Below are 253247 nucleotides of genomic sequence, written 5' to 3'. Positions count from 1 at the left end.
GGGGCGCAGTTGTAGTATACGCTCTGATGGGTCGTATTTTAGGGATTTGGACAAACGACCTATACAAGCGTATTGGTTGGAGGACAGGTTGGAAATAAAGGTTAAGGAGAGTGAACAAATAACATATTCTTGATTTTATGGCATTTTTTATGGTTTTTATACATTTTTTACAGTGTAGGAGTGCTAAGACCAATCAGATCTGCCCACCCTTACACTACAGTGCTATAAGTGTGTTTGTGTTAAATCACACACACAGTACTCACAGTAAACCCATGCGAGTGGCAGTTTTGTTGTAGTTGTGTAACTGTTCTCAGGATGAAGCACATCCCGTTCATCATCTCCTTTCTATCTCCTTCTAAACTGGACTACAGTTTGTCAGTCATCTTTGACAGTCCTCTCATATATCTCCTGCTTTCTCTTATTCAGGGTCAAATGTTTCCATTGCTCTCTTGTCTGAGTGTGTGATTTCACTGCAGGATTTCACTGCTCCAGAGCCCCAGTGGCTTTGATATATTAACTGTAAAGCCCTACACAGAAGAGTGACAGGGATAATTACAGTACGTCTTCTAGCATTAATCATATTATCAATATTTTGAATATTCATCATGCATGACTGCTTTGTCTCCGTCCTTCTGTCAACATTCATTAAGAATCACATGAGAACCAAATGTTTTGTGTGACTTTCTCTCGCTCAGTCCCAGCGGCTGCCAGGACAGACATCATAACTCAGGGTCAATTGCTCCGTTTGAAGCTAAATAGACTGACAACTATGATATTGCTCTCTTCTCTTTGTCAGAGCCTGTTCGGGATCTCAGAGGGGCATTTAAGCGCTGATGGATGGGATCAGTTGCCCGTGTTGTGAAGGTGTGTGTGTACTGTATGTGAGTGTAAAATCTTTATTTTTGTCAATAACTGTTCCAGTGTTAACATCCATAACTCTAGGTTGCACTTGGAGATCACTACAAACTGCATAATAAATGTTTATGACAATCCTGATCTGTAACTGGTGTGTAAGTTGTGTAGATATAGGCTTTATTTAATTTAAACCTTTTAATTTTTAAGTAAGAGGAAAGTACAATAAGACAAGTATGTTTATCATGCTTTAAAAATGTAATACACATGAACTGAATGTTGGACACTTGCAATTAAATGAAGATGTATAAATGTTTACATTTATATTAAATGCAATTAGCTGAACTTAAAGTGTTTTGTTGTTGTTTTGACCCATGTAAGTGAGTGCAATGTATGCAATTTCATAATTACTTTTCTTGTCTTTGAAATATAGTTAAAGTGTTACTGCTATATGTACTGAAAGGCATTTATGGTAAACTAAAATACTTTTATTTCTATTGAAAATTTCATCAGTTGTAATGACTGCAATTCAGTGTGTTTAAATACATCACTTTAAATGTAATATCAAATCGCACATTATAGTTCAAATAATGATCAAGTACTTTCCATGGGCTTTAGTATGTTAGGCAATACATCAAAATAAGTGTACTTCGTTACAGCATGACAAAAGATTACGAAAACATAATGTTTGAAAATATAAAGTAAAACTTTGACATTATTACAAAGTGCACTTTTAAAATAGTACTTACTGTAAGTTTCCCTCTTTAATTCACTTAAATGTCCTTAAGGACACCTTAAAATAAAGTGTTACCAAATACTCTTTTAAGATTTGAAGTACAATATTTAGTACAAATTAAGTTTTAACAAGATTATTTTCCAAACCGTGGCATTTATCATTGTCTCCTGTGCGAGAAAAACGATTAACAGGACTCGTCTTGTGTTTTCTCTCTTCAGTCTGTCTCCGAGTCGCTCAACTAATTCACTAATTGAGGCATTTTAGCGCATCACAAACTCATTATGGATAACAGCAGGTTTTCTCAGAGGCCACAGATAATGTGTCTAGTGTTATAATGTTATTGTTTGCTGTTGTATAATGAATGGATTGAGAGTTCAGGCTTTGAGTTGGGTTTGTACACTTATTGTGACGTTAGCGTAGGTAATGTACTGTAGCATATGAGGCTATAGTCTCATGAACCAATGAACTATTCTCCAATTTGTTACTAGCTTGCTACAGTAAGCTCTTCTGAGAAAGGACCAGTGCTGAATTTGTGTGTGTGTGTCACATGCTTGAGTGCTTAGTGACTGTATATGCATGTGTCCGCATTGATATGCATATGTCTGTTTGAGTGTGTGTGTGTGTTTGTGTGTGTGAGGGGGTTCTGGAGCAGAATGCATTGCTCGCAGTGATTGATTGTCTCTTTGAAGATAAAGAGCTCCCTGGATTCCTCCTGCTGTTCTTCAGTGTGGCCCTTTGATTGTGGAAGACACCTCGCCCTCTCTTCTCTGCTTTAATCTCTGCCGTCTTTATTGATGTCAGAGGGCTGTGCTCCAGTACACAAACGCTCCTTAGTCAGAGCTCTGAAAGGTCGAAAAAAGCTATAACAGGTCCTGGGCACAGGTGTATTGTTGATGTCGTTGGGTTTTCCCTTAAACTCTAATCACGTCTGATGGTTGTATTATCACTAACAGTCAAGGGGTTTCAGATGATGGGTCATATAAAGATGTTGCAGAGTGAAAGGTCATTTAAATTCAATGTGCTAGCAGTCATATGATTTACAACAGGGCACAAGCTGATTGTCCTCTGCAGACGTTCAAGTTTTAAACAGACTGGCTCAGTGTTTTCTGTAAGATGGTCCTGTAGCCAATCATCTGAGTGCCTTTGAAACCCTCCACCTCCTCCAGCTCCTCCTGTCTAGATCTGCTACACTATTTATTTAGACATATTGCTTAAAACAGCGTCTGTGTATAGTGTCTACTGGTAGTATCTAGTCTACATGCTTGCTCAGCAGCATGCACAGCAGATCTAGACCAAATACACTAGCAACGTTAAATACAGTACAATAACAAGCTAAAATGATCCAGAGAGCGTTCATGATTGAACTGGTGTTATTACATGTCTTAGGCTTGATTAGCACATTAAATATACTTTGATTGAAGATCACAGAGACCGATGCAAATATGGCTCTACTGATTAATTTTTAATGAGTTCAATATTAAACTTGAAAACAAGCCCCTTGTGTTACCAACCAAAAAGAAAAAAGATGAAAAGTTGAATGAATGTGTGTGGGGGTCAGACTTTGCTAACCTCTCTGTTGTGGCAAATATAATTACAAAAAAATAAAAAATAATAATTCGATAAAACTACAAAAACAGCAGGAGAGATGAGGCTGATCAGACAATCATAAAATGCACTGCTACACCGGGAATAAATAATAAATCCAGTAAGGTGTACAAAGCAGAGGATTACTGATTATAAATTAATTTGAAAATGCTTATACAAATTCCATCAAAACAAAAAGGGTCACAATTTAGTTTGGGGACCCCTTCAACTATAACTTTTGCTTAAATAAGATCCTAATTTACTGCTTATTAATAGTTAGTAAGGTAGCTGTTAATTTTAGGTATGTTGTGGATTAAGGGATGTAGAATATGGTCTTGCAGAATAAGGCATTAATATTTGCTTTATATGCACTAATAAACAGCCAGTGTGCTAGTAATGTGCATGCTAATAAACAGCTAGTTAATAGTAAACTGGTCCCTAAACTAATGTGCTACCAAATAAAATAATAAAAAAAGTTTTTTTAAGATGTCATTTATACAGTATAAAAATAAGTACTAAGTAATATTAATTATCAACATGAACTAAATATTTTGTTACCTTTAGGATTAGGGTTTGGTTAAGGGTTACGGTCGAGCCCCTCCTCTTTAATGCATCAGTGTCAATGTAAGCAAAGGTCTTAGCCAAATAAAATCACCATAAAGCTTAGAACTTGTAAAATTTGCACGACCTACAAAATTGTTACTTTATTAAATGTTTAGATTTCCTTTCATTTAAGTAATGCCCACTTTCTTTATACTTTTCTTTTTTGTTAATGTAACACTCTACTTTTTTGTGCTATGAAGTTGCTGGAGTGTTCTATGTCTCTATTCTTTATATTTTGTTATTCTTAAAATTATTGTTGTGTTCTAACTCTGTTTCATACTGTAAACGTAATGTTAAAATAAAGCATTTGAAAATAAATAAATAAATAAAATCACCATAAATCGTTTTTTTTTTTTTTTTTTTGGTTTGTTCCAACGGTCAGACATGTATTTATCATTGCGAAAATTTAATGTTTTGATATTAACATAATCTACTTTTTCAAAATATAATGCATAGTATGCCTAAGTTTATTAGTCACATTCTTGCACTTGGGTAAACTTTGAATTAACTATCGCAATTAAAATTGTGATGGTGTGACTGACTATCCATGTTTATTTAAACATTTTAGTTGTATTGGTTTATTAAATATGATACACAATGGAATTTGCATGAGGATGCAAATCACAAATTTGAGAGGAACATACGTAAGATAACATAACATAACATAAGTTAGATATTTGAGATGCCAAAGACTGTTTAATCTTTTCTTTATTCCTGTTCCGCTATACTTTTGTTTGCCACATTAAATAAGTATGTACTAAAGTCACATTCATACAGGACCCCCTTAAATCACACAAACTACTGAATAGAGACCAAAAAAAAAAGAAGAAGTCCACATTTCCAAAATCTTATGATCATATTACATTGATATAAATACATTCTGTTCATTGTCGGTTTTCCTAACTGTCAAAAACGAATGGGTAACTAGCATGGATTAGCTGCAGTCGCTAACCAAGGACTGAAACAAACAGCGAAACAGAATGACAGCAACAGAACAAAACACACATAAAAAAAAAAAAAAAAAAGTAGGTAAGGAATGACAATATACAATTTTACAATTGTGTGTGCAGGTATATTCTGTGCAAAAATTGAAGTGTACACTAAGTATGTGTGTTAGATAAGTGTATGTGTATATAAATATAAATATGTTTGATGATTCAGTATCATAAAACACATTCTCACTTGTGAAGTGTAATCCCTTGCTGCCTGGATTTTAGATTTCTTTCGTCTGAAAATCCATGAGCAGCACAATAGTCCGGCATCGTCCATGAATTCGAAGTACAGGCGGAGATCGCAGTGTTACCTAGCTACGTCCTATCACAAGACCCCTGTTCCAAGATGGCGGCGGTTTTGATGCATGCTTAGGACCCCAAGGCCACATCTAGTGTGTATATCTATGGGTTACGGTAAGGGGATAGTAAACTATGAAAACCATTATGTCTATGGAATATACCCATAAAACACGGAAACCAGTGTGTGTGCATGTTTGCATGTGTGTATGAGTGTGTGTGTATGTGTGTGTGTGTGTGTGTGTGTGTGAGTGTGTGTGTGTGAGTGTGTGTGTGAGTGTGAGTCTGTGCGTGCGTGTATGTGTGTGAGTGTATGTGTGTGTGTGTGTGTGAGTGTGTGTGTGTGTGAGTGTGTGTGCGTGTGTGAGTGTGTGTGTATGAGTGTGTGTGTGTGCGTGAGTGTGTGTGTGTGTGTGAGTGTGTGTGTGAGTGTGAGTCTGTGCGTGCTTGTATGTTTGTGAGTGTGTGTGTGTGTGTGTGTGAGTGTGTGTGTGTGTGTGTGTGTGTGTGTGTGTGTGTGTGTGTGTGTGTGAGTGTGAGTGTGTGAGTGTGAGTCTGTGCGTGCGTGTATGTGTGTGAGTGTGTGTGTGCGGGTGAGTGTGTGTGTGAGTGAGTGTGTGTGTGTGAGTGTGTGTGTGTAAGTGTGTGTGTGTGAGTGTGTGTGTATGAGTGTGTGTGTGTGTGTGTGTGTGAGAGTGTGTGTGTGAGAGTGTGTGTGTGAGTGTGAGTCTGTGTGTGCGTGTGAGTGTGTGTGTGCGGGTGAGTGTGTGTGTGAGTGAGTGTGTGTGTATGAGTGTGTGTGTGTGAGTGTGTGCGCACATGTACTCTAAAAAATGCCTGGTTGTTTCAACTCGACTTCGGGTCAAATATAGACTGACCCAACTTTTCGGTTAAAGTTTTTATTTAAAAATTTAACACAACAGTTAGGTTAGTCCATACTTTTCATAATGTGTGTACTTTGTGGTGTTTTGGGGGACAAAACTGTCCTTAAAAGTCAAAGTGACATGACATTCAGCCAAGTATGGTGACCCATACTCAGAATTCGTGCTCTGCATTTAACCCATCCAAAGTGCACACACACACAGTGAACACACACACACACACACACACAACCAGAGCAGTGGACAGCCATTTATGCTGCAGTCCCCGGGGAGCAGCTGGGGGTTCAGTCGTGGTATTGCCAGCCTGAGACTTAAACCCACAACCTTAGGGTTAGGAGTCAAACTCTCTAACCACTAGGCCACGACCCCTCTGTGTTAAAGTGTTAAAACCTCTCTTCAGAGAAGTCCTTAATCTCTAAATTGATTCTTAAATAATGAAAATATTGTTGTAATATTTAGAATTCTAAAGTGTGAACAATTTTCTTTTAAGGGTTGATTTAGGTGTGAATGTGTGTATGTGAGTTTGTTTGTGTGTGAGTGAGTGAGTGAGTAAGCACATGTGTGTGTGATGGAAGAACACCTGCCAGGCTTTAACAATAGTTCTGTGGAATATGGCTAATTTAATATTCATGAAATCAGGCCCTGGACTTGAGATGCTGTCCCCCAGGCTGTCATGCCTGTTTCTGTCAGAAAAACATCCCCCTACAGTACACAGTCTAGCTACTGAGACACGGACACACACACACATCTTACACAAACATCTCATGTCTCTGAATTTTTTACAGTGAAAATTATTCACATCATAATGCGCAGAGAAATTAAGAGATGAAGGAGTACTCGTTTTTTGTCAAAGGCCAAACTTGCGGTCCAGTTTTGCCCAGAGGCATTTTAAGTGACTATACTCTAACTCACAGACCCTTATATTAGCATTTTATGAATTAAAAAAGTTAGCTTCAGTTTTGCTAAACATATATTCTTAAGTGAATTAACCATGGCACTGAAATCTAAATCAAACACGATCTCCAGTATAAACCTTTATGTGTATGTCTTAAAGGGATAGTTCACCCAAAAATGAAAATCCAGTCATCATTTCATGTCATTTCATATTCATGTGACTTTGAACTGGTTGTTGTTTTTCCAAACAATGAATCCGTATTATTAGAGATTTCAAGCTTCAGAAGGCACTCAAGAAACCATAATGTGTCATAAAAGCAGTCGAATCACTCTATATTTTATCATATATCACTGTTAATCTTCCTCTCCAATGAGCTGTTAAATGTTGAAACCAAATCATTGAGTCAGTGGATTCACTGTGAGTGAACCTTTCACAGATTTAAAGGGGGTAAGGGTAAGGTTTGGATTAGGGTAGGGACACATCAGACCGACGCCAAACAAGTAGCGCTGAGGACAGCTGACTGTGCCATCACATCGCCTGCGTCAAGGCAAAAAAAGTCACACTGAAACACACTGGGCAGACTACAGCGTGTACCAACTAGCGTGTACAGTATGCGCTGAGCTTGCATGAGAGAACATAACTCCCCAATTCCAGCAGGTGGCAGTAGTCTCTGATTGGAATTTAAACGGGCAAACCGGGAGTATGGAAGGATATTCTGGTCCATTTTCAAAAGGAATAACAAATTCAATAGCTTTTTCTACATGTGGACGCATTAATTGTAATATACAACAACAACAACAACCTTTATTTATAAAGCACATTTAACACAATAAAAATTGATCCAAAGTGCTGTACATAGCAGGACTACACTATAAAAAACAACAATTACAAATTTCCAAAAGCTAAAGAATAAAAATGTGTTTTCAGAGTAGATTTAAAAATGTCCAATGAAGGAGCAGACCTCACATGATAAGGAAGAGCATTCCAAAGCTTGGGCCCAGCCACAGAAAAGGCCCGATCACCCTTTAATTTGTAACGACTTTGTGACACATTTAAAAGCAAGTGATTTGAAGATCTAAGTGACCTAGCAGGACAGTATGGCACAATAAGATCACAAATATACCTTGGTGCACAGCCAGACAATGCCTTGTAAACAAACAAAAGGATCTTAAAATCAACTCTAAACTTAATGGGAAGCCAGTGAAGGGATGCCAAAACAGGAGAAATATGATCCCTCTTTCTAGACCCAGTCAAAAGTCTTGCAGCAGCATTTTGAACAATTTGCAATCGAGATAGTGAAGATTGAGGAAGACCACAATAAAGAGAGTTGCAATAGTCTAATCGTGATGTTACAAAAGCATGAATTGCAACTTCTAGGTCTTTGCTTGAAAGAATATTCTTCAACTTTGCAATAGATCTTAAATGGAAAAAGCTTCCTCTAATAACTGCACTAATCTGTTTATCAAAGAGTAGTGAAGAGTCAAAGATCACCCCAAGGTTTTTGATTTGTTTGCATACATTCGTTGAGAGAGGACCTAACTGTGCTTTCAGAGCAGGAGAGGAATCTGCCGGACAACCGAGAATTAACACCTCTGTTTTATCCTCATTTAACTGCAAAAAATTATTTGTCATCCACCTCTTGATATCATCTACACATTCCAATAACACATCAAATGAAGCAGTGTTGTCAAGCCTTACTGGAAGGTAAAGCTGAGAATCATCTGCATAACAGTGATATGAAATGTTGTACTTCTGAAAAATGAGGGCCAAGGGCAGCATATAAAGGGAAAACAATAAAGGTCCCAAAATAGATCCCTGGGGCACACCAAACAAAACAGGCGCAGATGACGAGGAACAATTTCCTAAATTTACAGAAAAAGTCCTCTTTTCTAGGTAGGAAGGAATATAATTCAAACACAATTGCAAATCTTACATTAATGTTGGCGTTTCCGCTTTCGTGAACACACAGTAACTGGCAAATTTCAAATGGAGAAGCGAAGTTAATTTGCAACTGTTTTTCCCATGTCTCACGAGTTATGCGCCTGTCATATTTAAATAGCAATATAAATTACCACTCTCTCTTCATCATGTGAGTAACCTGCCAAAACTCAAATGGAATCACAATTCCTTTCGCATCTGAATTTCAGATACCTGAAAACTGTCAATCAGTGTCAGAGGCGGGACTAAACTAGGGGGCGTGTTTGTATTGGGCGGTGACATCACAGATGTGAATGCTTTGATGTTCAATGGAGGTAATCGGTAAAAAGACTCCTTTAAAGGTAGCTGCCAATCCGATAGATGCATGTGAACGAACAGACAGTGCAACCTTCTTGGCACTTTCCAGACAAGGTATTTTTTTACCAGTCGTGGTAATTAATATTGCTATTTAAATATGACAGGCTCATAACTTGTGAGACATTGGAAATACAATTGCAAATGAACCTTGCTTTTCCATTTGAAATTTACTGAAATTTACTGTACATTCAAGAAAGCGAAAACGCAAACGTTAATGCAAGATTTGCAATTGCGTTTGGTTTGTGTCACAATTTATACACACATGTATGAAAACGCAATTTGCAATTCCTTTTGAAAATTGTCTGGAATATCTGGGAGAGCTAGAACTGTGGATAAACAAAGTAAGCAGCCTGCCATTGTTACCACTGTTTGTATTATTATTGTATTATTATTAAAATAATCTTCTGGTCAAATGAGGTGACAAGACAAGTGACAAGATTGACAACACGTGTCTGTGTGTTCCCTCTTTACTCTTTCGTTGGTTTGCTTTCATCAGTTCGGTTTGTGTGTGTGTGTGTGTATACTCTTCCGCTAAGATCAATAGCCAATTGGTTTTTTTCTTTCTCGCTGACGAGAAAGTGTGTCAGGCTTTAGGTTTGGGGGTTGAGGGTCAGGTTAGAATTAGGATTATCCAGTTCAAAGTTAGGTTTGCGGATAAGGGTAAAGTTAGGATTAGAATGATAGGATTCAGAGTTAAATTTGGGAATAAACCTACAATTTTAAGGACTGGACTAAGGTTTGGAGAAAGGGTAGGTAGGGTTAGGATCATAGGCATTAGATTTATGTTTGTACACTGTACATCCCCTGAATAGAACTTAATTTAGCCTCTTCCCAAGTAAAGTTTAAGGTTATTAAGATACATTTAACTGATACATTCAAGACAAAAATACTGATGAAGAAAATGTTTCTTGCAATGTAACTAATCGACTACTTTTTTGGATTACTAGCACAACCAGATCAAACAGTCCTAAGTCTGGCACGTTAAAATGTACACTCACCCTCTCCTCCTCCTCCCTCAGGTCAGGCATGGTGCTGACACACAGTGTAACTGCCGTAATGGCCACAAAGACCACTGAGAGGCAGGCGAAAATCTTCCCAGGGATCCCGGAGTGAGGGTTCTCCACCATGTCTCTGAGGCTGTGCATGCAACCGTCCAGACGCTCCTCCTCTGGGCTCCCGACTCCGGGCGCCTCCTCACAGGACTGGGGCGAGGTCAGCTCAGCCTCCTCCTCCTCCAGCCGGAGTCTCTCTCGCTGCTCCTCCTGCCGAAGACGGAGCTTCCTCAAGCAGCACCACTCCAGACTGGCCTCCTCCACACCCCAATACATCAGTTCCTCCTGAAAGGAGAGCGCGCACATCTCCCGCAGCAGACGAAGCTTCCCGGCCGCCAAGAACGTGACGATGGAGCGGAAGGCGCTGGGGCTTCGGTCGAAGAAGAACTCGTTGCAGCGTGCATCATAGTCATCACACAAGTCGAGTATTTCCTCTGCATTGCTGCAGCTGCGTAACTTCCCCAAACGCGTCAATGGGAACTCCTCAAGAGTGGACCACGGTATGCGATAACGGATGCCGCCCACATTGATGATAGCAACTAAAGCACCTTCGTCCGCTCCAGCTCCTCGATTCCGGTGCGCCTCGTCCTCCTGTACGCCGGGCTTCAACTGCAGTTGTGCACGTTTGTAAAACACACCCTTTTTGCTGCTGATTTCATGCGGGTTCTCCAAAGGGTTAAAGTGGAAGGAGGTAAACTGATGATCGGTGCTGCCTGCTAGGAAAGCCACCTCTTGGTACATCTCTACTGTGCGTGGCTGTGCACTCCACAGATTCACGGTCTACCGGCTCATGGTGGTCATTATGGATGAGCTCTGAGAGATAAAAGAGGAAGATTTTAATGAAGACTTACTCTATAGTTCCCACTCCAGGTTGCTAAGCCCAAGGCGCCAAGTATTACAAAATTATTACAGAAAAAAACAGATTAATTAGTCCAGAACACACTGGAAATCCACCACAACACAAACAAAACAGTTCCCCACACACAGTATATAATAAAATGGTAAGTACACTGATTTTCAACCAGCTTTGTGTTATTAATGTCAATAGCATATGTAAATGAACAACGTTAAGTTAATATTTAAGAATTAATACTTTTTTAATGTAATAAATTCATTACTGCAGATATATTTAAATACATGACATACAAGTTTCAACAGAAATTACATAAAAGTATGCTCGTCAGTACAATAACCATATTTTAAAGACCAGTTATGAAATTACATATGAAGATACTTATGTGAGTCCTACTTAAGTGGGTCAAAAAGCAATCTAAAATAAAGCTAATTACATTTCATATACACACTGTAAAAAATAAGTGTAATTTTAACTGTAAAATTTTGTAAAAACGCTACGGAAAAAAACTGATAATAGGTTAACAGTAAGTTCCCGTACTATATACAGGGAAAAACTGTAAAAGATCTAACAAAGCATTTAATGTAAATTTACAGTAAAATTCTGTTAATGATACAGCTTTTAGAAGTAAAAAAAGAACAAATCAATGTATAATTTACAGTCTAAAACTGTAAACTGATATTCCCAGAATTCCCTGCGTGACACTCCACGTTTGAAAGTATTTTGTTTAAATAATCATGTTTTTAAATAGTTCTTGTTATCAGTTATGTACATTTGAGCTTTATGTTACATCTTCTGTTGCTTAATGAAAGTTTTTTGCATTATTTAAGTATCACGTGTGTTACCATGATGGTGTTTTGTGTTTCCATAAATGTGCACCTTCTATATGTTAATATATTCTTCTGCTTGTGGTGAAGCTACTTGTGATGAGCTTTGATACTTCATGTGGCTTTCTCTTATACAGTACCATCTTTATTATTATGGTGGTTGTCAGTATTTTCAAGGTACAAAACAGATTTAATTTTGTGTGTTGTTGAATTTACTGGTTTATATTCACATTTTCTTGTTTGTAAATTACAGCTTTATATTGTAAAATTAACAGTTTTTGTCGTAAATGTGTTTACAGTTTTCTGTATTTTTACAAAATTATTCTGGCAACCACAGCTGCCAAAAAGTTTTTGTAAAAACAACAAGAAATTTTTTACAGTGCATTTAAACTATAACATTTCCATTTAATTGCTATTTACATGCAACTTAGTCTCTGTAAACATTACATTTAGTTCACACTTAAGTATATTCTTTCCTCAGTAAGCACTTTTACCAAAGTATGTGGACTAGTCACATAGACTATTTTTCTGATACATTTATGGTGCTTTTGCTTCATTTTTGTCACCATTCATTGGAATTCGCATTGGAATTACATTGAAAAAGTTGACTGAACTGAAGAAAATAGGTTTTATGAATGGCTTTGAAAGTCTTAATTGCTCTCGAGTCACGGGATGCAGTAAATTCACGTCATAACAGAAGTTGAACCATAAAGCGGAGGAATTAATTATGGTGTTTTCTTTTCTATTCATGGATAAGTTTCCAAATGAAGCATGCTCTCTACACAATGGCAGAGTAAGGTCCAGTGCGCTCAAATGAACATGGGTATAATAAATGCAACAGGAGATTTATGAAGACTTCTCATGCCAGAGGATTCAGTAATCAACCTTCTTACAATGGCTAGACAACCTTTTGTGAAATTAAAGCATCATTTTATTCAAACAGCATATCTGAGCAAAATGGCATTTCTGATTTTTGTCTCTCTTGTTAGGTATATTTAAGTATGTATTTTTATATGTACAGTATATTTATATTTTTCATCAGAAATGACGACTGATAACTGGTGCTATCATGTTGGATGAATAAACTTCAAATAGCAGCAGGCATTTCTATCCAAAATTGCCCTCCGATTTCTATTATAAATGCAATCTCTTGTCAGACTGTGGCGATTTATAATGTACCATCTATAATAACGGAAAACACATTGTTTTTATGACATGTCGTTATAACAAGAAAAAGATGTAGTTTTAAAGGTACAATTTGTAAGATATTTGCAGTTAAATCAATATCGGAGTTGCATTTTCTAGATGTGATCTACTCGCGCAAGTCTTTGAACTCGCGTTAAAACCATGATTTATCTTTCCGCCTGATTGATGGTCGTCAGCGGTTGGGTAGAAAACAACAAATCCCATCATTCCACGTTCTTTCTTAGCGTCATCAAACCATGCGATTGTTATTGTTTTGGTAGTCCGCCCTCTAGCGGGAGGTCCTACAACATACCTTTATGTTGACATAACATACCTTTAACAACATACTGTAATTATATCATTTTTACGACATTCCATCTCGTTATTATGAGAAAAGATGTCGTTATAACAAGAAAAGATGTGCATTAATGAGAAAAGATGATGTTAAAATGACATAACATCTCATTATTACGACATAAGTGAGTGGAAAAAATAATATGTGTGTGGCAGCAATGCGTCACCGTAAGGAAGCAACATCTAACAATGATAAATGATTTATACACAATACATTTGAGTAAAGCAGAGCAATGTGACATATATTTCCAAAACTACAGTAGGTGACTTTCACCACCCATCAAGTGAATAGTTTTTTTTTTCTCAAAAAATTTAAAAAAATCTCAAAATTTCAGTAAAAACAATATTTATTCTGAAATATTATTACAATTTAAAATATATATTTTTTCTATTTAATATATTGTAAAATGTAATTTATTCCAGTGATCTGCAGCTGTATTTTGAGAACCATTCCTCCAGTCTTCAGTGTCAAATGATCCTTCAGAAATCAGTAAGATATGCTGATTTGATGCTTAAGAAACATGATTCTTATTTTCAATGCTGCTTATTATTTTTGTGGAAACTGTGATACATGAAGTTTCAAAAGAACAGCGTGTCCATCCAAACTATATAACTTCACAGGGGTGGTGTTTTTGCTGGTCCTGAAGGAAGCGCAGAGGCAGCTGCTTTATTAAAGCGAGGTCTGTGGGTTTTGGGGGTTAACCGAGAGGTCAAAAACACAGAGAACGTCTGAAAGAGTGTTCACTTCTTTATGTCATCTAGCACTCAAGGGAAGTAGTCAAACTTCAGTGGCTTTTGAGGATCAGTCTGTTCAGACAGTCACTTCTCTATAGTCTTCTGAAATGAAAGCAAGTCTTTCTCAGAAAGACTGGCATTTTATTATGTCTTCAAGTCATAAATAGATTATTGTACATGTACTACCAAATCAAAAGTTAAGGATCAGTATATTTTAAAGGAATAAAAGTAAGGATGTACTGATCAAAATGACAGTCAATACATTTAAACTGTAACAAAAGAGTTCTATTTCAAATAAATGCTGTTCTTAATAAATGCTGTAATAATCAGAAATATTTCTTAAGCATCAAATCAACATATTATACTGATTTCTGAAGATCATGTGACACTGAAGACTGGAGGAATGATGCTGCAAATACAGCTGCACTTCACAGAAATAATTTACATTTTACAACATGTTCACATAGAAAACACTTATTTTAAATCACAAAAAAATACTTTTTTGTACTTTTTATCAAATAAATGCAGTATTACTGAGCATAAAATGCTTATTTCAAAAGTATTAGAAAATCTCTTAAACCATGAACTTCAAAAAATACAAAAAACTGCCATATTTTTGAACAGTAAAACAGCAAACTTGTGTTATTGAAGGCATATTTGAACATAAAACGGCTAATCTAGCGTTAATTATTGTGTGCTCTTAGAAGAACCTTGCATTGGATCAACCTGTGTTGGGCAAATATAGAGGAAGAATGTCCTACTTTACTGTAATATTTAACTTATATTTATCATAATTATATATCTTATTTTATTTTACAGTGCAGTAGCATATATAGGTCCTTTTTAACATTTATACATACTGATGTATTCTTGTGCATAATGCAAACATGCACACATGCTGCATCCTGCACAAGAGAAGTGAACACATTTAAATTTACATTTATTCATTTGGCAAACACTTTTATCCAAAGCAACCATTACTAAGGTTTCAGTCATAGTTCAAAATGAAGTTAATCTTTATTATTATTATTATTGGAGGTGGTTAGATGCTCACAGAAGATATGAGTTTCCAGCTGTTTCTTGAAGACTGTAATGGCTTCGGCTGTTCGGATGGAGTTAGGTCATTCCACCAACATGGGTACAGTGAAAGAAACCATCCTTTAGAGTGATTTTGTGCCTCCCTGCGATGGGACCATGAGCTACGGCTCATTTACCGACCACAGGCTTCTGGAGGAGGTGGAGATGAATAGGAAAGAGCGGAGGTAGGAGGGTGCGGAGCCCGTGGCAGTTCTGTAGGCAAGCACCAATGTCTTGAAGCCAGTACAGAGAGATGAGAAGCTGTGTGACACGGACTCTCTTGTTTTTTTTCTCTGAAGGCAAAGAGTGTAAGAGACGGTGTGGGAAGATCTGTCTGCTACAGTAGCTGTTTCTTTCCCACAACTGTTTGCACGATTAATTACACTCACAATCACTGAGGATCCGGTCTATTCATTTAGTCCTGTGGGTGTGTATTGAGATCTATCGAATCGATGGTAGAAGACCCTGGGGACTGTCATCACTCACTATTAGCAATCAGCACAGATCAATCCCAGGATGCCTGTAACATTGCTTTCCTTTCCTTGTGAACTTCATAACTGCACACAGGAGGCTGGAGGTCTCCGTACAGACATATTAAAGCACAAGCCACACAAACGCTCCAGCACAGACAGACAGACTGAGAGATGAGAAGGAAGATGTTGGGCTGCCGTACAGGAGCCTGTGATGAGTGATGAGTGATGAGTGATGGTGCTGATGAGGAGCGCTGCGCTGCCGTGCTGTGTGTCTCCCGGGGAAGATGAAATTCAATAGTGCTGATGGGGAGATTTCAGCAATGCCACTTTGAGTTAGAGACTTATAAAGGCACGCATGAATCAGTATGAGCGATTTGTGCTTGTTCGTAATAGATGATGATGTTAGTCATGCTATTGCACTGTAAAACAAATCAGAAGACAATAAGTGCAATGTTTTTCTGCCACTCGGCTTTCCGTTTTATGTTTGCAGTGATGCTGAGCTGCGCTAACAATCCTCCTAAAAATATAACACAACAAAACACTTAGAAAATTTAAAAGTGGCACCAAAAAAATCTATTATTTATTTTCACTTATATAAAGGTTGATATAGAAATCAAGTGAATCATATATTCATATTATTTTAATATGTTTGTTACATATGAGTGTGAACTTAAATAACTATTTGAATTTGATATGCATTTACATTTATGCATCTGGCGTGTACTTTTATCCAGATCGCCTTATATTGCATTGAAGGTGTGCAACTTTTATCAGTTCATGCATTCTCCTGGAATCAAACTTGTTACCAAGGTGTTGCAAGCGACAAGGCAAGAATATGTAATAAGTATAATTTAGAGAAGAATGGAAGAAAAAAAGATGTGCACACCACACTCTGATTAAAATGTAAATTTATCCACTACTAATTGAGGGTCAGGTTCTGTTTCATTTCTAATGAAGGGGTCATTTCTCTCAGCAGCAGTAATACAGGATTATTTGTGACCCTGGAGCACAAAAGCAGTTTTAAGTCGCTGGGGTATATTTGTGGCAATAGCCAAAAAAAAAACGTTGTATCAGTCAAAATAATAAATTTTTATTTTATGCTAAAAATCAGTAGGATATTAAGTAAAGATCATGTTCATGTTCATCAAGATATTTTGTGAATCTCCTACCGTAAATATATCAAAACATAATTTTTGATCACTAATATGCATTGCTAAGCATTCATTTGGAAAACTTCAAAGGTGATTTTCTCAGTATTTCGATTTTTTTTGCACCCTCAGATTCCAGAGTTTCATTTATGAATGAGTTTAATAAATGAAGTTGGACAGAAAAACTAAGGGAGTGTCGAGAAGTTACCAAAAAGCAAGCTTATCCTTGTTATTTTTTTACACTTGCACTAAGCAAGCGTGATTCACGTGCAGTAGTACATCTATAGACCTCCCATTTGTGCATGTTACTGAATGTAAGTCACAGTTTAACAGTCACAACCAAACAAGTACCATTCAGTAAGCTCGAACAGGCTTTGAATTAATTTTTTAGATATATCAAACATAGTGTTATTTCAAAAGTTTTTGATTGAGACTGTGTTAAAGCACGAAATGTACTTTAAGTCATGTGCTAGACTGAGTGTCAGGATAGGGTAGTTTCACATCCTAAAGATAAATGTGTCATTAAAACTGACCCAGATGTCATCCAGTATCCAAAGGACTTGTGCTATCCAATCCACCAAATGAAACATGTTAAATGGCCATTGTGTCACTTGAACAGGTTGTAATAGCAGTTCAGAGCTCTTTTCCATCTCAGCAGATTTTCAGATCATCTCACACTCACCTGTATCAAACACACACAAACTACTTACATGATCTTTTTTTTTCTCTACTAACCTATACATTTCAACTTGTAATAATAGCTTACAGTCATTTACAATACAACAGACGTATATGAATGACAATGACAAGTCTAGCTATAGTTGAACTTACAAATAATGATCTGGTAAGCATATAAAACAATCATGTTAAAAAATATTATAAAAGGGTCATACAACTCTCAGTAAGTGCTTTAACAATCATGCTTTCAGTTTACAGCTTTAAAAACGATTTGATTAAAATCATACTGTTTTTGCATGACTGATACGAGATGGATTTATTAGTGTGCTGGTAAAATGAAACCCAGTTTTTATTCAACATAATTTTGACACCTCATATTGATTCTTAAATAAATCTTTATAAATCTTGATTTGCCCGAAATCACACTTCAATTGTCCGTGTTATAGTTTCAGCTACAGAGAATTAGAAATATAACAGTAATGAGACGCGTTAAATAAAGGCTTTGTATTAAAACCCAGCGTATTTCCAAACTAGTGCGCGTTTAGGAACTCAGACGCGCGCGAGCCTCGGACCAGCGATAACAGGTTTGGATCGGCACCCACTGTGCTTCACACCTGCTGCGGTTACTATTGCGATTTTACACACTGAAACTAACATAAAAGAGCTGCAGATACGATCTGTCTCCTTCCAAACCAGTATAAACTAAAAAAAAAAAAAAAAAATCACCACAGTGGACTTACCCGTTTCAAGCCCTTTGGTGTTGCGCTGCCCTCATCTTCAGCGCGGACGTGGAAGTTGTGCTGTGAAGCAGTCGCGCAGTTACTTTTTTATCCCTTTCTCCCTTGCATTGCTGAGTGATTTTATTCCTGCATCAGACTGTCTCCAGCTCACGGCTGCACAACTGCTGAAGTTCCTCAGTCCTCGTGTCAGATCCGGATCTGTTGATGGGTGTTCCTGCTGCTCGCGTGCGCGCGCGCGCTCGAGTCCCCGTCTCACCCTGAGCCGGTTTGCACTAAATCTGTTAGTTAATAATATTTTATTTATATTTATTTATTTATTTATGCGGCTCGTTTGCACGTCGTGTCTCATTGGTGTTGATAGCGTGCATGTGGGCGTGCTTAATTCATCAGGAAAAACAGAAGAAAAAAAAAAAGAAAAAAGAAAAAAATATATATATATATAAATTATTATACATTATTTTATTATTAGCAACAACAACAATATACTTTAATATAATAACAAAACAATTGGATAACATATAATACACGCAGTATTCAATAAATACACTGGAATGTTGTCTGCAAATAAAGTAAACAAATACTGTAAGCTGCGCAACTGGAAAAATGTTTTAGAAATACACGTGAATTCAAATAGATAAGGCTGCATACGTTAAAAACGTGAATGTAAGAGCATACACAATCTGTGATATTTTTGTGTGAATCAGATCTGAAGTGGACACAGTCTGGCCACTGAGGGGAGATAGAGAAGTCCAGTCTTCTATTACAGTGCTTGTCAATAGCATGTAATGTCCATTTCCCCCCTCTGTCGTTCACAGCTTTCTTTTTGTGTCCGTTTTCTAAAAATCGTATGAGAATATCTGTTTGAAGTGCAGTATTACAGCAGCTCACTCACATCACTTAATGCCAGACACTAAAGGCACAGGCTTCTGCAATGCATTGAAGAAATGAAATAATGACTCCTGTTATCAGCTCAGAACGGACTGTGTATTTGTTGTTTACAATAATATTGCTTTGCTCTGAGAGAAATCAAAATTAACTATGTATCAAGACAGCTTTGTAATTAAGGATGTGTGGGGAGACTTCTGCATGTCAGATGCTCAGCATGATTGTTTTCTGCATACCACACAAACAGTGAACATTATGTAAATCATCTGAGTTTAATGAGAGAGAACGGGTTATATTTGACTTGTGAGGGAGAATGTTTTTCTTTTTTTGTATCTGAAAAGTGGATGTTATGTGACTACACATTTTTGATGAGATTTGGATGGCCTATAAAATATTCATTGTTTTGTATGCAAGTTTAAAGTCTTAAAAGTGACTCAACAGTCACTCTGGTAATACCTTTTGGCAAGAAATGAAACCCGTTGCTTGTTCAGAATCACTAACCATCATTTGTGTGAGTATACAAGGATTCACTGATAAACTAACATCATTTAAATTAATAGTTCACTCAAAAATGTATGCACTCTCAGGCCATTAAGTGAGCTTATTTCTTTATGGAAACATACTTGTATAAATGTAGCATTTCATCACTTGCTCACTAGTGAATCCTCTGCAGTGAATGGGTGCCATCAGAATGAGATCCAAACAGCTGATAAAAACATCACAATAATTTTTATTGATTACTTGTTGATTATTATGTTTTTATCAGCTGTTTGGACTCTCATTCTGACGGCACCCATTCACTGCAGAGGAGCCATTGATGTAATGCTGAATTTCTACCGATCTGTTCCCGTGAAGAAACAAACTCATCTTGGATGAGCTGAGGATGAGTAAATCTCCTGCAAATCTTCATTTTTGAGCGAAGTAAACTACTCCTGTAATGTACATTGACAGCATTTCTATGGGCTTTGCAACAGCAACTGTTGAAATGGATTTAGCAGAAGCTGTCTTGTAGGTCTTGGAGGTAACACATGTACAGTACAGGCCCAGCTGAAGTGTTGTTTGGAAGCTGTTCTGTTCTTGCCCACACAAACACAAGTGATACAAATGCAGTATTTTCTCTGGAGTGTTACTCCTGAAGTCTCGGTGGCGATGGATCCAGCTGACAGTGTCATAATGAGGAGCAATGCTGTGGGTAGGAGGGCTTCACTCATGTCAGATACACAAGCTAATGACACACGGAGAAAGCAAGTGCTATGTCCAAACGTATATCTTCAATCAAGAGAGTACTGCAGGCAGAGCGTATAGCTGTCTAAAGCTCCTAGCAGAGACACCAGTGGTGTACGTTCATGCCTGTGAAACACTGAGATGTGCCACATGTGATGTTTAGACAGCCATGCATTCAAGTAAATGTGATTACACGCAGAAGCAGTTCTACAGGGAAGTTTTTTTGATCAACTTCTCCACTAGCTGCTGAATGTATTCGTAAGCGTTATGTCTCAGCGTCTGAAACCTGTAAGCACAGCGCCATGCCATTTCTGTACTGCAGCTGAAGGAAAAAGCCTTTATAGCCTCACAGCAGATCTCATTTCTCATTCCCCAGCTTTGCAAGTTTCATGGCTGAACCATTACATTTCCATAGACTATGTCAGTCTGGATTTGGCACATTGGTATTTAGTAGTGTAGGTTTAGCTGGTAAGCACTAAATATTAAATATTCACTAAATATTCTCTTTTCCAAGATAGCATGGTTTATATGGCCTGCTGTCCATTGCCTGTTGTACTGTTGCACGTTTGTTTTAATGTGATGCCCTGCCCTGTAGGACAGAAATCACACATTATGATAGTTCACTTTGATGCTAATGACTGGGATCATCTTCATCTTCATCTTCATCATTGCTTTTTTACTTTTAGGTTATTGCAGCTGAGTTGGCCTGTGTTTGTCGCACTGTGAAGAACAATTTCAGCTATGTCAGTGCTGACTGTGCTAACAAATCACTTCATTGGACAGTCAGTCAGTGACTCAAAGATAGTGAAGAAAAACACTGCCAAAGAGGAGTTCAAAGCCTTCCTCAGAACTGCCATCAGCTATGACAAGAAATGGTTCTTCTCTGAGGACAACTGCCTTTTTCATCTGCAACAGTTGTCTCCAGTCGGGGAAACTTACCTTTGGTGATAAGGAGAAGGTTGCAGAGACATTTAACCTCATTAAAATTACAAATGACCTGCTTCTTGCGTCAGATCAAGGCTACATCTCATTTCTAGTTTTACTTGATCTTAGTGCTGCGTTCGACACCATAGATCATGACATACTCATAGATTGATTACAAAACTATACAGGTATTCAAGGGCAGGCTCTAAGATGGTTTAGATCCTACCTGTCCGATCGTTACCATTTTGTTTATTTAAATGGGGAGGCATCTCATTTATCACCAGTAAAATATGGAGTGCAACAAGGATCCATCCTAGGTCTCCTTCTATTTTCAATATACATGTTGCCCCCTGGTAATATTATTAGAAAATACGGAATTAGCTTCTTAATTCCTGGTAAAGACTCTTACCAGGTCAAGAAAATATGACCATATTACCCTAATATTACAGTCTCTGCATTGGCTACCTATTAAGTTCCGTATCAGTTACAAATTATCATTACTTACCTATAAGGCCCTAAATGGTTTAGCTCCAGCGTACCTAACTAGCCTTCTACCACGTTAGAATCCATCACGCTCCCTAAGGTCACAAAACGCTAGACTTTTGGTAGTTCCTAGGATAGTAAAGTACACTAAAGGAGTTAGAGCTTTTCACCTTTGAAAATGTTCATCGTCTGGCTGACTACTTCTTGTTATTAATGTTTCTGAAAAATCCTTTCATATGTGCACAAACTGACAGTCACCACTTATAAGCTACTACTAAATATTGTAGAAACGTAATTTTCTGTAAAGTTGCTTTGTAACGATTTGTATTGTAAAAAGCGCTATACAAATAAACTTGAATTGAATTGAATTGAATTGAACTGAAATTCAAACGCTACAGATCACCATGGATGCACTTTACAATGTGAGTGTCACTGCCAACTCTGTTTTGGAGAAGCTGAAAGACCATGACCAGTGGCAGCATACAGACACAGCTAAAAAGTGGATAGAAGTGCTTCAAGCAGCAGATCTTCTAAACGTGCTGTCTTTAGTCTCATTCTTCCTGAGCATTCCATCATCCACAGGCCATGTGGAGAGGATATTCTCCATAATCAAAAACAAGTGGAGTCTCAAGGAACAGATGCTCTGTTGAAAAGCAAACTGATTTACACAACATATTTCACAAACTTTTACAAAACTGTACTTCATGACAAATAAATCACTGGAACTCATGGAAATAATGAGTGGGCTATAAGAAGCAAAGAAATAAATGTCTAACATTTGAGAGAAAATAGTGTTTCACCAACTACAGAGCTTTCTGCTTAATAGCAATATTTTCGAAGTGTTCCAATTGGGTTTTGGGAAAAACCATTCAACAGAAACAGCACTGGTAAAAGTTCTAAATTATATTTTACTGTCTCGCGATTCTGGCAAGTCTGCTGTGTTAGTGCTGTTAGATCTGAGGGCAGCATTTGATACTATTGACCACTCTGTTCTGATCTCTCATTTGGAGCACTGGGTGGGCATTCGCAGAAATGTTCTCAAATGGTTTCAATCCTATTTCAGTAATAGAAGGCTCTCTGTTAGTGTTGGTGAATTTACATCAGATGCAGCTCCTCTTATGGGCGGTGTCCCTCAAGGCTCTATTCTCACTCTGATTTTATTCTCCTTGTATATGTTTCCATTGGGCTGATCTTTAAGAAACTTGGTATCTCCTTCCACTGTTAAGTAGATGATATCCAAATCTGTCCGAGGGATCTTATAACATGGGTTTGGATACTCTGATAGCTTATGGCTTATAGCAGATGTTAAGGCCTGAATATCCCATTTAAAAAAAATCATTTTGATAGTGCTGTCAAATTTCACATCAGTATGGTGGTATGAACCATTTTTTTTCCATCACAGTGTCTTAGCTAAAGTAAAACCATTTCTTTCTTGTAAGGACTTTGAAAGGGTCAACGATTTCAACAAAGCTTGATTATTGTAATTCCCTTTATATGGGTATTAATTAAGCCTCTCTTAACTGACTCCAAAAGATACAAATCGCTGCTGTTAGGCTCCTTACTGGTGTACATAAACGAGAGCACATTACCCAAATACAAATATCTTAGCATTGGCTCCCAATTCGTTACAGAATAGATTTTAAAGTCTTGTTGCTGGTTTTTAAAGCCGTGAATGGGTTAGCTCCTGTAAATAGGTCAGATTTATTATCCGTTCACAATCCTGGAAGACTATTAAACGTCCCTCGGGATAGATTTAAATCGAGGGGAGATCGAGCCTTTGGCATTGCCACATCAAAACTCTAGCAAAACTCAAAACCCTTCTTTTTTCTCTGGCATTTAATTGTAGTTGAATTGTGCTCTGTCTGGTCTTTTCTGTGCTGTAATTCATGTTTTACACGGTGTTAATGTTGATGATATTTGATATATTGTATGGTATTGTGTATGGTGCTATATTAAATAAAGTTGAGATGAGTTGAGTTAAATAAACACGTCGGTCACAATTAATGGCACCTTTTATTCTATACATTTAGCAATCTCCATTTGCCAAGATAACAGCTCTGAGTCTTCTCTATAATGCCTGATGCGGTTGGAGATTAGAGACCTTTCTTCCATTCAGAATCTATCCAGATCCTTCAAATGCAGAGGTCCATGTTGATGCTTCTCCTGTTCAGTCCTCCCCAATGTTTTTCTATAGGGTTGAGGTTAGAGGACTGGGACGGCATGGCAGAACCTTCATTTGTGCTCACTGACCCATGTTTTTGTTGATTTTGGTGTTTGTTTTGGAACATTGTTTTGATGGATGATCCAACCACGGCCCATTATAAGATTTCTAGCAGGGTTACAGCCAGGTTTAGATTTTTTTGCTTTAGATGCCATCTATCTGAACAAGACGTCCAGGGCCTGCGGCAGAAAAATAGGCCCACAGCATTTTACGAGGACACTTGCAAATACCGGCATTTTGACATGTAGTACTACGGGGGCTGTTGTATGCTTGAATGTGATTGACTGAAGAACGTTCTAAGGTGTGCAGTTATTTTCAGGGAAATGCATGGTTAACGTAGTTACATGTTTGACTGCATTACATGTCCATATCACTTCACCAAGTTATTTCAGTTATTTCAAAGGTCTTTCAATGGCCGCATGACTAGGTCTAAAAGGACATTTTGTAATTAGCACCAGAGGCATGGGATGAGATGTGTAAGAAATTAATCTAAGACAGAGTTTTATGGACAAAACCTTACCAGCATCTTGAAATACAACGTCTGAACAATCTCTTGAGGTGTGGTAGCCATAGTATAAGAGTTCTGTGCTGCCACACCCCAGGTGTGCATTATTTGCTTTCGAAACATTATAAATCACTTGTTTTTAAAGCACAATGCTTATAAATGCATTCAAATGACAGAAAAAGTAAAGAAAGAAAGTAAACATCATATGAACGATGGAGACCATCTACCAGTCTACCAGTATATCGCCACCCCTGCGGTGAACCTCACTTAGTGATGATTTGTGCCCTTAAAGGTGAATGAGTTCTGAGTGGGACTGAACAGTGATGGATGTGTGTGTGTGTGTGTGTTTCAGACTGTCACAGTACAATAAAAATGTGTGAGTGATTCTGCTGCTTCTCTTCAGGATTGTAATCTTGTTCAATTAAAGTGAACTCAGAATACATCGAGCGTCCCAGTGAGGGTTTTCATCAAATGTGACTTTTTTGACAACGTCATGTGGCAGGAACCTGGAGTTTGATTAGCATTTGTAATATTTGTTAATGTTCATAGTGTTTCAAGCACTATATCCATAATTATATATCTATTATTACAGTTCAAGTAAATAATTTAGATCTATTGTCACAACATTTCTAAGCCAAAGATTTAACAGAAAGCTTTTTGTTGTGAATTGCAGATGTAAGCAGCGGGTGACACACATTGTGTTTCCATAAACCAGAGCGCTAGTAGGAGCAAACAAATTAATAACGGATCTTGTTTGACAGGAACATTGCCAAGGTTACTGACTGCTATGAACAATTCTCAGCCAGAGCTCTTTCACGCTCCAATACAGTTTTTAATCAAATTTACATGTTGTGTAAAATGTTTTGTTTATCTACAATTATAAGCATATTTAATCTACTTTGAAGCAGTGCCACTGTCCCTGTCAACTTGTCTCACACTTTTTGCTTGAACTTTTCTCCTGATAACTTTTGACAATTTGTTTAACTTCTGGTAGACATTCTACTAATTATCAGTAACATTGCAACGACATATCAGCTACGTAACTCATCATTTTAACTCATCATTTAACTCATCATTTTCCCCTCATCATTTAGACAGGCACGTATAACTCCACTACTTTAGAAACCCAACCTCAACCCATCACTTTTAGAGAACTACAGACCAGTTTCCCTTCTCCCTTTTATTGCAAAAACACTTGTTCAAACAAGTCTCTACATTTCTCACACACAACAATCTCCTTGACAGCAACCAATCTGGCTTCAGAAGTGGACATTCAACTGAGACGGCCTTGCTCTCAGTTGTTGAAGCTCTAAGACTGGCAAGAGCAGAATCCAAATATTCAGTACTTATCCTGCTTGATCTGTCCGCTGCTTTTGACACGGTTAACCACCAGATCCACCTATCAACCCTACTGGCTAATGGCATCTCAGGAACCACACTTCAATGGTTTGAGTCTTCCCTATCAGATAGGTCCTTCAAAGTATCTTGGAGAGGTGAGGTGTCCAAGTCTCAACATCTAACTACTGGGGTGCCTCAGGGCTCAGTTCTTGGACCACTTCTCTTCTCTGTCTACATGGCATCATTAGGTTCTGTAATTCAGAAACATGGCTTTTCATACCACTGCTATGCTGATGACACTCAACTCTACCTCTCATTCCATCCTGATGATCCGACGGTAGCTATTCGCATCTCAGCTTGTCTAACACACATTTCTTCTTGGATGATGGACCATCACCTTCAACTCAACCTTGCCAAGACAGAACTTGCTTGTGATTCCAGCAAACCCATCGTTCTATCACAATTTCACCATCAAGTTAGGCACATCAACCATAACTCCTTCAAAAACAGCTAGAAGCCTTGGAGTTATGATTGATGATCAGCTGACTTTCTCAGACCACATTGCTAAAACTGTCCGATCCTGCAGATTTGCTTTATTCAACATCAAGAAGATCAAGCCCTTTCTTTCGGATCATGCTTCACAACTCCTTGTTCAAGCTCTTGTTCTGTCCAGGCTGGACTATTGCAATGCTCTCTTGGCAGGTCTTCCAGCCAATTCTATCAAACCTTTACAATTAATTCAGAACGCGGCAGCAAGATACATTTTTAATGAGCCAAAAAGAATACACGTCACACCTTTGTTTATCAATTTGCTCTGGCTTCCAATAGCTGCTCGCATAAAATTCAAGGCATTGATGTTTGCCAACAAAACTACCACTGGCTCTGCACCCATTTACCTAAATGTGTTACTTCAGACTTATGTGCCCTCTAGAAGCTTGCGTTCTATAAGTGAACGTTGCTTGATTGTGCCATCCCAAAGAAGCACAAAGTCACTTTTACGGACTTTTAAATTAAATGTTCCCTTCTGGTGGAATGAACTCCCCGCTCAATCCGAGCAGCTGAGTCCTTAGCCATCTTCAAGAATCGGCTTAAAACCCATCTCTTCCATCTTTATTTGACCCTCTAACTTTAACACTCACTATTCTAATTCTATTCTTAAAAAATCTAACTACCTTTCTAATCTTTTTGTATTCTATTTTCTTTTGATTTATTATGCAATTGTATATGTATGTGTGTGTGTGTATGTGTAAAGACCTCTAACTAGATTGCTCTATTCTTTAATTTTTTTATTCTATCTGTTTTCTTTTTATTTATTATATTATTTAAAATCCCATGCTACGTGTACTGTGTTAACCTAACTGAGACTTGTTATAGCACTTCTATATCATTGCTCTTTTTGTTGTTTTTGATTGCTTCCACTGTCTTCATCTGTAAGTCGCTTTGGATAAAAGTGTCTGCTAAATGAATAAATGTAAATGTAAATGTAAATGTAACTCACATTAGAGTATTGTAGATTGTTAGGTTAGGCTTAGGGTTAGGGTTAGTAGAATAAGTTGACATACTTGCAAAGTCAGTAGGATGTCTGATGGTGGCCAACATTAAAATAAAGTTTTAGCAGATATTAAGCAGACAGTGAACTAATACTTTAATGACTGCTAGTTGACATGTAGTATAGCTAGTTTATCCGTTTACGCCACTGAATAAAAAATTTAAAAAAGATAATTACTACTTTTCATCTCACAATTCTGACTTTTTTTCCCCTCACAGTTGTAAATGTACATCTCGCAATTCTGACTTTTTCTCAGATTAGTGAGATATTCGCAGATAAATTTTCAATTGCATGTTATAAAGTCAGAATTGTGTGTTTCTACAGTCAATAAAAATACAAGCAGCTGTGAGTTATAAAGTCAGAATGCTGAGGCATAATCGTTAAACTCTGAGAAAAAGCCAGTCTTTTTCTCTTCAGAGTTGGACTTTGTTACACATAATTGCGAGCTTATATCTCACAAATCTGAGACGTCTGAAAATTCTGACAAAAAAACTCAGAAATGCAAGATATAAACTCACAAATGCAAGAAAAGTCAGATAAAAAGTCAGAGTCAGATAAAAAGTCACAACTGTATGTTATAAGGCCAGAATAACAAGATGTAAATTCCAAACTATAAAATTCGAGAAGTACATTCTGAGAAAAAAGTCAGTCTTTCGTCCATCAGAACTGGACTTCATAACTCTGAATTTCGAGTCTATATCTCAAAACGATCCACCTTTTTCTTCATCGCAGAAGTTGATAACAATGCGCAGTAAGCGGCTAAACTGTTTCCACTACATAATTAAGATAATACATTCAAATTATATGATAAGACACACCAACTTTCAATATCAAGCAGCAAAACGAACTGTTTTGTTTAGCTAAAAATAGCTGGACGGAGTGGATGAAGACAAGACCGAAAGCCAGACCCAAAGAATTTAGAAATTGCAACAACCATTTTTACAAGAATACGAGAAAATAAGTCAGAATTCTGAGATATAAACTATAAAAAAGTGCAAAAAAAACCCAGAATTCTGAGATAGAAATCACAATTGTAAGAAAAAGTCTAAATTGCGAGATGGACTATCAAAATAAAGTGTTACTGATAAGGATATTATTTAGTGCTTTTATTTAGGAGAATATTCCTCTTTCTTGAAGCTTGCGCTTTAACCTTTCACATTTTCCTCCACATAAAGAAAGTTCTCCAGTTCTGATAAGCGCTGTAGTTAATGTAGTGTGTGTCCTGTGTGTGGGCGAGACGCTGCGGAGGAGCTGATGAAGTGTGTTTTGTCATGTGCTTCGTGGTCTGATCACAACACCCCACCACTGGTAACAGGATGTCACGCAGTGTCACATGGACCATTTTATCCTTCACTGGACACGCAGAAGCAACACGAACGCTTTGAGTCAACAAGACTGTCCCTAATAAAAATTCTAAGGTTTGCACAAATCAATTTTGGTAGTACTTTTTTTGGTAACATTTGTTTTATAGTGTCCTTGTTACAGGTTGGATGTACCTACACTGTAAAAAATTTCTTGTTGTTTTTACAAAAACTTTTTGGCAGCTGTGGTTGCCAGAATAATTTTGTAAAAATACAGAAAACTGTAAACACATTTACGTCAAAAACTGTTAATTTTACAATATAAAGCTGTAATTTACAAACAAGAAAATGTGAATATAAACCAGTAAATTCAACAACACACAAAATTAAATCTGTTTTGTACCTTGAAAATACTGACAACCACCATAATAATAAAGATGGTACTGTATAAGAGAAAGCCACATGAAGTATCAAAGCTCATCACAAGTAGCTTCACCACAAGCAGAAGTATATATTAACATATAGAAGGTGCACATTTATGGAAACACAAAACACCATCATGGTAACACACGTGATACTTAAATAATGCAAAAAACTTTCATTAAGCAACAGAAGATGTAACATAAAGCTCAAATGTACATAACTGATAACAAGAACTATTTAAAAACATGATTATTTAAACAAAATACTTTCAAACGTGGAGTGTCACGCAGGGAATTCTGGGAATATCAGTTTACAGTTTTAGACTGTAAATTATACATTGATTTGTTCTTTTTTTACTTCTAAAAGCTGTATAATTAACAGAATTTTACTGTAAATTTACATTAAATGCTTTGTTAGATCTTTTACAGTTTTTCCCTGTATATAGTACGGGAACTTACTGTTAACCTATTATCAGTTTTTTTCCGTAGCGTTTTTACAAAATTTTACAGTTAAAATTACACTTATTTTTTACAGTGTACTGACAGTAAATTATATATAATTACAAGCAACTGCATGCAGATTTCTGAAGATTGTATTATCATAGTATATTTTTTTTATTTAAAACAAAACATTCTGGTAATACTTTTTTGGTAACACTTATTTTACAGTTTACTATTTACTATAGTAATAACAGTACTGTATTCTGTATAAATACAAACAATTACATGCAGATTACTGAAGTATATATATTATTATAGGGCATATTATTGTAAAAAACTAATCATTTAGGTAGTACTTATTTGGTAGCACCATTTTGAGTCCTTGTTACACATTACATGTACAGTAGTACACTAATAACAGTAAATAATGTATAATTACAAGTACATGTTGTTCATTTTTATTACTCAGTACTTAAGTGATTTTTTTATTTATTAAAAATTTGTGTGTTCAGGAGGTTTATCTTGTATTAAAGTGGATACAATTATCTCTCAAAAAGTGGATGTGAATAAATTGTGTAGTATTTCAGCTTTAATTGTGTGTTCAAACTGCATGAGACCAGTTAGGTCTATAGATGTTTATGTGTCATTAACATTTAATTCCTGTGTAAATACAACACTTTATCGTGCTATGTGTTACAGTGAGTATCAGTGCATAAGAAAGCATATTTTTGCAGTTATAATGAATATATTTTTTATGTTTTGCTTGCCATTCATTGAACTGAACTGTAAATGTCTAGCTGTATAATTGTCTGTCTGTCACTCGATATGTAGGCAAAACTCTCAAAAATCCTGTCACATGGCTGAACTGATTATGAAGTTGAAGTCCAGCGCCGACGGGAACTTCAGCTATAATGAGCTTATCGTCTCATTTGTGTGTCAACCCCAGAGAAACCTGCAGTGAATATCTAGACTGAAACACAAAAATCATGTGTGTGTGTGTGTGTGTGTGTGTGTGTGTGTGTGTGTGTGATGGTGTCTTCAGCCCCCAGGACACAGTCTGAACCGACAGAGCAAACTGACCTGCACTAATTTAAAAGAACTCAAAGTGAAAGATCTGACAGTCTTATTCCCAAATAACAGCACTCCATTTGCATTCAGACATTAAGTGTCTCTGTGTTTGATGTTTACTTCAGCGGAACGAGTCCACTCAAATAACCTCAGATTTGTTTGAGGAAATGGGTACAAACATTGAGATACAATCTTTGTCAAGTACTCTGATGCTTATAGACTGAAATTAATGTCAATTGCTGTGCTAGGATTCAAAATGGAGAGCCAGCAACTTAGTTCATAGTTAATGGTCACAGTGCAGTCCCTCCGTGAAACCATCAATCCAGCACACATACAGCTTCAGGGATGTGGGTGGGCTACAGATCGCAAGGTTACAGACTCGCCTGTTTTGTAGCTCACCAACTTTAACCTTGGATTCATCAGGATGGTCAAAATAACATCTCTTCTGCTGATTTGGGTTCATTTTCAAAACCCTTCATAGCGTGCTCATAAAAGAGGCCTTCAGTAAAGGGATATAATTTATCAAAAAAGAAAATTCTGTCATCATTTACTCACCCACATGGTGCTCCAAACCTGTGCCTTTTTTTTTTTTTGTGGAACGTAAAAGCAGATATTTTGAGAAATGACTCTGTGGCGTTGTTTACACCTGGTATTTAGATGCATTTTTGTCAAACCGATCACATGTGGATAATGCTAAATAGTTCTTTAAATCAGGGCCATACCCCCTGCATGTCAAATTATCAACAGAAAACACAGCACAAGGCTCAATTTTCATAAAAAAATAAAAAAATAAAAAAATAAAACTGGGGACAGTGTACTGTATTAATACCAAATGATGGTATTTGGAATTTTGCACTGCATTGCATTGTGTTTTGGAGTTAATGGAAAACTTAACCATGGTTTTAACTTGTACTACATTAAACATAGTTTATCCATGGCTTTTGAATTGTGAATATTAAAACTGTGGTTAAACAAATGCCAATCTGCCAAAAAAAACATGGTTACTACACTTTTACTAAAGTAAAACCATGGTTAATTTCCATATTTCCCATAAGAGAAAATGACATGGATAATGTCCTGGCAGAAAATTATCGTTCTTCAAAATATCTTCTTTTGTGTTCAGCAGCAGAATTAAGTTATGGGCTATAGGTTTGGAGTACATTATGACAGAATTTTCATTTTTGGGTGAAGTATCCCTTTAATAACTCTATACAGCAAGACCTTGTTTTGTTTTTACAGTGAAGGTACAAATTCAGTGTTAAACTTCATTTTGGCATTTTCTTGAGAAGTAAGTTGTGTCCCTCCATCCCCGTGCATCCTCTGATTCAGCGTCTGCTCAGAAAAAATGATCAAATTAGTATGGTAATTAGGCTGCACTTTACCTAAATTAGCACTAATGAACATTAGCTCTTAAGTAACTCCATTATTGGTTAGTTTTCCTGTTGGACTGAGCTTCTGGGTCAAAAAATAGAGCGTGGCAGTGACAAGGTCAGGGGTTCGATTGCCAGGAAAAGCGTGGACTGATAAAATATGTACCTTTAATTCAATGCAAGTCATTTTGGATAAAAGAAACCTGCCAAATGCAGACCTTCATTGGCATAGGTCCATAAAGAAGCTTTAACATTCCTAGAAACTTTCCATTCCACAAAAGGTTCTTTAAAATGGAAAAGGTTCCACCAGACAAAGAAAAAAAATGGTTAAGAACTGATCACCAAAAGTTTCTTTGGGAAACCAAAATGGCATTGCTGGAGAAACCCTGTTTTGGAAACTTCATATTTAAGAGTGTAGACCAAGGGTCACCAAACTCCTGCAGAGTTAAGCTTCAACCCCAATCAAACTCACCTAGGCCAGCTAATCAAGGTCTTACTTGAAACTTCCAGACAGATGTGTTGAAGCAAGTTAAAACTAAACTCAGCAGAACACCGTCCCTTTAGGACTGAGTTTGGTGACCCCTGGTGTAGACATTATATGCATGTTTATAAGCAAGCATACACACACATATGCAAAAGCAAACATATGCACAAATGATATTTGTTTTGATGACAATGTACACTCTTTCAATAGTGTGGTGACAAACACAAATACTATAAAAAAATATTATCCTTCCCATTTCATTTCCATTTTCAGTTGCATACAATGGCACAGTGTGAGATTTCCGGAACTATTAGATAAAGACGTTTTAACGTACAATTTATCAGCATAATGCAGTAATGCAACACAATGGCCATTTAGACCGCGCCATGTGATATCGCTTCCTTTTCATTCCACTCTTGGGAAATGTCATATTCATAATGACTCTGTGCTTGAGTGCTTTTATGAGGCTGTTTCTTAGTCTTTTGTTAGAGGTCTTGAGGGTGAGCTGACAACTGATTTCCGCTTTTTCACAGACGTCTTGATGGAGCTAAACTCAGAAGGTGCTTGATGGAAATGTGGAGTGATTGACATTGTATAAGTCATAAAGAGAATGAGTCACTTTAACTCTGTGCTCACCAGATGAAAGAAAAAAGTAGCATGAAATGTAAATATATTTTTATATACAAAAAAAAAAGAAAACATTATGGTGTATTACATTGTTATTAGGGTGTTATGACATTGTAATAAGTGTGATCGGTCTAAATTACGTTTTAATTTCAGGTTGTTCTCATTTTTGTCTCTTTCTGAGACACTGGTATCGTGCAAAATCATAAATGCGTCGAGTTTTAACTCCGGGATCTGTTCTTGTTGGATTTGCCTTGATGTGACATTGTGCAGAACTATTATTCCATCACATTAGGCGCAGAAAATGAAACATGTGCCCATTATACAAGCATGATTGAACAGGTTAGCGCTACTGTTAACTCCACTGAGTGTCTTTGCTCTCTTTATACTGGTCTGACAGTGTGGATGGTAATCCTTTATCAGTGTGAGACACTTTTGAGGGTGCATTTGCCACTACTAAGGGTTCTGGTTGTAGAGCATACACAAGGATTTTGTATAAAAAGGGTTAATATTTAAACATCATGGGTTGGCTGAAAGGGAGTATTGGGGAAACTTGTTTGAAAGATGTTAAATACTTCATCATTAGAAGTGATTAAAAAAAAAGATGATAAAAGCTCATGGAAAATCAAAGAGAGGAGTGCAAGTCTGTCTTCCCTGCTTTTCTGGTTCTCTCTGAAAAGCCGTAAGAGTAGTTTAAAGAGTAGTTTTCTTTGGAAATCCTCACTGGAACATTGCTTTAATTTCAGTTTAAAAACAGTTTTAATATTTGTTTAAGCTGTTTTAGAGATTTACAAGCTCAAGTCCTGAGAGGGTACCATCAATAATCTCCGGAGACTCTATCAAGAGAGTATTATGAGCACTAAACTGCATCATCTGGAGGAGTCCAGAGTTTCTGACAGCATCACAGAGCCAAGCAGATTTCAATCTCCACTCCTGCAGCTTTCAGCTTTTGCATCTGTCAGCATGATGTGAGAGTGTGATTTACAGGTGAAGTGCAGCATTTCTGCTACACTAAATTACCAAAATCATATTTATTGGTCAGACAAACAGGCACCAAACGCAGGTCACCAAAATTAAATGCAGCCTTGGTGAGACTCATTTAAAAACACTAAAAAATAACAGTTGTAGTTGGCAGATTCATTTGTTCACAATTGAGGTATAGTCACCAAAAATATTGTGAAAAGTAGGACCTATACAGAAAAACAGAGAGCACCTCAAATCATATATGTTAACAGAGGAAAATATTATTATGTATCACAATGCATCACCTCAAAAGTATGATGAGGATCTCTAACGTAAAGCTTTTGTGGAAAACTTTATTAACAGTACTTGAAATGCAAATGCCTTCAACAGATGACAATCAAAATCCCACTGTGTAATAAAAGCCAATTTGATTCCACCATGATATTTTAATTAAAGGGATACTTCACAAAACAAGCTAATTCAACAAACCTGCATGACTTATTTCTTCTGTGGAATACAAAATGTCCAAGCTGCTTTTTAACATACAATGAATGTGCATGTACTGCTGTCATAAGGTTCATAAAGCTGCATGTGGAGCCTCAGGATTGAAATTGTTAGGAGTTTAAAAGTTGAAGAAAGTTGTAAAACAAAAGTAAAACCATCTGAACCATCTTGTTAGGGCCACTGTGAAGTCCATGGTAAGAAAATGATAAAACATATAGTACTCACTATATGGATCAGGCTGTCTGATAAAGTGAGCATGAAGGATAATTGAGAGAAAAGTGATCGGGAGGCTGATCGAGCTGCACACACCAGGCATCTGTGGTCGAGTGGCTAGAAAGACTATTTAAAGATGGACATGTCTCCAGTTCTACGAATTAGCTACATTTAGAGCTTGCTGAAATCCATGTGACAAAACCTGAAAGACTTTTAGAAGAAAAAGCGCTAATGATGGTAAAACCGAGCACTATGCTGTGAAAGTAAAGCTATCTTTGATGGAAACACAGTCTGACACTCGTGTTAACTCCAGCCACAGACTCAACACACTTCTGACTCGCAGCTAAAAGTCTAGTCCCCATATCACAGTTTACTGGCCTGAAGCGAACACCCAATGGTTGTGTGTGTGGTTTGGAGTGGATGCATCTCAGATAAATGGATGTCTGCTCATTTCAGACCAGTGGGAAATGTAGCATTTTTCATTTTAATGATGTGTGAAATATGATCATATTAATATATTTGATGCATGCTCATATTTAAAAGTTAAGATACTTTAAAATGTATTTTTTTTTTTTCTGTTGACATACTTGTGTGCTATTGCTTTTAATGAGCTAAATGCAACAGTGTTGTGTGTTGGCTAGAAGCAAGATATAATATATATCTAATGTGGGAAAGACAAACTCAAAACATCATCATATATATTAATTTGAATCATTATAAAGCCTTCAAATAATCAGCAATCATCTGTATTCACATTTAAAACCAGTTGCCTCCAGTCTGTATGGTAAATTACAGTCCAATTTACAGCCGTCATGCCCCAAGAGCAATACATAACAAATCTGATAAAAATTAGTTTGACGCCTTATGTGCAAGATGAGTCCCAGAATTACAGATACATGGACGAAGAGAAAGATGAAATTCTGAGAGCTTGAACATTATTACAGTTAACACTAGATCTACTATCAATATATGATATGATACTTAAATGCTTAGTTTGTTGATCAAAGCCCTGAGGTTTCAAAACATATAACAAAATTCTTAAGAGATGAACAAATAAAAATGTTCCTCAAAAGCTTGATGATCATATTTTTATTGATTGTCAGATGGCCTGTCAATCAACAGGTCAGTTTAGCTGGATGAGAACAAAACTTGAGTGCAAACAGCGTGATTATGAAGACGCTGGTTGATGGTGATGATTCAGCAGGTGCTTGTTTTGCTTGTATCCTGATGTAGTGGGTCTGCTCTGACTTGTCATGCGCTATTAAAATAAATCACATTCATTGTGGTATATTGCTCCATTTTAAAAGGTAATTTCCTCAACAGTGTCTGAGATGGAGAGTGTTCATCCATCAGCAGACACAGCATGAGGACATTCAGCTGATGGATATTGTGAGCATCCAGCAGTCCTGCAATAAAGCCATCGGTTCAGGCAGAGGTGGCTGGTGTGTAATTTGGTTTGGCATAGGACTAATGGAGAGATGAGAGATAAACACATGGCATCTGCCAGAGCTCCATCACTCTCAGTGCAGAGGTGAGTGGACAGAGCAAACGCTCTCCGTTCACAATAAATCAACATACTCTTTTTGATTCGGTGTACTAGATTCCCTCATTATAGAAAGATACTAACCACCAACATATGATTTGAGACACAAATGGTTAAAATGGCAGCTGTGGTTGCCAGAAATTCAATGTAAAAAAATGCAGGTATTACAATATGGCATAACTAATATTTAATTGGAAATTTTATGTTAAAGGTACAATTTGTAAGATTTTTGCAGTAAAATATCCAAAAACCACTATAGGCTATTGTTATATATTTTGTCCGGCTGATTACTAACAATGTCTCTAATGTTTCAACTACTTGTAAATCATGAGAAAATTCCCATTCTAAACAGTGACACGGGGCAGTGCAGTCGCCTGTCGATGGCGTTAGTTCTTCTTATTATTATTTTTATGGCAGATTGCAACCATGGCTATAAGGTGCATACCGCCACCTACTGTATCGGAGTATGTAGCCTGGCTATGAATCTAATGGCATTAGTTAACCTTTGTTACTGCCTTTACTTTCGTAGAAACCCCATGACAACAGTGTCGTGGGCAAATGCGGAAGTAGCTTCGCGACCAACTTCAACTAGAAAAAGATGCCGATCTCACTTGTGTTTTACTCGACAGGTGAGTTGTTTTGATTCGTATCTTAACCAAAAACGTGTGCTATTATAACGATCAACAAGATTAGTATCATGAGGCATACACGTCAAACGCGGGGCATCGTGTCTCTAGACCCCTGCAAGGACGTGTCTGATCCATAGTCTGATCATGTCTTTGCATTGACTTTGTATGTAATCTACCCGCACAAATCATTGAACTCGCATTAAAGCCATGATTTATCTTTCCGTCTGATTGATGTCGTCAGCGGTTGGGTAGAAAACAACAAATCCCATAGTTCCACGCTCCTTTTTATCGTCATCAAACCACACAATTGTTATTGTTTTGGTAGTGCGCCCTCTAGTGGCAGGTCCTACAACCTGTACCTTTAATATACCAATCTACATGAACAACCAAAATCACCTTTAAGGATAACCACAACAATAGTACAGGTGGGACAATAGAAAACCACATGATGAATCAGAGTTCACCGTAAGCGTCCTCTCCATAAACTGTAAACTGATGGTTTCTTACACACAAAGACAAAACACCATCATGTAACACTGATTATAATATAACTATAATAATGCAATAAACATTCATTAAACAGAAGCAGGGTTATAAATAATCTCAATATCAACCTTTGACACTATTCACAGAGGGCTCACACAAACTTGCATTGGAGGGTGTGCCACTGCAAAAATTCAAGTACCTCAGCTTCGTTTGATGACTTGTGACCATCCATCTTTCTCTTGATCACACTCCAGAGGAGTTCAGGACTGGAGATTGGGCTGGCCATGACAGGGTCTTGATCTGGTGGTCCTTCATTCAGACGAAAAACCAGTCTTCAGAGTTGAGGAACACAGTCAGAGCAGAAGGAAGCAAGTTTTCTTCCAGGACAACCTCGTACGTGGCTTGATACTGCGCCCCTCACAAAAACAACTGTACCTGATTCCAGCCTTGCTGAAGCACCCCCAGATTATTAGCAGTCCTCTGAAAACTGAAAACTCATCAAAAACTGGAAACCTCAGCCAGCTCTTCTTTGCTTCTTATTGTTAAAGGTCTTATTTTGACTGTCCTCGCCATGTACTTCACCCCAGCTGACATTTGCTATTCTTTTTGAAGATCATTAGTTGAGTGACAATTGAATGATTTGGCGGTCATCCCGGTCAGTGGAGAGTTGTTTTCGGCCTCTTCCGCTCTGTAGCTTTGTTGTCCCCGATGTCTGCAGCTTGACCTTGTTCTTATGAACCGCTGTCTTTGAAAAAGCTGTCTTCTTTTTCTCACTCAAAACTCTTTTGGCATGGCCAGTAGTTATTATTTGATTCCAATTACTTTTGAGGTACTGTACTACTAGCACTGTTTTTGCCATTCAGCTGTTCTTATTGCAAGAGGATAGTGATGACCGCAGCAGTGTTTTTCTTCTTTACTTCTCATTAAATAAGATTTGAGGTGATGACCTGATCAGTACTTCATTAAACAGAACGAGGTGTGCCTGTGCTGAAATGCAACAGAATGGAATGGCTGTCATACTTGTAGAGAGGCTGATTTAAGACAAATTTGAGCGCTCTCTTAATTTTGTTCAGAGCTGTATACTGTATGCTTCCCTTATTGTATAACAGTATGGTCACTCATATACGGCTAAGTAAGTAAATAAATAAAAATATTTTTGATCGATCAATCCTGGACAAAAAATAAAATAAACATTTACTAAACAAACTGTAACACAACACACCCGCAAAAATAAGAAAATGTTTATATATATATATATATATATATATATATATATATATATATATATATATATATTATAATATATGTATATATATATATATATATATATATATATATATATATATATATATATATATATATATATATATATATATATTATATAATATATATTGCTTAAACCTTTAAATAGCATAATATAATAAAAATGTGATATTACAAGGGACAATAAAAACATTATATTATATAGACCTCAAATTCATGCTTTTTTGCATAATTTAAGCAGTGGATTGAGAACAGTGCTTCTGATTTCATTAATCCACTCTTTTTTCAGGAAATTACAGCTGTGGGCCATTTTCACTATCTTTATGAGTGATGGTGGGGTAATTGTCTTTCACCATTATTTCTACTCTCGTTTGTGAGGGAGTTACTGCAGAATTTATTCAATGTTTCGACCACTTTATGATCTCCCACAGCTCATCTAAAAGCTCTGCTCATAAACCACCTCACATGGGCAACATTAAATATGATGTGCAAACATTCAAGTCTTTTAAGTCTGAATAATCACATACTGTGGCTATCACAAGCACACTGTGAACTGGCCGATCACTTTGTGAATGTTTCTAACAAACAAAAACCCACAAACACTTCTAAAGTTCTCAACTTAAAATTGCAGTGTAAAGGCATTTAGTCCACTAATTTGTTTTTTTGCTGCTGACTTATTCACTAATTATGTAATTTAAATGAACATTTGCTGAAAATGTAGATGTTAATGAGTCAGGGTTCGTACACATCTTTACCAATAAATTCCAGCATTTTGTTGTTTGATTAACGTTAATGATGGCACAGCTTTATTAAGCTGCTGTCACTTTAAGACACAGATCCAATATACTGATACACCATAGTCTTGCTTTCTCACCAACTGCTTACATTCACTTCAGACAAAACCTGGACTTTGTAAAATCTAACCTAAATGCAATATTAACCATTAAAACATGTTCCTGTGGAGTTCAGCTCCAACCTTGATCGTACACACCTATGAAAAACAGTTAAAAATACAAGAAATGTCTAAGTCTCAATTTTAGGACACTTAGACATACCATGCAGCATATTTAGAATATAACATATTTGTTTGCATCAAATAAAATCACAGAATTATTCATGATTTCCGCTATTTTTTATACTCTAATAGTGCAACATATCCTGGGAGAAACAACTCATTAAATGACTTTAGCCCAGATGATATAAAAAATAACATGAAATGATTTTTTGTTTTTTTGTTGACCATTTCACACTGCCTGTTTTACTGTATATATATTTTTACTTCACAAGACATTAACTGATGGACCGGAGTGGTGTTTTTATCAGCTGTTTGGATCTCATTCTGACGGCACCCATTCACTGCAGAGTATCCATTGGTCAGCAAGTGACGAAATGCTACATTTCTCCAAATCTGTTCTGATAGATAAAAAAACACTACATGTGGCCTACATGGCCAGTGGGTAATTACATTTTCAGCTAATTTTCATTTTATTACAATTTCCCTAATTATTCTCTGTATAGTATATTTGCAGTGTTACTTTTGAAATTGATTTTAAAATGTTTCCCTCATCAGAAACTTCAGTGACTTTGAATAAAAGATTTTAGTCTGTACAGGAAGCCTGACCTTAAGTAAAAATCATAAACACAGAAATCAAACAGCAAAACATTTGCCTGGTCTTAATCATTTTAGTTCCCCAAGGGAATTGCTACACTGCCAGTGTTCATGATCAACAATACACATACACACAGAACTATTGGCTTTTTGAGCTTCATTCATAGTACTTCCCCAATGGAAAGCGGCAAACTTACATGGCGGAAAATCAGTGATGAGAAGAAGCAATTCAGAGAGCTTCATTTTGGACTGTCAGTCCAAACATAAAGCAGCTGTTTCTGCTGGACTCTGCTGACCTTTCCCACCACACAGCACTGAGAACAGATGAGAGAGAGCAAGAAACAGCAAGAGAAAGGGCTCATGTATACTCGCCTCATCTCTGAGAGCCAAACAACCAGAAAATCACTGTAAAACCTGTGAATCTGAACGGGTGAAAGTACAGATTTACCAGGTAAATTGACCTCTCTGGCAGTATCTCACATAAATATATTATAGTTTTATAGTTAAAAATCTATTAGAGTTACCCCATTATTCTTTTGAATATTTCATGATTTGCTAAAAAAAAAAAAAAAAAAAAAAAATTGTATTATGCTTCTTTGAAATATATGCCAGTTGGCGTGATTTGTATATTTTTTATATATAATGCAATTACTTTCAAGAACAAGTTCAAAGCAACTGGGACATTTTTAAGTGTGATTCAAGTGTCCAAATAATTTTGGGGCCACTGTACATTGTTGTATAGGTAGTTATAATTCCTTATGTATTAACACAGCACTGACTTTAGAAAAGAATAAAGTTGAGACTGCACATTACAGCTAATATCCATCGCATAGATGACAATTAAAAGATTAGTGGGATTACGATTATTCTGAGAAGCCCATTGAGGGATCTACTCCTTAATCTCAGGATTAATACATTGGCGTGTTATGAGATTTCAGAAGAAACCTCTAGACATTCAGTAGAGTAGCTGTGGGATCTGAAGGGATTTAAATATGAAGATAATTCACTGAAACTAACTAATCATTTAAGTCTGGAGTGTTTTCAGACGTTTGAGAAACTCATCCACTCGACTGCACTGTAAATGGCCATCATCTGTATTCCAGATGTGCTGCTTCATGGTAAAGCTGCGTTCACTGCACTCAAAGACTCTTGAGTGTTTCATTGAATGCTTTCGAGTGGGTGGATGAAAGAGGATCATAGAGACAGGAGGCGTCCGGACTGATTTTCTCCTACAACACAGTGGCCAGAGTTAAATCACTACTAAAGCAGCACTGCAGGCCTAATGAGCTCCAGCTAATTTTACATCAGGGAAATCCTGCAGAAACTATTTCTCTTAAGCATTTTTTGTTTAGAGATGCACGATATTATCGGAATGGGCCGATAAAACTTATAAAATTGACAAAACGATAAATGCAAACATCGGCATCGGTGCACTAGCGATAAGATCACGTCAGCAGTGTCCTAGTTCTTGAAGCAAACTTTTGTCTGAAGGGTGATTTACATTTGTTTGGGATCCTTGTTACTTTAGTCTTTGCAACTTTAGGGATCTTATGTATTCATGAACAGCTTGTAACACTCTCGAAAGAAAGGAAAACTTGAATTTGCATCACATGACCCCTTTAAGGTTTCAAGTGCATCTGTCTAAAAAAAGTTATATTATATGGTTATTCAATGTACTCTCATTAAAAAAAGTTTCTTCTAACAAATAAAAAAATAATTTGATTAGAATTTCTGCACAAGAGAGACTTTGTGATGTTTCAAAACAAAAGGAAATATATCGACATCGACCAAGATGTTTTATCTCTAAGTCAATGTTTCAAGTCACCATTACGGTGGTTAGTGTTCTCTTTGAAGAAGTTTCTTTGATTTCTGTGAGTATATACTAAACTTGTTTTGGTGTATACAAGTATAGTTACAATATAATAGTTACTCAATATAAGCTTTTCAGTTTCCTCAAACTGATACAGAAGTTAGACAAACTAGGACAGTTCCATCATGTACAGTAATGTTCATGCTCTGCTTAATTTAAAATGTAAGATTATTGAACTTCAATCCACCAGTAACAGTATTATTTTAAAATTCTTAGAACTGAAGTTTGCACAGATCTGCTTTAACTGTTAATACAACAATTTTTCCAATATGTTCATTATATTTCAGCAGGCTGCCTCAAGTTTTTGAGTTTTCACAACTTCTGATTTCTTACAATATACCATTGAGGTCAGGTTTTTTTATTAAAACAATACACTGCAGTCAACAATGCAAAAAACCCTCAAAACACTGGTTTATAAAACAAATCTTTATTAAATGAAAAGCATTTTCTTTGTCAAGTATGAAATAGATTATACAAATACTTTACATTGTTGAAAATAACAACACCACAAGGAAAGTGAAAGAAAATCCGTCTGAGAAACATGTAAACCGAGTTAGATCTGGACGTCTCATCGTTCAAGCAGCTCGGCAGAAGAAGACCAGCTAGATCCAGTGAATGCATGAAACTGGTCTTAGACTGGACGCCTACAGGCCCAGATCTGATCAGTGCGTACAGTGATGGTTCAGGGTGGCATAAGAGTTAACAAAACACCCGGTTTAACGCTTGCCACAGTGTTCACCTTCAGCACCTGAAGCCAAATGAAGATATCTGTACGCTGACATCAGAGTAAAAATGGCATTTCAATGTCATCTTAATAGCATTAAGATCAGAAGTATAAATTTGTAGGTACAGAATGTCTGAGCAGCTCTTTTATCTACAAAGAAAGTTGGATTTATGATGTCAAACCCCAAGAACAAGAAAGGCGTCATTAAAAGTTACCAATGCTAGTAATGTGTGCCGTTCCTAGTGCTCTGAATTCATACATTACCTTTATGTGAGGAACAAATCAATTATTTTTCAGACCACTAAGCTCTGAAAAGCCATATGAACTATTACATTTTGCATTGATATGCATTTTGTCTTGTGACCAAATTCCATGATGTTAAACATGATGTTAAGACAATGACTTTCCAGTATTTTCCTCACCTAAAGCTATTTTATGGCTTCAGATTATGTAGATTATGAATTTGTAAAGTGCTCATTTTCGACTGTGGCATTAACACTGTATTAATAAAGCAGCTCAGACATTCTGCCTAACATCTCATTTTGTGTTTCTTGCTTCAACACAAGGGTGAGTAAATGATGCCAGATCTATGCAAGCCATTTTTTGGCGAACTATTCTTTTAATATGCAAACAATAATAACAAACCAGTTTTGAACCATAACGGATGTTATGTTGCAAGCTTATTACCAATGAACTGATTTTACATTTCACGTTCTCAGCAGTTCTTCAGTTGTGTAGCAGATGTGTGTTTTTTGATGATAATGGTTGTGGGCGTGTCTAAAAGGTGCTGGTATCCTGGGATTGGTGCAGCACGGTGTCGGTCACAAAACGACACACAAAACCAAAGGAAAGAGACGACACTGGACACATTCGGGCATCAGAGTTTGACTGCTGGTGAAGACCACAAACACTTCCAAACGTCTCTCAGCTCTCAGCAGCAGACCTGCTTCAGACTCTTTGGCATTCATTACCAATTAGTTGAAATATTAGTTTCATTTTGATTTATATAAAATTTAATTTTGGAACAGAAACTAAGTAAAACAGCAGACACAGAAGCTCTACTTCCCACACCTCTATGTACTGTAAGTCAATTCACAATAAAATGTTGGACTTGTCCAACTAAAACTCTATTTGTACATATCCATCTACTTTGTAAACCCATTTGTTTTATTCACACACACACACGCACACTTGAGCTGTATAACAGCGACACGAACGCATGTTTTGTCTCAGGTAACACAGAATAGTCCACTTGCATGGTCGTCCAATCAGCTCACATGAAATCATTTAGCTCCGCATCCAGCGCAGCGGCCATCTCATCAGCCTCCGAGCTGCTGCCCTCCTCATTGGAGTCTTTACTGGAGCCGCCATCATCATCATCATCATCTTCAGCGTCATCTTCTCTGGCCTCCTCCAGTTTCCTTTTGTGGGCCCTAAAGATAGAAACACAGAAGCGTCGGTCAGTGATGCTCATTAGTCAAAGAAGTTTGGAGGAAAAGCTCATTGGTTCAAAATGGTCTGGTTGCAAGGGTTATAGTGTTGTTGACAGTGATTGGTTGCGGCACTCTGTCATGGTTTGCAGGCCGCTGGTTCGCATGTCACAATCTCCACCTGCATCTGACAGGCACCAGTGGAGTGGATCAATGCCAGGACCCTGAAGCACCACAAAAACGAAACAAAAATGCCATCCTAACTTAGACGGCACTCTCTGAGAATAGGTAACAAACTGGTGTGTAAGTATGGCTGCTTAAAAGCAATAATACAACAAATCTCATGTTCTTTGGAGTGAGAACTATTAAGTGTTCAATTAACTATTAGCAATCATAAAATTAGCACAGTGACCACGTGCCATCAATCACCATTAAATGTGGTTCATATGATTTGTGCTCTTTATTAAAAGTCTAAAAGAAATGCAAGTCATTATTAATCTTCCATTGTGGCCCTTTCGCTTTAAACTTCTCTATGTGCAACATACAAAGCTATGACTTGATTCTGAAAGCACAAATCATAGACACACATTTACGCTTCATTTATGCCATTTTTGTGTTTTGTGGTGGAAAGAAATATCTGCCAACACACCCTGCAGTAACATGTTTAGAACATCAGCATTACATGAATGAAAGCCAATCAAACTGACACACACACACACACACACACACACACAACTACCCTGTAAGCAAGTTTTGAAGAAGTCAGATATAATAATGCTCTGGCAGAACTAAATAAGTGCCGGCTGTCATTAGATGTGCTGATAGTACAGACAGCTGCTTTGATCACTGGAGAGTTTGTGTGTCTCACATTTAGTGTAATGATGAATCCACTACCACCTGCTGATAAAGAACCAGCCCGACCACATGAATAAAAGATAAAAGCAAAGGAAGGACAGAAAATCGAAAACATTAGGAAAGAAAGTCAGCCTGACAATGCAGCAGACACCTGTGTTTGGTATTTATGGACTGTACAGAGAAAATGAGGCTCTATGTTGTGTTCACATCATTTCTGTCTGTGTCCATGCACCTAGGAGAATTAGAAGAAACAGAAACAGGAAGTTTGTCTCAAAGCTCTGGAAGCTCCTTCACGGTGCACTCAAACTGCAGACGTTAGTTTAAGTCCAGTCTTCAGTCAAACCACAGACCAAAGCACATCACTGTTATTCAGACTGCTGTTATTCCCTTTTCTTTATGTGATATTTAATGTGGTTAAATCTGAAATCTGATTTAAGTCAGAAGTTGAAGTACAGATATGCATATGGAAGATCATTGTCAAAGTTATCATCATTATCATTAACTAAAACTATAATGAAAGTGAAAATTAGTCAACAACAACATATTCATTAACTACAAAAAACGAAAAACTAAATTATAAGAAAAGATTTACATAAAAATGACTTTAGTTGCTCCATATCTCAAGTCTAATGTGAAACACTGTGAAGGCAACACAAATTAAATTAAATGACCTTAAATCTGGAACATATCTTGAAGTTTTTGTTCTTTTAACCTTGATGTGTTTTTAGATTGTATTTTGTTCACTCTAAAAATTCCTGGGTTATTATTTTCAACCCAAATGCTGGGATGAGTCTTTTGGGTAATTTTTTTTTATTGTTTGGGAAGATTTTGTGTTACTCTGATACAGGTTAGACCACAGACTGTATAAAAACTGAAGGCCAAAGTGGGCGGAGCCGATCATCACTGTCTTGGAAGTGGGTCACCACGTGTCACTCGTGGCTAATTCACTCAAGTGGCCACGCCCTTGAACTTTAAGGCTTAATATAATTTAAACGGAGGAGTTATTTATAAAAAAAATTCACCCCCCTCACAGCTGTCTTGAAGGACAAAATTTGCTATATACACCAAAACCACATTTTGTACCAGCTTTAAAAAATTTCAGCTGTTAGGTTGGGTATTTTAACAAGGGGGGGGGGGGGGGTCTATGGGATTGACTACTTTTGGAGCCAGCCTCTAGTGGCCAGTCAGTGAACTGCAGTTATAGTCACTTCCGTGTTGGTTTCAAGAGAGAGACCGGAAGGTTGTTGCTTGGGTCAGAAGTAACCCAGCGGTTGAGTTATTTATTGCTTCGATTTTGCGTCCTCTTCAGGAGAGAGCAGTTCCAAGCGCCATCGAATTGATGCATTTCTTCTGTAAAATACAGGTTTGTGTACATTCCATTTTATCTATAAAAGCATTACTGTGTACTGTTAATTGTTACATTTTATGCAAATCAAAACAAGGGGGACCTAAATGAGTGTCACATCGGTGTTTTTGCGTGATGGGAGAGCCTGATGCTTTGCCTAAAATAAATGATTTTATTCATAAAGGTACACGTTGACTGATATGGAAGAGAAGAAACTGTTGAATAAAGTAGTTATTTTTGTTTTCTTTGCACACAGAAAGTATTCTCATAGCTTCGTAACATTACGGTTGAACCACTGATGTCACATGGACCACGTTAATAACCTCCTTACTTAATTTCTGGGCATTGAATGTTTCAATTGCGTTGCTGTCTATGCAGTTTCAGAAAGCTCTTGGATTTCACAAAAATATCTTAATTTGTGTTCCGAAGATGAACGAAGTTCTTACAGGTTTGGAATGACATGATGGTGGGTGAACTAATATATATATATATATATATATATATATATATAAGAACTGCACAAATCTAATACAAAAGGCATTTGGTTTTCTCGCACTTTTTACTTTCACTTTAGACACAACCAACTACATTCACATGTTAACTCTGTGTGTTTTGACATTAACATTGCAACCAGACTCAGACAGAGTTAACTTGGTCCAGTAATCAGGTGCTATCTGACAAACTTTTAGTGTGCACGCGCTTCAGGTGTACACAAAAAGTACATGTCAGAACAGCACAAGGGCAGTGAAGGGCACTAAACAAGGGCAGTGCCCCGGGAGTGTTACTCTACAGCTGAGTTAACATTTGAATATATGTGGCCTTGTTCAGTAGATTGAGGTGGAGACGCCAGAACTGCAAATGATAGGATGAGCGCTGTAGCACAATACGATATTTCTTCAAAAACAGATTGTGGACACATTTTAAATGTCCACGGTCAAAAAACTTAATATCGCAAACCCCTGATTGCTAATTTGAACTACAGAAATGCTTCAACAGAAATGCAAAATATTTATTTTTTGTGCAATAATGGGATCATGACACCGTAACAGCATTTGGAGAAAGACAAATGAATCTTTCTGCTGACAACTGCACAAAAATTACACCTCAACTCAATGCTGACCAGAAGTAAAACCAACAATGTGCATGAAACTGCATCTTCAGACTAGAAAGGAATGCTGTGTGCAAAGGAAGGACTATCCCTGTTTTTTACGTTCTGTCTCATTCTCTCAGTCTCTCACTGTCTACAAGAAACAGATTACGCCAGCACAAAGACTGCGAGAACGAGAGAATGGGCTTGTGGGAGGAGGATGTGAGTGCAGAAACTCAGCCAGCTCAGAGTTGAATGTCTGAATGCACCTGGAAGATTTAAACAGGCCCTCATAGCCAAGAGAAAGATCTAGAGAAAAAAACACTGACGAGGAGAGGAAGACAAAAGAGAAAGCATAAGACCGAGAGAACAAAAGCACAACACCACCATTAAAAGAGACGAAAAAGGAAAACGGTTTCATAATTTCTTGCCCTCGTGTCACTCCCAATCTGCGTTTTCTTTCTTCTGTGGATCTCAAAAGAGGAAACTGAAGAAAGAAAATCATACAGGTGAGTAAACGAAGACTATCCTTTTAAAGCCGCAAAAGAGGCAGTGGATCGACCCTGGAGGTTTAGTGATGTGTGTTCGACTGAACCCGCAAGGCTTCATTCTCACATGGCCGTTTTAAGCACCATGATGGGCAGTATTGACTGAAGATGGAGGGGGTAATTGATGGTCGCACATGCATGTAGTGGACCACGCTGGTCAATAAGTGTCACGTTTTGTCCTGATGCATCTTCAAGTATCAGTGTGAACATGAGGTCAGCCTAACGGGTGAATGAGGCGTGAATGTTTCATTCAGAAGATCGTTTCTGTTTACAGTAGCATTCGCAAACGCAGACCGCACACATTTAAGTTCTGTGGCCCATCAATCACATTCTGTTGGGACCGCAGCTTGAACTGAAAAATGGTTTAAAGAGAGATTTTGTGACAATAAAAAAAAAAAAAAAACATTCTGAAGAGTCTAAAATGTACACAAAAAACGTTGGAGGTCAATAAGATCCCTTCAGCCCATGAAGTCTGCATTTATCTGATCCAAAATATAATAATGTGAAACATAATTATGATCTTTCTATTGTAAAATAGAAATCTTATCAAATGTAATGTATTGCTGTGATCAGAGCTGAATTTTTAGCATCTTTAATCCACACATGATCCTTTCAGAACTCAGAATAATGTGCTGATTTTCTGCTCAAGAAACATTTCTGATTATTATCAATGTTGAAAACTTTTTTTTTTTTCCAAGAACTGGAGATTTCAAAAGAACAGCATTTATTTGAAATAGAAATCTTTTGTAACATTATGAATGCCCTTGCGGTCACTTTCGATTAATTTTATGCATCCTAATAAAAATATAAATTTCTTAATATTGTTATACTGACACCCACCTTTTAAACCTCAGTATGATATCAAACTCCTGAAAGTTGTCAAAACAACTGCAGATACAAATGGATCCTTTATTGATTACATGACGATATGTTCCCATATGCAACTGTATGAACAGGATATATGCCAACGCAGGAAAAATGATTCAAGAATTTCATCTGGTCCTTTAACTGGTCATTCAGCGTCTACTGGTCTGGATCAGTGGATGCTCTTTAAACAGCAGGATGTCAGACAGTGCTGTACGGTCTCCATTACAGCAGCGCAGCACACAGCAGGAGGCTCGTGGACTGACCTGAAGCTTCGATGGCTCCAGGCAGCTCTATGTAACAGATTTAAGGCTCAGTGATTTTAAGATGGCTCCATTAACTTGTAATTAATTAAACCACACAGTCAGAGCTTCTAAAGGAAAAAAATAAGAAAAAGCAGTGCTTTCAGTGCAGCAAAAGGATAGTATGAAAGTTTTGAGTCAGTTAATGTTTCAAGTTTTTCAACACCTACAGGTAGTGGAAAGAAGTAGTAGGTAAGGAAAGGGTAAGCATGATGATTGGGTTTACAACACACTTTTGGATAAGTAATGTCACTCATTTATCCCCTCTCTCTCCTGTCATTCTGGAGTCGATGAAAAGTGACCATAAACTGAATTTTTCTTTTTTTATTACTACCATTTAAATTCATCCATTTGGGGTTAAAATAAGTAAAAATTAATACTTTTATTCATTAAGGACTTATTAAATTGATAAATAATAACCGTAAATACATTTATAAGGGTACAAAATATTTCTAATGTATCAAAGAATCATGACAAATAATAGGAATAAATGTTTCTTGAGCATTAAATCATCATGTGACACTGGAGACTGGAGAGTAATGATGCGAAAAATTCGGCAATAAATGACATTTTAACATATATTGCAATAGAAAACAGTCTAATAATATTCCACAATATTTCTGTTTTACTGCAATTCTGATCAAATAAATACAGCCTTGGTCAGCACAAAACATTAAATATCTTGGGGCCGTTAAAAAAAAGTATATATTTGTAGCTTTTACTACTATGGTATATCGTGAAATAAAAAACATCACCACACTAACAGCTCAGAGAGAAGCAACTGGAATCACACTTGACATGCTGCCAGCGCTTATTAAGTTAAAGCAACTTAAGAGCGTAAATCTTTCATCTTAACACTGCTCATCATAAACCAATTAATCTCTAGCCCTGAAAACATAAAACACCCATAAATAAACCAAACAGCTATAAATCAGGATTATTGACACCGCTCTCATTAAGAGTTTAACGTAGGACTCGTGATTGCTTCCACAAAACCAAAGTTTGTCCTGTAACTGTGAGGAAACTAAGCTGATCTGCATTTCATAACTTCACATAAATATGGATCAGTGAGTACTTTTCAGACATAATTTACAGGCAGATAACAAAACAGCTCAAACATCAAACAGATTCGTTGTTATTTGTAAACTATCATTTTTGAGTGATCGATATATAGCTTTATCATAAAAATGAGCACCGTTTTGTTCATATAGTGCTGTGGAAGAAACAAAACTTTGCAAAAAATGATGTTCACACAGAGAAACGAGAGAAAGCAAGAGGCTGATACAAGAGGGAGGAAGTCTGTGCGCCTCATCATCTCAACAGTTGCTCACTGTGTTTAATCCATCACAGGTCTGTTCTGGGAGCCTATTCAAAGACCATCCATTTACCCAGAAGCCCCCGGACGCAGCGGCAGTGATACATCAATTACAGCATGCATGAGAAACGCAGCTGCACTCATCTGCATTAAGAGGAAAAGTCACCATTTAACGACAATTACAAAGTAACCGAGGAGTGATTACAGTGAAATTTCTCATCTATCTGTATTTAAAATACAAATGCACATTTCCATGAGGAACCTCGGATTTGGAGAGCGTTGCTCGCTAGCACCTTCATTAAGCAGCCAACAGGCAAATGTTTCTGCCTCATTAACTTCATAAACATGCCATTCATTCACATGCTAGTAAAATCATCATTACGGAGGAAACGGGTGGAAGGAGCTTCTAAACGGATCTCTTGGGACATCACGAGTCCAAATCCGTTTTAATCGACATTCACTTCATTCACCGTTTGTTTCCATGGAGAACGGACCCGAGATATGGGCAGCGCTAATCAAATCAGATTGGGACAGAATACACCACACTCTTTCTCTGGCTCTATAAGGCTTTAAAATCACACCGGGCTGTTCAGGGAGTTCTGATGGATCCATTAAGAGTGCAATAATGGGCCTCTTCTGGTGCGTTATTCCACAGCCCATAATATTCACCAGCTGAGGAGATTGAATGTAAAAGAGCACCTACAGGTCTGTTACCATGGCGTTAAGTGGCGGCCTTACGAAAATCCTCTGAAAGCCGCTGGAGGAACTGTACAATGTGCGGATGGGTGAAGGCTTATGAAACTCAAGGAAATCCATTAGCAGCAATGCTGTGAAAGCACCATCTTTAGAACAGGGTTGACAGTGTGTTTGTTCTGAGAGTTTCTCTGTGCACTCATTTAACTTGATTTCACCATGAAAGTCAATCGCTGTTTAAACAATGTAATAAAATCAGAAGAATTATTCTCATGTTTCGATGCATAACTAGTTATTTATTTGTCACTTAAGTCAGGCTATTTGTCCCATAGAGCCATTTTTCAGTAAACTTGGTGTTCAACTGGATTCTGCTGCGTCGATTCTCTGATGCAGGGAAAAAATCCCAGTCTGTCCAATGATTGTAAACAGCCACTGACTGGAGAAATCTTTGTGGAAATGTGAATATTTAAGACTTTTTAAGGCCTTTTTAAAGGAAAATAATACTATTGCAGTGTGAGCACCAAACCAAACCAATTATTTGGGGTAGGGGTTAGTTAATTATGATTTCTGATATCAACAGTGTTTCTCAAATATCGCCTACTGCACCTTTAATGTTCTGGATCACACTTAAATCTCAAACTGCATTAGACTTTCAAAATGATGAGGAAAACTGTATGCAAATCAATTACCTAAATGCCCGACTACTTTAACGCAAGTTATAAAGACATAGTCATCTAGTACTGTAGTTAAAAGATGAAACAGCATAATTTAGGATATTTGTGTGAGTATGTGATAATTCTCAGCAGTAGGCAACCTCAACTACAAGACTCATGCTGATTTCTCTTGTGTATGAGCATGCAGCCTAATTTAGATTTACTAATTGAAACTTTGATCAAAAATAACTTGCAGAGACAATCCCCATGGAGCAACCAAGGGTTAATTTCTTTGATTAAAATAGCAGTTCACCAAAAACTCTTGAAAGATCCAGGTCACCATTCATTAGGGGTTTCATGACTACTGATTTCTAGTAGTCGATTTTTTATTGAAAAAAAAATACACTAGTTACTCGACTACTAGTGGTTCATGCTACTGTAAATTAAAAGACATTAAATAGTTTTTTTTAATAGTTCCTTATTAATTCATAGCCTTATGCAACAATTACATATGTAAATTGTCAAAACTTTATAATTATGACATTAAGAGAGACTGATGTGCAATGCGGCTGTTTGATTGGTGACGTGCTGTGCTTAATCCATTCATTCGTATCATATCTTTTCACGCATAAAGTTCACAATCATTCACTTCACATTCGTGACTTTAGAGGTCTGTGTATAATATTGCGCTGATCCTCTGGCTCCGCTGTTATCTAGCAAACTCTGGACTGTGTCAGCTTCAGTCGAGTATTCAGGCAGAATTATTCCTTGTCTGTTATTCATTTTTGGAACCATTTTTTCCGTGCCATTAATGTATTCGGCTTCAGGTACACCCCTAATTATTAGATTACATATTTGAATTTTACAAGCAACATAGATAAAGTCATAGAAAGTGACAGCTACACCCAATACTGTAATCCTAAAATTCACATCGTACTTGCAAACTCTTTGCACGCATTATGGTTAAAGCATTCTTGACTAGTCGATTAATTCTGACAGCGCCGACTAGTGGTTGAAGTAGTCGATCACTCGACTACTCGACTAGTCTATGCAAGCCCTACCATCCATAGAGCAGAGTGAACATTCTGCCTGCTTTAATGTGCCATGCGTTTTGCAAAGACATGACGCTGAGTAAATGACAAAACCTGATGACTCATTCCTTATGTGGCTTATGGAAAGAAGCTTCACTTGCCAATAAACCTGAAAAAGGATACATTTTAAACACTCAAAACAAAAGACTCAAGTGTCAAGGTTGCTTTTAGATAATTAAAAAAAGTATTTCAAACCCCAAAGCAAAATATATAAAAAATACTGCTGTTGAAAAAAAATGTCAAAATGCTAATAATCGTGCTCTTTAACAGTCTGCTGCACATCTCAAAGTGTTCCCGAAGAGCTCTTCTCAGACTAATAATTCATGAATGAAAGCTGATGATGAGCTCTATTGAATACTCGATTCTGAACAATGTCGTCAGTGTGTAGAGGCAGGGGAGGAATGTGTGCATACTTTTGCCGAAAGCCCTTTTCACAGCAAAGCAGCCTGAATGAATGCCCATGAATGGGTGTACTGTATACACAGACACAAAAACACACATAAGTATGGAGAGACAACAGCTTTTCATCTCTCCTCCCACCGCATGCTCTAATTGGTCCTCAGGGGCCCTATCCATGTTACAATGCCACACATTTATGTTCCAGGAAACACATCTGTGAATCTGCGATCCACACACAATCTAAAGTGAGACATTTGTATGCAACAGCATGATACTGTTGTTGTATTGTTGATGGTCATTAATTACTGGTATTTGCTGAGGCACGCTTCATGCTCACACATACAGATCCTGACTTTAGACCTTAATAGGGAGAGGTGTGCTTAGACTTTACTAAATGATTCAACTTAATTTTAATGTCCTTAAACTTTAACCAATATTTCATCATATCTTGCCATGCTGCCATGCTTTGTCAATAGTATGTTTTAATAAAAAGCATTGAATTATCATCAGTATGTCCATTTTTGGTCTTGTCTATATCAGATAATAGTACATGCTTTCACATCAAGCAAATTAGTCAAATCATTTTCATTTTAAACCATTACTTGTAATGATGATCATGTGGATGAACTTCTAATCCTTATTTTTTCTTGACCAAACTCTAATCAATTCAAAAGGTCCTCTAACTCAATTAATCAATCAACTGTGTCGACAGAAATTCCAGAGCGAATTTCTTAAACATCAAACCATGCAAACGCAAAGCTGGGTTTTTTTTTTTAATCAATGAAACATGGAATGTCTGTGGAATGTGTCACTTGTTTAACCTGATACACAGTTTTTAAAAATAAAGTACCATATTTTTTGGACTATAAGTCGCACCTGAGTATAAGTCGCATCAGTCCAAAAATACGTCATGATGACGAAAAAAACATATATAAGTCGCACTGGACTATTTAAGTTTCATTTATTTAGAACCAAGAACCAAGAGAAAACACTACCGTCTCCAGCCGCGAGAGGGCGCCCTGTCTTCAGTGTATGCTACAGGAGCACTGAGCAGCATAGAGCGCCCTCTCGTGGCTGGACACAGTAATGTTTTCTATTGGTTAATTTCTCTTGGTTAATTTCTCTTGGTTCATGCCAAATTAATTTTGATAAATAAGTCCCACCTGACTATAAGTCGCAGGACCAGCCAAACTATGAAAAAAAATGCGATTTATAGTCCGGAAAATACGGTACTTGATTTCAGTTTAGTAATCGTGACGGCCTTGTCTTGCCTTTTTTTTTGCCGTTTTTGAGTAAAATGTCTTTAGTAATTTGACAAGTTTTAACACTAACTTGTACACAACCTCTTGGCAGCCTGATAGCAACGCTCTGACAAACACGCAAGCACCGTAGTTTCTCCCAAGCAAACAAACTCTGTTAAAAATCTAGAATTATACAAAGCTTCAAAGGATCATTTGCTCTTCAAAGGCAGTTCTTGAAGCATCAGTCAGCTCCATCCAAATTAAAAGCTTGTCTGGCTGAATGACTTCAACTTCCAGGAAAAAGTTGCCAGCTATTTTTCATCGCCTGGAGATGAAGGTTTCCATAGAGATAATGTGTACAACATGACGGATACTTTCCTGGAATCAATCACAGGATTTTCTATAAGCACAGCAGGAGAAAGGGTCACAAGGGCTCTTTACTCACACACAACCCTGTGGCTTTAGCACCTCAAAAACCACCACCAACCTTCTCCCAGAATCCAGATTCAGAAAGAAGTTGAACAGCCAGAGATCTGCTTGGTTTCTTGCAGTGGTTCAGCGGCAGGGCTGATGGGGCGTGCTGTGGATAACTAGGGTCTCTGAGATCATTAAAACTCAAAGCAGACAGGCTGCCAGGCCGTGTGAGTCTGAGTGATGAGCTCTTTATGAAGAACAGCGCTCTCACTCCCTCACCCAGAGGTCCTAAATCCAGGGCTGCACTCTTAACTTTCTCCTGCCCCGAGGACACAGGATCAGGAATTTCCTGTAGCTGCCATCTGGGCCGTGTCAGAACAGGGATATTACTGATGGGAAGTAAAGAGTGGTGCCAGTGTTTGGTGCTCCAGGGGGATGACGGCTCTGATCATTGAACAGTCCTTCATGAGGCGAGTCCTGCCCTCAGGCATCTGCCAGCCGATGCTGAGAGAGGATCTCCCTGGGTTTACCACGGCCAGCTCCTCACTGCTGTCTGCTTTACAAGTCTGTGTTCAATTATTTAAAGTTTTAGCATTTTAAATGAATCTTTGGCCATATTTTTTAAACAAACTTATTATTTTGTAACTAATATTGTTTTGTTATGAAGCAGGACATCTTCTCTTTTAACAAAGTTGTCAAAGACTTGATTAATTATTTGAATAAAATGTAAAAAAGAAAAGCATTTATATAAAAAAAAATGCTGCTATTATTAACTATTTATTATTACATTAAATGAGGACAAGCGTTGTCTAATTCTTTTCATGTTCTCAATTTTAAGCACTTTTTTTATATAGTTCACATAGATAGTTTTATATTAAGTTTAACTAGTGCGGGGCGGTTTGAAACAAAAAAAGAATTTCATGCATAATCAGGTGTACAATGCATTTTCTGCTGGTTGATATTCCAAGACGCGCTTTTAGCCTGACAGCACTTGCATAAAATGGTTGTTTGGTCGATGTCGGATTTTTGGAAACCAAAAACCCTCCAAACAACAGACCTGGCTCCTCTTTTTGGCACAAGTTCTTCTGTGCCATGTTCTACTAGTTCTGCAGCATCCATCTTCCCTTTAATACGCCTGTTTCACACATACTCCGTATGCAGTGCATATGCAGTCAGCAGCACGGACTCATTGTGTTTTCACACAGGATGCGTTTGCAGTACGCTACTGATCCGTGGCTGTTTAGTCCACAAACACAACATTTGTTCATTGTTTTGATTCCATAACATGTATACAAAAAAAAAAATATATATATATATATATATATTTTTTTTTCCCGTTCAGCATTGTGAGTCTTTTATCACAGAACAGTAACAATCTTTCATATTTATAGACATTAGTTTAAACTCAATAAATATAAACAACGCATTATTCATGCATTTTACTTCTAGGTTTGTATAATAAACTGCTCAAGCAAGGGACAAAACATTTAAACACAATAATTAGCCTACTTTTCTTCTTAAATATTTAAAATTAAAACGCCACAGACAGAAACAGTCTCGTGCATTTTGCATTTAAATCTTTATCACAAGCAATCCCACAGGTCTTAATGAACTTAGTTTTTCTGCCTCCATAAAAGTGAATATATATATTGTTTATCTAAAAGTGCACTTTTTCTTGTTTAAAACCTAGCCAAAAACCCATGTGTTGTGTGTGAAACAGCTTTAATTAGTATACATTTATTGTGAAATGACTGCATTTCCGTGTTAATCCATGTTAATTTTTCCCGCGAACAATGCGCTTTTACTTTAATTCAGCACCTGCAGTACAGCAAAAATAGAATCAGTACGTTAACAAATCGCTGCACTGCTGCAGATGCACCACTCCTTGAACGCACTGACGGACCGCAACCTTGTGCAGTATGAACGCTGGAATCCGTTAACATGGCTGCGTAAAAATAAAAAAAAATAAAAAATATGCAACACATATGCACTGCAGATGGAGTATGTGTGAAACAGCCGTTATAACGTAACACTAGAGCACCGCTATGTTTACCCTCACCATGCCTCACAGTCACTGCTTAGAAGAAAAAACATTGTAAAGGGTCTGTCTGAAACAGTGTCGCGCGGCCACGGCGCAGAATAACATTCATTCCGAACGTTGAGTAATTAAATACATCGGTATGGCGGTATATTAATAATTAATATCATAACGAAAATATACACCGGTTTTCGGTATGAACCAGTATACCACCCAGCACTACGTTTAACTAACAAATATTTTACATTTAAAACAGTACTTTAAATATATTAATTTGAACTACAAATAAATAATACAAATAATTAATTTAAAAACATTATATTGTACAAGACAACACAGACAATGCACAAGTTACATTCAGAAATTTTATAACCATATAAATATTACTGTTCTTATATTATTGTAGAAATAATAGCTGCGTCCCAAATGATGCACTATACACTATGTGCTATAGTGTATGGATTATATATGGTATTTTGTCATTCATAATCAGAATTTGATAGCTCCTCCCCCTTCGCTACATAATTAAAGCTGTGACAGTTGAGTGCATGAAGTGTCTGACATCCGACTGTTTAAAAGTGCACTTTTTCTTTTTGGAATTTTCAGCTTTAACGCACTAAGCATAAGTACTTGATTTTGGGATGCACCTAACGCCTTTTTAAACTTTAGAATTTTAATACACCTTGCAGACCATTCACTGTTCAATAAAATTCAGCGTGCAATTCATTTACAAAGAAAAACAACAACAACTGTACCTTTAAAGAAAATAAAGCCTTACCATCACATATAGTGAAATCTAAATTCATTTAAAATATTATATACAGGGTATCTGCAGGATTTTTAAGCTCATATTTATCATATCATAAGACTTAAGACATTTTTTAAAGGCATAATATGTAAGATTTTCATAATATATCCAAAAAAACATGCGCACAGTGTTGTATATTTAATGTAGTTATTTGTGCGTTATGCCAAAAGTTCTCAAGGATTTGTAAATCCAGAGAAATTCAAATTTTAAGTAATGGCTCGTACCGGTTCTTTGGTTTAATATCAGTATCTGTTTGTAGAGACTATGGCAACACACATGGACAAAAATGCTGCTGTACAGTTAAACTGAATCCATTATGGCAGTCGCAAATAAAATAAAAAGTGTTGACAGCAGCATTAGATTTAGAACTGCTCAATGTAGCAGCATGTTTTGAGCATTATAACCAATCACAAACAAATCTGCTGAGTTTATGAATGCAGCGTCCAATCAGAAGCGTGTAAGATGAGTCAATGAGGAGTTTTGTTGTCATTCAGCTTTCCCGCAAATTCTCTCATCATAAAGTGCAGATGTGAGTATGATGTAAGTACAAGATTCATTCATCAAACTGTGTATAGACAGCTTTACTGATTATAAGGGGTTTATAAAAAGATTATATGTGCTTGAACTTGTGCTCATATACTGTTCCATGACAATGTAAATGTTATTTGCTCACTTTCTCTGTATAATGTATTCACTGTCTGAATAAATTTGGAAGGTAAAGGTAATAAAAACAAATGATTAAATAACATCCATGAACATGATTTGGACATCTCCGAATGGTGAAAACAACATTTCCCATCGCTCCACTTTTCTTCAAAGCTCGTCTTTGTTATTGTTTTGAAAATGTGACCTCTAGCGGCGAAAACTTACATACAGTATTGTTCAAAATAATAGCAGTACAATGTGACTAACCAGAATAATCAAGGTTTTTCGTATATTTTTTTATTGCTACGTGGCAAACAAGTTACCAGTAGGTTCAGTAGATTCTCAGAAAACAAATGAGACCCAGCATTCATGATATGCACGCTCTTAAGGCTGTGCAATTGGGCAATTAGTTGAATTAGTTGAAAGGGGTGTGTTCAAAAAAATAGCAGTGTGGCATTCAATCACTGAGGTCATCAATTTTGTGAAGAAACAGGTGTGAATCAGGTGGCCCCTATTTAAGGATGAAACCAACACTTGTTGAACATGCATTTGAAAGCTGAGGAAAATGGGTCGTTCAAGACATTGTTCAGAAGAACAGCGTACTTTGATTAAAAAGTTGATTAGAGAGGGGAAAACCTATAAAGAGGTGCAAAAAAATGATAGGCTGTTCAGCTAAAATGATCTCCAATGCCTTAAAATGGAGAGCAAAACCAGAGAGACGTGGAAGAAAACGGAAGACAACCATCAAAATGGATAGAAGAATAACCAGAATGGCAAAGGCTCAGCCAATGATCACCTCCAGGATGATCAAAGACAGTCTGGAGTTACCTGTAAGTACTGTCACAGTTAGGAGACGTATGTGTGAAGCTAATCTATTTTCAAGAATCCCCCGCAAAGTCCTCTGTTAAAAAAAAGGCATGTGCAGAAGAGGTTACAATTTGCCAAAGAACACATCAACTGGCCTAAAGAGAAATGGAGGAACATTTTGTGGACTGATGAGAGTAAAATTGTTCTTTTTGGGTCCAAGGGCCACAGGCAGTTTGTGAGACGACCCCCAAACTCTGAATTCAAGCCACAGTACACAGTGAAGACAGTGAAGCATGGAGGTGCAAGCATCATGATATGGGCATGTTTCTCCTACTATGGTGTTGGGCCTATTTATCGCATACCAGGGATCATGGATCAGTTTGCATATGTTAAAATACTTGAAGAGGTCATGTTGCCCTATGCTGAAGAGGACATGCCCTTGAAATGGTTGTTTCAACAAGACAATGACCCAAAACACACTAGTAAACGGGCAAAGTCTTGGTTCCAAACCAACAAAATTAATGTTATGGAGTGGCCAGCCCAATCTCCAGACCTTAATCCAATTGAGAACTTGTGGGGTGATATCAAAAATGCTGTTTCTGAAGCAAAACCAAGAAATGTGAATGAATTGTGGAATGTTGTTAAAGAATCATGGAGTGGAATAACAGCTGAGAGGTGCCACAAGTTGGTTGACTCCATGCCACACAGATGTCAAGCAGTTTTAAAAAACTGTGGTCATACAACTAAATATTAGTTTAGTGATTCACAGGATTGCTAAATCCCAGAAAAAAAAAATGTTTGTACAAAATAGTTTTGAGTTTGTACAGTCAAAGGTAGACACTGCTATTTTTTTGAACACACCCCTTTCAACTAATTGCCCAATTGCACAGCCTTAAGAGCGTGCATATCATGAATGCTGGGTCTTGTTTGTTTTCTGACAATCTACTGAACCTACTGGTAACTTGTTTGCCACGTAGCAATAAAAAATATACTAAAAACCTTGATTATTCTGGTTAGTCACATTGTACTGCTATTATTTTGAACAATACTGTATTGTGCCTTTAAATTTGATGCAACTAAATTTCAGACTTCATAGACTTTAAAATAACTATTTTAATATGAGGAGAATACAGTTAATAATATAATACTTAGCATAAGGATTGTTTAAATGAGAGCTAGAGAAAAAAGAAAAAGGTTAAGTATTAAGATTAAGTATATCATGTACTCTAGGACACTTCTGTCACGTTAAGTGGTGCTTGGTCAGGTGACCACATGATGACAGCATCATAATAGGGCTGGCAGTGAAATTTATTTCATTCTCTCTGAGGATAAAAAACAAGGTGGGCTTGTTGATCTAATTCATCAGAATCCCACATGCACACAGTTTCAGTGCTGCAGTATGCTAAAACACACATAATTGAATCCGCTCCCCGCTCTTTGATGAAACAGCAGTCACATCAGTAATATGCTTAGAAACAGGAAGACTGGAGTAATTTAATGTGGCGCAGAGATGAATCCTCACAGCACTATGAAGACATGAGGCTGTTTCTCTCACTCTAACTGCAACAAAAACAAAGAAATCTAACTAATAACAGCCCACAGCATTATTTGTGCATTAATGCAAATTTGATATTTTTCATGCTTAGAGAATAATCGACTCAATTAGTAGATCTAAAAGGACTATTTTTCCTACTTAGTGTTTAGCTGACACATTAATGTCATGTGCTAATAGTTCCTACTTTAGCTATTCTGTATGACTTGTCATCTATTCTTCCTTCTTCTTTGACTTCTAATTTCACTACACATTTCTATCACACTGCTGTGCTCGGAGGAGAGTGAAGGAGGCAGATAGTCAAATAAACAAAGTCTTTAATTATAATCCACATTGCAAACAACAGGAATCTATAATATGTAAAACAGACAGATAACTAGATAATAGACTACTCTAACATTATGATGACATCAACACTGTCGGTTACATTTTAAATTCAGAACATTTGAACCGTTCTAAACCATTCTGAAAATTCTAACATTCTAAAATTTCAATCTAATATCACAAATCGAATGAAACGAAAGCACAGCATTCTCACATGCAAGAAAGCTAATATAAAGTGATGGGGGGAACATGGGGCACATTAGTGTCATGACAAGAGCTAGCACTATAACAACACTGTACACTAAAACAAATAGCTTTCAAAGCGCTCACTTTAGTTACGCAGTATTTAATGAACTTTTTTAGAGCTTTTCATTTAAACAGACCGTTCTGCAGTGGACACTAGCCTTTTGCCTTTAGAGCACTGATGCACCACTAATGGAGTATCTCACTGCTTCACAAGAGCTGATAAAAGCCCACCGCTGTCTTCCTTTGGGTAAACAACATCTATAGTCAGTAGTGTGAAACCCGCTCAAGTAAGAAAAATAATCAAAAGCTCTAATGAATCTCTACTGCGGAGAAGTGAGCAACAGAAGGTCAGTTTATTTAGCATCTGTGTACTGTGTTAAGTACAGTGTGGGCCTGTTACCTGAGTATTGTAGAAGTTATAGTGCAAGCCAGAACAATGACAGCTAGGGTTGGGCGATGTCTACAAATGTAGCATCGCGATGGACGATGATATCGGTGAGTGAGGTGAGGGGGTGGGATGTGGAGTTAGGGGGTGTGCCCGAATCGTGAATCTTTGTAAGATACAATTAACGATTCCTAACTCCGTGTCTACAACGGATGCGAGTGGCTCGGTGCAACAAAATACTATAGAACCACTGATCTATAATAGGTCTAGATCAGTCAATAGAATTCAGTATAATCAGTGATGCGGACTATACTGGATGGGCCGCGGCACAGCGTGACACCACAAATCCTTGTTAAAAGGCCAAAAGGTCAGGATAAGCATAGAAACAAAAAGGCCATTATCTCAAACACCTGATTTTCCTGATTTGATCTTGGATGTCAGCCTTATTACCTCAAAATGTATAATATTGGAAACTAGATTTAACATTTTATAAATTTGTAATCCCACAGTCAAACATTAATAATCACCAAGCGCAGCATTTTGACACATCCTCCATTGGCTTTTATGGAGGAATGAAAGCACAGCGCTGAAAAAGGGGGCGAGATGGGGCACAATAATAGTTTTATCTTGATTATTGATTTTCATAATTGTTGGAGGCCAAAATTTAAATCAAACCATTTTTCGATTAATTGCACAGCTATAAGCTTGTTTGTAATGTATCGTGCTTTTTCACAATAAACACAGTTTAAAAATATATAAGCGTAACATAACAGCGCGACTCATTTGAATCGTGCCACACACGGATCAAAGTTCAAACTGCCATGCACGAGCTCACTAAACCAGATGCGTTTATTCGGGGTGTGTCTCAATCAGCTCCCCAGCTCCTGAGTTTGTGAATCAGTAGATTGTGTAAACGAATTTGGTCACTGTTAAGTTCCCTGACTCAATGCACATTGGGACAGTGATCACTCGAATTTAAGGGACATGATTACATACAACGTCAACATACTACAACGTCACCACATTAATTATTAAACAACAGACAGGGCCAATCTAATTTTTATATTATTTTTATTCTCTTTAAACACATTTTTCTGTTACATGTTCTTACATCATTTCAGCCAAATATTAATTATAAATGTTAATTAGACGTGTTCAATTCCTGTCTAGCAATATGTTTTTATGTTGTTATATACTAGGGCTGCACGATATTGGGAAAAATTTACATTGCGATATTTTATTTTTCTGCTATATATATTGCGATATGAAATAAAAAAAAATTCTTACAAACAAAAATGGGGTGAGCACACTTACATTCTCATTTTAAATGATTTAAACATCGACATCATCGTGTCAATTGATTAATATGCGCGAGGGAGAGAGCAAGACAGCGCTCGTGTTCTTTGAAGACATTGAGCGTGCGGCCAGGGCCCGCTTTGCGCGCGCTATCTCTCTCTCAGGCCGGTGACAGGTGCAATATAAATAGGCGTCGGCTCTATTTCTAGCATGCACGTGCGTCTCACGCAGGCAGTCTGCAAGCTCTAACCTGTTAACATGGGAGCCGAATTAAAAACGGACACACCACGCAGCTGAGACGCTTGCGCCACGCATCTAGTGTGTCGCCGGCCGTGCGCTCGCGCTCTCTCTCTCGTGCGCGCTCTTTGGCCCATACAGTTAATGAATAACGGATCAACTACGACAGCCTACATCGCACATCCTGCGATGTGACTATCGTGGATTTGTACATCGCGATATCGATGCTTAAACAACACATCGTGCAGCCCTATTATATACTAAAAAAATGTTTGTCTTTTCAAATCTTTTGTTGCGTCGTTCGCGTGTCATTATATATATCAAGTTGGCTTGTGTTGTTTATGTTTCACGCTTCAGAAATATGACGTTATTTCCATTAAGGGAGCATAGTGAGCGTTTTTTTCAGGGAGCGAACGTTCCAGCGCACTGGAAATATTTTGCGATTGAGACAGCCCTTAAATGGCAGACTCCATGATCTGTGCCCTAACTACTATTGTTAAGGAAAATTAATAGTATCATATGCAAGTAAAGTTAGACAGAATTATATATCAAACTTCATAACTTTATATAAAGAGCTGTCAGATAATTTAGTTGAGATGGAAAGTCTTCAGTTTTCAGTTCAACACAAGTTCATCAACATCAAAGCTCATAAGTGTCCAAAATTCAGAGCCGAGCCCATCCTGTTTAATTCCTATTTTACAGCATGCTATGCAGTGGTTTAAATGGTGATGTTATGACTCAGTTGTCCATTCAGTTTTATATCCTGTTTAATGCCAAGAGAAAAAAAAAAAAAGCATGAATTTAATGGAGACCAATAATTACATAATGTAAATAGAGCCCTAGAGGGAATGAATCTGGGAAGCTCACTTGAGTATTGCCTTCATCTGGACCCATGCTGCAATGCTAACAGTAATTCGCCGCGATAGTGTACCGGTGCCAGATGATCTGAATGGCTTACAGCCCGAGGAAGAGAGCACATAAGAGAGAAAAAGAGGACGCAAGAGCTCTAATAACACATCCTTAGCACAGGAGGTGGAGAACATCACTTGGAGACTGATGCAACTACATTCACTAGGAAGAAAAATTGGACATGTAAGACAAGATCCAAATTTAAATAATCTTCCTCTGAACAGCAAAATGCAAAAGGCCTGTTCTTTACAAAGGCACTGTTGGAATATTCATGAAGTGGGCGTAAATTTTATGCACCATCCTCATTTTGGCGTTCACATACAGGCTGAGTCATAAACAACACATTATCTGCAGAGGACTTCATATAAAATTTAAGACTTTCTTTTAAAAACTTCTTGCTTGAACTATTTTTTTCTTGGTGGAAGCTTTGCGTTTGTTTAGCTAATAAAATATTAAAACTTGATTCAAAATGGTATGGTAATGGTAAATTTAATTATGTCATCCTGGTATCGCGGACTCTCTATTGTTTCATACAAACGCAGCTGCTGCCATTTTGCTACAATTGTTTTGTATGGTGTAATCGATTATAAGAGAGCTAACAAACTGGTAAGGTTTTAAAACATTTTCGTCTTAATTCTTTTATTGGCTATTTTTTGTTGAAATGTTGCGTAATAAGTGGTTTGCCTGCACCGTTTCCCTTAAATATCCATTTAGTTTGAATTTGCCCCTTGCTCGCAACTGCTATCTTCATGGAAACTTTGCATTCAAATATTTAAACTCAAATCAATATTTTGCATCTAATTATTTACTTATGTGGCAAGTAGCCGTGTAATATGTTGGATAGCCGTGTAATAATAACCCCTTCAGACTGATGCAAGACTACTCTGCTTTGTGTAGGGGTCCTGATCACCCTGTCAGGGTTTATTCTGTGAGAACAACTGGCTGGACGTACATTATCCCTTACATAACATATTGGACAGACTGGATTTGCTGCTGCAATAATGTGTTTAAAGAAATTTAATAACCAGTTTATTGTGTCAGTACTCATAAAATGTATATACTGAATGTGTCGTATAATGTTTAGTCTTTCCTTCCTGTGAGCTACTAAAGTGTGAATGTTGAATTAAATCCCATATGCAGTTTATTGTGTAACCAAATTACCAATTATAGCAAGAAAGATGCATAATACAAGACCTTTAATTATAAACAAGCCAGAAATGCACTGTGACTCTAATTTTGAAACATCTATGCATTACTGCTCCAAGCTACTTATTCAAAGATACAACCATCAATATAAACAGCATGAAGTAAACTCTCGAATAATTTATCAAAAGTAGACTATAAGCAATAGTTTGACATTTTTTGTTGATTGTAAACCGAATGTGCAACTAGAAGCGACAAATAGCAAAAGTGGTTTTTAAATGTATGCCATAGCTTTACTTTTGTTTTACAGTTCCAAAATACAAGAACTCTTCAATGATAATTGAGACTTTTATTATATCACTTAAACCCTTCAATTTGATAAATCTGAATTTTAAGACTTTTTCAGGACCAGCAGGGACACTGACACAAACATTAAGTCTTCATTTGATACTACAGCTGCTTTCTGTTCAAGCACATTTTTGTCTGTTCATATTTAGGTTTATTTGGTTATTGCATGAAAATAATCAAAGTATAAAAACCTGTGAAGTTGACTGCTTGTTCACTCACTCTCACAGTGATTTCTTACACTGTGCTCCATCCCTCATGCCTAGTAATGTTTATTCCTCAGCACTAACTCTGGACTCCATCAACAAATATGGCCCCATCATGCCGTCCGTCACCCAGCGGCTGATTGATTTTCTCATGAACACAGCATCTATCACCAATGCGGCCTCAAGCACATTCAAGAGCTCTAGCAGTACAGAAAAGCACCACACACCAATTCTGATCCATCCACTGAGATCTGCTCCAATTCCCTTTTCTGCTCTCTTCAAAACGTTATTAGCCTGGTTTGGCATTATTTTAGGATATTAATGAGCAGGACTGATTCAAAATGTTAAGGCACAGGGGAATAAACTCAAGCAATATCCCATTTCAAATAAAAATCTAGGTCCTTTTTCTCCACTAATGAGCACATTATGACTCCAAAATATGTTAAAAATACTCATAGAAAAACACTAGACTAAATGAATGAACGGACACTACCATTCAAAAGTTTAGGCTGGTGAGTCTAGCATCCAGCACAGGAGATCTATTTGACTAGACTTGATTAGACTAGTCAGTGGGATGTCTAAACATTTAGTCAACTAGCCTGCCTTCATGTTTTACAGCTGCATCTCAAAAAAATGTAAAAAAAATGGAAAAGGTCTTTTTTTTTTTGTAATTTAATTAAAAAAAAAAAACGAACTTTCTTATATTCTAAATTCATTGCACACAAACTAAAATATTTCAAAAGTTATGATTTGCAGCTTAGGAACATAAAAAATTCAGTATCTCAACAAAATTGAATATTCTATATACCTCTTGGGCTAGTTTCTACTGTTCTACTGAATTCACATTTGTCCAAGAGACAATCATCAACACCCTCCACAAGGAGGGTAAGCCACAGAAAGTCATTGCTGAAAGGGCTGGCTGTTCACAGAGTGCTGTATCAAAATATATTCATAGAAAGTTGACTGGAAGGAAAAAGTGTGGTAGGAAAAGGAGCACAAGCAACATGGATAACCACAGCCTTGGGAAGATTGTCAGGAAAGGCCGATTCAAGAACTTGGGAGAGCTTCACGAGGAGTGGACTGAAGCCGGAGTCAGTCCTCTTCACAGATGAAAGTAAATGTAGCATTTCATTTGGAAATCAACGTCTGGAGTCTGGAGGAAGACTGAAGAGGCACAGAATCCATCCTGCTTGAAGTCCAGTGTGAAGTTTCTGAAGTCAGAGATTATTTGGGTGCCGTAGCATCTGCTGGTGTTGGTTCATTGTGTTTTATCAAGTCCAAAGTCAATGCAGCCATCTACCGGGAGATTTTGGAGCACTTTAAGATTCCATCTGCTGACAAGCTTCATTTTGCAGCAGGACTTTAGCACCTACCCACAGTGCCAAAACCACTTTGAAGTGGTTTGCTGACCATGATTTTACTGTGCTTGATTGGCCAGCCATCTCACCTCACAGAGAATCTGTGTGGTATTGTGTAGAGGAAGATAAATAACATCTGACAAACAATACAGAGGAGCTGAAGGCTGCTATCAAAGCAACCTGGGCTTCAATAACCCCTCAGCAATGTCACAGGCTGATCACCTCCATCTCACAACAGACAAATATAATACTGAGATCCACCAATATAAAAATTCTGGCCAATACCTATAATCCAATCATTTTTATCTATTAACATTAACAAAAAAATGGCTGTTAAAATTCTGTATGATTTTGTTTTATATTATTGTTAATAAAAATTCTGTTTGGATTACATAATTTTGTAAGATCCCTCAAAACAAAACCAATAAGTTTTTTTTAAAACGACTTTTTGAATAATTGCAGAAAATAATGTCTGAGACCAACCAAAGTTTATGATCAAAAAAAAAAAAAAAAAAACTTATGAACTTTGAAGACTAAAATCCCTAGATTTAAAAAGCTTAATGCATATTAACTATAATCAAACTACACTACAGTTTCTTCAGTAAAGTCCAATTTAACCACTTAACAACCACCTTTTCAAAATAAGTACATGCCAAAATAAAAATAAAAAAATAAAAAGGGTGTACTACTGATGTATTTTATGTCAGTAAAAGGTAAAAATATTTTGAGATGTGGTGTAAAGGGGTGAATTTAGAGGCACAACTTCCAGGTTTTAGCATGCTAGCAAGCCTGAGACATACTCAAAATAAGTGCTACTTGCTGTTCTACTAGTGCTACTAGAGTTTCGGCAATTCAAAATGTAAAGTAAGTTGCAACCAATAGGTGTTATGGTGGACATTCTACTTTGGTCGGTTGTCTTGTAGGTCAACTGCTTTTGGGTAAAGCACCAGTTTAAAGTAAAACTTGCTAAATTACTTGAACTAGCTGATTCTGAATAACAGATCTGGTTTAATTAAAAGGAATCATTACTTTTTTACTCTGCATCTAATTATTTGTTACATCTGTTTACGAACTGGAAGTCATTGTTGGTTTAACGCATTAGACTTGAAGAGAAGGACAAGAGAAGTTTGCATCAAGATAATAGACTAACTAAAAAGAAAGAAAAAAATAATTATAGGAAGTTGTAAAACGATTTGTTGAACAGACTCAGTGTGCTTTGATGGCTGAACCTGACATGACTAACAGCAGATTGTCAGTCGCCAGGAGAATGTTTCTGCATCATTACTGCGCTGACAGACATGTGTGAAATCACAATGTCAATATTCATAAGAGGAAAAAACAATGAGTGCCATCCTGGGAAATATCAGCAGGTGTGTGTGAGCATTTGCGGTGTGAAACCCCCTGCTGTACACAAGTAATCAGAGCAATGGAAGACAAATTACACATGAACGTTTGACAGCCAAACGGCTGGTAGGAGGTATAAAACCATATACCGGTACTGTAAATTAACAATATTCATTACCAGTGGACCAGACTTTCTGTGAACAATCATAAGACTTTCTCTCTCTCTCCTTGATTTGTACTCTGATCTATCGGCCCAAAATGAGCTCAGGTTAATATTTTATATCAGGGCGGGAGACACAGGTCCTTCATTATACGCATCCTTCAGAGAGCACGTCTGTCAGCTGCTGGTTCAGGAACGTGTGTGTGTAATGATCTGGAGGGAACTCAGCCCCTCCTCTAACCAAGGCTAATTCCTCCTCATTTATGCTGAAATCCAGATTCCCATCTAAAGAAGCTCTGGTACAGAATTCCCAATGTACGGTACATGAATCCCCATTGATTCTGCCAGCGGCTGTTTGTGTGATTGAGGAAGACAAAGTAGTTATAGCAAAAGGAATAGAAGAAGCTCTTCAGAGGTTTTCATCTTTGCTCAGAGCCACAGGGTTTTGCCCTGTAGCAGCTGCATCTGTCAGCACAAATGTCGTACAAGTTTCCCCTGAGAATAAACCACCAGAGGCTGTGCTACAAACAATCTATAATAATAATAAAACAATATTTTTGAAGAAACTGCTATTTATTTCTGAATTCCTTGGTGAATCAAAAGTTTAAAGGAACAGCATTTACTTCAATTAAAAATATTTTGTAATATTATACGTTAATAAAAGTGTTATTTTATCTTCATATAGTTATGGTGTGCACACCAGAAGGGACATTTTATTATTTGCATGAGTAGATTACATACAAAGTCAATGTATGTAAGCAAAGTCATTGGGAGACACGAATGGCCCAAATTAGGTGATTGCCTTGAACCCATGTTATTCGCCACAATTTCAACTCAAGCAGAAAATTCACATGATGCATTGTCGAGCAAGCCAATCTTATGTGAATGACGCAAACTGGGCAATCGATCATGCCGAGAGACAATATCAAAAGCTTACTGACATCCGGTTTGACACGTTCAGCTGTATCAGAAATAGAGAGCATGCGTGAAGTTTTTATTCACGGAAATAAAGTGAAAAACATCCTGCAAGTAATCTAGAGTAACGCATGGCATCTCAGGAACCACACTTCAATGGTTTGAGTCTTACCTATCAGATAGGTCCTTCAAAGTATCTTGGAGAGGTGAGGTGTCAAAGTCTCAACATTTAACTACTGGGGTGCCTCAGGGCTCAGTTCTTGGACCACCTCTCTTCTCTGTCTACATGGCATCATTAGGTTCTGTAATTCAGAAACATGGCTTTTAATACCACTGCTATGCTGATGACACTCAACTCTACCTCTCATTCCATCCTTATGATCCGACGGTAGCTATTCGCATCTCAGCTTGTCTAACAGACATTTCTTCCTGGATGATGGACCATCCCCTTCAACTCAACCTTGCCAAGACAGAACTTGCTTGTGATTCCAGCAAACCCATCGTTCCATCACAATTTCACCATCAAGTTAGGCACATCAACCATAACTCCTTCAAAAACAGCTAGAAGCCTTGGAGTTATGATTGATGATCAGCTGACTTTCTCAGACCCCATTGCTAAAACTGTCCGATCCTGCAGATTTGCTTTATTCAACATCAAAAAGATCAGGCCCTTTCTTTTGGAACATGCTGCACAACTCCTGGTTCAGGCTCTTGTTCTGTCCAGGCTGGACTATTGCAATGTCCTCTTGACAGGTCTTCCAGCCAGTTCTATCAAACCTTTACAATTAATTCAGAACGCGGCAGCAAGATTAATTTTTTTTAGCCAAAAAGAATACACGTCACACCTCTGTTTATCAATTTGCACTGGCTTCCAATAGCTGCTCACATAAAATTCAAGGCATTAATGTTTGCCTACAAAACTACCACTGGCTCTGCACCCATTTACCTAAATTTGTTACTTCAGACTTATGTGCCCTCTAGAAGCTTGCGTTCTATAAGTGAACGTCGCTTGATGGTGCCATTCCAAAGAAGCACAAAGTCACTTTTACGGACTTTTAAATTAAATGTTCCCTTCTGGTGGAATGAACTCCCCGCTCAATCCGAGCAGCTGTGTCCTTAGCCATCTTCAAAAATCGGCTTAAAACCCATCTCTTCCATCTTTATTTGACCCTCTAACTTTAACACTCACTATTCTAATTCTATTCTTTAAAAATCTAACTACCTTTCTAATCTTTTTGTATTCTATTTTCTTTTCATTTATTATGCAATTGTATATGTATGTGTGTGTGTGTATGTATAAAGACCTCTAACTAGCTTGCTCTATTCTTTTATTTTTTATTCGATCTGTTTTCTTTTTATTTATTATATTATTTAAAATCCCATGCTAGGTGTACTGTGTTAACCTAACTGAGACTTGTTATAGCACTTCTATATCATTGCTCTTGATTGCTTCCACTGTCTTCATCTGTAAGTCGCTTTGGATAAAAGTGTCTGCTAAATTAATAAATGTAAATGTAAATGTAATGTAACGCAATGCAAATCATTTGCTTCACTTTGGTGTTCATACACCATTGCAGTTTTAAAAAATATATTTTTTTGTTTTTATGTTTTCAGTTTCCGTGTTTAGTTTAATTTGCCATCATTTCAGTTTTTTTTTATATTACTATTTAGGCTTAATTTATTTTTATTTTAGTTTTAGTACAGTTTTTATTTCACTTCCGTCTCTCTAACTTTCCTTGTCTGCTCTCATGGAGAGCCTTAAAACTTTTTTTTTCTAAATCTCTTCACTTCTAAATGCTCTCACGATTCAGACGCACCAGTGGAATCAGGAGCCCTCGACTGTATGTTTGCTCTGGGCTCCGTTCCTTTATAAAATGGAGAATTTGTTCTGAGATCCTTCACCCGACAAGCTAGACCTGATCCGTATTAGCATCTTCTACTGTGGGAATGTTTCTAGGGCAATGCAACAGTTCACATGCCTCACCCTTTATCTGTCAAAATTATGCTTTCTGAATTATTAATGTATTTAACATTTGGTAAATGGAGATTTTCAGGTTAACCTCTGAATGCCAAAATGCTGTAAATGAGAAATCAGGAACACTACACCTCTGGCCATATTGCTCATTTCCTCTATTAATAATGTTTACTTACACACTTTAGCTTGTGTAAGTAAACAAGCCTTTTATTAAAAATGGTCACATCTGTATTACCTTTCAGTGTATATGTAATATGTTAAATAGGTCATCTGCCATAAGCCAGAGAACGTCCTTTCTTCAGTGGAGTGACAGAAACACAGGCCTAATTAACCCCGGCAAGAGTGTGATTTTCTCTTGGCAGTCGTGTAAATTGGTTGTTCTTTCTTCTCTCACAGTTTCAAGGCAGAAGGAAGTTCTTCTGAAGTGAAGGACTACAATGCTGCCATCTCAAAAGGGTTGGGAGGAAGACCTACTCTTGTTTCATGTCATTTTAGGGCTTCAAGCTGAGAAGCTTGACAGAGGTTTAATTGTGTTAAACCATTACCCCACAGCAGAGAGCCTCCATGCAGCCTGTGTTTGGCCTCATAACAGTTATGGAATTATTTCACCCTACAGTTTTTCTATATATTTATTTTTATAATTTTTAAGGCATGTATCATTATACTATTGCTTATACTTAAGGATAGTGATTTAATCCCAAATTAGGACAGCAAATTAATGTGATTTTTTTTTTTTTTTTTTTTTTTTACAAAATCTAAAATAGAAATAAACATTTAAAAAAAGCTCCAGGCTTGAGGTGCTGGTTTGCAGGGTTAAAAACTGCATATATACAGTATATATATGACTATAAAGTAATAATAATTATTATTAAAAACTTAATATTCTTTTAACTAAACCCAAAACTGAAGGTTTCATTTAGCAAAAAAAAAAAAAAAAAAAAAAGGAAATCAACACTAAGGTTTAATTATATATTAATAATCACATATATTTAATAAACTTACATAAAAATAAGTTGCATGTAAACATTTAAATTGCACACAAGGCAGTTTTAATATCAGCTTTTTAGATTATAATTAAGTTTTTACTCCAATTCTTTGTTGAAACAAACTTTTAAACAGTGTCTATAATAAATTATTTTTATGACAGATTTATTTAAATGTACATTAAAGATAAGAAGTTACATATCAATGTAATGAATACATAATATAATGAATACATGAATCAGTTTATTTCGCAATTGAAACAGACGTCTTTCAGTGATTAAAACACTGACTGAATGATTATCTGAGACATGACCCATTTCAGTAAGCTGTAAAGTTTTTCAACACATTATGATGTTTCTTCATGTTTATTTCATGCTGTAACTAACAGTAAAGAGCAAGAGACAATCAGCTTGCCACCACTTCATGAAATCTTTCCTTCTGTGTGTATATATATATAAAAAGCTGAAATTGTCTGTAGATTGCATATGGACGCCTGACCCTTTGAGGCATGGTCGAGGAGTATTGATTTGCACATTACAGGCCGCAGGAGGAATTGAACGCAAGCTTGTACAACAATGAAAGACCACATGAACATGTATCTTTCAAGAAAAAGCCTTCAAGATAGCAAGAACTTAATGTATGGATTATAATTGCTCCAAACGATTACAAAAAAGCATTTAACGCTGAGTAACTGAAGGTTTGCTCAAAACTGCTTTCTATAATAAGAGAGACGGATTACAGGGGAAAAGATTAGACCGCTAATACACAAGAGAGATCTGATTTCAGAGCACAACAACAGATAGAATGTAATTAAAGAATGAGGGAACACTGTCTAATAATGCAAATTAAGAAGGACGCAAACTGGGACCTACAATCGTCTTTTAAGCTGGATCTTTTATTGCCCTTCAGGTTTGTGAATACAAGCAGGGTCTGAGGTGTGGAGATACACATTTAGAGATATTCGGCTGGAAATGTGGCATAAACCAGTTAAATACATATTATATGACCAGCTTTATCACTACTCTTCATGAACAGAGCCAAAAATGCTTGTAAAGAAAAAAAAAACAGTTACACCCTAAATGTCTCTTTCTTGAATCGTTATTGCATTGGCATTGATAAATATGATAATTCTGGCTTAACTTGATAAGAACAAAAGTAAAAAAAAAAAAAAGAAAGGAATGAAAGGACCAAAATAAAAATGGAATAAATGTGACATACAGCACTTCGATACTTCCCTCTACAGACAGACGGAGGAAACCAAAATGATATTAGCTGCAGTAATTTACAGAGGATGTCAGACAGCAGAGAGGGGATGAAATAAGAAGCCAGTACATGTTTAAATATCACAAACAACACGAGTCTGACAGTATCAGAGAGGAAGAGACAGGAAACAGCGCTGCTATAGAAACACAGAGCGTCTGTGTGTGAATCAGTATGGTCAATGTGAAGAATGAAGACATTATAAGTGAGGTCAACAACTGTCAGATGAACAATGACACACATGACTGACAGCTGAAGGTGATGTGGCCTTCAGAACGTCATCTTTTAAATCAATCCAGCAAGAACTTCACATCTAAGGCATACTCAAGCATAATGGCAACTCAGATCTCAATAGATGATTTTTCTATAAGCATTAGAGGAACATTGCTTTCATGCATTTCAACTAAATCATTAACTTAAACATAATTATCAACTTACAAAAAAAAAAAATAATAATAACTTTGATCAAAAGATTTAATGATCAATTTATTATGACCTCATATTTATATTTCTCTCTGAACAGCTAAAAGTCACTGAACTATTAGCACACACTAGTATCTATTAGCTGGAAATTAATTCTTGACTGATTGCACACAATGAGCATTTACAGGATCAACTATTATTTTCCATTTCACTAATGTCCATTTTGAAATGAAGCAATGAAATGAAAGTTTTAAGTGGGCAAAGAACCGCTGTCAAAAATGTGAAACCAGGCAAACGACTTGATGGTTCAGAACTGAATAAAATGTTCATCATAGGCCGCATTTCCACCACTGGCACTTTACCCAGGAACTAGGGACTGTGGGCTGGTTCTTGGTGTGTTTACACCGCAGGAACCAGGATCTAAATAAAGTTTGGAGTAAAAAATTGCCCCTCAGAAAGTCCCTGCTGGCGAGGTAGTACTTTTTTCAAAGTTCCGGAACTTTTGGGGGCGGGACTTGGGCGCTAAACATCCTGATTGGTTAAGTTCCGGAACTTTTGGGGGCGGGACTTGGGCGCTAAACATCCTGATTGGTTGAGTTCACGCAGCATTGTGATTTCAACCACCATTTATTCGGATCATTTTCAAAATATTACTGTTATGGTGTCATTAAATGGAGTTTTTAAAAGTATTTCAGGCAAAAATGTAATTGTTTAAAACTCAAATCTGCGGTTTATTTATAAAGAAAGCGCCAATTTAAAAATATGTTTCAACCGATTTCAGAGACGATCATGTTTACAGACGAGAGCACTCTCACCTCGGCTAGTCCTTCTGACACGTGCCGCTGGCTCTGATGTCTCTTTAGTGGTTAAACAAATTATAATTTGTTTTGGGTAAATCGAACAGGTAATCTTTGGTCTTTATTCAATTAAACTTAATATGTTAAAATGAAAATAAAAAGAGGCTATTGATATAATATTTTGTTTCATTGTAATGTAGGCTCTATATATACACATTTCCCTAAACTACATTTCTGTGGCTATCAATATGTTTAAATGAAAACGAAAGGAGGCAGCAGTATTTGATATCATATTTCGTCTTATTGTAAATATACAGTGAGGAAAATAGCAGTAGACAAGGTGAGCTGACTGATGTTATTAAGCAAGCTGCTGTTGGCAGAAATTTTACTGTACTTGCGTCCTCCAGTCCGCGGGTGATCACACTCCCAAGTCGAACTCGCAAAGTCCGAACTACCGAGGATGCAAGTCCGAAACTTGCGTACTTTGTATAGAGAAACGCTAGCGGACCCCGAAAAGGACTGATAAATAGTTCCTGGGGGAAAAAAAGTTCCTTGTACAATTGTTCTGGGTAATTTTGATGGAAGCGCGGCAATTCTTCTGTGGCTCTCAGCGAAGGTAGACACATTCTCTCCCTCTCCTCCCCTTACCTTCCCTGCTTGCTCTCTCGTCTATTGTCAAATACTTCTGAGAGACTCTCTCTGCACTGCTCTCCAAACTGAAAAATCATGGATTTGATCAACTGGTCTCTCAGCGCAATTGACACCATATTCTTGACGAGAAGCTTGGGTTCGGGGGAGCCTGACTGCCCTGCCGGAGTGTACGCATCTGGATACACGATTGACGCGTGGGAGAGATGGCGGGTCGTGTGTCTGGCGGCTCTCTTCGTGGAGGACATTGAAGATATTTACCTATTCGGAACCATGATAACAGGTCTTCTGCTGATTGGATTTGTCATGGGATATCGAATAATTCAGAAAACGGGAAAAGCTGTCCAAAGCCTGCCCGTCATGATTGAAGCAGTGGGCAGAGTGGTCAGCACTGAGACGGAAACTATTAACCACAATATGGATACCATTAAGGAGAAGTTCACGACTTTGCAAAGTAAATTGGATAGATTTGGAGACAAGAATGGACAAAGAGAGTGACCGGTAAATTGTAATGCGGCTACTCGTCCTAAGACCAAACAATCGCAATCTTATCTTCTTTCGGCTCCCCTCTACCAGCACTGGCCTCAGCCAAGGCCAATGTTGGGAACAACAACCCCCGGAAGAGCACTGCAGCGAGACGCTCTTGTGTTCCTCCCCCCTCTTCCTCAGACACCTGCTGAATGTTGACTCTGTCTGGGACCTGACCAAGGCTGTGTCCATGAGAACTTGCTCTGACGCTATCACAATCTGCAGACTGAGGCACTAGATTTGAATGCCAGGTCTGTGACCAGCGCCATAGGGCCGATGGACTGGACAGCTGCTTGACTGCGCTGGATTACCTCCACCCCCCTTTTTCCCCTCCCCTGTTGCAAAATTGTGTGTTTATGCTGTATTGATTATGAGCTTTTGTTGCTGAGGTGTTTTTCCTGTTCTCACACTGTACTCCCAAAGGTGCATAGTCTGGGTGTTGTTTTTTTTCTCCTCACTTCCCTAATGTTATGCTGTATCCTTGTTGCCTTGTACCCACATGTGCAATGACAAAGTTTAATCTAATCGAATCTAAAATACTCAACTAGAAAGATACATTTAAAGTTTACATTGAGGAAACAGTATTCCAATTTTCCAATCAAATGTTTGGGATCAGTTAAATGTTCAATGCTTTTGTCTCTTCTGTTCACTAAGGTTGCATTTATTCAATTAAAAACACAGTAAAAACAGTAATGCAAAATATTTTTTACAATTTAAAATAACCTTTTCATATTTCTATTTTCTATTCTTTTTTTCTATTGTGATATATTTTAAAATGTAACTTATTCCTGTGCAGGGTTTGGAACCGTGAACCAGTTCTTATTCAGAACAGTTTCTGTTTTTTTAAAAGAACCAGAACCGTGAGCATTTTCTAAGTTTCAGTTTCGAAAACGGTTCTGGTGCAACACGTGACCAAGCGATGTCAGCAGCCTTCCGCCGGTGTTCTGATGATTCTGCGTTTCCCGTTATGGATGTCACAAAGCAAATAACAGAAACACCGCCCAGTCTCTTTAATTACTGAGCACACTGTTTCCAATGACACGCACGCCACAGACTCGCCACGTCACATCGTGTCTTTAACCAAAATTTTAGGAATATTGAGATATACATTTTAGCTTTTATCGACATTTATGTATAACTGCATACTTCTCAAAGCTGTCACATGTAAATAATGCCAAACTAAATTTTCTCTACCAGTTGAAAATTTGGATTGTTTTTACTGAATGTGTGCAAAACTTAGCACAAAATGGAAAAAAGTCTATATTGGTGGAGAATGCAATAAATGAAAGTGGAAATAAAGGTTACAGAAATACAAGACCACAAGACTTTTGCATTTTATAGTACTTGAGCTCAAACTTGACATGAGTGAATGGTGAGCCTGCGTAACAGCAGTTGCTGTGTACTGTTTTATGGTTCAATTATGATGTTCATAACTTGTTCAATGACAATCATATAAGCGATGGCTTTAGTGCCCACACACTGATCAACGAAGAGCCCTCGAAATCAACAGCCAAACCTTCTTGACTCTCTACAGCGGCCAATGACGCAAATCAAATCATCTCAACCACACAGGACATTGAGTGGAGACTGATTGCAATTACAGGAGCTCTGGAGATGCAGAGGAGGACGAGGACATGTGAAGTAGAGCAGAGGAGGATGCAGTGAGTTTCAAGTGACATTAGCTTGTCCTATCACTAACCAATAGACCTTCTCCATCTCTCTATCTGTTTATATGTCTTTTCAACAGAGTTCAGAACACTTTCAGCTATTTTTTTCTTTCGTTCAATTTAATGTTTTTCTTTCTAGGAAAACAGGAATAGTAATAGCTCATCAGTAACAAATATCAACAACAAACAAATTGTTGTCCAATATAATGGCATCTAGTGTGAAAATTCTATAGAAAATCATTATTTGTTGGTGTGTTCTGTCAGCTGTTCAACAATTATTACTTCATTTACTTTCCCAGCCAACAGTTGGTTGCAAAAGAAGTGGCTAGAGTGATTCATTTTAAAAAAGGTACTTCACTGCTTTTGTCAAATAATTTTTTTATACCAATAATTTTTATAACACTATATTTAATCTTGCATGTAATCTTTAACAAATCTCAAATTAATACCCGTTTGTCACCCAATACATTATAAGTTGTAATGCTTAAAATTCTCTTATATCTAATATATAAACTAAATAGTACAGAATAGTATCAGTTACTGATCAACATAAAAAATATTCAAATTGGTTTACAGGTATCGGACACAAATATAACATTATGCATTCTTAGTTTTGTCAATGTTTGAATATTTAATGTATAAAAATTTTTTTTTCAAAGAAATGGCAAGTAAAATTGAATTTAACAGTTGATTTTAAAGCAGAAAGACTAAAATAGTATGTTTTGCTAAAACATACTGGAATCATGTGATTAAGACTTGCATTTTACTTTGCTAAACAAAGAAACACATTTCTTATTAGATACATCTAATATACAGAGAAGAACAAAAATTTTCCAATTTAAATTGAAGCAACTAAAATATGGGATGAAAAAAAATCACACCACAGAAACACAAAATTATGTGCATATTCTGAGAATAAATAATTCATAAACAGGATTTGATTATATTCAAAAGTGCTGCTTGTCTTGGTGGGAAAATGTGCTATTTATGGACGCTAACCTTTGGCCGCCGGGCAGAGGAATTTGTCTCAGGTGCGCTCTGCGTTTGAGATAAGCGGTTTTGCCCATCTCTATTATTCAAAGCCTGCCGCTGCCAGTGGCTATTCTTCCATAATCACAGAGGATTTTCTCTGCCAGCAACACAGTTGTTTGAGTCGGGACTGCTGGGCCATTCTGTGAGACAATAGGAGGCGTGTTTGTGACCATCAGATGACCTTATCTTAATTCGGCAGTAACTTCAGTATTTGCTGAACATGGCAAAAGCCAGTTCATTACTGTGATCCACCAGACAGACAGATGTTATCGCTTCATCAGTATGATGCTAGACAATTACCACTGTAACTATCACAGAGACAAAGACAGGCTGGATTTCTGCCACCGAAAAGATGATTATTCATGACACGGTGCAGCAAAAACTGTGCGAAGATGAACAACATAAGAGACAAGCAAGAGCCAAAGAGATACGCAAGCATGAATGAAATATGAAGCTGTTCACTTTAAAAGGGACAGTTCACCCAAACTTTTTGTCATTATTTACTCTCCCTAATGTTGTTCAAAACCTTAATGAATTTCTTCCTTCTGTTGAACACAAAAGGAGATATTATGAAGAATTTTGGTAGGCAAACAGTTGCTGGTTTCCAATAACTTTCATATATATATATATATATATATATATATATATATATATATATATATATATATATATATATATATATATATATATATATATATATACAACATAAGGATGAGAATGTTAAGAGAATCGTTTTTTGGTTGAACTTTTCCTTTAAACTCTTCTGTTCTATGTACCAAAAGAGTGCAAAGTGCAACCAAATTCATATGGTCATTTTCTGAAATGCTCTATTTCCTCCTAGCTCTGCAGTACACATCATTGCTATTCATAAAGAAAATGTGCTATTCACAATATTCACTGAATGTGGAAAATATGCAAGCTTCATGGAGGAGGAAAAAGATTTCAAATCAAACTTGAATGAAAATGCCATTACATGAAGCCACTCGCACACAGTGTATAGATACGGAGGGCTTCCATGGAATCGAATCCTACTACAGCAACCGTTTCCTGCCAATTTTAAACTCTGTATGAGAGGGTGGAGCTACTTAAGGTACACATATTAGAGCAAAAAGATAACAGCGGACAACATGAACTTGGACCACTAAGGTTTGACAAACTTTTTATGATCCCAAGTGAAACTAATGGCCAATAAAGCAAATGTAAGTGCTCTCTCTGAGCCGACACGCTTTGCTTAAAGTGGTTAAAGCAGAGGAAATTATTTTTATGAGGTCCTGCTGAAGAGCTGGTGTGATTATGGTAAAGACAAGACAATTATATTGAGTGGGAGGATGTTACTCAAAAATGCTGTCACACAATATATGCATAACAGAGAAAAGAGCTTTGCTAATGGTGAAAAGAGTTGCCGTCATTCAGTGTTACATTTACATTCAAATGAATAGACATTACACATTTGCACATAAAGATGTGCTGATAAGCTGATTTAAATGATTTGCATTTCATCTTTATGTACATTAGTAATCACTTTAAATCATGGCTAATGACAGGACAGAAAAGACAGCTAGAAATTACGTATGGAAAGGGGGATAATTTATATGGCAGCTGTAGTAATGTCTGTTTTATGTGTTCACAGATGGTACAGACATCAGCATTTAGCTTTTGTTTTTGAATCGGGTGGAAACTACATAGAACTGGCCTTAAATTAAAAGATTAATTAATTAATTAATGTGAAATTAAAGGCAACAACTGCATAGTTCTACAGTCCAAACAACACAATCAACACACATTCAATAAGAAGTTTCTTAATCAGCATTCAGTATTTGTTTTAGTTTTTAAATTTGGTTTTAAATTTAAAAAAGGGTTTTACTAGTGAGATTTAATGAAAGTATGCTAATAAATGATTCCAAAATGTTAAAATCAAATAATGTTGGTGCGAATAAAACAAAGATGCAAAGTGTTTCATTCGTCCAATTAAAAAAAATAAATAAATAGGGTAATGATTCACATTTATATTTTTTTACTTGAGCTAATGAAAAATAAATAATTTCATTGTGCTAGAGCAGGTGATTTTTAAATTTAAATTAAGTCGATGTAATTTTAAGGTAAAATAAAAATAATAATCCTATACAGAACTGACGTTTACTTCTGGCTTTTCAAATGTGTATGCAAGTTCTGCTTTACAAAAAAAAAAAAAAAAAAAAAAGCATTTCAGTTTTGTCAGTTTAGTCTGTTTCGTCATCCAACACGCGAGAAGTTGAGCTGAACATTTCTTCACTGTTGTCTCTGCTTGTGCAGGAACAGGTACAGATACTCTCGCGCAGCTTCAGTGAGCAGGAAAGGCTCTTATTTTTGCGCCAGTACACCAACGGCTGTTCGATTCCTGCTATCTGTGTCTCAGACGTGTAGCTCTGAACCTCCAGTGCTGAATGGCTACCCATGTCCTATGCACAGATTTTGAAATACTTCCTCACAAACGACATGATAGTGAATGATTACAATGTAGTATGTGCACGCGGGTGCACTTCGGCCGAAAAAACCACAAAAACTGGCTGATTGCCGATCACGTATTTTAAGCTAAAACTGTCTGGTTTCGATTTATGGCCGGTTTTCCTTTAAACTCTTCAGTTCTATGTACCAAAAGAGTGCAAAGTGCAACCAAATTCATATGGTCATTTTCTGAAATGCTCTATTTCCTCCTAACTCTGCAGTACACATCATTTCTTTTCATAAAGAAAATGTGCTATTCACAATATTCACTTCGGCCGAAAAAAACACAAAAACTGGCTGATTGCCGATCACGTATTTTAAGCTAAAACTGTCCGGTTTCGATTTATGGCCAGTCAACCGGTGCATCCCTAAAATGTTATATAACTGACCTCCTAGATTAATACTGGTGTGCCTCAAGGCTCAGTTTTCGGCCCTCTTCTGTTAATTTTTCTTTTGTCTTTAAATTCTGTATATATTTTCACAGTTATGCTGATGACACCCAATTCTATCTTCAAAGCCTAACTTAACACGGCCACCTTCCTCTCTTTTGGCTTTTGTTTATCTGAAATTAAATAATGGGTTATATGTAATTCTCTTAATCTTAACAGTAAGAAAAAATTTATTCTATTTGTACAGTATGCACCAAATTATTGACTTTTGACAAATCTGCTGTTTTTCCATCCCTTCAAGGTTAAGACTTTTGGTTTAATGAACAGAAATTTAATGTTTGAGGCACATGTATGCTGCGTAAAAACATGGGTTGATTTTTACATTGGTCTGAACAAAAACAGCAGACGGTTTATTAAAACACATTCATGCTCTGCCAGCAAGTGGTGCTATTGGAACGGCAGAAATACAGCAGTTTCCACGATAACAGCTTTACACACAGCAGCACAACACTTGAGACTGAAACATGCTGCACTGATGTTTATTTAAAGAATCATACCCTTTTGAGGTTTAATCGTCACATTAAACCATACAGCAATTACTGTCTTTCTGTGCCCAAAACTAAGAAATCAAAATTAAGACTCTCTTGTACCAATTAAGACTTTTTATGGCCTTAAATCTGATACAACTAAATTTAAGACTTTTTACGCTTTTACAAGCGGAAACCATGAAGTTACATCTCGTATTGACTACTGCAATTGTGGGATTTCACAAAAGCTTCTAAATAAACTTCAAATTGTCCAGAATTCAGCAGCCCAGATCATTACACACATCTTCACCACTCCTTCAACTGACCATGCCTCTACTTCTTAAGACAACTCCACTGACTTCCAGTTAAATACCAGTTTCAATTTAAGATTTACTTTTCACTTTTAAGGGCCTTCATAATTTAGCACCTTCATATCGCCATACTCTCCATGTTTAAACGATCCAATCCCTTAGGTCTTCTGCTTCTATAACTCTTGTTACACCCTCAGCATAATAGTTAATCTCTTCATTTTTAAATCTACAAACGTGAGAGGTCTACCCGTAGTACCAGAAAAAAGTTGCAATCTGAAGGAAAACTATTAGTAAATTCTTGTTGTATGGTTTTGTACAGTTATAGTAACAAAGTCTCTCCTCATCTCCCTACAGTTGTTTGCAATTTGGAGTGATTTATTGGCCAAAAAAAGACAAAACACGATCTACACAAAGATAAGGGTGAATTTAACTGATTGTGTTATTTTTTCACCCCACATTTCTACAGATATTGTGATAATATCTTAAGTACTATAATGTCTTGAATTCTTTTGGCCATGATAATAACTGTGGCAGTCCTAAATGCAATACATTGGACAGACTAACAAGCACAACTGCAAAATGGATTACAGAGCTGTAGTTCACGACAACCACATTTTCATTGATGAGGTGAAGAAATCAAAAACAAAAGTGAAACAAAAGCTGCAATCCAAGTTCTTCCTCAAATAAAGGTTGTTTTAACCTGTACAATCGGACTTCAGATGTAGCGAAAATAATAGCTTCAAAGTAAAACATGGATGTGTCATTAAGAATGAAGTAAGTGCAAAAACCTTTACCATCCTCTGATTTCACCAACTTGAGAGGCAGGCAAAAAAGTGTGAAAAGGATAAAAAAATAAAATAAAAAAAATAGAATACCAGGTAAGAGAACCAGATTGTTCTGAGAAGCTGTAATCACTGGATGCAGGTCCTTCTGGAGACAAATATACAATTTGAGACACTAAAATAAATTATTTTTCTTTTCCACTCATCTCATTGTTCACCGCTCTGAACTATCGATTATGCAACTGCATTCATGGAACAGGCAGCAGACACAACGCTGTGATTCTCTGAGTCACTGCTAATGACTGCTGGGAAGCAGAGAAACTAGATAAAGTGGGACGGGTCTAATTTTCTGGTGGAAAATGGGTGCAATATTAGCCATATGATAAAAGACTAGTGTGCTGATTCTGTTCATTTAACTGATCCAGACAAGAGCGGGCCGGCCCAGAAAGCAATTCCTCACACACACTGATCTGACAACATCCCGCCGACTACCCCAGTGTCGGACGGCAGTCAGGGCAGTGGTTGGGGCATTTGTGCTTGGATAGGAAGACGTAAGAGGATGTGACCCAACCTTCTGCTAGATCTCTAATTCCAACCATTGCCATGGCAACTGGTAATGTTATTTTTTGAAGATAGTGGCACCTTCGGGAGTACAAGGACCTGCTGGAAATTGGGCACAGCAGTGTGTTGCTAATCAACACTTACGGCACTGACGCAAGAGGTTTAAAGCCCAATCACACAAAGTCCTATTTTGTCGATGTAGCACTTCATGCATTTTACCAGTTACACAGAATGCCATAATGAAATTCATCATTAGAGTTTCGACAATTCAAGAAAAAAAAAAAAAGAAATTTTTTTTTTCCTTTACTGGCACTGGAGGTGTACTACCTTGGCACATTCCCTGTTACACAGACTTCTTCTCTGGTCGATGTTTGGGCTGCTTCCTCAACAACAGTGGCCAGTGGCGGGACGTGATCTGATGCTGGGGCCTTCTGCTTGCTTGTGTTGGGCCGATCTTTCTCTTCCTCTACCTCCATCCTCTCCTCTTTCCCTTTTCCCTCACTTTCATTGTCACTCTCTTCCCCAAGGATGTCATCCACCTGCCCAAAAGAGTTCAATGTATGATTAAAGGATCTGTTCATTTAACATTTAAAGATAATCAAGGTTTGTCATATGTTAAATGAAATTATGTTCTACATGGTTTTGCTTGGAGTCCATTCTTCAATAAAAACCTCTTTGAAAATTTGAAAGGAACCCATACATAAATTTGAAACGTGTTAAACATATGGCAGGAACCTTAAGGCTTAAATACAAGATAGACTCTAATATTTTTCTTTTATTCAACTTTGTAGACTTTTACTGTACTACTTATTTGCCTATTCAAATAATAATGAAATTGAGAAATTTACATGCAAACCAGAATATGAATATGAACTAAATGGCCTAAAATACCAAAAGAAATACCACAAGAAAATCACACTTGTAAATGTTTGAAATCTTACTAACATCAAAAAGTTGCAGAAGCTTGGTGCAAGTTATTTACTTTTTTTTTTTTTAATGGCCTTTTCAAATTGGGGGTTTCAAGCTATGAGTTACGATATGTGTTTCTAGTACATTGAACTCTTCCAAAAAATTCAATTTGTCATGATATGACCCCTTTAATGTGTATGAATGTTTGCACTCAAGTGTTTAGCCTCAGTCTGGGCTTTTATTGATACAAGTTAGTGCTTTCATAAAGGCAAGCTGGGGGCTCAGATCACCCCAATTATTCCTAGCAAGAGCCGTAAGACAGGCACTGGCAAAAATGATCAGCAACTTCACATACGACTGATCTCTCTACTAGCCCAGTGTAATTGCTCTCTCCTCCTCTTGGGAATAGCAATCACACACACCATTTTCCCCCTTCCGCTTATTATTACAGTAAATGGAGCCTCTGAAAAAAGCCTGCAGAAATATGCCAAATCCATGTACACAGGTTATAAATGAGCTCAAGGAAGGGTGCTTAAAAAATAGCCCCAAATAACTTTTTCCAGTTTAATCTGACAGATAAGCGTAATGAGGGGGAAACATTTAATTAAAAGTAGACTGTTTGTGAGGAGTGTTATCTAGAAGCATCTTAGTAGATGGAACAATCCCCGGGCACCCATGGGATGCAATTATGAACGGAACCATATCGATCTAAGAAGTGTATTAAAGTCATACTTTAAGGCAGGTTCTAACACTCATTAACTTTTCCTTTATCATCAGATGAAAGATCAAGAGAAAGATCAAATAAATAGATTATGATCTACAAATAAATTTAAAGCGATTAACAAAAACCAAACATATTCACAAAATAAATAGAACGAGATCCTCAAATAAGTCTTAGTTTCACATGAATTAAAATTCACAAATAAAAAAATGAGACTTGCAAATAAAAAAATATATTCACAAATATCTTTTTATTCTATACAAACAACTTTGCCTGGCATTTATTTGTGAATCGTGTCCTGTGCATTTGTAGATCGCTGCATGCATTTGTGGACTGAGACATTTCTATTGTCAAGACGCACACCAATCCACAAATTTATAGACTCCACCCACCGCCTACTCAAGCCAATCTAATAACAGCCACACTTCACTGACCAATTGTAGCACATTCTTGCTATAACCAATCACCTTTTGCTTTACAATCTGGGCAGGCGCACTCATTTTGCCCATGTAAGGAGCTGCATTCAATGGACGCGTCGTTCGAATTGAGCTGAAGTGCTGTTTGTGTAGTAAAAAACAAAAAAAAAAAAAAAAAAACTGTTTCCAAAAGATTGCTGGGGAGTACCACTTGTTTATATTTATCTTCATAATAACACTTATAATATCAATTATGAGCCAAAATGGCAATCTGGGTACCCTTCTCAGCAACACTGCAGAGTGTAGTAGCCTACTGGAGTTTTGCAAGTGCACAATGTAAATAAAAGTCTCCAACACTCCGCAAACAATGGCAATAACTTAATGTTTAAAATATTATTTATAATGCTATATACATTGTTATATGCACATAGCTGCACATATATCCATATTCATCTCATCTAAACTGCTTCACTGCAAAACTGGAAACCGCTGTTTTGTCGTTGTTGTGTGACGGCAATTTAACCTACTTAGCCCTACTTCTCACTAATAACATACATTTTTATGGCCCTTATATTTCTTATTTGAGCCAATGCATATTATGAATTAAGTTATTTCAGGAAGAGACCGCCCTGACTGTAAAGCAAAACGTGATTGGTTATAGTGAGAACATGCTATGATTGGTCAGCAAAGTGTGGCCATTATCTGATTGGATTGAGTAGAAAGCGGGTGGAGTCCATACATTTGTGGATTGTCAGCATCTTGCTGCTGGAAATGTTTCAAAATCCACAAATGCACAGCGAGTTATCCACAAATGCATGGAGCGATCTACATAAAGTTACACCCATAGTGCATTAATATTTAAGTCAAACTTAGAGAGCTGTATGTCAAATGTATATAGGTATAAATATATATATATTTTTTTTAAGTCATCATAAAATGGTAGATGGCACCAATTTTTATTTCTGTGACACCAGCTATTCAATGAGAAAACAATGTAGGGTGGGATTTGATTATATCTATATATGTCTATATCAGGGGTAGGCAACTTTGGTCCTGAAGTGCCGATGTCCTGCAGAATTTAGCTCCAACCCTGAAAAAAAAAAACCATACTTGTCTGTAGCCATAGTAATCCTGAAGACTTTGTTTAGCTTGTTCAGGTGTGTTTGATTAGTGTTAGAGCTAAAGTCTACAGGACAGTGGCACTCCAGGACCAATGTTTGCCTGGTCTATGTAATCTGTAATTGATTAGATAGTGAAATACAAGTGACACCACTCACTTCTGAGAATTATTTTTTGATTGGGAAAGATTAATGGTCAATTTCTCTCAAGCATCTCAACAGATCCTAATGGTACCATTTTTATTTTTTCAAATATACTGTTATACGCTATACTGCCATTAATGTTAAGTAGCATTTTTAACTCTCTGGCACAAATTTAAAAAGCCTCATTAAGACTGTTGTTGTAAATATGCACCATTAACCATCTGGTTTACACTCCATCTCAGTAGGTGGCAGCATTGCACCTTAAAGGGCTCATATGACGTTGCTAAAAAGAACATTATTTTGTGTATTTAGCGTTTATGCGGTTTAAGGTTTAAAAAAAAAAAACACACATTATTACAAAGCTCATCGTTCTGAAAAGCAGGGTGTACACTGATTGGCCAGCTATCCAGTGCATTGTGATTGGCTGAATACCTCAAGCATGTAAAGGAAATGTTACGCCCCTTACTATACGGTGATGCCATGTCCCGGTGCGACGAGATGAAAACAATAAAACACATTACAAATGAGCCATTTGTTGCATCCAGTGGGGACATAATTACGGATTATAATTACTTCTACTGTCATTTTATGAGTTGAATATCGCGCCACGTAAACATAAAACCATGTCTGCATTTGTGATCAGAGAAACAACAAACAACAGGCGCTACCCTGGACTGCTCAAAACTCACGTTTAAATCATCAGTGGCAAATTCTTTAAATATGAAAACGTACAGACTGTGATATTACACTTGTATATTACCCCACTTTATAGAAACAACATTTGTGCCCAGGCATTGTAGGCTACTCTCCCAGGATCAGGAAACAGTCCTCCGTAATATGTGTTGCACACACTCGAAAATTTGGGTTGAGCTGTTCTGGAACATTGTTGTAAACACAACTTAACCACTGATTTCCAGTTGTGTCCTCTTCTGGAAGGCCAAAACAAAATAACTTCGCTTTCACAACAAAATAAACCGTGTCTCCATGACGTGGCGCTGTCAGCAACAATACTACAGTGAGAATCAAAGTTACGCCTTATTTCTTTGCGTGAACATTTGGGCGGTGTTAAGGAAATCTTTCCACACAGTGTTTAAACGAGGCGTTTTTAGGAGGACATGAACGAGTTTTAACTTTTGAACAGAATATCTCTCAGGGTTGGATACTTTAGTCTTTGCAACTTTGAAAACATATCTTTTCTATGCACGGACAGCTTGTAACACTCCAAAGAGAAAGGAAAACTTGAAATTGCATCATATGACCCCTTTAATGCTGGTTACCACACATTATAAACTGAACAAAAACAACAATGATGCAGTGAGCAGTAACTACTGCCGGACCTCATATTGCAAAAATCTGATATTGTGACAGCCCTACTTCTCACTAATAACTAATAAACAAGTCATATCACAGACCCCATCCTCTGAAAACAAGAATAGCATCCAAGCAAATTAAAATCCAGTAACCAAGCGGGACAATATAATAGATCAGCACCTCTGAAGTGACCAAGTGCTGCTGTAATGCACAGGCATAATTAGATGAGCAAAGAAACAGAAAAAGGCAAACAGATGGAGCAAAGCGAGACAATTCCCCAAAAGCCCTGCCACACAGATGCACAATCATAAGCTTTGAGGCTACACCACAGCATGAAATGTGGACTAAATGCACAGTGGTTCCCTCTAAATGGCGGTAAGGCAATAGGTTTCTCATTACTGAGGTCCAATGTGAATGTGAATCTGTGCCAACACATATGGACTCAAACACATAAAATGGAAGATTTGAATTTATCACATGGGGCACAGCCAACCCAAATTAACCCTGAAAAGCAAACACTGGTTCCAAGGCTGACAGCCTGCATAGTAAGGACAGGCACCTACATATTTGTTTTTGTTTTTTATTACAAGCATTTCATAACTGTATAATTACACAAAGATGACTCTATAAAGATTAAGGTCATAGCTTTCAGAAAACCTCATTACATAAATCTAAACAAATCATTTTCCAATGGAAAGGATTCCATGCTTATGACTTAGCAAACTCTAGCAAGCCATGGTCCACATTAACAGGAGTAAAACTGTAAATAATTGAGAAACCAGAGCAAAAGCGAGAACATGTTTTCAGTGTCAGAGGGGTAGCTCAGCTAAACAGCAGACCTTTATCAGTCAAAATTATTGTCAATTTCAGCAAAATCAAGAAGAGTACGAAATCAAAGCCTTTCAGTTTGTATGGTACACAAAACATAATTTGGCAGCTTCATTCACCTAATAAAAACATAGACTTGTTATGTCAATGAAAAGTCCCCAATTCACTGTCAGGCAGAGAGATATTGTGAAAGTGATGGCAACTGTTCACCAAGGGAGCATTTTTAATACTTCAAAATACTTTCAGACAATGGATTTTGACAAGATTGCAATCAATCCACAGATTTGTCACGATTAAAAACCTCACTTATATATCACGTCTTCTCTACTTTGAGTGTTGTCTTTGATAAAATTGTGAAAGAACAGCAGTTTGACATGATGATCTCGTGATAGAAAAGCAGTCTCAAAAATAAGCTGGCATTGATGCCACCAGTCAATTTCCAGTGGGAAACATTCTTAATTATTAAAATTTTACACACCGAGACACTTCATAAAGTGATAGGCTTGGAAATCAAACTACATTTTCAGTGATTCTATGAGCCAGTTCATAGGGTAAAATAGATAAAGCTCCTCATTGTTGTATAAGGTGTAGCCTTGTTATTAAGTGAAAAAGGAGAAAGTTGCCAGAAGAAATTACACAATTTTTTATAAAAAAACGTCACTTCATAATTACATTTACAACATCACTTTATAACTACAGTTTCCATGTTTGTAAGTATAAAAATCCCAGAAGGACTTGAAGTTAGCATCTTTTATATAAACTAATGTAAGTCCAGAGAACAGAAGGCTCTCCAGCATAGTGCTGCTGATGGGCTGCTTAAGCAGCTGCCTTAAACTTCAGACAGTCACAGACAGCATGTAATGCATTTACCCGAGAAGAGTGATGAGACATGTAATGGAATTACTTTTTTTAATATATCAGTGCTTGACTCCTTACTGAGCTGAGAATGAGTGAGACAAACCCACAGACAACTCCATGCAGACACATGGCGGGAGAAAGCTTGATAAAGTTGAATATTGCTGCTGTGTTCTGCTCAGATGGGGCTATGGTAAAGCACTATCCTAAAAATATAAAGTAAAGGGATAAAAAGCCTAGTAGGTCATATAATTGCACCATGTTGAGCTGTCGGGCTGTAACATTAGGCGCTTAGGTGACCATGCTCAGGGAGTTTGATTGACAGGCGATCTGACCAATTATAATGCAGAATCTGCCATTTCTGTCCGAAAAACAAACCAGACAGGAGAGTAGATTAATGTCAGTGGACTTGACCTTAAAACATGTTGTGTATTGACATCTTTCAATGGTTGAAACAAGATTCTGATGTTCATTCATGTTTATTTCATGCTATAACTAGTAAAGAGGAAGAGATGATTGGTCACATGCCACATGAAGTGAGGCACTATAGCAATCTGTCACAACACATTAAAGAGTCACAAAATGCTACTTATTGTTTACAAAATGACAAAATTTGAAAGCAGAGCCTGTTTCCAAAAGTAACTGGCTCTGTCTTGTCTCCCGGTGCGTTGTCTGTGTCCTCTTTGCTCTGTGATGTATTTTTCAAAGCGTGAGAAAATGATGTGTGCTGTTAGAGCACCATGGCTTGTTGGACATAACAACCGTAATGAATGGGGGCGGGGCAGGGCGGGGTGAAGGGTCAGTTGTAAAGATCGACCGATATGTTTTTTTTATTACCGATGCTGATGCCGATGTTTAGAGGTCAGGGTCAGCCGATGGCCGATATGTGCTGCCGATATTTAGGACCGATATCTTCCCCTTCATTTGCATGCTAAAATGTCACTAATAATATGTGGATGCACAACATTTCTAAACTTAACATTATCAGTTACTGAACACTGACTTGAACTAACTCTCGAATAATAATTTTGTGCACTGCATGGTATTAAAATAAAATATTTACCTAAAGTTAACCAAACAAATCAAACTGACCAGTGTTAAATATATAAAAACTGTCAATCATTTACATAACAGTTTTAGAGCATTTATAAAGCAGAATCTTTCAAGTTTGTTGGAACATAAATGTAAACTTAAATATACATTTAAATAAAATCAATTAAACTTTATAAATAAAAATCAATTAAACTGAAAAAAAATATTAAAAATAATACATAGAAAAAAATAGTAGTGCTGCAAACACACTAGCAACATTTGTGTTTGGTACAAATGACACAGAACATCTAAAGTACATTCTAATTTCAAACTTACATCGCAGTCTGTTCATTATTAAAATAAAGTACAGTCAACCAAACATAAAAGGTTACACTGGTCAGTTTAAATACTTTATACTGGTCCACTCTGCAATTATGGCATATCCCTTTTGTGAAGAGGATGATCTTTTGCATCTATGTGTGAATGCGTGTAAAGTAAAAGCCTAGTTTACATTAAAAAATAAATAAATTCTAGTTTAACATTCAAATACAATGCGAATATGGAAACATTTGGATTTGTGCCAAATGAGACGTGAGCAATTACCTCCAAATACATCAAGCCAAACACACACTCACTCATCCTCATTTGCACGCACACACTGTCACGATCTAATGCACTGTAATAATGCCGATTTTTTTAACAAATAGGCCTACTATTTAAAAAGGTAAATTCAGTGTTCTCCTTGACGTTAAACAATCAACAAAGCAAAATGACGTACTTAAACGTACGGAGCACTATCTTCATTTTATCAAATGATCATAATAACATCTATTCATTTTACAGTCGTGCTACTAGCATTTTTTTTTTTGCAGAATTAAGTTTATCGATTAATTGATTGTTAATTTAAACTACGTTAGATTATGGAAATTACCAAAAATGTACATCCGTAAATGCAAATAAGTTGGATGGAAATCTGGCTATTGTCTGCATCAAACCATGCTTCAGAACAAATGTCATTTATCATTTTGGGCTGCTCCAGGACAGCTCTGTGTCTCCGAGCACAGTGCTGTCTGTGAGCGGGGCGGAGTAACATAGCCCTCAATCAAGCTGCAGTGTTTGTGAGAGCTGCCACCTTCATCCCACACACAGAGTGAAATTCTCTGACTCCGATACAGGAAAAATAAAACAGAACCTATAACACTGCTTTTAGTTTTCAACTACAGTCCTTAAAGTTAACTGCAAGTAAGCAAACCTTTAACCAGCTGTAGCCAGTTACCGACGGTTCTATGCTATTTGTTTTTTCTTTCACTAGCACGTCAGTTGACTAGTAATGAAAATTAAATATATGTCCATATTTCTTTGAAATATCAGAATTTAAACCTTACCTGTTGAATCTTCTAAAAGTTTTGGATTGGGGTCATTCACATGTGGCAGCAGCACTTTCCACCGCACCAATAACACAGGGCTGCCTGTGGATGTGTCTGACTTTAAATTGGCGCTACTAAACACGGATATCAGCCGATACCGATATAAAAAATATACATCGGCCCAAAAAACCGGCCACCCAAAATATCAGTCGACCTTTAGTCAGTTGGTGGCTGAGAGTGAAGTAATGGGGATGAGGTCAATACCTTTAAATCTGGGGCTATGATTCTCAGCTGTAAAAGGAATTGCTTTCCTAAGTCTAGGAGTCCAAGTATCTCAGCCTTGATGTCAGAATGGAACACAACATTGATAGGTGGATCAGAAAAGTGACAACAGTAAGGCAGTCGTTATACTGGACCACCAAAGTGAAGTGTGGTGGAGCAGAGACTGAGGGCGAAGCTCTTAATTCACCATTTGACATACATTTCAACCCTCATCTATGGTCATGAGCTTTCGGTAGTGACCAAAAAAAAACAAAAAACATTTCTGGTACAATTGGCTGAAATGGGTTTTCTCCACACGGTGTCTGGGCTAAGACTCAGGGTGCAAAGCTCTGACATCTAGAAGAAATTTGGACAAAACCCGCTCTCTTTCAAAAGGAGCCAGCTGAGGCGTTTCAGGCACCTGCTCAGGATGCCCCCCTGTGGAGGTATTGTGGCAATGTAAAACTGGGGAGAGACCCCAGAGCAGTACAGGATGCGCTGGATGAGCAATATGTCTTGACTGGCCTGGGAACGATTTGGGATACCCCAGGGTGAGCTGGAAAAAGTTCCAAGGAAACAGGACATGATGCTCTGTACAAATAAACTCCATCCACTGGTCCCTTAATGCTGTTTCTCTTTTTGTAATCTGTGCAGGGTTGTCTTGCCCTGGCAACCAAAAACACACTTCTTTTGTGACTTTTCGCGACTCTCTCGCTCTGATCAATGAAGTCTGTTGTGCTCTCTCTGCTCTGCTATACGGGAGCGTGCGCTCTTCCGGCAGAAGTGCCTTAGGACCCATATAAGGAAATTCCGCTCCATCTATCGTCACACAGAGCCATACTCGAAAAAAACTTTCCGAAACTTGTGACAAACAGGAAGGATAACTTAAATGTACAACTTAATTTTTGAAACTTTGTCCATGTTTAGCATGGGAATCCAACTCTTTAACAGTGTAAAAAACTCAGTATGCATGAAATAGCATTTCACCCCCCCTTTAATTCTTGTTGAATGCTGGGTCAGTTTTCCCTACCTGTCACAAATTGTAATCATAAATATGCAACAGAACGTGACCCATCCAACAACCAGGCTTGGGGAAGCAACTCAACAAAGGCATACTCAAAAGGGCCTTTCAAACCACGGGACCCTTTTCACAGTACCAGAACTAATTGTGGAACTACCCACTTTTTGGCATTTTCGCACCACCTGAACTGGGTGCGATTTTAGTACTGGACTTCCTTTTCGAGAACCAAATGAGCTCCTACTCTGTAGCAGGGTCTAACCAGCACAACTGGTACAAACCATGACATAAGTAGACACTGATTGGCCAAACGTAAACATACACCCTCTATATAAGACGCAGTGTATGACATAAGACGCAGTGTAAACATAATGTAGACAATGTAAACATTGTGTCAACTTATTTCACAAGTATGGAGAACACCGATAAATGAACAGACACTGCAGGCACTTGTAGCACATGTAGCACTGCCAGTTGTCGTTGGATGTTCTTAGTCCTCCTTTCCATTCTTTCAATCGCTTTGAGTGTTTTGAGACACAACAAAAACACAGCTCCAAGCACAGCTTCCTCCATCCTCCTGTTGTTAACATTGTTCTTCCTTGTTTCCTTTGTTGAATGCTGCGCACAAATGACGTCGATGTCAACCAGCTTATGTAAATTCCTAGTATACACTGTCGTTGCGAAGGCAACCCTTTAAATGATACTGAGAAAATCGTCCCAGTATTTTAGTACTGTACATTTAGTTCTGGAACTAAAGTGGTGCGAAAGGCCCTAAAGGCTCTGCTTGGAAGTAGCCATGACAAAGCAATGCGGTAAAAAGGAAGTAAAAATATGAAATATGTTGAGCTGTTGGGCTGTGACCTTTAATGCTTACTTGGGTGGTCAAAGACCAATGTCATATTCAAAGGCGGTGCTCGGATATGGACATGACAAAGAAATATGGCAAAAGTGAAGTAAAAAAATTGCCATTTGCACCATGTTGAGCTATCAAGGAGTGACCTTCAACGCTTGGGTGATTTTTTTGCCTGATTTTGAAGTTGTGGCAATGAGGGTCAACACCTCAAAATCTGAGGCCATGATTCTGACTGTAAAAGGTTGACTGCACACTTTGGGTGAGCTGCTACCCCAGTTAACCCAGGTGGAGGGGTGCAAGAATCTCAGGCTTTTGTTTATGATTGAGCATGTTTGAACAGTTTGGAGAATGACATGGATAGGTGGATCCGTATGGTGACAACAGTACTGCAACAACAGTACCAAAACCCCATTATTGGGCACACAAAGATGGGAAAAGAGCATTGGGACGAGGGGTGCCTAATTAGTGTGTGCATATAACGCTAGCAAATAAAATAAAGTTAATTTTTTAAATTGTTAAACTGTCCATATTATAAGCACAAATTAACAATTTTCCCATAATGATTTGCACATTGGTTTAGTGAGGTGCTTAAAAAATGGCTGCTTCAAAATAAACCCCACATTCTTTATGTTTCCCCCACAGTTGGCTGAATGTCAATGTCACTTCAGTTGTGTCTGTGCTTGTGCAAGTGCCATGAAAGCATGTCAAATATGACAAACATTAGACTAGATTGTAAGAACATTTTTGTACTGCGTCACCATTAAAATTCTTCTGGTCCAGTTGAGTTTGACTCTGAATAAGGTCTGGATGAGACACACAACTTCAAAATTTCCAAAACTAAAGGTAAAAACGTGCTTGACTACTCTTATTTCCATATGCACATATCTTGTGGAAAACAAATTAGAGTAGAAATTTATTTGCCCAGCGCACAAGGGCATAAAGGCTTAAAATGAATGCGGTGCACAGTGTCAGATGGGAGGCCATGCAGATTTACCAGCCAAAGCCTTGTGTCCAAATAGCAGTCAACCCCCACTAATTTGGAAAGGAACTTTCCATTATATGGCAGCTGTCTGGGTGAAAACACAAGACTGACTGAGAGTGTGTCACAAAGAGTCACAGAGGAGGAAAAAGCATTTGGACACATTACATTATTCATAACCTATAAGATATTGCTTGAATTCAGTGATGCTGTGTAAAGTTCCCCAACCACAACTGGTAAAAGTCACCTCAAGGCTGCAGTCGACCTGTCTAACAGTACAGCCCATTTTCGCAGTGAGACTTCAGTGAAATATACAGCACAGATTTTATAATATCTCAGAAGATACCTCTGACTCCACACAGCAGTTTCCCAGTGTAAAAGATGAATGCCCAAGGCTTGAAAGTCTCAGGAGAGAGAAAATGATGGAGCTCCTGCTACATAGAGATCTATGAAATGTAATATGCCATCATTTATTTCAACATGACTAAACTAAGATAATGTCTGTCCCCTTAAATTCAAATTCAATGATCAACAAATCAGCATGAAAAAAAGTACATTCAAATATTAAAATGATTTGAAACCAGTCATCTGACAACTGACTAGTTGATTAACACTGTCAGTTAATTGCTTTTGTTTTTCTGGATATTTTCTCTAAGATTTTTGGCTTTTATATTTTAAAAATATAAGCCAATAAGCATACTCCTCGCTTTTCAGAACAATGAACTTTGTAAAAATAGACGCGTTTCAGAAAGGCGGGGCATAGAGCAGCAACAGTAATGTGCAGTATGAGGAAAATAATGTTTTTTTGTTTGTTTTACCTTAAACCGCATAAACACCAAATGAATGTTCTTTTTAGCAACATCATATGACCCCTTTAAACAAGTGCATGCTTTTTCATGTGCTTCATGCTTGGATTTTAGCATTCAGCATAATCAGACAAACCACAGCATATTTCTGCAATATCGGCAATAGAAAAGAGCAAAGGGGGCTGTCTATTATTTCATCAGAATTTGCTGTGGGAAATAACTCTCAAAATGAGACAAGGTCGATAAAAAGTACACTGCGCACACTGAGATTACAGACAACCTTGGTACCCATTCAATGGCCTGGAATCGGAAATATATGAGGCAGCACAGGTGAAGTCTGGAAGTGTGAAGAAATAAAGGCTGTTACATAAATCTTCTGGGCATAGAGTTTGTTTATCTGGTGCAATTTGCTGGAGAGACTAGACTTAGTGAGCTTGGACTCACAGTCAGGGTTACAAATTCTCTCTTTTGTTTGAACAAAGATCTGGTTTTATGCTGTGTACTGGAGGGTTGGCTGCAATAGGGAAAATGATTGAGCCAAGCCAATAGTATTGGGGCGATCCAAGCCATTCGTGGCAACAGTAGAGAAGCCTCAGTAATAAAGGGAAAAAGAGTGCCAACAGCGACTACACTGTTAAGTTTAAGTTCAGAACTTCATGTGAAATAGTTTAGGGCTCCTACATCTTACAATAAAAGCTTCACAAAAATTTATATTTGAAGCCACAAGCTCAAGCTGTATTTTATATGAATGCTGTAAGCATCTGTGGGATGAATGGAGAGCTTCAGTACAGCCTACAGAGACAGCGGCCTGAAGACCTCTAGATCTTCAGCAACATCTGAAGCGGCACTATAAACATTCAGAGACTGTCAGGTTTTCGATTTCAGTCACGCTTCTTATTAAAAGCCTAACAGCTTTGTTCACAGCATAACTAAAAGAACAAGAGTGTGTCTAATTCAATAGAGCTTAGCATGGTGCATCTTCACATGGAAAATCTGTATACGCACATTGGTGAATGGATTTTCAGTGTATATATATATATAAAAAATTATATATTTCAGTGTAACTTACCAGTAGAGTAGTTACTTGCAGAGTTTTTAAAGTTACATTTGAAAGATCTTTAAGACTCACACAAATAAATCACAGCATAAGCAATGTATTCTTTCACTTAAATAAACATGCTTGAACACACATCGAGCTGCATAACAGGGCAACAGCAAATTTTAAATGCTCAAATGCAATTGGTTCATGTCCTAGGTCGACTGATATTGCATTTTACTGATACAGTAAATAAAATAAGATGAATCAGAGATTATTTGCTAATACTTGCAAAATCTATATACTGAATTTGTTAAGTAATGTTCTTGATCTTTCCTTCCTATGGGAAGTGACCCAGAGAGAAGCCACAAGAGTTAAACTAAATGCCAAATATAGTTTGTTTAACCAAAAATTCCACACTTTTTTTTTTAGTAGCAAATCAGAATAGTAGAAAGATTTCTGAAGGATCGTGTGACTTGAGCAATGATGCTAAACATTCAGCTTTGATTGTTCCTAATAAACTGTTTAACTGCACTCGCAAGTGAATCTCAAGTTATTTGGTGGGATAATTAAATATATTGTAAATACACTACAAACATAAAAATACTTACATTTATTTTGTCCTCACATTCTTTCTTGTAACTCTTTCCTCTCAGTCACACACCCTTATATTCAATTAGATTCAAAATTTGAATCGATTGACAGCACTGACAAATACACAAACATACAAATCTTAAAAAAGAATTACTTGTTTCATAACAGCATCTCGGAGTGGCTGAAAGGAAGGAAGACATTTGAAGCAAGACTGAGAAGACCGCTGAACCGATTAACAAAAGCAAACAGTGCCAGAGATCACAGTAGCATTCCCTGAGTACTTTACGGTGTAATGCAATGTGACGTGTGGCCAGCATTGAAGACCAGAACTGTGAGACAGACTCGACTTATGCAGTGAGACGAAAAGAGAAAGACACTGGGCTTAATTCACTAAAATATGCATCGAAGCTTTTGTAAACTAGACTCCTCTTCTACTAAAAAAGGTCACTGGTGGCAGAATTTGCAAAGTGACAACTGGGCTGACAAAGTTAACAAAATCTCACTTAAGGTTCATAAATAAGCAGAAAGATTTTTTTCACGACTAATTCATTTCGGAAAACCAGTAGGGGTGTGACAAGACACTTATCCCACGAGACGAGATGAGACACAAGACTGGGTTCACAAGAACGAACAAAAAAAAAACTAGATTTTTAGACCTAAAAAAAATATATAGATATTCAATGATTAAATATATAGGGTAAAAATAAGTATTTTATTCAACTGAAAAACACAAAATGCAAAAAAAAAAAATTATAAACATACATACATACATACATACATACATATATATATATATATATATATTAGGGGTGTAACGATACGCGTATTCGTATTGAACCGTTCGGTACGCGGTATGCATTATGTACCGAACGGTTCGTTGGACTAATTAATTATATTTGGAAAATAAATAAAAAATTGTCCAATAACCCAAACGACGTAACAGGCAAAGCCCCTGACACCCCCGAAGAAGAAAAAAAACACCAACTTATATGTTTATGAAAGGCTACTCAGTCAGGTGCTTGTTCACTCAGTACGCGCTGAGTGAGCGAGCAGTTCATGCACGGTACGCGGTGGCCAATGCGTTTAACAGACCAGAAATAGAAGATCCTCCAGTGACCAACAGGTCTGTTGTTTGGGTGCACTTTACCAATCGATCGGGGCACCCAAACAAGCACGGAAATCAAAATGGACTAGTACTGTACTGTGTAGGAATTTCCTGAGCAGTACGATACAATTAACAGGCCTGCACGTTATTCGATAGAAGAACTGTTATAAATAGAACGTATGCACGGGCAGTTTTGAAAACTCCACCTACTTTGCTCTTGGCATAGTGCAGTGCAAATCGCGTTGTATCTGAAGGGCAACGCTTAGCCCAGGGTCCAGCGTCGCGCGTACTGCGTCCTGTGTGAAAAACCCTTTAGCCATTTTGCAACGAGCCTTCAGCGCGTACTGAGTGAGCGTGCGCCTTACTCTGTAGTGGAAAACGCAGGTTTTAAGAACATGCTTAATGTAATTGAGCCCCTTTACAATATTCCTTCACGAGCCCATTTCAGCCAGACCGTAATTCCTGCTTTGTTCCAAAAAACATAAGCCCTATAGAGAACCAATTGAGTAAAAACACACTCAATATAAAGAGTTATAGAGTTCCATATAAAAAGTTACATCTTTGTATTTGTTCATAACTACTACAATATAACATTTTCATTTTTTTTTTATAAGGAGCTGTTTTTGTTTTATACAGTATGCTGCTAAGAAAACACCATAGAAGATGGGTAAAGAATAGCTCCATCGTTGTTCAATGTAAAAAAAAAAACAAAAAAAAACATACTTTGTTAGTTTTAATAAATAATTTTTTTTTTAAAAAATCAAGGAAATTTATCTGCCAATTTTTTCTTTTTGCTGTATCTAAACCGTACCGAACCGAACCGTGACACCAGTGAATTGTATCGAACCGAACCGTTACACCCCTAATATATATATATATATATATATATATATATATATATATATATATATATATATATATATATATATATATATATATATATATATATATATATATTCTAAGTCCTCATTTAGTGAGACAGCAGACGCTGAAATCACGGTGCACTTCTGTGTGTAGAAAATTAAACCGCGCATCTCGTGTAACACCCCTAGAATCCAGTGTAAACAATTAACACCAAATAAATCAAGTAAAAGTAAAGTAAAAAAAACTTTGGAGAGTAAATCTGCAGTTGCTTAGATGCATTAAAAATATGCTGCACATTTTCAGTATATGATGCTACAAGTGATACTGTTTCCTACAACAGTTACCTATTAGAAGTGATACAGTGTCTTTATAAAGAAAAAATTGTCAGTGAAAAACACTTAATAAAAACAATACAGTTTCATGACTGGTAAGAATAACTGATGGCTTATAAAATTTCACCTAAAGTACCACTGGAACCTGATCAGATTGGACTTGTAATAGAAGTCCTTTGCAGTGCTTGCATTGTGAAAAAATAATTTTGTCTTCAAAGATGTTAAATGGATAGTTCTCCCAAAAGAAGTCTGTCATCAATTCTATCATCAAGTCAAAAAAGCATGTTTTGAGTTTCTGTTTAACATGTTTGATGTGCTCTATACATGTATGCTGTTTCTGTATGAATAAAAGGCTAAATTAAACCAGTTCAGTTGATCATGTCTCCTCAGAAGACTTGGATTAAGTGGCTGGATTCATATAGACTAATATTTGTCTTTATGAAGTTTTTAAAGCTTTAAATGGAGAGACAGAAATCACTCAGGATTCTTTAAAAATATCTTCATTTGGGTATCAAATATGAATGAAAGTTTTAAAGTCTTATGAGGTCAGAAAGTCATTTTTGGGGTTAACTATCTCTTTAAATTCATAAATTTCCCACCTAAATATTGGTTCAACTAAGACAAAACGACTTCTCTGAAGAAAATGAATGTTGTTTTGGAGACATCTTGCTAAATAGGACAATAGAGCCACTTGTGGGTGTACAGACCGTCTTTGAAAGGGCTTTGACAGAAAAGCTATTAGCTGAAATCAAATTTCAGAATCACTGAACACAAACAGACCTCGATTATCAAATCACTGCAAGCTGGACCACTGTGATTGAAGCAAATAAAATAAGGAAAGAAGCCTTGTCTTCAAACAACCACAAATTACATAGGACATAGCTCTGGGAAGAGTTTTTTTCTGAGAAGAAAAGGCAAAGGCTAGTATGAAAGCATTTCACAGCTGGTGTCATTTCTAATGTACTGATATCTGCATCATCACGTGTTTTCTGAGATGACGGGCTGGTGAAGAATTATCAGTCACACATTTCACTCTCTGTGTCAGCTGATGATCTCAGAAACAATGCCTCCAGGTGTGTTAAAATGTTTGGTGTCACTCTAGATAACGAGTGAACAACACCCTTTTTACCTATCCAAAAACAATTCTGTTCACAGCGAGCCTTTTCGGTGCATGTTTCTTTAAATGATAATGAGCTACTGCTAACCCCACCCCTCTCTTCAGTTTTTTTGTGTATTCGGGGACGTTAACATCAAAAACAAAACTAATCCACAGCGTCCTCAGTGGCTCTGATGTCGGGAGAAAATGTGTTCACTTCTACATTCAACTACAAAACTCCTGCATTGCTTAGGAGTCACTACAGCTGTTTGAGCGCGGAGAAAATAGCGGACAACACACAACTGGCAGAGGGCGGAGATATGCTAATATAGGACAGTCCGTCAGCAGTCGTGGGTGGGTCATCAAGTCATCTTTGGCAGCAAAACTGATCAAACTCAGGTTTTTTCCCAACACCCTGAAACGTTTCCTGGTACATCACATTTTAAACTTATGAATAAGCCTGCTAGCTGTGTCTCTAGGAACTTTCAGTGTCTTTTTGTAGCCATTGACTGTCCAATTTAATAAAATAAGTTGTTCTCTATAGCTTTTTTGAGAGACTACATATAATATATAATAATATGATGTTTACTTCGATTTACCAGTAATAACCAGGACATAACCAGGAAATACCAATAATAACTATGACAAAATATAAAATATTTATGCATAATAGCGGACTCTAATTTTGAAATATCTAAAAACTATTCACTATTGCCGGCTGCTCATTTGAACATATGTGGGTGATAAAATATGCACTCTTACAACCCTCTATAACATTATTATAATATCGTCACCATAAAATAAATAGTCATAATTCATCAACAATAGATCACAAGGAATATTTACATACACAGTATTCACTGACTCCAGACTGTTTTGAAACCACAAGCCATGTAGAATGTGCAATAGCACCACATTTTGCCTTTGAAATGTGCAGCACTTCAGTATTTATTTCATGAAATCCTAGTCTTTTGAAGTTCAGTAATCACATTAGGATGAATTGCGATTCCTGGTTTTCCATCAGCAAATTTAAAGGGATAGTTCACCCAAATAGTTTTGCTATTTGGGTGAACTAACCCTTTAAGACCTCTTAAAATGATAATTAAGATGTTTGTTATAGCATTTAAGATATTTAAGTGCTATGACCTTAAATAAGATCCATTTGAAGAGGATTTTCACACTCATGCTCCTAAATACATTTTACAGCTGGCAAACATCAATTTATAGCTGAAAATGCAAGTGAAACACTAGCACTGTCGAGCATTGCATATAGTCATGCTTTTCTACAACCCAAACTTTTGAACATTTGTCTATAAATGCATAAAACATTAGGCTCCTCTTATACAAATCTGAAAGCATGTGACACAGATCCATAGAATCAAATATAAACCACTTTCAGTCAATCATAAAAACAATAACTAAAACTCTTGAGACGAGTATAAATCTGTAAGTCTATTTTTTGAACTGGTATTGAATCACAGTTATCATCAGCTATAATTATGCACAGCTGCCATATATGGCCCTGTAATGTAATACATCCTACAGCTGCACAAACTATTCTTGATAACTTAAGTGCTGCGACTGGAGTGGATGGGTTTATGGAGTCATTTATATAAAACCAGGCTTAATTATACGAAAGTGAATATATTTGGAGAAATTCATGCACATCAATACAGAGCTTTAATACCCAACATTTGTTATTCCAGGTTTGAGATACTTCATTTGCATTTTCAAACATCTGAAAGTGACAAAAATAAATAAAAATAGTGCAGATCTGCTGGCATAATCCAGAAATTCGGATTGTGTTAGGTTTTTGTTGCTGGGAGGGCAAATGCTACTAGCAATCTTTCATTTGAAGTGAAGTAAATTTATGCCCCCCGGCTTTAACTTTCAGCACTTGTGGAGAACTATTTTTTGGGAGAAGAGGCAGACATGGAGTGGAGACAAATGGCAGCAGACAAAGAGAAGACAGTGTTCTACTTTCTCAACTTGTTAGCACTTAACGTGGTGCTAACTGCAGTGAGGCGCATCCCAATGAGAGCTGAGGTGTGAAATGTGCAATGAAGCTGATAGGGTGGTGCTAGAACTGCAATCAAACACACATTTTCAGATAACAAATATACCGGCTCACTCCTGCTTTCAGAGTAAGGCATGACTTGCATCACAGAGACAATACAACGTGACTTATAGTGTTTTTCCACTGCATGGTACGGTACCGTACAGTTCTGTACAGTTCACTTTTGGGGGTTTTCCACTGGGTACTGTACCTGGTGTAGGGTATCAAACCCGAACCAGACAGATCAAAGACTCGATCGGGAGCATGGTTGAAACTTGAGCAGCCGAATTCCACAGAAAGGCTTAAGACAACAGGATGTTATAAATCAATTGCTAGCACCACAAGTCAGAAGCAAGTCCACTAACTAGCAGCTTGAACAGCTTTCAACATTAGTACAAAATAACAATTCCAATTCAGAGAGGAGATTGTCAAATTTGGGGCAAGTAATCAAGATTGATGGTCAAAGAGATGCACAGCATGACCATCACATGTAAATCATAAGCTCTTTGGATTGACAGCAACATCGGGAAACCCCCTTTTTGATGACAACAAAGGGACCCCCTTTACACAGGCAATGGAAGTAACTTACCTCCAGACTCTGAGCTGCATATAATATAAAATCGAATATAATTTTAACCTTATTGAGGAACTTAATGCGAGGGTTAATTAAGTGGGTGATGATTGTTCATGTCTATGCAATTTCACGAATTGCTGTAAACTTTGGATTTAAATCCCAATGCAACTTATCTTCCTGCAACTTGTGTAAATGTGGGAGTGCGGGTGATTATGTGTTAGATTAGTTTATATGTCTTAGATTTATGTCTTATTCATATTGAAAAGACAAGTATCTTTTGTTTTGTGCTTACAAGTTAATGTTTTAAACTGCTGATCTTGTTACTGTGCTAATTAAGTGTTTTCACTATACTTTGATATTAATATCTATTGCAGAGTTGATGTTAAACGGCTCGTTCAGTGAATCGCAGTGCGTCTCAGTGATCAGCCGTGAAACAGTGATTCTGTCCAAATTCCCTTTAAGATCTTAAATTATTCCCTTTGAGCTAAAAATGTAGCCGTTTCCCCTCACACTGGTACCTGGTACTTTTTTTAGAACCACCTCAGTTCAGGTTTCAAGTGAACCATACCATTACCAAAACATGACATGGAAACCATGAATGGTGTTAGCGCAGTGGATAAGACACATGCCTTTGGTGTGAGAGACCTGGGTTCGAATCCACTGTGAGACACCAATGTGTCCCTGAGCAAGACACTTAACCCCTCGTTGCTCCAGAGGCATGCAACCTCTGACATATATAGCAATTGTAAATCGTTTTTTATAAAAGCATCAGCTAAATTAAAAAAATTTAAACTTTGCTGATCACGGATTGGTCGGAGAGAATCGTCACTGAACTTGCGACGCTAACACAACAGAACCGATAGATTTAAATCTGCACAGCCAGCAAAGTCTTGAATGCAAATGTTTTGAACGAGCGCACCTTTTTTTAAACAACCAAACAATGGTTTCGTAGCCTGTTGAGGAAGTACAGACATTCCTCTCGCTGATAGCAGATGAGCGGATACAGCGAGAGCTTGATGGGGCGACACGGAATTAATAAGTTTTTCCACAAGTCACGACAATAGAGGCGGCGCAACAGTAACAACAAGTGAATGATCCCACCCATTATAAAGCGGTACTGAACTGCAGTGGAAATGCAAACCGAGCCGAGTACTATGCAGTGGAAAAGTGCCGTAAGTTCACAAACACACATTTATACGTAGTATTAAACTCAAAGCCACAGAGGTCTATCAGACAACCAATCCTAGTCCACCATGCCATAAAAGAGAAAAAAACAACATGAACTCGATTTTTACATTTTCTAAAGAGAATGTGAGATGTGCCTGATTCAGCATGTCATCACAAGAAAGATGGTGTTGTGGCCAGTGCAATATGGGATTCAACCGCAAACCAGTTTAACATGAAAACCAAATGATGACAACGCACGGCTGTGGCTGAATGTTGGTATTCAAAAAAAATGTTTTCTTATCTCTTTGTAGACCATTTTTCCTAAAGTAAAAATCTAATCAGCAAAATCCTTTTTTAACATGTGTGATGGCTTGGGTAAACTAAACACTAATTTGAAACAGCAATATGTATCAGATCTCATCATGAAGCGGCGGAAACCATGAACACATTTCTAAAGCACCCAAACTGGCAATCCTCTGGTCACAGCAAACAACTTAACTGATACAATCAGACAAGTAGTTGTGGACTGTTGCTTACCACTCTGAAAACATCAACAGATTAAATAACATACTGGCTTGGACATATCTCTTCTCCTCACGTCTCGAGAGCATTAAGCCAAAGAAATTTCAAACCATTTCAAACTTTAGGACAATAAATCTTTGAACGCCGAACATTCAGCCTCTTCAATTAGCCAAACATTTGAACGGTTGAGTTGTTGTATTCTAGCGAGGCCACGTTCCCATCAGACACTACAAGCTCCTAGACAAGACAGTAAGGCATCTGGATGAGAAAGATAATGTAGGCCACGTGCACGTTACGATCTCATGGTGATAAAATGCTTCTCGGCAAACCACATTGTGATTTTGGAACCGAAATCACCTCCTACACATAATATGGATGTAGCAATTATTATAATTAACCTGGCTGGACTCTATACTTGAGTGGAAGTCACCACTGTTTATTTGCACACCTATTAAGTCAAGTTAATAAGAGAGAATAAAAAAGGAAGATAATGATGCCATTACAAATCCTTCACACCTTCTCCAAGTGATTTTGGGAGTAACAATTAACATTCACTTTCATTCAGGTCTACATACTCTTTGTATTTAAAGAGCCTGTAACTACTGTGAGTGACAGAAATCTATTTGTGCTATGAATGAAAGGAGAACATTAGTGCTACCGGTGTCCACAGCAGCCATTCAACAACTTAATCCCTACTTCCTTCGAGCAGTCATGCAAAAAGAACATATGAACGGCTCCCTCAAATATGTGACTTTTTAAATAGTAATTTTCGTTCAATCACCCTCAGCTTTCTAATATATTAAAAGCCTGCTACAGCTCTCTCCACACACTAAATATAGAAACTATTCTATTTCCATTCAGCGGGTTTGTTGAACAAAGCACTAAGCCCCTCAATATCCCAATTCGCAAAGTCCCAGAATAATAACGCTGTGGTTTCCTGCACCTCAGCGGAGATGTCATATTTGGTGAGAGAAGGGGTCTATTCAACAAAACCCCTCTTAGGCTGCTAGAACAATGGGGCACAAACTGAACGGTAGCAAATGGTACCCATAAGTGACTAAGGGAGAGAAATTAGCTTAGGAAGGTTTTACATCTGCAGCCTCATGTGAATGACATTTAATTGGATATCCATGTCAGGATATTTTACTGAAAGGGATTCATGTCCTAAATAAAGTCCTTTAATAGAAGGTTGCTATAAAGCTGGAGCTTGTTAAAGCTAGATGTTTACAGTCATCTCAATATTAGATGTCATGTCGGTCACCAAGGATGCTTCTAGTAAATCAAACGTCACCATAAAGCATGACCTTTTAAATGAACAACATGCTTTATTTTCATGCAAATCCACTGTGCACGACTGCAAGATATATTATACGCCATGGACCTTTTTCACATTTCTGGGTTTCACGGCAGCGGAAGTAGTCATAGTTGGATAAACTTCTATAGTTGTGAATGGGAGACCATAACTCAAATGTAGTACTATTGCGAAATCATTTTGAATAACTTTCTTTCATCTATTTGAATATAATTTAAAATTACAATTTAATCCTGTGATCAAAGCTGAATCTTCAGCATCATTACTCCAGTCTTCAGTGTCACATGATTCATCAGAAATCATTATAGCATGCTGAGTGAAAGTTTCATTTTCTTTAACAAAATAAACTAACATTATCTTGGGATGCTGTCGAGCTCTTGACATATTGGCTTTGGCATGAAGCACGGCAGACTGCATGTGCCCCTCAGAGCCGCTGAGAGGTGTTTATACTCTATGGCACGGTTCTCTGAATTGCCAAGCAGCAGTGTGGAGGACAATATCAGCTGAAGCAGCAAGATGCAATCTGGAAAAAAGTAGTTTGCCAAACTTTACCCTACAACAATACTTCTTCAAATGCAGTTTACTGATCCCATACAGGTGTCCCTATAGCTAATTCAGCAAAACATAACTGCTAAGGTGATGGATTCAACTGCCAGCACAACATGTGTACTAGGATTGCTAATGTTAATACTGGATTAGGATAAGCATATCATGCTTTTAATTCAAATGTAAAATAATGCATGGTCAATAAAAAATAATAAATGTTTTTAACAAAAGTTTCTTCTGCTCATCAAGGCTGCATTTATTTGATCACAGATACAGTAATATTTTGAAATATTATTACAATTTAAAATAACTGATTTATATTTGAATATATTTAAAAACGTAATTTATTCCTGTGATGTAGAAGCTGATTTTTTAAATGAATTTTTTAGGATACTTGAATAAAAAGTGTAAAACTTCAAACATTTGAAATAAATATTTTTACATTGCTACAAAAATGTTGTCACTTTTGATTAATCCAATGGACTTTTAACAGTAGGGTACATCAATTCTTCTTAATATATTTCACTAAACACATTAATTTGAATTGAACACTGTTATGTTAAAGGTAAGACGTGGATTAGTTTTATCCGTGTGTGAGCATGAAGGTGAACAGAAACTAATGAAGCTATCTCACCTGGCAGGTGCAACATGGCTGTTGTGAACACGGTCAGCAGTGACAGGATTTCTGACATGGACTGCTGAGACAGGCCGAAAAATGAGAAAGAAGTCAAAGAAGCTCTGAAGCGGTGTTTCTAGGTCAGTGATTTTAAGAGGAAGCCACGAGGCACATCTTTCTCTTTCACACTTCGGAGAAAAACCAGAAGACGACAAGAAAAATGTAAAAGAAAAAAAAACACTTGTTCCACATAAAGCCTGACACAGCACTTTGCAATTCACGCAGGGTTTATAATTTTATGCACACCTTTTTTAAACACTCACCCATGACCAATTTTAAAGATCAGATGAAATCATTAATAAACCATAGTCAGCCAGCGTGAAGATGACCTTAAATGAAGAGCAAGGTCAGAAGAGGAAGGCTGTGCGGAGATCTGCTCATAAATAAGCAATGCAATATATATCACACAGCTATAACACTGATCCAGCTAGCCGACAGGAAGATTACGCCCTGTTCCCCCATTATTGTCCTTAATATACGTGAAAAATCTGCTCTTCATGACTCCCAAGTTCACCCAAAAAGGACATTTCGGTAATCATTTACTCACCCTCAAGTTGTTCCAAACCTGTATGAAACAAAAGATGATATTTTGAAGAATGTTGGTAACCAAACTGTTGATGCAAGCCATTCTTTTTCCACACTATGGCTGCCATCAACTGATTATCAACATACTTAAATACCTGTTTTATGTTCCTCCGACAAAAGTCCGTCACACAGGTTTGGAACAACTTGAGGGTGAGCAAATGATGATAGAAACTATTTTTCAAGTTCAAAGATTTTTCATTCATCCAAAACCACAAAGACACACACAAAAAATGTTGAAATAAGGACAATGAAATATGGAAGGTGAGATATGACATATGAATGAAGCTGTCTGAAATGTTTATCATGGAGTAATGCTTTCCGATTTCGTTAAGTCGTTTTTAATAAAACACTAGTTTACTGTAAGTTTCTTTTGAACTTCCTGTTTGGCAAATGCACCTTTATTAGGCAGAAACGTAATTTTCAGCAATTCAATTTGCGCTTTGCCATGATCACAGTAATTCACTTCTTACATGTCCTCTTCAAACAGACTCAGCATTAATATTCAGCGGCTCCGGATCACAGAGGGTGATTAGCATTGGCTCTCCGTCAGGGAATGTCTTCAGGATATTTGTTCAGGATTTTTAATTAGCTTTTATGAATCTTAAAAGCGTTGTGTGGGGGGAAGAATGTAACCGTGGCTTGGTCATGAATTAAACATGTAACACCACCGTAAACAATTCAGTACATGAACTATCAACACAAACATCAAGCAGGAGAACAGCACAGCAATGAAACAACAGAATCAACATTAACAGGCAAGAAAATAGGTCCACCTAAATCTGACTTTGACATTGGATATGTGCAGGGCTCCAGACAAAAAACACTTAGGGAGCCATTGGCTCCTGTAAGTAACAAAAATAGGCGCCAAATTCGTTTAAGTGCCACAGAATAAATGTAAAAATAGAAAACATATAATATATCTTTATCTCCTTGTATTCTTTCTAGACAACAGGTTAAGTCAAAATATGAATATGCAATGTAGCAAAATGCTCTTCTTTACAGTTATTTTTTTCTAGCTGACTGATGAGCGTATGGATGCTGAATGGTGATTCTCAAATAAATGATTGTTTACAAGCTTTACTCATTCTGCGCAGTCTGAAAAACTGAATGAGCGATTACATGAGACATTTCATTAAACTGTACTGTGGGCTATCTATCTTATAAAATAACCGGTCTTATAATATACCTTTTGGTGTGCATTAGGATGGCATTTCCATGATCGATTGTCATTTTCTTCAAAGCATCACATTTTGTCCCAGGGCTTGAAAACCTGTGCCATAGGCAAGTTGAATTCTCCAGGAAAATGTGTTGCCAGTGTCAGTCTCAGTTCATTTTAATTGCTGTTTTGAATCCAGCAATTATCAATTTACAAATTATAAGATCTGATTATAATGAGTGGTATAAAAGCGTTGTTTATAAGACAGTCCCTCCAGAAAAACGCTGAGTTTTTTTTGTGTTGTTCCTTGATTTTGCGGCACGTTTTCTTAAAAAATGCGATGGAATATGCGGGATATTTTTGCAATTTTATGCAATGAAATTACGTGAACTTGCAAAAACTGCAGTTTGATGAAAAATAGAAAAAAAGGTGATTCCCCCAACACCTTTTTCTCACTAGGCTACTACCTTAATGTAAAGAGTAATTTCTTATTACTTCCTATGATAAGCGAGCATAATAAACCACAGAATATTTAAGTTGCAATCTCTTACTGCAACGTAAATTATTTTACATACTACTAATATAATTACAACTAAGTTTTTGGTACTGTTCTGTAACAAAAAGTGCAATCTTACAACTGTAAAGTTGCATCAACTTCTGAATGAAACTACAACAGTGTTGGTAGCCTAGTGAGAAGTGGGTGCTGGGGTAATCACCTTTTTTTCTCTATTTCATCAAACTGCAGTTTTCGCAAGTTCTCGCAATATAATTTGGCTCCACTGTCATGTAACAAATCGGGAAACTGCTTCGAGCGTTCTTTTGCGCTTATTTTTGTTGGCAAATAAGAATGATTTGTGCGCTTCAAGTTTCACCCTGGTTTCACCGCAGGGTTTGCAGATGATGTTCAAGTCACGTAATTACGTCACTTCATAAGGTTCCCATGGCAATAGGGGGAAAATGGCGCTTTACTTGTGTCAAGTAAACGCAACATTTTTCAACTTTCTGTTTTTTGCAACGAAAATACAGGGATTATGAAATCATGCTAGCCCCGCATATTTTGCTTTGTGAAATCAGCAATTTATGCGGCAAAATAGCGGTGTATTTGAAAATATGCGACCCCGCATAAATATGCGGCCTTTGGCTGATTATGCATTAAATCAGGCGATCGTGTTTTTCTGGAGGGACTGATAAGAGAAATATTTTGTTCACTAGAAAATGTTGCATCGTGACCATGCTTGTGGATGCCATTCGAGCCCATACAGACTTCATGTACGTGGCTTCCCCAAATTAATAATTAGACAGTTTCTTTTCCTAAATCCTCACCGTCTAACCCTCTAATTTTGCAGGTTTATTGTATTGTCATTCACTTTGTATCACATCTCTTACTGTGGTAAACATGCTGGAAGGGAAATGAAAGATTTCATGGCCATGAATTAAGAATTTGTTCGATTTATTAATTTGTTCCCTTATTTTAGTTAAATCATGGGTTAAGGAACAAAATTCATGAAACATGGACAGAGGCCACAAACAATAAATTGTAGGAACAAATTAACAAGCTGTAGGAATGAATGGCCAGCCTATCTACCCTGTGTCCTACACAGCAAAACAATTATCTGGGGAAATGACTTAGTTACTACATTTCTATTGCTTTCCATGTTGAAAACCTTTGTGTTGTTTCTATTTTAATGTACTTTTAAAGTTTAAATCACATTAAAAGTTTAACTCGTACATTATGAATGAATGAATGATGCATTTATACACAGTCACCGTCACGCACAGCCGCGCACACATGTTTTACGCATGCAGCCCAAAATTAAACCACTTAATCGACCATCGAGAGCTTTAATCGATTGCATCTCCTATCAACAATTAATTGATCATCGATTAATCCCTAATGTGCATTCATGTTTATTATGTACTATAGCAGTAAAGAGAAAGATATGATGGGTTCACATGCTGCTTGAACTGAGGCACATTAAAGAGCTCCTAAACTGTATTGTTTGAATTTCGTTATGAATTTGGCAGAACTTTTTAAGCTGACACTTTGTTTATTAAAAGATAACAGATCACAAAGCTTATTGAGATTTGAAACTCTTTCTGTTGAAGTCAGGGTTAAGTATTTATAACTACAACTAGCATATAAAAACATTTGAAATCCATGCAATGTCCTCATTTAGCTGAGAAAATGTTTATGTGCTGTATGTGTTTGTGTTTAACCTCTTTGTCCATGCTGTCCAGGTCTTCTTTGCAGAGTGTGTAGAGCGGCATGCTTTCAGACATGCTGGGCTGGCGATCCCTTCGGGAAGGTCCGGGCTGTTCATCTTTAGGACTCGATCCTGCAGCCTCATCAGTCCGCTGAGACCCCTGAGCTGACCTGAACAAACACAGAAACAATCAATCGCTCAACGCACACACTCCAGGATCAGCAACTGCTGTAATCAGTCAAAACTGGCTGAGTTCGCTCTGACGGAGCACCAAAGCAGGACAGCGGCTCTCCCGGTCTCAGCAACACCCGAATAAGCAATCAAGAGCAAATCAAGAAATAAAGCCCACACACAGACTCACACACAGAGCACAAGCCTGTCCACAGCAGACAGCAAATATTCAATCACATCTCCACTTCTGGCAGAGGAGCCACAACATGATAATTATGATAATTCTGCACAGGGAGATAGATGGTCAGCACACACAGCTTCTGAACCGATTACCCTCACTACACTTGCCCCTGCAGTCTGAACAAAGGTTAAAACATGCATTTTTAATCAATGAATTCTAAAAAAATATTTATAAATGAATATTTATAATAATAGCATAGATTACTATTTTTCAAATAAAAACATTTTATCTGCTCTATGATTTCCCATTAATACGTTTTGAATGTTACCACTTTATTACTACATTTCTGCCCCATTCTGTATAAAATATTTACATTTAAAATGTCAACAAAAAAAAAAAAAAGTATTAGCTGCACTGAAATCAATGCATTTAATTACATTTCTTTGAATTTTTCATTCATGGCTGCTCACAAATTCATGAAAACTACAAATTGATTTTTTTTCTTCCAAAAGATAATTATCACTCTGGATGTTAATCACAAAAAGTGTGTTTTTATTTATTAATTTTTATATATATATATAAACAACTTATTCACAGATGGCAAAATAAAATCTGCATAACACAATGTGTAAATATACCCAGGTCAAAAGAAACTTTTTTTTAAATCTACACAAATATACAGCACTCATGTTAGGAACAGATTATGTTATAGGTAAGGATGCAGACATCGATTCACAAAATCTCTCATTTTGTTTCTTTTCGTACTCAGAGTAACAGAAGACCTGGATGCAAAATGCAGACTGGCAACACTCACAGCAGTGTCATCTTGGAAAGGTCAACATGTCAGGTCAAGTTCATTGGAAATCATCACTAGCCAACTTCACCTGCCAGTAGCTACTGGCAAAACACTGTCTGCAGTTGTGCAAGACAGTATAAAGAATGCACACAAATATACGGCTCAAGGGTTTCCGTTGAAACTAAACCCAAAAAGGTGTGGAGTGAAAGACTACTCTTAGAAACAAACTCTAAAATCACAGTGAAGAAACTGAGGGATGCTGAAGCTTCACACACGGTCTCCTCCTGCTGATATGACACTAGACGGCAGGACAGAGCCAAAGCCACAAGAAGGCAAGCCTGCAACCTTTATCAGAAAAAAGCATAACGGCTAATGCTAAGGAGAACACAGGCCATTCATTGTACATTTACATTTAGCAGACGCTTTTATCCAAAGTGACTTACAGTGCATTCAGGCTATATTTTTTTTTACCAGTATGTGTGCTCTCTGGGAATTGAACCCACAACCTTTTGTGCTGCTATTGCAAAATGCTCTACCAATGAGCCTCATGTGATCCAAGTTAGTCGTTACATTTTTTCCAATGGCAAGTACTACACATGCTCACATCTCCCAATAATAAGACAATATCTGACAGAGCAGCTTCAGAAAGTCCAGGTCTAATAACGCTCTAAACATTTATTGTCCGATTTCGAAGAAAGAAACTAAACACACGAGTAAACTCATAGTTCAAATCTCAGCTCATTTTCTGCATCATGGAGAAAACAGAGTTGCTTAAATAACCAAATAATCATGAAATTGATAATCGTAAATATAGTTCAACTTAGGGCTGTGCGATATGTAAAAAAAAAAAACGATCACGATTTCTTTGATCAATTTCGCGATTTCGATTTTTTTATCACATCATTTTGACACACGCAGATATGCTTTACAATCATTAATGTATTTAGTATGAATTTGAAACATATTTCCAATAGAAAAACTATTAGAGCTTCATCAAAAAGTAGTGACATGGCTCTAGAAAAGACAAATAAGTAAAGGTGTGACAAAATGTCTAGACATGTCCAGGGTTTTTATTTTTTGGCCATGCATTGGTCATAGAGCTCATTGTAGCGCTGCCTCAGGTGTTGAAATATATGTGTTGCCCAAGGTTCACACGTACTCCGTTAGCAGTGAGTATACAGTGTGTGCATGCAGTGCAGAAGCAGTGGCAAGTTCTGTTCTCGCGCTCTATTTAGGCATGCTGCATTCTGATTGGTTCGGAATAGTGTTGCACGGTGCACCGATACTTCATAAGTATCACGATTCTCGGAAATTTAAAATGTCACGATTCCTAAATTTATTAGTATCAATATTTCAAAGAATGACTGCGTTCCAGATTTGTAAGAGACGTATTTCATGTCGGTGTGTGCAATGCACGCTTCCAGTGCTTCCCTATGGACGTCTGTGTTTTTTCTCCTCATACACACAGCAAAAAAGCACTACAGCGAGATGGCTGCATTAGTGGCTTTACTAAACTGATTTGGCTTTACTAAAATGTGTGCATAATCGCATTAAATAGTTTAATAAGTAAGCACAAGGTTTTCTCGCATTGGTCAGACAGTTCATATATAATATTCACATTAATCGGGGATTAAACGTGGAGTTATGTTCTGTATGTTAAATATGAAAACGAGTTTATCTGCAAAGCACCTATAACTGCGCTATGTATCTGCTGATTACTGATCGAGGATACAGGCTCACTGACCCTGTATACTCATTCATTTCGTTCATAAACAAGATGTATCAGTTAATTCAACTCGATCACGAATGAGAAGATCTCTCGATCTTGTTCAGTGAAGGGCGTATGGGTTCACTACATTCAACAAATCACATGTTGTCACATCTTGAGCAACTCTTTGACAGGATGAAACCGTTCACAGAGCTGTTCACGAGATGCGCATGCGCTGCTAATAGCGCCGAGCTCGCACGCTGCTGTGGAGGGAGGAACTTCAGTGAACGAGAAATATAAGTAAGTGGATTACCTTAACGAGAACGATTCATTCACCTAAAAGATTCGTTCACGGACGAACCATCACTAGTGCAATTTCATATAGCCTATATTAAATATTTGGAATAAATATTTTCATATATCATTAGGTTCTTTGATAAGGTTACAATACGAAGGTGTAAGTTGCTTAAATTGATATTTATCTTTTGAAATTTAATATTCTGAGTTCAGAAACATTGTTTAATATAATCGCTGTTCATATTTTTATTCAAAGTTCAGAATCAAGATAAATGTATTACTCTTATGTTTCTTATGATAACTGAGATAATGCTGCTAAATTTATTCCTTCTTTACCTTGAATGTCATTGCTCTAATTTATTTTTTATATTTCATATTTTGTTCAAATGTTTAATATATCTGCTGCTCATATGTCCATTTATTAGTGTATTTATTACATGATTAGAATGTTGTCCCGGTTTTAAAATAAAGCACAGCAATGATATTTGAGAGTGTATTATCCCTTTTCAGGAAAAGTATCGAAAAAGTATTGAAATCGCAATTCTTGACTAGGTATCGGTATCGAAACAACAATTTTGGCATCGTGACAACACTAGTTCGGAATTGTTTTTTTTTTAATCATTGTATAATCATTATAATTTACTTTCTTTTGTCCTATATTCAAGTGTGTGAATATAGTACTTTTTTTTTTACGGCTTCCAGCACAAGGGAGGGGAAAGTCCATTAAACATATGAGGGATTTATATTGTGTGCGTGTCTGATCATTAATTTAATGCTAAGTTTCAGTACTTGTGATGTCTACAGATAATGTTCAATAAAATACACACAATCATGCATAACTTAAACAGTTGATGTTAGATTTTAATTGCAAGGGCTAATAGCGATGCATCATTCATGTGGTAAAGGCTATTATTTACAGTTGACTACATTATAAAAAAAATGGCCACAGATCTAGTGCCTAAGCCAAATAGCGTGTCACCTATTTAGGCACATTTTAACTATACTGTATAGGACAGTCGTTTCTCCTCCCCCCTCCTCCTCACTCGACACTCACGTGGGTTGCCAGATTGAGAAGATGAGTTGATTTAGCCATATTTGTAATATGCCTCTGCTCATAGAGCTTTTTAGATATATGTCGAGGCTATTTTTTAGATTGAGTACAATCTGTGATCTCTGACCCAGTTTGTTTGCTGGCTTCCATGGCTGCAAAACAGTATTTTCCACCAACTGGCAACCCAGGTGTCAAAATACTATTACATTAACTAACAGGGGGTGGAGTTACATAGACCAAAACAAATACAGACACTCTGACACAGGACTATTGACTATAAAAGTTTTTCTGAGATATATGTGAAATTAGCATGTTTTCTATGGTTCAGAATTCCTATTCCTAGAAATACATATGGTATTTCTATGCAAAAAAAAAAAAAGACATACAGCACCTACAATGATAGTTCATCACCTCATTTGTGTCTTGTTTAGTCTGTATGAAATCTGCTACCTTATATTATATATATATATATATATATATATATATATATATATATATATATATATATATATATATATATACATATATACAATAAAAAAGAATAAGAAACAAAATACTGCTGCAAAGTTCTCCACTTAATAAAATACTCTCAGTCTCAAACCAATATCATATAATAAAATATAATGAAAAAATAAATAAATAACTATGATTACAGTGCAGCATCACCAATCCCAGCTTGTAGGCCTGCTCATATTTAAAAAATATATAAGTTTTCCAAAGTGTAAAGTGCAGCAACAACAGTTTCAGTTTTTAGACCTGCTCAGATTTCGGAATTAAGGTCTGTTTAAATGCCTTTTGAAAAACACACTGGCATATTGCACCTGTCAAACATAGTCTATTTTGCCGCCAATACTGTTGAATGTGTCCTTTATCAGTAGGCTTTATATTTATGCTCAACATGAAGTATAGATATTGTTGTCATGAAGACAAGATCATGGTCTGTTGGCGGTCTCCCTCTGTCACCTACAGCAGCAGCAGTGCCCAGCGCTGCGTCAGGCACGATTCTGGTGTGTAATGACACAGAAAATGAGAGGCAGCCGCAACACTACAGACACGCAGCAGAAACGCCACGCTCATGCCACGCAGCCAGTTGTGTCACCGGCCTTCAGCTGCAGGGTGCGATTTGCGCTGAACATGGAGACTTCCGCCACTTAATATGTTTAATATGCTTTAATATGCTTAATATTTTTGGAAACACAAAAATTTACCTATGTTCCGTACACAAAATATTGCATTCGATCATTCGGTACACACGTGAACCGTACCGAAAGCCCTGTACCGAAACGGTCCGGTACGAATACACGTACCGTTACACTTCTAATACATTATATATATATATATATATATATATATATATATATATATATATATATATATATATTTATATATAAATGCATATGCTTTTCCAAACAGCTGTAATTTTCACTGCATTGCATGTAGACGTTCTGCGCATGTGCAGTGTGAAACACAGGACGCTATAACAGGAAGAAGCTCCAGCGTATCAACTACCAAAGTCGTCTCTGTTTATCGAGCTTGGCATGAATGTATTTGAGAGTAACTGGGGTAAAACCTTAAGCTTCTTCGGTGTTTTCGTCGCGGTGCTCGCCGCTGTTTTTTCTTGAGAATTCAGAGATCGACGAGACTTTCCTGACCTGAATAATTTGACACACTGCGCATGCGTGAAATGCGTTAAAAAAATTGACGTAATTAACAACAAACAACTAATTAACGTCGTTAACGCGCTATTTTTGACAGCCCTAATATATATATATATATATATATATATATATATATATATATATATATATATATATATATATATATATATATATATATATTTGTTTTTTGGAGGGGAAGTGCTGAAAACAGATTTTTTTTCCTGACATTTCCATCTTTCCCTTGAACACGAAAGCTCTCAAATTAGCAACGTTATTCTACCCATTCCCAAAAAAACATGTGTTTGTGGCACATACAGTATTTTTCTCTTTTGCTACCTAGCAACAAAAGAGTAACATGGGTGATTTTGTATTGATGCTTGTGTCCTCTCATTCTCTGCTCTTGGACCATTCAACAAGCTCTGTTGCCTGGAGACCAGTACATGCAGTCTGGCTACAGTTCTGTCTGTCTGGCTACATGTCACTGAACACAGGCCTTCTGCAGACGGGCTGCGCAGGGCTGATCGAATGTTCACCGACGACCCAAGTATATCTGTCTGGAGAGTTAGACAAGTAGAGCTGTGGTTTAAATATCAAATTTAGCTGTGAACTCTTTGTAAACGGCTCCTCGACGAGGACAGAGGACTGCTTTATTAAATTTGTGGCCCCCTACATGGACAGCAAAGTGCAAGGATAAGGCAGAAATAAGACAAATGGAAGGAGTGTGAGATCAAGCTGAGAGCGCTTAACAGATGCCCAATCCTTTCTCCAGGTGGTCTACCTACAGAGATGAGCTACAACCATAATCCACACCTAAAACAGATGATCGATTTCTCCAGGTTTATTTCAAAATGACAGGTAGGTGTGTGAGAGCAGGACTGGCACTGTAGGTGTCCAATGCACTGGTAAAAAAATGCACTGGTTGTGACCTGCTTGGTATGACACAACAAAACTAGATCTCCCATTTTAAAGGACCATATACTCAGATCCTTTTCATTCTTCATTCAAGGGTTTAAAAAAAGTTTGAAAGCAGTTCACCGTTTAGTGAACATCCTGATGCTGCTGAGAGTGACATTCACATGAATATACAAATATGTGCTGCATGCTTTCTTCTCAATAACAAAATAAGGTTACACTTTATTAAAAGGTGTCCTTGTTACAGAGTAGTTGTAATTGATATTACTCCATACTTAAATGTATATGTACTTACTATATGGTTTGGATTAGGATTAGGGCATGGCTTAGGGTTACTTGCATGTAATTGTGCATAACTGATTGTTATTATAATAGTAAGTACATGTAACATGTAAGGACACCTTAAAATAAAATGTTACCCAAAATAAACAACAAAATGGCAGCAGTGAGAAAACAGCAGTTAAGAAAGTATCTGATCATAGCGATGTGGATGTTTGCACCAGCCCTGCAATTTGGCACTACAGTTAAAATCACATCACGTTTATTTATTTACAGCAAGCAGCTTTTCAGTATCAAATATGAAAAAAACTGTGTCCAAATAAGAGTCCATCCACATTTTGCGCTTTTCTGTTGCCAACAATTTGCTTAAATTTTCTTTCTCCAGCCTGATTCCATCCAATTGTTCTTTTACCGATAAAAATGTGTGCATGATGCAGTCATCAATTAAATGTTCTCACAGAGAGCAGCGGTTCGCAGTGCGGGTTCCCGGTTTGTGTCCGTTCTCGGACAGTTCCAGTTTTTTAACTGTAGAAAACGTTGTTCCGGGCCAAAACTAACTTCTTTCTTATTTACCGACCAGTATGCAGAAACTATGTGAGTTGTATTTATTTATGCTATTAATTGATTTGTTTGTTCCCATTTTATTACTGACTGTTTACTTGTCTTTAAACACTATAAAATTTTCAATTTATATTAATCTAGTAATTATCTTATCTCTTTTTGCTGTGCCATTTTTTTAAAGCATAGGCAAAATTCCTCTTGCCGTGCTCTATAGGCTGCTGATTTCTGCTCATGTTATTTAGCTATAACAGAATGCTTTGTAAAAATACACAGAATACATTTTTGACATCTAAATGTTTTACTTTAATTTGTTTTATATTGGATTTTTTTATCTTATTGGAATTAGGGATGCACCGATAGCACTTTTTCCAGTACTAGCCCGATATGATACCCATATTTTTTTATATTTGGTTAAAGAAACCAAAAGAGAATGTATAATGTTAGCTGGTTAACTTCATTTATAAAATAGATACAGTCAAACCTAAATTTATTCAGACACCTTGAACATTTCACATTATCAGAGTTTATTCTCTATAGTTTAGAAGATGGTAATACAATATCCCAAGAACTGAGAGTTAAACGGTGTCAAAATTAGACAAATTTAGCTTGATAAATGTTAGATAACTTTGATAGAAAGGTATGTAATGGATTACAAAAAAAAAAAAAAATTCAGACACCTATTAGTATGACAGTATTTACACAACTATCAACACTTAGTCGGGCAACCCTTAACCTTAAAGACTGCCTGAGGTCTCCTGGGCATGCAGTCATCCAGGTTCATGCAAATCTGAACATTTTTTCCCCAGACTTGGTCTGAATAATTTTGGATCCCAAATTTGTATCAGTTTTACTGGTAGTCTACTGTATGAAGTATTTTTGTGTATAATTTGTGACAGTTTACTTTATTTTGCTATCCTGTTTGCTATTACATATGAAATTATATCTGGTATTTCTGGTTTGACTTTAGATCCTTTGTTTATTTTCATACTTAATTTGGCAATTAAATAGTTTTTTACCAGCTTTTGTTACTTTGTTAATTTGTTTGTTCTGTGGTTCATCTTTAATTGAATAGCATTAGAGCTGCTTCATTGCAGCGGTTTAGTGCTGTGATCCTACACTTTGCTGTAATAATGCAGGGAACTACTCATTATAAATCTCCTAACTGTGATATTTTCACAAATAGAAGTTGCATTTTTTTTCTGAAACGTGCTCCGATTTATATTACAAAGCCACTCATATAATACAGAAACACTCAAGCAAGCAAAACATGTGACGCGTGCATGTATTTATACTGATGCAGAATGAGACAAGTAGGACAGCCGAGCACATTTCACACAGGCTGCTAGATTCACTTTTGCCAGAAAGTTGTGTATGCTTAAGTCCGAAAATACATGTTTATAGAGAATGCCCCTATAAATGGTGATATTTTTATGATTTAGTTGAAATCCAATGATGCGTGTGCTAAGTGAGTGAAAATCAAAGATCACAACAGAGTACGCGCGTTCTCTCGTTCTCCCTCCTCACCGTTAAGTAACTTGTGCATTGTTTTACTTCCTTGTTTTTGACATGTCTGACCGGACTATAAACTTTCCAGTGATGAAAATTAATTTGACAAGCTCGAGTATCTCCGCTGCCGCACACTCAATCCACTCAGTGTGCTTTATCAGCTCGCACAGGTCAGCTATACAGGCGTTATTACTGAATGTTTAACATTATATTCATTGCATGTATACACTTCGTAGAAATCCTAAATTTCTAATAACTCCATTCTGCTGTCTGTTGTTCTGTATGGCACTTATCACATGGAGTGTGGTATCGGCGTTTGGTATCGGGGCATTGTAATGAGTACGACTACAGGAGCTCAGTATCGGGCCCAATAGCGACACCAGTATCGGTGCATTGTTTGCAAAAAATCTTTTGCAGCTTTTTAGCTAACGACAGAGTTTCTGCTCTTTCCGTTAAAAAAGAAAACAGTGTTGATACTTGAAAAATTACAGTGATAAAATAATCAAAATTTCTATCTGCTTTATTAGCACTTTTGGATGCAGTACTACTCTATAGGTACTCAAGATTAACAGGATATTGAGTGAAAACGAGCATTTCACCCCCCCTTTAATTTCTTTTTGACCTAATTTGTTCATTATTCTATTTTCCCTTTTAGAAAATTGTGGCCTTTTAGTGAGCTAACTTTTTAGAATGGTAGTTTTGCCACTTTGAGTCCCACAAATCATTCAAGTGTAACAACTGACATGCAGATGATGGAATAGAGTGGAAAAGATGGTCAAATATGGGAGGCAAAAAAGAGGGAGAGTCAACAGCTTTGAAGACAGATTATAAACAGCACACTGGCATCATTACTATGCTAATAAGCTCATTTCTAAACCTTCAGTGGATTTGTTTCGGTCACCTAAAAATGAGGTTTTCTACTGTTGCCTCAAACCACACAAAATAACATTTACAAACACTGATAAACTGAAGTTACTTGTCTACTGTGACTGTCAAATACCAGGAATGAAGCCCTGACCATAGATCTGCATTATTCATATGAAAATGGCATTAAAGGAAACAGAAACCCAACATTTCCATTGTTTACTCAGTCTCAGGCCGTTATAAACCCAAGGCTCATCAATAAGATTGGCCAGTTGTGTGTAAGAGAGCTGCAGGCCAGTTGACATTGGGCCAGTGCTATATCCCAATTTTTTCCCATGTATATCATGCATATTAGTGTGTTTCTATAGCCCCTTTCACACTGCACGTCGGACCCGCAATATTCCCGTAACATTGCCTGGTCGCCTTCTGTGTGAAAGCAACCACGTCCCGGAATTGATTACCGAATTGAACCCGGGTCGGGGACCTAGTAACATTGCGGTAATCGATCCGGAATGAGCGCTGTGTGAACAAAAGCCAGATCTAATTCCGTATCGAAGCGTTATCGCGCGACTCTTTTACCGGCTGTTTTGAAGGAAGATCAACATTCGCGACGAAAACATATGTGCAAACTGTAATGAAGCAGAGACCAGTTAGTTCCTCACTTTCCGCACTGACGCCGAGATCGTTTGCTTGCTTCAGTTAAAGTATAACGTGCCAAGCGTTGTCGACTCGTACATTACACGTCATGCGCTGATGTCACGTGTCGTTACGGGATCTTCAAGGGTTGTGTGTGAAAGCACGCACATATACCGGGTCATCACTGGCAGTGTGAAAGTGCCAAATCTAGCGACCAGGGAACAATTACAGGAACACTTTACCCCTGTATTTGCCGGAATGGCAGTGTGAAAGGGGCTTATGATTTACAAGCCTGAACACCAGTGGTGGCATTTTACAAAACCACAAGTTTAATCAAATATTGAGTATATACAGTCCAAAAGTTTTTGGACTGTATATACTCTGTATATACAGAGGATTTTTAGGAAACACTTTACAATTAGTTAACATTAATCAATGCATTAACTAATATTAACTAACAATGAAAAATACATTTGTTACAGTATTTGTTCATCTTTGTTAATGTTGATCAATAAAGGCACTGTTAATTGTTAGTTCACGTTAGCTCAGGTCCCTTTAATGTTAACAGATATAACTTTTGATTTCAATAATGCATTAGTAAATGTTGAAAAATTCATATGAACCGAGATTAATAAATGCTTAACAGGTATTTTTCATTTTTAGTTCATGTAAACATTTAGATAGTGATTTTTAATGCTACTGAAAGAAGTCTCATATGCTCAAACTGGTTTATTTTATCAAAATACATAAAAAACTAGAATATTTTCAATTAACTTAATTATAATTCAATTAATTTGAATTCAACTAATTATTTATATATTTTTTCAAATTCATATGATCCTTCAGAAATCTTTGAAATTAACATGAACTAAGATTAATAAATGCCTGTAGACATGTTGTTCATGCTTAGGTCATGTTAACTCATGAACCTTATTGTAAAGTGTTATTAAGCCCCTTATTAAGAAACCACAACTAGTTTCCTAGTGAACTGGCAAATTATAGGCCCATTTCAAATCTTCCATTTATGTCTAAAATTTTTGAAAAAGTTATGTCTGTTCAATTGAGCTCCTTCCTGCAAAAAAAGAAAATTATCTGTATGAAGAATTTCAGTCAGGTTTCAGGCCCCACCATAGCATAGAATCTGCACTTGTTAAAATTACAAATGACTTGCTTCTTACGTCAGATCAAGGCTGCATCTCATTGCTCGTCACAATAGATCATGACATACTCCTTGATTGATTACAAAACTATACAGGTATTCAAGGGGAGGCTTTTAGATGGTTTAGATCCTACCGGTCTGATCGCTACCATTTTGTTTATTTAATTGGGGAGTCATCTCATTTATCACCAGTAAAATATGGAGTGCCACAAGGATCTGTCCTAGGTCCTCTTCTATTTTCAATACACATGTTGCCACTTGGTAATATTTTTAGAAAATACAGGATTAGTTTCCACTGTTATGCTGATGATACTCAGCTATATATCTCAACGAGACCAGATGAAACTTTTAAATTATCTAAGCTAACAGAGTATGTTAAAAATTTAAAAGATTGGAGGACCAATAATTTTCTCCTATTAAATTTGGATAAGACTTATCAGATAAGAGATATTAATTTTGGACCAAAAAACAGTAGTAGACTACAGTTTGCAACTACACTGATGTACCGTTACTTCCTCTACAGTCAAAAATCTGGGTTAAATATTAGAAAGCAACTTGTCTTTTGAAAACCATATTTCGCATGTTACAAAAAAAAGCATTTTTCCATCTGAGAAACATTGCCAAGCTACAAAACATGTTACCTGTTTCTGATGCAGAGAAGCTAGTTCATGCATGCATGACCTCTAGAATGGACTACTGTATTGCATCCTCAGTAAACAAGCTACAGGTAGTCCAAAATGAAGCGGCTATAGAGTCCTTACAAGGTCAAGAAAATATGATCATATTACCCCAATTTTACAGTCTCTGCACTGGCAACCTATTAAGTTCTGTATCAGTTACAAATTATCATTACTTCCCTATAAGGCCCTAAATGGTTTAGCTCCTGTGTAAATAACTATCCTTATACCGCATTACAACCCATCACGCTCCCTAAGGTCAAAAAACCACTAGTTCCTAGGATAGCAAAGTCCACTAAAGGAGGTAGAGCTTTTTCCATTTGGCTCCCAAACTCTGGAATAGCCTTCCTGATAATGTTCGGGGTTCAGACACTCTCTCTCTGTTTAAATCTAGATTAAAAACACATCTCTTTCCCCAAGCATTCGAATAATGCATCTCATAATTTGTGACTGCATTTGTATCTGATCAAATGCACATTCTTATTCTTTAGCTTGGGTTAAACTAATTAATTGCACTTTGTTGGAACAGCAGCTACGCTCGTGATGTCTCTATTTGTTTCTCTGTTTTGCCACAAGCTCCAGTCTGGATCCAGAACACCTGAGAAGAGATGATACCAACCACTGAAAAGACCTCAGATGATGCTAATACGGAAACTACAAACAGAGCTAACAAATATTGCTGCTTACTATGCACTCACCTAAACCCTATTAATTAGGGATGGGTATCGTTAAGGTTTTAACGGTATTACTACTCTTACCGATACTGCTTAACGGTCCAGTACTTTAACGGTATTCTTATCGGTACTTTATGTTGTGTTAGCCAGTCGAAAACTTTGCATTTCTCTGTCTGCACATAATGCACATTTGAAAGATGCTTTGACAGATTGCTTGTGTTTCCACCCTTACATGCAAAATTTTTGTTGCACTTATGACAACCAGCGTTGTCTGCATCAACTCTAGTGAAGTATAACCACACTTTGGAACGTTTTGCTGTCTCCGCCATCGTCACTTTTTGTATAAAAAATTTCAGCAATGGATAAATGGATTAGCAGCACTAAAAACTGCTTGAAGTAGCACTGCTAGTAAAATTAATTTAAAAATCCACATACAGCTATCAGCTGTTCCTTCATCTTGGCTGAGCTTTCAACGTTGTCACAGAAAAGGTGAGGAAGCTACATGACCTGCGGTGCGCTTGCGGCATTCTGAAAAGTTTAGATGTTTTTAACTCGATGCGGTGCGGACGCGCCTGGGAAAACGACCTCATCGCACCGCGTGCGGGTCGTGACTGGATTGCTTCCATTATGAGCGCGAATACCGTGCGCCTACATTTGAAATAACGAACTTGAGCGCGCAAAAGTCGTGATATGTGAACGGCCCCTTATGCGTGTGTGTGTGCCACACTCATTCTTGTTGTGGTGTGTGTGTGTGACTGACAGACCGCCTCCGCGGCGCGCATGAGCGATCTCGCAGATCTCACAGACAAACGTCTTAATATGATCGCACATTAGAAATGTTTGGTGAGATAAAATGTGCACGACAAAATTATTAAGGAAAAATACATAATATATAAATTTTTTCCCCTCCAGTACCAAAAGCAGAACCGATACAGTCAGATCTTACTGATACTAAGGTCTTTCATAATTTAGCCCCGGGGCCATTTTAATACCGGGTTTCGGTACCCATCCCTACTGTTAATAGTGTTCATCGTCTGGTTGACTATGTCTTGTATACATTTTTTCTGAAAATTCCTGTCATGCACACAAACTTATAGTCACCACTTATAAGCTACCACTAAATAACGTACATTTTCTATAAAGTTGCTTTGCAACTTGTATCGTTAAAAGCGCTATACAAATAAACTTGAATTGAAACCAATATATGTGCAACCTATTTTTATGATGCTTTTTGTTGTCATTTTGTAGTCTTCATGTACTTTGATTATACTGAAAAGAGTGGAAATTATATTTTTTAAAAGTTGTCCTTCTATATTCCCCTGCAGTGAGCAAGTCATACAGAAACAACTTATGAGTAAATAAAGACTGCTCCTAAGGTGAACCATTTCTTTTCTAATTTATTTCTGTCCTCATCAGATGCTGACACAGGGGGTTAGTTTTTTTTTCCCCTCACATTCGATCAGCATTTACAGGCTTGTTTTTATTATTCCCTTGTCACAGCAATGGCCAAAGGTGCTGATGAAATTGCTAATAATTTCTGTTTCACAATCTCAGAGCTGCCAAGGCGCAATGCTTTATTTCTCGTAGGTTTTATTTAGAGCTTAGAGATTAATGTGAAATAGACTGCATGAGAAATCTAATATGAGCTGGGAAAGAAAAGACAAGCACAGCATACGTCTGCTAAAGCCCGCTTAAACGCATTCTTACTAACCAGGCACATTTCCTACTGGACTTTCATACAGACGCCTAATAAATACATAATCAAACAGTATGTTATATAACATTACATTTCCTTGCTCTAAAAAAAGAAAACATTTTGGGTAATGTCAAAAAAAGCCACTTTAGACATATTCAAGATTCTGAGTTCATTGAATGTCCGCTGTGTATCTGACATCTAGTTACTGAACAACAGTATGAAATGCGCTATACACAAACAAACGCATTAAAACATATGAAGTACCTGCGGCTGGACAGATCTCCCTTGGCTGACATGGACGATCCATACGAGTGCAGATTAGAGGGTGGACGGGAGGCCTCAGGACCCCGGCGGATCAGTTTGCCGGTGACGGGGTCATATGTCCGCATTTCCGGCGCTGGCAGGAGCTTCTGCTGAACAGGAGGGGCTTGGAACAGAGGCTTCGGGATGGATCCGGGGATGTCTGGAAACATGGCAGGACTATTGCTCCTGGACGACAATAAAAGACGTTATATTTAACTTCTAATCCTAAAAATGAACTCTCCTAACCTTTTTTTCCCAAAAAAGTAAACCTTTACTGTTCGTGGTGATTTTAACATGTTACATATTACCCTCAACAATCAGGTGGAGTACTGAATAGTAACAAACAAAATTAGAGACTTTTTGGGGGATTTTAGGTCATTTAGATATTAAGTGTCAAATCATCTATTTCACCATCATTTGCATAAGTAAATACACAAAAAAAAGTGCAAAAACATTTGGTTTGCAAACACTTAAACAAATAAGGTGCTTTTTTTACAGCAGTATTCCTTTTACATAGTAGCATTTAAAATATTTATTGTAAACCTTAACTAATAACATTAATGTAATTAAATTAAAGATAAAACAAGCTATTTGTCTCTGCCAGAACATTAAAGGGATAGTTCACCCAATAATCAAAATGATGTAATTAATAACTCACCCTCATGTCGTTCCAAACCCGTGAGACCTCCGTTCATCTTCAGAACACAGTTTAAGATATTTTAGATTTAGTCCGAGAGCTCTCAGTCCCTCCATTGAAGCTGTGTGTATGGTATACTGTCCATGTCCAGAAAGGTAAGAAAAACATCATCAAAGTAGTCCATGTGACATCAGAGGGTCAGTTAGAATTTGTTGAAGCATCGAAAATACATTTTGGTCCAAAAATAGCAAAAACAATGACTTTATTCAACATTGTCTTCTCTTCTGGGTCTGTTGTGAGTGAGTTCAAAACAAAGCAGTTTGTGAACGAATCATTCGATGTAACCGGATCTTCTTGAACCAGTTCACCAAATCTAACTGAATCGTTTTAAACGGTTCGCATCTCTAATACGCATTATTCCACAAATGACTTAAGCTGTTAACTTTTTTAATGTGGCTGACACTCCCTCTGAGTTAAAACAAACCAATATCCCGGAGTAATTCATTTACTCAAACAGTACACTGACTGAACTACTGTGAAGAGAGAACTGAAGAGGAACACCGAGCCGAGCCAGATAACGAACGAAACATTAACTCGTTCTCGAGTCAAGAACTGGTTGCATCGGTTTTCGGATCACCAGTAGTTCTTTTGAGAAGAACTACTGGTGACTACTGGATCAAAACAAAGTAGTAGCTGTTTTGAACTCTCTCTCACAACAGACACGGAAGAGAAGACAATGCTGAATAAAGTCGTAGTTTTTGTTATTTTTAGACTAAAATGTATTTTCGATGCTTCAACAAATTCTAACGGACCCTCTGATGTCACATGTACTACTTTGAAGATGTTTTTCTTACCTTTCTGGACATGGACAGTATACCGTACACACAGCTTCAATGGAGAGACTGAGAGCTCTCGGACTAAATCTAAAATATCTTAAACTGTGTTCTGAAGATAAACAGAGGTCTTACTGGTTTGGAACGACATGAGTGAGTTATTAATTACATCATTTTGATTATTGGGTGAACTAACCCTTTAATGTTTTTATAGAAAATATTTTATAGTTTGTTACAGAATAACAAGTTATGCTCAGAGTCCAGAGCCTCGATCATAACATTATAACAGGCACCTTCCTATTAGAAACCTGCATGATCGAGGGACCCATCGCAATAGAGCGTGGCACGGGACAACACTTAAAGGGCGGGTAGAGACTCGTGTGTGTGGGATGTGGGAGAGTAATTAAGATGTGCTCACACTAGGCAATCTTAACCCCCAAAGCCTGGTTCATTTGACTAGTGTGATTATTCGTTTAGCAAACCCTGGCTTGATTGGAAGAGGTGGCCAGAGCACGGTTCAGTTGTATTTAGTTCAGCAATATATTGCGAGAGGGCTGTGTGTTACCACGTCCCATACGACTCAAAATAATAAACCACAAAGTTATCAAAACAATTCACTCCACTATGTTGAGTGAGAGCTCTTCTCTGCAGTCAGAAACTTCCTATGTCCAACTTATAAAGTCATGATTACGAGCTCATTTTCTGTTAAAATGGCAGTGGACAGTGGACAGTGGACAGTTAGTGGATGTTGATGCTTAGCCTAAATAATTTGATCAGGAGCATCCGCTCCTGTGACCCATGATTTGTCTGTGTATATATATATATATATATTTTTTTTTTTTTTTTGAGATGCACTGATAGTATTTTTTGGGGCTGGTACTGATTTTAACAAACAAATTTTGGGCATCAGAATAGATGTTATTTTGATCGTGTTTTAAATCAACAAAGTTTAAAAACTGCATTAAATTATACTAGCAGTTTTATTGCTGCATCATCAAATAATTTCTAATAAACATGGATTGGATCCATTTAACATTCAGCAGGTTTATTAAATAAACAGTGCTTGTAGTTTTTTTTAGGTTTTACAGTTTTCAGGTACAGAAATAAAGTGAACAAATGTAAAAAAAGACTTCACTGATTAAATACATATTAATCCTTCTTTATTGTGACACACTTTATTATGATTAATCTTCTAATTTGTTTTTGATTACATTTTTTTTGTTTGTTTCTCCGATCACAAATGCAGACACAAATGCTCAACACGGATGCAACAAATGACAAAAAAAGCTTGTAATGGGTTTTACTGGTTTTGACTCATCCCGCCTCGCATCACAGTGTTAAGGGGTTAACATTTCCATCACACGCTTGAGGCATTTGGCCAATAAAAAAAATTTAGAGTAGTTTAAAACTTTTTTTAAACCACTCAGATAGAAACCATTTTATATTAAACAGTCTTAAGTGAAGGCACATAAATAAATTAAAATCACTGTAATGGTCTGTTCACTAGGAACATGAACTATTAGGATAACTATAACAGTAACAGTATTAGGATCCACACCAAGAGATGATACGGTTCTGTTATAACAAGCAGGCAGTTTCGTCATCTGCCACATCAAGTGCTCGAGGTTTTGTCATTTTCCATTCATGAGTGTTGCAGTTCAAGCACAGTGAAACGTTCAGACACGACAAAATACTGACAAAACAGAATATAGTTTTTTCAATCTTAATGCTGAAAGGCGAATGTGCACATAAAGGATAAAGAAAAGCAAGAAAGTCAGACAGAGGAAAGAGAGACTTCGCGAGTTAAATACCTGTGTGATTTGTTATAGTCCTCTTTGAGAGGAAAGAGTCGCTCCTCGACTCGCTCCCAGCGCTCCAAACAGGCCCACAGCCAATCAGGATTCACCACATGGAGATGTTTACAGCCCTGAGCTTGGCGAAATTTCTCGGTACCTGACGGGGACACGAATACATAAAAAAACAACAAACAATTGAGTCGAGCAGCACCACACTGTCCATGTGTACGTGTCTGGCCAGTGTTTCTCACTCCACTATCAGCAGCGAGGAATGTAGTCGGTGCCAGAGCAAAAGAAAGTGGAGATAAACAAACAAATGTTTACAACCAAATGCAAAATGCCAAGACACACTCTTCTACCCCTGCACTGCGATCACTGCTCTTGGCTATCGGAACGCATTCAAAGTTTGAAAAGTTTAGAAAACTTCAAAGTTCTAAAACAGAATTTCCGTGGTTTAGTTCTGCGTGCACAACTCTGACTCTGTCTGCTGTCTGTATCTAGATGCAAGAATACTTCTCTCCCAGTGTAGTCTAAGTAAGTATAGTGCCATGAGCAAAAGTGACGCCTGTCCTCTCAAACAGCACTAATCATGTCGGTCCAAACAGGACATGAATTATATCTGCTCACAGCCACCTACTGACTCTCATCACAGAACGTCCTGTGTGTCCGCTCTCGTCTGAATTGATCATGTGTGAAGTTGTGTCTGTATAAACGATGGATCAGAAAGCGGGAAGGACATCCAGGCAATTACACAAGCCAGCCACCAGACAAATAATTTGGCACCAAAGGCTGAGATCTGTGAAAAGCTGTCAAAAAAATATACAGTACAGGGAAAGAAAGTTTGGCAGCTCTCTGCTTCTTTTTTCTCCTGACTGGCTTTGTGGATTTCCTTCCACTCGTCCTCTCATTAGCCGCTCAACATTAAAAGTGTCTTGTGGTCGTGGTGTTTGGCAGAGTTGAGGGGGCTGACAGATGAACGGGGGGGTGATTACAGTTAAAACCACAGTGTGGTGACATTGGAGTGTGGAAATGTTTGCTTAATGCTTAATGGTGGCCAATTAGACAGCACTCGACAGTAATTACGTTTGCACTTGATCGTCCAAGTGTGTGTCTCCGTGTGTGTGTGTGTGGGGGGGGTCTTCTTCGGGGGTGGAGAGTGTCGAGATGAGCACAGATGAGGAACAATACACTCAATCGAGTTTGAAAAAATAAAGTTCATTTTATTATTTTGACTTTATGTTCATGTTCAAGTCATCGTAAGTATGAATTACATTTGTAATGTATTCGTTTAGAAATTAATGGATGTGATTTTTTTTTTAAGTGTATCGTGATTGATTCACATTGTACTGCAAACTCTGGCTGTTAAATATAATCAATAGACAATGCCACAATAGCACATCGTTTGTGTTGAGCTCACTGATTAGCAGGAAGTTGAGACAAAGTTGAGATGGCTTAAATAATTACTAATCAACACATCTATGAGATCTGCTCATCACATTAACAAACGGTTCATACTAAATCTCAACCTCACACAGAACATTTTATAATAACTGCAATTAAATGCCCATATATCAGTCAGAGATGTGTCTAATTGCTGTGAAGTGGACATGAACCCAAATCAGTTTAATTATACAAGACGTCAGAGCTGAACGATTTAGGGGAAATTGGGATTTTTGTTCCTGATAGAAATTATGATTATGAATAAAAAATACAAATAAATACAAATGCTGTCCCTGTTGCACAATTTGGCCAAAATTGTTATATATTAATATGACTAGGTAATAATAATAAGATACTGTTATTATGAATATTTATCATTATAATTATTATATAAAATATTAAACAAAATAATGATTTAAAAAAATTCACAGTAAACACAGTACAATTACAGTGCTGTGCTTATTTGAAGGTTTGCAAAATTTTTACCAAAAATGGCACAAAAAAGTTAATTGCTCATGATTATAGATTAAAAACTACTCATGCTGCATGTATGCTACATCTTTGGATCATGATTAAAATCCAGTGGTTGCCTCTAATTTTAAATGGAAAGAGCACAGACGAAACCTATTAAGAGATTACTTTTATTGTTTGATTTGGCGCTTGCTTTAAATTGAAATTTAGTTTTGTTATATTTTAATTTCACAACGAAACGTGCAGCAAAAGCCTAATAAACCACAGATTTTCAATTACTGTATAATGTCTTCAATCTCATTTTGTTATTTGAAATCGTGAATCGAATAGAAACGTGACTTGAGTGAATCGTTACATCTCTAATTACTAAATTAAATCACAGCTTTTGCAATTTAATAGTTACACTAATCCATAATCACAATCACAGTCTTCATTTTGATTAAACGTGCCGCCCCAGAGTTCGATTCTCTAACCATTAGGCCACGATTCCTCGAAAGCATCCCTTTGCAGCTGGTGTCTGAAGCATGCGAGACTCACCTGCGCGTGCAGCAATAAGGTGAGTGGTGCGGTTTGGGTCTTTGGCATCGAGCACAAGGGTCTTTCCAAGCTTGGCACCCAGTCCCTTGGTGTGGTACCACTCCCTCGTGCGCTCCATTGGGTAGTTGGTGGGATAGAGGCCGCTGAAGATGACTCTGGTGCCTGCCAGCGTACGGCCCTTCAGTTCGGGAATGATCTTCCGTATGTCCGGACTCTCTGGACTCTCTTTCCTGAGGAAGGCCTCGTAGCGCGAGTAATACTCTCTGTGGATGCGAACCAAAACCTCCTCCAAGTGAATCAGGTGATCGTCATGGTCCATATCTTCCTCTTCCTCATCGTCCTCATCCTCCATACTGTGATCTATAGACTCCTCACCCATTGTGACGCCCGACTGCTCACTGTTTTGAGACTCAGTTTCCACTTCTTTCTTGTCTGAACAGCCGTTGCCCAAACCACTGAGATCCTCGGGATCTGTTTCTGGGACATCGTCCCCCTCTGTCCTCTGTTTGTCCCCTTCCCCACCATCCTCTTTGCTTTTAGACTCCTCTGTTTTTGTTTGGCTTTGTTTAGCTTTTCCGTCATCCACCAGCCGTCCTTCACCATCGCTGTCAGATAATCCTGTTTTACCCTCGCTGTCGCTGTCGCTCGAAAGGTCAAAATCCAGGTCTTTGGCAGCAGCTGCATTAGGGGTGTCAGTCTCACCTGAGCTGCCCTCCCCCTGCGCTTTCACATTACACTGGTCAGTTAAATCTGTGCTGTCATTGGGCCGTTCCCCTGCGGGGCGAGTCCTCTCATTGGCTGATGCTCCCTGAGTGGCAGTGGCAGAGGGGGACGACTCCTCATGGCCAGTTTTTCGGCCCTTGCTGGATTTCCTGAGTCCGTTTCTCTGTTCCTCCTGTCCTGACGATTCCAAGCTCTCTCCAGGCCGCCCAGCCTGGTTCCCTACAGCAGGATTACAGAAATATTGCTTAGGTACAACTTCTGAGTAATAATTTAACATGTCTTACTTGAAGCAAATTTACTGTATGCACCTATAATTTAAGAGAGATTTACTACACAGTCATTGTTGAAGATCATATTTTGTGCAGCTTGTCCGTGAACATTGGCTCTGTGCAGCTAACGCTGCTCCACGTAAAAGAACGCATGTGTAGAGATTTACAGCTGATCACAGAATCCACTTTACTGACGAGATGTCCATTAATATCATGCCGATTGTGTATTGTATGGTTTTAAATTTAGGTTTAGTTATAATGTTCATGTTAATGTTAAAAAAAAAACAATAATAACCACATGAAAGTTGTCTCACTCTGATAACAATTCATTCCAGGGACACGTATAACGATGTTCAAAGCAGTGTTTCTTACAGCGCTTTGTCTTTTCTGTTCCCAAATCACTCTCTCTCACTCACTCACTCTCTATCTCTCACTCACTTTCTCACTCTCTCTTACTTTCTCTCTCTCTCTCTCTCTCTCTCACTCACTCTCTCTCTGTATATCTCTCTCTCAAAAGCCATGTAAATTAATAAACTAAGTTCAAAATAGTTTTTTTTTTTTACACATACACAAGTGTATCCATACAGCCAAATCATCTATTGGATATTGTGTGTGCACACAGACCAGTGTTATTAATTATGCCAAGCTCTAAAGAGAGTCATTAAATGTTCCCTGAAGAACATTCAGCTCCTAAAACTTCTGGATTCCTGAAACTGATTTATTTTATTTTTAATTAATATGCTTAATATTATCGTTTAATCTACAAAAACTAGGAGTGCATATACATTAATAAAATGAAATAAAAAGCTAGAGCTAGGGGTCTTCAAATACTCCTATGGACAAATACAAATACTCATAAATTCAAAGGTTAGACCACTAGTTGGTCAGACAAACATTCACTAATTAATAAAAAACTATTTAAAAGTCGCTTTGCACATCCCTCACACAATGTACAAATTGAAGGTCAACCACAAACATGCTTTATCATTCAAAAGAGAAGCTCCTCTTGAACCCCTGTCCTCCCTGTAACTTTAGGGCTTTTCGCACAGCTTTAGTTCCAGAACTAAATGTATTTTCATAACAACTGGTTCTACCCGCTGTCGATTGGCTTACGTCATTTAACTGTCGGTGTGAATGCAACCCTTTAAATGGAAACAGTTCCTGCAAAATCGTCCCAGTACTTTAGTACTGTACATTTAGTCCTGGAACTAAATCGGTGCGAAAGGCCCTCATGTTTCCCAGTGCCTTTTAAAGGGTTGCATTCGCACCGACAGTGTGTGTACTAGGAAGTGACGTAAGCCGGTCGACAGTGACGTCATTTGTGTGTGGCGTTCAACAACATTAAAAAAAGAAGAACGTTAACAACAGGAGGATGAAGGACGCTGTGCTTGGAGCTGTGTTTTTGTTGTGTCTCCCGGGTTTCACAGTAATGGACATGGCATGTCTACATATATGTGAACGAAGCGAAAGGAGGTGTTTTCGAACGCGTCTGGCCAATTAAAGTTTATTTAAGTCATGGTTAGTACCAGTCGTGCTGGTTAGACACCGCCCCGGAGCCCTAGGAGCTAATTTGGTTCTCAAAAAAACCCAGTCCAGTATTAAATCGCCCAAAAGTAGGTAGTTCCACAAGTAGTTCTGGTTCTATGAAAAGGTTCCCTTTTGTTTCCGGTGTGTCCAGCCCTCAGGGACTCACTTCAAACAGCTCTTGACAGACAGAGGTAGAGGTACTTTCAGCCTCTAAATATCCTCCTGAACAGTCTTCGTTGGTGCAGGAGCAGAGCAGTTTAACAGATCCCTCTGCTGGTAACATGTTTCCTGGACCTGCTGTAAAGTGCAGTGCGCTCCTCTCCTCTTTCAGAGAGAGGTCACACACACGTGCAACTTTTATTAAAACACCACCGTCGCTTCTTATTAAACCCTCCCTGCTGGAGAGCGAGTGGAACTACTTCTCACCCCAAAAAAGCTTTGCAATCTGTAAAGTAATACTTATCTGTAACATGAACAAAGAAATACTCACACTGATAGTCTGAACAGAAGAAGCAGATAGGACAGATAGTCTCAACTGTTCAGAGCGCCACAAGCGTTCGCATCGTTAATTACAGTCGCTGGGAAAATAAACGTTACCTTTTCTGGCCATCTGGGCCTCTCGTGAGCCCGGTGGGGCGTTGATGTCCCCGGTGCCCTGGAAGTAGATGTACTTCTTCACTGCGATGAGATTCGGAGCGAACTTCCACACGTCCTCTCGGTCGTCTATGATGCACACCATGGAGTCTCCACAGGGGAACAAATTTCTGCAAAAAGCGCACAGTTTTCATACTGACATTTTTAGACGCTCATATTTAGCAGCTGGTGGTTGGTTATGACTAAATGAACAACACAGTGCCAGCCTGCCGAGACCAAAATGTCAACGAGCACTTTATAACATCAACTTTGGTTCAATACCAAAAATGATGTGTGGCCAAAAAAAGACTGAGACAATGAAATGGTCTGTGATTTTAAGTGGATGTATGCCCCCACAGGTGAAAATCACATTAACTAACATTAATTAACGGTCTTACAACCACAAAATGCCTGAATGCAATGAAAGAGTGTATTTGTCTTGTCTGCCTTTCAAATAAATGTGTTGAAACTCTGTTAAGTACATCTTGAGCGTCCAAACACATCTGAGGCCACTGGGTATAGAGTGTAATAAGTACAGATTAATCTGTGAACGCCTGGTGCATCTAAACATCTTTCCAACAGCTTGAGTTTAGAAATGGCAAACAAAAGTCATTCGCACTCATAGAGGCAGGGGGCTGCAGGGGCTCGGCTTCTGTAGGTTTATCGACCTAAAGAAAGTCATCTGTGTGTCTTTGTGTGATAGTGGCTGCTCTGTGAGACTGTTTTTCCTGCAAGGTCAGTACGAGAGCGTCATACGAAACCCACAAGTGAATTGGATTTCCTCCAGCATAGTCACTGCATAAAAGAAGTTGCTGGAAGCCTTTGAATGTTTTTATGTTAACCAAAGCAGAATTAGTAATGCTTTTAAATTCTGTAATACTAGAAATAGTAGTAATACAGAAAAAGTTAGTTCGGGGGAGATACTTTTAAATTGTGCCCTTTTCAAATCATTTTAATAATTAAAATGTTAAAACCTCAAGGGAAATAACACTGAGGATGTACAAGAGTAACGCTTGAAAGAAATGGGGTGTATTTTCAGAAAGAACACCCAAATAAGAAAAAAATAAAACACCCAAAATGTATACAAGCTCAAAGTATACATATTCATCTGAATTATGAACTGAAACAAGATCATGATGCTTAAACAGATACACTGAAGTTTGAAATCTATTAAATGTTCACTGAATTTGTGATCTGTCATGCAGAACTGAATGAATACAGACCCGGGTGAAAAGCACCTTATATCTGCGTTTGAAAGCACGTTTAGCCTTGAATCAGAGCAGTAACACGAAGGCTTTCAGAAACACACGTCTCTTCCGTGCACGAGCACTTTGTTCACACTGCTGAGTCACGAAAAAAACTCAGGCAGTATTTTCATTCAAGGTTGAATAAACTTTATATTTAACAAAAACCTCTTTGGATGCTTGACCTTTAAAAATTAATTAAACTCTAAAGGATAAGTACAAAAATAAGGAAACAAAACAGAGAAATCAATCAGAGTAGATAAAAATCTCTCTGAATATGAGCAAGTCCTGTTCAGGGGCAGTTGGATTTTTTTATGTTTTTAAAAGAAGTCTCTTATATACTCCAAGACTGCGTTTATTTGATAAAGATACGTTAAAAAGAACAACAGTTAAATGGTTAAATATTAGTAAAATTAAAAATAGCTGTTCTGTTGTGATGTTTAAATGTCATTTATTCCTGTGATCTGCAGCTGTATTTTCAGCATCATTACTTCAGTCTTTAGTGTCACATGATCCTTCAGAAATCAGTATAATATGTGACCCAGGACCAAAAAAAAAACAGTCTTAAGTGTACATTTTTCAAAATTGAGATTAATACATCACCTGAAACCTGAATACATAAGCTTTACATTGATGTATGGTTTGTTAGGATCTGACAACTATTAGAAAATCTGGAATCTGAGGGTGCAAAAAAATCAAAATATAAAGAAAATTGCCTTTAAAGTTGTCCAGATGAATTCTTAGCCATGTGTATTACTAATTAAATATTAAGTTTTGATATATTTACGGTAGGAAATTCACAGAATATATTCATGGAACATGATCTGTACTTAAAGCTGCAGTCGGTAACTTTTGACGCTCTAGCGGTTAATAAACAGAACTGCTTGCGTCTTGCGGAAGAACATCGTAGCCGGAACTACTTCTCTCTGTTTATGTCTATGAAGAATCACAAAGGTACTGGGTTACTCCGCCGCGGTACCCCCGAAGCAATCTAAAATAGTCCGAATATAAACACTTATTATAGGTGCACCCTAGTGATTCAGGACAAGCTAAAAACACTGTTTGGAAAATGGATTCATGGTGTACTCGCTTATTATATATATTTTTCTACATTTTGAACACAAACAAAGTTACGGACCGCAGCTCTGATTGGTTGTTTCTTACCGGGAGCGGTCCGTAACTGCAAATGGCAATAGGACCACTGGGAGGAGCCAGAGGACATTGATTTTTTCACAGATTATCTGTCTCATATTCTACTGTCAGGACATAATGACAGGTTTAACAAATATGTAAAATATATATTTTTACACAAAAGTTCCTTACTACACCTTTAATATCCTAATGATTTTTGACCCATACAGTGTTTTTTGGGCTATTGCTACAAATATACCCCAGCTCCAGGATCACAGATTATTATTCGCTGCTCAATTTGTATCAGTTATTAAGGAGCTCAATTATTAATAATGGTTCTAGAGAATTTTGAGAATTCCTAGATGAACAGAAATATTTTGTAACATCACACACATCTTTATTGTCTCTTTTTTTTAAAACATCCTTACTGACAAGAAGTATCAATTTATTTTAAAAGGACAAAAAAATCTTTTGAATGGTAGTGCAAAGGAGTTGAATGTGATGCTTCAAATCGTCTTTGATCTTTCAAGCAGTTTGGTGCCAAGAACATTTTCAATAAAAAAGTGTCCCCCACGGCTCAGGGAGGTGAACAAAGCCCTCCTGTAGTGAATCGATTCGTTTTGATCTCTGATTTTTTTGATCAAAGACAATTTTTATAATAAAAAGACTGGATTGGTCTGAAAGAAGAAAGTCTTACACACCTAGCCGACTTCAAGGAGAGTAATTTATGGGCTAACTTACATTTATGGGTGAACTAACCCTTTAAAACAACTGTAGACTGAGAGCTACACTCCTCCAGAAGAAGAAGAGGGAAATAAGTGAAACGTGCCTCACCTGAGGTTGCCCGTCTTAGAGAAGGGGTCAATGCATTCATCTCTAGACATGATGCGATGAGAGAACAGCTTCTTTTCAGGGTCTAAAAAACCTGTTAAAAAGAACGAAAGATATGCATGAGTGAGAGAAAGAGAGTCTAGATTAAAGCTGCTGTAGACAGAACTGAGACCATCACAGCTGTAATAAAAAAAAAACAGGTCAAATAAAGCAAACTAATGCATTTGTGCATTTATAATGCATTCAAGACTTCAAAGCAGAGAAGTTGAGCTTCTTCCTATCTTGTGTCTATAAGATATCCTTCAGAGTCCTACTTGAACTCAAAAAATATATGTATATTATAGATGTGTATAATAAACCCCACAAGTGGGATACCACAAATCTGATTTAATGTTTATTAGTCGTTTAGCGGGTAATAAACAGGTCCGATTTTTCAGCTGACACATGTTTGACGCATTTAATGTTTGATATGTTGCAGACACAGCAAACAATGCACTCCTCCACAGACTCTGAACAAATGCTGCCACCTGCTGTCACAGTGAAAGCCCCACACAAACACCAGGAGCTAGTCAGATGGGTCTCATAGTATTAATCATGCACCTGCAATGGTGTGAGCGTATAAACGGCTGCCGAAGGTGAAGACGTGCAGCTCGTAGAGTTTGGCGATCTTCTCTAGAAAGTCTTTGCAGTGAGGCCTCAGTCGTGTATGAAGCGTAGGCTCCCCCCGTCCCAGCTGGAAATGAAAGATTCCCTGCAGAAACATTGAAAGACAGTTGACTTATATCATAATAAATCAAAACTTTATAAACAGCACACTGGCAAAATGTGTGACCGCAGACATAATGCATTCTTTGAGGAAAGCATTTGAGTCTGTGATAGCTCAGTTAAAGGTCTAGTAATTGTTTGGTATAAAGATCAGAGATCTGAGCGTTAACGCCTACGAATGAATCGAAAATGGATGGTAGCGGGGAGAAAGAGTATGATGTAGTCATTTAAACAGAAATCAATCAATGCTCGGCTCCTGTTACACTCACATTCACTGAGGGTTCACAGAAAAACACAAATGATTTCACGAAGTCAAAGAAACAGCTGCCTGTGATTAGTGCTAAACTCTTACAAAATGAAGGTATTGAAGAGAAATCTTGCCTTAAATGTTATTGTGCATGGAGCAAAATCAATGAAATATCAAATAAATACTTGTTCAAGAGCATTTTAATTGCACTACTGTTTAGGGTCAGTTTTAGACTTTTTTTTTAAAGAAGCTGATACTTTACGAAACAAAAAAAAGAGAATACTTCTTTAAGGATACATTAAATTGATCAAGTTAAAGTAAAGACGTTTATAACGTTACAAAAGATTTAATCAAACAAAAGCTGCTTTTTTTTACTTAAAAGTATCACGGTTTCTACAAAAAATGCATTTGAATATTGATACTAGTCAAATCGGCATGTAATACTGATTTCTGAAGGATACTGTGATACTGAAGACTGGTGACTAATGATGATACTGATCACAGGAATAAATCACATTTTAAGATATATTTAAACATAAAACAGTTATTTTAAATATAAAGAATATTTCACAATATTACAGTATTTTTGGTCACACAGATGCAGGCGTGCCCTGAACGTCTGAATGCCAGTGTATTGTGAGCGTTTTAAGGGTGACCTTGTTAGACATGCGCTGGCAGTGCTGTTCAGTGGTGTGGATCAGCGTTTGGTCCAGATCCACCATCAGCACTAACTTCCTGTTCCTGTGAAGCCTTGTCTGGTCCTCTCGGCCGAGCTGCTCCGCTTGCTGTTCACAGAGACACAAAAGACTTCATACACAACCTCTGACATTCTCCTGTATGCCACTCACTTCGCAAAACACAAAAACACACCTCCAGAGTCCTAAAGCATTCATTACGTGATGAAGCCTATTACAATACAGTTAGAATGCCCCATAAAGCAAAAACTATCCCTGTACGGGTTTCAGTTTTGTCTTATATTCATAAGATATGATGTAGTGAAATAAATAACATCACGCAAGCAAGAGTATCATGTGTTTAAAAGCCAGAGCAAGCTGTTTTTGGACTTCGGAAGCAAACTCAAAATGATATTAGCTCCGGCCTGGTTTAGGAAGACATGACATCACACCAGTTGGTTCTTTGATTTGGCCTTAAACAATCCTCACCTCAGAGCTGACCATCAGCTCGGGAACACTGTGCACCATAGAGACGGTGGCCTGCTGCTTTCCATTCCTGCTCTGCAGTCTGAAAACACAAGAGCATCTTCAGCATCACACAGGCAGAAATATCTCCAGGAGCCGAGAGGAGTGACAAACAGGCTCTTCTGACAGACATCGCTTCACTTTCTCAAAGTAAGAGGAGAGAACGGTTTCTGAACTGGAGACTGACCGCACACAGGTAAGATAGAGATACTCACTGAGTTAAGTCCTGGCCACATTCGGCACACAAGCCCTTCATTACAACAGGATGACTGCATTCTTCCACTTTTGCTAATACACTCCTGTTAAAAAGACAAAACCGTTTGGAAATAAACATAACATTCATCAAATGCACTTCATCCGTGTACATTATGCTTGTTCATCAGACAAGTCATCAGTGTTGTCATAGTCTCTATAAGCAGCATTGTGGTGATGTTTCATGAACGCAAAGCTCTCAAACATCCAGTGCTAGTTGGCAAACAAACTTTTTAGTTGACAAACAAAATATTAGAGCAATTAGTAATGCATACAGCACCCTCTACTGATAAAGATTGCAAAAAAGCTTGCATTAAGACACTGTCATTAAAATAACCGAGTTGAGCAGTTTTCTTTCCTCTGCTGACATATTGACATATAACTTTTTTTTTATATAACACTTCTTCTTTTTTTTAAACACCCAAGAGGCATAATTTACATCACATCCATAATTTATTCATTGCTAGTCATCATAAATCGTATTGTCATGACATCTCTCTCAACGGTGATGTTGAATTTTTGATTAATAATATTGGTTTAAGCTAACTATTTTATACATGCATGCAGATGTCATTTCCAGAAGGGATTAGAGAGTTCTTCTTCAAATCCTTAAAACTTGTGCAAAACAATAAGCCCTTAATTAAGCCATGGAGGTGTATTAACGTGTATTATAAAGGTGTATTAGTTTGATTGAATGAAATTGATTGACTGATTGACCCCCTTGTGTAGGATTCTTCTGAGATATTTCAATAAAAGAAAAGAAAAGAAATTAATAAGTTAAATAATTTATTTTAACTACTGGTCAAAAGTTTGGTAGAAGAATGATTTTTTATATTTTTTACAGGAGTTTCTTATGCTCAAGGCTGCATTTATTTAATCAAAATACAGGAAAAAATAAATAACTAGGGCAGCACATACAAAATTTCTAATCGTGATTAAAATTATGGATGCCACAATTATGTAATCGTTCACAACAGCAAAATCATTCAAAGATGATCTATGTTATTTTGGATGCTTAAGATGCGTTTTCTTTTCTCTCTCTAAGTTATCTTATTTCATTTTAGTTTTAGTATAACATTATACTACCATTCATATTTTAACTCATTTATAATTTAAAGAAGAAACCAATCCGATGTGTATTTGACATCTGAGGATTAATACAAAGCACTAAAAGTTTTTCAGTTTGAGTGTTTTCAGCTTATTTTCATTTAAAAATACGGCATGCAAACAATAGTATAAACATTCAGTGTAAATTGTGATAATCGTAATTAATAATCGCAATTACAATTTCAAGGCTATAATCTACAGTTATGATCTTTGTCATAATCGTGCAGCTCTACTGGGAACTGCTGTGCTGCTTAATATTTTTGAGGAGCCTGTGATACTTTTTTTCAGGATTTGTTGATGAATAGAAAGTTAAATAACAGCCTTTATTTAAAATAGAAATAATTTCTAATGATATACACTTCAGTTCAAAGTTTGGCGTCAGTTAAAAAGTATTTTATTTGGCAAGGATGTTTTAAATTGATAAGAAGTGATAGCAAAGATTTATATTTTAAAAAAATATGTATATTATTTTGAATAATTGCTGTTCTTTTGAACTTTTTTTATTCATCAAAGAATCCTGAAAAAAGTATTGAAGTTTACAAAAAAATATTCGGCAGCACAACTGTGTCCAACACTGATTATAAATCATCATATCAAAATGATTTCAGAAAGATGATGTGATACTTTATACTGAAGTAATGACTGATGGAAATTCAGCTTTGCATCACATAAATAAATTATATTTAAAAATATATTCAAATAGAAACCATTATTTTATATTGTAATAACATTTAACAAGATTAAAAAAACATTACAGGTATTACTAATCCCAGACTTCTGAACAAATGTCTTAAATAAAGATGCATTTACTTCAGAAGCAAAATGTATGATTAAAGTTTATGATTAAAACAAGAACAAATATCTGCCAATGTCAGCGTAATCCAATTTAAACCAACTTAATTCAAAGGGAAAAAGCCCAACCCCACTGACAGATATTTGTCATTGTTTTATGCATACAAATAATAATAATTTTATATATATATATATATATATATATATATATATATATATATATATATATATATATATATATATATATCGCGATTTGATCTTAAGTTCAATTTGCATATCGAGTAAATGTATCTTCAGCTGAGGATGTTTCATTTTTTGTGCGGGAAATAGAAATCATTTTTTTTTCAGTGTATTTCAACATTTAATGACACGACGTGATTGATTTAAGATTTTCTGCTACTATTTAAGACCTTTTTAGACTTTAATTCAAGGATGAGCGAATTAAAAAATTGTAAGACCTACAGAAACCTACAATAAACGTAGCCTAATATTCACAAAACTCATTTCAATATCAGAAGTCTTTAACCCCGCAGCATTTCTGCTCAAACCTGCTGGAGCACATGTAAACATTAGGGTGTCACGTGGAAAGACGAGAACGATTTAATCAGACATGCGTTCAACACGCCTTCTGACCAACGCCCCGCCCCCCGCCTACTTGTCAGCCAATCCGAAGCAAGCTAACCACAAGACATGAATTGATTGACATGCAGAGAGCGTTTCTGATTGGATAAAAAGGGCGGGCCGCTCCCCCTACTCTTGTTTTGCTTTTAACAGAGCTTATGACTAACAGAGCTCATCTCTCAAAATACTTATTTGAGTGAACTCTTTCTGCTGTATGAACACTTCCTGTGTGATATTACAACCACCACGTGCAACGCCTTTACATGTCATTAAACGTGTTTATCCCGGGAGCGTGAAAGTTTGCCTAGCACGAGCAAGCTCAGCTAAATGACAGCTACCGTTAGGTGTCAGCCGTTAAAGGAAACTCTATTCTTACCCGGGCGCGAGGACCTGTCCGGGCTGACAGCACAGCTCCCGCACTGCTCCAGCGCGGTCTGACTTCAGCTTCCTCTCGGCCGCTCGGGACTCGCTCTCGGTGGCGACCGGCGCACAAACTGCGATGACGGAGTCCACGTTCACCAGAGTCCCGGGCTTCACCTTCCACTCGAGCAGTCGCATCGGACGCGCTCCGGCGGGGCAGCGGATCTCCGTTACTCGCGCCACGGGGCCCCGCTCTGCAGCTCCACCGCCGGAGTCCGCGGGCTCCGCCATCAGAGCTTCAAACTTCAGACCGAAACAGAAACGAGCGGCGGAGCACACGAAGCGTTTGATGTCAGTTAATAAAATAAGTATATATATAAAAACAACAAAAAAGCGGAGGCGCGCAACGATGAAAACGAGCTTTATAAAGCAGGACAGGCTGAGCGCAGGTTCACTCTTCCCGCCCGTAAACAGGAAATACAAGATTGCAGCACGAGCGAAAGTCTTTCTACTTCCGGGAGACTTTAATCACGCTCTTAAAATAATAATAATACAAAAAAACTACTTAAATGGTTATAATAATCATATTTTATATACATATTTATAAAGTAAAAAAATAAATAATAATAATAAACATGTACAGTTACATCAAACTGGTGGTTTAGAGAAAATTTTACTTGAGCATTAGTGACAGTGAGCCTGGTCTGAAAAGATTGAGTTTCAGATCTTGAATTTCAACGAGGAAAATGCATCTGTTATGTCTTTCATTTTTACATGTATGCATTTCCAAATGCTACAGTTTTTTCTGTATTAGCAATTTTTATCACAAGAAGAAAAAACGTAACATTATATAGACATATGGCATGCAACAGTACATTAGAACAAAAATAAATAAATTCATGAAAACAAAAAAATAAATTAAATACATTTCATAAAAATTTAATATATATAGATATTTTACCTCTTTGTTTGTTTCAGATGGGGGAGGCTTTTTTTATTTATTTATCTATCTGCCTGTTTATTTTTTTGTTGGAAGAGCAGGGTTTTTGTTCATGTTCTGCCATCTGTTATGGCAGTCCCAGTACTTTTGTTAGAGTTACTATAGTATTTTGGCTGAAACTGGCATTACCTGAAACAACTTTTGGGAAGGCAGCGATTCATGATTCAAGTCTCTTTTCAGGACAGAAACAATGTTTGGGACATTGGCTCTTTGCACTTTCTCAGTCGTGTTGAGTCTATGGTTTATCTTGAATTAGAGACTGCTGATGGGCTGTTGTTATTGTACTTTGTAGAAACTTAAGAATCCGAAATCCTGAAAAAGATGGTTTTCTCACACATATAAAACATTTTCAACATTTATAATAATAAATGTTTCTTGAGCAGCAAGTCATAATATTATACTGATTTCTGAAGGATCATGTGACACTGAAGACTGGAGGAATGATGCTGGTAAGCTTTGATCGCAGCAATAAAATATACTTTAAAATATATATTTAAATAGAAAACGGATGTTTTACCATGCTGTATTTGGTCGGTATTGTATGAGGATAAATTAAATTTTACGTATCCAAAAGTCTTATGTAGCTTAAAAACATAACCTATAAAAAGTAAAAAAAAAAAAAAAATGTTGGACCTTATAAAAATCCATTTCATTTTCTAATTTTTCTCAAATTTATGGTTTTGTTTACATTCTTATTTTAATGGTTTTAATTCAATCAGAAACATATATGTCTAATCAACAGAACACATTCAACATTTTAATAATTTATTTAAAATAAAAGGACCCTTTTTTTCTTTCATTCTCAGAAGTTCTATGTTGTCCATTTTATTTTTTTCAGGATTTATGATTTACTTCACATTTGTAATCAAAAATGGAGGTAATCAAATGAAGGCTTGAAACCGGCAAAACTTAATGAATTAATTTGTTAAATGTAAATAAAAACCATTCCTTTTCTTTATTATTATTTTTTTTTTTTTCAGAAAACAAACTGCTGCACAGCAGAGCTTTGCTGTTAAAATTAAAACATGTACGAAAATTTACGACATTTTCTTTATCATTATTAGTTTGACATGTAAACTCTTCAGTGCAATAGTGATATATTTCTGTCTAAATTTCTTCCAAGTTGAATGGAACATTCATTTCTTCTGGATTGTAGTGAAGCTCTTTGAGTTTCTGTGTTTATATCAGGTGAAGTGATGGAATGCTGGTGAAATTCCAGAACATTTCACGTTATACTGAAAATTCCATTTTTATGTCTGAATTTCATTTGCATTTTCAGCATTACAGAAAGGCACTAATCTCAACAGCAGATAAAACTAACATTTAAACATGAATCAAGCTTGTGGTTTTAGCCTGTTCTTTCCTTACATGGCAACTTTAGCACGGTTTAATTAAGCTTTTATCAATAATTATATTCTGCCATTGACTTGTTTCAGTCAAAACACTGAGTTACATTAGTTTCCTCTTTAAGCCTCAGTTTGAAACTAAAATAATTCATGATGATCATTTCATGGTGGCCATAATAAAAAAATAAAATAAAAAAATCAGTTTGAACAAAGTAAATAATTATGCTAAAGACCTTTTACCTCATGGGGTTTAGCTATTTGAATAATAGCAGTTCATCTTTCAGTGACAATGATATAAATCTTTTTACTGCTTATATTTAAAAACAGCCATTTTATTTTGTATTCCTGTGGATTTTAGTAATTAATTTGATATGCAGATGGAACTAAGGATCTGAGAGTGTTATTCTTGTGACAGTGTTTGATAAAAGTGTGAGAGAAAACGCCTTCTCTCTAGTTGTGCTGCCCTCAGAGAACCATCTGTGACGGAAATAAACAATAATGACACTGAAAGCATTAGAGTATCACCATGTTTGTTCTGGATATCAACATGCAATAAGAATTCATATTTTATTTTTTACTTTTTTACAAAATATTCAAAGAAATGCAGAAATCTTACCGTCAACATAAAAACACCATGACATCTTAGTTTCTAGGTTTTCTATCAAAACACTGAGATATAAAACAGAGGGTCGTGAGGAAATACAGCAGGAGCAGCAGCTCTTTAGAAGTGAGCGGTTACTCTCTCAATCTCCAGGAGATCATCCAAGATCTGAAACAGACAGAAAAGTAGAGATTTCAGCTGTCGCAGCAGCTCAGCGCTTCTCCATAGAGGATATATCAGATTAAAGTAGAATTAAACGGCAGTTCTGCTCCACTAATTTGACTGGTCTAGAGTGCTGTGTCACATGTCATGAGCATTATCATGAATAGAGTTTGCTAGTTGAAAACTCAGATGATTTTGATGCCACGGTTCCTTTTTTTTTTTGGAGGCAGGGACATTGCTGTTAACTGCAACTATAACTGCATAAAACTTGTCCTTATTAGTAAATCAAATACATGTTCACTGAAATACAGTAATATAAAAATATATATACACTCACCTAAAGAATTATTAGGAACACCTGTTCAGTTTCTCATTAGTGACGTGACATTTAGCCAAGTATGGTGACCCACAATCAGAATTCATGCTCTGCATTAAACCCATCCGAAGTGCACACACACACAGAGCAGTGAACACACACACACACACACACACACACACACACTGTGATCACACACCTGGAGCAGTGGACAGCCATTTATGCTGCGGTGCCTGGGGAGCAGACCACCTACAATTCCTGCCGGCCCGAAGCTCGAACTCACAACTCTTTGAGTGCAATGCCGACTCTCTAACTATTAGGCCACGACTTCCCCTTGACCAGGGAATTAATGCAATTATCTAATCAACCAATCACATGGCAGTTGCTTCAGTGCATTTAGGAGTGTGGTCCCTAACTCTAACCCTAACTCCAAACTGAATGTCAGAATGGGAAAGAAAGCTGATTTAAAGCATTTTTGAGCGTGGCTTGGTTCTTGGTGCCAGACGGGCCGGTCTGAGTATTTCACAATCTGCTCAGTTACTGGGATTTTCACGCACAACCATTTCTAGGGTTTACACAGAATGGTGTGAAAAGGGAAAAACATCCAGTATGCAGCAGTCCTTTGGGAGAAAATGCCTTGTTGTTGCTAGAGGTCAGAGGAGAACGGGTCGACTGATTCAAGCTGATAGAAGAGCAACTTTGACTGAAATAACCACTCGTTACAACCGAGGTATGCAGCAAAGCATTTGTGAAGCCACAACATGCACAACCTTGAGACGGATGGGCTACAACAGCAGAAGACCCCACCGGGTACCACTCATCTCCACTAAAAATAGGAAAAAGAGGCTACAATTTGCACAAGCTCACCAAAATTGGAGAGTTGAAGACTGGAAAAATGTTGCCTGGTCTGTTGAGTCTCGATTTCTGTTGATTCAGATGGTAGAGTCAGAATTTGTCGTAAACAGAATGAGAACATGGATCCATCATGCCTTGTTACCACTGTTCAGGCTGGTGCTGGTGGTGTAATGGTGTGGGGGATGTTTTCTTGGCACACTTTAGGCCCCTTAGTGCCAGTTAGGCATTGTTTAAAGGCCACGGCCTACCTGAGCATTGTTTCTGACCATGTCCATCCCTTTATGACCACCATGTACCCATCCTCTGATTGCTACTTCCAGCAGGATAATGCACCATGTCACAAAGCTTGAATCATTTCAAATTGGTTTCTTGAACATGACAATGAGTTCGCTGAACTAAAATGGCCCCACAGTCACCAGATCTCAACACAATAGACAGAGCATCTTTGGGATGTGGTGGAACGGGAGCTTCGTGTCCTGGATGTGCATCCCACAAATCTCCATCAACTGCAAGATGCTCTCCTATCAATATAGGCCAACATTTCTAAAGAATGCTTTCAGCACCTTGTTGAATCAATGCCACGTAGAATTAAGGCAGTTCTGAAGGTGAAAGGGGGCAAACACAGCATTAGTATGGTGCTCCTAAATAATCTTTTAGGTGAGTGAGTGTGTGTGTGTGTGTGTGTGTGTATATATATATATATATATATATATATATATATATATATATATATATATATATATATATATACACACACACACACACAGTACAGACCAAAAGTTTGGACACACTTTCTCATTCAAAGAGTTTTCTTTATTTTCATGACTATGAAAGCTGTAGATTCACACTGAAGGCATCAAAACTATGAATTAACACACGTGGAATTATATACATAACAAAAAAGTGTGAAACAACTGAAAATATGTCATATTGTAGGTTCTTCAAAGTAGCCACCTTTTGCTTTGATTACTGCTTTGCACACTCTTGGCATTCTCTTGATGAGCTTCAAGAGGTAGTCACCTGAAATGGTCTTCCAACAGTCCTGAAGGAGTTCCCCGAGAGATGCTTAGCACTTGTTTGCCCTTTTGCCTTCTGTCTGCGGTCCAGCTCACCCCTAAACCATCTCCATTGGGTTCAGGTCCGGTGACTGTGGAGGCCAGGTCATCTAATATGATTATTTATTTTATTGGTATATATAAGAGTTATCTATAAATTATGTATTAAGAGGTATGCATAAATTATAAAACAATATGACAAGGTAGTGTTTAACTTATATATATTTATATATTTTATTAATTACATGTTATATCTCACACATGGAGTGGTATTTTCTATAATGTCTGAATTCTAAATCAAAATACATATCTGATATGACTTAATGTATAATTAGCATAAAACAAATAATACAATTTACATTCTCAAGGATTGGAAACATTTTTTAAATGATTGCACAGCCATCAGTAAGGTGGCGATATGCACTAAGCAGGTAAACAACTAATGAACAAAAGAAGAAGAAAGAAACAGCTTGGCACGCTTTTTCTTAGTGTCCGTTTCTATAGTGACTCGTCGATTTGTTGCTCTGTTGAGAATGTCTTGAGACTTAACCAGGAACATACTCTGAGTTGAATGAACTTACTCCCGGACGTGTTTTTGGAACCACATACCTCGAGTAAGCAAGGTTTGGGGTTAATCAACCGAGAGTTCAGGGTTTAGTTCACGGTAAGTTAACCCTGCTTTCTGGAATACACCCCTGGTGTCCTCTACAGTGGACATGTGTGAAATCAACACCCCATTTAACAACAGAAAATCACATTTTGATTTGAAACCCCATAACATTTTCCTGAGATGATGATTAATAACAACATTCTGAAAATTAGTCAGATTTAAATGATCAATACGATCATATTTCCAGAGAAATCAACACAAATATAATATCCCACAAAAGACAAAACTCCATAGCTGGGAGTTTGAAATATCATATTATAATTTATTAATATAGGTAACACTTTACCATAAGGGTCCATTTGTTAATAACTACATTAGTCAATGTAAACTAAGAATGAAAAAGCACTTAGTTAATGTTGATTCTGAGACTTACAAATACATTATTTAAAAAAATTTTATTAAATGGACCCGAGCGAACATGGACTGATAAAGAACAGCAGTATTTTTACTAACTAATGTTAACAGAAATTAATACTGTAAAAATGTATTGCTCATTAGTTACTGTATTTTTAATATTGTTAACAAATGTAACCTTACTGTAAAGTGTCACCTAGAAATATATGTATTCAGACATGCATCAGTTTAAGTTTTAAAAAGTTACTGGTGTTGCCAAATTATCTCGAGTGTGAATATCTGAGTAGACCCAAATCTTTTTTTTTTCATATTACAGTGTAGAAATTAAATAATAAAATAAAACACTTATCTATTGTAAACATTGTTATTGTATTTATTCTGGTACTACTGTAAAAAAACAAAACAAAAAAAAACACACATTGTAGATAATAACTACTTTCCAGCATTTATTGACTTTTTTTTTTTGACACCACAAATACTAATCCGTGAGTGATGTGGAGCTTACAGTAAATATGTTACCATTGAACTCATTCGTTTAAAAAATATAAATCATTAAAGAAAAGCAAAATATGAAAACATACGTATGTCACGTACAATACAGAAAAAAATCATATTATTCACTCAACTACTGTTTAGACCAAATCCTGTTCAAAATAAAACAGTGAGCAGTAAAGAAAGCGTGGTTTAATGATAAGACATGATTGCCAGAGACATTATGAATGTGAAGGGATGTGTTCAGCCGTAGATCTTCTTGCATGTGATGAGGTACTCTGGGTACGCTTGTGTGTCGTTGAAGATGACGAAGAGCGTCGGGGAGCCGATCTGATCCGCCACGCTGTGGTATCTGACAGGAACGTCAGAGCTCTCCTTCAGCGGGGCTGTTTTATAGTCGTATTTGCCCACAGTGAAGTCTCCAGTTAGCACTCTGGCCACAAAAATAAACTTGTGCCCGTCTGCATTGGGTGGAGAGTATGTGTCCGACACAGACAGTGAGGCGTTCACCGCAAAATACACGCCCTGACCGTACACAGTGGCTGTGAGAGAGAAGACAAGATGCATTTATTATTTTTTAAATTAATTTCAGTGTCATTTCAAATACATTGCCACGTAAAAAAAAAAAAATAAAAAACTAAGATTACGAGATTAAAGTCTAAATTACGAGAATAATGTCGAAATGATAAAGGAATAAAGTCAAAATATTTGGAGAAAAAAAATTGAAATTACGAGACTTAAGTCGAAATGTTTCGAGAATAAAGTCGTAATACTACAAGAATAAAGTAAAAAAAATTGAAAATAAAGTTGAAATGTTACAAGAATAAAGTCGTAATACTACAAGAATAAAGTAAAAAAATTTGAAAATAAAGTTGAAATGTTACAAGAATAAAGTCGTAATACTACAAGAATAAAGTAAAAAATTTTGAAAATAAAGTTGAAATGTTACAAGAATAAAGTCGTAATACTACAAGAATAAAGTAAAAAAAATTGAGAATAAAGTTGAAATGTTTCAAGAAAAAAGATGTACTACTACGAGAATAACGTCGAAATATTATGAGAATAAAGTTGAAATATTACGAGATAAAATTTTCACATATTTGGAATTTTCACAAAGAAAACAGTTTAATTTAATGAATTGTTTCACATAAATACATAAAAAAATGATGTGGCTGCTCGGACGCAGCAATATTCAAATCAATCGACTTTATTCTCAAAGTATTTCGACTTTATTATTGAAGTATTTCGACTTTATTCTAGAAGTATTTTGACTATATTCTTGTAATATTACAACTTTATTCTTGGAGTATTTCGACTCAATTCTCATAATAGTACAACTTTATTATCATAAAGTATTTCGGCTTTATTCTCGAAGTATTTCGACTTTATTTATGAAGTATTTCAACTTAATTCTCATATTTCGACTTTATTCTAGAAGTATTTCGACTTTATTCTAGAAGTATTTCGACTTTATCCTCAAAGTATTTCGACTTTATCCTCAAAGTATTTCGACTTTATTCTCAAAGTATTTCGGCTTTATTCTCGAAGTATTTCGACTTTATTTATGAAGTATTTCAACTTAATTCTCATATTTCGACTTTATTCTAGAAGTATTTCGACTTTATTCTAGAAGTATTTCGACTTTATTCTAGAAGTATTTCTACTTTATCCTCAAAGCATTTCGACTTTATCCTCAAAGTATTTCGACTTTATCCACAAAGTATTTCGACTTTATTCTCAAAGTATTTCGACTTTATTCTCAAAGTATTTCGACTTTATTCTCAAAGTATTTCGACTTTATTCTCAAAGTATTTCGACTTTATTCTCATAAAATTACTACTTTATTATTGAAGTATTTCAATTTTATTCTCAAAGTATTTCGACTATTCTCATAAAATTACGATTTTAATCTTGAAGTATTTCAACTTTATTATCAAAGTATTTCAACTTTATTCTCGAAGTATTTCGACTCAATTCTCGTAATATTACAACTTTATTCTCATAACGTATTTCGACTTTATTCTCTGAGTATTTAGACTCAATTCTCATATTTCGACTTTATTGTAGAAGTATTTCGACTTTATTCTCGTAATATTTTGACTTTATTCTTGAAGTATTTCGACTTTATTCTCGAAGTATTTAGACTAAATTCTCATAATATTACAACTTTATTCTCAAACTATTTCGACTCAATTCTCATAATATTTTTACTTTATTCTCAAAGTATTTCGACTTTATTCTCAAAGTATTTTGACTTTATTCTCGAAGTATTGACTTTATTCTCGTAATATTTCGACTATTCTCGTAATATTAACTTTACTCTTGAAGTATTTCGACTCAATTCTCATAATATTACAACTTTATTCTCAAAGTATTTCAACTCAATTCTCATAATATTTCGATTCAATTCTCAAAATATTTCAACTGTATTCTCAAAGTATTAACTTTATTATCGTAATATTTCGACTTTATCCTCGTAATATTTCGACTTTATCCTCGTAATATTACAACTTTATTCTTGAAGTATTTCGACTCAATTCTCATAGTATTACAACTTTATTATCATAAAGTATTTCGACTTTATTCTAGAAGTATTTCGACATTATTCTAGAAGTATTTTGACTTTATTCTCGAAGTATTTCGACTTTATTCTTGTAATATCATGACTTTATTCTTGAAGTATTTTGACTTAATTCTCATATTTTGACTTTATTCTCGTAAAGTATTTCGACTTTATTCTCGTAATATTTCAACTTTATTTTCGAAGAATTTTGACTTTATTTTCGTAATTTTAGGGGTCAACATGGCACTAAAACGCCGTCGTACAAATTTCCCATTATAGTATTTGTGCAATATTGTTTTCCTTTCAACAATTATTTAAATGCTTTTCCCCTGCATGTCCGATTGCACAGAAGAAGCCAAAGATCTGGTGCTTTGAAGATTTGTTTTCATTGTAATCTGTGATGCTTTCAATGCAGGGCCAATAAAAGTCTCATATATGCACGAGACCAGTGCTTGAAATATATATAAAGTTTGAATTTAATACTATTTCATCAGGCTAGCTTCAGCAAAGTCACCATGAAAGTGAACAAACTGCATTTGAAATCTGAATTCATTTTAGTTGGATTAGATTTAGATTGGATTCAACTTTATTGTCAATATGCGGAGTACAAGTACAGAGCTAATGAAATGCAGTAAGCATCTAAACAGAAGTGCAAGAATATAGTGTTTTATATGCATTAAAGTGCAGAGTAAGTGAAGCTATGATTTACAGAATATAAATTTAAGTAAAAGCTTGAGCAACTTTGTGGTATTTCTTTCTCATTATTATTGCTTTTTGTTTTGTACTATAATAGCCCTGCTGTCAGCAAAGTCAACAGTGGTGCAGTGTAGGGAATGACTGATTCACAGCACACTACCGTTTTTCCCACAGAAGCTCCTGTTGAAGCCGTGAATGCAGATCTCCTTGACGCTGGTCTCACTGGTTCCGTGGTAAAGGGTGCGCTCCACCTGCACCTCTGAGGAGCTGCGCTCAATACTGACCTTCTTCAGCCTGTACTGGTCATGCAGGAGCTTATTCATCAGCTTATCAACCTGAAAACACCAGCAGAGTCAGTGCGACCAGTCACACATTTCCAAAGCAGATAATACACATGCACTGACAGACATCGAGGTGTGTGACCGTGTTAAATCGTACCTTAATGATTCTGATTTTGTTGTGGCTGTCCTGAAGGGTATCATAGAAATCTTTGACCACATTCTGAAATTCATCCGAGTCTACATCCACGGGACATGCTTCAGGCAAGCTGGACAGCAGACTATAATCTTCATCTGGAAAATAAACATCAACTAAATATACAGTACACTTACACCCTTTCTACAGTATAAGGGCCATTTGTCACATTCATTTAGTGTGACTGATTAAAGAAGATAAAACAAATAATATGTTGACTTTAATATGTGTGTGTGTGTGTGTGTGTGTGACCTTGGACCACAAAACTTAAGTGTCTTAAGTGTCAATTTTTTAAAATTGGGATTTATACATCATCTGAATATCTGAAAAAGTTGCCCTTAGCAATGCATATAACTAATGAAAAATTAAGTTTGGATATATTTACGGTAGGAAATTTACAAAATATCTTCATGGAACATGATCTTTACTTAATATCTTAATGATTTTTGGCATAAAAGAAAAATTTATAATTTTCACCCATACAATGTTGTTGTTTTTTTTGTCTATTCCTACAAATATAAGCCAAAGACTTAAGACTGGGTTTGTGCTCCAGGGTCACAAATATATAATATGCAACTAATTATGATAAGATTGACTAATTAATCAGCATACCATGTGTAATTAATTGTATTCAATATAACTGACAATAATAATAATAATCCAGAACTTGTATTTATTACATAATAATTCTTTTTTTTATGTAATATTTCATCGCAGTTAATTTCACTAATTAACTGAGTATTGAGTATGGGACATTATTTATTTTATTTATAAAAAAGGCTATGCATTAAATACTGTATTAAATAAAACTACATATCGTCTGGACACCTGCTGTATATTAAAATTCAGTTTATATTACTATTTGAAAAAGATTTTTTATATTATGCCTGGAAACCATTATGAAGATTGTTGTCTCCTTTTGGGGATTTCGACTTCTATCTTAATTGTTACCTGCGCCATCCGTGTACAAGTCCTCTGTACTCAGCATCTTCCTTTTAATAGGCACAGATTTCCCGGATGCCAAACTGTGCTCCTCCATCTTCTCGAAGTCAATACTGCACGGCTGATTGTTGAAGAGAATATCAGTCTTCTTCTGCTTCATCTTCCAAGCGTTCTCAATGAACACCGTGGCATCCGGTGGGTACGGGATGGCCTTGGAGGAGGAGCCCTGCTCAAACCACACCCACTGTACGGTCTTCATGATTTCAGCATCCGACATCATGTTCTCTGTCCTCCTCAGGATGTTCTTCAGGTCCTTCACTGCCTCTGAGACGTACTCTTGAAAGCCGGAGAGGACGGCGGTGGTGCCCTGGATGCTGACCTCGACCGCATGCTTCCTCTTAATGAGCTCTATGCATCTCTTCTGATGGGAGGAGAGTTTCCGCAGGCTCTTGTTCTCGACCTTCTCCTCACACTGTCTCAGTCCAACCTTCTTGCCCAATGCGATGTCCACTCTGACGAGATCATGGGTGTAGTTAGCAAACACACAGATCTCGGCTTTGTTGGCTGACTTGATGGCGTCTTCCAAGGACATATCATACGCTCTCTCCAGCTGCGTGTTCTCCTGGTTTGGCATGGAGTCGCTCCTGGACAGTTCTAGAGCTTTCTGGAAGTCCTCTGCATCTGATCTTTGGTTGAATTCCATTGACATCTGAATGGCCAGCAGGAAGCTTGCGTCCTCGTCGAGACTGCAGGCGTTCATGGGTGCAGAGGAGCTCTGGAGGTCATGGGTCTGCAGTGACTGGGGTTGGTCGTCCTCTTCTTCTGCCGCTGCTGATGTATCTTGGCCTTCTTCCGAATACAGATCTACAGATTCAATGTCTGTGGCTCCTAAACTTGAAGGTTGGGGGTTCAAATCACTGCCAATGACTGCCAAGATCTTCTTAGCCTCTTCAATACGAGCTGAGTGACAGAAAACATTCAGTAACCATTGGGATTCAACAAAAATCTACGTTTTACCATTGTATTTAAGGCCCTTTGATATCTGTTTTATTTTTTCCAAAATTCAGTTTTTCCTGTATTAATATTTCCGGATTATTTATTTATATATTTTTTTATTTATTTACATTTTTCCGCACTCATTTTAAAATGGAAAAAAGCATGCGTAATTAATTTAAATCGTGCAACTTACACAACATGAATTTATTACATTTTTAGGGCCCTATTTTTTTTTATAGTTGTGTATAGTTTTATCCCCCCCCCCCACACATTCTTTTTATTGTTTCAAAATTATTTTTAAGCATGTCTAATTATTTGAATGCATAACACAAATTATTTTAACAATAGCCCTATAAACAGTTTTTTTTTAAGAAATTCTGTGTTGCGTTTTTTAATTTCTCTGGTTATCAAAAGAAGGCATGAAACATGAATTTAATTGATCTTTCAATCAAATGGATTGTTAAACTCTTTATTTTTTGGCAATCAAATGGGGTTTACTATTAAAACAAAAACATGGAAGAAATATAGTGTGGTTTTAATAATTGTATTACCGTATTTTCCAGACTTTTTTTCATAGTTTGGCTGGTCCTGCGACTTATAGTCAGGTGCAACTTATTTATCAAAATTAATTTGACATGAACCAAGAAAAACATTACCGTCTCCAGCCGCGAGAGGGCGCTCTATGCTTCCAGAGATGCTGCTCAGTGCTCCTGTAGTCTACACTGAAGACATAGAGCGCCCTCTCGCAGCTGTAGATGGTAATGTTTTTTCTTGGATCTAAATAAATGCGACTTATAGTCAAGTGAGACTTATATACGTTTTTTTCCTCATCATGACGTATTTTTGGACTGATGCGACTTATACTCAGGTGCGACTTATAGTCCGAAAAATACAGTAGTAGTCGTACATTCTACTGTACAACCGTAATATATTTCTTCAAATTAAACTGAACTTTTATTTTGAAGGGCTGTCATGAGTAACTTTACATTTCAGAGTGTATATGACATGATGATAGTTTTACTCCAATGCAACGGTAAAATGCTCATGAAGTGACTCTCAGAGCAGTTCTGGAGATGTTGTTCATGTATTTATATTCTATCTAGTAAATGAAACCATGCGTCTGCGCCTTTTAGTCACACAGAACATGCAGGATTCATACTTAAATTGTCTTTTTTGTAGCTCAATATTTACAGAAACGAGTTTATATCATGATTTGAATTAAATGTACTGATCTACTTTCGAATTAATTCATCCCAACTTTGACAAATTCCGTAAGATTTCCGCATTATTCAGTAAATTCCATTTTTTTGATTGGATTTCGAGATTCCATCTGCGTATTCCAAACTGCAGGGCCCTAAATGAATGTATTATATTTCCTTCAGAGAAGAAGTGGAATTAAAGGGTCTCGGCCCACTTGTAGTTCAACGGCCGGTAAAGAACCAATCAGGCAGATGATCTATAATGACCTGAAGTATTGGCATCAGTGCGTCCATTCGTTACGCCAGCAGTAGAGTCCTGAACAGAATTTGCAGAGGAACTTCTCTGGAAGTTCTGACAGGCTGTCATTTTCCATGCCAGCTCCAATATGTCCTGTGGAAAGCACAGAAACAGTCAATCCTAAAGTATTACTGAGTCTATGAGAAATATTAGGTTAGACAATATGGCTGGATACGTTACATCATCTTCTAGCGGCTCCCAGTGCACTTTGGTCATGTCGATATAGACTTCGAACCTTGCTGTCATCTCTGCCAGTATGCTGACACCCTCCTCCTCCATCAGGAAGCGCGAAATGCCAGGTTGGGTGACCACAATGGTCTTTGTAAAGACTGAGCCGATAATAGCACTTAATAATTCTGCCGCCAGCTGGCACACATTCGATTCTCCCTGAATCTGCCAGTGAAATTAAGAGACTGATTAACCATAAAGAAGACATTTAAAGACAATGACACAGTTCTCAGTTCAGTTCAAGACTGAGAAAAATGACAATACGCTAAAAGTAGAATTATTACATATAGAGAAACAATTATATGAAATAGATTTTGACAATACCCCCCCTCCCCCCATGCAATCAGGCTGTTTTTCTACCTTAGACCTGGTTTTTGCTCTACAAATTAATTAAATTTTATTAAATACTAAATACATATTTATATAATAAAAAAAAAAAACTTCAGTACAACTTTATCCTATAATATACAATATAATTATTTCTCATCTCATCCATTAAAACGAACTATGTATGAACATTAAAATACTTTTAAACATGATTTGTGAACAACTTAAATTCTACTATTAAATCACATTTAAATTTACAGTTAAAGTGTAAATCAAATTCTGCAATTCAACATTCAGAGAGGTCTGAGGTCAGGAAGATGTTTTGGTTTTGACAGAAATCGATGTTTTGGCATTTATTTGATCACCAGTAATATTCTGAAGTATTATTACAATGTAAAATAAATGTTTTCTATTTGGATCTATTTAAAATGGTAATTTATTCCTGTGATGCGAAGCTGATTTTTACTCCAGTCTTCAGTGTCACACGATCCTCAAGAAATCATTCCAACATCTACTTCTCAAGATACATTTGTTCTCATTACAAATTATAATATTATAAATGTGGATAAGAACAGAATTGTTAATTGTCTATACTGAAACTTCTTAATGCATCCCTGCTGAAAAAGCGCATTAATTCAAAACAAAACTAAATCTTACTGACCCCAAACGTTTGATCGGTAATGTGTACATAAGTCAAAAGAAAGCAAACTCAGTAACTAACACTCAATCCATCTCCAGTCTCCAGTGGGAAGAGGATGACCTCTCCCATGTCCGCCAGTAGACCTTGATGATGGAGCTGGAGGAACTTGAGCATTCCTGGCTCCATAGACAGGACGATCTCCTTCTGGCGTGGTGTGCTGAGAAACACAACCATCTTCTCTTGATTGTCCTTCTCCATCCCTGTCAGCGTGATGGCGGTAATCACTCCGCCCGTGTGGGACAGTTTGGCACTGCAGAAGTCTAGAGACACCAGGAAGTCAGACCAGTCTGTTGAAGAGAGCACGCTCTCGCACTCTTTGTCTATGGGCACAGTGAACTCGGAGATTTGGGACTCTATTAAATCTCTGGCTTGTTTGACTGCGCTGCGGGACGGAGACGTTACTGTGACCGTGCAGCCTGACACGCTGTAGACCGAAGGTATGCTTTTCAAAGACAAACTCAGCCTCTTTTTAACATCCTCCCGTCCGAGAAACTCCGCTTTGAGCTTGTCATACGTCAGATGGTCCTCCACAACACCGGTCAGGAACTGCAGGACTTCGTTTTTAAGTCTTTCCACCTCAATCTGGTCAGGCCCTTTGACGTGGACGCCATCTTTTGCTAGACTGACGTCAAATTTGGGATGATCCTTTTTGAAGGTCTCCAGCAAATTACTCAAACTGAGCAGATGATGTTTAGTGGCGTCAAGCACAGATATGAAGCTGACGCACTCCTTCTGGATAGACGGCTCGGGAGCAGACGCAGTAGTTGTGTTCGTTAAACTTGTGGCAGCATCGTGTCCTAAACGGATGCTTGTGTCTGGGACAGAACCAGTCGGACTTTGAGGTAAAAGCGTCTGTGATTGGCTCCCATCTGTCAGTGTTCCTTGATCATGTTGAGCACGCGCAGACGACTGATCATGCAAGAAATCAAAGTACGGCTCCACTACTAAATCTGTCCCTTCCACACGATGGGATTTCTGGAGAACGCGGTCCACAGCTGTGAAAGAAAACACTCAGTTGAGATTCAGAACAGACACAGAGGAAGGGGCTACAGAAAGACACCCTGGCTTACATTTCACATCCTTGAAAGAAACTTTGGCACGGCCATGTGCTAGCATGCGCACTGCTAGGACGTCAGCGCCTCCGGCACGACTGCTCCCAAAGTAGAGCTCCAGCACGTCCTCGGTGAACGCAGGAGACAGATTGGCCACCAGAACAGAGTCTGTAGATTCGACCTGCTCCAGAGTGACCTTTGCATCGTTTAGAGGCTTCTTGGAGACTTCGTCTCGGAGCACCTGAAAATCTGTGGAGTCACACAGACAGTAGCAGAACATTTAAGACAAGCGTACTGCTGATTGTTTTTATTATACACTAATGTGTGAATTTATTTGAATTAGTTCTAGATTTCTTGTAAACGCTAAAATGACTCATGAGAAATAAAATGTCTGATATAGTGGCCCTAAAAGTGTTTGCACATTTAAAAATGTAGTTATGTCATTGCATTTAGTGCATAATATCAAACCAAGAGACTTAGAGCTCAAATGCTGCTCAAGCTTTTCTCAGAATTAACGTGGTGTTACTTATGCATTTTAAAATGTCATTTATTCATGTAATGTAAAGTTGTATTTCCAGCATCGTTCCTCCAGTCTTCAGAGTCACATGATCCTTCAGAAATCAGTATGATATGCTCATTTGCTGCTCAAGAAACATGCTGCTTCATATTTTAATGATTCTTTAATGAATAGAAAGTTCAGAATAGCAGCATTAGATCCTTTGTCACATTCTAGATGTCTTCACTGGTACTTTTGAGCATTAAAATGCATCCTTTACTGAATATAAGTATGAGTTCTTTTTTATAAAATCTCCGTTTGTAGTTTCATGGCTTTTACTGATTGGCTGTTTGAGTGATGTCTAATGAATGCATGGTGTCAGTTCTCCTCGAATGTGTCCTATCAGAGGAACCACAGGTGCATCTGACAACCACAAAATGTCAGTAGATCAGTCTGGAATTTTATCTTTCGAAGACACTTTAAGTGCAACGTTTTGAAAACTAGCTTGTGCTATACTTAAATTAAAATAAACACCACTTGGTATGATGTTTAAAGACACTTATACATATTTAAATGTGCTTAAAGTGTGCATACAGTATTTTCTGCATACACCGATGAGCTACAAACCTTTGTCTAAAGGGGTTTTTAGATGTACTAGAACCAGGTCCTTGTTCGGAGATGGATACAGGATGAAGTCTGTTTCATAATCCATTCCCGTAACATTTTCTATATAAAGCTCCACGTAATCCAGTGGAGTCTGTGGGTTGAGCCCCTTCAGCAGCAGTTTCCCAGGGTCCTTCGGAGGTTTCCTCCGCACCGTCAGTGTGTTATTCTGAAGCACATGGGTCTTGGAGACAACCCTGACAGCAGCTAGTGTACAGAGAAATAATTTCTTTAAGAGTTCTGCCTTGTGTATGCTTGCAGAATTGTCAGTGTATGTATTTAGTGTTTAATATAATGTATTTTTTTTTTTTACTCTCTGCATCTTCGAAAACCACCAGTGCATTCTTTCCACATCTCTCCAAAGAGACCACGCTCCCTCCTCCAGAGCGGCGCTTGTTATCAAAGTAAAGCGTGAGAAATTCATCGTCCAGATCATCGGGAATATCCAGGACCTCCAAACTCCGCTCGTCCAGGCTGCTCTCAGCCATCCTGACCAAACAGAAAAACACTCATGAAGTATGAAGTCGAGCCGGTTGAGAGCACCTGACATTCCTGCCCCACTTACCAGAAACCCCTACAGCGCTGAGACAAAAACACATCAATCAAATCAAATGGTGAAGCTGTTGTTAAAGTTGTGTTTGAGGGGGTTTACACCTATCCATGGTGCATGGCGACTTTTGGGATTGTTTTTGTGGGTTTATATATGACTACAAAGTTGTGCATAAGCGATACATAAACAGATACCAATAGCTAGTAACTGGATCAATAGATGGTAACTGGATGTTATAATCTTGTTATTAATAGAAATCCTGTGTTGTGTAATTTAACGATATTTGACAGATAGACAGATAGATAGATAGACAGATAGATAGTAATAAGAAATAAAATAAGAAAAGATGAGTAATTAGAAATAGATATACTTGGTAACTGGATTTTATAAACGTGTTATTTATGAAAATGTTGTGTCGCGTAATAATAAACCCAAAGCCGAGAAAGAGAAACTGAAAGGGCGAGGCCGGGTCATGACAGACAGTAACGCATTAATATTCATAATACGAAGAGGAATATAAACTGTGCAGGAACGAAAAATAGTTATATAATAACTGCGTAACACTATATTGAAAGCTAAATTCAGCAGGCTTACCTGAAACGTACTGCTGCAGTGACTCACTCTCTACTTCCGGCTTCAACACTCCTGACCACGTGACAGTACGAGGAAAACATTTCCGATAAAAATAAATAAATAAATAATAATAATAATACATTTCTGTTTGGAAATAAATGTTTATAGCACTCTTGTAAAAAATAAATAAAAATAATAATACGTAACACATTGTAATGACAGTACTAATAACAGCCAAACTTCCAAACAATTAATAAAAAACAGAAATACCTACATATTTGCATTATTACGTGTGGTTGCCGATATATACACGCTTAATGGCGCGATTTCATAATTTTTCGCGGCCGTCTGAATTAATAAATATTATTGAAACAAAATAAAAGTCCGGGATAAACTGCGTAAAATTCTAAGCTCCTCCCGCCAGAGTTTGACTAGCACCTCTCAGGCGTTCGATTGCTGTCAATCATTCGTTTCAACCAATAGCAGCGCTCGTTACTATGAAGTCTCTTTGTAAGTAACGCGCTTGCGTAAAAACAAAAGCGTTTTATAGAGCTCACGCGGGAAAGGTAACGCTTTGACTATTTACATTTGAAGCAAATTAAATTAAAAAAAATAATGTCGTGCGGGTTTGTGTCTTATATAAATATGAAGAGCAATGCATCTAGCCAGTCTGTAACAGTAGAACGTGTTCGCAGACATTATTACTTCATCAGCACTAGAATACTGATAAAGTCTCTTACATGTGTGCTTAGACTAAAGTCTAGCTCATAAAACTAATAGATGCATGATTATATATTAATTTAAAGGTATATATAATATATGTATAGTCTTAATTAATTAATTAAGTAGTAGCTGTTAATGTGTGTTTTTCAGGCCATGGATTCTCAGGAAAAAATCCAGCCTCCTAAACAGCAGCCGATGATCTACATTTGTGGAGGTAATGCTTTTAATTATGTCCCTCATGTGTTATATGTATTAGTCATGGTTATATAATCATGTCTTTCATAACTGTGCAAACAAGATCCCATCATCAAATCTCTATTAAGTGTGTATTTGTTGTGTTTCAGAGTGTCACACAGAAAACGAGATCAAGGCCAGAGACCCCATCAGATGCAGAGAGTGTGGTTACAGGATCATGTACAAGAAGAGGACCAAAAGACGTATCCTTTCTCAACTAAAGAGTGGTTAAAAGAGTAGCTTATGGAAGTAAAATAATGACAAATGTCTTAGAAACAAAAAAGGCATGTTGCTAAATAAACAACTGTTAAATCTCAGCCTCTAAAAACACAAGCCCTTGAAAATACAAGGCATAAAATGCAAGCACTGTTAACGTAATGCATTATTGTTTCAATTCAACATGCTGCTTCATTTCAAAGACATGTCATTGTTTTACTTTTATAGTAGTTCACCCCCCAAAAAACGCCCTTTACTTAACCTCATGTCGTTGCAAACCAAAACCCACGTTATATGTGGTTATTTTTTCCATGTAAAATTATTTAAAATCTGCTTTTTTCCATTCAGTGACAGTTCATAGTCACCACATCTGTGAAGCTCTAATAAAAACCATCTGACTGTTTGAAGTTATATAAAACAGACCATTTAAATTTGTTCATCTGAACTCTCATTGTGTGAAAAACAGAAATCTGCTTAACAATTCTTATGCATTTCATAAAACATATGCAGATGAGTAAATTGTGACTGTTTTTTGGGTGAACTACTACTTTGATTCTTCTGATAATTAAAAAATGACACTCTTGCCATGGTTTCTTGATTCAGACATGCATGCTATAGTCATTAAGTCATTATAGTTCTGTTTACATTGTGTTTATTTTGTGGTCCTAGTATTTTCCATCCTGTTTTCCTTGTATTTAGCCTTAACTCTTGTGTCCAGTGGTTGTATTTGATGCCCGATGAGATGCATCTGCTGGTTTTTCTGTTAGAATTAGCTTTTTTTTTATCTTTGAATGTGTAAATACATGAGTAAAATACAATTTACAAACAAAATCTTGAGTGAATGTTTTCTCTTTGTATTTGCAATGTAGAATTATAAAGTGTTTTTTTTTCTTCTGGTGCTCAAATCATGTTTAGCGAGTTGTTCTTGTCGGGTTTAGGAGGGATGGGATACATTAGTGTAAATTCACAAGTGAAATGGCTCAGTTGTTAACAGAGCAGTGATAATGAAGCACAGTTGATGCAGAAATCCCGTTAAAACCACGCAGCTTTCTGTGGGTCACCGCAGTGAATTCACATGACCAGCTTGTGATCCCGTTGTCAAATCTGCACGGGGAAATGTTTTGCCCTCGCGCAGTATTCTCAATCACATGAATTCCTATCGAAATGACTGGATTTCACTCACTCTCGAGCAACAGTTAATGCGACCACCCCTTCAGTGGATAGAAAAGGTAATATAAATTAAAGATTGTCATGATATTTGGTATCATTGTAGTGTTTAATAGAGTATAAACCTGATGATCATGTGATCCAGCATGAAATATGGAAAAAAAAAAAAAAACATCTTGTGATTTAATGGATGTGATGAATTCAGATGACCGACATTTGAACAGTGATCTAGAAATGGCTTTGTTATAAATGTTATAAAACTTTGTTTTCTCTGTGTCTGGAAAATGTTTACTAGCCTGCAAAATTTGTTTCTGTGACCAACATTGAAATGGCTACACAGAATAACTGCTGTTTTCTTTTTTAATGTTTTTTGGCTATTATAACACAAAATAAATGTTCTGTTTCTTTCAATGAACAATTAGTGGTCTCTCTCTCTCTCTCTCTCTCTCTCTACATGTATATATATATATATTTTTATAAAAATTAATTATATTTTAAGTCTTGCCAAGGCTACATTTATGTGATTGAAAATACAGTAAAAATAATAACGAGAAATATAAAAAAATAAAATAACCATTTGCTATTTTAATGTGTTTATATAATAATATGCAATAATATTTAATTTTTCAGCATCATTCCTCCAGTCTTCAGTGTCACATGATCCTTCAGAAATCATGATCAAGAAACATTGATTATTAGTAGTACCGATATTGAAAACAGTTCATATTTATGTGGAAACACCACCATTCAAAAGTATGTGCTAAGGTTTTAAATATCCCTTTTTTTCAGATGCATTAAATTGAACAGAAGTGACAACAAAAGATTTCTATTTCAAATAAATGCTCTTCTTTTAACTTTCTATTCACCAAAGAATCCTGAAAAAAAATATCAAGCAGCAAAGATAGTTGTATAGAAAGAGCAATAAATCATCATATTATACTGAAGACTGGAGGAATGCTGCTGGAGGTGGTTTTTCTGAGAGCACAGAGAAGCAGTGTCAGCTGAAGGGCTCTGCAGCTGGTTTTGTACACAATGTAATCCAGCAGGAGCGTCTGAACTGCTCTGGCTGCTGTTTGACAGTAAACCTCCCCCTCTCTGCAGCAGCTCCGCAGCCCCTCCCCCCTCGTGATGTCACGGCTCAGAGCTTCCCGCAGGAGGCGTGTCCTCCCACGTCTGACCGAGCCTCACAGTCTGCGCAGGAACAGGAAGAGAGCGAGAGTGTATGAGTGTGTGTGAGTGTGTGTGAGGACGGGAGCTCGCTGTACTGAAGTAGGGACTGAGGGCAGTCATGGGGAATTCACAGAAGAAGGGCCCCGGTCACGGAGAGGGAGGGGGCCCGCACTCTCAACCTGGGACCCCGGGACACAAGAGGAGCCCTGGAAACAACACAGCCAGCTCAAAGGAAGTCCAAGGGAAGAGGCCGGCAGTCAATGGCACCCTTCCAGCCGACAAGAGCCAGGATGAGCCTCGGGGCTCTGGTGCGGTGCACAGTGGTACTGCTGGGGCGAGCTGTAATCTGGACGCCCCGTGTGGGGCCCTTCCTCCTCCACTGGCCAGGCTCAAAAATGAGGGCAATATGTTGTTCAAAAATGGACAGTTCGGGGACGCGCTGGAGAAATACACACAGGCCATTGACGGATGTACAGAAGCTGGTAGAGTACAGATAATCTATACTTACTGTCAAAGTCATACGTGATATTTGTGTTTAAACGGTCTGTGGTTTTACAGAGATTAGACCTTTCTGGTAAGGTGGCTATTTTGGCAAGGTGTTCATTGTTTTTCTGGTTTACTGGCATAAAAGTACTGTTTTTTAATGATTCTGGTAGGATGCAAGTATTTTGTGTTGAATTATCTTGAAATATTATATTTGACACATTTTGGGTGTCACCCAAATGCCATGTTTGGCAGCATATATATACTGATTTATTTAGTTAACCACGGCATATTTCAAGGATTCAGGAGTGCAAGAATTAACCTCAAAATAATATATCATATGTGTATGATAAAATAATATATTTAACCATTTTTGGTGTCACCACAATGCATGGTATTTTATAGTATCTATATTTTTCCTACTATTTATAGTATATTTCAAATTAATCAACATGTTTCAGTCATTCTGCTTGGGTACAAGCATTTTGTGTTAAAGTAACCTGAAGTTATATGTGATGCATGTGTTACTACAGATTTAGGTATTACCAAGATGGTATTTTTGGTTAAGGGGATAATTTTGGCATAGCTATGGTTGTTTTCATAGTTTACTGACTTAAAAGCAGTTGGTTTTAAATGATTCTGATGGGATACAAGTACTTTGTAGTCAATTATATCCAAATTATATTTATATTATCATATTTTAAACAGATTTTGGTTTCAGTAAAGTGGCATTATTGGCAAGCTGACAATATTTTGATACTTAAAAGTGGCTCAAAAAGTGCTGTATTTATTTATTTTCATATTAACCAACATATTTTAATGATTCTAGCGGGGTGAATGTATGTATATTATATGTGTGCATTAATAGTATGTTTAACAGTTTTTGGGTGTTAGAAACCAGCACGTTTATAATGAATCTTCTTGTAGTCTGGATCACAAAAGCGTGTTGCGCAAACATTGCGTAGATCCTGTTTTGCAGTGTTTAGTAATGCAGGGGAAGGAATCGAGATGTCCCACAGAGAAGATCTTAAACCACTGGTCATTGATCCACTGCATTTTTGGGGACTAAAGCTGCATTGTGGTGAAACTGAATTGAAAGCGTTTCACAAGACTGACACTTCCACTTCTGTGCATTCTGGGTGTGCTCACTGAAGTTACGTAATGGGCCGTTTGAAGGCAGCGATGTATCTTGCGTTTATTCTATGACTAGTTAGGTTTGTAAAATGGTATCAGGTGACTAAACAAAATGTATCCCAGCATAAATGGCTGCCTGAACTCTGAACCCTTCCTCCCACTCGTGTCCATGCAGATCTAAAGCTGCTATCCGAGTCTATTTCCAGCGCTCTGCTTGTGTTTGCAGGTATCGACAGCCCAGAGGATCTCTGTACTCTGTACTCCAACAGAGCTGCGTGCTACCTCAAAGATGGAAACAGCGCAGACTGCATTCAGGACTGCAGCAGGTTAACCACACATTTACATTCTCCCTCTGTTCAACTGCCAGTCACACAATGACCAGACATTCACAGTATAAACGAGAGGCACAGTGCTGCGTTCAGCCTGGATTTACTGCAAGTGCATGTGACTGACTCAGAAAGATTAACACCCGACGCAGTTAGTTGCTCTGTAAGGAGCTTTACTACCAGCAGACTGGTTAACCGTGACTAAGATCCTCAGCAGTCTGTTACCATCCTCTCCTCCTTTGGAGGGAAATAATAACATGTCATTGAGTCGGTGCTATCCTGTTTGGACGCATCTGTTCTTTAATCTTATAGAGACAGGAAAATTATGGGTGCAGAAAATAGAAAATAATGCAAGCTTTAGGTGGTAAATGGGTATATTTTGTCTGAAAGACTCCAACACATGCAGCTTTATGAATGGCTTCCTATTTATATTAAGAGAGTTCACTGTAGGGCACAGGATCAGAGAAAGATCCTGATCCTCTTGTTACATCCTGTTTGTTTATAGGGCTCTGGAGCTCCGCCCCTTCTCGCTGAAGCCCCTCCTCCGGCGGGCGATGGCGTATGAGACTCTGGAGCGCTACAGCAAGGCCTATGTGGATTACAAGACAGTCCTGCAGATAGACGTCAGCGTGCAGGCGGCTCACGACAGCGTGCACAGGTACAATACACAGGCCGCAGGATCACATTTCTGGAGTATTTTAATATGTTTACAAATGTAGCTTTTTAAAAATCTTTTATTAGAGTCAATATCCTGCAAAATAAAAACCTAAACATCCTTAAAATAGGGTTAATTTACTAAGAAGATGAATTACGTGACGACGTATTTTGAGAATATTCTTATATACCATTGGAAAAGTCTGTAACAAATATGGCCCAATGTACTGTTGATACAAAGGAATTTTCTGTTTAGATTTTACACCGGTGTTTTGACCATATTTGGAGTTGCACGTTGCATTGTGTTTTAGGGTTAAAGAAATGTCTGTAAAATTAATAGATAATGGCAAAAAGATACAAGTACTTTTTCCGTCATCGTCAAAGATGCATTTGTCAAGGTTCTGCACATTTTTCTTCCTCAAGTAAACAGATCTCATTTCAAGGATGTTTATATATTTTTCTACTGGAAAACAACAGCGAAGTACTTAAAGGGACAGTACACCCAAAAATGAAAATTCACCCTCATGACTTATTTTCTTCTGCTGAACACAAAAATTTATATTTGGAAGAATTTTAGTAAATAAACAATATATATGTGGTGGGGAAATACTATGGAAGTCAACAGGGACCAGAAACATTCTTAATAAAAAAAAAAATTTTTTTTATATATATTTATATTTATAACAATAATATATTTATTCACATTCTTCTTTTGTGTTCAGCAGAAGAAAAAAAAAGACTCCAGGTTTCAGGTTTAGAACACCTTGAGAGCGAGTAATGATGACTGAATTTAAATTTTTGGGAGAACTGTCCTGTAAGGAAGCTATTTTCTGCAGTCAAATGGTAAACATGAGAGTTCTGTCATTTATTCTGACTGTGTCTGTGATGTGATCTCAGAATCACTAAAATGCTGATCGAGCAGGACGGTCCGGACTGGCGAGAGAAGCTGCCCGAGATCCCGCTGGTCCCGCTTTCGGCCCAGCAGCACCGTAAAGATGAGCCCAGCGCAGAGGTCCTGCAGGCCCGCGCAGACAGAGCCCAGCAGGAGAAGAGTGAGTTCACCTGACCCAAAACCCACCGCACAAGAGAGGAGAGCTGTACTCCACGACGAGCAATAGCACACTATTAGTGAAGCACGTGTAGATGAATAGTATAGTTTAAAATAGTTCAAGACAGTTCTCTTGTGCATATAAATATGACATTATTAGGGAGTGAGATGCATTGATTAGACAAGTACTTCATTTAATGAGCACAGTTTTAATCAACTCGAATCAAACCCAAGAGCCTAGCCCTGCAATCATCATGCTAAATCAGGATCTTTCACTATAGACGTCTTTAAACAGCAACAGCAGCATTAAAATTCAATGTAAAGAAGCAATGCCATTTCTGTGTAAATGCATTCATCCCATCTCTGAGCAGCATTGAACAGTCCGTTTAAAGACTCCTAATGACACCTCAGAAGCACTTCGATGCAATCTTTGCTGTGCAAATTTAGCTAAATTCCTGTCTAATGTTTTTTGGATGCCACATTAGGCGTCTTAACTAGTTTAACCAGCAAGACGTTCTTGATCAACCAGCTTCAGCATCAGACAGATCCTGCAGGTTGACTTTATTATTGAAGCATAAACCAGTCTGGACCCGATATTCGTGCAGAGGTTATAAACACAGATGCATGCATTAATCACAATGCATTTCTAAACAGAAATCCATGCTGGAACTCCAAAGAACTGCGAATGAAGGCCAGTGCTGATGAATAATACATACATGAACACCTCCTAACAATCGCACGCTGGGAAGCCGTGTTAGATTTGATATAGCATGTGACGTTTGATTTTTATTTTTTTGTAGTTCACGTGTTTACAATAGTTATGCAAACAACAGCATTAGTCAGCGTGGATGTTCTACGCTCGATGGCCATCAATAATGTAAAAGCGATAATGTAGTCAGCTCTCATCGTAATGGATCCAGATGGCTCTGCTTTCATTCTGAGCTGAGTAAGGAAGAGCCACACGATCACAAGGCACACATCAACACCTGATCGCATTAACAATGGGACAACCTTTGCTCTGCTGTCCTTTGAGCCAGATGAAGTCATAGCAATGGGTGGATGTTGTGTTATTACACTGCAACTGAGACCAAGCACTGTAAACTCACCATGCACACTGACACGAGCAGTGAAGTGAAGGGACAGGTCTCATTTCAACCCAAAATCAACAGAAAAAGATCAGAAATTACCTAAAAATATATATATAAAAAAAGAAACCAGTAATTAGAATAAAACTGATAAAATCAAATATACATTTTAAGTCAAAAACTTGATACAAATTCATATTTAAATACGTAATGAAAATAAATAATTATAAAAAATAAATAAAAAAATAAATAAATGAAAGCTAAATTGAAGTTACATTTAAAAAAATAAATGAATAAAAATTACAAAAAGCACGTAACAAAAAACCTTTTAAAAAATCAAACGAAAATTCAAAGCTTATTTAAAATGTTTACAAATACTATAATAGTATATAAGTTATACTAAAACAACACTGGAAATTATATTTTGCGTAAAGGAAAAAAAAATCTAATTTGTTGTATCACAAGTGTTGGGACATTATTTAGCAACTTTTGATTTTTGATTTATTTTGAATTTAATAATGTAAAATCATAATAAACTCAAATGTTGTTGTAGTACGATAATGAGAGTTTGGGAGAGACATTTTTATTTGTTTTTGTGATTTTGAGAATTATGACCCAGACATGTTCTTGATGTGTTTTGTGACATTCCCTCTTTTAGAGTGAACAGCTATAGTTTAGGGAAGAGGGGGCTCTTTCAGAAGTATTCAGAAGTGTAACTCTACTGTAAATGGTCTTTCTTCACAGCCAGAAAAGCAGAGGCTCGGTTCACACTGCTGAAACAAGAAGGAAATGAGCTGGTGAAGAGCGGCCAGTTTCAAGGTGCTGCGGACAAATACAGCGAGTGTCTGGCCATCAAACCGAACGAATGTGCCATCTACACCAACAGGTAAAGCGGTCCGGATATATATAATAGGCCAAAAAACATGATTGTCCCTTATTTTCCTTTTCTGAAGCTGGCAACCGAAAAATGCATGTTAAACATAAAATGTATTGTTTGTTTTATATTATACTGATAAATTCGAATGCAATTAAAATTGCAAGATAAATCCTTCATTTCTAAAATCCTGTACACATGCAACAAAATCAGCATATGTGACCGTAGCATACTTTCTGTTTGAAATGTTGCATAATGCATACAGTACTTGCATGATGTAGTATATACACTGTGCAGTAAGAAGCAAGCAGTGCGCTAGTGTTCATGCAGTTCACGCTAAATACGTACAAAGCAGCAATGAACTGAGCCAGCTGCACACGTCCTGTCTCTCATTTGATGGAGCCTTCTAGAAAATGCTGAGACTGGAGCTGGTCAGACAGAAACACAGGAGTCAGGTCACGTGCGCTGCTGAATGAGACATGTCTGTCGTGTTTTCCAGAGCGCTGTGCTATCTCAAGCTGGAAGGTTTCGCAGAAGCCAAACAGGACTGTGATTCTGCACTTCAGATCGAGCCAAACAATAAGAAAGCATTTTACAGACGAGCACTGGCACATAAAGGTTTGAAGGTTTGTATTTTTAGATATTATGCCTTTTATCATCATAATAAAGCATGTGTGCTTCATGTTACATCTAAAGCATTGTAAATAAGGATTGTGTGTGCATATAAAGTCAAGCTCGCCATATCTCACACTGCTGTTGAATTCAGTGCAGTGATGCAGAGTTTGATGCTCTGTGTGTGTGTTCTCGCTCAGGACTATCTGTCAGCCAGCACTGATTTACAGGAAGTGCTGCAGTTGGATCCGAACGTGCAGGAGGCCGAGCAGGAGCTGGAGACGGTCACTAACCTGCTGAGAGAAAGTCTGCTGGCTAATTCTCAAGGTGAAGTCTCACCGCCAAAGAACACATAGGAGAGAGCAGAAACCAGAACGGTTCAGGCTATGTGCAACCGGTTCCTTGGTCGTTTTCTAATCATTTGGGATGTGATAAGATTCTAGTGACAAGACATTTGCCTGGCTGTATCTGAAATCCCTAATAATACGGTTTCATCGGGCTCGCAATGGAGACTCGCAATGATTTGAAAACTGATTGATTTTCAAAAAGGAATTTGTTGAATAAACACGAGTAATGTTACGTACTGCACGTTTAATAATAATAATTCCTTAGATTTATATGTTTAAATATCAAAACAAGGCACAGGTGTTTTTATATCACTGTATTTCTGAAGGAAGACTTGCATGTTTTATGCCTGATAATGCAGCATTTGTGAGCGTAGCTCTGCTTTGTTTACAGCTGTTACTGGGGAAACCTCTATGTAACTATATTGAAACTCCATATACATCGGGAAGAAGGAGGCGGGAACCGGCGCACAATCAAAACACTTTAATATTCAAAAATAAATACAAAACGGCGCACCAGCCCCTCACGGACGACTGGTGCGCATAAAATAAAAAGCAAACACATAAAATAATGTCCCAGGCCTGGTCCTCTCTCGTCCTTCAAGGTCGTCGCTCCAGTTTTATATCCTTCCATCTCCTACGTGGGACTCGATACTGGGGGTGGGGCGCAGGTGCAGCTCATCTCCAATCACTACACCTGGCTTCACTCCTCGTTCCCACGCCTCTCGGCCCCGCACCACTCGCCACACTCTATTTCTCGCACTTTATGCATCTCCTGCTCGTAAATAATTAATTTGCATTTTCATTAAGTCCACCTGATTTAGGCAGCAAACATATTTTGTTATAAAAAAAATATCTACTCTAGAGGGACTTGGCTGTTGTTATTGATTCTATTTGTAAGTCTACCGGAAGTTAAGTTAGGGCTACAAAAGCACGCATGCACAGTAACGTTTGTTTATGTTGTTGCCGTTGAAACCATAGACAGTAAAAGAAATGGACACAGCGACCCCATTGGAACTCAATTGAGACAAGTGAAGCCCATTTTTAGCGTTTTTTAGCACTTCCGTTTCTGACGCGCAGACTCAAACGAAGCTTGACGACATCAGCAACCTGTCTGACAGATTTAAATCTTCTAGTAGCTGTGCGTGCAAACTGCCATCGTTAATCTTGCAGAGACGGCGAGTTTGAGCGGAGAGTTCTTTGTCGTGAGTGAGCAGGAGTAAGTGTTCTTATTAATTATTTTGTGTAGTATTTTAAATTGTAACGCCAGTACGCCATATTAAGTTAATTGCCTGCGAGCTTCTCCTCCTGTCTGTACAGTAATGTGACAGAGAGCCGAGTGGTTATGACGCAATCGTTAGCCTATTTTTTACAAAAACTGTTTCTATGGGGCCATAATGTAACATAGAAGGTAATGGAGCCCTTTATACATTGTCGTGTATCTTTAGAAATAAATAATGGACAAACAGAGTCTTTAAACACCTCAGATGTAAAGTTATTCGCTGTCAAAGTGATGCCAAAATGAATGGGAGTCAATGGGATGTTAACGCAAGTGAAGTTCTGCTAAAAGATGGCAGCCCCCACCCGACTTCAACTTCCGGTCGACTTCATTGGGGCCTGGTGGCAACCTCCCACTCTCTCTTGTGAAGGAAGTGACTAAAACTGTAATTCATCGACTGGCCGCTTGAGGCTGGCTGCAAAAGGGAGTCAGTCCCATAGACTCCCCATGTTAAAATGCCCAACTTTACAGCAGAAAAAAACATGTTTACAGCCTGGTGCAAAAAATGATTTTGGTCTATATTGCTAATTTTGCCCTTTATGACAACTGTGAGGGGGGTGAATTTTTTTTATAACTCATCCGTTTAAATTATATTAAGACTATATTAAGAAGTTCTGCATAATTAAGGGCGTGGCCACTTGAGTGACAGGTGGATTGCCACTGCTGACCTTGTCGCAGAAATAGCGCAGACTGGATGAAGGTGATTATCAAATGCAGTATAGAAAGTCTGCGTGTTCGGGTGCACTTCAAATGACCAAAACACACTCAATTATGTCAAAATACACAGTTTTGGCAAGTAATATTTTAAACACGACCCTAAATGAGTTATAAAGTCCAACATAATCATAAAGAGCTGGGAGAAAACCTGATATGTGTCAGAAATCCCTCACACAATCTTTTGTCTGAAACAGCCGAAAATCATGCAGTGTGTCTCGGGATTTAGATACAATATTGTGACTAACATTGCTGTTTCGCCAACAAAACCATCTGCAACTGTCTGCAAACAACACACAGCCACAGCGTTACCTATTGAATCAGTGTTTTGAACGAATCGGTTGAGTGAATGATTCACTGACTCGCTGAGGATGAGAACCGCAGAAAGAGTCACTGAAAAATCAGACTGTGACCAGAGCGGATTTATTCATAAACAATTAAAACACTAATTATCTAGCCGCCACAATAATGAGCCATTGTACCCAAGTGAACTTTAACCTTAGATTTAGCTGACTATTAGTTTACTGAGGCTAGGGTCATTATTATTACTATTGCTCATAAATGAAGGATCACAACCTTGATCCTTAAGTACTAAACTTTGGCCCATAAACAGGTTTATGCAACAGGTATTAAACAGCAGACTTTTTATGTTTCTCACAGCATGAAAAGTCCCGAAGACTCACACTGAAAGAGGATTGTGATTCATAACGAGAAACCAAAATAGATTTAACAGACACAAACTGCTCAGAAAACATAGGCAACATATTTTCAACCGCCCACAGCGGTCTACCGTCATGCTGGGGAGTTTTGCACAGGAAGACAGCACTTACATTTTTCATAAAATAAGTGCTTCTTGTTTAGCCTTTAAGCCCATTTACACCAAGGATGTTAACGATAACTAGAAAGCCTGGTAATTGAGCACCTAGACATTTCATTTAGGGTGACCATATTTTAGTTTTTCTAAAAGAGGACCGTGGGTGCGTGTGGGGCGGGGGGTGGATGTTTGGTGGTTAAAGTAGTGCAATGACCACATCCCAAATAACAAAACTTAATATGTCATTTCCATATCTAAAATACATGTTTACAGCCACAGTGCAGCTAAAAAAGCTTCCTGCCAGTGGCCATCCTTCACAAAACTTAACATCTAGCACAGTTTTAGGTAGAATGAGAACAAAACATCAAAGTATGCACACACAGCTCTTACCACAGGTGACGTTTTGAGCTTAAAGGTCCTGTTTTTCGTGCTTTTTTTGAAGCTTTGATTGTGTTTACAGTGTGCAATATAACATTTGATCATGTTTCGCGTGTAAAAAAACAGTATTTTTCACACAATTCACCTATCTGTATACCGCTGTTTTCACTGTCACAAAAACAGGCTCATGTCTTCCTTGTTCTATAAGTCCCTCCTTCACAAAATACTTAACGACTTCTGATTGGGCCAGCGGTTCCTGTGTTGTGATTCGACACCAGCTTACAGCTGCCCTCCTGGTAACGTGATTGGGCTAGAACGCACGTGCTGGAGATGTACTTATAATCACAGGAGCGTTTTTACTGACGAGATGCGCATGAAAATCGCATTCGTTTTTTTTGCACAACCCTAACATCTAGTTAACAAAGCGTTGCCCTTTGTGTAATAAGTTAAAGACACTTAAACGCACCAACTTAAATAATAAAATACACTTACCGGTTGTGGTCCATAAACAACGCCTTCTCCAGACAAAGAGGGAACTGCTCCATCTTTCAAGAATAATCTTTGTGTGAATCCAGCATTAAACTGATTGAGATTGAGGAAGCTGTCCTCAGCAAAATGTGCTGCACATAGTTTTACATGTGGATTATAATTTTCTGGAACCGAGTTAAACATAAATTGTAACACATCTCCAAGTACAGCGTTCCTGGGAAGCCCAAACAAAGATGATTGTACTCCAAGATGAAAATAACAGCGTTTCAATGACATGGCGACAAACACAAACTCTTTTACTGTCTATGACACAAACGCAGCTCTTCCTCTTCTCCGTCGGAGCACAACAAGGCCACGCCCCCCTTTTTGTGTATTCATGTGGGCAGAGGTTAATCAAATAAACCGTATTAGTGACGTCATTACTGCAGGAACTAGAGGGATGTAGTCCAAACGGGTCGTTTTTTTGTAGGCGAATTCTGTTAAATCAAATATCTCGCTTAGCATTTAACTTTGAGCTTTAGAATTGTACAGATATTATTTATACTCTAACAACAACATTACACACTAACTAAAGTTTAAAACATGGGATCACGAAGAACGGGAACTTTAAACTCTCTTCATCAGACAATGAACATACATGACAACACCCTTACATACACAACACTAAATCACATGACTGCCCACATGACCACACTTAAAAAAAAAAAAAAAAAACAGGCAGGACAAATCAACAAATCATGGCAAAAATCAAATCAAGAACAGGGCAAAAAGCTAATCACATAAACGTGAGAGCAGCACTGAATTACAAACACAAATACATCACACTTAATATAGGACTACTGAATGTTCAAAATTACACCAAAGAAAATACCAAAATGCTAAAGATACATCCAAAACAAACATCTTACCTTCTTAATCACTATAATATTTTAAGAAAATGTTGCGTTATAATTATCAAAACGAAGCCAGGTGCAACAGGTGAACAGGTTACATGTGTTTCTTTATTCCTCACTTTTTTACACACACACAACTTGTACTCATCTCTCTTCTTTTACTGCTCTCCTCTCCTCCTTGTATCTCGCTCTTAAAATGCTACCTCCCCCTAGTGGTCTGAGTAAGTATTATACTGAATAACAGGACACCACACGAATATCAAAATCTTCAATGAGACCATTAAGAGATAAAATATTCAAAGTATAAATCCAATATGCTTTACGTTTACATACCTTTTTTCTCTGAATTCTGATTTATTTCTCAATTTCTCACAATTCTGGATTTAGGTGATATCCTACAATTCAAACCTCCCCCCCAGAAATTTGAGTCTATATCTTGCAAAATCAGACTTTTTCCACATAGTTTACATGTTGCAATTTCCAGTTTTTTCCCCACAGGGTTCAAATCTAGCACTGGCTGGTAACAGCTGGCTTCAACATGACACACTTGATGCTGATTATGACCGTTTCCTCTCTGCAGGTTGACATCGAGGCAATAATTAGGAAACCAACAGAGGGCTACAGGAAGAACAGACCCTCCTTCATTAAAGCCAGACACAGCGGATCCAGCGAGCCTGGGAATTCAGCTCATGGGTCCCACAGTCCTGCATCGAGGGTCATTCATCCTTAGACTGTCATGCGTTCCTTCCAGCAAACACTCATCTCACCTTCTTCAAGGAATATTGTCTGATGCAATGCTGACACTGCAAAGCAAAGCATGCAAACGGTTCATCCTCTGTAACTCTGGCTTCCGTAGGCTTCAGGATTCTCGTGTTTTGATGGGACAGTTGTCATGTGTTTAAGAGAGAATGTGCCTTTTAAAAGAAGCTGTGGCTCACATACTGAGTGATTTAACACTCTCAGAAAAAATTGTAAAGGACAATTTAATTTGCTATGTCTAAATGTCTGATTTCTCAGAATTTAATATATTTTTAATAGCTGCTGCATTGTACGGTGTAATATATACATGTTGCTCATGTAGTGTCATTGTTGTTTCGACATCTTCCAGCCTCCAGCCCCACCATTATCTCAATATGCATTGATAAAACGTAAGATCCCACAAGGTATGAATGTGCAATAACATTAGATGTAGTTTTTTTTTTGGTGAGGGGGATGTAAGCAAAAGAAACATGTTTCAGATAAATAAATTTGCATCGACTAAACAAATGGCTTCATAAATTACTAGGTGAAATATTTCGGGCATTAGACTTGATTGGGTTTCGAAATGATGTAACAGTAGTTTTAAAATAGCAAAACCACTGGAAAGAGAAGAAAAAAACAGCAATAGTGTTAACTATTTTTTATTGGTATTTATTAAATAGAATAATAAATAATATTTCCATGTGATCAAAGTTGCATTTTCAGCATCATTACTCGTTTTCAGTGTCGCATGAACCTTCAGAAAGCTATATATATATGCACACACAAACTTTTTTGTAAGATTTGTAGTTCATTAATGAAATGTAGGAGATTTGTGACAGCCACTATATATGCACAAACACACAGACACAACACATCTGGATTCATGTTTTTATTTTCATTTCGATATGCATTTACACGCATTTTATAACGCAAATATACAAATATCAAGCTGTTTTGAACAAGTTAGAAATCAATCAGCCCTAAGCTCTGAAGTAATATTCATACAGATATGGGCAGGCTCAAAACATAAGAGAGAGAGAAAAAACCCCTAAAGAAATAGAAGGAACAAAAATCAAAGCAGCTTGTGGCATTGGATCAGTCGGAGAGTCTCCGGAGCAGCGCGAGATGAAGCAAATGAAGAGTGCAAACACACGTCTGTAAACTGTGAGTGTGTGAAGTGTGCAGGAGTCAGCGTCCGTGAGCTGAGTGCTGTCTTTGGTAGGCGGAGACAATGCTACGCCGCCTCGCTAACATTCAATGCAGCCTCATCCAATACATTTGAATTCATAAGACACAAAACATTTTTATATTATCCAAAAGGCACCATGAGTCGATACAGATACATAAATGAAAAAAAAAAAAAAAAAAACACTTAATTGGTTGAAACAACCTGAATGTGATTACCATCATAGCCTTTACAATGAAAGTAGTTTGACTTTTTTTTTTTTTTTTACAGGGTGCAAATATTTCTGATTCATAAATATAAACCATTGCATCAATAAAAGCCATTGAGAATTGTCAGTGGACTTTTTAACACTGCCAGACTCTCTTCCTCCAACCCGTCCCGTCCTACCAGCAGGGGGCTCAACACGGCTTCATCCGGCTCTTCTCTCAGGCAGTACACACCTCACAGGGCTTGGACACATCCTGCTTTCCCAAAAATGCTAAATAAGCAGTGATTCTACAAGAGAGAAATGAAACGATCATGTAGGAGAATCACTGCTGTGAAAGGGCCTGGTCCCTCGTGGGTTCATCTTGACGGGATCCCTCCAGACTTCCTCGGTGCCTTTGAATGGTTGCAGACTCCTCCAACTAAAGCTAAATGGTGGCTAACTGAGAGCGTGTGTGTGTGTGTGTGTGTGTGTGTGTGTGTAGTGAAGGTGCCTGGATACACAGGTCAGTCACATGGTATCTGTCAAAAACACGTCATGGTCATATTTCAGCCCGAGACATTTTCATGAAAAATTAAGCACATTTCCCCTCCCAATTCCCACAACTGTAATGGGAGGAAAAATATATTTTATTGTATTGCAAAAATTATGTACATTTAAATCTCAGTAGAATTTGTTGTACTGTCAGATTTATTTATAGAAATACAGAAATAAAATACTGTTTTATAGTATAAAGAGTCTAATAAGAATAATCAGCAATTACAAAGAAAAAAAACTGATGTATTACATTACAATAAAGAGAAAGGGGGGGAAATGTTCTTAAAAGGATTATTCACCCAAAAATAAAAATTCTGTCATTTAGTCAAACCTATACGAGTCAGTATAATTGACTTGAAATGAAAATATCTTCTTATATGTTCAACAGAAGAAAGAAATACAGGTTTGAAACTGCATGGGGGTAAATTATGACAGAATGTTCATTTTTGGGTGAATATCCCTTTAATTAACATGAAACGGTCACAAATCAAATTAGTCCTAAACAGAGACTTAATTTCCAGTATGCAAGGAATGATAGGTCTCTTCTTTCCTTCTAATTTTGGGGTGAAAAATGAGCTGGACATGTTTTTTTGGGGGGTTTATCCTCATTAGTTAGGCTCTTGATGGCAGCGACCCTGAACACTGAAACACAGGCCTGTGTGATTGACAGCTACATCCTCATCATCATCCTCTGTGTCAGTATCTGTGCATCACTTCCTGCCTTACATTCATCTGTTGCCTTTCTGAATCTTATCCGAGCTTCGGTCTAACTGTAAGCACTGACCAACGGTGACCGATCAAACGGTCACTGCGAGCTTTCTGAAAGCTCAAAGGCACATCCTGCCCTTGACCAGTGTAAATAGTGGCGCTCCTCCTCCAACATTCAAATCATCGACCGCACAGGACATTAAACCTCCATGAAACAAGCTTTAAAATCTTCAGTTGAGTGTGCAATCCTTGGTAATCAAGGTTGGCTGGTCTGGTCAGATCTCTGTCTGAACGCAGGCGTTATGCACAGGGCTAGTCGGCTGAGGAAGGTTGTTATTGTGTTCTTTAGGCGAGCTCTGGCCCGCGTCAGCCGCGCGTATTAAACTCACATTCTCCTCTGCAATGTAGCATAGCGGGCGCTCTGCCGCCCCGTCAGGGGTTAGAGGGGCGACCGCTGCTTGAGGGAGGGGACAGTTCTCCAGCCGGTCGTTCTCCACCTCTGGAAGCGGGCTGACCGCTCCGGCCGTGTTGGGATGTCGGACGTGAGACTCGTAGCAGGGCGGTCTGCAGGCGTCCAGGTCGGAGCAGCTGAACTCTGAGAAGTGGCTGGAGTGAGAGTCGGCCACAGACGGCAGGCTGCCGCTCAGAGAGGGCGAGTCTAACTCGCTGGAGTTGGTGCTGCGCCGCTCCAGCAGCTGGGCGTCCATGTCTTCACGCGCCTCGTTGATCTTGGTTCCGCCGCTCTTTTTGCGCAGCTTGCCTTTGCTCTTCTTGCCAGAGGAAGAGGAGGAGGTGGAGGACGGCTCCTTGGCCCAGCGAGAGGTGACACACTTGTCCTCGTGGGGACACCCGGAGGGGCAAACACCAGCCCCGTGTCCTCCGCTGCTGCCGTCGTCCATACTGCTGCTGCCGCTGTAGTGCCTGAGCTTCCCTCGCTTGGACTCCACATCCACCTGCACCTCCATACTGTTCCCGTCCCTGCTGCACAACAACGTCAGCTGTTAATGAGCGCTCAAGCTCACCTCACCTCACATTCTTTGGCTTGTATGAGCACACACCTGTCCAGAGGCAGGTAGGCGTTGAGAATGGACCCAGCCATGGCTTTGGTGCTAGCGTTGTCACTGATTGTCCCCAGACTGACGGTGCCGGACTCCCCGCTCAGACTGCAGCGCTCCTTTTGAACATCAGCTTGAACCTCCAACCTGAGAGACACAAACAGTGTGTGAAACGGCAGACGGCAAAGGAAGTCAAACCACATTCACGTGTTTTCAAACCGCTGGTGAGATTCCAGCATTCACTGTGGTGTTGATCTAATAATTGTACCTTAGACAAATCAAAGGACATCTCCATATTTAAAGATACGTCAGTGAGCGTTTCTTTCAGTTTAAACAGCTCAGACATGTATTTGAGTCTGGGACTTGGTTTGAGTCTCATCTGTGAAAATGTCACAAATCTCACAAACTTCTGGAAATCCAGATGTTAGATCATCCTTTATGCATAAACTGTATAAAATGTGTGTGACGGTCTGTCCATGTGAAGGATCTTCCATCTTCCATCTTCCTCTGCATTTCACTGTGGCCTGGCTATACACCGTGTTCATGAGTGCCACCAAGTCGAGGTTTTATTTAACAGCAGAGGTTCTGGGCATGAGACCAGAAGCATCAATCTTACTGGCTGCCTAGTTTTCTTGCAGTGCAATGGAAAAGACATTAAAACTGTTCCCTTGACCAGTGTTTCTCAGCTCCTTTACTTTTTGCATGTCTCTTTAATCAGACACACCTGATTCAGATCATCAGCTCATTAGTAGAGTCCTAGACCTGAAAATGACGTATGAGAGACACTCAACATGTGCAGAGTTGGGGGCTCCAGAAACATTGGCCTGGATAGTGTACAAATGTTCATGTCAGTCTGTTTGTTTAAACTGAAATGTCTTTTTGGATTGTGGTGGTGTTTAAGAGAATGCCCTACATTGTACATCATACTTGGATTTCAAAATACATGTCCCTTAAAGGTCATTTGCGGGCAACAAATGCACACATAGCAAGCAGACACAGTCACTGACCTGTTAAAGCAGTTGACCATGGCACTTCCAGACAAGCTGCCAGTGATGCTGGCCCCGGCGAGGGCCATAGTGCTGGCGTTCTCACTCAGGTTGTCTCTCATTGCTCCAATACGCTCCATGTGGCTCCCGCTGGCACTCAGGCTGCCCGTCAGACCCCCCACACTGCCCTCGCCGATGCTGGGGTTATGCCTGGTCTCTGCCACCGAAGTGGTGTCTGATAGAAGAGAACAGATAGAAAGGGGTCATTACAGCAGTTCATAAAAGTGTGAAACATTCTGGGGAAAATATAAAATAAATAAACAATCAGTAGGACGGTCCCAGTGCTTGGTATTTGAAATTTGCCTTACAAGCCTGATTAGATCCCCATGATTCCTGTGATGCAAAAAATGCAGATCATTGCTGTCGGGCTGGGCGATATATTAAATATTGAAAATATCATGAATATAGAATATTTAAAATTTAAGTATACTTTCCCAAAAGGAACGCGTGCCAAGCGTCATAAAAAGGGAACATGTTATTGGGGACTGCTCTACACTCCTCTACTACGTGATCTCTCATGAGAGCAGTTGCCAGATAACAAGAGTTCAAATCCCTGAATCAGAGCTTCGCTGTTACAGAGATACATTTTTCTTCCTGGTGTTTTGATTATTTTAAGCAATCTGGCAACCATGCACATGCAAACGCTCGCTCCTCATTGTGGAAGCACCGCAGCAGATGATCTGAAAAACAAGGAGTTTAGCGATCTAATGAAAGTGTGGTTCAGCCGGTCTGTGTTCGCTCATGAGATCTCGACTGTATTGTTTGTGATTGTGATCGCTGAATAAATGCACCAACTCAATCACTGTTGTGTTAATAGAGAAGCATAGGCTATGGCAATGTGGGATTACTAATAGGAATTTAACTTATAATATTTTTCAATTGTTTTAAAAATTTTTCATAATATAGACAGAGAGCGTATAAGTCTTTAGATAGATAGATAGATGGATAGATATACCTGTGTGCTTCAGCATTTTTTATGAGTTTTAAATGAACTCAACTGATGACACATCTTTTTAAACCATTAAAACAATCCAGAAAAATGGGAAAGATGATGCAGAATTTTAGAAACCTGGTTTCTTACATATAGCACAAATGTATGTCTAAACCTTTTGGCTCTAGATCACACTGCACACCAGGACAAAAGCTACATATACCAGAGTTACGTGAGCTTCCCAGGAATTAATTGATCCTGGAGTTTCAGGAGTTGTGTCAGGAGAAGGGTAAACTCAAAGTCTCTAGACATGGCTCCCCTTCAGTGAATCTAACACATTCGAGCACACTCTGCTTTAAACTACAACACACTTCACACATCTGCATTAAACATGAGTGAGGAGGAGAGAAAGTGTGAAATGTGTTCGACAGCTCTTGAGGCAGAGACACAAAACAGAGACTGTAAATGAGAGAAAGAGACTGAGAAGAACAGATTCTGAATGCTTTTAAACACTGTCTGCTTCTCAGTGTGTGACATTGAGCATTATAAAGGTGTTGTGAATAGACATGTGTTTGCATTCAGTGAGGGTCACTCACCAGTCACAGCAGCTCCGGTGCCCGCGTTCATGTCGTTCTCGTCATCAAACTCGATACGGACACCTTTACCATTCCCCGCAGACACGCCACAACCACCGCTGCGGCACAGAGAGATGGGCACCACACCATAGACGTACGCCAACATGATGGGCACTCCAATACCTGCACAGACACACAATATAATGCTTACACAAAACTAGGGTTCGGCATCGATTGGTTTTCTTTTTTTAATTCAATGAGAATAGAGAAGGCCACTGTGACATTCACAAAAAAGGGACGATATTGTTGAAAGCACAATTTTTCAGGTGATGACCGATAAAAACCAGCCAAACACTTAATTTAAATGGCAGATGACAAAACTGCAGCTTGTGTTTATTACAAACAGATCATGATTGTGCATTGGGTGGTTGGTTGGTGTTTTAACACGATGTCAGCACCCTTTGCTGTTTTCATGGTTAGTAACAAGTTGAAATAGTGTAAAAGATTGATTTCAAAACCTATAGATTAAAAACTCAAACAGATTCAGAGTTTCTCTGACAGCGTTTGCAGAGTAATATAATTTCTTAAACAGTTTGATTAATCCAGTAAATATTCAGGGTTCCTGGACACTTACTGGACTGGAAACTAATGATGTGACTTCATACAGTTTGTCGTTCCACTGATCCCAGTCATTCTGCCTGTTGAGGATGTTAGATACTATAGGACTTTTAAGATCTGAGGGTTTTATGAAACACTTCAAAATCTGTGGAAGTGCTTCTTTAGGAGCAGCGTCTGCTTGTTTGATTCCACAATGTCCAGGTTATTGTGCATTGGTGTGGACACTACTATACTGCTGTAGTTATTAAAGCTATGGATCTTGATTAAACGGTCTTTATTACATTTTTAGGCAAGCTGAATTTTAGGGTTTGTCTGTGCAGTGTTAAGCAAACCATAAATATTTGGATGCTGCAATTAAAATGCAGCATGCAAATATTTAAAATGAAATCACAGTCAATTAAACAATAATAATGACTTTACAATTTGTGTCCTGTCACTTCACATCATTAAAAGAGACAAATTGTTAAATAAAGGAGTTATTTTTGTTTTCTAAAGTGTACAAAAAGTATTGCTTCATAACGTTATGGCTGAACCACTGATGACAGACGGACTATTCTGATGATGCTTTTCATACTTTTCTGGACCTTGACAGTATAATTTACTTGGCAGTCTATGGGACAGTCACAAGCCTCCCGGTTTTCATCAAAATATCTTAAATTGTGTTACGAAAACGAACAAAGCTTTTATATGTTTGGAACAACATGGGGGTAAGTGATTAATGACAAACTTTTCATTCTGGAGTGGAGTATACCTTTAAGAGGTTGGGGCTGAATTTATTGCCAACTTTTAATACAGGCTTATGGGTTTAGAAACAAATTAATTATTCCTTTCATAATAGTACAATTCAAATCATAAAGTGAATCAGACAGAAAAAAGAAAGACGTCTGCTTACCGACAGTGACGGCAGCAACCACTGGAGACACGATCACAGACAGCGTCACCCCGCCAGCTATGACCAGGTTCCTCTTGTGCTTGGAGGTGTCCTTCCCCTCATAACGATTATGAATCTGAAGCAGATGGATTCAGAGACTGAGAGTGAGTAAACGCATATCCCTCTGCTCATTACTCTTTATTAAATCATGCATTGGTTACTCAATGCTAGCATCATTTTCCACTCGATGATCTAACAAGAGTCTCTTGCAGAGTAAACAAGGCTGATAAGAGAGCAATAAGACATGTAGGTTGTCATATTTCATAATGCAGTGTTCAGTTAGGATTCAGGTCAGATAAACAGACCGTTATGGAAATCCCTTCATAATGAAAAGCACATATCTGTAATGTTAATAATCATTGTACAAGTGACCCAGTTTGCAGTGGATTACACTGGTTCTGAGACAGGCTGCACATTAACTCATGCAAAACCAAATCCTTAAATGCAGTACACAAATTATACTGCAATGTCTGTTATTTGCTGGACATATACATCTTTATATCTATTAATACCGATGTAAGAATAGCACTCATCAAACCGATGAAACAAGATGCTGGCACCAGTTTCTAAAAGTGTGTATAATAAGCGGTGTTCTTCTAGTCACATAAAACAAAGGCCCTTATTATCTTGTAGTCATGACAAAGGCATTTGGAGAAACTGGTTCACAAAAGAAGCCGTCACATGAAATGCTGCTAAATTAAAATAAATGAACTGATGTCTATTTTTCAACAATTTAGCCCGGGCCATGTGCCAATGAGCTCAATCCAGGTTAAGGTTGATAATGCAGTACTGTCATGGCTTTCTAATGATTACTGATGTCTAAAGATTAGCCACTATTATCAGGATCATTAGCATGCATGAACATTATTAAACTACTTTATACACACAGGCAAAAAATAAGACAATATGCAGATATAATTCATATTACTACATTCATAGTATTCATATGAATAAAAACAGATGAAAAGGAGTTTCAGTTTGAATGGTCAGATCAGATTTAAAGCACAATATATCAAAATAAAATATATTACTGCAACATAGCTTGGTGTGTACACTGTAACATTGCTCATTACAATGGACCTGGTGTAGATTTACCAAATATGACTTATCTGAGGAAATGAATCCTATTTTTGACCTTACAATCAGTTTAAAAACAAACTAATTAAAACCCCACCCTTGAGTCTCAACATTCAAAGCCTGAGTGTTTGGATTAGCCACCCACCTTTCTGCCCACATACACAGGAATCCCAATGATCATTGCAGGTATAGCAATGCCAGCAATCAGTGCAATGCCAACCGGAGCGCCCACAAGAGTGCCCAACTGCCACAGGATCTTCTTCTTCCTGCTCCAAGGCTTCTTACCCCAGAACGTGCATCCTGAAGGACTGCGGCAGGAACAGAGAAAATAAACAGAAACGTAACTTTAGCACGAAGAGAATTCTGACGACTGTAACTTTCATCAGTTGTCACTTCCAGTCAACACTGCCATCAAACTCAGATGTCTGAATGATGGCCCTACATTGTGAACACTGCAGTGTTGTGCAGGACACTGACCTCAAGTAGTGCAGGTCAGAGATCTCCTTCATACACAGCCAGCAGAACTCGCAGCCGCACACAGCGCAGGTCATGTGATTACAGCTCCCATCGTTCATCTTGATGATGTAGGCCGCACAGCGGGGACATGGCTTTATGTCATCGGCTTAAAGAGACAGACACGGCAGTTAAAACCACTGCTTGATGACATTAACAAGATTTAGGACGTTTTCATGCTAGGTTTGAAGATTTGGTACAAACCACAATGTGTCATTAGATTAGATACAAACAACAAGAGAAAAGGAGAAAATCACTTACTCCTCATCAACAAATCATTTTAGTAGCTTTAATAAAAATCAGTGTATGCTTGTTACATTTGATTACTGTAGTATTTCTAACTTAAATACTGACTTAACACAGCTATATATACACACACCACACACATTACAAAATATCTTGGCCTTTGGTTAGGCCCACATCTGACAGATATTACAAAAATAAAATGAACCAAACTCTGATGTCAAGTCTGCACCAAAAGCCCCAGAGTGAGAACACGACTAGTTGACAGATCCAGTGGATTTGAAGTATGTGTCGGTGTTTAATGGTCTCACCAGCAGCGCCGCTCTCCTGGCTGTAGCTGAGGGATGAGGATCTGAAGGGTCTCAGCCGCAGACTCTGAGCTCTCTGCTGTCGGGCCGCGTCACACGTCTGATTTGGGTGCCACAGCTGTTTACAGTGGTAACAGAACTCAGTCCCACAGCCCTCACGACCACACGTGATCTTTGGACAGCTGGCACAGCCGAAGGCAATGACTGCATAACTGTCAAATCAAACAGACAAACACTTTCTGATTAGCTCACATGTTTCATCAAGCAAGAACATCTCTATTAGCATTCCTACAGTAAACTAACGGTTTGCCAATACTTCATGTTTGTTCAAATCTCCAAACGAGAGTATGAGCAATGACCACATTACCCAAAACAGCTGCAGCTATCTGTTAACAACACAAGTTGATGAAGGTCGATCTAAATTAATAGCCCTGCTAATCTGAATTGATGGCATCATCAATTACACCAGCCAATCCTATTGAATGGAGCTGGACGTTGTGCTTGTCTGGAGAGCTAATGGCTGTTGGAAAGTCACAAGGGGAAAATGGACAGATCTGATACCACTTTTCCATCAGTATGAACCAGGTGCATGTTCAGAGCGAGTGCTATTGCTGGTCGGCGTTGGTGTGACTTGCAAGCCTTCTAAGAACCAAGTTTCCTTTCCACGGTCTACAGACCCACCACAGAGCCAGGACGTATGTGACTGAATACGTCTCATCTTTCCCAGCAACGCTAGTGTGGCAAACACAAAAACACCATAAACAATGGCGGACGTTGCGCTGCTATTAATGATCATGGTTTTGCAAACCTACAGTGATTCCAACATGTTCGTGCAAGTGTCTAGATTACATCCCTCTAATTTACTCTGGACTTCTGCAGAGTGCAAGAAATCAGCTTGTTTCCTCCTCACACCACCATTGTTTTTGCTTTATCGCATCCATCGAGATTAACTGCCATTTCAAAAATTGTGCTTTGGGTGTCGAAAGACAAAAGAAGTGCTTTGAAACCAGGCTCTGGCTCTGAACCAGCAGTCAAACTGCCTCGTTGGAAAGGGGTATGAGAGACAATAACAGGATCACTATGCTAAGTGATGTGCGTGTTAGACAGAGGAGTTATATAAGAGCCTTTAACACTCATTATCATGTGATAAAATAACACAAGAAACGGAGAATAGATCCTGATTGTGCACTACATGATCTGTCAGTTATTCCAACCACAGAAACAGGATCTCAAAACCTTATGAAAGAGTTTGCATGTGGACTGACATAATAATTACACAATACAATTTGATATAAAAGAACCGAACTCCATGGTGCAAACCAGATGGTCAACTTTCTTGGTCTGTTTTCCATCTGAGAAAAGCCTCCACTTAAATCAGTTTCCAAAAACCAAATGGCCTTTGTAATTGGAGATGCCCAAATTTCTACATGACTCTGAGAGTGTAAGAGTAAACACAATGTTGGAGACATTAGAGACGTCCGATCTACAATGAACCTTAACGAAATACAGTAATGTCAAGATAAGGATAGTGACAGCACCAGGACAAACGTCAAACAAGATTGCACCTCCACAGCTCAAAGAAAGTCAGCATGCACCACACAACATAAAACATGGAACAAAGCTTTTCCACTCAACAGACTTTAACACTGCATGTCTTCCAAGACAGTGTATTCTTAGTCAGTCCTGCAACAATGCAGAATTAAGGCAACTGCTCTTCACATTAACCATGAACACACTATACTAAAATCTGATGGCTCTAATTCTAATAAAAATGGCTTTAACAGAAAAGAGAAATGAGTCTTTTCACACAGTCTGTGTCCACACAACACTTTGTAACATCAAAGCTGTATTTATTTGAATACAGTGTACCGTATTTTCCGGACTATAAGTCACACTTTTTTTCATAGTTTGGCTGGTCCTGCTACTAATAGTCAGGTGCGACTTATTTATCAAAATTAATTTGACATGAACCAAGAGAAATGAACCTAGAGAAAACATTACCGTCTCCAGCCGTGAGAGGGCGCTCTATGCTGCTCAGTGCTCCTGTAGCATACACTGAAGACATAGAGCGCCCTCTCGCAGCTGTAGATGGTAATGTTTTCTCTTGGTTCTAAATAAATGCTATGTTTTTTTTCCTAGTCATGACGTATTTTTGGACTGATGCGACTTATATTCGGGTGCGACTTGTAGTCCGAAAAATACGGTAAATAAAAAACAACAACAACAAAAAACTAATTATATTGTGACACTACTACAGTTTAAATGAACCATTCTCTATTGTACAATTTTAAAACATAATTTTTCTGTGATGGCTTTATCAGCCATTAATTAACCATTAAACATGTTTAAGACTTCTTAAGCTCACCAAGGGTGCATTCATTTGATCAAAAATATCACCCATCAAAAGCATACCTCAACATATATAACTGCAACCAAACCTGCCATGACATGTAGACTAGTTCTTGTTTCCTACACTGATGATGCATTGAAACAGGTTTAAAAAGTACCTAATTTCTGAATGTGTCTGGGGAGAGCTCTTTGACTAGTAAACAAGAGCAAATGATTATCAGAAAGGACAGGAGAAAATGGGCAGCTCAAAAGGTTGTGCTCTCACAGCTGGGAGCAGATCTGTGCAGAGATGAGTGCGTAGCATGACAAGATCTGCTGCCAGGCTCTCCACTGGCCTGATAATAAAAGACTCATTCACAGTGACCGTGTCACCAGTGTCAGGTCTCCAAAAGCGCTGATCACAACACCATACTATGCCTTTGGCTCGTGCTAACTTCTGATGATGTGGAAAATATATTTGGCTCAGAGTCTGTGCCAAGCAAAAAAAGATTCAACAAGGGAAAAGCTGAATCCCTGACCAATAACTGCAATTATAATCAAGTTACAAGTCAAAACTCTCTGGAACCAACTTTAAAATTAATTATTTATCCCTTTCACAACACATTCAAGAAGTATTTTTAGACTACGGTTCAAAATGTTGGGACAGTAAGTTTAGAAAGCTTTAAAAAAAAAAAAAAAAAAGGCAATGTTGCAATAAATCAAAGTAAGGAAGTAAGGAAAATCAAATAAATGCTATGGTTAAATTTTTTTTCAAAGAATTCTGAAAAAGCATCATGGTTTCCCCAAAAATATTAATCAGTATAATTGTTCACTACACTGAAAGGCTGCAGATCAGCATGTTTGAATGATTTCTGAAGGATCATGAGACACTGAAGACCGGAGTAATGATGCGGTTTAGAAATGCTCACACATTCACTAAAAATGACCTCTACTCCTTCTAAGACTGATGTACCAAAACAAACAGGCCACAAATAAGTAAACAGACACCGATGCATTCATAGCAGCTGTGGCAGTTAAAACCAGAGCAGCCGTTTACATCTACAGGATGTCAGCATTGTGCTGGACCGGTGACATGATGCAACCATATGTGACCCTGGACCATATAACCAGTCTTAAGGGGGTCGCACACCGGACGAGAAGCGCAGCGCCGCGTCGCGTCGCGCCACGTCTTTAAAATTCGAACACATTATTCTCTATGTGAGTACACACACCGGCGGCGCCATTCGGCGTCTGTCCGCGGCGCCCAGCTACAGGCGGTCGCACACCGGACGAGACGCGCCGCGTCGCGTCGCGCCACATGTAGGACAACTCGAGGTATCGCACACTGGACGCGCACATTCTATATGCGTGAGCTCAATTTCGCAGCAAGATGGGAGAGTTTTAACTTCATCTATTATTTTAATTTTAAATATATGATTTTAATTGATAAAAGCTGAGTTTTTAACGTTAATTAATGAGAAGAATCTGTGTTATTATAATAAGTCTGTTATTGTTTTGTTGTATCTGTTGTCTAGGCAACTGTGCTGCTGAAAACGTAACCAAACACTTTGTAATGTTTTATTTGAATGAAACAAGTGTGCTGTACTTTAATTTCAGTTTCAGTTTATAACATCTGGGTTTTTTAATATAAAACTATGCGGATGGCGCTCTGTGGCGCGGCAGAAATTTGAACAGCGTTCTGAGTCGTAGCTGGGCGCCGCGGACAGACGCCGAATGGCGCCGCCGGTGTGTGTACTCCCATAGAGAATAATGTGTTCGAATTTTAAAGACGTGGCGCGACGCGACGCGGCGCTGCGCTTCTCGTCCGGTGTGCGACCCCCTTACGACTCAGAACGCTGTTCAAATTTCTGCCGCGCCACAGAGCGCCATCCGCATAGTTTTATATTAAAAAACCCAGATGTTATAAACTGAAACTGAAATTAAAGTACAGCACACTTGTTTCATTCAATTAAAACATTACAAAGTGTTTGGTTACATTTTCAGCAGCACAGTTGCCTAGACAACAGATACAACAAAACAATAACAGACTTATTATAATAACACAGATTCTTTTCATTAATTAACGTTAAAAACTCAGCTTTTATCAATTAAAATCATATATTTAAAATTAAAATAATAGATGAAGTTAAAACTCTTCCATCTTGCTGCGAAATTGAGCTCACGCATATAGAATGTGCGCGTCCAGTGTGCGATACCTCGAGTTGTCCTACATGTGGCGCGACGCGACGCGGCGCGTCTCGTCCGGTGTGCGACCGCCTTTAGGGAAGTTTTCACCACTAGAGGGTGCGTATCCAAAATAAACAGAGTGTGGAATCATGGGAGTTGTGGTCTTCATCCCCACAGTGTCTGTTGCCTGCTCAAGTTCGTGATTTTGAATGTAAACGCACTGCAAGCAAACACTGCACACTTAGATGCAGATTTATGTTTCTGCCGGCCGGTGCCCACTGTACACACTGCAATACGTGCACTTGTAATATCTAAAGAGAGAGAGAGCATCCAGTTATGTTGACAAAAAACTAGAGCGCCACTCTCTCTCACTCATGTAGTGAGGGAAATCCACCTGCGATCCGAGCGGAGAGGTTCGGCTACTCATGGATTCAATATGTGCTCTCGATTCCTAAAGTCCACCACACTGATCTCCACAAACATAAGACGCCAGTCTGTCACACACGCATGTTACACTGTTTTACACAACATTTGCATATACACCACCGTTCAAGAGCTTTGGGTATTTTTATTTCAACAAGGATGCATTTAACTGATAAAAAGTGACATTTATAACGTTATAAAAAAATTATGTGTCAAACAAATACTGTTTATTTAAACTTTCTATTAAACAAAGTATCCTTGGGAAAAATAATGCATCATGTTTTCTACAAATACAGCAGCACTGGTTTCATAAGTTTGAATAAAAGTGCCCTTACCCGCAGTCTGGAGCAGGGCACCAGCGGCAGTCCGGGTCGGCCACCAGCCAGCGGCGCAGCATGAACTCCTCGTATTTCTCCATGAGCACACGGTCGTTGAGGATCATGCGGATGTCGTGGGGGTTGTAGCGCTCCGAGCACTCTGGGCAGCTGATGTTGACCCTGCTTTCAGAGATCTCGATGCGCAGATACTGTCGGAGGCAGTCGGCACAGGAGCGGTGGTGGCATGTCATGATGTCAGGGAAGCGGTCTCTGGTGTGGCGCAGCAGGCACAGCGGACACTCCAGCAGTTCAGAGGTGGAGGCTGAGGATGAGGACGAGGAAGAGGAGGTGGAGGCCATACTGGGTGCAGACAGCGCCGAGGTGTGATCCTGCTGCTGGCACATTTCCGAGTGCACGCTCTCCACACTGGCGATGCCGTCCAATCCGGCGGCCAGTGCCCGTGACTTACGGGATTTGGGATCACCGCAGCGCCGGCGGAACAGAGAGCGCAGTGAGATGCGCCGCTTTTTAGGTGTCTTTCGTACAGAGGGTAGACTGACAGATGAGGCGGCGGAGGGAAGGTCTCGCTCAGACCCCTGCTGCTGCTGCAGACTCATCTCTCCAGAAGAGGCACTGTGGTTTCCAGAGGACTGGGGAGCTCCTACAGGGAGGACCGAGGGGGAGGAGGAGGAGGAGGGGGAGGGAGAGGAGAGAGAGGGAAGGGGGGACAGGGTTTTCAGAGGGGAGCGTGAGGTGTTAAGACATGGCGGTGAACTCTCTGAGCCAGGCGGCTCAAGCTGGGACACACGGGTCAGTTTGGAGTCACCAGGATGGATCTCGACCTGATCTGTGAAGAAACAGAGACATGGCTGAGTGAGACAGCACATCTAACACTGGAAAACTGATTACCACATTTTGAAATACATTTTATACCGTTTTATACAATATTTAGAGATTTTTTATAATAATTTTAGTTCTTTTGTGCAATCATTTGCAATTAAAAAAACAATTAGTTATTTTCTTTATCAATTCACAGTTCTAGAAAGTAGTACCAAAAACAGTGTTTATGCGCAATAAGCCTACACAATGCACTATATATTGCCATATGAAAAGATACAGATATTTTCACTGGATGATTTGAATAGCTCCAGTTGGAAATTAATAATTCTAGAGTGACTGGGTGTTTTTAGGGAGTGTCTCTGCAAAAAATAAAAATAAAAAAGAAGAAGACTTTAACAATCCATACTGTTCAGAAATTAATTTAAAAAAATATAAAAATAATGCTATTAGACTGTAAAAAAATGGTTTATGGAAAAAATAAATGACAATTTAAAATTAACAATGCATAATATAATATATATATATATATATATATATATATATATATATATATATATATATATATATATATATATATATATATATATATATATATATATATATATATATATATATATATTAGGGATGTCAAATTTCGATTATTTCCATGATCGATCGTCGTTTAAATTAACGATCAATTAATCGATTAATCGTTAACCATAATAGCCTACTGCAAAATGCGTCTATTGCAGGCACGCAGTCAGCGGTATGACAGGATGTGCAAAAGCCACACACACACACAAAACGCTTTCTCACTTGAATTAAAGAGGTTTTAGTCTGAATAAAATGCTAGTAGCAGGATTATAAAATGAATAGATGCGATTATGATCATTTGATAAAATGAAGAGAGCGCGCCATACTTTTGAGGTCATTTTACTTTGTTGACAGTTTCCAATCCCGCACGGAGAACGCTGAACGCGCCTCTTTAAATGGTTTTGTGGTGCTCGTTGTTGTATTTTAAAGCACAATTGCAATGTTTTCAACTGACATTATTGTATAAAATTATCCGAAATGGGGAGCGCGTGTGACTGCGCTGCACATTAAGTGAACTACATCGGCGCTGCTGCACCAAAACACAGTTGCTCACATTAATTTGATCCTGCTGGATTCTGTCCTAGAAAATGTCAGATTTTTAAAAATCCGGCATACAGCACATTAGATCGTGACAGTGCATGCGTGCAGACGAGGATGAGCGAGCGGGGCTTTGGCTAGATTTATTTGGAGGTTATTGCTCATGTCTCATTCGGCACAAATCGAAATGTTTCCATATTCGCAATGTATTTGAATGTTAAACTATTATTTATAATGTAAACTAGGCTTGTACTTAACACGCATTCGCATATAGACGGAAAAGATGATCCTCTTCATATGAGCAAAAACGTCCTTGGCATAACAGCAGAGTGGACCGGTATACTACGGTCTATTTAAACTGACCAGTGTAACCTTTTAATGTTTAGTTGACATTTTATTTTGATAATGAACAGACTGCGATGTAAGTTTGAATCGCTAGAATATACGTGTGCAGCAGGCTCCGGGGCGATCGAAACAGCTGAGACATTAAAAAAATATATATATTTTCCGCAAAACTGTTTACTTTCATTTGTGCACACTCATAATAAAAACAGAAGATTTGTGCTCTTGTAAAATAAAGCAAACAAACAGAATGCGTTGTCATCCTTTTTTTTTTTTTTTTTTTTGTGAACTTATGGAGCGCCCACACTTCTGTTTTAAATCCGTTAATCTTAATTAGCCTATTTAAGTCGGATATATTTCGCATAGCCTATAAAAAAAAAAAAAAAAAAAAAAACATGAAAACAAATTGTTATTTTTATGTTGGGCCTATTACTTAGTAGGCTATAAATTTTCCTTAAAGCATCCCATTTTGTCCCAGGGCTTAGAACCTGTGCCCTAGTCAGGTCCATGCAGAAACTTGTGAACGATGCTCGGCGTCACCGTTTAGTGACAGCAGTGAATGCTCCAGGAATGTGTCGGTCACAGCGCCTATTAATCGCTGTTTTGAATCCAGCAATTATTTATTTAGAAATGATAAGATCTGATTATGACAAGTGTGGTATAAAAGCTTTGTTTATTAGAGGAATAATAGGTTAACTGGAAAATGTTAGATCGCGACCATGCTTTTGGACCCCATAGTCTTCATTTACGCGGCTTTGTTCTGGTTTGCCGGTTGGTCACGAATTTCCACAAATTCAGTATATTTAGGCATCGTTTCTTTTCCTAAATCTTCATAGTCTAACCCTCTAATTTCCCAGGTTTATTTTATTATCTTTCGCTTTTAATAACTGTTTTCGCATCTCTTACTGTGGTAAACATGGGAAGGGAAATTAAAGATTTCATGAATTAAGAATTCGTTCGATTTATTAATTTGTTCCCTTATTTCACTTAAATCATGGGTTATTTAGGGAACAAAATTAATGAAACATGGACAATTGCCACATTAATAATTCGTAGGAATGAATTAACAAGTTGTAGGAATGAATAGACTACCTGTCCTGTCACTGTGTCCCGCAGCCCTGCAAAGCGCACGATATAAAACAGTTATCTGATGAAATGATTAGTAACTACATTTCTATTGCATTTAATGTTGAAGAACTTTTATGTTGTTTCTATTTTAATGTACTTTAAAGTTTAAATCACATTAAAAGCTTAATTTGTACATTGTGAATGAATGATGATGCTTTTATATATCGTCACCGTCACTCACAGCCGCTCGCACGTGTTGAGTGCGCATGAGCCGCACGCAGCCCAACACTGAATCGGTTAACCGACCATCGATAGCCTTAATCGATTGCATCTCTTATCGACAATTAATCGATCATCGATTAATCGTTGACATCCCTAATATATATATATATATTAAAAAATTGGGCTATGCATTTCCTTTTGGCAATTTTACGGCAAACCTGCAGTGTTCTGAAATGTAAAAAATTAATAATCTACTCACAATTTAATTCTAAAAACTAGGGATGCACCGAAATGAAAATTCTTGGCCGATACCGAAAACCGAAAAAGAGAAAACCAAGGCCGAAAACCGAAACCGAAACACCGAAAGAAATTATGCCAATTATTAGTACCATTGCATTTATTGCTATGACCGTGTACTAGCTTTACTAAAATTAAGACATTGCAATTGCATAAATTAATATTAAAGTTTCAAAGATAATTACAATTTAATAACTTATTAAAAAAAAAACATAAAAATACATAATTACAAATGATGCAAATATTTATTAAGCACATTGCAACAATGCACAGTATAAAATAAAATTCAAACTAAAAATGTATCCCACTCATGTGTATATTTAATAATAATGTACAGGCCTACTGGCCTGCAGAAAGGTTTTAAAATGAACAGTTCTCTCATAAAAACAAAGTGCATTTAGGTGAAGTGCATTTGAAATTGTTCTCTGTAGGACTAGAAAGTGCATCACTTCTCCAGTATAGGCAAGGAGGTTGTCTCTTCTGGGGATGGGGACTTCAGACAGTTAACCATAGACTTTTATCACCGAAACAACACGGCCGAAATGTTGTGATGACGCAAACAGAAAACGCGACCTGCACGTGCATCTGCATAGCGCAGACCACGAGCTCCACGCGACATTCACTTAACACCAGTGAGAACATTCTCTCTCTTCGTATTCCTTTATTCGCAGCACTAACGCGTCTCCTAACAAAGAGATTAAGACGGACCACGAAGTGAAAACTAAGAAAAGTACAGTCTTATAGAGTCTGTTAGCACACGTCTCACTGAGATCTTGTCGGATCCTCTGCACTTCATCGCGAATGTGCTTGATCCGCGTTATAAAGACCATTACTTGGATGCGGAAATAAGGGAGCGCGCACGAGAAATGATCCAGGCCGCCAAGCGCAGGAGACAGATCAGAGCGCAGAAAAGACTGGTCTCTGCACCAGATGAGTGGAATGCACCATCGTTGTCTGATATGTTCAGTGGAATTCTGCAAGAAAGTGCCTCAAATAATAATAATACGTTGGCTATTTTGTTCTTTAGGCTACTATATATATATACACACACATACATAATATCAGATTGTAGCCATATTTATGCTAGATTTTCTGCTAGATTTCTGCTTTAATTTGATAAAAATGTTTATTTATGCCCTGGCCCTATTTAAATACACTCTCTCAAATATTTCTCAAATGTCAGGCAGATGACAAGCTCAACTGCTCAACAGCTAGATGGTTATCTGTCTGAAGTCCCCATCCCCAGAAGTGATAATAGTCTTGACAACTGGAGAAGTAATGCATTTTCTAGTCCTACATAGAAAAATTTCAAATGCACTTCACCTAAATGCACTTTGTTTTTATGAGAGAACTGTTCATTTTAAAACCTTTCTGCAGGCCAGTAGGCCTGTACATTATTATTAAATATACACATGAGTGGGATACATTTTTAGTTTGAATTTCATTTTATACTGTGCATTGTTGCAATGTGCTTAATAAATATTTGCATCATTTGTAATTATGTATTTTTATGTTTTTTTTTTTTTTAATAAGTTATGTAATTGTAATTATCTTTGAAACTTTAATATTAATTTATGCAATTGCAATGTCTTAATTTTAATAAAGTTAGTACACGGTCATAGCAATAAATGCAATGGTACTAATAATTGGCATAATTTCTTTCGGTGTTTCGGTTTCGGTTTTCGGCCTTGGTTTTCTCTTTTTCGGTTTTCGGTTTCGGCCAAGAATTTTCATTTCGGTGCATCCCTAATATATATATATATATATATATATATATATATATATATATATATATATATATATATATATATATATATATATATATATATATATATATATAGTAGCCTAAGAACAAAATAGCCAACGTATTATTATTATTTGAGGCACTTTCTTGCAGAATTCCACTGAACATATCAGACAGCGATGGTGCATGCCACTCATCTGGTGCAGAGACGAGTCTTTTTTTCTGCGCTCTGATCTGTCTCCTGCGCTTGGCGCTTCTCCGTCTCCACGCGGGTTCTCCGCATCCAGCGCGGCCTGGATCATTTCTCGTGCGCGCTGCCTAATTTCCGCATCCAAGCAATGGTTTTATAACACGGATCAAGCACATTCGCGATGAAGTGCAGAGGATCCGAAAAGATCTCAGTGAGACGTGTGCTAACAGACTCTATAAGACTGTACTTTTCTTTGTTTTTTCTTCGTGGTCCGTCTTAATCTCTTTGTTAGGAGACGCTTTAGTTCTGCGAATAAAGGAATAAGAAGAGAGAGAATGTTCTCACTGGTGTTAAGTGAGTGTCTCGTGTTCTGCGTTATGCAGGTGCACGTGCATGTCGCGGTTTCTGTTTGCGTCATCACAACATTTCGGCCGTGTTGTTTCGGTGATAAAAGTCTATCGGCCGAAAACCGAAAAAGCCATTTTCGGCCGAAAATTTTCGGTGGCCGAAATTTCGGTGCATCCCTACTAAAAACTACTTTTTCTTCTGTGGAAAAAATATTTTGAGAAATTCTAAAAGTTTTGTAACCATTTGTAACGACATGAGGATGAGTAAATTACAGATTTTTCCTATTATTTGCTGAATGCTGAATAAAACATGTTACAGAACATCACTTTTGTAAAGGATTTGTTCTACACCGACTAGTTTGGAGGGTTGTTGTTTTTTTTTCTACCAAGAAATAAAAATAGACGCATATTTGGATGGACATTGTTTCCAGCGTTTAATCTTGAAATTAAATTTGATTACTGCATCAGATCAATGTTATTTGTCCTCGATATCGAACAGCTCTAATAATGAATGTTTCACTAAATGGAAGTGGTTACTCAATTAACACCTGACTCACTCACTGAACTGCAAGTCATCACCACTTTTATTCAAACCCCAAATGAAACCTTATAAGGGTTAGGGGAATTACTGACTGGTTTTTCATTAACTGTTGTACTTATAACTATAAACAAGTTTTGGACTTGTGTTACAATGTGTTACAAAATTCTGGGTAACACGTTTTTTTTTTTTTTACAGTGTCCTTGTTACACGTTATTTGTACTTATTATTTGTATTGTAGTAATAACAATAAATCATGCATAACTACTAAACCTAAATTAGAGGCTGGGGAGAGCTCTCGTTTCAAAAAAAAAAAAAAAAAAAAAAAAAGTACTTTCAGATCAAAATGAATGTGTGTGGGTTAAACATACCACACTGTGGGTGCAGCGAGATCCTTTAGTTAGCACAGAAAGTGTTTTTGCATGTGAAAAGGTGTGAACTTATCACATGCAGCACAATAAAAAGTGTCAGTCTCAACAGAATGAGGAAGAAACATTAGTATGAATCATCAGAGCTTCCCAAAAACACTGCAGTCTGTCACATGAAAAGTCATAGGAATAACAGGCCTTTACTTAATGACTCTTGAAAATAATAAAAAGGTGTTTTCCACACTTGGGCTTCTTTGGCAATTTGCATTAGATGTTTCTTTCTTTGTGATACAAGCCTCTCTGCTGCCTCTAAGCCATACCTGAAATATTTGAACCTCCTTGTGCAAATACACACACACACACGCACACTTTCCAGTTGGGGTTTTTCACACTCTTCATTCAAAACACACTAGGGTATTTGCTCACGAGTTTAAAGGAAGCAGACAGCCAAATGAGTTCGACTTTACGATCAATTATACTTTACTTTTTTAGACAAAGTCTGATAGGAATTGGTGATGCACATTCCCAGAGAATCAATTGCTCCAAAAATATTCCACACACTCTTACAAGCATAGCAGATGTGTGAGACATAAATGGACAAACACGCAGCTTCTGCCAATCTCAAGTTAATCTGGAGTACCTATAGAGTACTATTGCATCCTTCATATCTCTGAAGAGTCTTTAGTTTTATCAGATTTAGAAAAGACAGAAAAAAAAAAAAGTCGAGTTCCTGCAGTCGAAGTGGAAACTTAGAAGAACCCTAAAGGAGTTAATTTAAAGGTTTAGCATGAGAAACCAACTCTTTAACAGTGTAAATAACTCAACACTCAACATTCAACTGATTGACCTGAGCAAGTTTCAGAGATCATTATTAGCAGCAGATGCCAAGATCTCCATGTGTGCGTTTATGTAATACAAGGAAACTGAGATAGATGATTGTTCCAGCATGTTCTTGAAAAACAACTGAAGGAGGAGCAGGAACACTTCGAATAATTAAACTTATTTGGCCTGAAATAAGTTTTAAAGTGTGTTGTGTTCAATGCTGACTTCCTGCATGCACCTTAGATACACCCAATACCACTCCGGTGACTTGTCAAAACACACGCAAGGACATGTATGAGCCCTTGAGACAAATGCCACGGCAAGCTGATAACACTCAAGAAAAATAAGATACCATTAACAGACATTACTCTCATTTAGGGTTCATCCAATCTCAACACAAAAGTTAGGTGTAGATAACATCGCCACTGTTTTGCTCTCTAGGTTTAGTCTAGTCCTGATAACACTGACTGGTATGTGCAAACAGCTCTTGCTCATTTTGATCGACATTTGCTGGTCGAGCTGATGATGAGAAATAAAGCACTCACAATCAAATGAATCTGATTTGAGAGCTGCAATGCAAAACAGCTGACACTGTTGAACACATTCCCACAACACACCTACCTTGTCTAACCAGTGTGGTATGTTGTTTAGACACATTATATGAACATTACTCAGATTTTTCTAGCTCATCAAGGACAGTTTCCCATGTTTGATTTCCCTCAAGGCTGAAACTAAAGTAAACATTCATTATTATTTTATAGATCTGGTACTTTTTTTTTTAGAAACGTTCAATCATAAAACTACTTTAAGGAATATGAATATATTAGCGAGCGGAGAACCCCAGTGAGGCATATTTCAATGGGATTACCCGAATTACTCATTGGTATGATAAAATGCATCATACACAATTAGCTTTTAATAGTTAGAGCGCCATTATGAAGAGAATTTGAACTTATCACAATGTTACAGTAAATGTCAAAACTAGCGATGTTCCAGTGTGGGGTGTGTTTACTAAAGGGGTCTTGGGGAGTTCATGCAAACACTGGAGGAGTTAAAGGGGTCATATGATGTAAATTCAGTGCAATGCAATTTTCTTTTCTCTTCAGAGTGTTACATGCTGTTCATGAATAGATAAGATCCCTAAAGTTGAAAAGACTAAGGATATCCTTTAAAATATTCCTGTTTGCCTTAACCCGACCGACCCTGACAATTTAGGACTGACAAATATTTTTTTTTTTTTGCTTTTAGTCCGACCGATTTGCTGATTGTAAATTTGCATTACGACGACCATTTTTTTTACTCTTCAAACAAATAATACAAAAGCAATAATATTAATTATATTTAAGTATTGTAAATATATACATTTCTTAGGCCTACATACAAACAAAGGCTATCTTCCTTAATTAAAAAAAACCCAGTGAAGTCATCTATGTTTACACAGATGTCACACTATGGCCTGTGCGTTCGCTTCGTCTCATACGCTCTCATTCACTGTCAGAGTCAACGGTTCGCGTTTGGTAATGATGGCTGCGGCTGCAGTAAACTAAATGTTCGCGGTCACTGTTCAAAGTCATACGGGTTCGTGCACCATAATAAATCTAAAAAAATTCATTAAAACAGCTCGACACCGCTTTAACTTGGCACAAAGTTCTGGAAAAACTGGGCCCAAATATTTTCCCATCTCTTCTCCTCTCTAGTCTAAAACCATGACCGTGTGGACTGTCACTTTATGTTCGAAAATCTAATGCACAAATTCATTGGTCCAACCAATAGAAGTTTTGAAAACGAAATTGGGAAATTGATTTTAACAACCTTCTCTCGGAGCGCGTCCAGGTTTTTTTTTTCTTTTTTTTTGGAACACGCGTCTCACAGCACCTGCAGCTTTGGACACACACGCATAACAGCAAATGATACTTCTGCACAATGTTTCTCTTTTTACAACAGAAATGTGAATTCTGCCGGCATTCAAACAGTCTCATGCATACAGATACAGATTTGGGCTAGAATCGCCTATGTTGTTGACATTTCTCATCGTAAATAAAGCCACATTGAAGCCTGCAGTAAATGTTTTGCATTATGGCAGTCCACTCTGCGTATTGTTTTTCGAAAATGTTTCTAAACTTATTTATTGAGCACTGACTTGAACCATCTCTCGAATCTTCCATTTGTGCACTGCACGGTATCAAAATAGAAAATGTATCCAAAGTTAACCAAACAAATCAATAAACTGACCAAATATTAAAATATATAAAACAGGTTAGATAGATATATATAGATGAAGATGAAGAACGTACTTAATTGAAAATCATTCCATGAATTATGTAGAGGGGCTTTTAAAACTCTAAAATGGTAAAGGAGTCTACTGTGCATAGTTCAAGTGGTAAAAAAGGTCTGAATAAAATGAGTTATCCATAAAACCGGGTTCCTGCTGAATGTACCATTCAAATTTGTAACTCCATTTCACACATATGGAAACCATCTAGCTCACATAAAACAGCAACCAGCATCATAAAGAGCAGTTCACATGAATGAGACATGGGGAGATTTTATACATCCTCTACAGTAACGTCTGACTCCAAGGAACCATGTAAATCAGCTAAGTAGCTAAGAAGTTTCCCTCTAACCAAAGCGGCTGAGAAAGAGCAGTCAAAGCAACATGCAGGGCAGACACGCCAGCACAGTAGAACGGATTCCACCCTTCATTTCCCCCTCATTTTTCTCCCTGCCACCCCCTTTTCCAGTCAGCTGAGGCCTGGGAGGAAATGATGTCAGCAGCTAGGAATTTTGTGAGGCTGTGTTCATCTGCTCTGAGTTTGTGTGTACACCAAGAGACCAAATAGGCTTTTCTTCATCAGCACAATTGATGATTATGCCAGCGGGAGAGCGCTTGCCACTGTCCCAGCTGCTTCAGGACACACACACACACACACACACACCTCAGAGGCTGGCAAGCATCCTGTGTGCAGGCATGTGCAAAGAATGCATTGGGATTTCTGTAATGAGCTTATTAAAGCAATTTCCGGGAGCATTCTTCACTGAGGACAGACTTCCTCACCATGACGACATACATTCATTCGCTCAGGCCTGCTACATCCTGGTCACTCACCACGTTTTGCCTTGTATGGCATTGATCAGTGATATTTATACTCCACACAAAGCTTTGATCAGATATTAAGCCTGACCCACCAAATCCAAAATCCCAAGCCGCCTTTCAAACTGCTGTCAGCTGAGCAGCTAAAATACAAAGCTTATTCAAGTTAGCTATAATCCGTCTCTATTCCAATCTAACCAGGAAAGAACAGCAGACTGAACAAGGACAGGTGGAGCTATAACCAGTAGTGTTCAATGGCTCTTATACAATATTAACCAATCAAAATGACCTCTGGCTAACAGGAGCGTTTGTGCCAAGAGACACAAAACAGAAATAGCTCAGTATCCTGTGTTTACATATAGAACAGGACAAACTGTATTGTTGAACGACAAACGCACATCTTTTTTCCCCCCCAAACAGATTTTCCAACAAGCCACTTTTTTCAACAAGTATACAAGAGTATTGTGATGAATGTTGCAGGTTATGTCGTCACACTTCATTGTGCAAGCTGCTCTCCACGGAGACAAACTGAAGCAATAACCAAACTAGGGAGTCCCCCTAATAGTCGAATAATCAAATATTCTCAGATTATGTAATCTGTATTAAACAGTGCAAAATATTGTTCATAATGTATTCAAATCAGTTACATAAATCAAGATTTCCTTTTTTTTTTTTATATATAGGAAAAATATTTTTTATTAGCTGTATCAAGCGTAAATATTAGGGATGCACCGAATGTTCAGCAACCGAAATAGGTGAACCAAACAATGACGGGACGTGATCACAGAGGCACGCACTAAAGCAGCAAACATAATGGCCATGTGAAAACATTTAAAGCCGTCTGAAAAAGATGCAAAAATCATTACAATGTGACATTACACAGACAGCAAGCGACTGTTTAGTACTGCATCACATGTCTGCGTTGAGAAGAGGAAGGTGTGGTTGTTGCTGGTTTCTATATGATGATTGAAAACTCAAAATGCCCTTAAACAATAAAAAAAAAAAAAAAAAAAAAAAAAAAGAATGTTATGTTTTCCAATACACGCACAAATTGGTTGTATTCAAACAGGCTAATTTTAGCTATTTTATTTATGCAATGGAATCTTTAGCTGAAAAAGTCTCATACAAGATCTAATGACTTGTTTCCTCATGGGAACAGATTTGGAGAAATGCAGCATTACATCATTTACTCACCAATGGATCCTCTGCAGTGAATGGGTGCCATCAGAGTGAGTCTTGTGGATCATTGTGATATTTGGACTCTCAGTCTGATGATGATACATTTTTCCAAATCTGTTCTTATGAAGAAACAAACTCCTCTACATCATAGAAGGCCAGAGGGTAAGCACATTTTCAGGTGAACTACTCCCTTGTGGCTATTGCTCAAATTGGGTAACTTACTGTGCAAAGTAAATATAGCTCGGAGTACAAAGAAAATAAATTAAATAAACATATAAGGGCTGCCCCCGATAAGGGCTGCCCCCTAATAAGGGCTGCCCCCTAATAGTAGACCAGAAGAGGTTTGGTTGACCAAAATTGTATTAGGTCACAGACAACAACAAAAAAAAATTAATAAAAAAGAAAAAAATCCACAGCATAGGTGGAAATCCCAGGGGGACAGGAGCCCCCCATCTGAGAATTGTCCCCCCTAAAAATATGATTTAAAAAAACTCCAGGCACGCATACAGTTAAGCATTGCTACCTTGAAAATGTAGCCTGTTCATTATTATTATAAAATACAGTCAGTCAAACATATGAAAAAAAAATAATAATTCACACTAGTAAAATTTATGCCATTAATCATTATCAGTGTACCACTGGCAAAATAGCTTATTATATTTTTAATTCTGGTTCTTTTCTAAATACTGTTAAATATTTTTTTTTGTGGGTTGAGGGGAACTAAAACAGCCTAGCTATGTATACAGTGTTTACTATAATGTTTGTAAACCTTTCGGATAAGCATTAATCTCTGAATGAAATAATAAAATGTGATTTATAGGCAACCTATATTTTTCAAGGCAGTTATTTTTAAAATCGTAGCATATTTTAACCATGCAGCAAACCTTTTTAAAATATTTTTATAAATTACTGAAAAAATATAAATAAATGACTTTTTAAATAGTTTAGCTGATTGTCTTAACGGTCGGTTAACGGATAACCCGGTTAAAATAAGCATCCCTAACTTCCACCAAATGTTTCGTGATTCGTTTAACGTCTTAACTGATTTGAATAGTCAAATTTTTATCGATTTTCAACTGGCTCATGGTTAATCGTTATGTCTCTAAGCATGAGTTTAAAATTAAACTTCATTGGTAAGTGTGATGCAAATAAACGGAGACAAATATATAGAGCAGTCAATCCTCCGCATCGAAACACCTGCATTCATGTGGCTTTCAAAACAATGCGTCACTTGCCATCATGTTTCCTTCATCTCAGGATATAAAGCGTTCTTATGAAAGTGAAAGTGTCCGGATCAGATTTATCTTACAGCTTTTAGGAAATGACAGTTTTCATGTAAAATTACGTAAAGCAAATGTTTTGTGGAAAAACTCAGTACAAGTAAACCAGTAATATCAGTCATTTATTCTCTTTCATGATGTGATTAATTTTCCTGGTTCTTTTCAATGGGCAGTTTCTGTTTACAGTTCACAAAATAGAGCCCTACCAGATTAAAATACACAGAAATGGCGTTACATAGACACCATGTACACACTTCCTTTACCAAACATGTGTCTCCCTGAATTTCCTGAACACAGTTTCACAAGAAATCCACCACAGCAGTAGAGGAAACACTCCCTTACAGCAATGCAGCCAGAGCACAGAAAGGCATTTCACAGAACATAAAGAAAACAGCTATGCATAAGCACATGTAAACTTATGACACTACAACATGGTATAACGTTAAAAGTTAAAAAACCTACTCGATCATATTCTTCGGTAGCAATTAAAATTGACAGAACTTCAGTAAAGAAACATGATTCTCAATTTCTCCAGAATTGTGCAGCTCTACTTCAGTGGTTTCTGCAGGGAGTTCTTTGAAACCACTGCATTGTGGGGACGTACTTACGATGAAAGCATGCATAAACACTGTGGACCATTTAATGAGGACCTGACCTCTACACACAAAGAACATCAACTACATTACCAGACATGCTTTACACACAGATACCTGCGGCAGGCAGAAAAGAATTTGAGTTTCATTTCACTGAAAACTTTTTCCTGTGTTGCAGTGTTAACACACATTGGCTAAAGAAATACTACAACAACATCCCTTGCCATCCTGGGGCACGTCTGGCTTTCAAAACACACAAACTCTTGTTAGCTCAGTTTGGTGTACGTTTAGTAAGCCACCTGATTTCATGGCACTTCCAGCTCAAGTATAAAGCACCCACTGTTGTCCAGCTACGCAGAGAGAAACAAGCCCAAGACTTTGATTAAGGTCAAGAACAAGACCATTGGGAATTTGTAAACAAGATAAATACACACAGATCTCAGTGTCACACTGTTTTTCCCCCAAAGAACTTCATCACAATCTTTTCAAACAGGTCCTCTGCTACATTTGTGGTCATCCAATATGCTAAATCTGGTCTAATAACCTGTGGCAGAATGAGATCATCCAGACATTCAGATTGAGGACATCTGAATCCTGGTCCTACATAAAAGACTGCTTCAAATGCAATCATAGACAGGCATCCTAATAAAAGAGTAACAGACTTTTCGCTTGAAAGTTTGACTTAATTTGGTAATATTTCTAATAAATATTTACATAAACGTATAAAGTGATATTTATATATCAAAATACATAAAATATCAGAAATGACTAACTTAAATATAACTTACATATACATATGAATAAATAGCATATAAGATATACAAGTACAAGTAATATTTTATCAATGTTTACCGACTTAAAGTGGTATATTTATGACATATTTATATAAACAAATAAGTGCGTTTCTTTTTCGTTTATGCAAGTATTTATTAAGTTAACCATTTCTGAGAAAACTATTACTTTCATGTATTTGTGTGGGTGTATACACACACACACACACACACACACACACACAAATACATGAAAGTTATATTTTTCTCAGAAATGGTTAACTTAATAAATACTTACATAAACAAAGTTAAATACATAATTCGTATTTTATCAAATGTTTATTAATAAATGTATAAAACACACACACTGTCTGTTTGTTTGTTATATATAAATTTATATTCTTTTTTTATAATAATTTGATATGTAATAATTTAGGACCAATGTCTATTTTGTGCCAATTTCTTTTATTTTCTTTCACTTTCAAAAATACTATGTCATTCACTATGACAAATGTCTGTGGACATCTGCTGGTGCTGTAGGGTTCAAAATGATCTGTTCCTCCCTTGGTTTCGGATCAAAATCACACCACATTGGTAGACACTAAAGATATGCTGCTTCCATGCAGAACTTGCATCAAATGCTGATCCCCTATTTCACCACCAGCAGAATGATGAAAACTCACCTTACCCAACACCCGTTTCTTTATCTCACATCTCTAAAATCGACTCAAGACTGATACTCAGTGTACACTGAATCAACATCTACACCAGACACAGGTCAACATCTCTCAGCCAACAGATTCCACAGATCTAAGATTAACCAAAACTTAGTTTTAGACAACAGTAGTGGGAGGTTTCCAGTCAAGATCCCAGAAACGAGTTAACTCAGTCTCACTATTACTAAAATCAACTCTCTTGGGTAAGATGGGGACAATCCTCAAACTCAATCACCCTTTGAACTGTGAGGCTGGATGACGCATTTACTAACATCTGAATCCTCACTTTCAGAAAGAGCTGTACTAGTTCGTAAGGGTTAACCATTTCATTACTCACAATATGCAACAGAAACATGTTTACAAGTCTCAACACGAAGCACACAATGACTACAATTCGACTTATTGATTGATTATGTAACGCTAGTCTTTAACTATCCAGTCATATTTGACGTGAAATATGTTGCTAAATAAACCACCAAGCCACTAACAAAGGACCTAAAGAATCTTATCCGTGTGTTTAACGCAGATCAAAGGTTTAGTGACATTTAATGGCAATGGTAAAGCTTGGTTACATTTGAACGGACTTCACGGAGCTGTGAATATAAACTGAAGCAGCAGAAACAAACGGACAATGCTAGTTTGCTAGATACTACTTACATGTCTACTGTAGGTCCATCTAATGTCGGACACAGGCCCCTTCAAGCGATTTTACGACCCTAGACGCCAGCTAGCGGGCGTACCCAACTAATAGGCGTTATTTTTTGTAATACGACAAGTGTGAGAGTCGTCTTTGTGAAATAAAAGCGTAACTTAAATGTTCGCGTTCACGTCCGCCAGCATGAGCGAATTGGAAAGCGAACACACGACCGTTAGCCAAACCGTCAAACTAGCCGTTTATCTCGCCAAATACAACGGCGACTCACCTTTCAAGTCATCCGCGTAAAAGCATTTCATTCCAGGTGACAAATAAAGGCGAAAAACCCCGAATGCAGTGTCAGAAGAAGGCTACTTGAGGGAGTTGTTTAGTCGGGCCGTCCTGTGTCCCGTCCTCCGCTCTGACTCACTGGCCTCGGTCTGGCTCTGCTGCTCAGATATCAGTTCAAACTCAAATCTCGCGAGAGTCGGCGCGCGCTCCTGAAAGCGAATTAATTTTAGTAAAGACGTGAATCAATCCTGCTTATAATCTATTCATAACCCAGTTTCCCCAGACTCGAGATATTTGTTTGTACACTATTTTAATCCATCTGCCCAAACACCTCTTCTTTTATAAAATAATACAATTTCATTAAAATATGACTAAAATATTAGCATTTGTTCTTTGCTTTACGTTTATAAAAGAGGTAAATAATAATTGATATCTTTTTAGGGAACTTTAAAATAATAGTAATAATTATTATTATTATATGAACATTTACTTAATCTCCTCAATTTCAGCATCATACATTAATTAACAAAAAGTGTTCTCAAGCTTATGAAAAAAAAGTGATAGATTAAATAAAACTAGCTATTTGTAACCTTTAAAAAAAAGGTTTTGGACCTTCACAGCCTTTTTACATAGCATTTGACCCTTTTATTAACCTGAAATTCTTTGAAATGCCTTAGTATATAGTAACAGTATCAAATATTTATAATATTTGATGCCGTAGTTGACAAGGATTGCCATATTAAACTACCATATACTACATTTAATAATTAATAATAAAAAAAATTCATGTAAACGTATTTAGACAAATGATACATAGTGTGTATATAAAACATACACAATATAAGAATATTATTATATATACACTATATATGTCACTTGTTCACTTCATGTATCTAAAAATATATTTAGATTCATTTTTATAATTCATTAATTTTTAATAGTATTTTATTCTTGTTTTAATGCAAGCACCATGTAAATGTTTGTACTTTTGAGAATAAAGCTTTTTTTTTTTTTTTTTACATCTTTTTTATTAAAGCACCATGGTATTGCCATCACTTTACCACACAGGGCCATTTTTTGTAAGGTTAAGATATTTATATCATGAAATAAATGGTTTCAAGTGTCCAATAAAATTACATGCTGGGAAACCCTGGTGATTTGGATCATTGTGGTCAAAACTCATACAGTCTCTTAAAATCTCTTAAAATCAACTGAGCTGCTGCCTGATGGTGTCCAAACCAGAGCAACGAAACCTTCCTCATGTGAAGTCAATCAGAGCCCAGATAAATATTCGCTTTTGTGGGATACTGGTAAATGATGATAGGACACGTTTCAGTGTTTTCTGAGTCAAATAAGCTCTTGAGACTAATAGAAACTGCCTTTGTATGTATTACAGCAATGCATGTGACAAAAGCATTCATCCAGAACTCAAAACCGAGCAGGAATCCAGCAGAAGAGCAGCGTCCTCCAGCTGCGTGTTACGTCACACAAGGAGTGATGTTAGGAGAGTCTCACCTCGCAATACAATCACAGATCATTAACATCTGAGTGTTGGATGCATCTGGGCTCAAGTGCATATGTGTTCTGTGACACTGTCCTTTTTATTCTTATGTGACGGAGAGTGGGGAAACCGCTTCCACCTTTACACAATACACATCCCTTTCAGCTGCTAAAGAAACAGAAAGAAACTAAATGCAACCAGGCAAGAACAAAAAATTTATTAAAAGGCATCAAGGTTTGAACACTGATGTGAAGACGATCTCTAAATTTCTAATTTTAGAAGCAATACTACCATTATGCGTAAATAACTTAAAAATCAAAGAAGATATTGTTTGCTTGTTTTTATTACAGTAATGAGAATGTTTTGCCTTTCAGTAAAGAGAGTTTGGGACGGAAAATTCTTATAAATGGTACTTAAATAGGCTTGCACACTCACATATAATTTGTATTTATGTGTTGGGAAAAAGGAACTCAGATGTTGAATGCTCATTAGATTGATGTTTATGTGCAGCTAAATTAGGGTCGTACACTCTGTTTATATATTTGGCTGGGAGTGTGTGTAACAGCAGGGTCATAATGGGAATGTTCATTCATGAGTAGCAGCTGAACCGCACAACCATCTTTCAGTTTAGCTCTGTGGATAGCTACTGCTGTCCGTGGAGATGATCCTTCACCTGTGCACGCTCTCTTTCCCCTCAGTTCACCTGAGAGAGACACTTCCCATGAACCAACTCAAGACAACGTCTGTACACTTCAGCAGAGGACAGTCTTTTTTCATTTAAAGCCCACCATTCTGAAAAAAAAAGTACACTTAAGTACACTTTTAAAAGAGTACTTATTAAGGAAATAATATACTTTAAACAAAGAGTGAACTGAATGTAATGTTTCCAGACACTTGTATGAAATGTATTAAAGTTTAAATTTATATAACTTTTTTTTTTTTTTTTACTTAAGAGCGCTTAAGAGTAGAACTTAAGTACATCTTTATATGAAATTTCATAAATATATTGTCACGGAAATATGGTTAAAATTTACTGCTGAATGTACTGACAAGCATTTATGGCAAACTAAAATCTACTTTAATGTAAATTCTATTGAAAGTTGTATGTTATGCAATTAAATATATTTGTAAATACGCATTTGTAATGACGAAGTTTCACATTTAAAATATATTCACTTTAAATGTGATATCGAGTAACACATTACAGTGAAAACTATAATCAAGCACATGTGCTTTAGTATGTTAGTCAACACATCAAATTAAGTGCACTACTTTCAACATGATGAAAGATTTGAAAATTTCTAATTTTACAAAGTGCTCTTAGGTAAGTTAAGAAACAGTAATGAAAGTGAACTCACTTTAAGTTGGCTACACAAGTGGCGTTTTATTAATATTTATTATCCGCAAGTACAGTTTATTATATATAATTCATATACTTTTAAGTGCTGAAGTACACTTTAAGTGGACATAGAATTCAATTAAGCACACTTTTCACTTCCTTGCATCATTACGGTAGCGTAGATGTAAAAGCAGACTGAAGGCATTCATTTTGCTAGACGGTGAGTCAGTGCTCACGTTATATCAGTGTTTCATGGGCAGCAGCTGAGCGTTCAGATGCCCGAGGCGTTTCAGGGAACAGCTGTTATGTTCACCTGGCTGGAGGGAAATCAGTGAGAGATTGTAAAGGCTGAGAGAGACGTTAAGAGCAAACAGTGTGGCCAGGTAGATACAGACATGCGCTCTGTTGTGCCCAGATTTATGGAGACAAACCAGCAACTGAACACATGTTTTCAGTTCTGTGCTGTGAATAACAGCTGTGTTTACTTGGGACAGTATATAAGCAACTATACTAACACTCCTCAGAGTCCAAACCTAAAGCACCATGTCATTTGCAGTGTTATATTATAGTATATAGTTGGACCACACATAGCTTATGTATTCAGACGACTCTTGATCACTTTTAGGTTACTTTGAGACCTAAGCCAAGAAAACATATTCCATTCCAGGAACAATATTTTCAAGTGGAAAACTGATCATAAAGAGTGGAACTATTGATCTTAAAGGGACAGTTCACACTAAAATGAACATTCTGCCATCATGCCTTTCCAAACATGTGTGACTTACTTTCTTTTGTGGAAGATAAAAGAAGATATTTTCAGAAATGCATCACTGATGGACAAAAATGAGATATTTCATGGTCCGCAGAAGAAAGTAAGGTTTGCAAAGACAAGAGGGGGAATAAATTATTATCTTTTATTATTATTATCCCTTGATAAGGTCAGCATACCCAGAACATTCTCACAATCACTATGTAACACACTAACAATTACCAAGGACACACTAGCAACTGGATAGCAACACATTAAAAGCCACTTAGATCATCTAGGCAACTTCATAGTAACACTGCGTACCTGCTGAAGGCACTACAGAACAATCTCGAGGAATCAATGCCTCCAAACCCTGCAATTTCACAGTCTAGACAAACAAACAGCAGCACTGAGTTTTGTGACTTCATGCTGTGACTCAGTTTCTGTCATTGCTCATACACCTGTGAGGATCACAGCCCATGCACGTTGATGAAAGGGGATTAAATGTTTCAGCCAGGGAGAAAATAGTCATCAGAGGTGTTTATCAGTGTTTGTGACTCACATCAGTTCTCCTTCCAGTGACGTACTAGTGAACTGCATACTGCACAGTGTACACGTGTGATTTCAGTCCAATTCTGTATAAAAATGATATAATTTCACAATGCCAAAAAAAAAGAGAGAGATAATGTATTATCACTTAGCATGGGACAGGCATGTGATGTCCTCGTCCTTAAAAGTGGAAACAAAAATGTTGAGGTCTGAATACCAGTGTACACTAGAAAGTGTTAACATATCTCGACACACTGAAGAACTGAGCACCGATGTTTCAACACCTGCTCGTTTTGAAACAGGTCACATCAAACACAAAGTGAATCCTGATAAAGCATCACAGGTTACCAAACTTGCCCTTTAAGAGTCTGATTAATAATAAGACTCATACTAATTCACATAAAAGTTGTTTCTATTATTATTTAATGGAGCTGAGCTAACATGAACTAACAGTGAACAAAGATGCAAAAATACTATAATGTGTAATGCTCATTGATGGTTAATGTTAGGCAGTGTTGCCAAGTCCATGGCTTTCCCGCGGAATTGGGTGTTGAATGTAGGAATGACACCGAGTGGTTGGACTAGGTATTGCAGTCCAAATTCAAAATATTGGAGAGGGGTTTTTTTACTTGGCCCCTCCTCCTCAGACTTGACACACATACAGGTTGCCACTTTTTATTTTGCCAGTTTCCATGACTGAAATGAAATATCGTGTTTCGCATAAACTGACAACCCGGGGTGCCGAGATACAATTGGGTAAACTGACAGTGGGCGGGCTTCACAAACTAAAACAAAGATTGACATTCCGGCCCTGAACGCACATTTTCAAAGCAGAATAACTGACTGTAGCATTGTTTTTCAGATAAACTAAGATGTTAGCTTAGTATGTTTCTTAAATAGCTGCAAACATATTATGGTATTTTTATACTTTAGTAGAGTCAAAAACATACATACAGCACCTTTAACACAGTTTCCGTGAGTTGAAGCGACCTTAATAACTGATATTTAGCCCCTAAAATGCACATTTTACCAGGTGATCCCAGCCAAAAACTATTTTATCGAACGCAATTTTTATTGGGGGACCCCCTCGAAACACAATTGGGCTAGTTTTGAAAAACAATAGGGAGGATTTTGGCTAAATCAAAGTTAGGTAACGCGTTAACTAATGGGATCTTATTGATAATTGTTACACAAGTACACCATAGAGGAGGAGAGAAAAAAAAAGATCACCAAAATAAGGTGAAGTGCACTTTTGTAGGATGTCTATGTTCTTTCTATTCAACCTGATGATTACCTACACCTTTAAACTATGTAAACAATTCTTCATATTCTTGCATCTCAATGAAATACTTCTGAAATTAATGTTGGGGCAGAGTTGAGAGGAATTAGAAACAGTGTGCACTTACTCGCCCTATGCCCTATTGGACATATACACTTGAGCTCAGCAATTGCTCTTTACACCGTTTCTGTTTCCCTACTTATTGGAAAATCCCCATGACACTCGTAACAACTTCAAATGTGCTACTAATGAAGGAAAAAATGAGTGCGCAAACACTCAAAAGAAATGTGGGTTCAAGTTCGACCAGGATTGTTCTGCTGTCCCATCACAATTACTTCATGTCCTCGCTTTATTCTTTACAACAGAACTGTAAAACAATAGGGTTCCACTTATTAAAACGATACCAACGTCTCGTCTCATTTCTTTATAAACACCCCAATAAAAAAAGAAACTTTTCAGATCTTTGCTCACAATAGTTTGTCAGCCATGCAGTTTTTGTTCTCCTTTTTTGTGCAATTCCACTCCTTTTCTGGCATGCGTCTTCCTCCTCCATTCCAACATTCCTGACCCTTGTTCTACCCAGTAATCACACACAGTCTGTGAAAGCAGAGCGCTACGAGACCGAATCTTCCATTTCAGTCTAGTCTGAGAACAGGAACTTAAAACATAACCACTGGCATCCCCACCGAAAGAGATTCTGTAGACAAATGGAGACACTCACACATTTTAATGAACTTTGAGCAAGCAGATTTTAAATTGAACATAACTTCACATTGCTGGTCCAGTCAGTTCTCACCTCCCTACTAAGAACATGACATAGCCAGGCTTTAAAAAGCAATAAAACAAGGCAGGAATGCTTTACGGCTATTTATTCCTCATACTGTGGAAGAGTTTTTTTTATTTCTTTTTATTATTTTTTTTAACCCCCAACATTATTTTTATCTGTTTTTCCTTTTTTTTAAACCTTAACTAGGTCTAGAATGCTTGTCTCTAGACCTGGCTCTTTCTAGTTTCTTTTTTAAATATAGTTTTCCATGTTTTGCGATGTTTTCAGTTTTTTTTTTTTTTGTTTACTTTTTCCTCTCGGTGAAGACTCAAGGTTGGGTCCCCCTGTAAAACAGAGACATCATATGACCTCGCAGTTCTCCAGCACAATGAACATTTGACGAGAGCAGAGAAAAACACGTCTGTAAACACACTACCTTGGCTTAGACGCTCGGCACGCCAGAAGAGTTGGTCACGGTCTTCTGAGCGGCTTCTTTAGCCTGGTGAGCCTGGAGTACGGCCACCGCCTCATCGACCTGTCAGACAGTCGGCAAACCATCAAAACACATCCACAAAACCTCTTCAAATGCTGACAGAAAGCAGCGATCAGTGCCACGTCCAACCTTGGAGCGCAGAGACTCTGGAGACTCCAGCATGTGGAGGAGCTCCGAGTTGTCGATTTCCAGCAGCATACCGGTGATCTTGCCAGCCAGACTGGGATGCATGTTCTGGATAAGTGGGAAGAGACGCTCACCTGTGAGAGGAAAATGAACCATTGAGTGGTGGAAAGTAGGGTTTTCGCGATGCCATAAATATATCTTACAACCAGCTGAAGCATCAGGGATGTCAATTTTCAATTATTCCCATGATCGATCATCTTTTAAATTAACGATCAATTAGTTCACCCAAAATTTTTTATTCTTCCGGCTCCCAATGGTCAGCCGAAGTGAGAAAAGAAGTGTTTATTACATTTGAACACATGGATTAACTACAGGGGGCCTTTATTCACCCCCCAGAGCCATGTGAGGGACATTTTATTATAGATGCACGCACTTTATTTCACGTCTTCTGAACAGTTGACAACAAACACCTGCTTTCCCCCATTGAAAGGCTTGGAAGAGCAAGGACATATAACTTTGTTATATATAACTTTGACTGGATTATTTTGAAAGAGGAAAGTCACATACACCTCGGATGCTTCGAGCGTGAGTAGAAGATGGACGAGTTTTCATTCTTGGGTGAACTAACTCTTTAACCTTAATGATGCAAACTCCGTCTATTGCAGTAACACACAGTCACCCGCATGACAGGATGTTCAAATGCTTCTCAAACACAGCTTCCTCAGCCGAATGAATGGGGTTTTTAGTCTAAATAAAAGGCTAGCAGTAAGATTGTAAAATGAAGAGATGTGATTACAATCATTTGATAAAATGAAGAGAGCGTGCAGTAGTTACGTTTGGCATCATTTCACTTTGTTGGCTCATTCATATCCTGTGACGGAAACTGCTTAATGCGCCTTTTTAAAAGTTTTTCGTTGTTTCACGGTCCTCATTGTCGTATTTTAAAAAACATTCACAATGTTGATAATTGCCATTATCACCGTTTAAAATATAAACGATCCCAAACGTAACTACGGCATGTGGGGCATGTTTTTATTCTAATGCATTTTTTTTGAGTATGGATCACATTAAAAGTAAATGAGTGAATTAATTGCGCAGAAGATCCAGCTCCGTCACCGCACTCACAGACGCTTGCACTTGTTTTGTGCATGAGCCATACGCAACCAAAAATTTAATTGCTTATAGTGACCGTCGATAGCTTTAATCGATTACATCTCTTATAGACAATTAATCGATTGTTGATTAACCGTTGACTTTCCTAATCACAACTGTGGAACGGAGTTGCATTCGTCACTGAAAAGATGGATCTATAATCTAACCACTACACTTGTTTCAGAAGCGGTCAAATGAGCAGCGTACAATCAATGTACAGATATTATAATGTTGAACTGCTAATTTTCTAACTCTTTTTAGTCCTTCTCTCCTAATAATCTGCAGCGTGAACAAAGATGCCCAACATCTCACTGCAAAATGAACTGAAGCATCGCTAAACACTCCACGACGAGTGCATACAAGTTCAAATGAACGCTTTGAATTGTGTACTTGAAACACATACAACATAACATAAGGTAATATTGCATTGATGATTCTTCTGTAAAAAAGGTATTTAAGACCTTTAGAATCATGATACTGCCCTAGTAATGTATACCATGAAACCTAGTGGAAGGAACACCCAATCAAAAGCAGGAAATCTTTACCCAGCATCTGCTTCTGTTCCTGGGGCAGAGCAGCGGCGAGCATGGAGGCCGTCAGCGGTTCCTGTCCTTGCACATGCACAGCAGGCTGTAAACCAGAGTGGATGAGTACAGTAAACTCTGAAGCACATGGTTCAGGGCTGATAGGATAAAGGTGGAGCGGAGTCTTACCTGCTGCATGGTCACCTGAGGCTGTGTGTTCATGTGCTGCTGGGGGCTGCGGACACTGGGGGTGTATTTGTACTGTGGTACGCCTCGCACTGGAGGAGCAGAAGCCGCAGCCGCAGCCGCAGCCGCTGTGGGCCGTGGACCCATGGTCTGAGCAGCTGAGACAGAGAAACACCTCTGATATTAATAATGGGCATGCTGCATGTGGAGATAAGATCACATTCATCTGTTTCATGCAATGTTGCACACACATGCCAGGTAAAAGCTTTTTGCATTCTGGGAACTGTTCAGACCCGTCATCTCAAGTTATTACTCCTACTTCCCCAACTAAAAACATATTGTTTATGATCAATAACTTCTTTAATGAGTGAATGGGAAACAAAAGTTTTCTTTTTGTTACTGTGTTATCAGCCAGTTATTACTACATCAACCTCTTTTTGTAAAATCAAGGACTGTTAACTGTTATCTCCAGAATAACCACCGATGCAACAGCAATGCACGAATTACCAGTAACAAAATCAATTACATTTAATTAAGTACTTGTAACTCACAACTTCTCAAAAACAATGCAAACTCATTGTTTTAAAACTGCAACTCAAGAATTGGTCAAAATACATGAACGTTAAAAATAATTTGTGAAAATATACGTATGAAACCTACATATCTGTTTCTAACAAAAAAAAATCAATGTAACTAAACAAAACGTTCACTTTAACTGCATAAACTTTCAGATGAAAAAATATTAAATAAAACAAATATATAACTCAAACTTTACTACATGACATCTATAAAGCCTCCTTTGATTCAAATCAACCTGAATAAATGTGTATCTTTTATAGACATGGCTCGCAATGTTTGGCTCCTGCACTAAAAGCTGTAACTTAGATCTTGTCTATATCTCTTCCCAGACTAAAACAGACCCAAATTTATCCTTTAAAGGAGCCAACAGCTACTGCAGCCAAGAGAGTAAGAGGTCAAATGTTTTCTGCCTGTGTGATTTTAATGAAACTGAAACGCTTCTTTATTAGCACCTCTGAACCAGAGTCTTAAAAGGGAAACGAAATGCATTTTCAAAGTATGTCACAAAACCAGAAGAGCTCATGGTGATGTGGTGCATGTAAAGGCTGACAGTACTCACCAACACGCTGCGTGGACATCATCCGGGGCACCTGAGACGCAGGACGCATGGTGCTGAAGCTCTGAGGTCTGGGGGCAGATGGGCGCATCGTGCCTGGCATGTTCTGGAAGTCTGTAGGGAAGGTTCAATGTCTTTATTATTCAGGAATCAGTGACATTCGATTCATTTAATAAAGCAGGTTTCTGGGATAGAAAGTTGCTTTACGCTGAGGCCGGACGCCCTGTGTGGTCCAGCGGGGACTGGGTCTGAGCTGGGTGAGCTGACTGGCAGGGTAATACGCAGCTCTGTTCTGGGCCTGTGATGCAAGACAATCATTAGTGGGAAAACAAAGGAGTGATGTTAATCTAAGCAACATGACGACCAACCCACCTGTGGAATGGCAGCCATGAAGTATCCTGATGGAGGTGCAGGCTGGTAGGGGTTGATCACGGGGTTTGGCACTGCGCGGACACTGGCCATCCTCTGCATGTACTGGTTGGTGAGATGGGCCTGCCGTTCCTCTTTGCGCTGAGCAAGAGCCACATACAGAGGCTTAGTGGCCACAATACGGCCGTTCATCTCAGTCACGGCTTTAGTGGCTTCCTCAGGGGAAGAGAAACAGACAAACCCGAAGCCTTTACTGCGACCGCCGTCCATCATGACCTGTGACAGAAGAAGGGGAAGATGCTCAGTTTTGTCCGAAATCAACATGAAATGGCATTTGCAAAAGTATTACATCAAAGGACACATCTAATTTCTCTTGAAGGTAGAAGCTGGGCATTTTTATATCAGAATGGAGCCAGGTTACAGACTTTAGAAAGGCTGCATTACCAGAACTATTACCTTCAACAACGCTAAAGGGCTCACTGGGCCTAGGTGACCTCATCTGAAAAAGGTGGAGGAAGTTAAAGGTGCAGTATTTAACCTGAAATGAGTACTGCATTCCAAATTCAAAATGTTGTAGCGAGCAGTTTCTCCCGACTCGATGCTCACATGGTTTGCCATATTGAGGACGCACAACAGGAATGAGCGCGAATGAGTTTATTTAGCCATACTTTAATATTCCTCTGCTAATAGAGCTTTTCAGATGGATGCCGAGGATTTTCAGGAGGGGTAGGATCAGTGATTTCTGATCCAGTTCGTTTACTTGCTTCTCTGGCTGCGACACACTAAGTTTTCTGTTTCCAACACGGGGAGTTGAAATGCTATTGGGTTAACTGGCAAGGGGCGGAGTCACACAGACCAAAACAAAAACAGAAATTACGACATGGATATAATGAATGCAGATGAATAATTTTAACTTTTTTTTGAGAAACAAGTATACTTAGCACGTTTCCTAAACATGTGCAAACATACTGTAGTATTTTTATGCATTAGAAGAGTCAAAACATATTACCTGAAGCGCCTATAAATATAACTAAAAGACAATTAAGTAGCATGCATCGATAAAGTTTATACAATTAGACCAATAAAGTGAATTGACGTTGTGAATTGAAGTTGTGTAACTTTCAATCTTTTAGAAACATCTAGAATGTATATAAATAGCTTGGTGAATGAAGACTGATTCAGCACTGTACCTTGGCACTGGTGATTGTACCGAAGGGAGAGAACTCTTTACGAAGATGCTCATCATCGATGCCATCGTCCAAGTTCTTCACGTAGAGATTGACACCCTGTACAGACCGCAAACGGCTGTGAAGAACTGAACACGTATAACAAACTCCACCTAAATGTATTAAATAATATTAGATCCAAATGCAGTTACACAATCTGACTCGGGTCCATAAATGATAAACAAAAACATTTGTACATAGCCCTTCTATGCCCAGTTCCCACTGTACAGGAACATGGGGCCCATGGGCTACAAATTCACTGTTGCAGCCATTTTGGCCAGTGCCGTCCACTGAGGAGGAAACACCGAATTTGACAAGGCTGCAGAGGTCAGAGTTCACCCTCACTGACCTGGTAGCGAGTCATGCGGTCCTGCTTCATCTGTTCAAATTTGCGCTTGAGCTCAGTTTGCCGCTCCACTTTCTTCTGAGCACGACCCACATAGATGAGCTTCCCGTTGAGTTCTTTGCCGTTCATTTCATCCACAGCCTGCAAGAAAAGGCTGTGAAATCTGACTTCAGGAAGTCAGTTGTGCTTATTTGACTACATTATGTAAAACTGACCCTTTGGGCGTCTTCGTGCCTCTCAAAACTCACGAATCCAAATCCTCTGGACTTTCCATTTTCATCAGTCATGACACGGATGCTCATAGCAGTACCTTATCAAACGATGTACAAGTCAATAGAGAATAATCCCCTCTAAACCGCAGTACTACACAGAACTTACCATATTTGCTGAAGACGTCCTTGAGTTTGTCATCATCCATATCTTCCCCGAAGTTTTTGATGTACACATTGGTAAATTCTTTGGCTCTTGCGCCGAGCTCAGCCTCCCTCTCCTTGCGAGATTTGAAGCGCCCTACAAACCTGACAGAAATTAGGAGCGTTTTATAGGAGGATCTAGTAGACCTCAAAAGAACTCATTTCATGAGGCTGGGTGATGTAGCTTACATTTTATCAAGACATTTAGGATTTTTCAACAATATACCATTTTTTTTTTGTTATTAGTCATCAAAACAACCAAAGCCAAATTTTTCTTTCCACAGTTTATTCCTCAACTAACAAGGAAGAATTAATTAAATTACTTAAGCAATTTTGTCTACTATATATACTAACATTGGGTAAGTTTAAGGTAAAATATCAACAGTTTTTGTTTAGGTAAGATTTTTGAAAGAAATGCATTAATTGGCATGGATGTATTAAATTGTTTGAAAGTGACAGTAATGACATCTATAATGTTAATGATTTATATTTTAAATAAATAGCTTTCTTTTGAACTTTCTATTGCTCAAATATCAAGCAGCACAACTGTTTTCAATATTGATAAGATTTTATCTTGATCTGCTTGATTTCATGATTCCTGAAGGATCATGTGACACTTAAGACTGGAGTAATAATGCTGGAAATCCAGCCTTTTCACATGAATTATTAAAATGTTCAAATCTATTCAAATAGATTTCACAAAAATACTTTCTCACTGGATGTTTAAGTGAATTTATGCAGCCTTGGTGAGCACAAGACATTGTAGGAATTGCACACCCCAAAAATGTCTGTCATAATGCAATAATACATGCATGCCATCTTTACACAAATAAAAAATACACACCAGAATGTTTATTTACGGAACAGTTCACCCCAAAATGAAAATGTCTGAAAACACTCAGTTTTGTGTAATTTTTCAATTTTCGTTGAACAATTCCTTTCAAATTTTTAATTATAATATTTCGTAAAAAATGTCACTTAGTCGAACCCTTCCACACACTTTAATTCCAAATCAAGTCTGTTAGTCAATCGAGCCACTCTCCAAGTTAGTTTGCAAGCTCTTTCAGCGATTTCCTTCAACTGAAAATCTCACTTACACTTTTCTGTCATTCAGCAACATGCCGTTCATTTTCTCAATGGCTCTTTCGGCGGCCTCCTGCGTCTCAAAGTGCACAAAACCGTAGCCCTTTGAGCCATTCTCGTCACAAACCACCTTGAGAAAGGATATCAGGCGTAAAATCATGCACCCACTGACGGACAGAAGCACTCGTGCACTAAAAAACCCAAAATTCAATCATCAAATCACTGCAAAGCACACTCAAAAGTGTGAATGTGTCTTACCTTGCAGGACAGGATGTTGCCAAAGGCAGAGAAGGTGTCATAAAGTGCTTTATTATCAATAGACTTATCCAGGTTCTTGATGAAGATGTTTCCAACGCCGCTCTTCCTCAGCGAGGGGTCGCGTTGAGACCACATGATGCGGACAGGTCTACCCTTGATCACGTCAAAGTTCATCGTGTCTAGAGCGCGTTCAGCTGGAAGCAAAACACTTATGAGTCCACTAAAAAACGATTATCCTTCAAGGAAAGACACTTCTAGCAAAACCAATGGTTTCTGGTTTCATGCACTTCTTAGTTTTAATATTTCTGCATGTTTTGCATCCACTTCTTTAGGACTAGTGGAAAGAAACCATCCAAAACACATAAATATCTATTTGTGTCTTTATTTCTTTATATTTTACTGCCATATCAGCAGCAATTGGTATAGTCATGAAAAAGCCAACAGTGTGATTCAAATATTTAAATACCTTGTTTAATAATTTCCATCTTCAAGACAATCAATATACAGAAATATATATTTAAACCTAAAATAACAATGGGAATTATAACAAATAAACTGAATGTATGATACTGTATTATACAAATCTAAAATTATTACATCTATTTTTCTTTCAAATGGTTTAATCTGTTTTCGCATCAGAAGTTTTCTTGAAGGTTTAATGTCTTTTTGAAAGGTTTATAATGTTTTTTTATTGTATATTATTTTTAATTTTCTGATTTATGGAGTGATAAAAAGTACAAAAAAAAAAAAAAAAAAACCTGTGAAACTCCAAACTGATGAAAAATTAATCGCACTTTTGTTCTGATATTGATACAAATAAGCTCAGAGTTGATGAGACAACTCATTTGCAATATTTAAAAACATTCGTCTTCATGTGTACTGTGATGAATCGACTGGAGAGGTACATGGTCAAATCTATGAATTAATATTTTCATCTGGGATGTCTTGCCTAAAAAGTTTACAACAGATGATCTTGAAATTGAATGAAAATGAATTGCATGTCCAAAAAAATTTTATTTTTTAAATCATAAAATTGCTCATAGATCAACCAGTCCAAGGATAAAAGGGATGCATTTATTAGTCATTTCTTAGCCCATACGTTGATCTTTGATTGCATTTTTGCCCAAACCAGTTTTTATTTCTAAACCTGTGCTGTGCAACCACCCAAACCTATACGACAGTTAAAGGGTTAGTTCACCCAAAAATGAAAATTATGTCATTAATAACTCACCCTCATGTCGTTTCAAACCCGTGAGACCTCCGTTTATTTTCTGAACACAGTTTAAGATATTTTAGATTTAGTCAGAGAGCTTTCTGTCCCTCCACTGAAACCATGTCCAGAAACTAATAAAAACATAATCAAAGTAGTCCATGTGACATCAGAGGGTCAGTAAGAACTCGTTTAAGAACTGAAAATACATTTTGGTCCAAAAATAGCAAAAACTATGACTTTATTCAGCATTATCTTCTCTTCTGTGTCTGTTGTGAGTAGAGATGTTCTGATACCCTTTTTCTCTTCCCGATACTGATTCCGATACCTGGGCTCAGTGTATCGGCCGATACCGAGTACTGATCCGATACCTGGGTGTGTATCTGTATATACAGCTGTATATACTACTAGCCCTGTGTAAATTGCTAGAATTATTTTATGGTGTGTTTCAGACTTATCCCTTGATAAAACATGAACAAATACATGGTGAACTGTATTCATTACAGTATTTTTATTATCTGACATGAATTTGACAGTATATATTATTTATTTTCTTAAGCAAAAAAGAACTTCAAATGCAGCCAAAAATCTAACACCGCAAACTAAAAAAGGTATTTTAGTTTTACAATATAACTGTATAAAAAACTGCAACAAATAAGTCTAGGAATATAAAAAATATTCTATATTAATCAGAGAATCTCTTTACAACAAAAACAAGTAAAAAACAAGCAACCATCTAGGCATAATTATTATTATTAATAGAGACGTATTATTATTACTACATAGAGACATAGCTAAATCTACTGTAGGCTACAACAGTAGCTTAATATATTGTCAATTTACTCGCCATGAAGGTCTTTGAGTGTCAGTGTTTATGATATGACAGTTTTCTCAAATGAAACGGTAAATTCTCATGAAGTGACGGTTTATGCGTTCGTATCCTCACATAGTGACACACGGCAGAGACTACAAAACAGCGAGCTCCCGCGCATCTGCGCCGTCACCCACAGAGACGAAGAATTTGCAGGAGTAATTTTGCAGTTTAATATTCACAGACACTAGTATATATTCGGCTACAGTCTGTAGCCCTGCGCTTAGACTAAAGGCGCGGTAACACTAGACTTTAAACGTGCTAAATTATTTCGGACGCCCCTGCGAATATGGGCGGGAGCAAGATAAAACGGTCTCTCCTCAATTATCACAACATGGATCAATATGTGCTTGTACTGTGTCTTTTGCGACGGCGTCGAAAGCGTCTTATTATACTGTACTCTCTGTATCTCTCTCTATATAAATATATACACCCTAAGCAATAAAAAATTATAAAACGTCCTCATTTAAATGTATCATCTGTTCATGTTTCCTGTTGACACTACAAACCATGCAGCTTCTTTTTTTATTTAATTTTTTATAATCTTTTAAATATGTATTATATAAAATAGGACGCTGTGCTACAGCTAAAGTTATACAGCGCTTCCTTCATTCTTGAATTTCTGTACAGAGAGGTCACGCAGTGACGTATCGATCTTCAACTGTTACCACATCTTCACGTGATGCGAATTTGCAGGTCAGAGTTCACCAAACTTGAACTTTGGAACGCAACGAAATGCTAAATTTTTCGCATAAGCTTGCGTTTCCGGTCTGATGCATTCGCATGCGTATGAATGGAAGTCAATGGAGAGAAAAGTGCAGTGTGACTGCCCCATAACACGGAAGCGAATGAACGCTGCTGCGGGGACCAAATATACTCGGGAGTCGGCAACTTACAGCTTACTTCATTTCTTCTTCGCTGCAATAAACAGGGGTTGCTTGTGGCAACACAGCACAACTTCCTGTGTTTGCAATGCATTCTGAGCAGCGAAGAACCGTGCAGCGGTTAGGCAAAGATAGCGGTCATAACTAGGTCTTGAAAATGGTATCGGATCGGTATATGGGTTCATGTACTCGCCGATGCCAGAATTTGTTGTGGTATCGGTGATATTTCTGATACTAGTATCGGAATCAGAACAACTCTAGTTGTGAGCACGTTCACTGCAGTGTAGTGATATCCGGTTCGCAAACGAATCATTCGATGCAACCGGATCTTTTTGAAACAGTTCACCAAATCGAACTGAATTGTTTTAAATGGTTCGCGTCTCCAATACACTTTAATCCACAAATGACTTAAGCTGTAAACTTTTTTAATGTGGCTGACACTCACTCTGAGTTCAAACAAACCAGTATCCCGGAGTAATTCATTTACTCAAACAGTACACTGACTGTACCGCTGTGAAGAGAGAACTGAAGATGAACACAGAGCTGAGCCAGATAACGAACAAAAGATTGACTCGTTCTTGAGTTAAGAACCGTTTCTGTCGGACCCGTATGACTCGAGAACCGAGGAGCTGATGATACTGCACGTGTGATTCAGCGTGAAGCAGACCGACACACCGAGCGTCTGAACTGAACTGATTCTTTTGTTGATTGATTCTGAACTGATTCTGTGATAATGTTATGAGCGCGGGTAAATCGAAGGCTAGAAAAAAGGGCAATCATTGCAAATGACGCCATTACGTCGAGCGCAAAATAACCGGTGAACCGTTTTCTTCAACCGGTTTATTGAATCGAACTGTCCAAAAGAACTACTGGTGATCCGAACACCGATGCAACCGGTTCTTGACTTGTGAACGAGTCAGTCTATTGTTCGTTATCTGGCTCGGCTCGGTGTTCATCTTCAGTTCTCTCTTCACAGCAGTTCAGTCAGTGTTACTGTTTGAGTAAATGAATTACTCCGGGATATTGGTTTGTTTTAACTCAGAGGGAGTGTCAGCCACATTAAAAAAGTTAACATCAAATGATTTGTTCGTGAACCGGATATCACAAACTGCTTTGTTTTGAAATCTCACAACAGACCCTGAAGACGACCATGCTCAAGAAAGTCGTAGTTTTTGCTATTTTTGGACCAAAATGTATTTTCGATGCTTCAAAATATTCTAAGTGACCCTCTGATGTCACATGGACTACTTGAAGATGTTTTTATTTCCTTTCTGGACATGGACAGTATACCGTTCACACAGTTTCAATGGACGGACAGAAAGCTCTCGGACTAAATGTGTTCCGAAGATAAACGGAGGTCTTACGGGATTGGAACGACATGATGGGTGAGTTATTAATGACACACACACACACTTTTTTTTAATTTTTTTTTTTTTTTTGTGAACTATCCCTTTAATGAGACACAACTGAATCCAAAAAGATGAAGGAATAAGAAATCTGTGGTCGCACACTGATCACGTCTGACCCAAATAAGAGTTTGCACGTGACACTTCCTCCAATGAATTTTAATCTATTGAAACCGCATGATCGATCAAGGAAGACGATTCCCTGACATACTTGAACAGGGGGTTTATCAGTGCTGCGCACCCTCCGCGCCCCCCACGCCCTAAACATGACAGGCACGCAAGTCACTGCGGTCACGCAACAGCATGCGCCATGCACGCAGCTCTTTATAGTTCACAACAAAACGCAGACGCTCGTGCAGCATGTGTCTGAGATGCAGAAGCACGCAACCTACACTCTACATGCATTTCTCAATCAGCGTCAGAGCATCACTTCGCCTGCGCTCACCGTCCGCGGGTTGCTGGAAGTTGACGTAGGCATATCCGAGCGACCTGCGCGTGATCATGTCCCTGCACACCCGGATGGAGAGGATGGCACCGGCCGGGCTAAACTTCTCGTAGAGCATGGCTTCAGTCACGTCCTGGTGCAGGTCTCCCACATACAGTGAGGCCATCGGGTAACTGGGCGCGCTGGGGTTCATTTTCTCCTCGGCTCGCAGATCTTCACGTGTTATACAGTTAGCTGTCAGGCTAACACACACAGGCCAATTTTTTTAAACTGCCAACCGTCAACTAAAAGACTCCGCGCTTCGTTTAAAATGAAAAATAATTAGGGTAACTGAAATTTTAAAACACGTAACACTTAAAATCCAAAACTATGAATCGATCAAATCGCCAGGCCTTCGCGAACTCACAGACTAACGTTATTTTTTTCAGGATTGTTGAGATGTTTCAAGGCCTCCTGATCCCACTTCACCGATTTTTATTTTAAAAAGAAAAAAAAAGGATTTTTTGGAATTTTTAAAAGTTTTTAATTTTTTTTGTATTTTTTTTTATTTTTTATATAACGTGTGCCGAGACGAGCTCCGGAGCACACGCGCACTCACACAGCACTGACAGCTGGGCTTCGGGAGAGAAGGGGCGGGGCGAGACTCACTTATATACCCGCAGGGACGTCATCCACAGTGCACGCGCACGTACAGAGACGCAATTTGATGCGGCTGGCTCTGGCGGTGTACTTGGGTTGTGACTTGAAGGGATACAGCAAAAACCGGAAGCTAACAACAAATGTAATTTTCTTTCTCTTAGATTGTATTTTTTTTTAACGTCTACACCTACCCCAACCCTAAACATACCCCTTCCAACAATGTAAAAATGTAAAGGAATGTGTAAAGTCAAATTTATGAAAGAAATTTAACAATATGGCACTACATTGCATAATATTACTACAAAAAAAGAATAAAAAAAGAAGCTAAAACACATAAGAAGCACTGTCACTTTATTTTATTTAATATTTACCTCCAGCATATATAATGATTTTCTTTACTCATATGCATACGTGTTTTTTCTTCTTCTTTTTTCCCCTTTTTCTTTCTCTCTCATAATTGTTGTGAGATGTATATGTTTGTACTAATTTTATACATAATATAATGTTGATATATGTCCAGTTAGGAAAATAAATCAATGATTGAACTTATTTTTTAAAGTTTATATATTAAAATTAGAATAGGTCTTTCGCGTAAAAAGTGAGAAAAAAAATCAACGAGCAGAGGAAGCATAATAAAACATTTCTTTACGCAATACATATGACAGTGGTTTATGTTTATTTCACTCAGTTATTACAAAAATCTTAGTTATTATCAGTTTAATGGTTGATAGACTGTGCTGAAGATCCCCAACAGGGGGAGTCCCAGTCCTGCAGAACTACTGTGTTTGCTGCACAGGGATCCTGACATATCATTTTATTACATCCTCATTATTTATTCAGTCTACGACCACGAATGCAGTTTATTGGTAGTATTTTCCCCACAAGACTACAAAATCATTCCCATAATTAAAACTAGCACAAGTTGTCAAAGTCATGGCTATTAAAAAGCAGTTTAACCTTTCTGCGATTATTTTCCAGAAAAAATAATTAAAAATATAGCTGATTTAATGCATATTGATGTTATTGTGGGGCATGTCATCTCAAAATGTGTTTTTTTCTGGAGTATTGTTTACTATAAAATTATTATAATAAAATAAAATAACTGAAATAAAGTAAATTTTTTATATGAAAATATTTTAATGAGCTGACATTAAACCACAAAAAATAAAAAATAAGCTAAATAAAGTAAAAAAAAAATAAAGCTAAAAACAAAAATGTCAATAAGCACATAACATTAAAAATAAAATATACAAATAAAAGCTAATTCAAAATATGATATTATAGCGGGGCATGTTGTCACACTGCATGTGGATTCTGCTGTTTATTGAAATAATGTTATTGTTAGCTAAAACTATTAAAAAAAATATATATTTTTATGGCAATTGAAATAAAATATATTACATTTAAAAACTCCAACTTAAACTGAAGTAAAAACAAACCTTGATGTGATGTTTAAAAACGCTTCATGTCATTAATAACAAATGAAATATATTTTCTTTCCCTTTGTATTTTTTTTATATCAATATGGTGCAATCTTATTCTATTTAAATCAAAGTAATAAACAAGTTAGGTCAAAAGTAATCACAAAATAGTCCAATTATATTTCCTATAATGTGTAATGTATCAGATAACTTTACAAACTACAATCTTTGTCATTTGAAATCAGTAACAGACTGTAGTTTGTAAGTAATCTCCGCAGCACACGAGATGTGATCTGTGCGGCTGAAAGCGAGTCTTAAGCAGCATGAGCTATGTGATCATGCACATGTATTGTCTGGCATGCCCATTACTCAGAGAGGTTTGTCTCCCGTCTCTTCCTGCTGATTACTCATCCTCTCTCCACAGAGGTACTGTTGTTCAGTGCAGTCTGCCCGTCTCCAATGAAACACACCCATCCCACAGCCCTGCCCCGGGGCTGTCCACGACACACCCGTCCCAACTGAGAGGAACGAGGCCTTTTCCACAAGCTCTCCAGAGGTGCTCCTGTTCACTTCAAAGATAAGATACTGGATGGACGAAACAGGGATTCTGTAGAAATTACAATGTTCAAATTTCATCATATTTTCAGGTTTTTTTATCTTAGCTTATGTTTTGTTAAAGGATCTCCAGATATTTTGATACAGCCACTGCATTGGTTTCTTTTTAATACACTGTATGTGTGTGTGTGTATATATATATATATATACACAAATTATCCCAGTCTTACCACTTAAATGTGCATTCATTATTATTTTCATGTTTATTTATATTATATAAGAATACTTTCTTAATCCCTTAAAGACTGTGAATCACAATTTTAAATTATATTTTTCATTTTCCATGATATTTCCAGGGTTTTCTGTCTTGTTTTTTAAAGGGTCTATTATTCCAGTGTCCGAAATGTGCATTTACTAATATTTTCATGTTTATTTATTTATATTTATTAATTATTTTCTTAATCCCTATGACTGGGAATCACAATTTTAAATGTATCATTTTATTTCCCAATATTTCCAGGTTTTCTATAATTTTATTAAATTATAAACCCTGCTACAAACAGTTCCCGCATTTTGACCACTGAATTACTATACATCAATACTATAGTGTTCAGTTTTCGTTTTGAACTTCGCTTAGTCATTTTTGAACTTCAATTGACTAAACTAAACTATTAAATGCTGGCAACTTCTTTTTTTTTTATATTGTTGATGATAATGTTCAGTTGATGTTAAAAGTATTTGATTTATTTGTTTGGAATGGCTTTAGTTCTAGTTAACAGTAGTAACCCAGGTCTAAGCATTTAAGCTTGGCTTTGTGCTCAATACTGTAGAGATATCATGACATGAGCAACACATCACATTGCTTGTCCATGACTGGAAGCCACCGGTGATATCAGGCCATCTGAGTTAGTCAGCATTAGTCCTGAAAGTCACCTCTCCTCTCCTCGGTCCAGTGAATCTGGTGCAGGACTCAGATGACTGCGCTCCACTGAGATGATATGACCCACTTCCTGCTCCGCATGTAAAACAGGTCTGAGAAGACAACCGCTTGACCACCAACACCACTCAAGCACCGTCTCAGATCCAAGTCAAAAGGAGTCTCACGTTCTTCCAAACTTTATTGTTTTCTGTCGAGCGAATCGGCACAAGGTCCGGGTGGCTCTGTTCAACGCAACACAAATGAACGGGGACAGTTTGTATTAATGTACCTTAAAAACAGCATGTCAAAAGTCAGTTTCACATCAGATATGGCCACGGAGAGTTTTGCATTCGATAGCTCCAGTTTCCATTCACTTTTTTTTCTTAACATCTCCTGCCATGAAAGTTTTGGACTAGCCAATGATGCAGACTTTTAATTTTTGGGAACTATTTATTTGTTTCAGTTGAAAATCCTTTTTAATCTTAACTTGTGTCACAATAACTAACCCCTTTCCCCTGCAAGCACTTATCTAAATGAATATTTTGAAGTGGGTTTTTTTTCTGGAACGCTGGAAAAACACCAGAGACTGAATGCAATGCAAAAAGAGCCAGAGATCATGTGGTGTGTGTTCTATCTGTTTTAATTCCACTAACATGAGATCCAGATCCCTCCGCCCCGCCCCCCCTCCACAACAAATAACAATAATGCTGAGTGTTCCGTATGAAAGTTCTAAGACAGTTGCTAGGCAGCCCAACCAGCCAACTCCAGTCACCCTGATTAACTACAGCCACATGCAGCTTAGGCAAGTATCAAAAGAGTCAACAAAACAGCTAAAAACAGATCGAGTAAGTATTAGTACAAATAAAACTAAACCGCAACTCCTAATAGAAAACAGTATTAATCAGAGAAGCACATGAAAAGCATTACTTACTGCTCCGGTAACAAGACTTTTATATCAAAGTTACAGTATAAGCCATGTGTCAAGTCTTTTTGATCTTAGGTCTGCGCTCGACTGAGAAAGATTGGACGCATTATTCACCAATGAGAAATCAAACACTTGACGACTGAAGTAGAATGTCTTGCACAAGCCCAATCTGACACAAGTATTCTTTCATACTGACTTTTGGTTTGTTTCCAATGATTCTTTAGGAAAATGAAGAATTGAATGAAACCCATCACTAAATGCTCCCCTAGCAAACTCAGAAAAGGGTTCATACTCTCTCTCTCTTTCTCACATGCACCTACAACAAATCTGATGTTGGCTTGATGGTGACTGGCATCCCATGAGCACACATCAAGCTAACAAAACACTCTGCATTCTCCAATCCACAATGAACACATTTTTAAATGACAAACAACTGCTGTCTGCCTGTCTGCCCCCCAAACAAACACACACACACACACACACACACACACACAGTCTCTCCTCCACACTCTCATATCCAAACACACACACACACATGACGGGCTGGTGAGTATGAAGCTGGAACTGTAAAAGCGTCAGCGTTGTCTCTCGCTGTGCTGACTCAAAAGGTTCTTTGTGGAGTTGGCTTTAGTTTTCCCGGCCCTCTTCTGTGTCCTCGCCGTCGGCCTGATTGTCAGAGGTCCACAGCTGAAAACATTCAATAGGGGGAACATTAAAGCGTGCACACCCTTATCTATCCATTGAAATAAACATGGAAGTTTAAAAGGGTAGAAAGGAGCATGACGTCCAACTTAAGTTTCGAGGTGTTTTAGTAAGTAGTACGAATGTCACATCACTAGCTATCTTGAGGATTATTTCAAGATTTACTCCTCATTAACATTACTCTTTATAATCTAGATCATGTACTGTAGGCAACGTTGCATTTTCCGTATTTTGTTTCCTTTGCATTAAGTGTCAGAAAAGCTAGATCTGAATGTAATTCAGGGTCGTGCTGTGGTGTGAGATTCTCAGCTGTACTGGGTTAATATCAGAGAGTAAGGACTCACTGTCAGATTGTCTCGGAGTAGCTGCATGATGAGTGTGCTGTCTTTATACGAGTCTTCAGTTAACTGGTCCAGCTCAGCAATGGCATCATCAAAAGCCTACATAAGCACAGATACATAGATTAATAAATAATACCAAGCTATATTCTGTGTGTAAGCTTTGAGCCCCGTGAGCACCCATACTAACCTTCTTGGCCAGTTCACAAGCCTTCTCTGGAGAGTTCAGGATCTCGTAGTAAAAGACTGAGAAGTTGAGGGCCAGGCCCAGGCGGATGGGATGAGTGGGCTGCATGTTGTCTTTGCTGATGTCAAAGGCGGCCTGGTACCCTTCCTGAGACTTCTGGATGATGTCTGTGTACAAACACACCACATTATTTATGCAAGAATCCTTTAATACTTTCCCACACAACAGAACAGATTACGGTTGACCATATACTCTACTAGACAAACTAAATACATTTATTCACAAAATGATGCATGCATTAAATTGGTGAAAAGTGACAGTAAAAACATGAATAAAGTTACAAATTATTTGAAATAAATGTTGTTCTTTGAACATTCGATCAAAAAAAACTAAAAAAGAAAAAAAAAAAAAACTAAACATTTTAACATAATCCTGAAACCGATTACTGATTAAATACATTTTTGATTAATTACATTTTTGTTAAACATCATTTAACATGATGGTTACTGTTGCAGAAACAATAAAAAAATCCAAAACATGCATTTCATTGTTTTTCCATGGCTGAAAATCAGATGATAATTTTCTTCTCCTCTACACCTCGGAGAGCTGTTAACAATAGTTAATATCATGGTGCATTAAAAGCTTGTGGTTGCCTGTTTTGATTGATGCTCAGAGAGAAATAGATATATTATAAAAGAGAGGCAGCTCTGTAAAGAGCGTTTGACGTGCTGTGCCAGATGAGCAGCTATTGTTCATTTGAAGAGATTCAGGAGACCGTGGCCGAGTGCTGCATGAATTAAAGCCTACTGCTGAAACCCATCAGCCAGATGCTGTTGCAATGGTGATGATCACACTGACAGTAATCGGTCAGTGGCTGCTTATGCTCAAACAGATGAGCCATATTCGCTTTCAGTCAGATCATTCACTCCTGCGCTGCCATAGAAACACACCAGGCGCTTAAAAATTCATCAAACCCTGCAGGGAGAAGCGGCAGCCCTAATAAACCCATGCATCTATCGGAAAGAGTGAATTATTACTTCCACAGACGGACTCAGCCGAAGACCACATGTGGAGGGCAATCACTCACTGATGAAACAAAACGAGGTGGAGAAGAACTGTGCGGCGCATTGCTTTCTGCAACAAAACTCAGGGACGTCGTGCGGCGTCTCAATCTGCCGAGACCCGCTCGTGAATCGTATGTGATGAGAGAAAGACTGGATGGTGGAAGAAGAAACCACAACATTTGCATTGTCCTCGCTGAAAGCACACAGAAACGGTGTCCAAATCACTCGACTGGATTGGTTCTTCGTTACAAAGCAGGGGAATGAGCTACAGTGAGAATATCTCATGCAGGTATGAAACGGTCACACTGGATGTCCTCAAATTAATCTGCAAGCAGCTTGTGTCTCCAGAGCTTCACGAACTAGGACACAAGAGCTCCAGCCTTCATTTCCACATTTATAATTAAAGCCCTGCGTCTGTGGCTACTTCATGAGATTTTTAACTCTATAACGAGGGTTAATTGATTGACCTCGAGTTCAAAAGCATCACACAGGAAACATCACGCTCTCTTCCAAACCAGAGCAGCATTGCTAACAGCTCGCTATTCTAATAGGTACAAGAATGCATAAGATGGGGCTATTATATCTATTCTCTGAAGTACTTGATCAAGAAAGATTTCACCTGACACTTGGCTTATAGAAATGCATTCTGAGACCGTCTTCTCCATGAGATGCTGTAATATGTTGGCTGAAGCGAGGTGTTGTGTATAAGGCTGCATACTGTTTGTGTTGGCGTGCGTAAGATGCTTCTAGGTGGGCAGCTAGAGAGTTTGGAGGTGAGCCAGTGTACTCGCTCGAGGACAAACAAATCAGTAAAATCCCTACCGAAGTTATGTAAGATTATTCATGTGGACATTATTGCTCTGTTCCAGAAGCTAGTGGGCTGTCAATCTGGACAGCATTTCAAGACACACTCACTGGCACGATCCTGATGCTCATCTAGCCAAAATCTGAGACATATGGATTCAGAAACTGTTAAAACACAACACAGACCACACAAATGTTCTGAAAAAATACTAAGGCACTTTTGTTATTACTATTTGTGTGTTTAATAGTGCTACTGTATATAATTAATACCGACTTAAAATTATAATGCAATTCAGAAAAAATAAAATGGAAAAAGGCACTTTTCTTAGGGCCTTAGTTTTGTATACCTCTAAGTGTAGCTTACATCCTGAACCATTTCTGTTTTAAAAGAGAATTTGTGCAGCATTTCCTTAATAATCATCCATCAAGGGCGTGGAGGCACAAGTAAAGACCTGTTCCACTGCTAGCGACCAAAACCCCCAAAAACACGCACTTGTGTGACTGAGGTGTGGCTGCACATATGCACAGCTCAAACTCACAGGCACCATGCTGGACACCTAAGACCGGCTAACACTCAGATCGGGTTCTCAAATCAAAATAAAGGAGATTAGGAAAAGCCCAATGTGTATATATCTTAATGTAGTTCAGGAGAAGCTCACCGGTTTTCTCCTCTCCTGTGGCCACCTCAGCCAGGTAACGGTAATAGTCTCCCTTCATCTTCAGGTAGAACACCTGGCTCTCTGCTGGAGAGGTGCTGCGGATCAGAAACTTGTCCAGGAGATGCTGCAGACGAGAGACACATGAGCAGGTCAAGACCGTAACATGTTACAAAATAAATGTTAAACACATTTGCATTATTTTTCTCTAAAGATTTCCCTTTTTATGGAAAACGTCACACACCTCATAGCTGCTCCAATTACCTGATGGCAAATACTGGCCAGTCATGGTCTGTTCTACACGTTATGTATCATTTTCTGAAAGTGACTGGACTGTAGATTCATTTGCTTTCCAGATTGATCCATAACATTTTTGTACAGCTTTACTCACTTGTCTTCTGCCCTTGTTTTATGTCTGTTTGCAATGTTGTTGGATTTTCTACCAAAAGCCTTACTCAGCCAGATGCATGTATTCACTTTAGGTGTGAACAGCTTTGCATTTTCCAATTCACTTTAGTTTTTGATATAAAATCATTCTTTCTTGTCACATTAATTTTGTGAGGAACATCAAGTCTACCAGCGAACGCGCCTCATACCTCATGAGTTTAACATGCCGCTTTATCTCATCATCTAATGGGCTTGACAAGTTGTTCATGTCGAAAGTTGTTCAGAGGACGCAAGACGTAACATCCAGCTGCTTGTTTCTTTGCAGAAGCCAACTTCAACCCATAACCCTCCTAATGCCAGATTAAACATCACAATCTTCTGGATGCAGTCTAAATAACATCTGGAAAATGGAAGGAATGTCATAAATGCAAAGCATAACATTCCACGTGCCAGCGTTTAAGATGCCTCAGGCGGCAATCCAACTAAAACGGCCCAGTACGAGGAGAGGCAATGGCCCCGTCTGATTCATTAAAGCCTTACTCGTCTGATTCATTAAAGCCTTACTCGGTTGCACAAGTCTCACCTCCAGTTTCCTGAAAGAAAGAACTCTGTATCTAAAACTACTCCAGAGGAAGAGCTGATTTGGTGACCATTCAAACAAAGGACTCCATTGTTTGGCTTGTCTGGATACAAACCAATGACTGGCTGACGAGCTGCCACAATGTCTTTAAATAGGACAGCGTTTCATTAAAGGTGCAGTAGGACATCTTGGAAAATACTAACTTTAGCCTGACGGCACTGAAAGAGTACGTCCCACCCTCCCTGCAAATCACTGTTCAAAGCCACGCCTCCTGAACGCGTGACAACATTACTACAATACACCATGTGTAACTGACTGTTGAGAAAACTTAATAGTACAGTTAGTAACAGTACTACAATACCAAGGAAGGAAGGAAGGAAGGTCAGGTTGTTGATGTTTGCCTGCCTTTCTCCCTGTCTGCACAGATTTCATTGAACGTGCTGATGACTGTCCGCAGAGTTATGCAAATTCACAAGCTGACAGGCAGGTAAGAAAGCCTATTATAATGTTCAGATTTAACATTTTGATTGGACAAACATTTCCTGGGTCCTACACCTTCCACAGAATATATAAATACATTTACACCTATCAGGATGTGAAGAGACTTTCAACCAGCATGACAAAAAATGTTTCTGAACACAATCTTCTTTGTCAAAGTCTTGTTGATCAGCTGAATGAAAAACGCTTTAAAGAAGATTTGTTTTTTTAATGAATCTTGCTCCAGTTCTTTATTCCTGTCCCTAGTTCTAGCTAATACCAAAAAGGAAGACCTTGCTGACAGGAAACATTTCACCATATCTTATTTAAGACGGCTCTGAACAGTCATGATCCCTATCAGCGTGGCTGTCCCTTTCGAAGCTCACCAGAACGTCTTTGCAGATGGCCTTCAGCTCGGACTCGATCTTCTCACGGTACTCTTTGGCCATCTGCTGTTTGTCACTGCCCTCGGTCTTCTGCTCGATGCTGGACACCACCCTCCAGGCGGACCGGCGAGCGCCCACTACATTCTTGTAGGCCACAGAGAGCAGGTTTCTCTCCTCGTCGCTCAGCTCCTCTCCCAGCTCAGTCACTTTCTTCATGGAGTCGGCCATGTCATCGTAGCGCTCGGCCTGCTCCGCCAGTTTGGCCCTCTGCACTTGTTGGCTCTTGTCCATGGCTGCTTGGTTCTACAGGAGAAACATACAATTTCAGGAAGATATATTATGTAGACTTATTTGTGGTATCACAGGGTACTAAATGCTTTGCTAACTGGAGCTCTCAATTAGACAATTCAATCTGGCTAAAGATCAATCGGATAGAATCAAATGTGCTGAATACATATTAAAAACTCTATTATGCTGAATTGGTAATAGTTTTTGAACTCAAGAAGAGATCTGATCCGAACAGATTTACAGTATGATACATTCCCCAGAGCATAATTTGAATCGTATAGTTAAATTCTCAATTGTACATGTCAGAAACCACATAAGTATTTGTTTTGCATAAAGACTTGTCCTTAGAGCGTTGAACATTAAACGGGACCAGAATGTGTTACATTAAATGTGTTTTATTGGATGTATTAAGTATTGGTTTTAAGTGCTACATAACAGAAGCAGTATTCTTGTTAAAGCCGTAAATGTAATTTTGTATAAGTGTAAAATAATTACTATATCCAGATAAATGTATATGTGCATGTTTAGTCTGTTTTTCTTTATTATGGTGGACATTTTTTTTTTTTAGAATGTTGTGTTTATATTTTAATTATTTTTGCACAAAATGTATATCATAGTCTACATAGATACTGTCATTATTTTCATAGCCTTCACACTATTTGGAGGACACCATTGGATAAGATGGAATAAAATCATCTAATTAATTTTTAATCCAGTTAAACAAAGACATAAGCAACAATTTAATAAAATTAATAAAATAGTCATTAGTTGCAGTCCTAACTTTCTCAACTCCCACTGGCAGTAAACACAGTGCATCACCGTTCCTTTGCATAAAGGCTGCTCAACTATTACATCACATACATACTCTGCCATTTTTGGCGCCTGGCGTCAACTCTCACTGAAAATGAAGGACTTCCGGTCTCCGCAAATTGCAGACAATCCCAATTGAAGCGGGGCAATTTAGCTAAAATATTTTGACAATGCTGAATATATTTAATTAAACATTTATGTATTCAAAATTTAATTTTTAACACATTAAAAGCCTGCTCACACCAAGAACTATGATGATAAATATAACTACAGCAAAAAATGCTTTGAAAAATGATTCAATATTACCAACAATATTGTTCCTTCATGCCTAAACTCACAGAATTAAAAAAATTATTAAAACTTTGTAGTTATCATTCTTGCTGTAATCGTGTTTTCAGCTATAACGATCCAAACCAATGGACGACACTGTTGGGTTTATTATAAGCGCACTTCAGTCTTTTCATAATAATAATAAAAATATTCGTAATTACGTAATGCGTGTAGTCGAGCTAGTGCAAGACGAGCATTTCTGTTTAAAAAGTAACGTTAAATCAATTTGTTTTTTAAGAAAATGACCGATCGTTTTGCTAGATAAGACCCTTATTCCTCGGAAGTTTCCTTATTCTGGAAGTGAGCTAATCCTTTAGTTGTATCAAATATGCGGATGTGTTTTACATAACACTGGCTGAAATGCACATTTTTTGTTTCCAAATACTTTTAGAGCATTACCCTGCACTGAAACAGGGAAGAGTACACTTCTATGAATCTAGTAGTCGGCAAATGCTGACATCTTGGCCGATTTATAGGGCTTTCACAATATAAGATTGAGAAATGAGAGGAATGCGGGCCTTGAGACCCCCAGAAACGATGACTTTAATTCACCCAACCGACACCCATTCATTTTACATGTGATGTGAGAGAAAAGGAGTGAAAATGGCCAAAAATGCGGACATGACTCCGCCGACCACGCCCAGTCCACACACCAGCCCAACAGCAACCAGCGAACAATATTTAAACAAGACACCCTTTTTTATATATCTTAATATATAAAAAAGGCTGATCTCGCTTCTGATGTCCGTCTGATTACGGTCCATCCGGGAATTCATGCGCGCGAACTCCTAGCGCCCTGCGCCCGAGCGAGCGCGTGCCCGTCCGCGCTTTACCTGACGTTACCTTCCTAACGTCCGCTTTGTCTCGATCACGAAGCCACGCTAAACATTTGATCTTACAACGGCCTTTTAGACAGTGTAAATATAGATTACACTTTGCTGACAAAGACCAAAACACCAATTCATATTCATAAGCAAATTCAAAAAGAGACACACTGTCGATACCTTCAACTGACAGGAACTCGAGCAGTGAGGTAAACGCCCTACTTTCCGCCTCATGTGCCCGACATGATCTGGCTTGCCAGACATCCTCCAGGATCCTCTAATTCACACTTTTACACTTATATTCTGACTAACACGTGAATAATAACAGATTAAGTGACATTTGTGAGCGGAGGAGGACGACTCATCCTTCCGTTGTCTGGAAAACTGAAACGGTCGAAGAGCTAAAAACGCGGGAAATAGCGTTTATTAAATCCCGTAACAGCCCCAACTTCATTTTAGGAGTAAAACTTGTCATTCTGGTATCATCCGAGCCGTTACTGAGTCATTTCACAAGCAAAAAGCTTTGAAGCATCCCTAAGGCAAGTAACGTTACTTTTTTTTTTTTTTTTTTACAAACAATTTGCGTCTTTTCGAGTGATAGCTCGGTTAAAACAAGCAGACTCGGAAGACAGAAATACAGCTCTTATTTATGCAACAACACCGAGAAGAGTTGAATGAAACGAAAGTAAGCCAACCTGTGAATGAGAGACTGCTCGCTCTGTGTCCGGCTGCACGGATCCGCTGCCACTCATCGACTGAGGCGCGCGGCGCGGCCACGGGGTCTCCCGCGCGCTCTCACGCTGCGGGAGCAGGGGCATGACGTCAACCGCTGCCTGGGCAACGGGCATTCTGATTGGCGTGAACCGCGCGACCTGGAGCGCGCTCGATTCCGAGGAATCTAACGAGGAGCACGAGTTTAACCCTTCATACAGTCTATGTGAAGAAAACTCTGTATAGAGCTCAAACTCGAGGAGACAAAAAAAAAAAAAAATCACTTTCATTATGAGGTGCAAAATTCTGATGAGATTATGATAGCTTGCCTTGTAAATTAGTGATTTCTTTTTAACAATATAATAGACTACATAAAGAACATATCGTCTCCCAATAATAGTCTTATATCTTGATAATTAAATGCTTAGTTTTATGATTAAAGCTCTGTAGTTTTACTGTGAAGGCGAAACATAATGCGATTCAATACAATGATGACTGAGAGATGAACAAGTGAAGGTTAGGACTACACAAAATACGATTTTTCAAAAAATAAATAAATGAATATACACACACACACACACACACACACACACACACACACACACACACATATATATATATATATATATATATATATATATATATGGATAATCAGTTAAACCAGTGTTGCTTCAGTCCAGTATGTTCATCTTAAAACATTATTAAAAGAATAAATAGAATAGAATAATAGAATAAAAGAAAGGCACATGGTTATAAGAATACTATTAAAAAGCCTTTTATTTGCTAATAATGTACATATTGTGAGGCACACATCAGAAGACATGTAGATGTGAACATGCTTAATATGTAATTTACATGAATTTATATATATATTAAACAGTAATACTAAATTTATATTAATACAAAAAAATCTAATTTTTTATTTTAAAATGGTATTGTTTCTTTTATTTTCTCAACTGTAGTGGATGTCATGCATCAAAGTGTTAATGAAACTGATGTATTACTCTGTGTAGATTTATTAGATTTTTGACATGTGTTGCTTAATAGTCTTGCTCATACACCCTTGGTTTTGCGTTAGCGGGGTTTGTCATAATGTAGTACAACAGTTGACCCAGAATACAATGATACATCAGTGTGTCAGACTATTTGTGTACTACTAGATACTGTCAAAAAAAAAAAAAGACAAGACAAAGAAGACAGCATTGTCTGATCAGCAGCATGGTCTGAACACACAGCATCAGAGCAGCTCGGATGAACTAAACTGGAGCAGAAGAACCAGATACTAATAAAAGCAATTATCTCCCATCGAGGTCCATAAAGGGAACATGTTCTAATTTTTAATAGGGTCAGATTTTCTCATTGGAATGCTGTGTTAAGATGTTACAACCCAATTTATGTGTAAAGTCACACCCGGATTATGAGATCTCAATCCTGCTGGCATGGTTTTCAATGCTAAATTATTTATGTAATTGTTATGTGAGTCTCTAAAGATAATTGTTGTTGCTCAATAAGCGACACTTTCTCAAATGTCAGATTTAGACTCATAAAGAGGGATTTTCACCCCACCCTCAGCCACACCTCAACACGCTCAGCGCTGATATACCTGCTTGATTATCATCGGTGAGTCACCGATGACACAGACCAGCTCATTCACACAAATCAGCTCAAGCCAGGGAAAATGAGTTACACTCATAGCCAACAAAGAAAGAGAAAAAATGCATTTGAGTAAATTAGTATGATTAGGAAAAAAATAACTCATAACCGGCATTGCATAATTATGCATAACAGGCACAAATCCGGAGTTGTTTATTGTGACAGCTATATACATTTGATAAACTGTAACTCGACCTAGTTTGATTTAAACAGAAAATGTGTTTCCCGCCTTTAAAATGGTGATTTTGGCCTGTCACACCTTCCAGGTCTTGACCTTATGTTTCACAATTGTGAATTTATATTCAATTCATTCTTATTCAAATCTATTTTTAATCACAAACTAATTCAAACTATTGTTTTAGGAGTTTCAGGGCCCATTTTGTACCCTTTCTGTTTGAAAGTCTTCCCAGGCAATCATTTCCGGTGAGTGATCTGCTGTGTTTCATTGTGATAGTCTCTCTCTCAGAAGGTTTTTTTGGAGGGTGTGTCTGCAGTCCTGACTCGTCTCAACATGCAGTGCAACTTCCTGTTCGTCCACATCACTGCCTGCTTTCTCCTGAGTGAGAGCGGGACAAATAGGGATTGGCTCTTTGGAAAGCATGGTTATTTTGTGATAAAAGCACCCTGTGGTTAAATGCCTGAGCTCAGGGCGGAAGCAGTTAATAATCTAAATAATCACATTTTGTTGCTTTGCAGCCTGAAATGAAGATGGCACAGTTTTTGTTTTATCCTGCCGTATTTACTCCAAGAGATAGATATAATGCCAACATGTCAGAAAAAAGGATCACTTGTAAACTTAATCAGGTGTAGCTATGTATGAGAGGATTGCAAGAAAAAAGCCACTCCTCAAGAAAGACCACATGCAGTCACGACTGAGTTTTGTCAAAACACACTTTGAAGAATCTGAGGCAGATGACACGAAACCTGAATTATTTGGCCTCGGTACCAAACGATGTCTGGTGGAAATCCGTCAAAACCTGTGATAATTTAAAGAAAACAAGGCGACAAAAGTATTGAATCCAAGAGTTGGTGATAATACAGCATATTGAAAAGATTAACAAGCAGTTTTCAAAAAGCTGGTTACTTTTTTTAAATGGATCACCAAAATAGGTGGATAACTTTAGGTTAAAGCGATTTCAGTTAGTTGCCAAGAGAACACTTCTAATTTTTAAGTTTTAGAAGTTACAATTTTCATCTGATATTTATATATATATTTTTTTTAAGTTTTAGTTAATAATAGCACAGCATAGGACTATGTAAATCTGCATGTATTGAGCTAATGTAAAACCAGTTTAACCCTTTAACTGCCCCACCAAGAAAAAAGCATTTTTTTTTTGCATTTCTTATCTCCTTATGTCATTAGTTACCACACTCAATGTATTTTTTTTCCAACACGTCCCATAATTTTTAAAACATTAGCTTAGCTTTTCTACGTTTACCATAAAGTGACAAATCAACCATTTGGTTGAGCACGTTTTTGAAAAATTATTGAAAACATACTAAAGTTTTTTCATGGCACCAAGTAAAATAATTTTGTAAAGTTAGGGCTCTTACAGTGTAATATGTCAAAAAAATATGCTTACCTTGCAAAATTTCACCAAAAACAGTTTACATGGCAGGAGTGATTTCTTTCTCTCTGACATCAATCAAAGAAGAAGTGTTGTGACAAGATGGTAGAGATGGCTCAATCAGCTTGAATTAAGTTAGGTACTCCTCTCAATAAAATATAGTGACTCAAAATGTGCTCAACCATTTGGTCGAGCGGCAGTTAAAGGGTTAAAACATCACTGGGCCAGATCTCCAGATATGTTTAGGTCAAACAGGCCGAGTCCGATTCTGTTGGCTTCAGCTGTGATTAATGACCTGCTGTAATGCTGTCAAGCTAATGATGCATAATAACTGCCCTAGAAACACCGTTCCTTGTTGCCACTGTCAATTCGTTTTCAATTCACACATTGAAGGTATATTTAGATCAAGTTTTAGGACTCCGGTTTCTCACCAGCTGTGTTGAAGACATGCCTCACAATGACTTAAAGTAAAATTTTATTAAAGAGATATATTACATTGGTGTGGGAACCAGGCGGCTTGAGCAGGAATATCAAACATTGAGGCGATATTGTTTGAGATAACTTCAGCAGCAACATTAAGTTAAGATTACAGTAACCTCGGGCACATCCAGTGGTTCACAGAAACGCATCAGATTCCAGTTTCAGTGTACAGATCCAGTTTGTTTGGGAAAGCAAAATTAGTAAAAAAAAAGAAGAACGTTTTTCCATATCCCTTTGCACTCATCTATGACTTCTCTAACAAGCAAAAGCAGACAAATATGTCTGTAACTACCACATTTATGTTACAGATGATCAGTTGAAATCACTGGTAGTGTTCTAATTTCCCTCAATCTATTAAATGACACAAGTGAGATGAGAAAAGAAAGCATGTGAGTGCTGATCGTAGCGAAGGCAATGCTCTGAAGCTGCGTTGAGAGGGAAGCTAAACGTCATCAGTCTTTGATCCACGGGATTCACGTCTGCAGTGAAGGGGAAGATGGATGTATAAAACTCAGGTAAGAGCGCTGATCTTGTCCTGATGAATCAAATTTGAGATCAGGACTCTTATCGTGATGTTTTACACAATGGACCTCGGCCGGTTACGCCTCCACGTCCTCCAGCTCTGGGGGAAGAGGGCTCTTGGGGTGCTTGCTCTCAAAATGCTGCTTGAAGGTCTTGGGATCTGGCATTTGTGACTGCAAAACAGAGAGGTTTCACGGTTTAGTTCACCACGTTATGGCCCAAGGAATTCAGGTCTGGCTTCATGGTGTGAAACGAACACTTTGCTTGAACCAGGGGCGACCGAAATCACATTAACTGTATTGTGATTGTCACAGTTTCTGCGGCTCTTGATTAATTTACCATAGTCCTGTAAACATTGTTCAATTGGCATATTGGTTCTCTAGCATTAGTAATGCTGATGGGGTTGCTAGAAGAGCTTAAATCCACCAATCAGAGCTTTTTATTTCAATGGACACAATTCGACTTTAAATTAATTACATAAAAACACATACACAGTAAAACTTTAGTTTAACGACCAATTCTTACTAATAATTAGTTGCTTGTTAGCATGCATACTAGCACACTGGCTGTTTATTATTTCTTACAAAGCATATATTAATGGCTTATTCTGCATGAGCATATTTTATACCCCTTAATCCCTTAATTAATCAATATCACCAGGTAGAAAATTAAGATTTCACTGACGCAAAAGTTGTAGTAAGTGTGTGTGTGTGTTTGTGTGTTTTATGCAATACAGAACACAGATTGTTTCAAAACAACTTAACATTTACAAAACAGAAAAATAACAGTCTTGTGAAAGTCATTATGAAACAAATTACGTTTAAGATGTAATGCAGCTGTACAGAAGACAATAGTGTCATTATTCATCTCAATTCAGTTCACCAACCGTGTCAATGTTGTAAAGTTCATCAATTATGAAACAAGTTCAATTCAGCTATGAGCAGCTCTACAGTGTCATTATTTAGTCCAGGTCTGTTCACTGTTAATCCGGTCTAATAACCATGTCCATGTTGAAAAGTTAGTGTCATTATTCATCTCAATTCAGTTGAAAGTTTTTTCTTGTCCAACAGTGTCAGTGCAGTTAAACTGGTAATATTAGTGGATATCTATTAAACCCTAAACAGAGCAAGTGAAAGCTGACAGTAGTGGAAAAAAAACTTTCCAGTGTAGCCATCTCCACGGGACAGTGTAATACAGCCAATCTCTTCTTTCATGGGGTCTATTGTCGTTTTAATAAGAAATCGGTTGACAATTTTGCTGTTAATTTCAGAAATTTCACTGTTGCAGCCTTTGAGAGAGCTTTACCAGATTTCTTTTTTTCTCGTTTTTATAAAGAGCGTGTAATATATATACCAAAAATAATAAATCAGTTAACTAGATGAGATAAAATGAACCCTGTATATGAGCTGACGTTCTCTTGATTTGTGTCTTCGTGAATTCTGATGCAAGATAGAAAAACAATTCTCAAATGAGGAAAATATTAAATGTGATTATAGTTAAAATAAGAACGATTACTCACTAAGTCGTTAATGTGAATCCCTAAAATAGATTTATTATAAAAGTGCTGTCAGACCACTGTTAATCTTTGCAGGAGAAATCCAATTATTTCAATAGGAATCCACCTAATGGGGAATTTTGTGAGATTTCCCCCCGCAGATTTCATAAAGGGTTCAAGCTGGTCATGTAGATTCGTCGTATTACTCAAAAGAAAGCTGTTTGCTTTGATAACTTCTATGTGAGCTGTGCTTCTAACAGCACTCACACCATGTGACCATGGCTTTTTTTTTAGGTTTACATTGAAATATCAGTTTCAAAATCACAGACTTCTAATAATGAGGTTTTGGTACTTCACCACTGTTGCTTTGTACATGCGTCATACCATCTGACACATCTTTAACCGACAGAAACGCTTCTTGACTCGTGAACGAGTCAGTCTAGTGTTCATTATCGGTCTCGGCTCGGTGTTCATCTTCAGTTCTCAATTGGAGACGCAGACCATTTCAAACGATTTCGTTCGATTTGGTGAACTGGTTCAAGAAGATCCGGTTACATCTAATGATTCGTTGGCGAACCGGATATCACTAAACTGCAGTGAACTCTCTCACAACAGACACGGAAGAGAAGACAATGCCGAATAAAGTCATAGTTTTTGCTATTTTTGGATCAAAATGTATTTTCGATGCTTCAACAAATTCTAACGGACCCTCTGATGTCACATGTCTACTTTGATGATGTTTTTCTTACCTTTCTGGACATGGACAGTAGACCGTACACACAGTTTCAATGGAGGGACTGAGAGCTCTCGGACTAAATCTAAAATATCTTAAACTGTGTTCTGAAGATAAACGGAGGTCTCACGGGTTTGGAACGACATGAGGGGGAGTTATTAATGACATAATTTTATCTAACTATCCCTTAAGCCGGGCGTAGATGGTGCAATTTTTGCTGTTGTACGTACTCGTATCATTGATGCTCGTATGGTAGTGGCTTGTTTCGTGTGACGGTGATTTATGAGCCGAGACCCTCACGTGCTCCAGATGATTTTTAAACGTATCAAAAAAAGTTTGGGAGCTGTCGGTTTCGTGAGGTGCGTGCAATTGAACGAGCATATTTGTTGATCTATCTGAAGTTGACCAATCAGGAGCTGAGGAAAAACAGAGAAGAAGAAAAAAAAAAAGACGACGGCAGCGCCACAGTGAATTTGGACTATTGAAAAGGAAGATAAACTCTTTTTAATTAACGTTCAAAAACAGTATACAACCATCAACAAGAGAAGAGAAAATAAATAAATAAAATAAGAAGGGGGTGTTTAATACATTACAAACTGAAAAAACAACAATTTCAGTACAATATGTCATTACATTCAGGAACTTCATGCGATTGCTTCGGAAATCAGCAGGCCGTAAAATCGTGTCGTATACCACTGTGACTGTACAAGTTCAGATAAACTCACTCATGATTTGTGAATAGATGTGCGATCATCCGACCGTCCGAATTCACACCACGTACGCCCAGCTTTAAAGATGCTTCATGTCTCTGAATCTCATGTGTGGCTCTCAGGTACTGGTAATTGGTAGAAGGTGTACTGACAAGTCAGATCTGTTACTTACAGTAAATAACTCTCATAGTCAGAAACAAGTTGCAGCTTGAGAGCGTGATTTCCAAACACATTCGTTGTCTACACACACACCCATATACAAACTCAGCTTTATACTGACAACATCATGGGTTCTTCTCTTCGGGTCGTTTTCAGAACATGTCCAAAGTTTATACAATTAAGTTCAGAAAGCATAAAAAGTGCAATCTGTCATGAGTGGGAATTGAAACTCGATTGAAAAGAACCTCTGAGGATGATCTGTTGGGGGAAAGATAACCGGCTGTAATAGCCACTGACCCTGCAGACGCCACACGTGAACACCAGCGCCGCTTTCGCCGCCGTCTTCTGGTCGTGGCCTTTGGACTTCTTGATCTCCGCCTGCTTCTTGGCGTTCTTCTGCTGAGACTGGATTTTCTGGTGTCCACGAGCCATGCTGCTGGACTGATGTCAACAACACCCAGAGACTGAAGGAGTTCAGAGTCACACAGATAAAGTCAAAGCCAGTTATCAAGCAAACAAACCGAACGCCACTTCATTTACTCTGCTAATAAAAATCTGTCTGATAAGACTTCACCAGGACTGTGGCTCCTATGGATTGGACATGAGGTTTTACACTGACCCTGTTCTGCCTTTGGCTTTGTTTAAATCAATAACAATGTCAGGTAGCTGATGTTGTGGCTTGATACAGAAATAACAGAGTGACCAGAAGACACAAAACCTGCTCCATGTTACAGGAGAATAATGTCTCCAGTTAACAGCTATTGCAGTATTTATACTTTTTAAATAAAGAATAATAGGCTAGTACACAGTAGAAACCAGTTTTAATGTTCAATGTAAGCTGTGTTACGAGCTAGCTGTCAATGCATTTTAAAGCTCGTTAGCCCATTAGCACTATTTCACAACACACTGTAGAGGCTTATCGATAATCTAGAGTTTTAAAGACGGTAAAAACGAAACTTTATATATGTAAAACCTCGCATACTTTAAGAGCTCACGTGGATTCGTTAGTGAAGATACTAGGCTTAGTTATCAACAACATATGGTTAGCCAGCTAGCATGCTGATTGAGCACACCAACAAAACCATACCTTCCGAGCAACACACAAACACTCCTGTAAATCACGGGTGGTCAAAATGCATATATAGGTTCTTCTTATCTGGAACTGAGTGTGTTTGGGGCATACCTGGCGAGCAGATGAGATCCGTTGTCAGCTCTGAGCGTGTTAAGAGTCCTCGTGCACGCGCTGTGACAGCTGCGCTCTTCTCGTGTAGTTCCTGCAGTAACCACAGCGGCGCAGAGCGCTAGAGAGCCGCGGGACCCTTACGTCACAGCAGGACAGGCAGAGCCTGTCTACGGAGAGCCTTCCCACTCCCTATTAAGTCCTATTATACCGAATTTTGGTTGCAGTACCACCAGAGTTCCACTGGGGGCGATCGCCATGAGTGCAAAATGAATGGGAGTCTATAGGGCTAGACGGCTAAATTTGTCCCTTCCATCCGATTGCCGTTGAGAAATCTCAGATCTGAATTGTAGGTTTTGTAAGTTCAACGTGGGTTATAGGTCGAAAGTTGAATGAACGAGTACTTATGTCCTTTCGATTGTTACAGGTTGAGTTGTTGTTGCCCATAACACGCTAGCATTCTGCTAATGAATGTGAATGTGTATATGGCGTCATTGACATTTTTAAAAGACTTTTTAAAGAAAAAAATATAAAACCCAGCAATGTGTAATTTATATGCATCTCCTTTCGAATACAACATTAAAATTACTAGACAAAAAATTATATATATTGAGAAAAGTAGATTTTGAGGGGTATGCCGCCATTGACCTCCATTCATTCTGCACTCGTCCTGTGAGCGCCCTCATATGGAATCAGAGTGGAACTGCAACCAGTTCAGAAGCCGGAAGTGTAGTGAGAGTGAAACTTCTCGCCATATTAGACATTCTCTGTTATTACCTATGGTTATTACTGACAAACACCTAGAGAAGATATCACTAAAGTAACTGTGCTGAGAACCTACATCTGTCTTCGTGGTGACAATTGACAAACCGGAGCTCAATCCCCCCCCCCCCCCCCCCCCCCAAAAAAAAACTGTGGGAGTGACCCGCCCAATAGCCATTCATAAACGTTCTCTAGCTGTCAGTCATGAGACGCAGGTACAGACAACTCTGATTGGGCCGTCAGCGCTGCGTGTTACACACGTTAACAGCGGCATCTAGGGCCTGGATAATAAATGACACCACAATACAACAACAAAGCCCTTGAATTAAAAATACACACCGAGATAAACAAAATAGATTCATTATTTAAATAGATTCTTCCAATTACATATTCAATTTCATAATTGCAATTCAAGCTGCTTATTCAAGTATTTATACTATTTACATGAAATCAATCATGTGTGGTCCATTCCGCCACACACTGGCATGAATAATTCATTGCACAGTTTATAATAGCAGTAACCCCCCCCCCCCCCCACTCTCTCTATAATTTATTATTGTTAATGAGATATATATAAGTATTAAATACAAATTGACTTGTAAAAGTAAAATTCTAAGATATAGAATGTATACTTTATGAAACGCATCTTGACGTCTCTCAAGAATGAAGTTGCGGTCCAGAACACACAGAGATAAAAGCATGTATGAACCAAGTTTTTCCTTTTGTCATGTTTTATCTCACATGTTCTTTACAGTTCTCAAATGACTGAATTAATAGGATTGGGAATTTGACATTAACACAGTAAAATACAACAAATTAAAATAAATACACTTCATGTACATGTATTTATTTATTTAATTGTAATAACAATTCTGTTGATAGATTCTGAAATTAAAGCACAATAAAGCACAGCAAAAGCTTGTTATTGTGGTTCCAGGAACGGTTTCCTCTGTGAGGATACTTTCACACATGAAGTCTATTTGGGTCTCTACAGTAGGGGGCAGCACTAACCTTCACTAACTCTATTGGCCTCTCATCTCTGTATCAATTAAATAACAGGTTAATCAAGACAAAGCAAAAGCTCATTTAGCTTCATTGGGAATCATTCAATATATTTCAAGATAATATTCTTCTAGTACAGTTATTAAATAAATCTGAATGTTAATGCATAGAATGAATTCAGAGTAATAGTAAAATAAAATAAAAATAAGAATTTCTTTATTCTGTGAAAAGAAAAAGAGATACATTCTGTGTTTTTTCTCATGTAGTGTATAATAAAAGGGGTCTGAAGATTTCAAGCATCAACAAGGACACCATACTTGTGTGCAAATCTTTAGTGGCATGAAGGCGTAGATGATAAAAATTTGTATTTGGGGGTAAACTATTCCTTTATGTTCCCTGCTGTTATAACTCTGTCCACATGCATGAACATGCATTGACATAAAAAGCTACATTTCTTGTATTTATAAAAAAAGGGAAAACAACCTAATGCATGTTAGAACAAATATAACGTGGATAAATGCGAACCTTTTCAGTTAAAGTTCAAAGTGAAAAAAAAATCTATGTTCCGCTGATCTGAAAACAGAAGGAAATTAATAAGCTTCCGTGTTATGGCATGTCTGAATATGCAAAACACCCTCTCTCTCAACTAGCTCAAGACTATGACTGCGAAATGTCAGCAAACATATGTAAATGTCATCTTTTATACCTTTTAGAAGAAACTGTATCATTGTGAGAAGCGTTTCCTGTCAATAGTGTTATGTTTCTTTTCTTTTCACATCATAAGAAAGAATAGAGATCCTGAGCACTGAGTAATTCTCCACGAGGACAGATGTCTGTTATGAGAC

At 37.7% G+C, this 253247-nt stretch overlaps 9 protein-coding genes and 1 non-coding gene across 16 annotated transcripts in view; 2 read left to right on the top strand and 8 right to left on the bottom strand.

Annotated features, from left to right (window-relative positions):
• Positions 1-18500, bottom strand: part of LOC127935024 (potassium voltage-gated channel subfamily G member 2-like) — a 29848-nt gene extending 11348 nt beyond the window's left edge. Inside the window, exons 1-2 of the mRNA XM_052532608.1 lie at positions 18258-18500; positions 10134-11000 (exon numbers count right to left, since the gene is read on the bottom strand). Coding sequence (XP_052388568.1) covers positions 10134-10928 — 795 coding nt within the window. The 5' untranslated portion in view covers positions 10929-11000; positions 18258-18500. The remainder of the gene's footprint in view (positions 1-10133; positions 11001-18257) is intronic.
• A 24087-nt stretch (positions 18501-42587) lies between these two features.
• LOC127935282 (RNA polymerase II subunit A C-terminal domain phosphatase) lies at positions 42588-145706 on the bottom strand. 2 transcript variants are annotated; one of them, XM_052532990.1, is made up of 13 exons: positions 145227-145703; positions 142294-142377; positions 142043-142121; positions 141536-141664; positions 140468-140618; positions 139871-139961; positions 136626-136792; positions 133510-134451; positions 131077-131218; positions 127757-127981; positions 112680-112836; positions 84551-84762; positions 42588-44333 (listed from the first exon to the last, which is right to left on the bottom strand). In XM_052532990.1, the coding sequence occupies exons 1-13, from the start codon at positions 145499-145501 to the stop codon at positions 44174-44176; spliced, it is 2814 nt and encodes a 937-aa protein (XP_052388950.1). In that variant the 5' UTR covers positions 145502-145703; the 3' UTR covers positions 42588-44173. The 2 variants fall into 2 exon arrangements, with proteins under 2 accessions (XP_052388950.1, XP_052388951.1); XM_052532991.1 differs by lacking the exon at positions 84551-84762 and having other exon boundaries at positions 44047-44333; positions 145227-145706.
• Positions 145707-152002: 6296 nt separating this feature from the next.
• Positions 152003-163901, bottom strand: LOC127935678 (protein mono-ADP-ribosyltransferase PARP10-like). The gene is made up of 11 exons (XM_052533769.1): positions 163840-163901; positions 163009-163184; positions 162660-162902; positions 161555-161785; positions 160506-161479; positions 159410-159622; positions 159199-159322; positions 156746-157696; positions 155759-155892; positions 155481-155655; positions 152003-152603 (listed from the first exon to the last, which is right to left on the bottom strand). The coding sequence occupies exons 2-11, from the start codon at positions 163181-163183 to the stop codon at positions 152305-152307; spliced, it is 3519 nt and encodes a 1172-aa protein (XP_052389729.1). The 5' UTR covers position 163184; positions 163840-163901; the 3' UTR covers positions 152003-152304.
• A 381-nt stretch (positions 163902-164282) lies between these two features.
• Positions 164283-165822, top strand: polr2k (RNA polymerase II, I and III subunit K). Its single transcript, XM_052533770.1, has 4 exons — positions 164283-164384; positions 164692-164755; positions 164886-164978; positions 165710-165822. The coding sequence occupies exons 2-4, from the start codon at positions 164695-164697 to the stop codon at positions 165730-165732; spliced, it is 177 nt and encodes a 58-aa protein (XP_052389730.1). The 5' UTR covers positions 164283-164384; positions 164692-164694; the 3' UTR covers positions 165733-165822.
• A 1519-nt stretch (positions 165823-167341) lies between these two features.
• On the top strand, positions 167342-179906 carry spag1a (sperm associated antigen 1a). The gene is made up of 8 exons (XM_052533768.1): positions 167342-167810; positions 169172-169271; positions 169777-169929; positions 170823-170977; positions 172803-172944; positions 173432-173558; positions 173745-173871; positions 179036-179906. The coding sequence occupies exons 1-8, from the start codon at positions 167447-167449 to the stop codon at positions 179038-179040; spliced, it is 1173 nt and encodes a 390-aa protein (XP_052389728.1). The 5' UTR covers positions 167342-167446; the 3' UTR covers positions 179041-179906.
• Positions 179907-180070: 164 nt separating this feature from the next.
• Positions 180071-211024, bottom strand: LOC127935676 (E3 ubiquitin-protein ligase RNF19A). 2 transcript variants are annotated; one of them, XM_052533767.1, is made up of 10 exons: positions 210825-211024; positions 194403-195231; positions 189133-189341; positions 188543-188687; positions 188211-188373; positions 186950-187064; positions 185461-185622; positions 183895-184108; positions 182891-183034; positions 180071-182810 (listed from the first exon to the last, which is right to left on the bottom strand). In XM_052533767.1, exons 1-10 carry the CDS (start codon positions 210853-210855, stop codon positions 182108-182110), a joined length of 2715 nt encoding a protein of 904 aa, XP_052389727.1. In that variant the 5' UTR covers positions 210856-211024; the 3' UTR covers positions 180071-182107. The 2 variants fall into 2 exon arrangements, with proteins under 2 accessions (XP_052389727.1, XP_052389726.1); XM_052533766.1 differs by having other exon boundaries at positions 180071-182813; positions 210825-210992.
• A 2667-nt stretch (positions 211025-213691) lies between these two features.
• LOC127935371 (polyadenylate-binding protein 1A) lies at positions 213692-229768 on the bottom strand. Of its 3 annotated transcripts, XR_008148080.1 has the most exons (17): positions 229136-229768; positions 224320-224513; positions 224076-224191; positions 222944-223083; positions 222781-222875; positions 222569-222706; positions 222184-222279; positions 220997-221269; positions 220832-220922; positions 220628-220738; positions 219493-219647; positions 219325-219409; positions 217631-217761; positions 217445-217543; positions 217317-217352; positions 216714-216939; positions 213692-216609 (listed from the first exon to the last, which is right to left on the bottom strand). XR_008148080.1 is itself a non-coding variant. In XM_052533171.1 (16 exons), exons 1-14 carry the CDS (start codon positions 229326-229328, stop codon positions 217451-217453), a joined length of 1911 nt encoding a protein of 636 aa, XP_052389131.1. In that variant the 5' UTR covers positions 229329-229768; the 3' UTR covers positions 213692-216939; positions 217317-217352; positions 217445-217450. The 3 variants fall into 3 exon arrangements, 2 of the variants coding, with proteins under 2 accessions (XP_052389131.1, XP_052389130.1); XM_052533171.1 differs by having other exon boundaries at positions 213692-216939; XM_052533170.1 differs by lacking the exons at positions 213692-216609; positions 216714-216939 and having other exon boundaries at positions 216955-217352.
• Positions 222409-222543, bottom strand: LOC127936303 (small nucleolar RNA SNORA5). The gene has a single exon (XR_008148261.1). It is a non-coding gene; the product is annotated as a small nucleolar RNA SNORA5 (small nucleolar RNA).
• Positions 229769-233291: 3523 nt separating the features above from the next.
• On the bottom strand, positions 233292-242290 carry LOC127935427 (14-3-3 protein beta/alpha-A-like). Its single transcript, XM_052533261.1, has 6 exons — positions 242123-242290; positions 239176-239478; positions 237349-237472; positions 234825-234988; positions 234641-234736; positions 233292-234281 (listed from the first exon to the last, which is right to left on the bottom strand). The coding sequence occupies exons 1-6, from the start codon at positions 242273-242275 to the stop codon at positions 234222-234224; spliced, it is 900 nt and encodes a 299-aa protein (XP_052389221.1). The 5' UTR covers positions 242276-242290; the 3' UTR covers positions 233292-234221.
• A 3527-nt stretch (positions 242291-245817) lies between these two features.
• LOC127935859 (zinc finger protein 706-like) lies at positions 245818-250808 on the bottom strand. Of its 3 annotated transcripts, none has more exons than XM_052534057.1 (3): positions 250642-250808; positions 249756-249899; positions 245818-246534 (listed from the first exon to the last, which is right to left on the bottom strand). In XM_052534057.1, exons 2-3 carry the CDS (start codon positions 249888-249890, stop codon positions 246439-246441), a joined length of 231 nt encoding a protein of 76 aa, XP_052390017.1. In that variant the 5' UTR covers positions 249891-249899; positions 250642-250808; the 3' UTR covers positions 245818-246438. The 3 variants fall into 3 exon arrangements, with proteins under 3 accessions (XP_052390017.1, XP_052390018.1, XP_052390019.1); XM_052534058.1 differs by having other exon boundaries at positions 249756-249922; positions 250642-250798; XM_052534059.1 differs by having other exon boundaries at positions 250546-250683.
• Between the last annotated feature and the right edge of the window lie 2439 nt (positions 250809-253247).

This window comes from Carassius gibelio, chromosome A19, assembly GCF_023724105.1.
Source record: "Carassius gibelio isolate Cgi1373 ecotype wild population from Czech Republic chromosome A19, carGib1.2-hapl.c, whole genome shotgun sequence".
Lineage (NCBI taxonomy): Eukaryota > Metazoa > Chordata > Actinopteri > Cypriniformes > Cyprinidae > Carassius > Carassius gibelio.
Note: the sequence above shows the minus strand (reverse complement) of the source record. Positions and strands in the feature narration are given on the sequence as shown.

Bases quoted from the DNA above. Each gene is read 5' to 3' on its own strand.
- LOC127935282 (XM_052532990.1), bottom strand. From the start codon at position 145,501: ATGGCGGAGCCCGCGGACTCCGGCGGTGGAGCTGCAGAGCGGGGCCCC. The intron at 142,122-142,293 runs GTGAGTATCTCT...TTGTGTTTTCAG, and splicing joins TGTGGCCAGGACTTAACTCA to ACTGCAGAGCAGGAATGGAA. The intron at 127,982-131,076 runs GTATTTAACTCG...ATTGTCGTCCAG, and splicing joins GACTATAACAAATCACACAG to GAGCAATAGTCCTGCCATGT.
- spag1a (XM_052533768.1), top strand. From the start codon at position 167,447: ATGGGGAATTCACAGAAGAAGGGCCCCGGTCACGGAGAGGGAGGGGGC. The intron at 170,978-172,802 runs GTGAGTTCACCT...CTTTCTTCACAG, and splicing joins CAGAGCCCAGCAGGAGAAGA to CCAGAAAAGCAGAGGCTCGG. The intron at 173,559-173,744 runs GTTTGTATTTTT...GTTCTCGCTCAG, and splicing joins TGGCACATAAAGGTTTGAAG to GACTATCTGTCAGCCAGCAC.
- polr2k (XM_052533770.1), top strand. From the start codon at position 164,695: ATGGATTCTCAGGAAAAAATCCAGCCTCCTAAACAGCAGCCGATGATC. The intron at 164,756-164,885 runs GTAATGCTTTTA...GTTGTGTTTCAG, and splicing joins GATGATCTACATTTGTGGAG to AGTGTCACACAGAAAACGAG. The intron at 164,979-165,709 runs GTATCCTTTCTC...TCTTGTGTCCAG, and splicing joins CAAGAAGAGGACCAAAAGAC to TGGTTGTATTTGATGCCCGA.
- LOC127935678 (XM_052533769.1), bottom strand. From the start codon at position 163,183: ATGGCTGAGAGCAGCCTGGACGAGCGGAGTTTGGAGGTCCTGGATATT. The intron at 159,623-160,505 runs GTTAGTTACTGA...TTTCACTGGCAG, and splicing joins AGACTGGAGATGGATTGAGT to ATTCAGGGAGAATCGAATGT. The intron at 155,656-155,758 runs GTACGATTTAAC...TGGTGTTTTCAG, and splicing joins ACAAAATCAGAATCATTAAG to GTTGATAAGCTGATGAATAA.
- LOC127935371 (XM_052533171.1), bottom strand. From the start codon at position 229,328: ATGAACCCCAGCGCGCCCAGTTACCCGATGGCCTCACTGTATGTGGGA. The intron at 224,192-224,319 runs GTAAGACACATT...TCCTTTCTCAAG, and splicing joins GCAACATCCTGTCCTGCAAG to GTGGTTTGTGACGAGAATGG. The intron at 222,876-222,943 runs GTAAGTTCTGTG...TCGTTTGATAAG, and splicing joins GGACGTCTTCAGCAAATATG to GTACTGCTATGAGCATCCGT.
- LOC127935427 (XM_052533261.1), bottom strand. From the start codon at position 242,275: ATGCCCGTTGCCCAGGCAGCGGTTGACGTCATGCCCCTGCTCCCGCAG. The intron at 234,737-234,824 runs GTTAGTATGGGT...GTGCTTATGTAG, and splicing joins CTTGTGAACTGGCCAAGAAG to GCTTTTGATGATGCCATTGC. The intron at 234,282-234,640 runs GTGAGTCCTTAC...GAATGTTTTCAG, and splicing joins TACTCCGAGACAATCTGACA to CTGTGGACCTCTGACAATCA.
- LOC127935676 (XM_052533766.1), bottom strand. From the start codon at position 210,855: ATGAAATGCTTTTACGCGGATGACTTGAAAG. The intron at 187,065-188,210 runs GTGGGTGGCTAA...CATCTGCTTCAG, and splicing joins CTGTGTATGTGGGCAGAAAG to ATTCATAATCGTTATGAGGG. The intron at 185,623-186,949 runs GTAAGCAGACGT...GTGTCTGTGCAG, and splicing joins GGTTGCTGCCGTCACTGTCG to GTATTGGAGTGCCCATCATG.
- LOC127935859 (XM_052534057.1), bottom strand. From the start codon at position 249,890: ATGGCTCGTGGACACCAGAAAATCCAGTCTCAGCAGAAGAACGCCAAG. The intron at 246,535-249,755 runs GTCAGTGGCTAT...TCTGTTTTGCAG, and splicing joins TCACGTGTGGCGTCTGCAGG to TCACAAATGCCAGATCCCAA.